This window comes from Molothrus aeneus, chromosome 7 (genome assembly GCF_037042795.1).
Source record: "Molothrus aeneus isolate 106 chromosome 7, BPBGC_Maene_1.0, whole genome shotgun sequence".
NCBI classification, from domain to species: Eukaryota; Metazoa; Chordata; class Aves; order Passeriformes; family Icteridae; genus Molothrus; species Molothrus aeneus.
The window spans coordinates 6,552,964-6,841,321 of NC_089652.1; the positions used below are offsets into that span (position 1 = coordinate 6,552,964).

Genomic DNA, 288,358 nt, shown 5'->3' on the forward strand with positions numbered 1-288,358 from the left:
AGGGTAAAGCAGTTGCAGAAAAACTACTGCTTCAGAAGTGTGGGTGCTTATCTGTACTAATCAGATACAGAAATGGAGGTGTAAATCTGAAGGGATCAGGATTTGTTCCAGTTCTGTATTGCCCATTTCCATACAACCCAGAAATTGCACTCACACATTTCCCTCTGGCAAATTTTCTATCCTAAGCACAAGCACATAATGTAATAAACTGCAGATAAACTTCTGTGATACTGGGCTCAAAAGGAAAGAGGAGAAATTAGGTCAGATATTGGGAAGCAATCCTTCCCTGTGAGGGTGGGCAGGCCCTGGCACAGGGTGCCCAGAGAAGCTGTGGCTGCCCCATCCCTGGAAGTGCTCAAGGCTGGGTTGGACAGGGCTTGGAGCAACCTGGGATAGTGGGAGGTGGCCCTGCCCATGGCAGGGGGTTGGCACTAAGTGATCTTTATGGTCCCTTCCAACCCAAACCATTCTATGATTCTAAAGAGATATAATTTTAATGTCTTGTGTAAAACTAAATATCATCTTTGTTTTAGAAATATTTGCATTTGTATGTTGGCACTTGCATCCTCAAAACTGAGAACACAGAATTTTTTTTTTAAAGACCTTTTTCACTCCCTAGTGAAAAACCTAAAACTGCCATCCAACTTACTGACCTGAACATAAACTTGCAGGTTTTAATCAGATTAAATATATATTTTAACCTGCTGAAAAATTTTGAATATGGCTTACTCTGACTATTTTTGCAGAAAAATTTAGGCACAGAGTTTGTGGTAATTGGGAGTGGGGCTGTGGCTGAGCCTCATCCTCAATGGGGCACAGCTATGAAAAGCAGGTGAGCAGCACTGACAGCAATGAGCCATGGAGTGCCCAGGGGCACTGAGCAAGCACCAAAGGGAACAGAGGGCACACAGGTGCAGTGCATCAACAGGAGGGGATAAAAGGTTGGGCTGAAAAACAAGAAGGGCAGATGCTTGCAGCCTGCTGAAGAGGTGGGGTGTTACTCTGTGTGGGTTGGAACTTTCTGAAATTGTGTGGTGATGCTCTGTGTATGGTGGCTGTCTCAGCTGTGGCAGTTGAGTGTCCAATTTACCTGTCTGGGATGATGAGCAGAATCTGAAGGAACTGACATTGTAAATCTTGAGGATTTGTAATTGCTAATATAAAGGTAAACCATGGTTTCACCATAGATAAGCTTTATGTACTCTGTTTCAAAATGTGGGGATGTTCTGGATGTTGTTTGTGGTTGTTGCTTTTGTCTGCTTTTAAGGAAAAGGTTTGCCATTAAGTAGAAATAAAAGACTAGCAAGTTGTAATTTTTTTTCTATATATACTTTTCCCTAATCAGTATTTAAATGCTAGGTACTACATGCTCCTTAAGTAGATCTTTTAGAATAGAAATTGCATGCTATGGAGGAATTGTTACTTCCCAGAAGTCTTTGGAGTGGTCCCCATTGCTGCCCCAAAAAAGGGGCAGAATTTCTTGATTCCTTCATTATCTTGATGTGTTTGATATTAAAGGACTTTGTTTGAAAAATCTATTTTTGTTCATGCATAGATTCAAAAAACTTAGAAACTGAAACATTATTCTGCCTCTGAGAAAATTATTCTTATTGTCATTAGTCTCTTATTGTAAGAATAATGGGTAATATTTTTAGAAAAAGAAAGCAGAGAAAATATACATTCCAGAAAGCACTTTGAAAAAGACCATTGTCTTTTCAGATCTGCGAACTTAATATTATTGTTGTGTTCTCCACTCTGGACCCTGAATTTATCACTTTCTGCCTCATCCCAGAGGACCTGGCTTCATTCAGTGAACAGAACAGATGTTTCTGAGGTTGGTCTAGCTTTTATTCTTGAAAACTTCAAGTTTGTCTATGTCTATTTTCTCTAATTATGGATGAAAAGTGAGGTTTAATATTTAAACATTTTAATATACAAATGTCAACATCCCTACTTCAATAAACATTAGGAAATAATGAATAAATTAATAGCTGCAGGAGGATCTCCAAAAGGTTAGAGGTGCCAAAATTACACTCTCAGGGTGTCTTGAATTCTTCTGTGCAGTTGTATGCAGGTATTTAAAGTGCAGAGGCATTTAAAGTAGTGAAATGAAGTTCTCTGTCAAGGAATCAAGTAATGCAATTAACATCATCCACAGATTGCTCTTATATACAGGAAACCATCTTTAAGAGCATTTTCACTGCAGTGTTATCGTTTGGTGCTTAAAATTCTATGAGATTTAAGTGTGGGACTTGCAGATTATACCTATAAATGACATCTGTCAGTGTCCCTCATGAGTGTCTCTGCCTCAGTGCAGAAATATGAGTGAAATTCAGAGACTCTGAATTTCTTTACCTTTTGTTATTTTAAATGAAGGAAACTTGAATTTTGCTTGCAGTTCATGTTTTGCCTACCTTGATTCTTTAAGAGACATTGGGAGCAAAGAGGGAATGTAAGCATCCTACCTTTTCATAAACATGTCAAAGGAAAGAGTGACCTAAAATGGTGTTTTAAAATCATAAAAATCTGCAATAACTGCAGGTAAAAAAATGTATCTCTCACTGAAAATGTCAGAGGAAGACTACCCTGAAACAGCAGCAGCTGATAGGTTGTTGTTGGCATTTGACAGCTTAATGAAGGAAGAGGAAACAGAGCAGTTTGCACCACTGGCATCCTCCATGGTATCTTTGCTGCTGAACTTGAGGCAATGAGCAATTTCTAGATGTCTGTGTGACACCTTTTCATGCTGGGCTGTGTTCTAGGAGAGACAGCTGGGGTGCTGGGCTGGGCTTTCCTCCTCTCTTGGTAAAGCTCTGCTCACCCAAGGGGATGATGATGGTCGGGCACAACCCTGCCCTGTGCCTTGCAGGGCCACTGTGGAGCTCCTCAGACAACATTTGGCACTGGAAATACTTTCCTGGCTTGGCACAGGAGTAGTGAAGAAGATAAAGTAGATTTGGGCTCCTTTTAAGCATACGGGATCATTTCAGTTTCGATGGCCTTTGGAAATCATTCATCCAAAGTTCACCACATTCAGAACAAGACTCTTGGATACTGCTGAAATCATAGCTCCCTTTTCAACAAGAGATTATTATACATTCTGCTGAACATAACAGAAAATCCCTGACAAGCTAATGGTTTTGAGGAATTCATATTAAGTTCATATGCCTTTACTTTAAATTTTCTTCACCTACAGTAATAGTTCAGATTTTTTAAATTAATTTTTCATTGTATATACAAAAACCACCTAATTTCTCAAACTTACTACTATAATCAAAAAAATACAGACTACTATAAATGGCTTTATTTATGACTTTATTTATGACTTAAAGGAAACAAGTTTAGCACTCCATTGTTCTCATTCTCTGACAGAGTAGGTGTCTGTTAAAGAAAAAGGATTAGAAATCCAACTCTAAATTAAATTATTATGATTTAAATTCATACAGACTATTTCCAAATATATTATATCAGTCTTCACATTCCAGCTGTATGTTGGAATTTATGCACTGGAAAAACCTGTATTGCCTGCTAGAGATTAGAATAGAATTCTTTTTGGCTTTATATAATTTAAAGAAGGAGTTGGACTGTGCTGAGCTCTGAAAATTTTAATTCTACAAAATATTTTATGTGATGTATAACATGTGGAGAAGACAGAATGTCACAGTGAAGTGTCACAGCTTCTTTTTTACCTGCTAGGAGTGAACCAGCCTGCTGCAGTCAGTGCTTGCCCACTCTAACCCAAGAGCCCCTCAAGTGCTCTGTGGGACTGTTCTTCATTCCATTTTTTGTGTTCTACTGAAATTTAGGTGAGTGTTCAAATGAAGTGTCTGCCTCCAAACACTCACACTGCTGATTGCACCATTTGATAACACCATTGCACTTGAAAACAGAGTTCCAAGCAGGGCCAACTTGTAACCTGTGATGTAAAATTGTGTCCTAAATTCCCATAAAGCACGGAGTTTAGGAGCTCTGTGTGTTACCATCCCCAGTCTTGTCTTACCAAAGTGTCTTACCTCTCTGCAAATTGCTTCAAAGTTTTGGGAATTGCTGTTGTTATACTGGAGGGGACAGGGTGTTTCTTTCTTAAAAGAAAACAGTATTCTAAAAGCCTCTGTTTTTTGAGAAATATTTTAATGATAAAATATTTTTTAAGATAGGAGAAGATGAATATTTTAGATGAAGATGAACAGAAGTTAATGAATATTTTCCCCATTTTAGTGCTTGCTCCCCCCTGACTTCCCCTTGCTTTTCCTTGTAGTGAGGCTCATATCTTTTTTGCCTGTATGGTAGCAGTATATGGATTTTGGGTTTATTCCATTTTTTTAAAATTTTTTCCCTTTTCCCCCAGAGACACTTGGAAAGCACCTGTTAATAGTGTTGGGCTGAACTTGTGTCTGGTGTGGTGTTTGCAGTCAGAGCCCTGGGGGAAGAGAGGGGAGGGGGAGTGAGCCATGCCCAGGGCATGTTCTCTGCAGGCAGGTTTTACAGCTGGCTTAAGCCTTTTGGCAAGAGAGCAGAAAAGAATAAGTAAAGAACAAGCAGCTTCTGTGGCAGTAAATTTTCAGACAGGGTGGCTCAGCAGATCTGTGGCGAGTCAAGGCAGCACAGCAGCGCTGTCAGCTCTGCAGGACCTGTGTGGTCTGAGCAGAAACACAGCTAAAAAACCCAGATCTAACAAGGTCAGTGGAGCTGGGAAGCAGAGATTTAATAGGAGACACTCAATGCCTGAACACCAAAGAGAACAGCCAAAGTTCCTGTGGAGCTGGGTGGAAAAATCCAAAAGAAAAGTGTCACCACACCCAGGGAGGGTTGTCCTGTCTCAGGGGAAGCTGGAGTGACCTGGCAGGGAGACAAGGGAGATGCTGTGTGGGTGACAGGGAATTCAAATATTGAACCATTTAATGATATGTGGCTTTTGTCTTTCAAAGCACAACTTCTATTTGTAACTTAAAAAAACAAGCAGAATTATTTCTGAACTGCATTTTTTAATTTGAGGAATGTAAAATGATTCCTAATTTTGAACTTAAAAATTTGCCAGTAGTTTCCATGGGTTTTTTTATTTAATTATTAAAATTAAATTAATAATTTTCTGGTAATATATTTTGCATTAGGATATTAAAGCATAAATGATAAAGGAAAATATCACTGGAACATAATACAAAGTGTTGCTGTAAAAATTAAATAATTTCAGGTTGTCAAATTCTATCTTTAATTAAAAAGCTACTTTATTTTCTCATTTCTGGAAGGTTAAAGCATTCAATGATCTTTTCACTTCTAATGTGGAAGCTCATAATTGTATTATGGAGTTTAGGAAGGTATTACAGAGGTCAGCTGATAAAAATAAATGCAGCACATCAATTTTCTGAAGGAAGTTTATTATTCTTTTGAGTAAAGTGACTTTTTGCTCAAATTTTTAGACCCAATCTCTTTGGTTTAGGCTATAGATTCAATATCAGTTTTTTGGTTTTTTTAAAGATAAGCATACATTGGCATTAATTTTGTTATGGTGCCCTGCCTTTTATTGTGACATATTTTCATCAGATAACCTCTTAAAAATCTGATTACAACAGTTATAGGGCTGCCCTTGTCAACCTATTTTCAGGTATTTTCAAAAGTTTCACATGCTGTGTTTTCCTGCAAAGCCAAATGTAAGTTTGGTAATCCTCACTTTATTTTTTGCACAAGAACATCGGTTGATCTTTTATCTCTGAGTTTTCTCGCAGGAACTTCAAAAGGAAGTTGATGCAGATATGACAGCAACATGAAAATGCTGCAGAAATCTCTTGTGCTTGCTTAGTGAGATCTGAAAATTTAATGTGTCTAGGCATGGAGTTCTTTTCCCATTGTTGAGATAACATGACACAGGCTGGCAGAGAGTTTGATTTTGTGTTTGTGTATACCAGGCCATCGTGGCAGAGGCTTTGGCTGCTTTTTGTTCATTGATTGGAGGGATTTTTTCCTTGTTTGTTGGTTTGCTTTTGGTGCCATTGCTGTAGTTAAAAATCTAATGGAGAGGAAGTTGAACTATTAATGAACTTGGCAAAAGTGCTCTCTGTTTCTGAGGCTCTGCTTCAACAGGGGTATTTCCTCTCCATGAAGTGTCAGAACCCAAGAAATTCCTCTGACTGCCCTAGAGGAATCAAGACCTGGCCAAGAAGCTCAAAGGCCTTGGCACAGAGCCCAAGAGCCCTGTGCCTTTAATTTAGCCCTTAGAAAAAACAATTACCAACCTTTGTATGAAGAATTACAAGTCAAAAAAGTTTAAGTAGAATAATAGTTAGTTTGTCACAAAGTAAAAAATAGATTTTTGAAGTTTTTAGAATAGGCAATCTAAGTCCCCAAGATAAACGAATTTAAGTGTGCCTTGTCCTTTTTCTTTCTTCTTCCTAACCTCCATCTTCTAAGTGCTGCTAGCATTTTTAAATTAGTTTAGAGTAGAAGCTCACTGTCTAAAATAAGTGATGAAGTATTGAGAAGTTATTGTAAATAGTGTGCACATCATTTTTAGTATAAAAAGATAACACTGCCCCAAGGACGGGCAATGTGCCTCAATCCAACCTGCTAGACAGACGTCAGTGAGTCAGAAAAACAGTTTGAAGGTAAAAAACAATAAACAACCTTAAAAACAAAAATAGGAGAATTCTGACTCCTCCTTGGACTGCCAGGCTAAGAAAAAAGACTTTCTAATGCATCTCAAAGTCACTCTAACCAGCAAAAATTCCAAAAATGAGGCAGACTCCATGTTCTGGGTACAGCTGCTGCCAGGGCATTGTCCCTCGCTTCCATGGCCCTTGCTGTAGGAGTTGGGATGTTTCACCAGCCCAGAGCTGGCCTTAAATCCAGAGTTGTGCAGAAAATTGCCAAGATATTGCTGTTCTCTAGTGAGTACTGGTAGTGGATCAAGCCTTGGCTTGCCCAAGGGCTGCTGAGTTAGCATGAAGAGGTTTTGGATGAGTGCCCTTGCTCCTTGAGGAGTGGGAATACAGCATCAATAATTCCTGCAGGGCTGAGATGGGGGAGTGGTGCTTAAAGGGGTCAGCATCCCAAAGCCTGCACCCTTTTTTGCATAGGCATTAAATAAGTAGTGTACAGGACAAAAAAAAAAAAAAAAAAAAAAAAAATCTATAAAGGAATTGATTTATCAGCGTTGAGGAGAGGTGCCCTTGAAAATACCACACATTGCTTGGAGTCTGCTTGTCTTCCAACTGCCTGCTTCTCTTGACTTTTCCTTGAGTTTAGCCAGCTGTTTTTCTTTCTGGCACTAATTCTGGCTGGGTGTTCAGGTGCCTTAGCAACTTTGCCATTTCAAATATTCGTCCCTGTACCACTTGTGCTTCATCTCATGCTGTGTAAAAAAGCTTTCAGAATGGCTTCCTACAGGTGTTGAATAATTTAGCTGAAAAATGAAACTTGCTGAATGCCACAATCAGTTTTAAGTATATAGAAGAGTTGCTGATAAGAATGACCTTTTCAGAGAAGGACTTTTGAGGAAGGTTCTCTTCATCCCTATAGCTCATTAGAGATTTCATTATCCCTTTAAAATTAATAATAAACATTAAGATTATCTCATTGCTGTAGTAATAATAAGGCTTTATAAAGATTGATAATCTTGTTAGCAACAAGATTAATAAAAGAATGAGCACTTGATCATCAAATAAAGAAGTATTTAAAAATAGTTGGGACACCAGTACAACTGAAGTTTTCCTGAACTCCATCTTAGGATTTGGCAACTCAGGTTGATAAAATTGTAGTATAGGCTGTAGGAAACTCAGCATTTCTCCTTAGGTTCTGTGTTTCAGGAGTTTTATGACACTCCATGGCAAAAATTAATTGTGAGTTAAAGACACAGTTTCTCTGTTTTCTAATTATTAATGATTTTAATTTTATGGAGATGGGGGTAACTTAAAATACAGTTTATAAAGTGTGATGTGGTGGTTTTATTATTGTGTTTTGAAAAGTTTGAAACCAACCTTCATTAAAAAAATTTAAAATACTTGAGAGTGCAAATATAAGTCCACAACCTGGCATGATTTCTTCTGTTATTTTAGTTTGGAAAGCAGGGGTGCCAACCATCTGTTTTAAATTACATATTCATAAATGTAATTCATAATTACATCTTCATAAATTTTCCTGATACATTCATGGGGGTTTTTTTATATTTCACTTATGCATATTTACAAAGCAGACTTAGAGTTCCTTCAGAGCTGTGCATGACAACAATGCTCATTTTAAAAACATCTGCTTTTGACTCACTTTTGTATAAAGCTTGTTGCTCTGTGCTTGACTTGGGGAGTAAAACAGAAATTAATCTGGAGGAGAAGCTATTCATCGTGAACCTGTCAGTTCCATAGTATCTTATGGATTTTAAAGAGGTATTTTGAGCTACATTATAAAACAAATAATACCCTTCTTCTGAAGGAGGACAAAGAAAAAATGTTCTTTAAATACTGCTGTGTTGTCATGAAATATGTGCTTACTCTCAGACAAATCTACTTACTTTTAATAACACCCATGCTTTTATAATATGCTGCCTTCATGAAATTCCTCAGCAGCCAACGAAGCTCCACTGAGGCCTGTGCTGATGGATGGCACTGTGAGGTCAGAGCCAGGTTTACTGAATTTATCTGCCAGATTCCCACTGAATCCATGCAGTGTGATGAAAAGGGCACCTGGAAAATCCCCTGCTACCTTTCTTTGTTGAAATGTGGGTAGAGCATCATGCATCCAACTCAGCCTTAAAAGTGTTGAATAGGTCACTTCCCTGTCTGGGTGACAGCTTTTCTGGATGATGGAGCAGGGGGAAAAATGTCAGTGATGGTCTTCCCTGTGGATGCTTTGGATCTGGGGGTGAAAATCCAGACCAGGAGGGTGGTAGGGGTGAAAATCCAGACCTGGAGGTGGTAGGGATGAAAATCCAGACCTGGAGGTGATAGGTGTGAAGACATCCTTCTGTATGTCAAACTCCCATGTGACAAATTCTGGCTTTTTCCAGCACCCATGTGAAATGAAACCCCTGAACTAGAAAGCGTAATGTGCTCTCTTTGGTCTGGGGTGGGAACTTGTGTGGGGACAGCTGTGACAGGGAGAGCTCCCACGGCCACAGCCATATGGTGACTCTGGGGAGCTTTACCTCTCCCCAGGCTGAGACAGCCCCATGGTAGGATCATTTGTAGTGCCAGTGGGGGTAGGCTTTTAGATAAATGTTAAATTAAAGGTGGTGTGAGATCAGCCAACTGAGACTTGAGTGTGTTGTCCTGTTTTTTTAAGTTCTTCTAAGCTTTCTGGTGTTTACATTCTTGTAATGAACTTTCTCACACACTTTTCTGGAAATAATTGTTGTTTTGCATTCTTTTCTCGAGGAGGAGAAATTTGATGGACTGTTGGTTTGTCCAGTGTCATTGGAGAGGTGGCACTGTCACCCTCCAATCCACTGTCACTCTTGGAAATCTACTAATGCTGAAGTCAGATTTAAACTTTTCCTCTTTTTACCTTGGAGGTTCCAGTGTCAGTATCATTTTATTTCATGTCTTGGAGTGGCGCAAGTGAGGAAAGGGAGGAAGAGAGCAGATGAGTTTGTCCCCTTGCCACAGGGAAGGAATTTGTTGTAGCTACAGGTGTAATTCTTGGTGTTTAACCTCTACCTTTCTGTCTTTTTATTTTTCTCTTGAGGGTTTTCTTTTAGTACCTTTGGATTTAGGGCTGAATCTGAGCAAATAGTCACACCTGGAGACAAGCGCAGGTAGGGAAGCCTTGGCTGAGGGTGCCATTCAAGCAGCTGGATGTGGGTTAAATATTTGCTAGGCCAATTTTAATAATGTCTTATCTTCATCTCTCAGTATAAAGGATGGATAAATGCCCTGGCTGGCTTCATTCTCCTGAGTCGCCTTTTTTATTTTACAGTGACTTGTGACAGACAGTTATGAGATGAAGAGAGGGAGGTCCTGCTTGTAGCTGTGCTCTTGTCCTGGCAGATGCTCAGAGAGCTCAGGGACAGCAGTGCCAGCTGTGCTGGGAAGGGATCTTTGCTCATGCATCACAATGCACAGGAAGATCTCATTTGTCAGAGTCATTTGGGGTTATTAACTAGGTAATTAATTAATTGGTATGTATTTCCCCTCTCATTTGCAACCAGAGCTTTTTTCAACATAGACTTGTGGTACTACCCTGTGGCTCCAGCTTGAGCAGGCTGTTTGTAACCACTGAAGTAAACTATTACCTGCAGTAAAACAAAGTCTGAATCTCTGTTAAAGCCACCCAAGGCAGGGATATTTCCATGTTCAGTGTATGAGTTACACCACAGAAAGTAGTTGGGGATGAAGACGTTGAGAATTAAGAAGAATGTGGTATTTCTTAGAGCTTTTAAAAACTTTCATTGCCTTTTCTATTGGCAATTGTGTGATTGACATGAATAGAGTCCTGCAATTTATCTGCAAACTGCAGTGGTGTCCTGGGTTCAACAGGGATAGAATTAATTTTCTTCCTAGTAGCCAGTACAGTGTCTGCTTTGGATTTAGCATGGGAACAACGTTGGTACCAAAGGGATGTTGCAGTTGCTCCTGAGCAGTGTTTATGCTAAGTGTTTAGGGTAAAAATCAAGGATTTTTCAGCTTTTCACCCCTCCCCACCAGTCTAGAGGCTGGAGGGGGGGGTACAAGAAAGTGGGAAAGGACAAAGCTGGGGGAAGCTGACCCAAGGGATATGCCAAACCATACTCAGCAAATAACTTAGTGGGAAAGCCGTCCAGGGGCTGCTCTCAGGGGCTAGGCATCATTTAGTTCATGGTAAGCAATTGCTTTCATTTGCGGTACTTGTTTTTCTTGGAATTTCTTTACACTCTTGCTATTTATCTTTTCACTGCAATTATGATCATGATTATTTTTTTTTTTATTAATTTCATGTAAGTTATGAAGCTGTTTTTAATTCAACCCACAAGTTTTCTTTATTTTACCTTCCAAAGTCTCTTCCTAGCCCAATGGGGGAAGTGAGTGATTGGCTGTGTGGGGATTTGCTGGCTTGGGTTGAACCATGACAAGCTGGAGCATTGACCAGTGGTGGAGTGTGAAAGGATGGTTGAATCTGCACTGAAGGTGGGTGAAAACACCCACCCATGGCCACCAGAGATACAAACACTGCTCCTCTTGAACATTTCCCTCTGAGTTTTGAGCAGCGCATCTTCTTGAGCCGGGGACTGCTCTTGCTCAGTCATGGAGCCCCATGGAAGCATTCATGGGATTGTTTGGGGGTAGGTGGCACAAACATAGGTTGGGAAAGAGAGCTGGAAAACATGGAGAAAGTCTTTAGCACTTCCAGCTCAGGGAGTTCACCTGAGGCCTTTGGATGCGGATACCATGTATTCCTTGGGAATGCTCGGGGTGGTGCCGGCCGGCAGGGCTTGTCTCCATTTGGATCTGGCTGGAGGGACAAATGTCGAGTTGTGTGTGGGTCTTGGGTCTTCAAAGAGACAGGAGCAGTTGTTGGTTGCTGTAAAGCTGTTTATTGCATGAATACATCAGTCTCAAAGGCGAGGAGTTCAGAGTATTCAAGTCCTTACTAGAAGATTTCTGGCATCAAGTCCCGATGTTCTGAGCAGGAACAGCAGAAGCTCCCACCTTTTTTTCTTCTTCCTTTTTTTGCACCCCAGTACAGAAGGTTTTATTCATAAATCATTCAATCAGCTAAAACTACGATTCTAAAACATTCTTTTATAAACTATTTGAGCTTAATTCCAATTCCACACACAAAATCTATGCATAGAGTTCTATCTGTTCACCAAAGGGTTCTATGTGTTCTATCTAGAAATGCAAGCAATGTTCTCCTATGGTTTCATTATGTCTGGAGCTAAGTTAATTTTGTGAAAGGTATCACTACTGAACTTTAAACTAAGCTTTAAGGCTTTTTACTACCTAACACAGTCTCTTAAGGCACTTAAGGTATGTTTCTATTTACTTAAAACTAAAACTTACACTCTTCATGTCTGTGTGGCTTAATACATTTCAGTTTCTCTAAAGGTTCCAGTTCAGTCCCTGTGTTCCTTTCTCTCTCTAAGGGACTCAGAGGCTTCTATTTCATGCATTCCAACAGACAAACGCTCTTCTTTCCAGCCTGGAGCCTGTTGTCACTGCTGGGTGTTTGTGCTGGCATTAAACCCTGCTGCTGCAGTGTGGGAAGTGGCTCAGAGGGTTTGCAGTGGCTTGGGGAGCAATGCCAACACTGTTGTGTCCTTTTCCTGAAATCAAGATTTATCTTTCTTCAGAGAGATCCAAAGCCTGGATGTGGCTGACCTTTCTGTGGCAGCATCTGAGAAATAAAAGGTTTCTTGGTGTTTCCTTTTGCAGAAACTTCCCCTCCAGCACTTTCTCTCCTTTCAGCACTGGCTGTGCTGAAGCCCAGTCCCTTTCCACCCTGACCTTCCTCCTGAGCCTGGAGCTACAGCTCTGGAGAGCCCCATGTGCCTGTACGATGGGAAGTTCTTTTTCTCTCTTATCTTAAATGGTCATAGGACCAAACTCAGTCTGGTATTAAAGAGGTGATGTCAAATAAATTCAGACAAATATTGAAAGACAGTGGCTTTGTCCACGTGCCTGCTATTTTTATTGCTTCCTTTATTACAAGAGATGAAGCAAGTAACTAAAGAATCTATTGCTTGTATTTTAGCTCTAAGACTTTGGCTGTAAAATGTCTGATAGAAACTTTACAACACAATTGAAAAGCTGTACAGTTCTCTTAATAAGAATTTTAGAGACCGTTGCAACTCTAATGTGTCTGTCTTGCAACTGCTGCTTAATATCAGATAAATCATTTTATGAGAGTGACAGTAATATCAGGGGAGGGACTATATGCCCAAGTTGTTAGCATGCAGTATTAGAAATAGATTAATCTGATTAAATTTTAATATAAAATAAATTGCATTTGCAATTTATTAAGATTCTCTTCCTGGGCTAATAGTCTTCATCTGTAGCATCCTTCATAACTGATCTTTATGCACAGCTTTATTTAATCAACAACGTGGCCAACTGGAAGAAAAGAAACAGAAAAGTGTTTGTGATTGTAACTGTGTATCTCTGAATATTATTTTAATAGATTTATTTGCTCATTTTTTCTGCTCAGATCTCATGCCCTTGACCTCCTGAACTCACAGTTTTCACAATATACATGACCTTTGAATCATCAATGTGAGTAACAGAGTGTCACCTTGAGCTAGGAGAATGCAAATCAAGTAAAAAGGCATCAGCTAGTCCCAATCTGGCCATCCTGCACTACACCTTGTCCCACACTTGGGACATGTGTGTTTGTAAAGATGATACCTTTTAGAAGCAGCTTTTCCACCAAAACTCCTCAAGTGTGGCAGTGCCAGCCCCAGTAAAAGGAGCTTCCCAAGTGATCCTTGTGCGAAGACTTTGAAATGGCAGTGAGTAATTTCTAACCTGTGATCCTTTTGGCTGAGGTTCCTGATGTCTTAACAGGAATTTGGGGGCATACAAGTTGTAAGGTGGGCAAAATCCAGGGACTGTCAACTCAGTGTGTGGCCAAAGCTGAAACAGAGCTGATGTGCCACGCGGATTTTCTGCTTTTTGCACTGACAAACGCAGGTTCCTTCATAACTGGTAGGGCCACGTAAGCAGAGCCTCTGGTAATTCCCCTGCCCACACTGATCAATGCAATGGAAAGTTTTACCATCTCAGCAGCATTGAGATAAGTGGTAAAAGTGAGCCAGGCACCACTTCTTTTCCTGGTTGCAATTAGGAAGATTTTGCACTGTGAGGAAGCAGAGTTTATCTGTTACGGGAATTTCCAGGCAGTTGCATCTGTTTAAAAAATATACTTTTGACTTCTAGTTATAGACTGTACAGAGGAAACATTGGTAGGAATGGCTGGATTCAGAGAGTTCCAGTCAGAGCTAAATCTAATTCTAAATATTGAAACTCTGTTTCAATAGCAGTAAATTAATTTAGCCAGTAAAGCTAAAATCTATCAATACCTGTTTCTTGAAAAACACAGTCTTTGAAGATTTGTACTGGATAATATCCTTTATTTTTTTTTTTTTTTTACCATGATCATAGTGGTTTTTTCCAGATGCCCATTTTGTCAGTTCCATCACACCCTGTTTATTTTAACTTATCACATCTCAGGTTAAATCTGCCACATCAACTGCAGCGATCACAAACCGTAGTGCCTGAGGCCAGTTGTGAATGCCACTGTGGCAAAGCTGTCACCACTGCTTATGCAGACTGGGGGGAGGGAAAGCTTGCTTGAGATGTGCAGTTCAGACAGCCTAAGTTGTCTTTAATCTGTTTAATTTTTCACAGTAGAAAAACACAGTAGTCATGATCTCATATTTGAGTAGAAGAAACATGTGTTTTCATTCCATTAAAATGAAGGTATGCATGAAGTACAGCAGTTGAATATCAATGTGTAGATCAGTCACATTTCTCATGAACTTTAGGTAAAAATTTATGTTCAAGACCAAAAAACACCCATGGCTGCTTATGTCATCCATCTACATTGAAATTTCATATCCTCAGTATTCTCTTGCAGGAGCTAAAAAAAATTACTTAATGCTAAAGGTGTAACAGCTACTAAGATTGCCTTCTTGATGTGACTGCAAAAATCCCTGTTTATCTACTACTGGATCATCTATCCATCCAAAACCAGCTTATGCCAGTAAAATTTCATGTGAGTACACACTCCTGCTGCTGCTTAAGTGCATTTCAGCTGGGGTGATGGCAGGCAGGGGCTCTGTGAGTGCCAGCAGCCACATCCATTTTACTTTGCTTAAATTGGAAAACAAGAAAAGAGAGATCTGAGTAACCAAGCAATTCACAGAGACCTCAGTATTGTCTTCAAGTACAGTATTGGTGGCTAACTTCGTACTTCCATGGTTTTCTTCAGTGGTTTTGTTTGTTTGGTTTTTTTTCTTTTATATAGAAGTGACCTGCAATGAAAGTGTCCAGCATAAAAATACATGCCCTGCTTTTATTTGAGAAACACTTGCTTTGGCCCAATGCTTAACACCTTATTAAAAAAAAAAAAACCTAAAACCCTCAAAGAAGAACAACAAGAAAAAGGATTCCCCAGGTTTACTTGCAGGAAACAAGAATAGCCTGACTTGGCAACAGGATACCTGACTTTCTTCCTAAAACCAGTGATCAATGTTTTCAGTACAGCTGTAAATGTTTGCTAGTGTGGCCTCAACATCTACTTTTGGCAGTTTACTTTTTATTTCTCACTTTAATTGACTTATGCAAGATTAAAATATCAATGGACAATATAAAATTATTTTGTGATATTAGCACCCAGTGACAGAATATAAACACAGAGTGCTTGGTCCAGTGTTTACCAGAGTAAAGTTCTCCTTGGAATGGAAACCTGCAGCTTTTTATCTGAGAGATGAAAACTGTTCTGACATACTGAAGCAATCAGCTGAACAGCCATGTAGAAATTGTCCAGATCATTCTCCTCACCCTCTTCCCACACAAATGTAAATTCTTGCTTTCTAAGTCTCCACACATGAAGCTATCCATGATTTTGATAATTTAGAAGGAAGCAAAAGGCAGCCAAACCACGGCTGGATCTTCTATGCCTAGATTCTTGGATTTAATTTCCTTTGCATTTTTTTTCCATTCTTCAATTGTAAAAATATCTTTCTTTGTCCTCTATTTCCATTATTATTTTACCTCCTTTTTTTTCCTCCTGAGATCAACATAGTGTTCCTATTGATATTTAAAGCAAATTACTTGTCTTATTTTCAAAATGTGATGCATCCTATGTTTAATAGGGAGAAAAAAAATTATTCTTTCTTTGATGTCTGTCCTGCCAAAATATGCAGCTGAAGAACCTTTCCCCCCTCTTTTTCTATACACCACCCATCTCAGTGTGACTCTGTGCCTTTGTTATCTCTGCAAGCCAAAACTTATGTAACTTCATTCCACTTCTGGTGACTAATAGTTTCTATTACTAGCTGTTTTTTATTGGTCCCTTTATTCCTTCCCTGATGTAGTTATTCAGTTCTGTCTGAAGCATCTTTACCATAAATGAAGCTGTTTTGAGAAGCTGAGGGATGGGAACAGCAGATACAACCTTCAGCTTTACCTCTTCCACAGTCTGAACTCCCAGCTCTGGTTGCCTTTTGTTAAGGTAAAGAGCTCAAGACCTACTTCACTTTTAATGCAGCATCCTAAGTTTTAGTTGTCCAGCACAAGAGGTGCTGCCAGTGCATCCCTCAGCAGCTCCAGTCTGGGAGCCTGATGTCTGGTTTCAGTTGCAGTTCCCCAAATCCAATCAGTCTCAGCAGATCTAATTAGTTTGCACAAGATGACTGCATGATGTGGTTATGTCTTTTTCCTGGTCCCAGGCTGATTACACCACATGTGGATTTTGTTGTCTTGGAGTTCAGGGCACTCTCTGCACCAGTCCTTAATAAACAGAAGTATTTAAGGATAAAGTGCTGCTGTTTGAATTCCTGTCAGTATTTCATTTTTATTGTCAGTCTGTCTAACAAAGACACTCATTAGTCCTGCAAATGGAAGCATGAATTTGTCTGAGGGATCTGTGCAGATCCATCCAGTGCAGCCTGCAACTGTAGCAGAAGCCCAACCTGAATGCTTGAATAAGAATAGGAAGTCTGTGGGGAAGGATCAGTAAAATATTGATTTAATTAGTGCTGCTAATTTCTTAAACAAGCACGCAAACTTTTTAATGAAAAAGTGCACAGCTTTTCAGGCTGCTCTTGGTATAGTCTGAATTAGACCAAGCTACTGGCATTCCCAGCATTGTAATTTATCTGCAGAACACATGAATGGTTTGAAGGCAGACAAGGTGTTGGGTACTACAGAAAAAGAGTAGTCTGCATGTGAGCTTTGTGAAATCAAAAAATCTAAATTTTTCACCGAGTCAATTAGTTATAAGTTATGAAGAGTGTTTTCAAGAAATGCTTGACTGTATTTAGTGATGCTGTGATTATTGACAGCCTTGGTAATGCAATTAGGCAGCCAGTGAAGCACTGAAATTGAACAATCAGGTGAAGTCACATTAAAAAGCAGAATAAACAGCCTGGGTTTTACCTATGGTGCATTTTGTGGGTTGTGGTGATGCTAAGCAGATATGGGTCATTACTGGAGAGCTGAAGGGATAATGGTGCAGCTTTAAATCTGCAGGTTAGCTCAGTGATGACAGTGAAACCAATAGGAGCTCTTAAGCCCTGCTTAAGCCAAAAGGGAATGTGAAATCCTGACGGGGGTAAAAAATGGAGCTGTATTGGAGTTGGTTGGCAGGTGTAGCTTTGTCCTGCCCTAGTTTGGTAGTTTAGATTGTTCACATTTTTTTTTTTTAATTGACATTAATCTGAAGTTAATCAGGTTTCTTGCATTCAAAATTAATAGATGATTTTTGAGAGTTGGTTGTAATAAGACACAAGAAAATTTATGTGGGAAATGAACATAGCTCAGGATAAATTGATTTTTAAATTTGAAGGAATACTCCCTTTCCCTCCATTCCCTTTTAAAATTCTTGTTGTCAATTCTTCAGCTTCTTCATGCATTAATCAGAGTATCCAAAGAACTCACTATTTTATAAGAACATGGAGATTGTGTGAGAAGTACTCCATCAATTTTACTGTTACATTACACAGATGTACTCTAGCTACTAAGGGTTTTTTTTTTTTTTTTTTTTTTTTTTTTTGCTAGTGTTCTTGATTTGCCAACATTTTTGTTGGTTATTTTGTGAATAGGAAAAAGGATATTGTCATCTGAAAAATTCCACTCATTTTATTTCTTTACAGTCTACCACATTAGACAAAATGCTTTCCATCTGAAAATGACCCAACATAAATAGAAACTGAGAAAGCTTTCCCCCCCCACACCCAGGAAATAAAACCTTGGCATTTTTTAGTGTTATATCTTTGACAACAATCTGCTCTGTCTGCATGGTTGTGTTCTTCAGCTCAGGTACAACTGATGTGTTGTCATTCATTTTTCAAAGCAAATATCAAACAGTCTCCTTGAAGTATCTGGCTTAGTGGAGACAGACATTTATCACCTGACATGACACACGAAAAGCCCCATGGAAGTGGATTGACTGGGGCTGCTTGGCAGAGTAGCTTGCTGGCTCTTCCATCAAAAGGGCAGGAAGGAGGAGATGTTATCCTGTTCTTCTGTGGAATAACTCATTAATAAAATATACTTAAAACTGAATGAGCTCTTTAGTGTCTTCCTGAAGGAACAACTGCAACTATTTGGGAAAGGGGTGTGACAATATTATTGTTGTTCTAAGGCATGTTGCTTGCTAAGGATGTTGACAATTCTGATTTATTTCTGTTCTCTGGAGCATCTTCCCTGAGCCAGCAAGACAAGCAGGTGAGGCTCTGGTTTCCTGCAGGATGAGCTATTACTTTTAAAACATTTTGATTCTTTGTCACTTGTCACCCACACAGCGCATTCTGCAGATGTATGGGAACAAACTGGGGAAGAATGAGGCAATCTTTCATCATTTACAAGCAATGTGATGCTGCTCTGCTCTAAGTGCTGGCAGAGAACTGACAGCTTTGGATTGAAGCCTGACCCAGGGAGACCTCAGTGCTCTCCTCACTGTTATTAAAACAGGAATATCAAATGCACTCCTTGATTTGCTGACCTTGAGGGGCTTGGGAATGCTGGGCTTAGCCCAGGAGTGATGGGAGAGCAGCTGGTGCTGTCTCAGGCTGCTGCAGGAGTGATGATCCAGAGGTGCAGTGCTGAGGATGGTCCTCATGGAGGGACACAGCCTCAATGTTCAGAGTTGCTGGCTGTCTCAGGGTGCAAAATCAGCATTCCTATGTGAGAAATACCTAAGGAGGTGTTGTCCTTGACTGAGTTATTTAGCAGGGACTGCTATTCAGTGGGACAGCAGACTTTTTCCTTGTTTTCATTTTCCCTGTTCTATGACTATTGCTTTCTTAGTCTTAGCTCAAAGGGAGGTTTGGAGATAAAAGCAGCTTCAAAATGTCACCATCATATTTTCTGAAAAATCCTCTTTGCCCAGGATTTCTCTCCTGGGAAGCTGAGAAGCCTCAGAGGAAAAAGGAAAACAATAATTATCTCATTTGCTTCTCCTGTGTTTTGCTGCTTTGGAATGTGGTTGGAGGTTGTTTATCCAACATGTGAATTGTTTTTACTTATTGGCCAATTACAGCTAAGGTGTGTCAGACTCTGAAAAGAGAGTCACAAGTTTTTTGGAATTATCTTTTTAGCCTTCTGTCTGTATCCTTTCTCTATTCTTTAGTATAGTTTAGTGTAGTATTCTTTAATATAATATAATATCATAAAATAATAAATTAGCCTTCTAAGAACATGGAGTCAGATTCATCATTTCCTCCTGACAATGGGGGACCCAGAAAATACCACACTAAAGCATTGAAGAAGTGGTTTTTTTTCCATTCCACATTACTATAATTTCCTTCTGCTGAAGCCAGTGGGGATTTCTTGGAGTTATTCCCATGCTTAGCTCCTTTCCCATGTGTCCTATACCATCTCTATCTTCTAAGTAAGAAAAAAGAAAAACAATCTATGTTTCTCAGAATGTTTTACTGCCCATTTTCTTTCTTTTAATGTTCCCACTTTAAACCTTTATTGGCTGAGCAGTATGACCTTAGTTTTTTAGTGAATTTAAACGACCTGATCCCATTAAATTTTGTGATGGTAATTTGAATTTTTATTTTACAGTGTAGATAATCTAAATGTTAAAGGTGGTGTGTTTTTTTTTTTTTTTAAGCAGGAATGTAAAATGATTCAAATGGAAGGGTTTTCCTTAAGAATAAGGCCTCCCTAAGTGCAAACCAGATAAATATATAAATGCAAGACTGAAATCTATTATAGAGGATGTCAAAGTGATTAAAGTAATCTTGATGTTATTAGCAAGATCAGTCTTACACATACAATATTTTAATTCTAATTTGACCTATTTAAGTCTTGCATTATAAAAGGTTACACAATGCAAAAATAGGCAAGATATAGCTACTTAATTCCTTCTGTCTGTAAACTTTACCTTTTCCAGCAAAACTATAAGATAAAGCAATAAGGCAATTCAGATGATCACTCAGTGTTGATTTTTGCAAAGCACAGAGGATAGACACCCTCTTCTGTTGGTATCAGAAACTGTTGGGTGTTTCTGGTGGAGCAGAGCAAGCACTGAAATTAGAGTAGAATTCTGAAAAACATTGCAAATTTTGTCCTGGTGGATGATGTGTAAACTGCTGTCACTGTTAGCATCAGCTGGTCTGTAACACTAGAATTGTTGCCTCCAAGAGTGCTTTCCCCTGTTTCTGTTCACATTTTCCTTTTGAATTAATGATCATGAAAAGCCTTAGAGACACGCATGAAGTATTCCATTTTGGGTACATGTCTCCAAGCCATAGGAAAAAAACTGAAAATATTGAATAAAACAAAGCAGTTGAAGATTTTTACATTAATATATAGAAAAAAGAATGTGGACCTGTGACAGGGAGAGGGGATTAATAATCTCTTGTTTCTGCAACAGTTGTGTGTTCTGTTCTCTGTTAAAATTCCCCTGCTTATTAGCAGGGAAGGTCTGGAGCAAGACCCTGAAGGTCTCTCTCACAGATCCAATGCCCAAAAATCTCTGAAGTATCATACTGGGTGCTGTTCTACCAGCAGCTTTGGGAGGAGCTGGATCATAAAGCATCCTATTTTAAAATATAAGGTGCTTAGATTCTCAATGGACTGCAATATTATAGATAAATGGGAAATTTTCCCTGACATAAATTTTAATTTCTGAATGTGCTGGGATGCTACAAAGGAGAGCTTTCACATCTGGAAATGCCATGACATTTAACTGCATGGGGTGGGGAAGGTCAACAAGTAAAGGGCATTTAATGTTTTGGGGAATAGGGGATAAATACTTCTGTAGATTTTTAGTAACTTTTCTGGGTATTTTTTAGTATAAAAATTATTTGGCTGGGTTTTCATCAGGACTGTGAAATTTCATAATGGTATTGAATAGAATATTTCACAATAAGGAATTATTCCCTTTGTTGACCAATGCATTAATATAAAACCATCACAGGGAAGCTGCCCACTGCTGGAGCTACTCCCATTATCCCCATAAAAATGGTGCATAATGGTCCCTTCGTATCAGAATTCCAAACACTGAATGAACTATGAGAAAAGAATTCAAATATAATTTTTTTTGTCAGTATAGGAGAAAAGGAGGATACCCAGAAAGCATTCTCAGGGAAAGTGATAAGGATGACAGCTATTATTACAAGTGCAATTGAATTTGCATCAGTATGGTTTGATGCTGGATTTTCCCCTCCCTTCCCCTGACTTTGACAGGAGAAGAAGCTGGGAAGTGCTCAGTACTGTACTAAAGATGCCTGGCAAAGCAACAACAGCTAGCAGTCTTACTGGATATAAAACTGCTCCAACCACTGTGGTTTTAACTCTTTGTGGTCTATCCTGAGCATTCAACCCACTTTGTGAAGTGAAAGATAGGGAAATGCTTTGGTAAAATTGATATATTCTCAGTACCAGCACTACAGAACCAGAGTGTGAAGCCTTTTGGAGAAAAAAACTGGCTTTTCAGAAGGGATGGATGCTGAAAAAGGTGCTCTGGCTGTTGCTCTGGAGCAGTGTTGGTGCAGGCACACAGTTTGGGGTGATTGGGAGTGGGGCTCATCCCTAAATGGCTGCAGCTGTGCAGGACAGGTGAATGCTATTGAAGGGAACGAGCCATGGAGTGCCCAGGGGCACTGACCAACCAGGAAAGGGAACAGAGGGCACACAGGTGCAGGGCATCAACAGGAGGGGATAAAAGGCTGGGCTGGAGAGCAAGAAGGGCAGATGCTTGCTCTCTGAAGTGCTGAGGTGTTTCTCTGTGTGGGCAGGTGCCTGAAGCCCTCTGAAGTTGGACAGTGTTACTCTGTGCATGGTGGCTGTCTCAACTCCAATAAGGTAGGACTCAGATTTAGTTACCTTTCCAGAACTCTGTATGGGAGGTCATGTTGTGCTGGGGCTCTGTTGTGTCTGTGCTCTCTGTCCTTGGTTTTATTGACTGAACTCCTGTGCCTCTCCTCTGCCTCAGCTGCCACTTAGAGAACTCGCTCCCAAGTGCCCTGTGGATCTTGGCTGGCACCCTCAGATCTGGGAGCTGAGGCTGAGAATTGAGTTCTTGCCTCTTCTGAGCTGCTTTGTGACTGCAAGGATACTCAAAGCCAGGTTGAATGTGTCCTTATAAGATGTGGAAATGTCAGGTTCTTTGGCCTTGTTTTTCCTTGTGTAAAACGATAGTGAAAGATGTCTGGTGGGCTCAGATGTTGGTGTAGCTTTTTTAATGGTAAATATGAAGGGATGGGAAGAAGCCAAAATTTTATTTAACTTCTGTGGTAATGCTGCAGCAACTTTGGGTGTCTGTGTTGGCTGGACCTCCTCACCTTGTGGAACCACATCAAATGGAAATATTATTTCTCCCTTTTTACTATTAAAGGAGAGGAGGAAGAGGTATTAGAGGAGGAAGCGGTCATCTTTTGGGTACAGTTCATTCTGTATGGCTTCTACCATTTTGTTTCCTGCAGCCTGTATGGTCTTGTCTCTTTAGTCAAAATTCAGGGAAAGCTGTCCTCATACAGTGTGTAAATCTTCACAAATTTTCAGACATAATTCTCATTTTCTAACAAAGTTCTTGAAGGACATATCTAAACTTCATCTGTGGCCGGCTTGTCATTCTTTAATCATAAAAATAAAAAACTGCTTTCGCTGGTGTAAAAATTACCTGTTTTATCTAGTGACATAAGCAAATGGCTCAAGACAGAATAAATGCTACAGTTTCAGTTATCTTTCCTACATATATACTTGCTACAGTACAAAAAATTTTAAAGTAGACATGTGCATCTATCCCTAGATAATTAATTGATTTAACAATTTTGTTGCTGAAATATCTTGAGCTTATAGCATGCAATAATTATGTTTGAGTCTCTAGGTAAATGGTTTTATAGTAATGTGGGAAAATTTGGTTATCAGATAGAAGATCAGAAGTCTTTTGCTGACGCAGAAGAAGGTCACTGACTGTTGCCAATGCCTTGGAGTAGAAAACTGGGAGAAAGATAAATACTAGAGGAAAAGAAAAATTATGAAAATACCTATGAATTATGTAGTTTCTGAAATTTCCTGAAATGTTCTTGCAAGTGAAGAAGAAGGTTGTGTAATGCACAGAGTTACTCCCGATTTTATTTTTCCATTTCTGAGTCTATAGGCACAGGCAAGACTGTGAGAGGGAATAACAAGAGGGCAAGAGGTGCAAGTAATTTCACACCCAGAAATTGAGGAGATGCATTGTCTTGCTTGTATGCTGGTGTCAAGTGAGATTACCCTGCTCCTAGCCCATTCCTGAGAGATGGCTGTCTTCTCCAATTTAGAAATCTAATAGAAGGGATTGTTCCATAACCTCTCAGGGACCTTTTCCAGAGTATGTCAGTGGATGCAGAGGGGTACACAGCCCACGTTTTCACCACTGTGAGGGCCTAACTTTTATTTTCTGGTGTTGTCTGAATTAAGAAGTTGTAGGCATTTGTATATTCCCTGTTTCCCTCTTATCTTACCCACTTGATGTGTGTCATTGTCTCATATTCCTTGTTGGTAGTAACAAAGTTGCCATGGGAATATTGACTTGAAAAAAATTAGCACTTGCCTTTGATAGAAATATCTAGATGTTAACATTTCTGTGCTTATCTTATGCTAGGAAATTTAAATGTCTACAGTAATTAATTCAATTATCAGTTAAAAAATGTGATTGCTGCTATTAAAGCTCAGCACTGCATTTCTCTGGCTAGGAAATGCTTCAGGGGAGTTAATTTGTTGAATGTTCTACAGTCTGATCACTTAACCTGACATTGGTTAAACATGGCATCAGTGGAGAAAATTTTGGTATATGGAAGATTTTTCCTCAAGGAAAGCATTGAGGTTTTTCTCTGTATCATCTTAAGCTGACTTTAGTTTTACTTTGGGCTGAGACTTTACATCTGCAGCAGCACCACTTTAATTGTAAATGGCTTTCCCCAAAATACTCCATGCTTTTTCATCTTTTTGCATTGTACCAGTCCTTGTTTTCTTCCTGGGTTTAATGACAAGGCTCATTTACAGGAGACAGAAATGAAATGGCAGCATCTGCCTCCTCCCAGGTTTGTGGAACATTTGTCCTGGCAGAGCTGGATTTGCTGCAGAGCAGTCGCTTGTTTGGGCTGCTGAAGGCTGCCCAGACCACAATGGCAATCTGCACTCTTCATTTTCTGTGTCACACTCATTAAAGGTCTGATAGAAAAAGAGAAATTAATCACTTTGAATATGAGAGAGCAAAAAAAACCTTGGGCCTTAGAAGAGCACAGTGATAAACTGTGACATTGTTGCATGGAAAACTCTTGAGAAAGGGACAGAAGAAATGGAAATACTTAATTCTTGGGTCTGATTCCAATCAGAGCTGTTGGAAAATGCCATCTCTTTTCAGGAATGGGTGAAATCTGGGAAATGTTCAGGGAAGAGCAGCATTTTGTTCTGTTGAACTCTTTCTTAAATCTGGACTGGTGTCTGGGATAGTTCTCTAGTTTGTTTTCTGATCCCCAAACTTCACTGGAAAAAAATAAATCATTAATTTGTTTAAAAGAAGCCATTTATATTTAAAAAAGCCACAACTGTGGAGCATATTTGCTGCTGAGGGCTGAAGAGATCTTGCAGACACCTTTGAGAGAAGTTTCCTGTGGTGGTATTCTCAGGGGTCCCAGGATGAAGGAAGGGATGAGAATCTTGACTCCATGTTTCAGAAGGCTGATCTAATATTTTATGATATAGATTATATTAAAAGAAAATGATATATTAAAACTACACTAAAAGAACAGAAGAAAGGATTTCATCAGAAGGCTAGCAAGGAATAGAAAGGAATGGAAATAAAATCTTGTGACTGCACACAGCCTCGACACAGGTGGCTATATTGGTCATCAAGTAAAAACAATTTCACATGCTGGGTAAACAATTCTCCAAATCACATTCCAAAGCAGCAAAACCATGATGAAGCTGAAATTTCTCAGCTTTCAGGAGAAAAGATCCTAGCAAAGGATTTTTCACAAATTATGTCCGTGACAATTTCCCATTTCAGTCCACAAATTCAGTTTCTTTCTGCTTGCATGGCTTGCTCCAAAAGCCTGGGCTACAGGATTCCAAGCAGAAAACCTCAGTGGTGTGGGCTAGCATTGGGCTGTGACCAGAACTGTGCCTAAATTGCTTTAATTAGAGGCTACTCCAGAGTAAGCTGCCATTAGTATCCATTACTGCAAGATTCAAGTCCGTTTATTAGGTTGTTATTGATGGAATGAAGCCGAGTGATTGGGAGCAATTCAGAGCTGAAATAACTGCCAGGCAAGGAATGAAACCATTTACTGGTAATGCCAGAAAACCTATGGATTGTAATGCTGAGATAATTCCCCTTTAACGGCAAGTGGACAGCAAAGATCTATTGCCAAGCTCAGACATTTAATCTGATGGAGTTTCACAGCCCCTGGGGGATGGACAGCTGCTCTTGTAAGGTGAGCTGTGGCCGTGGGGTGCTCCAAAACCTCACCAGCTCTGCCGCTGCATTGGGGATGGCTCTGGATCAGCCATGGCACGCACTTCTCAAGCCGCTTCCTTTGCACCAAAATCATTTCCTTGGTCGTGGTGGAGGAAGAGGTGGAGCCCAGCAAGTTGCTGAAGGAAGTGCTAGAACTTTATAATGCAAGTGCCAGCTGGAGCCCTGAGCTGGCTCAGTGGGGCTGCAGGAGATGCTTTTCCTCAGATAGAAGATGCCATAGGACCCAAAGGAGATGCCAGGAGAATGAGATCTGGGCTTGGTGCCAGCATCACCCAGGCCAGAAGAACAACTTTAATTGGCCTGTCATCCGCTCTGTTCCCTGCTCCTGTTTCCCCCGTGCCATCTGAGGAGATGGAGAATTAGAAACCAGCCTATCCTTTTTTCCCTTTAATTGTTCTCTCTTATTCTTCAGAGAGGCCTCTCCTGGTCGAGCTGCAGGTGATCTATAATTAAAATGTCATATTCCACTCATTTTTTAAGCCATCTGGCTATGTATCCAGGACAGAGGAAGGTGGGGCTGGAGAATGAGTGGATATGTTGCATTTAAGGGCTGTTGTCTGCCTGAGCCTAAATTGGGCCGTTTGTTACCTCTGGTGATGCAGGGATGCTGTGTGCTTACAAAGATTTCTGAAAAGCCTTTGCTGGTTCTGACTGTACTGTGCTGACTTTGGTTAGCAGGCCTTCTGGTATGCTTTAGAAAGATAAAATGGAAAAAAAAAACCAACCCACCCCAAGAAGTGTACTTCCTTTTCACTGTTCATGGTGATTAATGTGAGTGGCTTTTCACAATCCATTTCCAATTAATTTCAGCGAAGGGAGCTCTGCTGGCCTGTATATGAACTAAAGTTCATATTAGAAGATTATTGAAGGGATTGCAGGCTAAGGATTGAACACAGGGCTTAAGCTCCAAACTAGCCATCATGTGAGTCACCAAAAACCACAGTTCCTCCTCAGTGTGAGTCATCCTAATGACACACTTGGAGCCAGTGGAGCTCAGAGCCTAATCCCCTCTGCCACCAGCCTCAGCCGTGCTGGAAGCAAGCGAGGAGAGATCACAGCGTGTAACACGCTTCCAGCTCCCAGGTGATGCAGCTGGAAGGGAAATAAATGGGTATTTCAGGGCTTTCCATTTCAGGGCTGGGGCTGGGTGAACAGCACTCATGCTGCCATCCACTTCAATCCTCTAAAATCAGAGGCACCTTTTTACTTTTGAAAGAAAGAGAAGAAATATTTTGTTCCCCCTAACTTCAAGCTCCTTTGAATACCTGTGGTACAACTTTATCTCATTCTTAGCGTGGCAAATAAAACTCTTTAGTGCTTATGAGAACGCAGTTATTTGCTGTCCTTGCTGTTGCAGATTTATTATTGTTTTCCCTTTTCCCTGAGCTGTAATGTCCTCTACAAATATAGTTGATGTTGAAGAGCAAGAAAACATTGTTTGAATTTATTTTGATAATTATATCATAGGAAACCCCATGGATGCTGGGAAGAGCAGGAGTTGACAGACAAGCCTTTACAAGCTTAGCTGAGAAGCAGAAACGAGAGGAATGCATTAATCAGCACTATCTCCTGTAGTGTTTTTTTTTTTCTGCTAATGGCCAAGATATGCTCTAACTCTAAACCAGCTGATTCATTCTTCCCCTTTTATTGTCAGGATGTGCTAAGAGCTGCAGGATGTGATGCCAAGTGCTGGCTGCTGCCTGCCCTGGAGCCAGAGTGGCTGTGGGGAGCTGTTGGGATGGTGCTGACTTGAATCCAGGAAGCAGTGACAGAAGGGGAAAGGCAGAAAACTTTGGCTACTGAGGGTGTGTGTGTGGGCATATGTGGTAGACAAAACCCTTGAGATGGAGAGAATCTGATCTGAGAAGGGATTTCTGCTGGTTGGTTGGGGTTATTTTCTTTAACCTAAGCGTAGCTAGATTGATGATGCTGTTAGGACCTTAGTCTCTTCTCCTCAGTGCCTTATCCCTGGCAAGTGGTGATGGATACTTCTCTTCAACATTACCCATATCACATTTGAGAGTCTTTTATGCAGAGAGATGACTGTAGGGTAAAAAAGGTGGGAAAACACTATAAGTGGTGTAAAAGTTATATTTGTCTAAGGAAAAATGAATGCTGTTGGTGTTTGTTCTGAAGCAGCTGGTACCACTTTATTTTCAAGATTTGTGGGAGACGGGGGAGAACAGGTTGTACTTTCATGGTCCTTAGATACAGCTCAATGGGAGAGGAAGCACATTTGCATCTGCTGGCTGTGGAGGTTTACAAGTGATTTGTTGTGATCCATTCACTGAGTGGAAGGAAAAACTTTTATTTTCAACACAAAACACGGCATATGTGCTTTGGATGCAAATAAAATACAGAAGCTGTTGGTCATCACTGAAGATCCCCACACTCTCCATTTGAGTTGGATCATTAAGTGCTTTGCAGCAGAGCAAAACTTCCATGTGATATCAGCATGGCATAAACATGGATTTAAGGTATTGGGTTGCTGCATTACTTGAAGTCTTCTCTGGGAGAGCAAAGAGTGAAAAAAAATAAAGGGATGCCTCTTGTGTTATTCTTGTGACAGCAGCAGAAATGAGATCTCACAGAGGTTGGGCAGTGGTGAGTCTCAGATGTTGGAGGAAACTCTCTCCTGATAATTTCTTCCCTGGTAGCTCTGCAGGTGAATCCCTCTTTGTAAAGCATGTAAATTTGGACTTCTGTAGTGAGAAGAAAGGCAATGGGGAGAGGAAATTGTTTTAAGTTCTGCTGTCAGAGATTGTATAGTCAAAACATTACTATGTGAGCCTTGCTTTGTAGGTTATTACTGAATATTATTCCATTGGAAGTCAAAGAGAGTGTGCCTGCATTAGCTAAGAGAGCCCTGATCAGATGGAGAAAATGAAGATAAAAAGGCAGAGAGTAACTATACTGAAATACACAATCCCACAAGTAGAAAAGCATGTTTCACTGTTATGAAAAGCATGTTTCACATTCACCTGCCTGTGAGTAGCAGCTTAGCTGCTCTGTGGGCCTGGGGGATCATGAGTTAAAGAACTCAGGCTCACCCTGCCAGTCTGGCCTCTGCCTTGTTAGGCTAGACAAAAGCTGCAGCCACTGATCCCATCCACCAGCTGATTCCAGGAATGCCATACAGGGATTCATGTATGTGAACCTTTATGGCAGCTTTCTGTATTCCAAACCTCTTAAACCATATTTTGGTGTCGTTCAGATTTCCCTGCTTGAGAGAAAGGCTGCAAATCTGTCAGTAAAAGAGCTCCATGTGTCACTAGTACTTTTTATGTTGAAAGGAGGAGGAAGATTTGAGTTGAAGGTTTACAAGTCGGAAATTGGGGCTTGGATTGCTTCTGCAGCTCCTTTATGTGGCGTTAATTCCCATAAAAAATGAACATCATCTGACTCTACCCTATTAGTAACTTTGGATTATTCATTCTGGATGCATGTGAATTTTCTGGTGAAATTTACATTCTTTCTGGAAAAGACTGAAGGCAGATTTGAAAATGAATTGTCTGGAAAAAACTGTATGGCTTTGGCTTTTACAGCTGCCATATTTTAAAGTATTCACCTGGATATGGAACAAAAAGCAAAAAAAAATCATTTAACACCTCCCCACACTTCCTGTTTCTCATCCTTTCCATCAGATGGCATTTCTCAACTCCAGCAAGAGATAGTACAGTCTCTCCTGTAGTAATTCCACCCAGTGTGTATGAAATTCGGTGCAGAGGCAGTTGCCCCTCTGGCTGCCTCTGTTCTCCCCTTAGATACCTCTTGCATTAAAGGATCCTGATGCAGATTTAGTGTGCACAAAGTGCGCACTCTTTTGCAATGTGTGGACCAGCAGTGGATGAAAATAGAAATGCTGTCAGATTGGGGAATAGCTTTGTATGTCCAAAGGAGGAGAGAAGGGCATTGCATCAATGGAACATAATGGCATTTTTAATTTTGGCATTAGTGTTGTATGACTTTTTAGGTATGTGGCAAATTGGCTTTGATTTTTTGGCTTTCTTTATGTGCTATGTTACCCCAACAGCACTGTGAATTGCAATGGTTTGGAACATGTTTACTTGTAAATACATTTATAAGTCTTTTTGTAATGGCAATTGCTGCAATAACACTGAGCTGCAAATTAAGTGTCATGTCTAGATGCCCACTGGGATATTGTACATCCATTCTTCATTAAGTCTAACTATTTACTATCAGCAAACTTTCTATACTTGAACATCAGGAGATGATTTTGGAGGGCTTTCTTTGTTTCTAGGTACTCTGAAGGAGACCACTGCCAGTTATCACTGCTTAGTAAAAACTAAGAGTGGACCACAGAATTCAGGACAACAACTTTCTCTTTTTAGTTGTTCTGCTACTGCTAAGTATTGACCAGCCAGTCAGTTTAATTTTAAATGGAAAGTAGCCTTGTGATAACTAAGACGGTTCTTCATTAAAATAATGAAGTACAGGGAAGTGGTAGCTAGAAAGAGCTTGTTCAGAAAGACCAGGGAATTAGGAATAGGCAAAAGGTAGCCCTGAGCAAGATGTGAACAATAAACTGTCAGGAAGTGAAAGGAAAAGGAACAGTGAATTTCACCCATTAAATTTCCTTTCAGATGTATTTGTAACTTATTTGCCTTTCCTTTTCCCTTCCATTTGATTTCAATAGATCACAAAGAAGACTTTTCTGTCACTCAGCTCTATTGTTCCAGAACCTTGAGGGGTTTAAGTTGATGCAGCATTAACTTATGCCATTAGACTGTACCAGCACTCCCAGCCTGGCACTATTTGCCACTAAAAACACATTTTGTCAGCAGTAACTGCTTTTCTTTAAGTGAGGTTCCTGAGTGGATGCTCCTGCTCTTTGGCAAGGTGAACTGAGCTATATCCTGGTCCTGATGATATTTCTGTTTGACTCATTTTGTCAGGTGAATTCAAAGATTTATTTTCTAGGCACTGTCCCAGCTTGCATGACTCTGTTTTACTCCTACTTGTGAAAATCAATCACAGGGAACATGGCAGAGGAAATTACCAGCATGAGCAGGGAGTTCCTTGAGCAGCAGCTGATCCTTGTGCCAATCAAAAGGCTTTGCTCTTTTCCTGCCCATGGTTGCATGGGTCCATGTATTATTTGGGATCTGTCATGGGCTATAAAACAAGAGCTCACCCATAAGAGCTCGACTATGCTTTTTATATGCCCCACAGTCTTTTGTCTATAACTTATTTGTATGATAATCATGATAAGATCCTTTATAAGATAATACATTGCAATCCAGCCATACATTATAAAAGCATTAATATTTTATGCATTCCCTGGAGGTGAAAGTGATGCAATAGTTACAGATATATGGATAGAATATATGTATCTGTGTATCTATGTTTCTCAGCTGAACAATGAAGGTTTTTTTCTTGTGGAAACGTGCTGTAGTCCTGATTAACTCCAAGAGCAGGATGAGGCAAGGAATGTGTTGCCATGTGCTGGAGCAAGAGGCTTTTTGTGGGTTTGTAGGATGGCAGCACAAACTGTAAGAAATTGTATGCCACTGTGTGTGGCCTGCAGGGAATATCTGGGCTGGAAGGAGATGGAATAGCAGGGGTGGTGCTTGTGAGCTTGTCAGGAGCTTGAATGAAGCTTTCCACAACCAAAAGCTCTGGTCACAGGGAAGTGAGGATGCTGCACACCCTGTTCCAGAGCCACAAGTCAGTCCTTGTCAGGTCAGTGCTTAGCAGGGCTTGGAGGAACCCTGGAGTGATTAAGCTGAAATCTTCAGTGGAGTTTGCAGCTGCTGCGTTAGTGTTGGCAGAAAGCTCATTTCTGAAAATACAGCAGAGAGAGAGTTGTTGTTGTTGTTGTGGGCAGCAGGCACGACTGAATCCCTAAATAACTGATGCCTGTGCTTAGCTGCCTTCCCACTGCAGTGTATTTCCTAATCTCTGCTGGTTCAGTTCCTTGCCCAACAGTGACACTGCTTGCTTGCTGTTTAAATGCTGTTATTGGTCGATGGCTGGTACTGACTGCAATTGAAACAAAAACAAATGCTGAGGCCTCTGATTTAATTGCTTTTTGATGTACCACACTCTGTCTGTGAAGCAGGTAGCCTTGTTCTTAGACAACCTCTGGTTTAGTCTTGATTTTAAATCAGCCAGCCAAGCCATCCAGATCTCCAGTTTCTGATTCTGCTTATTACCAATAGATTGCATTTATGTATCTTGGTTTCAGCAAACTCCCTCCTTGTAGAGGTTTTAAGGCTTGCTTTCCTCAGTTGGTGAGGACTGGTTTAAGAGGTTTTAAGGCTTGCTTTCCTCAGTTGGTGAGGACTGGTGCTCACTGGCTCCAATAGGGCCCCTAAGTGGTGTGCATTAAGGATGTGAGTGTCCTTTCCCATCATTTTAATGGATCACTAAATTGCAATGCTGTCCAAGGCAAAACCAGCAACAGCAAAACCATCCCTACTGTAATATTCAACATGTTGTGGAGCCTTAAAAGAAATGGGGAAAAAAAATTGCTTTCTCTTAGACCTTATAGGATAAAATGGCCCAAAACAGCAAAGCCACTCCTTTCTGGAAAGTTCATCAACATTATGGTGAAACTGATTTGGCAGAAGCAAAGTAAAGGCTGTAGCCAAAGCATTGTAAGTTTACCAGTGGAAAGACACCTTTTATTGCTGCATTGTATTGTGTTTTGGGTAGTGATATGGGATATAAATGCTGCATGTTGCTTACATTAGGTTTTAAATATTATTTAAAGAACTTGAGAGAACACATGGCTACCAAGTGAAAGATGATTTTTCACTGATAGGATTTGAAAATGGATTTTAAATCCATCACAAAAATTGAGGTATATGCTCTTGATGCTTCGTTTTCTGCACTGGCTGTGAATGCTCTGAAAAAGCTGCCCAAGGACTACACTATATAAGTTAGGGGTTAAATAACTTTCTTATTATTGTTAATCTAATTTCCATTTGAACTTAAGCCCTTTCACCTGCCCATTCCTGGGGGAAAATGAAATATATTTACCATAATTGAACTGTATCTTAATTTCTTTAGGTACACAGTAAGCCAATGATCTCTAGAGAACGTGCTTCTGTTCTAAGAGGCTTATGAACAGAGGAAAGCATTAAATAATAACACAACTTCCAGATATTATGACTGCAGTGAAATCACCTGACATTGGAGGCTTTATTTTTTTTTTAATCTGAAATTGAATTAATTCAGGCTATTTGGTGGTTCTTAAAGAATTCCATGCTTTTTAAAAATTATCTATTATCTTTTCTCTCCTTGCAGCAAAGAGAATTCTATAGTCTCCATTTGGCTATTTATTTGGCTCCTCAAATAAAAGCTGTTAGTGAAGTAACTAAACTGTATGTGATTCTCTAGAGCTGATATGGTTTTGGAAAGTGGAGGATTTTACCTAGTACAAACTGGAATTTGTTTTTATTGTACCCACATCAGCACAAATTACCCTTCTTTAGATATAAATCTACATCTGCCTCTCCCTAGTGTTGTCACTGTTGTTTCTTGTGGTTTTTCACACGTTAACATGTCAGAATATGTGCTCCAGGGACTCTTCCCAAGGCATCGTGTCATGTAAACATGACCCAGACAAGCAAAAACTGGGCTTGCTGCTCATTAAGCATCTTTATTGCAGTGTGTCTGAGTGGTGATGAAATCCAAGTGCTCTGTACAGGACCGTATGTCAAAATAAGGACTGCATAAAGAAAGAAATGCTTTTTAATTCTGGTCATCTTAAAAGCCCAATAATTAAGGTGATGGAAACGATGGCTTTTACTGCCTACTCTCAGAAAAAGGAGGAAACATCATATATAATGTGCCCCCAAAGGAAAGGACGACTAGATATAAAGCTTTTTAGGAATAATTTTCGCAAAACCTTTCCCAGGAAAAAAACAAATCACAGCTATATTCATAGCCTGGATTTTATTTAGTTCCTCACTATTGCAGCATGACTGTAGTTCTGGCTGCTCTTAGCAAAGTTAGGAAATGAGCTAGCTTCAGTATTAATATAGTGAGTTCCATTTGCAAAGCCAGTCAAGAGCTTTACACGGTGTTCCGAGATACCGGAATTCAATTCACAGGATTTGCCAAAGCTCTATTTTTATTTTGTCTTCATCTGATGTTATCAAGGTTGTTCATGTTCCAAAAATGGATGAGTTTAGCAATAGTTAGCAGTTGGTAATAGGAGTCAAGAAGACCAAGGCTTTTAACACATTCAGAATGTTTAATTTCCCCTCCATCTGATGATAATAACTTAACATGTAAAAAGAAAATAACACAAAATTATGTGGATTTAAAAAACCTCCCACGCACCTTATGGAATTAAAATAGTGTGTGGGCCTGGAACCACGAGTATGTTCACTAAGTATGATCTCCAGAAGCATGTTATATTTGAGAAAAAAAATTAAATGAAAAATTAATCGTTGCTGTTTTATCCAAACACTTCATTTTCCTAACATTTTGCTATGCCCATTAGGTAATCGTGCCATTTATGTTTCACTACATTTTTTCCTTAGGGTGGCATCTGTAAAATTTAAATATCTGCTTATTCATTTGGGGTGTTTCTATAACTGGAACATAACATTGCAGTAAATCTTGAAGTATGTCCAAGGAAAGGTCAGATTCTGCTGAAATTTTTACTTGTCTGAAGCTTTTTCACACCAAAACGTATTTCAGAGTGTAGTCAGCAGCGTGTTTCTGTAAGGTTGGGTGATTTTGGTTGTGGCATGAGGAGCTGGTTGGGAGTCTGTCTTCCCAGGCAGGCTTGGCACAGCACCAGGATGTGCAGTGTGCTTTGCAGAGTCACAGAACAGCCTGACGCAGGAGACATACTGGAGATAAGTGTGGGAAATCCTCCCTGCTTCATCATCCCAGTGGATGTGCACAGCAGGGAGGAAAGAGCCAAACCCTTCTCAGAAATATTTCTAGGAAACGGTGTCATTAAAAAAAAAAACAAAAAAACCAGCAACAAAAAAACCCCAAAAAGCCAAACAAACACCAAAAAAAACCCAAACAAGAAAAAAAAACCCAAAACCAAACTAAACAAACAAAACTCACAGAAAGCATTTATAGTACATATTTAAGCATGGGGGATACAACTCAGACATTTTTAAAACCAGGTAGGATGGCCACAGTCTTAGTGGGGTACGTATGTTAGGGTGTTTTATTAATAGTTAGCCCTTTTAAATTTATCTAACAGAAATCCAAGATGGCTGTGGAAAAACTATTCCTTGTAATGGCACTTGCAGTGCTGTAAAATGAGATTAGCACTTGTTGTGGTATAGCAAATAATCCTGTTCTGACTGTTGTGACAGGTATTTTAGGTTCTAAGAATTAGATTAGGTTAGAGACATGAGGAGGAGAACCTGCAAAATCTCCAGAGCAGAGAAAAGGTGAAGCTGAGGGTGGGGAGCCCTCATTTCCTGTGGCCACTTGTCCTAAAATACTGCCCGTTGCCCAGCAGAGCAACTAACCCCAAAATCCAGAGCTCTGCTTGTCTCCACTGTTCCCAGAGGCCCCACATGGATGCTGAACATGTTTGTAACGTGTTGGATATGTTGTTTGTAAATGCTCTTTATAGTGTCCTCACAGTAAATATATCACAATGTGAAAAGTCTAAAATTTGTGTTAAAATGTGCTCATTTTCTTGATCGAAAGGGCGACATTGCTCACAGTGAGCCCTTTGGAAATTTGAGTTTATCTGGAAATAGCATTGTAGTTGGTAGAGACTAGAAATAGAATAGAATGTGGGGGGTTTAGTAAATATATTTAGGATACAAGAGTCAGATGCAGAATGACATGGCAAAGATGTAGGTACAAAATACAAATACATACTAACCAGGGTTTTCACTTACTGGTGGTAGCTTTAGCATAGAGCCTTTATGACACAGACTACAGCCAAGAATTAAATTTAAAAGCAATTTAGCAATCTTCTTTTTTTGTAGTACGTATACTTTGACAGGTTTCATTCATAAACCTCCTATACCAAGAGCATTTTTCCAGGTATTATTACAGAAGCACTAAAAAGATACAGTAACTGTGAGGAGGGGTTTTTTTTTGCCAGAAAACATTTCCTGAAGAAGACAGTCATGCCCAGCATACCAGAAATATGCTATTTTAAAAAGAATTTGTGTATAGAAAGCATCTTCAGGAAGAAGAGATGGAATGTAATCTTCCTTAGGTATACGCCTGTTAAGATATTTTTATCATGTACTGCAATCTAATGCTAGCTCATGTAAGAGGGGCTTTGCACATTCCTTTCTCATTTCTGTTAGGAAATTAAATCCTGATAAGGTTCTATATGATGTCTCTTATCACTCTGTAGAGTAGCAATTTAAAGACCAGAAACACATATGGTTTTTCATCTTTATGATCCAATTTTGACCACTGGAGTTTGTTTCCTGCTGCTGTTTTCACAGGGGCAGAAAATGCTTTGTCCAAAAAACCACTTACCTCTCTGCTGGCCTTCAGTTTGAGGAATGTTCTGTTAAATCCAAAATTCACGGTTGTAATATTGAGCAAAAATTGGCTTCCTGCTAATAAATTCATACAAATAGTGTTTGGGTTTCTCTTGGCTTTCTTGTTAGCTCCTCATGTGAAGGGCCAGTAAACTGCAGATGAGAAATGGTGAGAAAAAAATGAAGCATCACTTACAGTCAAAGAATTGGCTGTGCTAGAATTTAAGCAACGAGAAGAGTGATTTGGGGGTGTGAGGAGTCGGTGGTCCCTGTAAAAAGCCAGGATGGGTTTGGCAGCCTGGAGTGCCAAAGTCAGCCCCCACCAGAGACCCTCCACGAGTGGAAAGCCAGAAAGATGAAGGAGCAGCAGCACAGAGGTAAATGTATGCCCTGCATCCTTATATCCCATCTCATTTTGCTGTGGCACTCCCTGTACGTTATTTTTATTCTCAAAGACCCTCAGTGAGACAATTTTGTTACAGCTCCTGCTTTTCGACCTTTAGGGTGTTATTCCAAAACTAATCCGTGTTTGGCTTTCTGAAAATAACATGGAGGACATAATGGAGATGAATATTCAATCAAAAATCTTAAATTGCTGTCTTTAAGGGTTGATCTTTAAATATAATCTGCCTGCAAGTAGATTACACTTATGGTCATTTGGGTACAAATGCACTTTTATAAGAGAATAATTCACTCAGGAAAGCGAGCAGAGGGAATTTAGAGAAGATGTACAAAAATAACTAGGAAGCTCAAGGAATCAATTTATGTTCAAGCATTAAAGTAATGACAATAAAGCTTTACTAGCAGAGGCTACAGAGACTCCAGTGGCTTGCAGTAAAGCATGATTATTTATAAAAAAAGGAGAGAAAATCTTGAAGAATATTTCATTTCAGTGTTAGGTCAAATAATTGATGGTGATTTCCAGCTGGCAAAAGGGTAGCAGCAAAGACATCTAAAAGTGGCAAGTTTAGGCATCATGAAGGACTGTTCTGCCACTGTCTGAGTCTGCCAGGCTCAGGCTTAATAAATACAAGATACAAATTCCAAGATGGGCTTCAAAACCAGTAGGGTGGGGGTATTTTGTTGGTTTAGGGTCTGGGTTGCTTGTCTGGTTGTTGTTTTGTTTGGTTTTTTTCCCTTGTTTTCAAACTAACTCAAGATGAGCCAGTTTAAACATAACATTGCTTCCAGAGTGGTGAGAATTTGAGTACAGATATTTTTTTTTTTCTTTCTGCATGTATTTTTGGTTTGCCTGGTCTTTTTTACAGTAAATGCATTTTCCTGTAAAGACTGCAGCACATGAGTTCCCAGGGAATAGTTCAGTTGTGTTTTGACTTTTTAGACATTTTATACTTTCTTTTCCTCTTAACTTGAGGCATTTAGAATGCATTAGGGTCACCGGTTCTAGTGGGAATGCTGATGTTAAGGTTAGTTCAAGGGTAATTTAATATATTTAGGTATTGAAATTCTGTAAAAGCAAAGATGCTTTATTTTGGGTGTAGGTCTAGATAATAGATATCTCGTATTGAATTCAGGTTTGGATGGAGAAAAGGTAATATGCAGTTAGAGAAGTATGTCAAGTGACACTGGAGCATACAGAGGAATAATGAAAATAGAAAATTAAGCTCCTAACTATCGAAACATATATATATATGTGTGTGTGTGTATGTATGCATGTATACATTGTATTATGATTAGGCAAAGAGGAAAGAAGGGGAACATAATCTTTTAGTATTGGAGAAGGTTTTTCTTCTGTGATGCTTCCTCTGTTACTGTCACAAGGAATTGTTGATCCAAAAGGCCATGTGAACATCTGTAGAGTAGAAAAATCATGGAACTAACTTGTTCCACTCTAATAATAAATAAATTATGTCAGAGTGCTCATTAATTAAATTAATGTGAAGTCATTAATAGTTATGATACTTTTTTCCCCCCATCATGTAGACAAGGAGGATTGTTAATTCAGGGCTCAGCAATACAAGAGCATCACAGCTCCAAGGTACCCCAAAAATTGGATGAATAAACAACTGTTCAAGTTTTTGTTTGGACACAGATTTGTAGCTTTCCTATGGTAGTTGTCTTGCTGTGGTTTAGTTAATAGTATTTTGCCTTGTCTTGTGATCACACAGGTCTTAACAGATACTCAAGAAAATGTGCATTTGGTAAAACTTGGCATGATTTATATAGCTTGAAGCAATGAGTAAGTTCTTACTTAATTAAATGAATTATGTAGAGATTTTTTTAATTGTCCAAATGCCAAACCAGATACACTGGGCTTTGCAACTCCTCCCTATTTTTAGAGCAGTACTGACTTTGTTTCTTACCACATTTTTTTTTTTCAGGCTAGTAATCTATAATGTACTTGAGCTATTTTCATATGGTTATCTTTAATTAAGCACATAACTTATTAATATTTTGCGAGTTGGATTAAATTCTTTTGATAGCATTTTAACATGCCGATTTGTAATTATATTATTTCACTACAGCAGACAGATTGGTAAGTCATAAGTTATTAGGGAAAGGAAATTGTTCTAATGAATAAACAGGGCCTTGCAGACAGTAAGCTTATAGTGTCAAGCATCACTCAGGAGGGCCAAAATAAGGACTTGAAGGCCATTTATTACTGGACTGCAGGTATCTACCGGTATTTAAATCATAATTCATAGAACTGTGTGGTTTTAAAGGTATGGCAATGCATCATATGATGTAATATTGGGAATACCCTTCCCCAGCACGTGCTTGATATTGTACTGTTTTGCTCTTGTTACACCTAGTGCCCTGTGGAAGTGAACCAGCTAATGCCTGGTGTGATTTATGGTGCTTTAAGCTGGGAGGTTGTAACCATAAATATTGTAAAGGGCTTTGATTTCCAGATTATGCCAAACATTCCCACTTTGAAAAATGGATCTCGCTGAAATGTGCACCGTTGGGAAAGTAAACACAACATTTTAAATTTAATTTCCATTCTCTTCTGTGACAATTACAGATCACGTGAAGAAGGAAGCCATCATAGCATGTCACATATTGAACTCGATGAAATGTATTACAATTTGAATCTCTGGAGTGTTTTTTCCTCCAGTGGGGCTCTAATTTATACCTGCTCATTCAGGAATAAACAGTGCTATTTTCTGACTTGTCATCTGTCTCACCTCACCTCTCTTCAGCTTTTACACTGAGAAAATGATGTCGTTGAACTGAATGCTAAAACAGCAAACTGTGTTAAGATTAATTTCACAGTACAGCCCTGAAAATTTTTAGAACGATTCTATTCATCCTTCCATTGCTGTGACAGTAGATTTCCAGTGTGGCACACGTACACAAAGGGTAGGTACGTGTGCACAGGGGGAGAGACAGAATGACTGAATGGGTGAATACAGAAATGAGGGAATACTGGTGGTGCTGAGTTCTCCTGAACTTCCTGATCTCATTACCACCACCCAGTGGAAAAGTCGGGATTTAATGCCAATTCCTGGTGTGAACTTGAGGACTTCTACCCACGGAAATAGCTCCTGCTTCAGCAAATGAGCCCAAGCTCATAGATGTAAAGTTTCTAATTGACTGTGGAATACTTTTGATCAAATTTTCAGACTCCAGATTTTTCAAGTCTGGAAAAAAATTGTGTGGCTGTTGGTAGGGAAAATAGTCTGTGTTTGTAATAAATGGTCACAAATCATCTGCTATCCTAGATCTCATAATTTAAAATTTTCCTATTTATTTGTGGAATTCCTTTTATCAGGTTTTCCCTTAGTGCCTCATTTATTTTCATTAAAAGCTTTTCATTTCTTAAGTACCTTGGAAATATTTTTTTTAACAAAGCAAGTTTTAACTGGATAAAATTAATTTTAAAAAATTTAATTGGTAAAAATGAAAATTTGGTGCTCATTATGTAGTCAACTTCATCTCCAGAAAAGTACCAGGTGCAGAACGGCTGCTTGAAATCTCTTTGGATATTGTTTATGGTGTTCACGTGTTGGTTGCTTTAATGTAATGCTAGTTGTGTACCTTGCCTGCTGGATTTTATTGAGCTTTGGGTGGTGGCTTGGTGGGATCACACCCATTCTGTGGTCTTTTGGCTTCTGCTTTTTGATTTATGAGAGGGTATATATTTTTTTAGTGAGTTTTTTTTTGTGTTGCCACTGAATGATTGTTCCTTGCACTGTTGTGCTAGATTGTTGGAGAAGGGAAAGTGAAGAAGATTTTATGTAGTAGTCAGCTGGGAACAGTCACGGGATGGTTTGGATTGAGACCATTTAAAAAAGATCATCTGAAAAACAAAAGCACCTGAAGAGTCCCCTGCCACATGCAGGTACACCTTCCACTAGAGATGGAAGCATTGCCTCTGAGATAAAATCCAATATTTTTGTTATGATTTTTGAAAATTTAATTTCATTTATTCTGCTAGGGTTTGACTTGGATGTTTGGTTTGAGTGGATATTGGGAAACCATAATTCCATGATGGACTGTTTCAGGGATTCATTTTCCAGTTGCTGGCTCCATTTGCTTTTCACATAGAGACACTCTATTTGACAGAGGATTTGCTTCCAAGGCAATGTTTCACATAGCACAGTGAATTGCATTTTCAGTGTTTGAAATGCTCAGGAGTGGCTTGTGCAGCCATCAGGTGTTTTGGCTTGGGCCATCAGGTGTTTTCTGGCCTTTGTAAAAATATCCTGCTGTTTAATACTATTACAGTACATCAGTTCCTTGTTGGTGTCACCTCATGTTCAGCGTCCCATTTGCAATTTTATTTTAAATTTTTATTTGACTGCTTTGGTTTATTTGTTAGGAATGGATTAGGGGAGAAAACAAGAAGATGCAGTGTGCATGTGCTGTTAGGGAAATTGTGCAGCATAAACATTAAGAAGGGAGCACAGAGAATGCTGTATTATATCCAATAACAGCACAGGTTTTCCCAGCAGTATCCTAAAGCAGACAGTGGTGATATTGGTGATGGGGAAGAGCAGGGGCAGAGAAGTGCTTGCATTTCTGAACACAGGCATGTGGTGCTGGATACAGATGTGGATATGTGGAAAGAGGGAGGGGATAATGCTTGCTGGACAAGCCTTTTCCCTGAGCTGTTCTGCATAAGCAGCGATATGAAACTGTGTGCTTTGTAGGGCTGAAGGAGCTAAGAAATGCAAACAGAGCATGTTTTAATGAATCTTTGCTGCTACTTTTGAGATTGAAATGCTAGTTCAAGCCTTCCCAGTGCTCTCCTTGTGATACAACCCTGGGGGCTGCAGGGCTTTAAGGCCCTGCTGCCTTTCCTTATCTTTGTGATACCAGAGCTGCACTCAGCTCCAGTGCTGGAGCAGGGAGCCCACTCTGCTGCTCCTCACACAGCATGAGGGATGTGCTGGGAACTAGGCTACCAGAGCATCCCAGTTTCCTCTTCTCCCTGCTGCACCACCCCCACAGCTGATGAATGAATGCAGTTGTAATACAGTGTTTAATGCACATTACCCTTTAATGGCTTTTCACAGTACTCAGGATAGTCCCAGCTTTCCTTCTGCTTCATGCACGGATGATGGGCCTCTGAAAAAAGGAAACCTATACAAGGCTCAGTAAAAAAGGAAAAAAGGACCAGTAAAAGGAGACTCAAAGTCCAGGAGATGGTAAAAGGGTGTGTCTCAGGCAGCAGATTACTTACAGGGAGGTGTTAGGATAAAGTGAATTTAGTTGAATTCGGTAAGAATTGCCATGGGAATTTAATTGAGCTTCTTGTGACTTGAGCACAGATATTCCTTTCTATCCTTGATGGGTTTGTTTCAAGAGAGAATTTGCTTCAATCATTTGATTTTTCAGGGTATGTTAGTAACACATATGCTGTGCCATGCTTTAAAAACTGCTAACCAAAAGAGTTTATACTCCTGAATATTTTTTCTGGGTTATGCCAGGATTATTTATTAAATAATGAATATTATTAAATATTAGAATGCAGAATATTGAGTATTCTCACAGGCAGAAAAACAGTAGAATGCGCAAGAGTTAGTTTCATTTGTTCGCTGGCTTCTCGTTCACAAGTTTTCCAGAAAGTCTCTCAAATCCATAGCCTGCTTCTTGAGTTGGTATTTGCTGTTTTATACAGGAATAATTCCTTGGAGATTTTTACCAAATGGAAAAATAAAACAGTGAGTAAATAAGCAGCACTGGTTATTATTACACAGCAGAGATTTGTATAAATAGCAATATAAACAGCTGAAACCCCAGATACTTACCCAGGAGAACAAGACACAGATGGAAATAGGGAAGATTGGTGGTAGGTAGGAGCCATAGGGTTAGGGATTGATGTGAAATAAGCAATTTATAAAAAATAAAACATTTGGGATGGAAGAAGCATCTTGAGCTGTGTGATCATAATAAAAGAATGAGGCATGAAAACTTAGGTGAAGGGTTGAGATAGATCAGAGATCAGCTAAAAAAAATAAAAAATAAAAAGACAACCAGAATAAGCAGGACTAGAAATATGTATTTTGCTTGTCAGGTGTTATTTGTTGTTCTTTGTTAATTCAGTGCTTTGGAGGAATCAGGTGTTTTTTAATTGTTTGTTGTTTTAATTGTTTGTTTTTCCCTCCCTTAATGGAGGAGGACAGTGAATTTCATGAGCAGAAGCTATAGCAGCTTTCAATGCTGTTGCTCACTTCTGTTTGGTACAAAGCAGGGGGAACATTTGAAACCTGAGCTGCGGGAGTAGATTATTTCTCTGTTGCTGCAAGAAGATGTTCCCAAGTCCTTGGACTCTTAACAAGAGCGTACAAGCAGTGCCTGCATGTCTCTGAAAGGCCAGAGAGCAGCTGTACAGCCCTGAAACTTTAAAAGAACCCTGGGAGGGCCCAGGCATGGCTGTGGCAGCTGTGAGTAAATGTGTCAGCAACGTGTCTGTGCAAGGATTTCAGAGAAAAAGGTTCCAGTTCTTTGAGAAGGTGGATGTGTGGACTTTGATTCCCAGGCAGAAGGGTCCTCACACATCAGTAACGTTCTGTTTAGAAGGTGGGAAAAAATTGTTCTAGTCCAATCTGGAATATATTTATTCCCAGGAAAGAGTTGCCTGATTTTATTTCTTGCGTGATTTTATGTCTTTTCTTCTGACATTTTTGAGAGGGAACTGCACCCATGATTCTGTCTTGAAGGGGAACCAGGCCTTCAGTGTGCTGTGTTTTTAAATTTATCAGGTATTTATAATATTGACTTGATTTTCACATGGCAACGAACTTGCTGGTTATTTCTAGATGTACACGTACATCCTGATAACCAAAAAAATCTGGTTTACATTATCACACTCTTTTTTTGGCTGTAACAAGAAGCAGCAAATTCTGATCTCTCACCTGTGGCTCAGCTGTCAAAACTTTCCACTTTTGCCACTTCCGTAATTTCTTCCCAAGTCCTGGAAATGCTAAAGAATGAGTGACAGCTGTCAAAATTTACTATTCACTGTGTATGATCCAAGGCAATGATAGAAGATGTTTATCAGAAGGGGACACATCTCAAAAAAAATGGGGCTTCCTTCATGAAGGATGCAAACACCTGAGGCAATAATTTCTGCCAGGGAGGTGTTTGTGTGTGTCCCCGTCCTCAATCTTCTGGCAGCAGCTCATCTCCTTTGGAGGACAAGATGATAGGACACTGCTATTATGTTGCCAGCAGTAAATGCTGACTAAGGGACGTGTTCAGATGTTGCATCATGCTTCTGGGCTTCTTTTCTAAGGTGCTCCTTCTTTTGGCACTGGAAATTCATCCCATCAATCTTGATTTTTACAAAGCAGAATAAAGGTCAAGCAGGTTGGATGATGAGCCAGCTAAGAGTGTTTCCCACCTCACATGAGAAAATCTGCAAATCACAGATACCTTATGGGGGAGAAAATCCCCAACAAAACAACAAACCACATTTAAAGCACCTTTCTTGTGCACATCTTAGACTGTGACAAATTCTGGTCCTGGAATCCAGCTCTGGTTTGTGTGCTGCAAAAAGAAAGCAACACTTACGCTGGTGAAGGAGCAGGGGCATGCCACAGCTGCCTCATGCTGATGTACCTAATGGTTTTTAGCCCACTTTGCTGGGGGCTTTGTCGAACCGAGCCGAGTACATCACACGGGCGTTGAGGCTGAGGATCGCAGAGTCTGCGCCAGAGCCTGCAAGAAACCATGGTCGGTGCCCCTTTCCTTGCAGACGCCCAAGCCCTGCGAGGCCGGGTGGGCAGAGCCGCCTCCGCCGGCGGCCCCGGGCCGGGAGAACCGTGAGTGACCGCGGGGGAGCGGCGGGGGAGCCCCGGGAAATGGGGGATGCAGGCGCCCCGGGAACGGGGGATGCGGCCCCCAAGGAGAAGGGATGCAGGCACCCCGGGAAGGGGGGGATGCAGCTCCCAAGGAGGAGGAGGAGGGATGCAGGCACCCCGGGAAGGAGGGGGGATGCGGGCCCCCGAGCAGGAGGGATGCAGGCGCCCCGGGAAGGGGGGGATGCGGGCCCCCCAGGATGAGGGATGCAGGCGCCCTGGGAAGGGGGGGGTGCGGCCCCAAGCGCTTCCCGTGACCCAGAAGTTTTGCCAGCCCGCTCCCGATCCTGCGGGATGCGGCGGGGATGGGCTGCGGCGGCCACAGCCCGGCGAAGGGCGGGATGGAGCTTACCCCGAGCGAGGGTGAGGAATGACCGATTTCCCCCAGTTAACGTTGTCACGGGCCAGAGGAGCCGAGAGAGGCGACCGATGGAGCGGGGGGGCTGCTCCGGCCCGGGCAGGTGGTGGAGGTGCCTGTGAGTAGGGTGTTAGAGAAATATGTAACAAAAAAAGGAAAGGGCGCGGTGGAGGGCGCGGGGGCTGCTCGGAAGAGGGGGGAGGGCGGGAGCGTTGGGCTGGGGGCGTCGCACCCCGGGCATCTCTCCATGCCCACCCCCCCAAACCCCGGAGGAATCACACTGCTCGTCGTCCCCACCCCCGGAAAAAGGAGGGCACAGCCCACCTGCGGGGCTGGCTGCGCTCGGGGTGCCGGCTCTGCCCTCTCCCCCCGCCCGTCCCCCTTTACCTGCCGGCGGCCCGTCCGCGGCGGGGGCAGCGGGGCGTGGGGCGGTGGGTGGCGGTGGAGGCGGCGTGTGACAGATGTCCTCCTCTGACAGCGCTCGGTACCAGCCCAGTGGCTCCCTGCCATTGGCTCAGTGCAGCCGACCGGCAAGGCTGCTCGCTATAATAGCACTATGCCTGCCAGCGGCGGCGGCAGCTCGCTCGGCTCCGCCGCGGCCGCCGCGCCGCGCATCCTCCTCACCCTCCTCACCCTCCTCCCGCGGCCGCGCCGCGCCTGAGGGGCCGCAGCCCCGGCCCCCGCCGGCCCCGGCCCCGGCCCTCCCCGCCCAGCCCCGCCGAGCCCGGCCCGAGGAGGCGGCCCCGGCCCCATGGAGTGCTACTACATTGTCATCAGCTCCGCGCACCTCAGCAACGGGCACTTTCGCAACATCAAGGGAGTTTTCCGCGGCCCCCTCAGCAAGAACGGCAACAAAACTCTGGTAATGGCTTCTTCCCTTGCCTTCCCCCTTCCTCCTCTGGCTCGCCCCTCCTTGGCCGCCGCGGGGACGCGGTGCCCTCGGGGCAGGCGCTGCCGTGTCCCCGCAGAGCTGCGGGCGGCCCGGGGACCCTCGTGGGCGGGGAGCCGCAGGGCCGGGGCTCCGCAGCCCGGGGAGCCCGGGGAGCGGCGGTGCCGCGGGGCTGAGCACGGCTCCCGGCGCGGGGGCTCCCCGGTGGCCGCCGGTGCTGTCCCCCCGTGCGGGCACAGCCGCGGGTCCCAGCCGGGGAAGGGCGGGGAGGGAGCCGAAACTTGTCTGCTGGCTTGTCCGAGCCCTTTGGGTAGAGAGGCGCGGTTGAGCAGAGCCTGAGAAACGATCCGCGTTTTGGTTTGTTGGCTGCCAAGTTCTCTTTGAGAGCTGAACTCGGGGTTTGACAGGACTCGGTGGGTTTTAGGCAATTGGGTGTAGTAGATGCTCCGGAATGCCTGCACAGGCTGTTCGGGCTGTTTGTGAATTGATCCTCCATACTCGGGTATCTTTGCATCTGTTGGGTTTCCTGTGGTTTTGCTGACTTGCTCGAACTCGCCTCGTGCTGATCCTGAACTTTAATGGAAGAGTGACGGTGCAGTAGCCTTGGCAATGCATTTGCTCTCCTGCCTGCTCAGATAAAAGGGATGTGGGATAACGGCAGGCTGGGTGAGCTGCATGGCAGAACATCTCAATCACGGCACAACACAGTGTGGACAGATGTCTGGAGAGGAGGATGGAGCTGAACGAGGGGCTTAGCCACGTTGTTTATCTCTCTCTCCCATCACTGCCTCATCCTGAAATCCTCTTTGGAGGAGATGGAGCAGAACTTACTCACCACATTCTTGTTCCCTCGAATGCACGACCTATATTGATGGGGAATTTACTGAAGTACTTAACATTTGCTAGAGTTGGCAAGCTTGCAATTTCTTCCTAAATAAAGAGATTAAAGCAAGTCTGAGCCAAGTCATAAAAATAGTAACTACTACGAGAGAATCTGAGGCAGATTTTTGGACTGTTTCAAATGTGAAGTTCCTGCTTTCACGTTGTAAATCTTTACAATTTTATTTGCTGTGGATTCTGCATATTTTTCTGTCAGGGGTTGCGTTCTTGGAATTTTAAACAAGTATTTGTAGTATCCATGAGATGGCAATATGTGTGTAATATTTCACTGTTACAGTTGCAAACCCAAGACCTACTGCAGAAATATTTGGTACATTTCAAATAATGGCATGATACATCACCTTCTTCCTGCTAAACAATTTCAGTAAAGATGCATTTGGCAGGACTGAGAACACTCTGATGTAACTTTTGGACTGTGTATTATCTTGCAGTTCATAATGGATTCTGCTTCAACAGCATTTTTTAAAAAATATTTTTATTCCCTTGGCAAAAAAAAAAAAACAACCAAAAATTGCAGCTCTGTATTCTCAATATTCCTGATTAATTTATTTACTGATAAAATTATTTGTGACCAAAATATTTTGGGAAAGACTGGTGCTAGCTTCAAAGTCAAATAAAAAAATAATTATGTGGGCTTTGAAGGGCTCATACTCTGGAAAAAATGTACTCTGGGAAGAAATTTTAACTTAGCCCTGCTCTTCATGGGGACAGATGTGAGGGGAGACAAGGCAGTGTTGGCTGTGGGACTGCCACGAGAACCCTTAGGGTGTGCACTGAGCACTGGCAAAGTTTTTGCTGGGTTGGAAAGGAAGAGTTCTTGATGTTGGCTCTGTGGACAGCAAAATGAAATCCTTCTGTATGAAATAAATGGTACAGATGCAGGCATGAAGGCATGTGTTTCTGTTTGGGCTGTTTTTTAATTTATAGGAGGTCAAGATACCATGAAGTTGTGGTACCAGCTCAGAATGGACAGTTCTGTGGTGCTGAAGTACCTTTACACCCATTTCAATGGGAAAATCAGATGTTTCATTGTTTCAGATGGTTTTTTAGTCACTTTCACTGTAAACAAGCTTTTCAGACTTGGAAGGATGAAAATATTTGTTAGTGTAAACTAGAATAAGTCTTTAGAAATTCCATTAAGGAGACAGCCTTTTAGTATGGTCTTGCTGTCTTCCACCATAGAATAAGGCTAGGAAAAACAGCAATCTGTGAAGCTAAAAATCAGAAATTTTGAAGCTGCTCTGACTCAGACATATCTTCCTATTCTAAAGCATTCATTGTCTTGTCATCTGAGCTCCAAGCTTTCCAAAATCACTGCTTCCTCATGAACCAAGGAGAAGCTGAAAACAGCCTCCCTTTGTACAGCATAGGATTGCTTCTGTGCAAAACTTACCTTTGCTAAGTTTTGGTTCTCCTTCAGAGTTCTGCCACCACACTCTGTCTAGAAATAAAGGTGAGTGTATGTTTCAGTAGAATTTTACATCAAGAGGTAAAGTGCTGGGTCTAGTCAGATGATGATGTGGTTTTGAGATGGTTTTTTGTGGTGTATCTTCAAACCTGAGCTGGTCAGGTTCCAGAGAAGAAAGCTCCTTGGGCCTTTTCATTACTGTCCCATTCTGGAGTGACCTTATATTGCCCTAAAACTCTTTTTCTTCTTTTTATTTTTGGCCCTGCTCTCCAGGAGAGGTCACTGAGAGATTTTTTTCCCCTGATTGTTTGTCTCTGTGGGTGAACCTTACGTGTTTGTCCTCTGCCTGCGTCCTGTCTCACACAGAATTAGTAGTTTAAAACTCTGTGAACATTTGGTTCAAAACTCCCAGAATACAGCAGGAAGAAAGAGCTGGTAGGGAACATGAAGCACAAAGCTTTGGCCTTCTGTAAAGGCTGCTCAGTGGAGAGCATCAGAGAGTTACTTTCTGGTAGAAAAGATGGAGTGACAGTGTTTCTACTGCTTTGGTCTTTCTCTATCTGTCTTCAATGCCTAGTGAGTGTGGGCTTTGTGATGGGGTTATTTGGGAGGGAGAGACAAGTACATGAGGGGTAAAGATACAAAGTAGGAGGAGGAGGATGGGGAAAGTCACACTTCTATTCCTCAAGAGAAGATATCGGGAAAACCTGAGCTCAGAAAGTGGTGAAAGGCACAAAAGGGAACAAAGGAAAGGGTGGATTTAGGTAACTGAGAAAATAAAATAAGAAAAAGTTTCTTGTGAATGAACCTTTAGTCAGGTGAGGGTGGGAAGTGAAGGAATGTGTGTCTACATGCAGCTTGGGTATCTGAGAGCTTTGCCCAGTGTGTGTGGTCCCCCTGGCCCACTGGGGTATGGATCCCTTACCCCACTGTAATCTACTGTTTCTTGTCAGGAAAATGAATCTGAACAAGGAATTGATGGGAAATGGGCCCCTGTGGAAGAATAGCCTCCAAACTCTTATTATAAAGTAACTTCAGAAAATAGAGTACGGTTAAAATAAATTGGTGGTGTTTGTGCTGTCGAATAAGCCTTTATCCTCTCCCTGTGCAGTTTGTATTGCCTGAAATATCCTTGAAACGTGCACAGTCTCCTAACAATAGCTCATCTGCCACTGGAGTACTCCATGGCTGCTCTTTGGAAGGTTTTGTTGTTGTTGCTGGAGTACTGTCACCACCTGCCATGTGGTCTTTGTGTGGCAGATGGTTTCTAAGCTAGAAACTCAAGACTCACCACGTGGGTCAGTGCTATGCAATGATGTTTCAAATTTCTAGTGCTCTTTTTGTGTTTCCATGCTTTTTGGTTTTTAATCAATGAATATTGGCCTGACTGCTTGGCCATTTCATGTCAGGGTTTGATGTTGTGGCTATGAAGTTTTCCCAAGGATGTTCTTTTTGGCTATAGCAGTTTATAAAAACTTTTGCTGCAAACTCTTTGTTTTGCCTATAGTCCTGAAATTTTAATGCACTTACTCTGTTATTTTTTTTTTGGCCTTACGTTATTGCTGCCAAATTACAGTAGTCTGTTTTTGTAATTCATCTTCCTTGCTGTGGCTGCTGTCTTGCAGTTTATAATCTCAAAAAATATTGAAACTTAAATGAAAAAACAGCTTTCTGGAGAGAGAAATCAGTTGTTTGGAGTTGGAACCATAGGTAATTTTTTTAAATCCTTAAAATGTCTTGCAGGATGTAAACCCCAAACTAGGATGAAGTATTTATCTTGGTTAATACATGCAATTTTTGGTTGGTCAGCAAGAGAACTGACTCTGGCTTTCTGAGTAGCTGGTATGTAGCTGGTATGTGGCTATTTCACCTTAAGGTATTGCACTGGTGTAAAGGGCTCTGTTTCCTTGAGATTTACAGTGTGGAAGTGTGGGGCTCCTTGGCATCTTTTAATTGGACAAATAGATTTTCTCTGGTGGTGATCAGAATGAGTAAGGTGCTGTCACTTGGCTGAGGAGGTCAGGGAAAAGCTTAGACCTCTGTGTGGTGTAAATTGCTACTGTAATTCTAGTTTCAAGTGTCTTGTGGATACAGATAGAGAGTATATAAGATTAGAAGGTCCTGATAAGAAGTTGGTTAAAGGAACAAATACACCAAACACAAGCAACTGTTTTTGTGACTAACAGTGACCTCTATATTTGTAGGTTTATACTTTGGTTAAAAGTGTGACCACAGGGCACTGCAGGGGTAGAATGCAAACAGTGCTCCCCAGGTCCAAGAGAGGCAGTCACAAGTTATTTACAACTGGAATCAAACTCTGGACTCAATGCCCTAAGCCTTGTGGAGAAGATGATCTCATGAACTTCAGGTGGCTACCATGTAGTACAGCTTTGTGCCTCCCAGCCAGCTGGGTTATGACTGCAGGGGTATTAATTAATTAATAATGTAATTAATTTGTTTATAACTCCTTTTAGAAGTCCTAGGGCATGCCTCTATTTTTGTGAGAACTCCATGGAGTTCAAACACTGTCATACTTGTGCCCTCTGAAAGTGCCATCTGTTGCTCAGGCTGTCTGTTTTCTTTAGCTCTTTTACACTTTGTAGAAAATTTTTGTATTCCCACACCTCCTAAAGTAAATAGGTTGTGGCAGACATAAAAATGTATTGTATGAGAATTTCTATTACAGATACTCATTCCCTACTACAGGAAGGAAGTATTAAACTAAAACATTTCCTGATGAATTGCAACAGCAGCTGTAATTCTGCATGATCAGGGTGAATGTCCATTGGTTTCAAGCTATCTAGTACACATATAAAATAAACAATGGTTACCATAGGTTTGTTTTAAATACTGGCAAAATGACATCCTGCAGTTTGTTTGCCATATTGTATATTGCCAGTAGCAGGAGGGTAATTTTTCAATTCTATCTTACACATGCAGAATTTAATAGAACTATTGCAATACATTGTTTTTCATTGTTAATGTTGCAAAATTTTTAGGGTTGAGTTGCTAGGCCAGAGTTGTATTAGTTAAGGGAGAAAAATCACCTGTTACTTCCTTCAGTGGTTATGTTCCCTCTGGATCTGCTAATGTCTTTTTTGACCTAAGTTTGAAACTTGAAATTGTTCACATCTTTTCTGTGAGAGAAGCTGAACAGCCCTAACTCATTAAAATATTAAAGTGGCAAAATAAATTTGGCCTCATTTAATTTTAATAATTAATAAACATTACTTAGATCGTGATTGAAAACCAACCTCTCAGAAGGCAACGGAATAAACTGGTAAAGTTTAAGGAACAATAAAATCATAACTGTGTCCTACATCTGAAGTCCATTTGTTTGAACTCATGTTACTTGGTTTACTTGTGTGAGGCTGTCTCTAACAGTTCTGGTTCAAAACATTATCAGCAGGCATGTTTTGGTGAGCTGAGAGGAAACTTTCATAATTTAAGTGCATTTCCAGAGCAATTCAGAGAGCTCTCCAGCCTTGTGCAGTGAGATACAGCACTCCTGTGTCCATCAGACTCTGTGTGACTCCATCATCTGGTCCAAAAAATAGCAGGAGCTGGAGTCCAGCATGCAGCAGATTTAAATTGGGGCAGCTTCTGCTTCAGAGCTATTACTGAGCAGGCTTTTTTACTGTAAAAGCTTATTAAATGCATGGTAAGCTTCAAACACATCGGTGTTCTGTTGAATGTAATTAGACTATTACCATGGTTAAATTAGTACACTTGTTTAGTTTTTTTCAGATTGAGGCCTTAAAGAATAAGTCTGAGGAGAGCCTTTGCCTTGAATATTTTCTGATGCAAATATCCACAGCAATCTCTAAGCTCTGAGATACACAACGTTAATTTTAACACGTTGCTCACACTTGGAAAATGGTGTTGCTAACATGTTGTTTACCATGTTGCTAACTGGAAAACAGCAAGCTGGCTCCTGTGTTTTCCAAACCACAGATTTTTTTTTTGGAAGTCTTTAATCTAATCAGACTTTTCCAAGGTGCAGAATGCAGTCCTAAAATTCTTGGCTTTCCTGTGGGCTCTGGGAAAATGTAGGTTTCTTGACCTTCCTGTCAGCAAGGATTCACAGTTGAAAAAAGGAGTTAACTTGGAGTTGTGGATCCAGAGGACACTGAGTGGTGAGTGGCCTCTAAGTGGAGCACAGGGGGGTTTTCTGTAGGACTTGACTAAGTAGCTGCAAGATCTCTGATGCCCCTAAACTGGTGGCAGTTGCAATATTTCCTTTTCTGTATGGCTTTCAGGCATGTCAACAGGAACAATTATTGTCTGCAAAAATCAAAGCCGTTGAATAGATGCATCTTAAAATGTAGGTGGGGATGAGCTTGGAGAATCCCACAAAATCAATACAGAACATTTTCTGTGATTTAATATCTTAATGCAGTTAATAATTATTTATAAGGCAGATTCTTTAATGCTGCCTGGTGGTAGTGGAAAGTGAGTTGATTTTTTTGTTTGCTCGCTTGTGATTCAGTTGTAAACATGGGAGAAGAGGGAGTGAGCCTTCCTAATTTGGCTCTATCTGGCCAGTCCCTTAAAAACAAATGCTTGTCAGACCCTTCTATTTTTCCACACATTTTTGGAATGAGAACAAATGCTTTTCCCCCAGCATTCTTGAGAGACTGTTATAGGATGAGCTGTGACTTACTGTTGTTTAAAAAACCCCAAAGTAAACAAAACAACATTTACTCACAAGGAGGCACAATATTTGTCATGTTTAACCTTGTTTGTTCAAGGGAGATAAGAAACTGTCTGAAGGCATCAGGAACCAGGAGATTTTAACTCATAGTGTAATTAATTTATTTTGTTAACATACGTTTACAGTTCCTTTCCTCTAAGGACTGGCCAAGGCAGGGGTACAGATGGGGCAGAGGTTTGTTTTTTTTTTTTTTTCTCCCTTGGCAGAGAATGTTTGTTCTGAACACTGAGTTATGTGTGAGCATGAATTTCTGTGGGAACTTTTTTTTTTCATTTTAATTAATTCAGAGAGTAAATTTCCAAATATTTTTCATATGGCATTTTAAATGGGTGGTAGTTATACAGATCGTGGTGTAAGAAAGGAAATGCAGATTCTTTCTTCACAGCTGTAAGAGCAAATCCAGAAATAATGCCTGGAGAGTGATCTCCATATCTCCCACCTGGCATTGCTTCCCTGATTGCATGTGATGAAGAACAGGTTTTGTGTTAAAATTCTGCAAGAGGCTTGGAGAATGTTGAGAATTGGTTTGAGGAACTGAGAGGGTTTTTTTGTTTATGTTTAGATGCTCATCAGCATTCTTGGCTTGTACTTGACTTAAGACTCGTCAGGCTTTGTGTCTGACTGTGGTGATTTGCATTTTTGAAATGATTTTTTTTATGTGTGTGAAAATGATATTTTTAGAAAGGCTTCTTTCCCCAAATAGGAAGTGATCAGGCTACCTCCTCTGGGACCCAGCTGAACTCAAATATTCATGTTGCAAGATTTCTCACAGCCAGCATATAGAGCTTGATTGCCTTCGTTGGCCAAGGCTTGGTCAGTTTTTCTTTCAAACTTAGCACTGCACAATATCTGTTAGAATTTGCCTCTTTGCCTTATGGAAATGAGTTTCTGGGCTTAGGAAAGGAGCTTCCTTTCTATGTAACTGATAGCATACTTCCACAATGGACATAAATCAATGTAGGTGTCCCTGGTCATGGCAGTAGCGTTGGAACTAAATGATCTTTGGGTCCATTCCAGCCCACACTGTTTCAGAGTCTTTGATCTGACACCTGTGAGACTCTTACTGGGGCTGGGGCAGTATTTTCTCTGTGTAGGTGTCCCTGAAGTTTGTGGATTTTTCTTTTTATAAATAAATCTTGATTTACGTGGCAGAATACAATTGTTTAAATAGCTGCAATTTCTAAGTATTTAATTTCTGCTGCAGCTGTTTTTGACATGAAACCACAATACCCATTACAGAATATCAGCTACCTCTTCATCAAGTGGGTTTTGATAAAATGTCTGGAGTTAAAACTTGGGGCACACTTGTGTCTGTAAAGGATTATGATGCATACGGGTTCTGCCCAAGCAGTCCATGAAACAAACTGAACCTAAATTTATAAAGCAAAGGCAAAATGCCTTTTTTTTTTAAACTAGTTATTATTGAAATGAATAGTAGTCTTAGTTCTGAGCCTGTTTATATGAGTGTTGAACCCTCATCTGACTTGGTTTCTGAATTAAAAAAGAAGGGCAAAGTAAAGAAGTGGTATAAATGTCTTTATACCAGAAGTCTTGGGATTCTTATTTACTTGCAGCATAGTACACTGTGGGTGTAGTCTCCATTTTTTTGGGTTTTTTACTCTTTATTGTCAAAAAAAAAAATTAGGATTGCTTAAAAGTGAGACTCTGGAAACTTAATTCAATCGCATAAAGAACATTATGCTCTTCAACATGAGTAGTAAACAACTGTTTCTACAAATAAAACAAGGTTGTTAGTAGCCTTTTTTTTAAAGCAAAATACCTTTTATGCTGCTAGTTTGCAAAACCTTCTTAAAATATAGTTAATGCTTCAGGATGCTATGAGGGTGGCAGTGGAATATACTGCTGAATAAATGGGTTTACTGGCTTCTTTCCATTGATATTTCTAATAGCAATGCTAATTTTTTTTCTGATAGTTTTATGGAAATATTTCATGAGGGAGAAAAATCAAGATAATATTTGCTTGTCCTTCTGCTGTGCAAATGAGCCAGTAAATCATCTGACACCTGTTTGTTTGGCAAATAAGTGAATTTGCATGAACTAGCAGGTGGAATTAAGGATCAGGAAGAGATGAAAGCAGTTTTAAAGGATTACTTCCATAGGTTTGTGGAGTTGCAGCCTGTTGTATTACTAATGCTGAGCAGAGAGAAAAGCTTCCCACCAGCAGGATGTCAGAAATGTTTGAGGTTTTCTTTATGAAACACCTCAGAGTGCTCGTGGGTATCAAAGTGTCATGGCAATGTAATTAGAAAAGTCCAGCAAAACCTGGTGGCTGCACCACCAACTCCCTGTAGTGACTGAGTGTGCCCAGAGTGGACCTGATTTATAAGGAATGGAGAATTAAAGATGGAAAAGTGCAGCTCCCCAGGGAAAGCAAACTGCAGCAAGCTGTGTGAAGGAAACCAAAACAGCCAAGGTGTTGAACAGAGAGAGGATGTAGAGTCACCAAGTGGTAACACATCATTAGTGAGTAACATCATGATGGAACTGGAGAAAACCAGGACAAAGATTTGCCTGTCCTTGTCACAGCAGTGGCACTGTCGGTGTGGTTTGTTCAGGTTCTTGTGCTGGGAAACCAGACAGGCTTGGAGAATTTTTGGTCAGTCAGGCTTGTCCTGGAGGTGTGTGATAGGAGGCAACAAGTTCAAGTTAAGAGATGGAAAATCCTGATCAGATATAGGGGAACAAAGTAAAATTGAGGGTGGTCAAGCCCTGGAAAGAGAGACTGTGGCATGTCCATCCTTGGACACGCCCAAAACTCAACTGAGCAGCATTAATTTAATTGGCTGTGCTTTTAAGCCAAGTGCAGGACTAAATATCCCTCTGTCCTCATTCAAGGTTACAATTTCACGTTTGATCTGTAGAAGAGAAGCTTTTAATGGAATCCTCTGTGTTGAGGTTCCTTGGGGGGGGCGAGGCACATCCCTGCTGTGCCCTGCTCCCAACCTTTTGGGACTCCCGGGTGCCCCTGGCTTCCCTCATCCCAGCTGACATCCAGCAGGAGCACTGACATCCTCTGGGGAGCTCCTGATCCATCAGGGGCCTGAGACACAGGGCTTGGTTCAGCTCTGAGGGACGAATAAATCAAATGCAACTATTAAATCTGCTTAGGGTTCCTTTGCAGGGATTCCCAAGCTGAGTCATGCCATTCGTAGTCAGTGACCCAACTTGTAATTAAGGAAGATGACAGACTCGGAACTTTTCCAAAACTAATTCGTATTTAGCTCTCACTCTCCACAAATCGTGTGCACTACCAGCAGTATTTTATTGATTGCAGTTTTTCATATTGAAAATTACTGGAGTATATAGCCTTAATTTTGGAAAGGCTTTTAAAAGGTACTCAGGAACACAACTGACAGAGAAATTGAATTGTTGTCATTGGAACAGCTTTATGCAGAGGCAAGGAAAACTCAAGCCAAGCATTGTATGCTGCAGTCCTTCATTATGGATTGTTCCAAAGAGGGAAAAAATGACAAGCAAACTATCAACCTTATCTTCTTCTGCCCACAGAGCTCTTGCACTGTGGGATGAGCAGTGTACACTTCCACAGTTTGAGTATTTCCAGGAAATCGTTTGGATGTTTTGCAAATTTTCATACAGTGGGTGTGGTGTGCTTACTGTTTTGATATATTTTTATACACTTATAGTTTATATACTTTATGTCTTACATATATTTATATACTTTTATATAAATTATAAAATATATTGTAAAGTATATTATAAATAAAGTATAAAATATATACTTAGTATCTTATATATATTTATATCAGTATATATTTATATAAGTATATATCAATATATACTTTATATATATACTAAGTATATTTTTGAATACTTAGTTCGCATTACATATTTATATTTTGGTATGTAGTTTTATATTACCTTGTCTATACAACAATGTTAATATATATTCTGTGTATTCAAGCCCATTGTTTAGCATGGTGGTGTGGCATCATGCTCATTTCCCATAGCCCTTGATTGTCCTAGAGGAAATGTGATCCTGAAGGAAGGAAGTGCCAGAGCTCTTTATGAGTGGCTGAAACTCTCTCCTCTGTAAAAGGGGCCCTGTTGACTCCAAGGGTCTCCACTCACCTGACTGCAGCTGAGCAGAGGAGAAGTTCCCATAGAGAAAAACCTTGGAGAAGTTCCCACAGAGCAAATCAGTGCATGTGAGGATTGTGGCTGCTCTCCCTCATCCCCGTCAGAGATAGCAGAAATTTGGAGCTTACTTTGAAGTGCCCTGCTCACTGCAGGCCAGGGAGGTAGAGTGGCTAATACTGTGTTGTAGCCATGAGATCAGTGTTGGATTTGTTTTCAAACCAGTTAGCAGAGTAACTAGAGCCATGCATAATCACCTTCTTAAAAAAAAAAAAAACAAACAAAGCCTGTCAGAAGTTTTATGCATAGTAAATGTGAAAGCTACAATATGGAATGAATTATCAAATGGCTCAAGTTCAGTGTCTCTTTGAAAGCTACAGGAGGGTGTGCAGAGGAAATTGCATTTGTATTTTACACCTGACAAATTGAATTACAGCAACAAATCTGTATCATTACAATTCAGAGACCAGGATTTCTTCTTGGAGCTGGGTAATTAGAAGCAGAACTATACTTGAAGGTTCAAATTGGATTCTTAGAAGGAGTCCTTTACATGAATATGACCCATACAGAAATCAGTGTTTTCATCTCTTCTATTTTAAGAATTTTGAATCATAATGTAAAGTGACTCATCCATTATTTCCTCATCTCTTCATCAGCAAGACGCACAAGAAATTATTCATTTGATTGTTTCTCTGCAAATGGGAAATCTTTACAGTTTCTTCTCTTTTCAGCAGGCATTCATAAATCCAATTAACATTAATGAGTCTCACATGTGTGCGTCGAGAGAGAAGCAAATGGACCTTTTGTCTCTCTGAGTATGTGTTTAACTGCAGAAAATGAAATGAAGAAAAAGCTTTTGGTTAATAACGGGTTACCAAGTCAGGAGCTCCTGTCTCATTTTGCAGTAGCTAACACATTCCCCTGGTTCTCTCTCCCCTGTCAAGGGTCCTTGCAGGAGCTGTAAATGCAGGATGAGCAGTGCTGTTGGTGAGGTGGAGAGAGCTATTATTACCTCCAGTTCTAAGATTAATTACTAATAGGTCATGTTTGCAACGCAATGGCAGGATTGCAGTGGGGTTAATGTGACTGTGCTTCTGTCTCATGACATAACTCCATGGGAACAGAGGTAGGCAAAGTAAAAAATATTAATAGCTCAGTGACCTATAAAGAAGAAATACTTAGTGCCCTTCTTTAGAGGTTCTGTTGTCTCTCTGAAGAAGAGGATTGATGTTGCAAGAAGTTGGTGACATTTTGTGTTATTCAGCAACATTTCTTGTTTACTTACGGGCACTCTTAGAGCAGCTACGACTTTCCCAATGACACAGGAGGTCTTGATCAAGCTCAGTGCTGTTAGCAAGTGAATGGGGTCTTAGTAAATTAAATACTGCCTCTAGGAAAGCATCTGCTCCTGTTGCTGGCAAAACAGTCTGAGCACAGGGCATTTTGCTTAATTTAATTTGTTGCAAATTAACACCAACATTTGATTACTGATTTGGGTATTGGGGTTGGGAAAGAGGACTCCAGTCGAGGAAGCATTTCCTTGGATTTGGCAGTGCTGAAGTTTGGGGGTGGGGTGGGTGGTTCACAGCAGTGCCACAACCCACCAGAAGTCCCACTAGGATCCTCCCACAGTCCCCTCCCCACCCAAACCTGCTGTGTGTCCCCAGAAGACAGTCACAGCTGACATGTGGAAAGGCTCCGAACAGCTCAGTGTGGTATAAATACACTGAAACCATATGGTCTATCAGAGTCATAATATCACTTCAGAGGTTTAGAAATAGTGTGTTTATTAGCTGTAATCACTTCAGAATTTTCATTGAAGTGAATAGCTGTAAGTACTCAACACAGTTGTGTTTCCATACAAACCTTTCTGCAGTTTGGTTTGGAATAGAAGGCACCATCAGCACCCAAAAAAAGAAGAGTAGAAGGCTCTTTGGGTATCCCCTGTGTCTGACAGCCATCCAGTGGATCATGATTATGCTTTGACAGAGCTGTAGACTGTGACTGGCTCCATATGAGATGATCTAATGTGTACATCTATATCAGATGCTCTCTGCTTTAAAATAACTGTTGTTGCACTTTTCTGCCATTAAGAATTTCCTGAAACTATTACTATTTTGCAACTGTGCTTCCTTTGTGTTATTTGAAAGGAAGCCCATTTTGTCCTGACTAATTGCTGTCTCCTCGATCTACATCCTTCAGATATTTGTAAGCTGTAAGAATCCTCATTACTTGCACCTTTTCCAAGCTTGGCATGCCCAGCTGTTTTCCTTTCTTCATTTATCAGTTCCTCTGGTTTTGATGATGGCGTGGCTTTTGTTTGAACTCGCTCCAGCCTTTCAACACAAATCTATCAAAATGCCTCCCAGCAGTCTGTTTAAGAGGTGAAATTAGAAGAATTCCACGGGTGTTGCTAGTGCTTCCTTGATGTGTAGGTACCTGGGGGGGTGGATTGTGCAGTCTGCCTTTATTGCGGCATGTGCTTGTTCTATACATAGTCTCACCAGCATCATTGGGACCACTCACTTCACTCTATTCTTATCATTTCCCTGTCCCTCCTCCACTCCTCAGATTCCTTGTCACAAATGCTATGTTGGGCTGTGGGTAGAGTTTTTAGTTTCCTGGAGTCTCTACTTGTGCTGCGACTTCTCTGTTGCCTTTGATGCATCCATTAGAATTATCAGCTTCTCAATAAGGTGCTTTGATAAATTCTGGGTTAAAACACTTGTAAGATAGGCTTGTTTGTATTTTGTAAGAATAATGTGATCCTTGTCAGGACCTGACAGATTTATTTCCTTCTGCACTATTAATTGCTCTAAGTTGTGTATGTGTGTGGCTATATTTGTTCTTTCTCTTGTGACAGAAGAGAATTAAACATGAATTACTTCTGCACAGAGACATAAGTTTTATTTCTGACCTCTTTGTCTTTTAATCTTTGTCTTCTTTTCCCCTGGTGTGTTTTTTTTCTCTGTCTGTGGAAAATCTCCCTGGCTTGCTGAGCATTTTTGTTGTCCTGCCTGGTGCAAACCTCACCTTGGTGTTTCCATTCATTTTGTAGCACAGCTCTTTGACCTCCCAGGCAACTTTAGCTGACTTCCCTTATGTGTTTTTTCTGGGGATGATCTGAATCCACTGAAGGTTTCGTTTTTGGGGAAAAAAAACCTCACTCAAATTTGCTACTTTCACGGCAAATATTTGGGAAATAGATGCATTTTGTTGGACTTAGATCTCACTGTTGATTCTCATGCAGTTGTACAGTTTAATTGTCTCAATTTTCCACCCTGACTAGATTGTCATTCTTATCACTTAGCTACTGCAGCCATCATTTCTTCATAGACTGAATTTTTCAAAATCACAGACAGAAACTGAATGAAGTTGAGCTTCACAGCAGACAAATGCTAGTCACCCTAAATGTGTATGGTTATTTAATCTCAAGAAGCATCTTGCTTTTGCAACATCCATTTCCCAGGGATGCTGTACACTGTGAGGCTGCAGAAATACACATTATTGTCAACTTTTTCATAACAGGATTAGCTCTTACATCTGCCTGTCCTCTTTCACCCTTCCTGGCTGCAGGGGAGCACAGGGCACGACTGGCTGTGGTTTTGTGTTGCACTTCTTTGGGGTGACCCTTCTGTTTCCTTCTGTCCCCCTTTCTCTGTGCTGGGGGTGAGGTCCCTGTAGGATGGCAATGCCACGGTGCTTTCACCCTGGCTCAAGTGCCAAGCTTGGCCGTGAAAGGAAGGAAAGGAAACACCATAAAGCCTTAAAAGGCAGTGCTGATGAGTTGTTATGCGTACCTGAACACTTCAAAAAATGAAATAAAATCCTGGGGTACCAATATTGCCTGGTGGGCAAGTGTTTTTAGGCCAGAGCTCTGTATTTGAGAAGTACTTGGAAGAAAATAAACAGATCCCGTGATTACTTTCCTTTAAGTCACTGAGCACTTGTTTTAAGGGGAAAAAAAAAGTTAAACTTCAGTATTTGATGTTTCTTGCTGCTTTATTTCCATTTGTAATGGTGCTTCCTTAGTGTTATTTGAAATTATGCCCATTTTGTCCTGACTAATTGCTTTTCCCCATTTTTTTTCCATTTCTTTTGCATCCATGATTTGGAGGGCTGGGGGCTGCCTATTACTATGTTGCTTGTAATTGAGAAGATGATTTGTTAAATGCAGTTCTGTTAAGGACCTGCACTTCTTTATGTCTGTCTGTCTGGGTTTCTGCTCTGCTTTGCTTTTCTTTTTCATGTACCCTTTTCAATATTTTTACTTTCTGCCCAATTCTCCCTTATGCTTGCCTTTTTTTTTTTTTGAGCTTTATGCCATTTCATATCCCAGGTCTTTCCAAGCTATTTTTCAAAACTGGATGCCATTTTAGAAGTAGATTAACTGCCTTTTCTCAGTCTGAAAATGAGGATTCCAGCTCTGAGCTTTTGTTTTGACATTTATGGTTTTTTGTCAGAAGTAAAGAAGTGTTTTTGATTATGTTGTAAGACTAAGGTCTCTAATACAGTCTTAATTGCTTTACTTGTTACTTTGTTAGACCTGTACACATTTAATGATACCATTGCAGCTGACATTTAGCTGATTGGAAAAACATGACAATTTTTGTATTTAGGTGTTGCAAATGAGAGATTGGTAAAACTGGTTTATGCTACTCTTATTTTGCTGCTTGTAATACTCCCCATTTATTCTTATATTCAGGCTGAACAGGTAGGGTGTGATAGAATAATAGTGAAAATATGTCTTCTAGAATTTTCTTGCAATAATTTTTCTTTTTTTTTTTTCCTCTGGACAAGGAAATAATGGCAAAATTAAAGTCTGTTGTTTCAAACTGTTCTTTCTCATGATGGCGAACACTTGATTTGAATTCACTGTCAGGTCTGGAAGATAAAGACCTGAGCTTTTGTTCATCACACAGAGATGCAAAGAAGTTATGAAAAAGTGATTTTGAAGAAATGAGAGGGGGGTGAGGAAGCAAAGCAGGACTTGGCTGGTAACAGAGAGTATGGATTTCTTAATTTGCATTGCCAGGAATGCTGAGGTGGGTCCAGTGGGTCCAGGGCTGGTAGCTGGAAGAGGGCAGGTTCCATGCTGGAAAGAAAGAGAAGTCTGTGACTCTCTGGCCATTTCTTGAACAGATCTCAAGGACTTGTGGCAGGATGTAGCTTTGCTGAAGTAAGTTGGCAATCGCTCCTTGTGTTGTACTTGTGAGCTACAAAAAGTCCAGAAATGAAGGAGTTGCTTTAAAGTGTATCCTGAAAATTTAAAATGGATTAAACTTTGCGTTTGCTGGAAGGCACAGAGGAAAAACAAGATTGTGAAACTTGGGACCCTTCCTGTCAAATCTCATTAAAGCTTTCTTGATCAGTGTCCCTTTGCTTGTTCCAGCCTGTCTCCCTCAAGGACAGGATGTCCAGACGGCAGCAGCCACCCAGTACTCTGATAAACATTTTATGTGTGGTAATTCTGTGCCTGTAACTCTGCAATTCTGTGGGTGTGCACACACTCAGGTGCTTGCTGTGCTGTGCCTGTGCATGGAGAATGGTCAGCTCTCTGTAGTCTGGCACCCTCTGCACTCCATTCATCAAGCTGATGCTGGAGTGTGTAGAAAAGCTAAATGGCTGGAAAGCAGCTGCCTTGTTCAAAAAAGCCACTTAGTGAGACATTTACTAAGGGAGTAACATCTTGGAAAATATTTAGTGCCACTTGAAAAAGCAACTTTATGAAATATTTAGGAAACAGGTTCTTTGAGGGGGAAATCTAGCAGTTTTCGTGCAGTAATGTTCCCATCTTTTAATGTTGCAATCACTCAGCTGATAGGAAGAACATCTCTTCATTATTTAATGCTTAGATTCACTTACCACCTATAAATACAGTTGGTACTGGAATATATAAATTGTTTAAAGTGTCAGATATCAGAAGAGAACTGGCTTCCTTATACTGTATTAAGTGTTAGACTACTAGTTGAGTATGTCCAAAGTGCTGGACAGGCAGGGATCATGGGCCTTTCCAGCACTTGAACACAGCACTCCTGACTCTCTTCATGTTACCAAAAAGTGTTTTTTTGGAAAGATTCATGCTTACGTAGTGCACATTTTGCCTGCCTAAGCTGCATTAAATGCCAATTTCACTATTATATTTCTTGTTTTTTAATGAATACAGTGGCTTTTCTCTTTCCTTTAATGTTGCCTGCATGTAAATTTAATTAATCCCCTCATAAATTCATACCTGCACTCAATCCTCTAACATCTAAGCTTTTGTTGTTAGTCTTGCAAACACTTCTTTACCATCAGACTTAAGTGTTATGTTTTGAAACCAAGACATGTACCAGCCATTCCCATCTCATCCTTCCTAAAGCCAAGTGTCTGTTTCACTCATTTTCAGTGTTTGTAACCACACATTACAAGTTGTCAGGGAGTGACAGCTTTTAAAATACGCTCCTGTCTTGCTTTTCCAGTAATAAAATGCACTGTAAATGAGATTTCTTGTATGGGCTGCTCTAACTGGGCAGGGGTGAGTGAGTCACATCCTTACCTGGATGTTAGTATTTAATATATATTTGTGTATATATGTCTGCCTTTTGAAGCTTTAGGTGTATTTGAGCCAAAAAGAGCCCAAAGTTTGCTCCAGGTTGCCCAAAGTTTGCTCCATTGCCTCCAGCTCAGGGCAGGCACAAGGGGCAGCTCATGGGTGTGACCTTCTGGGCTGTAGGAGCTGCCCTGATGTGGCTTAAATGATGTAGAATTATTTTTGGCAGTGCCTGCATTTATAATTTATTGCAGAGAGAGGCTGAAGTCTGGAAGCGAATCACCTTTCCCCTTCTGGCACGTGTTGGTGTGATTTGTGTGGCAGTGCCATCACAGGGGAACTGGATAGAATTAAACTCCTCTCTGTGGTTCTACCCAAGTGTAAGTGAAGCCACCAGCAAAGATCCAGACCAATGGCTGCCCTTTGGATAGCTTTGGAACATGTGTGTTGGGTCTAGGAAATTAGATTGATTCCAATTTGCAGTCAAGTCCCTGATCTGCTTATGGTACATGTTTATTTACAAGAGTTGCATCAAGCTAGAGATTCATCCTCTTGTGCAATTTCTTTATCATGTAGATGTGGCCATATGTCTGCATATAATGTAGGCTGAGCTATTTCCAGAATCGGGATTTTACTCTGTAAGATGAAAGTGCAATTAGATATTATGCTTATAATAGTTATACTGTTTCCTTTGCAGTGTATCAGGTGATAAAGCAAGACAATTCAAACATCTCACATTTTTTATTATGTGCTTGCATGCAAACATTCCCTTTTGCACAGATGCACACGAAGCACACCGAATTTCTTCCCTGTGTTGTTGGCAGTGTTTTAGCAAGTAAGGAGGCACAAGAGGAGCAGGGCTGTAGGGCAAGAGCAGCAAACTCCCGGTGTGTGTGCAATGATGGCCCTGAGGGGGTTTCCTTCCTGCTGGCTCTGATCTGCCCCAGGGGGCTGAGAGGCCAGCAGCAGGTGAAATGTGCTGGGAAAGTCCTGGAGAGCATCTTCCAGTGCCACTGGAGTGCTCCAGGACCTCTGCATGCTGTGGAGAATGAGAACAGCTGGGATGGAAAATAAAGCACTAATGCAGACACATCTGCTCGTGTGCTGGCTTCTGCCAAACAGCCTTTGCTAGGAGCAGTTCTTTTCTTTCAGGTGGGAGATGAAAGTGTGGGGACAGGTGATGGTATGAAAGCCTGTAATGTCTTTATTAATTTATATTTGCAGTTGGGCTTGCTTTTTCTCCACTAGAATATTCATGTGTCCTTTGAAATTAATTGGTCTGTTCATCATTAAAACCAGTGGGGATCTCATTTAAGTAAACACCCAAGAATTAAGCTTGCATGAAAAGTTCAAGCTATTCCAAGCATTTGAGAGCAGAATCAGTGCAGTTTCTGCCTTTGTTCCCCTTGGATTGTGTCTCTCTGGCTTCATTTAGGGGTAATTGCATAGACAGGAAGAACTACACCTTCACCATCCATCCCTGCAGTCTCCAGATCCTCTCTTAGTGATTGCATCTTTAAGTAGTTTATCCTTTCCACTTCACTTTATTGAGCTGGGTTCGCAAAACAAACCTTGTGGTTTTCACACTGCATATATTTAATTCCTAATCTCTTTCCATTTAGGATTGTATAAACCAGGTCAGAAAAACAAGGCCCAATCTGTAGAAATGTTATTTTAGGATAGTTAAGCCCTTGCTGCTGTTCCATCTGACACTAGGCAGAATTCATTGTGGAAGTTCAGCAATTAAGTCAAATCACACGCTGTGCTCTAGGGCTGGGAGAGGAGCTTTGCACCAGCAGGGCAGAGCTGCCCTCTTGCATTTCCTTAGCAGTTGTTCCCACACCACTGAGTCAAAATAACTTTGTGCCTCTGTCCAGCCTTCTCTAATCGCCTCCCTGGGACCCAGGCATGGGGAAAAAATGGACTTAGTGTAAGGATTTAAGCATGAACAAATAAATCCAAGGTGCCTCTGCTCTGTCTGTGGACAGGGGCTCTGGTGGACACCGTGGGATGTCAGAAAGGTCTCACTGCTCTCGCTGTGTCCTGTGCAGATGGAATAAGGCCAGGGTTTCTCCTGTCTGCAGAGCTCCTTGTGTGGCCAGGGCAGTGAGTGTTACTGCTCCTGATCTATGTTCCTGTTTCAGAGTCTCCTCCTCGCTTTGTCAACCTGAGCAGCAAAGGTGTTTCACCAAGGTTGGTGAGAAAATGCCTGTTGACTTTAAAGCTTGGGCTCCTTCCTCTTAATGTTGACTGTTTGTGTGAGACTTTTTTCTCTGATTATGTAAAATCTGTGCAAATGTTTGCTTTAGATGATAAAATGTGTACAACATGAACTTCTGGGACATTACTGCTCGCTATTGCTGCAGCAAAATGCTGAGATATAAAAGGCTGCAGTAATTGTTAGAATATTGATGATTTCATGCATTAAGAGACTTATATTTTCTTCCTTAATTTCACAAATATATTTGTAGACTCCTGACTTTTTCAGAGAAAGCCAGTGAGTGGCCAAGCATGGTTTGTGTATAAAAGTATTTTACGCTGAGTTTGAAAGACAGCATTTTCCTGTTGAACGAAGTACAAGTTACTTGTACATATTTTGATTTACAAGGTAGCAGGGCTGGTAGGGAGGCATTTTCCTGTTGTTGCTGATGCATAACCTGGACTGGCAGCTCCCCTTAACAACTGGACATAACAGCCCTAAATGGGGTGGCTGTTACCTGCCTGTGCTGGCTCCTTCTGTTCAGCTGGCTTTTTGCCCACCTTAGAAATTACTCAATAAAAATTGAGTCAAATATATGAGCCTGGAGTGATCTTTATAAAATCCCTCCCCAAGCACCTTCCTTGTTTTACCTGCAACATTTCCTGTTGTTCATTGGATCACTAATGCTATCGGTGAAGTTAAAGTTAGGGGGAAAAAAAATGATTGGCTTTTCTCAGTGATAAAGTAGAGGATCAACCTGATTTTCTAATAGATGTGTAAGGTGAAAGAATAATACACAATTCTGATATGAACTCGAAGTTTAATAGTGGTATAGCTAGAAACAGTCATTTATGAACCAATATTGTTGATGGAGGGGGAAAATATTGAGTTATGAGAATGAGCAAGACCTGAAATTACAGCTCCAGTGACATTCTTTTAAAAGAAAAACCAAACCAAATTCAAAAAACTCTTATTTTCTTTTGGCTTTAGTAAATGTTGTGTGGCTTGTAAATGCACACTTCTAGGGAAAAGCTCTCTGCAATGGTGCATATTTCAGAATATTTTGGTAAAAGTGTTACCACTGTGACTATTTGCTGCCACTTGTTGTAGGTGTTCTGAAAACCTGGGGTTTGGTGGCTTTTGTTGTTGTTTGGTTGGATTTTTTTGTTTGTGCTTTTTGTTTCACTGTGGGGTTTTTTTTCCCCCCATTTTCTGTTTCTAGCTGTAGATTTTGATGGATAAAGACTTGTGCCTGGGCTCAGTTTTTCCAGGTGCATTGAGGAAGATGGTTTGGCTCTGGCTCAAAGCGAGCATAAGGACAGGAGCAGTTCAGCACAGCTGGGTGCAGGAGTGGGGAGCCAAAGCCTGGAAATAGCCCTTGGCTATGTCCTGGCAGGCAGGAGCTGAATCTGATGACTCCCAGGCAGGGTGGGAGGGTGCTGCAGAGTCTTTGTTGTGTGACATTGGAGAAACCTTGAGCTGATCTCATTTTCTTTGCCAAAAAGTGGTTTATTAAAAGCACTTTTGTGTTGCAGCTTCTCACGATTCCAATAGAAAAGCCCTGTAATTGAAATGAAGCTGCTTTGGTCTGTATCCTGAATACATCTGTTTGATACTGTTTGAAAAAAAATAATGGGGGGAGAGGGAAGAAGTGTTAGAGGAGATAATTAGAGAAAAACTAATTAAATGCATTGCTTTGTATTTTTATGATCTCGCTTTGGAAAAAAATGTATGTTTAATACTTTTCACTACTGCCCTCTTCTCTCCTGCTCTCCTCTATTCCATTTCAAAGATGCAAGTGTTTTATGAGAGAAGATTCTAAAATATATTTTCAATGCTTTGAGATAATTCTAAATATTCATCTTTTCTACCAGTTGACTGGACTCTAATCTTCTTGAATGCAAATTCTGATTAGGGCATTCAGGTACATGAAAGGCCCAAGATGCATTTAAGCAACAGACTCTGTCTGAATTTTATTTTTCTCTCAACCTCTTAAAAAATTCCACTCTCTGCTAAATAGTGGGAATTTCTTTGAGAGCTCAGAAATTGCCGGTACCTGATGAGCATTTCTGGATGCATCTCTGCAGCCTGATGCCTGGGGTTTAAGCACCAAATGCTTGGCAGAGGAGACAGATCCCTCTTGCCTCTGTCCAGACTTAATACTTGTATCTTTTTGCTCTCATACCAGTAGAGTACACATGCAGGCAGTTCAGCATGGAAAGCAAAAATGGGGAGAAATTTTCCACTTTCCATGTTGATTTAAAAGCTGCAAAGCTGTGATAAAGTCATTATTACTGTTCTTTGCATGTGATGTTCGTTGGCAGGGAAAATGTTCTTGTTCCCCACAGGCGGCTCCCAAACTTCTGACACACCTTCAGCCCAGTGGTCTGTAGTCCCATGGGAACACAGGTCTCAGTTTTTAGGGGTGTAAAAAAATAAAAAGGAATAAGAGTCAAGAATTGAAAAAACACTCCCTCCCCTCCAAACCCCAAACAACCCAACCCCCCCAAATTCAGCAGGATTTTTAGATAGGAAACACAGTGAGAAACACAAGAGCTCATCAGCTCCTTTATTCTTGTCTTGTTGGGCTGGAGAAGTGGAAAATTTGCCCTTTTCCCTGTGAGTGGATTCTCATGCCAGAGTGACCCCTCCTCTACCCTGCTGTGGGGAATCTCTTTTGCTTTGACCTGTTCTGCTCTTTTCAGGTTGCTCACAAGGCCTTGGGTTTTTGCTTGGTTTTCATTTTTCTTCTGTTTAATTTAATCAGTTTATGCTTTTAATTCAAAATCTACCCATGGAGTTTAGGGCATATAGTATTTATATGTGGTAGTTTAAAATTACAGCACCTGCTTTTTTTCTTTCCCTGCAAATCCCTCAGTAATTACAAGAAGGATAGATTATTTTATCTACAGCTTTTCCAGTCACATTAATTTAGTCAAGAAGGTCACCTCTTTGCTCCTATTCAAAAATCTGGTTTTGCAACTTTTAACATTGTGTATTCCTGTGAGCATTAGCCTAATAAGAGAAATATAGGAAAAACTGAAATGATTTTGTGGAGGTCTGATAAGGATGGAAGAATTTGTTAACTGTTGTTAAGATAATAACTGTTTTACATTAATATACCTTATTGACAATTTACAAATAAATCAGCCTGGAAGTAAGATAATCATAGAAGGCTGCATAGCAGGTTTAAAGAAATATTCCTGGAAATGCACAGTGTGAGCAGAGTCCCACTCATCCCTGACACAGACCTTTGAAAGAGATGCTGGTGTTTCATATTCCTGTCTTTTATTACTAAATAATGAACACGTAGACACAGTGTGCCTCATGTCAAGACTTTTTTTGTGGGCTGTAGAGAATCACTAACAATTCTGACTGGCTTGCATACAAAGACTTTTTATCTGGCTTTTTATTTTTTCTGTCTATCTGAGTGCAGTTTCTTTGGGGAACAGTTGGGATGAATTCTGGGCTGGATGACAGACATTTTCAGCTCAGAAGACAGGTATTAGTCAACTTTGGGCAAATAAAGCAGGAACAGAATTTTGCTGTTGGGTGGAGGATGGCACGGTTCTCTCTCTCTAGCTTGAGCAAACTTCCTTTGAGCTCTCTGCCAAGCTCAGAAACATGTTTGGAGGCAGCACAGATCTCACTCTTCACTGGAATGTGAAAGGATAGCTCTGGGCAGTGGAGTTGGTATCCAATCACACACAGCCTGTCTGTGTCAGCCTCAAACTACAGCTGCTGTTTTCTGTCCTGCCAAGAGCACAAATCCAGCATAAAATCCCTTTCACCTTTGCCTTCAGATCTGAGCCAGCCCAGGCTGGAACTCCAGCAGGGATTTGGTGGCATGCAAGTTTGGCATCCATAAACAGGGATGAAGGCATCTTTGGCATCCACCTTGGATAACTGGGATCTGCAATGTCATCCTTGGTTTAGGAGTGTGCAAGGGAATAAAGTAGAGGATTGATTCCTGAGAAACAGAGGAGTAGGGCTGGAAATACGAGCTTTGTTCTTAAAAGGCTCTCATGAATTGTAACTCCCCTCCATCTATGCTGTGGCCAGCTATCCACTGAAATCATAAATATGTGGGGGTTTCTTTGGGAGCTGGGAAAGGATTTTTGTGTTAGAGATCCATAATTACCTGATTTTATATTTGTATCTTGTATGCCTTCAATTTTAACAACTTTTGGAGGCTCTCTCAGCCTTAAGAAGGCTTTGAGTACTGTCAAACTGTTGGATTTAAGGCAGGTGAGATGGGAAATAATCAGTATGAGCTGTTGAGGTAAGGTGGGGTGGGTGAGAATGGATGGGGGGGTTGGCTGTGTTAGCTGCCATCAGCAAGGTGGGGGATGAGAAGAAGACATACAACCATTTGTTTATTTTTTCAATCATTGTTCTTGTTGCACTGGAATGGAAAAGGGCCAATGTGTTCTTTAGGGCTGTTGTAAAAGGGAATTAAAAAGACCACAGCAGGTATTTTTACAGAGAAAAGCGTGGAGATAGCAGGAAAGAGCTGCCTGTGACCTGGCTGAGGATTGAGTGCAGTTAGAGCACCTCAAGGGAGACAGACAGTAAAGGTTTGTTCACAGGTTTGTCCAGAGGGACACTTTCCCAGGAGAGGGAACTGCACCTGGAAACAGCCCTGACAGCTCAGCTGGCTGATACCAGGGCAGCCTAATGGGCTCATGCTTTCATTCCCAGGGAATTTAAATTCCACTGTACTCAATTTTTAGTTCCTATCAATGCCATAATTTGAAGCAGCCTAAACTGGTTATTTTATAGTATATATTCACATATTTGATTTAGATTATTACTTAAAGTTTAATGTGTCTGATTTAGTCTCTCACAGTATAAACCAGCATTTAAAAAAGGACACAGCTCAAGGAGAAGCATGTAGTCAGACATGGCTCAGGTGTCTGTTCTTACAGCTGTTAAATACTGCTTCATCCCTCTGACTGATGAAGGCATTTTGGACTTTGCTTTAGACCTATGTTCTCTTTTCCTCTCCAGTGTTTATTTGTTCCTCTGAGCTTTCTACTGTTAATATTCTTTCTTTTGTTGTGTAAGTCAGCTTTTCCCAAATCCTGGATTTGTGGGGATGGGCAGATATGTAAAGCTGGCTGTGTATCTGGCTAGGCAAACCAGAAAGGAAAAATTACTGAACGGTTTAACTGGGAAATAAAAGTAATGTATGTTTGGGCAGTTCTTTTTCTTTTCCAGTTCGGGGGAAATCTGACATGGCACAATAATCAGTAACCACACTATTCCCTATTGCTTGCCATATCGCTAATGTAGAGATTGAAAGCAAAGTCCCAAAGAATGAAGGAATATGAGAGAAGTATGAAGCAGGATCAATTGATTTTTCTCTGTGATTTTAGGTCTGTTAAAACATCCACCACACCGGGGCAGCAGTCAGCAAGCGTAGGTTGTCTAAGCTCCTGCTCCTACCTCCCGTGTGGAAGCCTTGGCATCCTGGAGGAGACCAGCAATTGATTTTGGTCGTCTGTGTGGTTTCTTTTGAGGCACACTCATCTTCTGATCTAGCTGGATTACCCAGCAGTTGCTGACTGCTCGGGTTGGTGTGTATGGAGGGGAGAAAAGATAAAGAAGTGCGTTACCAGCTGATGCTCCTGTCAGCATCTCTGTCTCCAGTGTTCTCATCCAGGTTGTGAGAAGCATTTTGGGGATATGCACGTGGCAAATCAGCCATGTCTGCTTATCTGCCAATGGGAGCTCTTTGCTTTGAGTTCTCCTGTTTCCTCCTCCTTTGGATTGCTGGTGTACAAAAGGTGATTTGCTGGTGTACAAAAGGTGATTTTCTCACTGTAACCTGTGGTTAGAAGGGGATTTACAGACATTACAGGCTAGGTTTATTTTCACTCCCCCAAGGTTCATACTGAATGTTAAATCCTGGTGACAGCTGTAAAGTTTTGTGCCATTGACTCTTCAGAGTACATGGTAGGAACCTGGTGGATGGTTAGTGCACTGCAGGATCCAGGGGTTCCTTCCATTGCTTTTGCTTTCATTGAGTCCCAAACCTCACTGAGAATGGGCCAGGGTATGAGCAGGAGTGTTTGTGTGTATTATTTCATATTGGTTTTAAATGGTGTTAGCATTCTGATAGCTTCACTGATAAAGTGTTGGGGGTTTTTTGAGATTAATCAATTATTATGATCTTTTTAGAACTGATTTTAATGGACTAAAGGAAATTTTGTTTCCAAAACAAAAAAGAACCAACAGCAGAAAATTCAGCTCTTCACAGTTCAATAGATGCCTTAATAGAAGAATGGCTACTGTAATGTTATTTAAATGACTCAAAATAAATAAGTGCATGAGAAAAGCAAAAGTCTTAGGTGAAGTATTTTGCAAAGTGTGCTCTCTGGCTTAATCATGCCTATCCATGCTCTTGAGGAGGCTGCTGGGATTTACATGTGAATTGAGAGAGTTCATTATGTACCTAATGACTCTTTCAGGTTTGGTCCTTATATTTTAAAGCAGTTGTTATCCTCTGTAGATCTATAGCGTTGATTTAAACTATTGTGTGACAAATCCCATTAAGGTGATGAGTTTGTTATAATCTGTAATAAATCCTTTTGGAAACGTCGTGATTATCCCTGATGTTCTCTCAGCCCATAGATTCTATCATGCAGTGAAAGTAAATTAGTCTGGTGAGGGAGAGAAAATGAGGAAGAATCTGAAAGTCACGTGTACAGTAAAGCATGCTTGGAGTGTCTAAAGAAGGAATGCAAGTATCTTTTGAATGGTAACATTCCATCAGAGCTATTAAATAACCAGAGGGGAAAGTAACTTATCCTTCTTTTTGCTGTTTTGGAAAGGCAGCACTGGATGTGCCCCTGGTTTTAGTCCCCGTGCACATTTTCCTGACGTGGGTGGCAGTGAGTATCACTGGCCTGAAATGGTTACTCACTCATCTCTGCATGTTGAGAAGATGGACAATTGAATACCAACAAGTAAAGAAATCCTGGTTTTTGTACTTACACCTTGTGTATGTGGCAAGGAGCCAGTAAAAAATCTGACCTAGGAAGGCTGAAGCGTCTGGCTACAACATTATTGAGAAAAAATGCAGAGCAAACGTGGAAAAAAAAATGTAGTAATGTAGATAAATTAATCAATCTCTGGATGTCTTGGTAAGAGGCCCAACTTATTTGTAATAAATCTTGGAGCTTTTTCAAGATGGAAGTTCTTTTGAACTGTCAGCTTGTATGTATGTCTAACAAAACCCATAATTAGATTGGCATACTGAGTAGGTTCTGGCTTCACAATATTGAGGATGCACAGTGGTTTCACCAACTGAGGATGCAATAAGGGTTCTGCTGAAGTCAATAAAACATGTGTATAAATGTTAGTAGGGTTAGTATTTTATCTAAAAGTATGTGCCAGAATTGGCTACTAGTAGTTGGTTCTGTGTATTAAAATTAATTTAAATATTATACTATTGTTTAAGTGACTTGCAAATCTTGTATTAAGTAGGGATGAATTATCCATTCCTGTTTTACCTTCCCAAAATAATTACAGGGAGAATGTTTTCTCCAAAAAGCCAAGTCCAGTGTCTACATACATTGGCATTGATTATCATCCATCTATACTTTATGTGTGGGTAAAATACATGTAGGTGCTTATGTAATGTGTATGATTTTTGAGGATATACAAGTATCCTGCTCAACTTTAAACCTTCAGCTCCATAGTTTAGGTTGTGTCTCCCTGAATTATTGGCACAAATATTTTGTTGTCACAGGCCTACCAATATAGTAACCTGCTTTGTTCTGCACATGTCAAACCCTTCAGTGTTATGTTTTGGTAAAGCTGCTTTGAGTGGTCCTCACTGCTTTAAAGCCACAAGTGTCAGCAAAATGCTGGTGCATTCCAATGTCCAAACATATTTATTCTTTTTGCTAAATTGTAGAATCCTGGAATGGTTTGGACTGGAAAAGATCATCTCATTCCTCCCCCTGCCCTGGGTGGGGGCACCTTCTCCCGGACCAAGTTGCTCAGAGTTTGGTCCAAGATGGCCTTAAACACCTCCAAGGATGGGGCAACCTGCGTTTTTTTGTTCTGTTTTGGTTTTTGTTTGTTTTGTTTTGTTTTTTGTTTTTTTGATTTGGTTTGTTTTCCCAATGAGAATAAATCGGACAGAAAAATGTCTCTGCCATGCAAAGATTATACAACATTTTGGTCTTCCATTTTCTCCTGCTTTAAGTCCTAAGTGGCACCTTCAGACTGTCTGATGAGCAATGAACAGGGCACAGAATAGTCATTGTACTGTGTGATTTATTTTTTTTTTCCTTTGAGTTTTATGTATTGGAAGCAGGCCTGTGTGTAGAAGGGCGAGGGGTTAATGTGTGTTTTCCAGGATGGGTTAAAGGAGGGAGTGGTAGAGAAGAGTGAGGAAAGGCTGAAGTGGTGCATGGATGGTTTAATGTTATTTTTAAGGCTGAGTTATGAAGGGAAGGTCTGTTGTTCCTGTTATCTGCCAGTTAATAGTTTTCACTGTTTGTTTGGAGATTTACCACCAGCAGTAGGTGGGAAATGCCAAATAATGAAAACGTATCCTCTTGAAATAATGTTCTATCTAGCAGGGCTCTGGCCAAAGCCTTCTACCCAGCTCCTGCTGGAGCTGCACCCCCTCACTGAGTGCTCTGGGACTGGGAAGTCCTGTAGGAACTTGTGTGGTGCAGAGAAGTGTTCCACAGTCTGGCTGGTCCTGAGGTCAAAGCAAAGGCTGCTATTTAAACCAGGAAAAGAATATTCTTACTGAATATCCTGCTCATTGTGTTGTTCCTAAATGTCTTGAAAATGGATCCAAAGCTCCAGAAAATTCCTCTGTAAAGTTCCTTTGGGTTTTTTGAGGACTTTGTCAGAGGATCTTAACAGTCTATTTTTGAAATTTGGTGTCTATTACCACTGATGTTTTTTATTTAATTTTATTATTAGTTTTTCCTTTTGACAAGGTAGCAGTTCTGTGCCTGGGGCTCTCTAGGTGTTTTCATGGCTTGCTTTCTCCCGCATAACTCAGCAGACACCATCAACTTTTGTTACAGCTAGTCTTTTTTTTTTTTTTTTTGCAATTATTAGGTTTGTGTGTATTAGATTGTATTTTGCCAAACAAACCCTCCAGGATTCTGTGCATATTGAAGTGATGCTAAATGTTGATAATTTAGGAGGAGCTGTCATTCTGCTGTATTGTTATATTCCAGCTTCTTGAGGAAAAAAAAATAATTCTTGAATATGTTCACAATATGTAGTCAAGCATTTTTCCTCCTAAATTTAGGAGGTAATATCTTTCATGTACTCTCTCTCAATCTCTCTCTGTTTCTAATTTTCTCTCTCACATAGTATTTAATTTCCACGGCCTTCCATTTGCAATTACTGGGTATCCTAGAGAAAGAAATGACCGAGATTACCAGGTTAGTAGGTAACACTTGGCCAAGATTATTTATTTTTCCCCAATTTGCTCTATTGTGGCATTTTCTGAAGACATCTGATGAAAAATGTCCATGTCCTTTGAGAGGAGGAGGCAAGATATTGGGAGAAAAGCTGATCTATCCTTGGAGATGGCTCTTTGGAAGCCTGTAAAACATGGAGCTCTACTTTTACTCATCAGGCTTTCAATTTCTCAGTTGAAAACTCCCAAATTGACCTCTGAGTGTTTCAAAACCAATCTCAAAACACTAACCCAAAATTTCCAAGCATCTTCCAGCCTGTCTGGTGGAAGAGCAGGTGTTTCACCATCACCACTGCTCTCTAGGAAAAGATTTCTGCTGCTCAATCCTTGTTGGTGTCCCTGCTAATCCCCAAAAAGCCTCACGCCCACTCAGGGCTGGCTGGTGTGCTGAGGATGCTTCTTAGAGCAGTGAGCTGATGGGAGCAGCTCTTTAAGGGGGGGTTATTTCCTTTGGTGCTGTTATGTTTCATTAGAAGACTTCAGATCACCTGAAATGCAGAAATGTGGTCCATTAGGTAAATGGTGAGTTTGTGACCTTTGTGTCTTGGTTTTCCAGTGTTATTTATTCCAGCCACGTTAAATAGGTTTGCAGGGCTTTGTGCTCTGAATTGCATTTGAAAATTTTCATGTTAATAAATTTGGCTTGGGTGTGAGGAGAAACTTGAGGAATTTAGGTGCTTATTTATTTAGCACCTTTAGCACTTACTTATTTTAGGTTTAGATGACTGGTGTGAATGTTATGAGTCTTGCTCATGGCAAAACTATTGTTAATCCTTACATCTTCCAAAATGTTTGGAATCATAAGTGTGAGTTTATGGATTGTCTCTTGATATTTATCTATTCATTTCTAAGGAAGCACTTCCTTTATTTTTGCCATCTGTCCTTAAAACATAACCATGCAATGCTGGTTCCACGCAGCTTGAACATGTCCCTGCTTTAAGTTGAACAATAAACGTGGTGGTCTATTTGCTGGTGTAAATATGGATCTGGTGGCTCCTTTAGGAGCAGCAGGGGGACTGGTGTCTCTCCAGGGGTGTCTTGTGCCCTGTGAGGTGTGGGACCACCCATAGTTTGGGGCTCATCCTGGGCTTTGGCTGCTGAAAACTCTGCCTTGCTCTCTAAGTCAGTGACTGGGTGCTGCTCTTGGGTTTGATTCAGCTGGGGTGGAACCCCTGGAGAATAAATATTGCTTGGGAGAGCAGAGAGCTCTCAGAGACCTATGGGATGTGACAGCATTCTGCTTAGCTGATAAATTGCAGTGTAGCAGGAAGGATGCTACAATGAGTATTGATTTCTTTTGTGCATGGAACTCATTTTGCTCCAGCTTGTGAATTGCCTTCATGAGCTGACAATCCATTAAGGATCACTTGGTGTGTCTCTTCCTTCATTATTGCTTCTTTTACTGCTTTCTGCTTTACTGCCTTTAAAATACATTGTCAAGGCAAAAATAAAATAGGTACAGGAGAAACTCTAATAGGAGCAAAGCAATTTGGCTTTTGGTAAATTACTTTATTGCAAAAAATATTTTACTGGGGGACAACCTGCAAAGACAATTTCAAGGAGCTAGACATATTATATTAAAATTATTTTAAAGTAGGGTAGCTCACTTAATGATTGTAATTTTGTGTCATGAAATGCACCTTTTATTGTAAGGTCTTTTTTTTTCCCTTAGTCTGAAGACCTAAAATATCAGTTTTATGTGGACATAATTTAGTCTTATCCATTCTACATGGCCAGTTGGTGCCTCATATTCTGAATATGTGCCAATGATACCTTCAGAGATGCAATGCTTGATTTTTTTTCATGGACTGGAGAGTTGTTGCTTTTTATTCAGAGTAAACAGGGAAAGCAGTATGTTCCTCTGCATTAATTTTTTTGCTACTTCAAGGAGTAAACAGGGAAGTTGTCTGTTCCTATACATTAACTTTTTGCTGTTTCAAGGAAGTAGACAAATTTTGTGGCACAAATGCATTAATAGTAAAATAATTTTTTTTTTTCTCAAAAGTGTGGTATTTTCTTTGGTCATGTAATCACGTTGATTAGGTTTTGTCATTATATCAAGGGTTGGAATTAAGAATGTCTAGGTAAGTTTATCAAATGTTATCAAGTGTTATCAAAAGTTATCAAATCAAAATACTAGGAAATTAAGAGGACCAGTGCATTGTACTCCATTATGGCAGGAAGTCTATTACTTTTGTCACCAAGATAATTTTAAAATTTAAAATAACTTGCCAAGTGCGTTTGTTTTGTATTCTTTTTGGGCTGTTTTGTTTGGTATTGGGCAAGTCTTCCCCTCCCCAAGTCTCCTTCTGTTGGCAGTGTCCCAGTCTCAGGGATGGATGCTGCCTCTCTGCAGCGTGATTTGTGTTCTGGTGCTGGAGAGCCCCACTGAGGAGCTGGACTCTGCATTTTTAGGAAACAGATGTTGCTCCTCAAAGCCACTTTAAAGCACCACAACTAACGTGTTCTGTGGCCAATAAAATTTAGTTTAATGTAGTCAGTAACACATGCAGGGTGGCTTTCACATTGCAGGATTTTTTCTGGTTTTCTGGTTTTGTCCCCTGGCTTGGACATTTGTGTGAAGCTCTGATTCATCTGCCTCCTGCAGCTTCTGGCAGCTCCTGGGCTCTGCTGCCAGGAACCTTGGCCCTGGCTGCTGCCAGCAGTTCTGTGCTGGGCAGTGACCTCATTAATGGCATCCCCTGGCTCTCAGAGCAGTGCTGCTCACTCAGCTCTATCCCGGAGTGATTCCAAGTGCATTAGGCTGAGCTTTGTGCAAGTGCTTGGCCAGGCTCTTGATACTTCTTCTTTTCCTCCTATCTCTTCTTCCTTGCACTTTTAGCACTGGATTTGTATCTTCCCCTTGCCTCTAGTTAGTGACCTGAGGAGTTATGTTCTAGTCACTATCTATTTAAAAAAAATTAGTAATTTAAGCCCATAAACACCACCTGGAAACTCGATTGTGTCTTGCTTTGCTTGGAAGGCCATGGCAAAGGTGCAAATGTAAAATGAATGTTTGCTCTCCTTAGACACTTGGTGGTGTGGGGTGCACTACAGGCCTCCAGCCCCATCTCAGGAGAGGAGAAAGAATGAATTAGATGAGGATTTCCAGGGTGAGATTTTCTGGAATAGACTTAAATCTGCCTTTTCAGTATGTCATACAGATGAATTTGGGATTATTATTAGATGTACAAGTGAACAAAACTGGTAACCCCTCCCCCAACTGCACGTGCCAAATTAGGAAAGTTTCAGTTTGGTAAATTAGTTCCAGTGCAAATAAATTCCCAGCTTCTTTACTAAAGTCTTTTTTGTAGTAAACCATGCTCTCCTGCTGATAGGATTAAACGTTGCAGCTACTGGACTGTGGAAGTGGCTCTAACTATACCTGCATGGATCCTTTGAAAAAATAATACATTTTTAAAAAATACATTGAAGAGAGCTTGGATGCTGTTTATAAACTCAGCAGCCTATTTTTTGTTCTGTATTTACATTGACCTGACTTTATTTTTTTGTCTGGATTTCAGTTAGTTTTGTTTTTCCTTAATAGCAACTTTTTGTTCCCTCTTTTTTTTTTTTTTTTAATTTTACTCATGGGAAGAGATTTTTGTTTTGGGATTTTTTTTAGTTTTTGGTTTTTCTTTTTTTTTTTTTTGTGGGGGGATTTGACTTAAATTGGTGTGTACTACTACAGCATTCACTTTTTTTTATTTGTTTAGGGTCAAATCCTTGGCCATGTCCATGGAGCATCAAGAGACACAGAAATAAGAGGTTTGTGCCATTTCTGCATCCCATTGAGCGTCAGGGGGGCTGGAGGCACCTGCTCCGTGCTCAGGTCCTGTGTCAGCAGAGCCCTCCTCAATCTATTCTCCTCCCTTCTGGTGCTCACTCAGGCAGTCACACGGGGAGCTGGGGCTGGAATCAGCTGTGGATTGGGCTGTAATTTGCTTGCAGTCCTCTCAGAACTGCTGTGGAGGATGGTTACAGAGCAGCTGCTTGTTCTCTTGCCCTGTCTGCATCTCCCCCCAGCCTGAGCCCTCCGGTGCTTTCCCCTGGATGCTGTGGGCCAAACTGTGGTTGCTTTTGCAGCATCATCATCACTGTGAGCTCAGAGCTGTTGAAATCGGTTTTCACCTCTGTTCTCCTGCTGGTGTGTGTTAAATGTGATAAGTTGTTGCTGTGTAAGTGTGTGTGTGTCTTCTGCAACAAATCAGCAACAGCTCCTTTGGTGTGGCTGTGGGGTACTGGATAAACTCAATATCCCCATTGTGAGCCAAATGAGGTTAAATCCCTGGGTTTGTGCTGGAGTGATAAAACTGGCATAGATAGATTGAAAGACTGGTTTTTGGTTTAAAATATGGGATAGCTTGGATTTAATACATGCAGTACACAACTGTGTTAAATAAAAATTAAGAACTATAAACTCAACACATGAGTATAAAAGCTCTACATGTGAGTATAAAAAACTACTCTACATATGAGTATAAAAACTCAACATAGGAGTATAAAAACTCAACAGTAAGCATAATTCTCTCCCCCACAAAAAAACAAAACTTAAAATCTGAGGTGTGGAATGTATGTTGCAAGATGCTCAGCAAAGCTGTAGCAGTCCAGCTTAGTTTTACCTAAGTATTTAGTAACAAGAAATGCAGTAGTTATCTATTTCTTCATAATGGATCAATATTTTTCTCAAATAAAAAAGGCAAACTGAACCTTGTGAGGCCTTTCAGTGGGCTCTTACAAGCCATAGCCAGAAGTTGACGGAGCAGCGGTGGGCAGAATGGAAAAAAAAAGAGTCTTGTTACAATTGAAAAATTCTTTTATCTTTTGTACTTACCACTTGTTACAGAGGCAATCTCCCCATGCCTTTTCCATTTGTTCTGATGTGCTGGGTACTATTGTTTCTGTTTTTGTTTGTGCAGAAGTAGTTTCAATATTCCAAACATCAGGGTGCTGTCAGTTTAGTTCAGCAGTACTTGTGGTTTTCTCCTAATGCCATTGCTGATTGTTAGACCAGTGCCTCAGCCAAAATCAGCATATTTCCATAAAATCATAGTTTATGATTTAGAGGATTGAACCTGGTAACTCCTCAGACTCTTAGGTTAGTTCTCCTGCGTTCACAGTGCATTAGTGTAATAGTTTCTCTGTCAGATAACGAATAAAAACTCTTTAGAAGTGTTTTTCCACAGAGTCATTCATCTCCCAATTTCTACTGTTACCAGCTATAAGGTTACAAGGATTATGCAAAGAGAACAAATTACTGCTGAAGTATTTGGTGATGTATTTTTTCCTTACAGACATTAAACCTCCTGTAAGTTTGGGATTGGCCACTTTTGTTTTTAATATCCCTTTGCCTAAAGGAAAGTCACTGCTGAAAGATAAAACAAAAATAGCTTTAGTACCATGCTTGGATGAAGCAGGTCTGCTTTTGATTTATATTTATTGAAAATCTTGCTGAGTGTTAGCTTTTGCTTACAATTCCTAACAGGCTCTGTTTAGGCTGGGCTAGACTTTGATGGCTGAGTGTGCCAGTGAGCTGGACATGCAAAACCAGCATGTGTGTGGTGTTTTGTGGCACTTGTGGAAGGGTTTGGGAGAAAGATCACCACAGCAGCTTGTTCTGTACAAAACTAAACCCAGCACAAAGCAGTGACTTTCCCCAGGCTGAACTTTATACACACAGCAGATAAGAAGCAATGTGGACTCAGACTCCACAATTCCCATCGCCAAATAAAAGCAGGAGGTCTAAAGGAAGCTGAGAAATTATAAAAAAATGACCTCTTCAAGGGGAAAAGTACCAATTTCCCCCTAATTGTAATGAAAAGAGCACAGCAGATGTTTTCAAGGTGAGGCAGGTGATGTGTGAACCTGGCCAAGGCACAAGGATGCCCTGGGCCAGAGGATGGCAAATACCTGAAGCTGTGGATGCTGGGTCCAGCCAGGACAATCTCTTGGTCCCTGTGCTTGGAGTGTGCCCTGGGACGCAGGGCTGACTATTTTAGGGGATATTGACACATTTCAGTAAAATTCCTTTAAATTCCCCTTGGGAAGTTTTGATCTGTTAAATCTATTTTTTGTGAGGTGTGCTGTTTGAGATGCATCTAGCCAGTTTTAACAAATAAAATCATTAGCATAAAATGCACCTATTAATTCAATTTGAGTTTTATTCAGGTTGCCTTGATATCAGGTTTTGTTACTAGTAAGCTGATTGGCTTAATTCAGTTTTATACACCAATAATTCAAAATACTTTGAAGTATAATTTTCCTTTATAGTGTCATGATACTGAGAAGGAATGCAATAAGTGCATAACTAAGAAAAACTTGAAATTATATGAAAACAATAAAAAGGGCAGGGGAATGTTAAGGGAAAATTTTTTTTAAGTAACTTTCAGTAACACAGGTTTAAAATATTTAACTCTGAACTGTGGGGATTTGGACTGGTTTAACTGTACAGCAGCTATGTTAATGGAAGTTAATCTTACTTTTTTGCAGTATTTATAGTGAGATGCTTGCCCTTTGTTCTGAATTCCTGAGCTTTTAGGGTGACATAGATAATGAAATCCCTTTTACCCATGTGTCAGGTTGGTCTGCAAGGTGATGATTGAAAATTGGGGATTAAGAAAACATTCAGCATTACTTGTTCACAATTGTGATAAACTTGCCAATAGAAAAAGCACCTATAATAGCTGTAATGCTGATCCATGGTAAGATGCTACTGGACTTACCAGGTCTTTTAACCTTTATTACCCAGTTTTTGAATTAAAATGCGTGTTTGGTCATTAAGGTCAGGTTTTATTCTGATATCCTTCTGACAGCAGTTTTTGAGGTGACAGATCCACGTGGGGACTGTGTTGCCATGGTCCAGAATGAAAGAAGATGCAAATGTTTGAGGAGACCCCTGTGAGGCTGCTTTGTGCTTCAGTGAGGACGTTGGCTTTGATTTCTGTGGCTTAGTGATTTCACCTGGATGCAGGAGAAGTGAATGCACCTCATGAATTTATCCTTGTCCTTGAACAGGGAAGTAAAAACCACAAATTTAGATATGAACACAATTAGCAACTATCAAACCCCCTGCATTACTGCAGCTTCAGTTATCTGCGGTCCAAAAAACAAACAATTGAAGAACAAAACAAAGAGAAACATTTTTATTTATTTATTTTACATATTTTTGTTTTGTTGTATACAGCCTTGGGAAAGTAAACTGTCTGTGGCACACTGATTAGTGGAACGGGACCACAATTTTTGTCTATTGGCTTGAGGAGCCAGTCCTGCTGAATATACTAAATATAAGAGTGCAGTGATAATATTTGCATAGTTGAGTTATGTGTATTAAATACTTGACAAAGGAATTAAAAGTTATATAGCTACTTTTGGTCAACCAGAAGACAGTCTTAATCTGAAATATGGCTTCTGTTGGTTTTCACGTTCTGAACATCTATCACAAAAATATCTGTATGATTGCACATAAATATATACTGATAAGCATGAAACATTTTTTTTACACTCTCTAATCATTTTTATTTCAAAGCTTTAAAAAATTATTTAGAAATTAAGAATAAACGTGCTAAATTTATCTCAGAAACAGGACTTGAATCGTAAGCATCTGAAAAATGATCCCTTTTGAGTGGAAATGAGCTGTGATATAGACAGATGTCATTGCTTTTGCTGTAAATTTATTTTCCTAGTGTGGCACTAAATTTACTGTGGAGAATATACTGTCATGGAGAAGTTCCTTCTGGGCAGCCTGAGTAGAAGCTTCCATTTCTGCAACTGGTTCCATACCCCTCCTACCTCCTGGTTCCCCTTCTTGTGGTGGCCAGGTTGTGCATTCCAGGCAAGAGGTGCCATTCCTATTCCCCCTGCTCTGCACGTTCTTCATCCTTGAGTGCCACTCCCCTGCTCTTCTCCCTCAGACAGAGAAATGTCACTTTTTCCCCTTTTTTTGGAATGATTTTTTATTAAAACATACCTTTGATGAGCCTGTTGGGGATGGGAATTATGTATTTTGATGTTTTAAAAATATGAATGTGTTGCAAAACAAGTGCTACAATTCTTCATAGTGAGCTGCTCTTTCTTCCCAAGGTGTGTTTCCTTCTTCAGTGCCAGGTAACTCATTTCCAATCTGGACAAACTCATTTTCCACTTACATATCCATACCTGTAGCTCCTTTGCACATAACCCATTGGATGTATCTAATGGATAACTCAGAGGGATGCTGGAGTTGTCTGATGGCAGCAATGTTTCTCCAGAGAGAGTCACTCACAAAGGAGAACAGGGCTAGGCTGGCTTGGGTGACAGGAAGGTGCTTTGCCATGTTTTGTCAAATTGTAAAATGAAATTGTTCAGTTCTTTTTGTATGCATTTCAGATCAGTAGAAGGAAGATGAGAAATTATGGTTTGGGTTATCTGATAGATCTTAGAGTGTTCATTTTGTGCCAGAAGACTTGACTGCTCAAGAAGTCATCAATAGGTTTGCTAGACCTCCTGAGGGAGAATCCGAGTTGGAATCAATTATCCCACAGGCACATTGCCTTGACAGTTGTAGTTTGTTTTTAGCCAAATCTTCTGATCTTTCTTCTCAGGCTGTGGCTTTCAGTGAAATGATGGTATTGCTAAAAGGATACAAAATTAACTTACCACAGGTGGTTGTAGACCCTTGTTCAATCAGCACATTTACTGAAGAACAAAATCCATGATAGAGTATTTTACAGGGTTTGCAGCATCCTCCCCAACAAGTATTTAAGTTCTAATGAAACAACCCCAAAAATATTAATTAATAAATTACAGAGCTGTGTTTTCACAGTTTTAATCTGTTTGCCTTTGGTTTTAGATAAAGACTCCCTGCTGGTTTGGGGTTGTTCTGTTCTGCTTGAGATAATCATCAAATAATGGCTAATTCAATACAATGATCAATTCAGTTGCAGATTAGAGCAGCATTCAGCAGTAAAAATAAATATCCCCAAACTGTACATACCCAAAGTAGTGTTTAATTCTAATCCAAATGACACTGGGTGTTTTACAAATTTGCATGGCTTGTTTGCAGTCTCGAGTCAAACCGAGATAATGAGATCTAAACACCAGGATTTAGGCTTAGGCACAAATAACTCAGTGTCTCTAAAGGCTTTGGGCTTGCCTCACTTTAACATATGCAGATCTTAAACTTTGTGACTTCAGTCCCTGATAAACAGGATTTTTAAAGTATGAAAAGAGGTTATCATGAAAGAAAGAACACTCAGTTAATTGTTCCAGGTAAAGTCTTTTGGAGGTGATTACTCTCTCACGAAAACATTGTGCTCAGTACTCTTGTGGCACAGGCATCTGTCACTCAAGCAGATGTCACCCCATAAACCTGAAAATACAACTTTTTTTTCTATTCTCTGTGGAGAAGTGAAGCCTTCAGGTTGATATAGTCAGTGACATTTGTTTAAGTGACAGATGTTCATGTCTAGTAGCCCTCACTGGGGAGGTGACCTTGTTGTCTTAGTGGGAGTTGTGTGTCAAGCACTGTAATTATTTGTATGCAGAGGATATGTGCCTTTATCAAGGCTGAAATTCCTAAGGATCTTTATACACTCCAGGCTGCTGTGTGTGTAGTGGAGAGGCTTGGAATTAGACAGCAAGGTTTCAGTGTTTGCTTCTAACCTGTCCTAAATACAACAAGATTAACTCCATGAACTCTGTAGATGTAAAAAAACACAGAACACACAGAGTTGTAGGGAATGAGTGCTATAAGAACAGGCCCAAGACTCAATTTTTTGCCCTTTTGCTTTTCTCCTGAATGGTTTACATGTTATGTTCAGTCCTAAATGGAGGATTTGTTTGCTGAGCAATGTCAATAGCTGCAGGTACAGAGACTGCTTTTGGTCTGAAGAAGTGAAATCTCCAAACATTTCTGGTCAGTTTTAACTCCTAGTGAGTACTAGGTGCTGTCCTTGCCAGGCAGATGTTTGAGCATTGTTTGCACAGAGCATTGCCTAGGAAAGGGGATGGGAGCTTTTTCAGCATGCTGGATTCTTCTTGAATTAGCTTTTGGATGAGTGCGTTCACTCAGGGAAAAATAACAGTTCAGATGGTTCTGTCTTCACTGCTGTTGTCTCTGGTAATCATATCAGTTCCTGTGCATACATTCTGAATTTAATGCTTGTTATCTGTCATTGAGATATGCTGAGTCTCCAAAATTTCTGCTTTGTACAGGCAGTCTCTACCTAACCCTTCCTCTTGGGCCATGACTCATCTTCATTCAGTTTCCCCAAGTGATTTATTTCTGCCTCCCCTCAGCCCCTTTATTTTCTAGCTGTATCCAACAAGTTCTGTGACAAGCAGTCCTAGAACTTACCTGCCTATGGTCTCAAAGCTGCCACCTCAGGCTTTCAAATTGGTTTCAGGCTTGATAATTTTTCATAGTGGAAGAAAACGAAACATTCATTTCCTTTTCACCTTCTCTCTGTCATTTCTCAATATGCAAATCCTAAAGAAGATACCCACATATATTTGGGATTACTGAGATGGGTTTTTAATTGAAAGTTCAGAGACTGTGCCTTGAACACCTTGATCTTATATATGAACTTGCAGCTGTTCTTCCCAAGTCTCTGTGAAGTAGAGCAGAAGTCTAAACCTTCTGCTTTGCATTTGGCCATGACATCTCGTTTGTTGGTTTGTATTTGAAAAATGAATTCTTAGTTTCATCAGGAGTTTTGCAGTTGAATTGGAAGTGCAGTCCTGGGGTCAATACACCTCTGGCATGTTCCTTGTGTACAGGAAGGACCTTTGCCTCTTCCTTCCAGGAATTGCATTCTGTTAAGGAGAATCCTGGGTTTGGTGAACGAATGCAGCAAGAATTCGGTGGTTGTGGGATGGGTGCCTAAGCATAAAAGCAAACAGAATTTTTAATTAAAAAAGAAGGTCAACAAACATCTGTGTAGGAATATGCTTGTATTTACTACATGAATATGTACAAAAATGGAGTAGTCATGACTGCCATAAGAAGATTACACTTCCAAGAGGTACAAAATGAAAATCAATGTTTAAGCATCTGTGTCTGGGTCCTAAAATAAGCAGTGGCTTTTTTTTGTTCATTTTTTTGGTGTTTTGCTTATTTATTTGTGCAACTTTTTTTTTTCCTGTGTTTTTTCTTTTGTTTTTATGCTGCTGGACTTAATATTTCTGTGCTTTAATTTCTTGTCAGCAAACTGGGATTAGCAGAACACCTCTGAGGAATGAAGTGAAGGTTAATGCATTAGCATAAAGCACTATAGAAAAGCTATTGAGAAAATTAATAACCCACTGTTCAACTCACAATTTGCATTATGTGCAGTTCCAGGTTTTGTTTGCTTCCCTTTTTGCTGCAGCTCCCTGGAAGTCTGGGTTACAAGTCTCAGGCTGTTTGCACATAAGCAAAGAGTTTTATTGACTTAACAAGTCAGTTTTCTTTAGTGAAATTTTAGCTTTTTTATTTTTTTTTTATAAACAGTTCATAGGTCCCAACATTGTGGTGTTGCTTAATCATGTGGGAGTTTACTACAGAGTCCAATTTAGCTCTTGTCTATGTATTTTCCTTACTGATTCTTCTACTATTGAGCACCTAAAATTTAATTTAGTATATTAAGTTCTCATAATATCTGTTTTCATTATATTCTTGTTTGTAGATTACAGTGAGGAGCTTCCTAAAGAGACAAAAAATCCCCAAACATCCTTTTTTTGGTAACAAGATTGTTGTTGCAGAAAAATATTTTTGCCTGGGGATGCAAAGTTTCTTTTTGCTCCACTCCCCAAGGGTCAACCATTAAGAACAATTTTACAAACTAAAAGTAAACTCAAGTTTCTGTATATTTATTAGGAATGCTTATGAAGTTTTGCCATGTAAGATTCCTTACAGTTTTCTAAAATTTAATTGAAAGTGAGTGAATCTTTTATCATGAGAACAAAAATTATTAAAACTAGTCTGAAAATAGACCTCTGGCACAACAGATTCAGAAAATACAGATTTTTGATAGCTCCAGTATTTTCTTCAGGTATGTTTTCAGTGCAGTACATGACAAAAATGAAGCATATGGTGCAAACTCAACACTATTTTAAAAGATTTTTAGTCCAGACTTTTTTTGATGGATCCTTATCCTTTTATTTAAGAGACTGCATTTGTCAAGCATATCTTAATGAATTTTCTTCACTACAGGAAAAGTATTCACTAGTTAGTGACCTGCAAGTTTTTATACTAGCAGGGAAATTGGTAATTTTTTCACATTTTTCCATATTTTAGGTTACTGCAGGGACCTGATCTGTGTAGAAGCATGTGTATACATTTCAACCCCAAGTGCTCTCTCAGGGGAAGATTTTTATCTTTCAGCTAGGTATATTCTCATTGCATGAGTCATCAGCCAGGTGCTGAGTTTTCTGACTGTTGTAAATGTATCCTGTTATTTGATTTCTAGTAAGAGGGAGAAAGGCAACCTCTGTCCTTCTGTACAACTTCACAGAGAAAGAAAACTTGGCAAGTACTGAAAATCTTTGATATGGTTCTGCAACTCAAGTTTCTCTCCTTTTCTAGACAGCCTGACCTTCTTATTTTCCATCTCTTGCTTCTTTTCCTTTACAGAAGGACAATATCTGCATTTTCAGAGCATTCTTTATCTCAATTTCCTATCTCTGCATTTACTGCTCCCTGTCTTTTGATATAATGCTGCCTCTACCATTGTTATGCTAGAAACATTTCTTTAGCAACTGAGGTAAGATTAGCATTACAAGGCATCAGAAAGCCTTCATATAAAAATCCCATTTGAACTTGATCCTTTTCCATGTTTGGTTATCCTGTGGTGCTTTGTTTTGTTTCTGCACCTTTTCTGGATTTGATACATTTAAGGATCCTTCTTGATACCAGTATGCCAGGTATTTGAAAGCTGTTTTTCATGACAGAACACTGTGCAGAGCCCAAAGAATTTTCCAAGCTTCTGTGGATGTTAACTACCAAGATGCAAATGCTGATGGGAATGATGCTAAGACAGCTCACAGAAAGAAGATTGAGTGCACTGTGTTGTCTAGAGGTTTGATTCTGCTGGGTTTTTAATGATCTGTATGTGGTTGAACATTTGTGTATTTTAGTTTCTTGTACTTCACATATGGAATTCTGGTGTAACTATAGGCTTTTTCACATGTGGCAATAAAAATAGAAAGTACAGTGTTGATACAGTGAGAAGACATGTTGGAGTTGCCCTGAGTATTTTTTGGGTGCCCATGATCTGCAAAGGCCAAACCCCTGAGCTGTGTGGGTCAGCCCCTGGCTAGAGCTATGTGGCCCTGTGGGAAGGATGTTTTTTGTTGGCATTTATGTACCAAACCTTCAAAATTACCATAATATCCTCAGCAATTGTGTGACCAGCAGAAGCAAAAACCTCTTCACCGTCATCCTCTGTAACCAGGCTCCAATTATCCTGCTTTGCTGCTAAATCCCATTGGCTTATAAAGGGATTGTTGTACAATTGTCCCCTTTTCTTGGCATCTCTGAGGCTGTGTCCCAAATCCTGTGTGCAGGTCTGGGCTCCTCCCTGGAGAGACACTGAGGGGCTGGAGGATATCCAGAGAGGGAATGGAGCTGGGGAAGGGGCTGAGGGAGCTGGGGGGGCTTAGCCTGAGGAATAAGAGGCTCTGGGGGGACCTTGTTGCTTTCTGAAATTCCATGACAGCAGGGTGGGTGCCAGTCTCCTTTTCCAGGCAAAAAAGTGACAGGGTGAGAGGAAATGGGCTCTGGTTGTGCCTGGAGAGGGTTGATATTAGGAAAAACTTCTCCAAAAGGCTTGTCAAGCAGTGAAACAGGCTGCCCAGGGAAATGGTGGAGTCACCATCCCTGGAGGGCCTTAAAGGACACAAAGCTGTGGCACCTGGGGACATGGGTTAGCGGTGGACTTGGCAGAGTTAGGTTACTAATGGGACTCAATGATCTTGGAGGTCTTTTCCAACCTAAATAACTCTGATATTTTCGGAAAATTGTTTCCTTCTTCCATCAAATATTTGTATTTGGATTATTTTCAAATGGTACTTAAAATCTGTTGGGAAGATGCCATTTGTTCACTCTTGTAATTTTTAATCTCTTCCCATTTTCTCTTAACACAGCATGACTTTTCTAATCTGACTTCCCCCCCCCCAGGTATGACCAGCTGTGACAAATCATTTTTCATCAGCCTCTGTGGCTTTTGGCAAACCTTTTCTGCAGTCTGTATCTGAGGGGATTGCTGCTGCATCTGTCATAGGATTGCACAGCTCATGGCGTACACGAGTACTTATCTCTCAGGGCATTATTTCTTCCCTTTGAATGCCAATACAGATCTCTGGGATGATTTTAAGATGTGTTTGAGCCTTCAACAGCCTCACAGGCAATGCCAAGGTGGCTGTTTGACCACTCACCCTGACAAAACAGACTGCAAACATTTCCCAGGTTGCTGCTTGAAGCTGCCACCAGTGCAGTGTCTCTGCTGGGTGCTGTGCTGCAGCAGTGCTGTTGGTGTGCAATGATTGCAAATATGGTAGCATAATATGGTACAAATTGGTGCACAATGCAATGTGGAAATTCAGGGTACAGAAATGTACCCCTGATCCCACTCTGTAGTGTGCTGCCTTCAGGATGAAGAATGATGCAGGGTCTCAAAATGGGATGCACCCTAAACATCTCATCTTTCCTGCATGCACCCTGTCCTTCTGCTCATTGTGCTCACTCACTCAAAAAGGGAGTAACTTTTCCCTTGCCTTGTAACTGTGGCTGTAACTAACTCACATCCATTTTCCTGAATGCTTCAGGAACAGTTCTCATTTGCCAGCCTTTTTGGGGTCACCTGCTAGTAGTGTCTAGCAAGGGCTGGCTGTTGTGGACTGGATGGAGCATTTACACCCCACCCTCGGTGTTTTGCCAATGTTTTTGTGGTGTCAGAGCCTGGCACCCTGGGTGGGTACCAGCTCATCTCTTTAGGGCTTGATGGACACTGCATGTGGAAAGGGGGCATAGAGCTTTAGGGAGACAGCCCTGAGTGAGCACATGCAGCAAAAACCTCTTCACCATCATCCTCTGTACACAGGCTCCAATTATCCTGCTTTGCTGCTAAATCCCATTGGCTTAAAAGCCTCAGTGCAGGAATAGTGAAAGTAGATTAGGATAATTATTAACCATGAGTCCTCTGTCCACCTTGCTTCCTCATCTGGAAGAAATTATCCCTTGCTTAAGTTCAAGTGTGTTAATTGCTCTGCAGCATAACAAGCTCTTAATCTTCAGGCTTCTAAAGAAGTGTCCTCTTGTGCCTTCAGATTTTCATCATCTTTAGGCTTCTTTGTCTGCTTTGCATTGCTTAAAAAAAAATTAATTTAAACTCTTGCCAATCTATCATAATAAAGCTTCAGAAAAATTTCATTATAGGCTTTTTGTAGGTGACTTGTGAAATAAATATTTACTGAGGGCTGTTCCATTTTAGTGCACTGCAGGTTCTACTTTGAAATTCATTCTTTGGGTATGGGAATATTGCAGTTTTTTCCATGGATAACTTTAATGAGGTACCAACATTTCCTCTCTAAAATACTTTTTCTGACTTGTCCAACTCCCATTTGTTTTTCAGCCTGCACACAGGCTGCAAAAATATAAAAAATGTAGAAATATAAAATATTTCTATTTTATGTATATTTCTATAGAATATAGATATATATATCCTGTATAAAAATAGAAGTATATTTCTATATTATTTAATATTTATATAGGTAATCTTCCAAAATTCAAGTTATCTATATATATTCTATATATATATAGAATCTATCTATTATATATATATATATATATAATCTATCTATCTATTTTATATATATATATATATATATATATATATATTCAAGTGCTGTCTGGCTGTCATGCCAGATAGCACCTAGAGTATCAGAAAAAAAATAATTATACTCCAGCAATCACTGGGATGTGTTTTTAATCTTATAAATTAGGAGAACAGATTGTGACCATTGACTTTATGTAGCCCTGTGGCCCAGCCATGCAGAACAGCCAGCATGCTCTGGTGTGAAATGCTGTGGTGTAGAAGCTGGTGTTAGTGCACTGTACCTTGGCACCGTCTTCTTGGGATACCACCAGGAATTCAGCTTGTCCAGTGTGTTAAAATGCATGTGGTGCTGAAGCTGGAATTCAACACCAGTTTAGTTTAGCAACATGGCACTAAATTATCTGTGCATTTGCTACTTTTTTTGTCAAGTGTGTTGGGGTTCTTAAAAAATAAGTGCATCATGTTTTAATGTACCTTTTTTCCAGCAGTAAGTACAGAAAATGCGTTTGAAGATAATATTTCTGTAAACCGACATAATTGGAGAAACTCAGGGTCAATTAAATGCTCCAAGCCTATTGTTTGTGAGACGTTCAGCCAAATTTCTCGTGGTGCTTTGAATCAGAGCTGCCTAGTAGTGTTCATGCCTGGGAAGAGCTCAGCCTGCTGGGACATGCTCAGCCAGCCCAGAGCTGTGTTCCAGGCAGGGCTGTAAACACTGCAATGTGTTTTACTGCTGCCTGCCAGGGTGTGAGGAGCAAGGCAGGCTGCTGGTCTGCATCCCTCACACCCTTGGGTTGGACTCTGGTGGAACCTGTCCTGTTGGTCTGCATCCCTCAGTCCCCTGGGTTTGACTCTGGTGGAACCTGTCCTGTTGATCTGCATCCCTCAGTCCCCTGGGTTGGACTCTGGTGGAACCTGTCCTGTTGGTCTGCATCCCTCAATCCCCTGGGTTTGACTCTGGTGGAACCTGTCCTGTTGGTCTGCATCCCTCACACCCTTGGGTTGGACTCTGGTGGAACCTGTCCTGTTGGTCTGCATCCCTCAGTCCCCTGGGTTTGACTCTGGGTGTTGATCTGCATCCCTCAATCCCCTGGGTTTGACTCTGGTGGAACCTGTCCTGTTGTTGATCTGCATCCCTCAGTCCCCTGGGTTTGACTCTGGTGGAACCTGTCTTACAGTCTTCCTAACGATTCGGTAGTTAAACAACAAAATATATCATTTTGTGATGGGGAGGGATTAAAGGAGTTAATGGCTGTGTTTGCTTTCAGAGGCATGTGTGCCTTCCATCAAAATAAATTAGTCTCTCAGGCTTCTGAGGAGAGTATTAGACCTAACATCTTAATATATTCTTAAGCTGTGTGTCTCAGAGAAGTGAATTAAAGGATTTTAAATTTCTAATTACTTGAGATGTAATTAATTTCCTCCTTTTTCTTAAATAAAGTTAGATGAGAAAGTGTGGTTTAAAAAGGCAGAAAGGATGTGAAGAGGAATAACTGTTATCCTGTAAGAACTGCTGCAAAGCAGTGAATTAATTTTATTTTGTGCATGACAAATAGCAAGACTTTACAGATACCAAGGCAGTGCTTCATTTCTGTTTGAGAAACATTTTTTCTTTTTGCTGTTGTAACATCCTGAGGACCAGCACCTTGGCCTTGCACAGGGTACCTGGAAAGCTGTGTCCCAGGTGCAAGCCAGCTGCTACCTGAGCCCCTGTGCCTGCAGGGAGGTGAAACTGCAGCAGAAATAACTCCTGACAGCGCAACTAACACCAGGAAGAATTATTCTGAGTTACCCTCTCTGTAAGGTTATAGCTCATGACATCTGACTGGGGTTTTGTGGCAGCCCTCAAGATTTATCAGTGCTACCTGATCTCCCCTTTATATCCTGCAGTAAATTTCAGGAATTCACAGCTTCTGACTTCTGTCTGCATTGCTGGCACCAAATGTCAGTTTTACTGAATTTCTCAGGGATGTATTTAACTACGCACAGTTCGGTGAGGAGCCCACCCAGCAACCACCTCTGCTTTGACCAATTAAGAGCCATCTAAAAATGATGAATATAATTTTTGTGAGATGCAGCATTGCCTTTAGATATTCTCAGAGCACTGGCAGTATTATCTCTGGATTGCAGAGCAGCTCAGTGCTGACTAAGGGCTGGAAACCCTCAGTTGCTGCACTCTGCTGCCGCAGTAGTAATTGAAGCTCTGTCTGCTAGGATGTGTCTTCCACATCTCAGGGCTTTGTTTTTGGAAAAAGAAAGGTGAGTGAAACTTGATTATGGAGACTGGGAAAATTTTACAGCAGTAGCTTGACATAAAACCAAAGCCTAGTCATAAAGTCTTTTGCCTTGGAACATTAAAAGAATGTGCTCAAATTAAGGTGGATTTCTTACTTCCACATTTTTGTGCTAAGAGCATTAACTGTGCCCAGGCATCCAGCAAGGGGAGGTTACCAGAATCAGATTTGCAGCACAGCCTTTCCCATCACCCAGAAGTACAAAAGCCTCTTTCTTCCCGTGGCTCTGGATGCTCGGGAAAATCCACACTGATCACAGATGAGATTCTCTCACAAACCTGGGCTGTTTTCATCAGCATCCTCAGACATGGTAGTCACAGCTGCTGGGTGAGATGGTGGCTTTCAGCTCTATGAGAAATAAAGCCTGACTATTGACAGCACCTTCCAGGCCAGTCACGCCTGCAGTGACCCCAGACTTTGAGGGTGTGAGTGTTCTGCTGGAGGGTGCTGGTGCAGAACCTGTGACGGTGTTCACAGGGGCTCTTGGATGAGGAAAGAGATGAGGATCTGACTCCATGTTTCAGAAGGCTTGATTTATTATATTGTGATATATACTATATTAAAACTACACTAAAAGAATAGAAGAAAGGATTTCATCAGAAGGCTGGCTAAGAATAGAATAAGAAAGAATGATAACAAAGGTTGTGGCTCGGCTCTCTGTCCGAGCCAGCTGGGCTGTGATTGGCCATTCATTACAAACATCCAACATGAGACCAATCACAGACCCACCTGTTGCATTCTACAGCAGCAGATAATCAATGTTTACATTTTGTTCCTGAGGCCTCTCAGCTTCTCAGGAGGAAAACTCCTAAGGAAAGGATTTTTCATAAAAGATGTCTGCGACACAGAACCTCTCCTTCCCAGCCTGTGCTCAGACACAGCAGTGAGGCAGGATTGCAACCAGTCTTTCTTCAGTCAGTTCTCCAGTCAGTATTGGAATTAAGGGCCAAGATGTTGGTTGAACCCTTCCTTGCCATTTTTGTGTTCTTTTACAAAATAAGAGTATTTCCCTCCATCTTGCCACCTTTATGTACACCCTGTCCAAGGCATCTTCAGAGAATTAGCTGCTGATACCAATGAGCATGTGAGGGATGCACATGAAATCTGCTTTTTTGGGTGTCTTTTGGTTTGTTTTTTTCTGTGCCTTTCATTTCTTATTTTTTTAATCTCATGCGATAGCACAAAGCTCATCTTAACACCAGGGTAAAGTCCGTGTAAAGGTTCAATTGCCATCCTAAACTGCAAAATAATTAAACTTGTCTACTGAAAGAAATCTAATACATTTCTGTTTTGAAGTGAACAAAGTAACTTTCACTTTGCTTGCAAGAACAGTTTTACACAGCTCTCAGAACCTTTTCTGCTGTGGCTTTCCCTAAGATTTCCTTTGTCCAGAGCATAAGCAGGAAAAAAATGTGTTTGGGAAAAAAAAAACACTTTCCCTGAAAGTGTTGGGGAAATTAAATAGTAGTTTACAAAAGAAACTAAATAATACTTTCCAACCACCTATTTTATCCTATTGGCTGGTTGTTGGTTTTCAGTTGGCTTACCTGGTATTCAGCTGGATTCACATATACAGATCCTATAGATCAGGAAGGACAGAATTCTTCTTGCTCCATTCTTTGGGAAAACAATTTACCCAAAAGGAAGTGTTCTGCTGTATTGAAATGGAAAATTCTAGCTGGTGTTCTGTACTATAATATTTATTTTTTCCCCAGTGTGTTCAGCTCTTATTTCTTGCTAAAGACTTTTCTCCTTTCAAAGATCCGTCTTCTTACTTGTGTTTATGCTGCTGTCCACAGCTACTGGGAAATAAGCTATTGGGAACTTGCAAGTCACTGGAATAAAGCAAGGTTAATCTCCAGTGTTTTTCAGTAGCTCAGTGTCAGTGACAGCATTTATAACCTGCTCCCTGAGAAAGAGCTAAAGCTTTAAAGAAGTGAGGATGAAAGTGTAACAATCCAAACTAATAAATGTTGCATAATGGTGGGGTTTTTTCCCCCCCTCTTTGCAGTGCTATATCTGCAGTCTCAGCTCAGTCCAGCAAAATGGCAAAAGGGAAAATGTCCATTTAACAACCTTCCTGCCACCACAAGTCTGTATTTGGAAGCATTTCCTTACACAGTATGAAGTGGTAAAATAATTGTCAGAGCTGTTTAGGTCAATATGTCCTCTACTGGGGTGAATAATGATTCCTCCTGAGAGGAGCTGTGCTAGCAGGATGAGAACCTAGCCAGAAGATCTTGGTGCTTCTGGTCATAAAAAATATTAACTTATAATTTGGAATAAGGAGTCATTTTGTCTAAAAGAGCTGGAGTTGGGTAGGATTTTCCATAGCCTGGTGCTGCAGTGCTGTGCTCCACAAAGCACCAATTTCACAGTGTGGCTGGGAGCTGTGGCTGGGGTTTGCCTCTTGTAGAGGAGAATGGAGGCACCAAGATTAAATCCTGGTGTAAAGGTGGCCAGCAGCAGGAACAGCACCACAGACACTGATTTTGTGCTGCATTCTCCTCTGTCTGTGTGTCTGTCTGTCACCTGAGGGGGCCTGACATCTGCAATGTCCCAGACAGGCAGTGAGGTTCTCAGAGCAGGATCTCTCAGAGCCAGAGGAGGGCTTGACTGATTCCTTACGAAGTGCAGACACCTGGAGCTTTTAGGGTCAGGTGCCCTCCAGGAGAAAGAGCAGAGATGATCCCAAGCCTCTCCTGTCCTGCTGCATCATGTGAGCAGGGACAGCTGGGGTTTGTGACACCTGAGACGTGACTGTGTGCCAAAATGCCTCCTGGCATGAGTCTTCTTGGTGGGAAGGGCAGAGGGGAGTCAAATCTGATACTTCTTAAATAGTTTTGGGATAATAGACAAAAGAAGTTGTGCCATGCTGCCAGGACTAAATAATGGTTGAATAAGTGTGCCTGGAGAGCAAACCTGGGAGGTGTTATTGATGGAAGCTGGGTTGTGGTTTTTAACACTTGCAGGTGGTCATGCTTCCTATTTGATCTCATTCTTTTTGCAGAGTCAGCATTAGTTTCTCAGAACAGCAACAGAAACTAAAGCTGAATGACACATTGTAGAAAAACCCCTTAGTTACTGCCAAATTTGCCCTCAAGAGACAAATAATCAATATATTTGTTACCTGGGCCATATCAAAAGCCCAGATGTAGGCATTGGTACCTGTCACTGTGTCTCTCTGTCATGTTGGCCTTCCTTGTATATGTAGATATATCTATTAAATGTCTCACAGCCTGGGTACAGTTTTTAGTTGCTAGCTATAAGTTAATAAAACTCCCCCCCACTAAACTGTTATTTTATTAAATAGCTGAACACTTGGTGTACGATGGACTAATTAAGATGAAGAATTAGGAGCCTCACTACTAAGACAGGTAAAATTGCTTAGTCCTTTGTGATTCAGAAATAGAAGTGAAATCAGAAAATCCCAGACTGGGGCTGCCATGTGGTTTTTCCTCGCTGGAGGGGCAGATGCAAGTGAAATTAAGGAGAACTGTGTAGCAGGGCTGAAAAGGGGATGTTAGACAGACTGCAGAGCCTGCCATGGCAGGTAGCAGATGAATGCTATAAAGGACTCAAGAAACGTTGAGAGAAACTCCGGGGCAGTGCAGAAATGCTGTGAGCCCTTGAGTCTGTTGTTTCTCAGGGAACCATCCCAAGTGATCCAGTGCAGCCAAGGAGAGGCTGCTAACTGTGCACTTGACCTTGCAAACCCCTCACACAGAGTGAGCCACTTGCTGAGAGCCTGAAGTAGCCAGAAGGGGAAGGAGGCTGGGTGGAGGGATGGCTCCTCCAAGAGCCAGTGTGCACCACGTCCTGAGTGAAGGTGGTGGAGAGCCACACTGATGCTGCACTTTGAGGTAACTTCAGCCCACCCAACACTGAGCTTGTGTGCATGAGATGTGCTGAGCTGCTTTGAGGGCTATTTTAATTTTTATCCTTTAAAAAGTGTGCAAATCCTGAATTCTGGTAGGCTTCAAGTAAAGCCTCAGATGTCAGAATCTGCCCTGCAGATTTTGCATAGTTGCACACTCCATAAATTCAGTTCCTGGAAGGTGTGTTTACAGAACATTTCAGGAGGAGTTAGAGTATAACCAACACCCATGCAAAACATAGCTCTGTATTCTGAATGGTAGTTTTGCTTTATTTTGGAAAGACACTGGCTGTGGCTGAATATATAAAATTACTGAATGGCACTGGCATTCTTCTGATGAATTATTAGTGTGAAATAAAAAATTTACCACTGGTATAATTTCGTGTAGTATTGTATTTTATTGGTAACATTATTAACATTCTTAGAGTTGCTCAAAGACCTATATGCAAAGTTTTTATCCTCTTTAGAAAAAGGGCAGTTAATTCCTTTGTGCTCAGTGAAGTAGGGACATCTGCAAATTATAGCTCTGGTAGATAATTGCATGTTTTGAGTAGCACACTGAATGCAAGTAGAAATAAACTATGTGTAGTGATAAATGTATCATCCAAGTCCTGCAAAATAAGGGGACTTTTGTTTTGTTTTGCCTTCTTCATTGCAAATAGCATAATTGAACTATTTCTTCTAAGTTCTTCTGTTCTCTTTGTAGCTTACAGGAATAGCTTTGTAGCTTGAATTCTTGCTTGTAGCTGGAATTTGAGGGCAGAAAAACCCTCAAAAGCATTGGGGTTCTTCTTCTAACCAGAAACAGTTACTACCAAAGTGTTTCTTGCTCATCTACGTCCTTCAAAACCAAAATCACAACAATTATTGCAAGACCTGTGGCAGCTTTTAGGGATTGCAGTCTTTTGTAAGCCTGGGTGTTTTCTGTTGTGATTTCTGCTGTTGAACAAATTTCAGTAGAATGTTAACATAGATGTTTGTATTGGTAGATTGCAGTGTTTTGTAAACCTGGGTGTTTTCTGTTTAGATTTCTACCGTGGAACAAATTTCAGTAGAATGTTAACGTAGATGTTTATATTGGTAGATTTATATCACTCCACAGCGCTAAAATACCAGTGGAAAATTCTTAAATTGGAAATAAAATGTATTGTAAAATACTTGGTAGCTGAAAGTGCAATCAAAACTATTCAGATTTTAGTGCTTCTGTAATACTGTCTGCATGTACACAGCTTACCTAAGGATGCTGCATGTTGGGTTGTGCTAGGAGAACTGTGAGAATATGGGGGTGGTGCATTTGTTTGTAAGGACTTGGCAATATTAAAAAGCAAGCTTTTCTTTTTAACTCCTCTATTTTGAACTCGGAGCACAGGGGGTTTGAAACTTGGCTTTCCTTGAATTATTTATGATGTGGAACTGCTAGACAGTGTGCTTTAAAAGTAACTGATAAGCCAGAACAAAAATAGCTGTGGTGTCGCCTTGTCGGCACATCTGCATTTCTAAAGATTAGGCAGAATTTGATAACAGACTAAAGATTCTTTCATTCTTTGAGAATTTCTTCTCTTCATCTGTGTTGCATTTCTGGAGCTGGTATCCATGGCAATTCACAAGGATGATTTAGGAGCTGGGCTTGAAAGTGTCTATGAGAGTTCTTATTCTAACATACTTAACAGCATTACTTTGTGAGTTCATTTATTGATGTGCTGAACTGTTGTCAGCAGTGTATTTCAAATTTCTCCCCTCCATTGCTCATAGAATCTTTACTTCTGTGGGTTTTGGCCCCATTTTTGTGAGAAGTCTGAAATCCAAATGCATCTGGGTTACACCTTAATTCTTTTACAGCTTAGACAAAAGAGGAATTGGGGCTTAGGTGAGGTGTAATGGCTAAAAATGGTGATTTAAACTCTTAGTGACCTTTTAGTTTTGGAGGATCAGTTTATAAAGCTTGATAAGTTTACTCATAACAATATTTAAATTTTGAGCATCTTCAAAGTCAAGTGCACCAAATCTTGTCTGTGATGTGAAAGCATCACACAGGACAAATAGTTCCTAATGGTATTTGAATTTCAGGTGCCTGAGGTGCTAAGAGCCATTGGTGAGAGCCAAATCCAAGGATTATGATTTACTAAGTCATTATTTCTCCAAGACTGTCTTTTGTCAAAAAAAGATTTATTTGTCTTTTGCTTGGAAGTGTTATGAGCTTCTGCGCTGTTCTAACACATTTCTGCAACATTCCTTTAGCCCAACTCAATGATATTTTGGTTTGATCAATAGGTCTGTTTTGCTGTGAAGTTATATTTATTCTCTGTTTGAGTTTTCATTAGGTACAGGAAATACAAGTTGTGTCTCTCCATTGTTGTTCTCTCGGCCATTGGTTCATTCCTTCATCTCCCCTTTCTTGAATTCCAAGCTCCCTTGGGAGCTTGTCTTGTGATTTAACAGCCTGAGGGAAATAAATAAATATCAGGACTGAGCTTGTTAACTTCATTATTTGATATGAAACATACTTTAAAGAAAATTGGTGATTTCTACTTTATTATATCTAGTACTTTTATTATACATGAAATATTTAAGTTAGGGTTATTTTAGGCTATTGGCAGAGTTGTATTATGGTCTGAACTTGATCAGAAAATTTGATACTGAAATTCTTAGACACAATAGAAGGAAGAGTATTTCTGGAATGCAGTAGGTCACAGTACTTTGGCTTTTGTAATCCTTAGAAGTTGTGTTGGTGCACATGGAATTTGCTCTAGATGGGCTGTATACATTAGGATATTTTTTTTATATATTGTGAAATAAATTTGCTTGAGGAGCTTTGTTGCAAACCCAGCAAACTCACTCAGCTTTAATTCTTCCATCAAATCTAGGGAGACTGGGATTTGCCTTCTAATCAAAGAATTCAGTACTCCAGCATTTTTTTCTCTCACCTTTTCTGTATAAATATTTTGTCTTTGTTTTCTTAGCCTGTCACAGTCTGTTGCACTCACTTAGCATCCACACACCACAGAGTGTAAATCACGACTGAGTCTTCTCCTCAGAGAAGCTAATGGACGACGTTTTGATTGCAAGTACTTAACTGTTAGTTAAAAATAGATGGATTTGTTATAGAATTTCCAGCTACGGCACTGTTAAAAAAAAAACAAACAAAAACAAAACAAACAACAAAACACCAAAAAAACCCACCAAAAAAACCCAACCAAACCCATAAATGGTTTCTTTTGGAAGCTGATGAGGCCTGGGAGTGAATCACAGGGTGGCTGAGGCTGGCAGGGACTTGGTGCAATTGTCCCTTGGCCTTCTGGCTGTCATGCAGCCCAGGGTGCTGGCAGCCACCTTGGCTGTGAGGACAGGCTTGGTGACCACCAGATCATCCTGGGGTTTTCCCTTTGGCAAGTCATGAGGATTTTCCCATTGCCTCTGTCTAGACCTTATGTTGGAGCATACCCAGAGCTCTGCTCGCTGTAGTCAACAGAACGCAAGAGCAGCCCTCATATACTCAAATGGAGGAGAGTTTGGGGAACAAGGATGCATCGTGCTGAACCTCTGGGCAGTGGCACAGCCTGCAGAGATCCTGGAGTTCTCTGGAGTCACCTGAGGCTGCTGACTCAGCCTCATTGATGAGGCCTGAGGCATTGCTTGCTCAGCTTCCAAGCAAAGATGCTTCAGGAATTGCACAGTTTGGCAAAGGTAAGGGAACAAAGGGAGATGCAAAGAAGATTGGATTTGTGGAGGTCGTTCCTGGTGCAGTGAGATGTGGTGGGCCAGTGAGTAATCTAAATGCATGCTTAGCATGGCTTGGTGACATTTGCCTTTTCTATTAGATTATTCAAGTGACATTGCTTGTTCAGGTTAGCAAACCATTAACCTGCCCAGTTGCTGAAAGCAGGTTGCTTTTTGTTAAAGGGTATTGAGCTATAAAATATTTTGTAGACAAAATTGATTAATCTAAATATTTAGTTGGCTATGTTTTGGTGTGTTTTGGTGTGTTTTGACAGTTAAGCTTTAAATGTATTTTTTCAGTACTGAGCTATAAAAGAAATCTCACTTTTGTGAATTAATACTTCATTGATTTCCAAGTCATGCAGATTTTCCTGGCTTCTGAAAATGAAGCATTTTTCTTTATTGCATTTTCATTGATTCTTTTAATGTCTTTATAGTTACTTATTTTTTTTTTCTAATACATCACATAGTACAAAGCACTTCTAACTTTAAAAGTAGCCCTGTGTTCCCTGGAAGTGCTTCTTTACGTAAATCCATGCTAAATGTTTAGGCTGCAAAAACCCCTGTAACTGGCCCCCTGCCTGAAAAATGATGAAAACTTTATAAAAAACTATACAGAAAATGTAAAAATGCTTTTCTTGATTATTTAAAAAATAACTTTGCTATGCTGCTGTGTTTGGAGAGCACCTGTGTCAGTCGCAGCATCTGAGTGCCTCTCCTCCTTAGGTCTTGCTGTTTTACTGACAGGACTCTTGTGGAGGCATCCTGCAGCATTTGGGGTTCCTGAGCTTACCTGGTGCTGCAGGATAAAAACTTCATGGATTTTTGTCTTGGGATCAGTAAAACTCTGAGTAGAAAGAGTTTATGAGACTTTCTTTTCTGTAGCAAAAATTCTTTTTCACCACTAGCCAGGCTTTACCTATCTACTTGTGCATTCAGTGTAGCTCTGATTTCAGGTGGAGGCATTATTCCTGTTAACCTATAATTTGCCTAAAATAATCCCTAATGCTGTCCAAATATGTGATTTTATTTAGGACTAATTAAAACACGATTAGAAGCTGCTAGCTATGCTGAGAAAATGTGTATTTGTCACTTGTGGACTCAGATTTACAGATTTGCAAATTCATGTTTTTGCCACTTAGCATTAATATTACTCTACAGACGATTTAGACATTGTGAAGCCATTCAAAACTGCTCTACTAGAGTGACTTATTAAAAACATGTTATCTAATTCAACAGCTCATTGCTTTGAGCAAACCAGCTGCTGTGGCACAGAGCTAAAAGAACCCCAAACCAATGAAAGATTAATTTGTTGGACAGAGTTGTTGTTCTTATTACAAGGGATCTTTGGCAGGAGGGAAAGCATAGCTTTTATTTTCTGTTAATCAGGATAGTAAGAAGTTTGTTGCAGTTGCTTTTACACTGCTTTGGTGTGTGTATATGTGGAAGATCTCTGGCCTCTGAAGGAATTGCAGAGCTTACAGAGGTCTTGGAAAACAGATGTGGATCTGGGCTTTAGTGCATTCAGCCTGTGCATTCCCCATCTGTTGTGCCCATGTTGGAGGATGGAGAATAACCACAGTCCCATCCGTAGGAGCTGTTGTGGTAGTGATGGAATTTCCCACCCTGGTGCTAATGTGGTAAACAGGGATTTGCCTGGGACTGGAGATAGATTTAGCCAGTGTAATCCTTGCAGAATGAATCAGAATTTAACAGGAATGTGCCCAGTAAATGAGGAAGATTGTGCAGGTGCTGAAGATTATAAAGCAGTATCAAAATACAGGAGAAGATGGGATAGTTATTTACATTATGCTGGTTGCTTCGAGGTTATTGGAGTCTGCACTAAGGATGAATTTGTGAGTTAATTTCTCCACAATTTATAAGCAATATAAGTAACTTTGACATCTAAATACCATCGTGGTTTAATTTTCTGGAGGTCACAAAGGTTCTGTTGTTCCACAGATTCGGACGCTGAAGCTGGGATCTCTTCCAAAAGTGTCATAGAATCAGGAGTGGTCTTGTTTTGAGGGACTTTAAAACATCTTGTTTCCAACTCCTCAGCCATGGTCAGGGACACCTTGCACTATCCCAGGTTGTTCCAAGCCGTGCCCAACCTGGCCTTGGACACTTCCAGGGATCCAGGGGCAGCCACGGCTTCTCTGAGCACCCTGTGTGATGGCCTCCCCACCCTCACAGGGAACAATTTCTTCCTAATACCTGATCTAAACCAACACTCTGTCAGTGTCAAGCCATTTCCCCTTGTCCTGCCACTTCATGCTCCTGTGAAAGGTCCCTCTCCAGCTCTCCTGTAGCCCCTTTAGGCACTGGGAGGCTGCAGTGTGTGGTCATCCTGGAGCCTTCACTTCTCCAGGCTGAACAACCCTGGAGCGGGGTGCTCCATCCCTCTAAACACCTTTGTGGCCTCCTCTGGACTGGCTCCAGCAGGTCCATATCCTTCCTGTGCTGGGATCCCAGAGCTGGATGGAGCAGTGCAGGAGGGGTCTGAGCAGAGCAGAGGGGCAGAATCAGCTCCCTCAGCCTGCTGGTCACTCTTGATGCAGCCCAGGACACGATTCCTTGGCTCAGTTCCTGTGGCCTTATTTTATTTCCCTGGACTGTGAAGGAGCAGGTCTCACTTATGGAAAATAGTGGTGGCCACTGTAGAATCTCCAAGTTTGTTTTGTAAACCTGTGTATGTACCTGTGAGCAGCTCAGAGATTTTAGGAGGAATCTACCCACACAACTCAGTAAGATTTAGTATGATGCCATTGTTAGGAGCTGCAGGTTGTTAATCCTGAGCAATGACAGAAACATTTGTGCATTCACAGTGGGCATTTTTAGTAAACTAAATCCATTTATCCACTGAGCCTTCTGCAAAGTGTATCTGTGACCTGAAGACTGTGCATATATGCTTCACATTTATGATGTGGGTTTGGTTTGGGTTTTTTTTTTTTTGCTTGGCTGGTTTGTTTTGAATGTTTGCTTTTCTTCTGTTTTTTCTTTCTAATTTCTCCTATGCCTGTTTTTTTGGAAGTATTTTTCTTGAAACTTTCTGTATCATTAGTAATATGTTTCTGGTTTCTTTTCCCTAAATTTACTCTCTTGAATGGTAAATGTTTGTTAATGCTGATGATTGTCTGAATCTAAGTAGGAAAATGAGAAACCAGTAATTTTAACAAAACATATTTAGATCTGTGGGCCGTAACTCTGATTAATTAGGGTATTTTGAAGGAAATTTTCATTATGTTCTGCCTAGAAAAGTAGCTGTGTACATAAAATCCCTCCTGGCTTCATGTTATGGGAAGGGCCTTGACTGCCAGTATTGAATGGCTGCTGCTCTTCCTCCTTTACAATTCTCTCATGGGCTGTGTGAGATGAACACTTAGAAGTTGCTTTTACAGAGTGGATAACCTGTTGTCATGAAAAAATCGAATTTAAAACTATTAAGTAGATGTGAGTTTTGTCCATGAAAATAACAATTAGACTGGAATCTTGCTAGCATCCCTCTCACGGGATCTAAACCAGACACTTTTGATGGAAGAAACACACTGAAGCAAAAAATCATTTTATTATGTTCTTCAAAAGTCTATTAGTGCTTTAGTGGGCTTTCTCATAGTGCTTTTCTAGAAGGAGAAAGAAAATTATTACTCTCTGGAGATGTTCAGCGTTGTGGTTTTTGATGGGAAATAGGGGAGGTTAAAATACCATTCTTAGTCTGGACTCTGCACAGACATCTGTGTTTGTACACACTCATGTCCTTTCAAATTGTTTCTGTCTGACTCTAAAAACACTGCTATGCACTCTATTTGTCTTGCAGAAATGAAATTTTCTCTAATGTCCAACATCATGAAAAATTTGATTAAATATCTTAGGATGGATTTGTCTTTCAAGTGTTTGCTATCATTTTCGATTATAATGACTTGTAACATCAGGCACAGACATCACCTTCCTTGTTTGTCTCTCGTTCCCCCCTCCTTCCCACTTCCATGTCTCCCCCCTCTATTCTGCTTCCATTTCTGTGGTGGCATGATAAACATATCCATGCTCATTATGGGAGCTCTGATATGAGAAAGTGAGTATAAATTTCCCTTTGGCTGAGATTTTGGGTTGATTAAGTTGGTCATAAAGGAAGAAGGCCAAATTGCCCTCTGCATTTCCTGGATGTCTGATGGGACTGCAGTCATTACAGCATCATAATTATCCTGCAGAAGAACATGTTTTGTACTTTCTATATGAACATGCATTGACAGAATCAGTACTGTGCTCTTCTTGTCCTGTTTATGCCCATATCACTCACATTGTCTCAAAAACAACAGCAACAAGCAGAAATATCACAAGGCCGTCTTGATCAGTGCTGCTGACTGCAGAGATGCATGAAATTTGAAGAAAAAAAAATTCAGTATTATGAATAAAATTAACCAGGGGATAACTTTTCTTGGCCAAGTGTGGTTCAAAGTTGGCATCAAAAAGTATCCCAGGGCTTCCAGGCTCTGCAGTGTTCAAATTCCCTCTGTAAATCCAATCTGCTGGTTACTGCATTCCTTCCTCTCAGGTTCTCACACGAGCTCCACTCCTGACTTTTTCTCAGGGCAAATTTGGCAACTTTAGGTTTCAGTGCTGAGCTGTAATAAATGTGTTCTGCAGCTTTCACTGAACGCTGATTGCTGTGCTCCTGCTCCCAGTGGGATCCTGTCTGAAATATTTGGGAGTATCAGCTGGTGTTCTACATTTCCTTGCAGGCTTACACCTTGAGCTATGCTGTTGTTTACAGGTGTCAGCCCTTGGACATGTTAGATTAAAAACATCAACTGAAAAACCTGAGGAGCCCAGGATTTAGTGCTGATAATTCAGGAATCAGTAGGGTGGTGAGGAGAGCTGTGTTATTGCAGCTGCAGGTTCCTGAGGCTGTTAAAGTACACATGCTGGGTTTTCCTAGAGACTTCTTAGTTTTGCAAAACCTTCCTCATGGATTAGATTTGAAACCTGGAGTGGGGGAATCTAGGATGTTAACAAGTCTCCTAATTTTATATTTAACTCATGCTCTTGCTTGGGCTAATTTAGAGGTCCATAGAATTGTGGAATAGTTTGGATAGGAAGGGACCTAAAAGATAAACTTGATCCACTCCCTGCTGTGGGCAGGGACACCTTCCACTATCCCAGGCTGCTCTAAGCCCTGTCAAACCTGGCCTTTGCACTTCCAGGGATGGGGCAGCCACAGCTTCTCTGGGCAACCTGTGCCAGGGCCTCAGGGGTAGAATTTTAGAATTCTACCTTCACAGGGTAGAATTTCTTCTTCACACGTCATCTAAACATGTAGGGCAATACAGTATGGGTAAATGAAGGTGGTATAAAATGTAATCTTATCCCCCAATGAGTTGCAGCTGGACCAATTACTAAAGATTAGGAACAGGCTGATCTTAACAGGCCACAGCTGTAGCCAATAAGAACAAATGGTACAAAAGAGTGGATTGGTGGGATGAGGAGTCAGATGACCACTGCAAGGACCAGGAGCAGTCAGTGCTTAGAGGAGCTGCCTACGAGGAAACTCGAGAAGGTACAGAACTCTGGCGACATGGAATCCTTGCACTATAATGATAGTAGAACTCTTGCTATATAAGACAACATAAATGTACTATCTTTCAGTTTGAAGCCATTCCCTCTTGTCCTGTCACTACTTGCCCTCCAGCTTCCTTGTAGGTCATCTTTAGATTTTGGAAGGCTGATGTTTAATTTTTTTGTTTTAAGTATTTGTCATTCCCGCATTCTAGTACATAAAGGAAACCGTATGGCTTTTGACACCTTCCTTTCCACATCCCCGAAAACCCTGTCATCCTGAAACTTTTAAGGATTGCATGAGGCAGATTTAATGGGGGTACTTTTCAAACACCTGCTGGTATATATTTGAAAACCTGTACCCTCTCACACAGTTATGTTGAAGTTTCTTCTCTGTAATTCGTATGTGGTGCAACAGGGCAGGCGTGACTCTGCTGTGTGTGTGTCTGCTTATTTACACATGTGCATCCCTATTTCTGAAATTAAATATAAACTCAGGATTCCCTTCTAAAAAATAACTTTCTTCTGGAAGTTTTGCGGTTTGCCAAAAGATACAGAAGCTCAGATGCTAATTGCCTTAAAAAGTTGTCTGCGTTTGTGGACCCTCTATTTTTGGACCTTTTTAAATGATTGCAGTATAAGGGGAATGAGCTGTGTTTTTAGAAGCTTATGTGTATTAAAAGCATTCTATAAAGTTGCATTAAGTAGATTATTCTGCTTTTAAAATATTATTTTTGCCCTTTTAAAATATTTTTATTTCATCCCCTTGACTTCAAGAAGCCTTTTTTTCAGACTCAGCAGTTGGTAACATTTAATTTTCTGTCATTTAATGTCTTTAGAGATGTGTTGACATTTCTGCTTTTCAGAGTAGCATTTCTACTTCCTGTCATCAGCCTGTGTGTTATAAAGCACCATATTAACCTTTCTAGCACATTTAGGTGTTACACAAAAGACACTTTTTATGGAATACTATGCCACTCATTAAATAAGTTGTGCATATTGTCTGAACACTGAAATTCAATCAAGACAACTATGGCTGTCTATATATGAATGGTTTCAGGGTACAGTGCATAATTTAAAGGAACTTTGCTTTGCCTTCAGGAAAAACTCCAAAAACCAGTCTCTGAACTGAATGGACAGTGTTTGCTGCCCTTGACTTCTCACAGTTCTGTAAAGATTTTGGTGTTGGGTTGAAAGAGCCAGCAAACACCTAAAGGAAGTGATGGGAGAGAAGAAAAAAGTTCACTTGCAAGACTTCTCACCAAGCACTTAATCATGACAGATGGCTCTGATGTGTGAGGAGTCAGAAATAGCAAGGGAATGGGCTTAACTGAGGGCAGCTCTTGTCCTAAAATGCCAGGAGCTGTGTGCTGGATTTGGAAACCACAAAATATTCATTTTTCATAGGGCTTCATGTATTTTTATAGCTATTTAAAAGTACCAGAAACTGTCAAAGTATATTCAATCCCCAAACATATTACACAGTGTGAATACAGACTTCACTAGGAAGAATAGTTCCAGCTTTATGCTGAAGTGATGGAATACCTGGAGCTGCTGTATCTGCAAAGGGCTTTAAAGGTGAAAGTGTTCAAGTGTTGAAATCCCAGGTCAGGTCCCCAAAGCAGCAGCAGTGCAGCAGTTTCGTGCTGCTTTCAGCTGCAGATTCTTGGAGCAGAGGTGATGAGTTCAGATGCTGAGGCACTGGGAGCAAGCTCCACTGCTCCAGGTTTCAGAGCAGATTTGGCTGGCAGCAGGTCAGGTGGAAATTGCTGATGGAAATTCAGAGGAGATTTACCCTGTTGTTGTCTTTCACTCTTTATATGAGGTTTTTTAAAGTTCCTGCATTTTTAATTTGTGGCAGCCAGCTGAGAATGCTAATGACACTATCTGATGGTGATCAGTGATTTTTTTCACATGTCCTTCTAATCATAACCTTAAAGTGATTCATAAACTCCAAACACTACACTGGCCTTTAGTTCACCAGGCAGTTAATGGTCTAATACATCTGGAGAATAAAAATCCAGCAATCAACCTTTATTTCTATAATTGCATGACAAAAACAAAGTTACTGACATGGGGGAAAGAGACGGGTAGAGGCAGAGTGTTTGTTAGGTGAGAAAAATAATTAGCAAGATTTATTCTAAACTGAAAGCACAGCTGAGAAATATTTGGGAAACAATATGCAAAGTAGATGAATAAAGGATAAATGTGATTTTTAAAATGGATGTTCACAAATGGTTCTGAACTCTGGTTCTTTATTCCTGTCATATTGAGATAAGGCCCATCAAAAGGTGAATCCAGGCTGGATAGAGTTCTGAGCAACTTAGTCTAGTAAAAGCTGTCCCTGCCTGTGGCAGGGGGTTGAAACTGGATGATCTTTAAGATCCCTTGCAACCCAAACCATTCCACGAATTCTATGATAATCTAATTATTGCATTGAAACTACAAGTTTACCTTTTAATTTCTTTTCAGTGAGCAGAACTAAAACTTTCTGTCCAAATTCCAGTGGTTATGGTCAGGAAGAAGCCTGATAGAATGCACAGCATTTATGTTTTTTGACATAAAATCCTTTCCTTTGTGTCACCTCGTGGTCAAAATGATCCTATTAAACAAATTGGTTTCAGTTCAAGAAAGCAACTTAGTCTTGATATTGGCACCCCAACTATTTCTGTTTCTAATCAGTGAAGGTCACGGGCCCCTACTTCTACTTTTGTCCTGTTTCTTGATGTGGTTATGTGACTTAGAGGCATTTGCCTGGTCCTGTTCTCCGTGGGATATAATCTGTCTTGTCTGAAGACATATCTACAATCACATTCTGCAGTTGAGGAGAGATTTTGCCAGGATGTCACAGATGCTGGAGAAAGAAGATCACTGAGAAACTCTGAATATCAAAACTCCTCCATGGCATACAGAAATGGGCTCTGGATTTTGTAATAATAGGTGTGACTGCAGGCTGCACACTAAGCTTTATTTTCAAGTCCCAGGTGGTTCTGAAGGCAAATGTCAGAGCCTTATTAAATGAGTTAACATTATTGTTAGGCAGAAAAAGTCAAGTGGATATTTTTTTTTTTTGTTAAGGGTGTTTTAAAGAATATTTTTTCCCCATGTGATTTTTGCTTCCCAATCTGGACAGGTTGGAAATTTTGCCCTCATTCTGTCTCAGTCTTTGTCCTGGCTGCAAGGGGAAAATGCAGTAATAGGTGCCATGGTTTTGGTGTGATGCAGTTTGAGAGAACTCTGAAGAATCTGTGAAATGATCCAACTATCCTGTGCACACACTTCATGGTGCTGTGTCTGAATCAAATCTTGCAATCTGGGAAGCATCAGCTTTAGTTTATTTTTATAGTTTATTTTTAGGAAACATTGAGCAGTGCCAAGACAGCTGTAAATGCTCTCTGAACATTGTTGGGGTGGCTCACACTGTGCTGGTGAATCCCTGCCCACATCCTGGCCAGTTCATGGAACAGACTCTGCTTGGATGGATGCAAACCCTCAAATGCTCTAAGTCTTCTTCCTCCTGAGCATGGTGCATGTGGCTGGCGGCAGGGGAATAGGGGAGTTTGTCTGGATTTTAAGAAATGAGGAAGGAGAATGAGAGAGCTTTGGGATTTTGTTGCAATGAGTTCATGAAGAAAACTTCATTTTTCAAGAAACATGCAAATATCAGTGGGTGCACATAGAAATGATGGCTGAGAAAAGCCAATGAGTGAAAGCACTGTAATAAGGAATACAGCCTGGGAAAGGTAATTTTGCAGTAAAATACTGTTGGGGTTTTTCTTTTGTATATCCATGCTGTCACTGTTGTGGTGTTTGTGAGGGTCCCCAGGATGAGGTGAGAGATGAGAATCTGACTCCAAGTTCTCAGAAGGCTGATTTATTATTTTATGATATTATATTCTATTCAAGAATGCTATACTAAAACTATACTAAAGAAAGAGAAAGGATAGAGACAGAAGGCTTAACAAGAATGATAATGAAAGCTGCTGACTCCTCAGAGTCTGACACATCTGGCTGTGATTGGCCATTAATTCAAAACAATTCACATGTTTGGATAAACAATCTCCAGACCACATTCCAGAGCAGCAAAACATGGAGAAGCTGAGGCTTCCCAGCTTCCCAGGAGAAGAAATCCTGGCCAAGGGATTTTTCAGACAATAGCACGGTGACAACTGTATTGTTGAATTGCTGCCCTCTCAGAATTCCTGACTGAGACCAAGTCAGTGCTGGACACGGGACATTTGTAAGTGCAGAAAAGATTTAATAATCCATATTCATGCCCATGAATATTCATAGCATTGAGCTTTGTCATTTGTAAGATGGAAATATCTCAAATATAAATGTAGCAAAGCTTTCATTGCTGAGTGATGGATTTGATAGATTTCACTGGCTTGTGCTGCATGTGTTTGGGTCTTTTTTTGATTCATCAGTAAATACTGAGAAATTCATCAGTTCACAAGTTGGGTTTTTTGGTTCATCAGTAAACACTGAGGAAAAAAAAATGTGATTTTACTCCTAGAACATCAGATCATATTAAGGTTTCAGATACTTGTTAAAGCCACTTTAAGGGAGTGAACCAGCAGTCAGATTGTTGCTTTCAAACATCTGGGATACCTTGTGCTCTATGCTGTTGCAAATCCCTGATTTTTAGCCAAAAAGGCGTTTCATGGCTCTTTTCATATGCCTTTCCATCACTAGAAGCTTGTATTTTTTCATTTGTGTGTAGAAACACATAGCACTTAAGAACAATGAAGCACTTTTGTCAGATGTGAAGGATAAAAACACAGTGAAAACTGGAAATTTCTGGAAAACTGGATTGCATTTCAAAATGCTAAAAGCAGTGAAAATGGAAATCCTCATATTCATTCCAGCTCAAGTCATTTCAAATTATGCAAATCATGCTAATTCCAACGTCATTGATATTTAGCTTCAGTTATAAATAGAAATATTTTGCATTTATTGAAAGATGAAAAATCCCCCATTTTCAATGAAGAATTATAATAAGCATTGTTTTCACTTTATCTTGAAGTTGATTAAAAGGACTGTGGAGAAGTTTCTCCTCTTTATTTTTCTCTCTCCCTTTAAGATTTTTTGTTTCTTCTCTCCCTTAGCAGCGCCAAGGTTTTTTTGTTTTCTTGTGAATATTAGCACCTAACTGGAACCTAACTTGTTGTAAGACAAATCCAAGATTCCTAATAATTATATTACTTCAGATTCAGAAGCAGATTTGACCCAAAATAATGTAAAAAAACTTGGAGTCTTATGAAATTTGTTTGAGGAACAATCAATGTTTTTGGTTTATGAAGGCTGTAGGGCAGAAGGGAGGAAGCAAATCTTGTAAAAGATGCTGCAGGTATTTTGCCTTTACTTTCTTGCACGATTTCAGCCTAAAGGAGTTTAATGTTTATGGGGGCATTTGTCTCCTGGCAGAGGTGTTGGTGGATTACAGGATGTGCTAAACAGGACCAGAACAGCTGAGCAGGAATTGAAGTGCCCAGAGTTTGGACCTGATAAAGGATGGAATAGACCTATTGTAAAGCTAAACTTACTTTGTATTTGTCTTTAACAAGCACTGTTTATCTGTGTTTAATTAGCTAAGTTAATGACTTAGACCTCCTGGTATTTAGGGTATAGAGATAATAGTTTATAACAATTAATTTCCTAACTCCTCCCTAGTGCCAAACAATTAATCTTCAAAGGCAGCCTGTTTATCAAATTTGGTGATAGGAACTTGGAATATAAGCCTCAAAATTTGAGCCCTGTAAATGTATTTAATCAGGGAAGAGTGTTTTTCAGGGAGAAGGCATAAAGAATGCCATGTCATTTGGATGAGGAAGTCTAGGAAAGTGATCATGCCTTAAGGACACGAGGAATAATGCTAACACAGTGGTTTAGATGCCTAGGGAAAGCTGCCCTTCTTCCTTCCTGTGCTGGCAGAGCAGGATCAGGCAGCTCCATCTACAGAGTGCTTTTGCCTGGCCTGAGCATCCATTTCTTCTATTCCAATTGGAAATTATATGAGAAATTTGTAGCTTTAAAAATTTTTAATTCACGAAGAAAATCATTAAGTGCCCTGAGTTCTCCACTCAGAATTAGTTAAATAAAAGGATGCTAAGAGATGTCCTGTCATTTTCCACATTCAGAAATGGAATAATACATTATAATTTTATGTGCCAGAGTCCTTTAATGTAAGAAATAAAAGATAGTCATGAAAATGTATTGAAAGACTGAAAATAGTATTTCGATCAAAGACTATGAAATATTAATTTGCTTTTCTTGTCAGGAATAGAATCCTCTGGTAATAGTTTGATCCTTCCCTTGGATTTTTCTCAGTGTCAGGCTAGAAACTGGTGTTGCATCTTATTTTCCCTTCCCATAGTATGGTATTGCATAATGAATGTTTTTGTGTAGTTTGCTTTGTTTGTACACAAGTCCAGCGCGTGGGTTCTGTCCCTTTGCTCTGCGAGGTCTGGCACTGCTGTTCTGAGGGACCTCACTGGAGAGCAGAACTCTCTCCCTGTGTGCTGTTTTCTCCATTGCCTGCTTGTTCTACATGGGTTATTTTTTCTAAATCACTTCTTGATCGCTTTCCCTAAATGAAATCTACACCCCCTGATGTGTGTACATCCCCAGAGTGTGCTGAGCTGGGAGGCAGCCACAGGGGTCATGAGGGTCCAACTCCTGGGCCTGTGCAGGGCACCCCAGCAATCCCACCCTGTCCCTGAGAGCTTTTTCCAAATGTTTCTTGAGCTCTGTCAGGCTGGGGCTGTGACTATTTTTACCATCTTTTTAGCCCTAGCTAACACCTGACTTTATTTGGAGTTGAAATGTTTTTTGTTTTTTTTTTTTTTTTAAGTAGCATAGTTGACCTGAAAAGCCTGGCCTTGGTGCTTAGAAAAATGTTTTGTTTTCAAAGATTTTTGGGAGATCTGTTTTTCCTTTGTATTGAACTGAGTAGACCTTCAGAATAATCTTCTGTGTCTCACCTCCCAACAACAAAAGAATGTATCCTCAATATTTTCTGGTCCCTCGAGGTGCCTGCTTGGTAATACCCTCCCCGCAGTGCTGAAGTGCAAGGTCTGCACATCTCTGAGCTCAGCTGCCAAGTAGAGTTATATGTCTTCAAGTGCAAAAATTGAAGTGAAATAAAGAATTAGATTGTCTCAGCCAGGAGTGCAATCAGTGGTGAGAAACTGGGACTATAACTTTCTTAACATAGCTCCAGTGATTTATGTGGGGAGGGAGGTGGATTTGAGAGAACATGCTGACATGCAGCACTGGTGTTTCAGCAGCAGGCGTGGGCTGATCCTCACTTTGCAGTTCCCAGCTTCTCTCAGTTGGTCTACCCCACCACATGTCTGTCTTCTCCCTCCCAAGCACTGTCATGAACCTCTCTGTGACCATCTCTCCTGAGAACACCTCAAGTAGTGCCATAAACTTAAGGGTGCTGTGAAAGTCCTTTATAAAAGGATTTCTTCAGACTGCTTATTGTTGATGATTCCTGCAATTTATTACACATCATGCAGAAACTTGTTCTTGAGATGCTCAGACTCTTCAATGTCAAAAATAGACTTAAGGGAAGAAGGTATTGAAGGAGACAGGACAACCTGTCAGCAGCCTCTGGCTTAACATATCTGGTGGGAAGTTCTAATTTACCATCAAAGTGGCAGCAACTCACTTGGTGAGGAGTGCCAAGGAGACAGATGGCAATGTTGAAATATTCTCTGTTGTGCCTATCATCAGGTCTAGTAAAAAGAGAACTCAGGAGCAACAACATGTTGTAGTAGAGTAAATAATACTTGCTACCACTTTTTTATAGGGAGTGAGGCTGTTAGTTGGAAGCTGCTGATGTAAAGCTGAGCTGGATTCTTTAATATGGATGGAGAAGAAATATTAGGTAGGAAGACAGGTTTATATTAATATTGTGCTACCTTGGAGCAGATAAATTAAAATTTCATTCCTGTAGAAAAAGAGTAACTTTAATGTTCAAGTTCAGTGGAAGTAAGCCCCAGAGTGCAAGTGGGGATAACTCTGCTTTGGCACGGGGTGCCTGCCTCTCTGTCTTGGCACTTTGTCCCAGATTCACATCTGGCTGATGCTTGTACTGTTCTGTTGGGCTTCAAAGGCAGCAGGCCCTGGTTTGTGGTGAGAGGCTCTATAAAAGTAACATGGACACCTGAAAAGTGTTAATTGGTCTGTCACCCTCATCACAGTGGGAAGGTGAGGCTTTGCTTGAGAGCAAAGATATGCTTAAGTTGTTCCCTTGGAACAGGAACCTAAAAATCAGGGTTGAGTTCTGTGCTGCCCCTTCTGGCTTTGTCCATGGATCTGGACATGTCCCCCTGAACTTCTCTTTCTTGTCTGTGCAGTAGTGATGCAGTGGTGCCAGGAATAACAGCATCCACTGCAGGCATTTTTGCACTGCCCTAATGCACTTGGGTATTTGTAGGTGGCGTCAAATTCCTAAAAGCTGCCATTAGGTGAACTTGGGCGTTCTTCTACTTTCTCTAGATCTTTTACTAGCTGCTCTGTTACAACTTTGAGTCTTGAAGGTTGATTTCTAACACAGAAAGAAGCAGAAATTAACTTGTAGTTTTATGTAAGTATTGCTTATATCTTTCTCATTGCTGCAAGTTGTCTTAAAAGTACTCTCAATATTTGTAGGACTAGCTTCTCTCTGGATAGACAGGCAGAACAAGAAGAATATAAGGTACTTGTAATGATATAATGAGCTTTAAAGGACACACATTTTAAATAGAGGGATTATATACATTAATGTTGGTTTTTTTGGTGGCAAGCTGATTTGGTGTCTGCATTCCAGTCATGGCAGTGATTCCAGCTGGACTTTTGAAACCTGAAGGAAAAGGCCATGTGTGACCCAAAGACAGTATTTTCCTTTCTGTCCTAATTTCTTTGTGTGCAAAGGTACAGAGAGCTGCCACTATTTAATTTCAAGTGTTATTATATTCCAGGTATATCCTCAGTGTAACATACTGTATGACCTATTTTCCCTTCTTCCACAAAAGTAATTTTGTCCATAGTCTTCTTCTGTTAGACACATTCCAATAAAAAAATTTATCTTGTATTAGTCTAGGTTTTGGGAGGGAGCAAGAAACAGTCCATGAACGTGGGCTTGACCCTCAGGAGGGACCTTTGGTTACATTTCCAGCTTCAGCAGACATCAGGGCTTGGTATCTAAGGGCTGTAGAGAATCTGACCTGTTACATGCTGTGCAAATTAATCTTAATCCTTCCTTATGGCTTCTTTTGGAGTTATTTAAGATCCACAGGTTGCCTTGTAGGCAGTAGCAGGAGAAAATCTCTCCTTCCCTGTAAATGTGAAATGCAAAATGCTCACTGAAAATGAAATAATAGTTTATGGTGCTCCTGGCAAATCACATGCAGTCCCTCAACATTTCTATTTTCTCTCCCATCCCAAACAGAAGGAAATGCACTGGACAGATAAAAATGGGAGGCATATAGGATGGGTTAGGTTGCTTGAAATTAAAAACTGGAAGGGGAAAACAAAATAAAATAAGACAGACTGAAATTATATTTGAGTAACAAAGATTTATGATTTTTTTTTCCTTTATGATGAGCAGACATATTAGTAATTCCTATCCCAAGGACATGTACTCCTTGTTAATGATACAAGGTAGATGAAGTGCAGCTAAATGCTTCCCTATTTAGTTTAGTATGTTTTCTATAACCAGACAAGTAGGACAGAGATGTTCTGCATTATAACAAGCACATCATTAAAATGACAGATGACCATAAAATTAAATCTTGCTGTCCCATGGGGTATTTTTGAATGTTAAGTGAAAGCATCTGCAACTGATTATTTTGTCCTTAGTAAGCTCAAACAGTCCAGAACTTTGAGTTTTTAAATGCAAGTTCATCTCTTACATCGTGTATTTGGGATGAAATAATTGAATAAAAAGCTTCAATTTATTTTTAATAACATAGACTTATCTCATTGATTGATTGTGATTACATCTGGGTTGATATCTTCCTATGCATGTATTGCTTTAATCTAAAGGTCTGGCTGGCAGTCTCATGAGTTCAGTTTGCATAGAAGTAAGTTATCACTCATTTTTTTCATTTAAGTTATATATTTATTTATATTTATTTAAATATGTATATATTATATTTTTTCCTATTTATTTGAATATTCATTTATTATAATGAATATTATATTCAGATAATATTAATATTATATATATCATATATTTATGTGTTATATTATTTATTTTAATATGTTTATATAAATATATAATGTTTATTTATATATAAATATGTAATATATATATGATATATATATGTATTATTTATTTTAATATTTCATCTTATGTCTAAGAGCAGCAGATATACAGGCACATGAGAATGTATTTGGCCATTACATGTGGGACAGAAACAAATATTGAGGGATAAAGAGGAAGGGACTGGTCTGATACTGAACCATTATGAGCCTTCCTGTAAACCTGCAAGCCTTATATTTACCAAATTGCTTCTAAGTTGTGTGAACCTAGCAACTTAGGAGGTATATTGCCTGAATTACATGAGCATGTGGAAATGGAGATTTAGAAGCCCTGCTTTCAGCCCAGTATGGTGCAGGATAACTAATTTCCAAACAAAAGTTTATCTTGCTAGCCACTTTTTATAAATAGCAATATCTGTACTGCCTCATTGTGTCCCACAATATCTGTCATAGAGCAGGCACCCAAATTTACCTGGTTTTGTGAAGCAAGCCACAGGCAGGCTTCATTCTAGATCCATAACTGGTGACTTCCAGATTTCTCTGTTCCTTGCTTTTAGCTAGCTCTTACTGACTATTTTGAACGTAGAAGAGCCTGAAACAAAGTATTGAACCCACAATTTATTTAAGTCATGGTGGCTGTATGACTGCATCTTCATATCTTTCATAAAAGGGAACTTGAGTTTTCACTAATGCTAAAATTTTTAAAATATAACAGACCTGCATTTAGAAAACAGAAATTGCTTTTTTTTTTCATCCTAATGCCCAATTGCATGTAACAATGTCCTTGACCATTTAATTTCTCTTTACCATTCTACATGATACTCACCTAATGTAAAAACAAACCTGAAGATGGGTTTTCCATGTGAGAGGCTATATTTTGTGTGGAAAAATGTGATGCAGGGTTTTATTATGCACTGCTAATAAATTGTAATAATATCTTGTCCTCTGTGTACTGCTCTGTATAACACAAATATATGTGTCTAGGAAGAGGAAGGCACAAGTGATGGACCCAAGGAAACTGTAGGTCCAGGGAGAGATTGACTGCTGTAGTGTTAATTAGGTATTAAACTATTTCAGTTGACTGGGTAAACTTGCAGTTAAAATAGTCCAGGTTAATAATATTTTTTCCTCTGAGTTAAACATAAAACAAATTTTCTTCAAAGTGGCTACAAAGGCAAAAAAAAAAGCTGAACAAAAAATCTCACCAAACCCCTGGAGCGATAATATAAAATAGGCAGTACTTTCTGACCTGCTGACCATTTGCTGCTTTATTTACTAGGGCATATTTATTATTAAAAAGAAATAAATCTAAACCAGATCAGCAAACAGCCCTGCAAACTCAGATAATCTGTACATCCGAAGGCTACGATTTTCCTATTTTACAGCCTTCTTAAAGACACTGTACCTGCAGAACCCACAGCTATATGCAATCAATTGATTGCTAAAAGTTATTATCCCCCTAGGATGCTTTCCTTTTCATATGTGCTAGAACATTAAATTTCAAAATTAGCCCTGCTGTGAAACTAACAACAATCTTCAACTGAAAAATGTCAATCCACTTCAAACAATTTCAAGAAGATCCTATTTTGCCCTTCACTTACCGAAAAACAAAAGAAAAAAATTTAGAGTCTGAAGGGGCTGAGTAGCACCTCCTTACTGGAGGCCAAATCCTGCCTGGCTGTGGATGATGGAGATGAAGCCCTTGGCATGGCCTTGCCCCTGTTTTGCTGCAGTGTCTGAGGGAAGGCAGGCTGGGAGGTGACAGTGGGACGTTCACCAGCTCCTCTTGGGAAGGTGACAGGAGCTCAAGGACTTTGTGAAGAGCACTCCCCACTGAGCATCTTCCTCTCCTCATCCTGCCTGACAATTTACATCTTTGGTGAGACTGAGCTGCTCAGGGTTTTTTTCAGTGCACAGGAACAAAAATTATGTGCAGTGTGTGAGAAAACCCTGAGTGACTCTTAGGGGTTGGGGGATGGCAGCACCTGTGCCCAGTCCTTTCCTTTGGAAACTCAGTCTCAAAGAAGCTGCAAACACATTCAGGCTGCCTTAGAGGTTCAGTTCTCCAAGAGGGTGAAAAAACAAAGAAAACCTGATCTGGAATGTCTGTATAATGTTCCAATGTGTATTGGAACAGCATAGTGGAAAAGGTTTCACTGTGGGAAATACAGCTGCTGTATAGTCAACTGAAATAGTTTAATACCTAATTAATACTAGAGCAGTGAATGTCTCCCTGGACCTACAGTTTCCTTGGGTCCATCACTTTTGCCTCCCTCTTCCTAGACACGTATATTTGTGTTATATAGAGTAGTACCCAGGGGACAACACAAATACAGGGGTGTTTGTGTGGGTCAGTGGAAAACAAAATTCTCCACTTGAAATTTTGCTGTACCTTCTCCCAAGCTAGCAGAGGTGCAAAAGATGGTTTAGAAAGCCCATGCTAAAAGCTTTTAAACTTTGTATTTTGCAAAGCCTACTTTTACATGGTATTTCCTTTTCCTTGCAATGTTATGCCAGCTCTGATTTTGTCCCCTTTCGTATTTCACAGTAATTTCATGAATTGCCCTCATCCTCTGCTTAGTTTCAATTGCAGTTGCCATTTTGGTGTCTCTCTAAGAGTTTGCAAATTGCTGGATCAGCTCTCAAAACACCAGACAGTCACTAGTCTGATTGAAAAAGGAATTGGAGCATTATCCACCACATTATTTAGGAAAAGAGGAGCTCTGCTGTGTGTATTGAGGCAAATCCAACTCTGTCTCCTGCAGAAGCCACAGAGCTGCATTTTTTAAGACCATAATAGGTTGCTTATGTTCATTAACTTCAATATTTTGTGCCATTCAGAATAAATCCAAAATCGTTTGAGTTCAGAGTGGAACTAAAATTATTATTATTATCATCATCTGTAAGTCTTTGATTCAGATTTTCCTTACACTTGGAAGTGTAACTTAGTTATGTTTGCTCCTCAGCAATACATAAAATTAGCCAAAATTAACTCAGAAACATGTCTAAAAGAAAAAAAAATAGTGTTGTGTTTCAGGCATGGGTTAGATTGATCTCAATTAGCTTCAGCCACCTACAAACTGAGCAAGGTTTCAGCTCCATTGCTCTCAGTGGAAAATGCAGCCCACCCATTTCAGCCATCTCCAGCAAAAAGGGATCAATTCAGATCCCTGCCACCTTCTAATTTTTCATTAACTGTAGAGGAAGGCTCCAAAATGTGAAGGATAAAAAAATCCTTGTTTGGTTTTGGCTGAAAACCCTCATGTAGAAACTTTCTAATCAGACAGCATTTACCTAGAGGAACAGAAAAGTTTTCAGTAACTGTGAAAGCCAAATGTGTTTGCAGTAGCAACTTTGCCAAAGAGAAAACCGGTTTAGAAAGCAGCACAAATGCAAGATTCAAACCAACAACTCGATATTTTCAGGCTGTCAGGCTCTAGCAGGAAAAGGGGAAGCTGGCTTCATTGGAAATGGGCTTCTTAGAAGGTTTGTCATCTTTCCTGCTGCCTGTCACTCCTAATTTCCACACTGAACTGTATTCAATCAGACCATATAGCAAGTACATGGAAGTGTAATAGCTAAATCCTGTGAGAGTTTTTGCATGGGGGCAGTGAAGGAGGAGAAGTTTAAACAGCAGCACTGTGGAAAAGGAGGATGTGAGGCAAAGCTCACTACGAATTTTGGAAGAAACAGCTTGATTGAAAATAATTTTTCAAAATGAAACATTGCGAAGATCAAGTATATTTTGGGAATCACGGCAATAATTTTCTTTTTTTAGAGTGAGCAGGTAAAATTTTGCTGACAAGTTGTATTTATAAGTGATTTTTTTTTTATTTTTGGGCTAAGCTTATGATAGATGGTGTGTGGTATAATGTAGTTCTGTCAGTGCTGAAATGGATATTAGCTCATTTTTTTTCCCCTGTTTTTTTCCTTTGAATGATCAGTCTGAGCTTGGCATTTAACTGAAATTCAGATTTCATTAATTTATTATTAATAGTAGTTGCTTCCAAAAGTACAAAGAAATGAGAAGCTGTTGGGTTTTTCAACCAGCAGTGCAATTTATCAGCTGTGTTTGTGGAAGTTTATGAAGGCTGATGTCTCTCTGGATTGGGGAAAGAATTCTGTGTGTCTTAGGAGCTCAATTACTGTCACCTATTTCTTGCTGAGTCCCAGGTGATGCTCACTACATTTGTGTGAGAAAAAGAAGGAAAGCTCTCCAGGCTTGCTGCAACTCATCACTTTGAGTGAGAGCTTTTTGTGATGATGTATGAAAGACATCTGTCATGTGCAGTAATTCATTGCTCGTGGGTAATAACAGCAGTGCTTTGTATAAGTGTAACTGGTTTGATTTAAACTTTCTCAAGTGCTTTATATAATGGATAAATACAAAAAAAAAAAAAACAAAAAAAAACCTGTCAAGACTTTTCTGCCAGCACAATGTTCAGTCTCCAGCAATGGCCACGTGCAGCTGCTGAAGTCTGACCTCTGATCCACTGCAGCTCAGTTGCTGCCCAAGCTGGTTCAGGACAATTTTGAAACCTTTTTCTTTTATGGTAATTTCTCTAATCTGCCCTCCAGCATTTTTAGCATCTGCAGCATCCTGTAGCAGTAAGTTCATGGTTTAACCACAGCCTGGGTGAACTCACTTTTTTTAATTTTTTTGGTCCTAAACTGGTCTAGTGCTAGTGCCATTAACTGGTGAGTGGTTCCTGTGTTAGAATAATGAGTAACTACTCCCTGCCATTCATCCTCTCCCCATTAATCATGTTTTTGAAACAATTGCTCCCTGATTATAATTGGAATGGCCACACAGATATATGGGATTCACTGTACCTTAAAGCCTTGTTCCATTTCTGTAATATATCTAATAATACACATTTTCTGTCCAGGAAAACCCTTAAGGCTGGATTTTCTTTATTTCAGCTGGGTGGTTTTCATTCTGCCTCTGCAGAGTAAGGCACTGTTTACATGGCAGGTAAAGTGGAAAGGAACAAGGTTTGCGTGTGGCTTCCATGCTTGTACAGACCTTCTCAAGAGCAGGGAATAAAGAGCTACAAATAATTTACAGTTGAAAAGGCAAAAGTATGAGCATTTGAAATAAATAATAATTTTTAGGTTCTTTTCATGTGAAAATAGCAGAATTTAAGGTATCTGCAAAATGTACTGAGTCCAGAACAGAAAGAAATCCTTCAAATACGTCTGTATAGCCTGGAGGCCAAATAGACTGTGCAGTTAAATAATGATTGGATTTCATAGCCTGTTTATTTACAGGGGATGAACAACTGCATTTATGCAGTGTCTGTAATGAAAATCTTGCCTGTTTATGAATTAGCGTTGGTTGGTTGTTTTTAGTTGGGTTTTTTTGGTTGTTTTTTTTTTTCTTTTTCATTTGGTGTGTATGTAGGATCTGCCATGCAGAGATAGGGTGATTTTCTTTCTTCTTTGCTGTTTTAAAAAAACAGTTTTTCAGACTGTAAAGTAAGTCTTGTATTATGCAAAGAAATGACTATTGAAAAGGAAAATGCACCCTTAGGTAGCATTCAAAAAAGCAATATAATAAGAAAAAGAGTTTTTGCAATGCCTTGAAGGCCAAGTCTCTCTATATGTTAATAATAAATGCCCCAATTTCCCAGGCATGCTATTTTTATAATATAGTTTTCCTGCCTTAGGTTTTATCTAAATAAATTATGCTCGCTGTATGCTACAATTGGAATAGTTTGGTAACATCATGATTGGATCTATGATAATTTACAGCATGTCATAGCTTTTCTCTGAAGCATGAGAATTGGTTTATCTCTGGCTGTCTGTGGCCTGATGGGATTAGCACTGTTTTTCCCAAGTGTGTGCCCTCGTGATCTTCACACGGTGTGGACTTGTGTGGTGTGGCCCTCGTGATCTTCACACGGTGTGGTGTGAAAATGCACATCCAGCCCTTTGGAATACCTGGAGACAGCTTGAAGGGGCTCTGCTGATAGCAAAAGTGAGGGGTAGTGTTCTTATGCTCATGTCCCAATATTTTTTTTTCCTCCTGCACACCGGGATTCATGTGCTCATACCAAAATAGTCTAATTCTTGTGCAGGCATTATTCTTTTTGTTTGCAGGGAAAATTTGGGATTCGTGGCATAAAGCCACCTATGACAGCATAGCACAGACCTTTTTGCAAGTCACCAGGAGTACATCTGAATTCATTAATGCAGGTTGCCTTTGGAGCTGGCTTTGTTCTCCCTCTTTTCCTGGTCCTTTAGTCCAGCTGAGCATGGATGATGTTTCCTGCCCTGACTTAGCACACTCTGTTCAGCTGGTTTTGTATGAAAAAGCCAAAAATTGTAAATTGTTGCTTTCATGGTGTTTTCATATCTTCTACAATACCATGACTTAGCATGACTTAAACAAACTGAAATCCTGTGTGGCTTTATCACTGTTGTTAATGGAGCTGTTGTCCTGGTTTAGGGCAAATTTTGGGAGGAAAATTGGAGAGGAAAACAAGCATCATAAAGTCATCCTAGGACAGCTGTAAAAAATTACGGAAAAAGAACAAAGTAAATCTTGTAACGAGGGAAACAAGGAAGGTGTAAAAGGTTTCACTTTTTAAAAAAGCCATGAGATGGATTCTGTTGGCAGTATCAGGAATAATGAAGGTGACATGAAAAGGTGCAGAGTTTCCAATGGTGCAGTTGGTGAGAAGTACAAAATCCTGGCAGGAATAGCTCATGTGATAAATAGTACTGGCTAGTGACCTGTTTTTAGCTGTGTGTTTATGATATTTCTCCTCCCCATCTATCTTGCCTGCTTTGTCATATTCAAAATTGATGACTGAGCCTTTCCTGAACTTCTGTCTTCCTTCCCCAGGCCCTCCATGTACTGAGGTTGTTCTGTCTTTATCCTACCAAAATGAGAATCATTCATTTCAGAAAATCCACTGTAGAACAGGAAAAAGGGCAAAGGAAAGTAGCACCCAAATGGCTTTCTGTCCTGTGGGTGAGGAGATGTTCTTGACATCAATTGTTGTGCAGAAAAGGATTGTAAAATATGGGATTTCAGATGGGATGTAGGGCCAGTCTCTGCTGGAATTTACTGCATAGGAGGAGCTGGTCTTTTAGGAGGGAAAATTTAGGCAAGGAAATAGGGAAAAGAACACATGCAAAGGGAGAAAAAACCATTAATTTAGCACAAAATCAAGATCCTGGAAAACAACGTGAATCAATACATCAAAGAAGATGAAAAGAAGGAATGCTTTGTCTTTGTGTAAATGTTAAGTGCCTGCAATAAATAAAAAGTAATGAAATCCCTAATTTATAATACATTTGAACAGGTTGCTAATAATCTAGCCTAATGGGAAAATTCAAATGATTGAAAGGCTGAAAACGTATTTAAATAGCACTGGGAGGGAAGAAGAGGAGAGGTGGTGGCTTAAATATGTGATATCTTTATGAAGTAACTCTCTGACATGATTCACAACTCCACTTTCTGATAGGTAATGTGCAAAATGGGGATCTAACTCAGCGTGTGCAGCAGCACAGAGCCAGTTCCTCCTGCCAAGGGGTAGGAAGAAAAATCAGTGTTATGGGAGACTTCAATTTGTATGATGTTACTGGAATCACACTGCCTTCTAACAGTATTGTTTGTGTTTAATCAAAAACATTTTATATATATATATATTTATATGATGTATTTAAATGTAACTGATTAATCTCCTTCTATGAAATTGGATTTTTAGAGAGTTCTATGTTAGGCCTCGTTTTCCCAGATAAAGACAAAATTAGTGGTGGTTGAAGTACCAAAGGGAGTAATTAACCAAAGTACAAAAGAGCATGAGTTAGCTGAATGGTGAGCTGCAAGAGTGGCTTTAGAAAATCTCTGTGTGTGAGTGATGTGCATACATCTGTCCGTGTGCTCAGGGCACTGAAGGGGCTGCCTTTGAGAATAACTGAAACAATATTGTTCAAAAAGAGAAAGCAAGGAATAAAAACAATAAACCCACACAAAAAGCCAAGGGTTAATTGATGTAAATAAGTATGAATCAGAATCTAGGAATTGTAGAAAGCTACTGAGGAATGTGTTTGTGTAAACTATAATAGACATGTATATGAATTACCTACGACAAATACATTGTGTATGTATATAAATATACCTCTAAATAAATCAGTGGTGAGGTAGGATCAATATTGTAAACTATTCTCTTTTCATTTGTGCTAGAATTCTATAAAAAATATATAAGTATATCTAGATTGATAAAGCTAATTAATTGTAACTTTAAAGTTATGATTAATTAATTACTAATGAAAATGGAAAGTGTTTGAATGATGCCATAGGAATTAAAAACAGAAGAGTTTGAAAAGATAATGCAGAAATGTCAGAAATTCTGGGTAATTATTGATGTTCTGTATTTGGAAAAGGCAGCAGAAGAGCACGACAAGGTCTCATTACAATTGTAACTAAGGATTCCTAATAATGGGCAGTAATGCTGGGCATTTTTCAATCAACAGGTTTGAACTGAGAGTTTCTGAGAGTTAGAAAATATCTATTTGAATCATTCTCTCCAGTCACTGCTGGTTGTTTTCTTTTTTTTTTCTTTTGTGGAGTGTTGGGGAAGTTCCAGATGATGGGAAGAAATCTAATGTTGTGCCAATAAAAGGCTAAATGGGAAGACTCAGACAATTATAAGTCTGTCAGCCTGACATTGATCTCTGGCAAAATAATGGAATGGTTTCTAAAGAGCTCAATTAATAAAGAATTAAACAAGGGAAATATAGTTATTGCTAATCAGCCTGGGTTTATGGAAAACAGACCATTCAAATTAGCTTGGTATCATTTTTGTGGTATTACAGATTTGGCTGATGAAATGAAGTTCTGCAGGGCACTGACTGGGTACAAAGTATTGATGAAAAGCTGTGAAAACCATGTGCTTACTCAGCAGTGTAGGAGGAAAAAGGGTAAATTCAGAGCTTTATGGTTAACAGAGTAGGAATTGGGGTTTTGTGTCTTAGAGTGGAGGATGATGTAACTTGGAAACAGGCAGGGGTTTATTTTCTGTTGGGCCAGAGCCTGTGCTCAGCACACAGCTCTGTCTCCTGGAGCATGATGTATCCCACTATTCTTGTAAAAGTCATGAGCACAATCAATTCCTGGTAAAAGCCATTCTGGATCAGATGCTGAGCTGTGGGCAGTGTGTTGGGATGCTGTCTGATAGCAAAGCTGCAGGTAGAAAGAAGGGTTGGAAGCATAGGTCGAGACTGAAGGGGGTGTAAGGGAGGGTAGGTGACAACAAAATTATCTTTTTATTCTGTTCTCATTTTATGTTTCTCTTTGATTGAGCAGCTGGGTCCTTTTGATTTCTTTGAGGCTGCCAGTCAATGTCCATGTGCAGCACCTAGCACGGTCCAGTGCTCTGGGGTACTTCCCAAAAATGGGAACTGTGATGAAGAAATTCTCTTCTCACAGCCTCTACTGTCAGAAAAAACATACAGAAAGGCTAAAAGAGAATTATTTGTAGTTAGCCTATATGGAGACAAACTTTAACAACTGCTTTTACTGAGTTCTACTATGATTTTTTCAATCTCTTCTTAGATAAATCACTGGCTTTGCTTCCCTAGAGTTGGTTCATTGAAAGTAGATCAGAGAATTTTCTTTTATATTGGTTGTTTGTTAGAGCTTCCTGGAAACATTAATTTCTGTTCTTATGAGAATTCAGATCTTGAAGATAGAGCAGAGAGTAGAAGGAGACATTCCAGATTTCTATCAGCTATGATCGATGAAGAGTTGCTGAGCAAAGCTGCAAGAAATTTCCATGCATTCATCTTGCCCACAAGTTTTATGGGAAGTCCAGCTGTATTCCTGGAGAGCTCTCACAGGAGTGAGGTGAGGCTCTCCATTAGACAAATCACCTAAAGGCCACTTCAGACAGCTCATTTCTCATCGTGATGTCAATTGGGTTTTATTAATGCTTCATGCAGAAGTGGAGAACACAGGAGTTTTTGAAGTTGGGTCAGCTCTTAATGAGCTGTAAATAGGGCTTATCTAAACACCCTGTAGTTGCTTGAATAATGAATTTTGAATAATTGACTTCATGTTTCCTCTAGATTATTATTTTTTTTTTCATTTACAATCTATTCACATGCAAATTCTTAAGTCCAAGTAAATAAACATTACGTGGTAGAATTCATCTAGAGGAAATCATTTATCCTGAAGTCAATATTTTATCCTCAGACAATATTCTGTGGGCACATACATTTGTAAAAAAGTCCTGTGTGGAAAAGATCTGGATATCCCTGTGGAGATTCATGATGTTTAAAACTGTTTTTTATTATAACTTCATGAATTTTTTTGGAACAAATGAGCAAAAGAAGTACAAAAAGGTGATACACTTCTATTAAAAACATGGTAATTCTCTAGTTAAGATGAACAGACATACCTTAGATTTTAAATTTCTGCAAATTTTAACATTTGGGTACTGGAGGAATTACTGTGAAAACTCCAGTGCCAACTTTAAATGTGCAGCTTGATACCATTGCTCATTTATGTAGACATATTAATTACATCTTTAGTCCTGATTTCTCTAAAAGGCTTTTGCTAACAGGTTTTGAATCAATTTTAAAAAGGTGTGCAAGGTGAGAAAAGTCCGCAAGTAATTTTGGATGTGAAAAGATTTCTGTGTAATTTTTCATTAAAGGCAGGAGGTACAGAGGAGTCTGTTCCCTTGTCCATAAATAATGAGGGCTCCTACTCTCCCCCCCCAAGTCACAGCAATTAGGGCTTTTGTGAAATTGTTCAGATGCAGCAATGAATGAGCAGTCATTGAAACTGAAGGACATGACAGCTGAAAATGAGGGAAGAGCTTGAAGTCGTGGGTAATTCAGTGTGACAGAATATCAGAATACCACTGAGGCCAAGAGCATGATTAAAGAAAAATCAGTGCCTCTGCCTTTAGATCTGCAATTACAGGGGATGAAATGTGAAAATGGAAGGGAGTAACACCCCCACCCCCAATTTCTTTAAATAAATTTGAAACCAAAAAATGTAGATAGGAGGGAAATTTTCTTAGGAAATGGTTATTTTTCCCAGCATCTTTCACGAAAGGGTTTTAATGACCTGGAAGAGATCTTTTAGTACAGGTGACAAGATGTTAAATGAGAGGTATCGTTGGTCTGTCCTGATGTGTTTGTTCTTCTCTCCCTTAATTTATTTGGGAGAGAAGTAGAGAATTTTCAGGAAATGTATAAAACACACAGAATTTGCAATTCCAATCAAGAAAATTTGCATTTAACTTTGCAATTTATGGTAATAAACTTGTCAATGCCAGTGTAGATTATTGACTTGTAAAGTAGATAAAATATATGTGCAGCTTTTAGTGTGCTACTAAAACATTGGTCATGCAAAAAAAAAAAAAAATCTGTGAATGCATCTCCAAATAAATAGAGACAGTGTAAAAATTCCAAGTTTTATCTAACTGTAGTACCAGGTTAATCTGGTCAAACTCAGGTGCAATCTTAAATGTAATAAATATTTTTTCTGGGTTTCAAGTATGGAAAATACTTGAAACCCAGAAAAAGCAGCCCAATAGGAAGATGATTTTACAAGACAGTGTGAATAAAAATAGTGTACAGGTTTTCAAAAAATTGTTTCCAAAAATAAATATATCAGAGGTATTGGAATGCTCATGCAAAGAAAGGCATCAGCTTTTGTCAAAACAATATAATGTTCTAAGTTGATTTAGCAATGGTTATAATCAGCAGTAAATTATAATCATGCTAAATGAGCAGGTTTAGTATGTGTAAGTGCAACACAGAGGAAAAGATAGTGCAGGTGTTTGTAAAGTGAATAAAGTACTCTGATAGATTAAAAATGCACTGCTGAAAGTTTGAAGTGCAATTTTTTTCCCTCTTTTATTTTAGTATATTTTTAATAGCTGTCTGGATTTTTTTTTTTGGAACGAGACGAACCTGGCATTATAATTTGGGGATCTGTTTCAGTAGAGTGTAGTGATGATGTGTGTGTGTGTGTGTGTCTGGAAACTGTGGGAATAAAGGATCATACTGTTTTAGAAATCAAAATACAGAATTATGCTCTCAACGTTGGAGACACGGGGAGAGGAGTTAGAAGCGTTGCTGAAGGCAATTATCTAGAGCCTTGCTAAACTCACTGAGCTGTTCATATTAAATATACTAATTCCCCAGGCATTAGCTCAGCTCAGGGAAGTTTCCTTGGTTTCTCTGCATTAACACTGTTCAGAGGAAGGGAAGGGAAGCGAGGTCAGTTTGGGAGGCTAATCAGACCAGAGTCAAGAGAGGGACAAGATGCCTTCATTTTCTGTTTGTGGAGGATTGAAGGCCTCTGTTCTTTCAGCTTCTGCATGAGGGAAGGAGGAGAACTTCCCAAAAGCACAACAGGAGAGCCCCAGTGCTAAACACAGGCTGGGGGCACAGTGAATGGCCAGCAGTCCTTATCCCAAGGATCCTTTTGCTGAGCAGAGATTAAGCATGCTGTCTCCTCTTCCTTTTGAACAATTACATCCTCTCTCTTATCGTTCTCCTACTCCCAGTTGTTGCACTTCTTTTTGATTGCCTATTCCTTTTCCCCAATTCTTTTATTTCATTGAGCACTTGGAAACTAAACAGGTATTTGCTATCTTAGTATCTCTCATTTTATTGCCATGTGGATTGCTTTGGTTTTGGCGGATCTGGTTTTTCACCCTCTAATCTCGCCCATCTGGAGGAAAGAAAGGGCTTCCCAGAGAGTTTCTGGGAGTGTTGTTGGGAGTTTTCTACCCTATAAATAGATGAAATGGGGTCTGCCTGAGCAGTGTTCATTTTCTCCTGGTCCTAGCTGTGGTCTGTAGTGTTTACAGTGGAGACTCTGCAGTGCCCATCTCAAAGTCCCAAAGCAGCCCACCCCAGCAGAGCTGCTTTACTGAAGGATCTTTTGTCCTGTGAGATAACTGCAGTTTTGAAGCTGTACTGAAATGCAGGGCTGCATTTGTTCTGTGGATAGGCTTTTCCTCCTGCTGAAACCCTGAAAGCATTGTTGTTGGTCTAGGCCTACCTTGTCTGCCAGTGTTTCATGTAAAATACACAAATATGACTATGTATAACACAAAACACACATTATAGATGAGCCTGTTAAAACCTTTAAGAAAAGTGACATATGAAAAATGATGTATTTCCTCTCTACTGCTTTCTGGCATTTAGATTTATTTGGCTGATGCTGCTTGCCTTTATCCATGTTGTCCTAGTGCCTGGGAGCCAAACAGGTTTGATTTGTGCTGGCACAAACAGTGTGTGAAAAGTAGGTGAAGCAGATCATTGCAGTCAGTAAGAGGAAGGGAACATCAACTTCAACTCCTCATCAATGCAAGAGACTTTTGATTTTTTTTTTTCCTAAAATATCACCTGCTTGTGCTTCCTCCAGCACAGTTTTTCAGAAGGCAGAAAATGTTATTCTCAAGCATCAGAACTTAAATCCATTTATTAATGTTGATTCTCAATCATATTCTGGTTTAGCTTGTTTCAGTTGAATGCTTTTTGGGGTGTGCAAGTAACAGTAAAACCTAGCAATAAATATGGGTGTGATTCAGTGAAATATAATGCTGGGAAACAGCTGGACATTGAAAAACTCCTTTATGTTTGTTATGAAGATACTGAGGTTTTGTTAAAAGAAAGCATCTAATGAAATCGTATTACTGGCTAAAGGCAGGATTTGGTTAAAAAAGGGTTTGTTTTCCTCCAAAGCATAAACACAGTGTAATCTAGGATTCATAAAATCCTTGGAATTTTACTTCAAAGTAAAGTTAAGCCCTTGATGCAACTCTCACCGTAAAAGTTAGAATCTGAAATTGTCATCTAGATTCTGTATCTGTGTTTAAAATTGCCAAATGTGGTTAATTGCTTGGCATAGCATTGCAATTGAAGTATTTAATAAACTGTATAAGTATGCTTATTTTTATCCATACAGTTTCTTTGTGAGGCTGAGTTTTAAGGCCTGAAGTCTTAACAAATTAATCAGCTTTCCACAGCAAAGCAAACACAATTTTCTCCCGTGCATATTTTAACTAACCCAGGCTTGGGGGAAGGGCCTGTCTTTGGGGATGGTGGCTTCTTTTAATTTCTGCCTAATTCTAAATCCTGGAAATTAAAGATGAGGAGCAGAAAAAGAAACGTCCCAAAGCACAGTGTTTTCCTCCCTCCTTTATTGGCCTGGTAAGGCAGTACAAGCAAGAGGCTTTCTGCTGTGCTGCTCTGGAGTTGTACATTGGGGTATGGTTTGGAGATTTATCACCTCACAGGTGAAAATAAATTCTTGTGAGAAGGGTGTAACCTTTGCTTCTCATTGGTTGTTCTTGTATAGATAATTTCTTTAGCTCTGTCATCCCCCAGCAGCTGAAGCTCAAGCTGCCATGACTCAGAGACATTTCCCTGTGCCACACTCGGATAAGCAAGGTTGTATCCATGGAAGAAATTAATTGGTGAATCTATTACTTGTAATGTTTTCTTTCCTCTGTATGGTAATTTCTTTTACTGATACAGAGACAGTTTTGATAAGGCAGTGGCAACCAGATATGCTGAATGTGTTTGTCTACAGCTACAAGAAGATGAACTGCATGCTACCTGCAAAGCAAGGCAAAATATATTTCTTTTTGTAACCTTTTGAAATAATGATTATACCTGCAGCCTGGAGTATTCCCAATGGTGTTTTTGTTAGGTTTCTTTTTGAACAAAGACCACTCGTATATCCCCTGTGGATATAATCTTGCAACCAGGTGGTACCCCCATGAGTAATCTCAGTGAGACGGGTGCCCAGCAGTGCCAGGATCAGTCCCAGGGATCCTTAGCAGCTGGATCTGCACCTCAGCCACAATCTCTTGCCATTAAATAGAATGATGTGAGCCTGAATAGTTTGCAATTAATTCGGAGTGCTGGAGCCAGATCACCAAGATGAAATTCAGCCATCATTATTGTTTCTGAGCTCTAATTTATACTCTGTCTCCCTGTAAGATTTTACTTTGATTGCAAGGCTTTGCATCTTCTTTGCACTGCCAAAACCTGCTTTTCACCATGTGCTCGGAGTGCTCCACTGTGTATATATACATCATCTCCTCTGCTCTGGTTTTGAGATTAGGAGTGAAAGGCTACTTCATCCTTCATCTGTAGCAGACTCATGATTAGATTTTAATGCAGTTGCAGGTGTGTTTTGAACATCAGCAGATACATCAATGTGCTCCTGGTTGAGGACAGAAATAAAGGTCTCTGGTTTTCAGTTGGAGAGTTGTGCCTTTAAGAACCCCTTGCTCGGGCTGGAAAAGGGGAGCTTTGGGATGAATTGTAGCCTTCCAGTGCCTGAAGGGGCTATGAGATACAGAGAGAGACTATTTACAAGAGCCTGTAGAGGTAGGATCAGAGGGAATGGATTCAGACTGAAAGAGGTCAGGCTTAGATGGGATATTGGGAAGAAATTCTTCCCTGTGATGGTGCCGAGGCACTGGCACAGGCTGCCCAGAGAAGCTGTGGCTGCCTTATCTCTGGGAGTGTCCAAGGCCAGGCTGGATGGGACTTGGAACAACCTGGGATAGTGGAAGGTGTCCCTGCCCATGCAGGGGTGGGAATGAGATGAGCTTTAAGGTCCCTTCCAGCTCAGGCCGTTCTGTGATTCTATGATTCTACTTCTGTCTGAAATGGAAAAGTTTTATATATTGTCCTTTTTACAAGAGAAACATTAGAATCTCAGTGGTTTCTGAGATTACAGGATACATAATTGTCTCCTATTTAGTCTCCATGAACAAAGCACAGAAATGCCACTCTCCTGGCTGAGCTGCCATTCACACTTGTCCTCCAAGCCTCACTTCTCTCTGATACATTCTGACTCGTTTTTGTATGCACCTCTATTTGGTAGCACACCTGCAGGATTATTTGTGGGGCTGGAGGAGGGTGCTCAAGGCATTTGAAAGAATTGGGAGAACAGTTAGATTTTACTGACTGCATAGATCATAGAGTCACTGTCATTGAACTGGATATAGATTGGATTTAGCATTTCAGTACTCTGTAGTTTTTCCCTATGGCACTTAAACAGTAGGTGAGAAATCAATGTCAAGCATTTAGCTGAATTACTTACACAAACAGAAAATGTTATTTGAGCTGATAATTTTAGCCTGTATCTTGTTGAATAGGAAACAGTTAAAAATTACCATTGAGCAAAAAAAAAAAAGGCAGTTTGAAGTGTGGACACCTGACCCTGATGTGGTGAAACACAGAGGGAATAGAGGGAGAGGGTGTTGTTCCATGGAGCTGGGATGAGCACCTGCCTTCTGCCTGAGGAACAGGGCCTGAGAGGGAAGTTGGGGTCAGTCACCCAACTCTTTGCAGAGCAGCATCACTGAGCAGGGAAAGCATTGCATAACTCATATTTTAAACACAAAGTAATATGCTTTTACAATACTACTGCAAAAATTTTTGAATTCATTTAGCTGCCAACATGTGCAGTTCTGAGTTAAAAACACAGATGTGAGTCTATACTTGAGATTTTACCCGTTAGAATTGTGCTGTTGGAGGTGGTTATCATTGCAATCATAAACAAAGGTAAATATTATACAAAATAAATGACAGAAGACCTTGGTAAGGATCACCTCCAAATTTTTCCTGTGTACGGGCATGAATATATTTATTGCAAAATGTAAGTGAGTATTTGTATTCAAGCATAATTTTGAAATGATATAAGCAAATGATTAAGCATTTTCCAAAGGCAAGACCAGGCTTTTCCTGGTCAGAGGCTTTACTAGTCTCAGGAAAAAATCGTCTGTGCTGAGCAGGCTGCTAAAATAAAATAACCCCAGTTGCAAGGGGTGTCAGGACATGGTTCTACAATTCTTATTTTGAGACAAGTGTTGTCTGCCAGATATTTTGAGTGCTGGTAGGTCAAGCAGAAATTTTGTGGGTTGCCAGAAATATTTTTTTATGGACTTCCAAAGCAAAAATTAACAAGGTAGGTGGACTTAGCTGTCTATAAATAGAAAATCTAACATGTTCAGTGCTCTAAAATATTTTGTCTGGCCAGCAGCTACTGCTCCAGAAATGTGTGGGTGTTCTGTAGGTCCTGTCAAATTACAGGCACTCCAGAAAATCAAAAATACTGCCTCATCTCCAGGCTTGCGAAGGCAACTGAATCCCATTATGTCTTAAAAAAAATAGTAAATTTTTCTTTAAGGCAGAGAGGAAAGCTGTTCATCACACACAGTTTGAAGGCAATGATTAATGCCTGACCATAAGTATTACGCCTTATTATTTCTGAGACAGCAATAAAATGCCAAGAAGGGTGTTTGAAAATGTAAAACATGAATGAGGAAGCAGATTGTTTAAACTGGAGGGATGTTTCATCACATGCAACTGGCAAATGCTACTTTTTGTAGACTGCTGTTTGCCCAATGTACTTTGAATGAATGTGAGTTTTACTCATTTCTCAGAGTATATGCTGCATATAAAACAGCCTTGGTTAATCATCATTAGAACATGAAAATGGCATTAAAGTACTTTCTAAGTACTTTTCATTACTTTTCTGCATCTTCCAGAAAACTTTTGGCATAAGCAGAGGTGTAATTCAACATTGGATGCAGAAAAACAGGGGTAGATATTCTGTAGTTAAAGACCTTAAAATGTTTTCCATAAGCTGCTTCTTGTACATTATTGAGAATTGCTCAGCTACATTTTAAAGTTCTTTAAAGGTGATGAAACCAGGGTGATGAAAGATGCTTTCTATGTGTATCATTTGTATTCCTTCTGAATTTGCTACATCATTTATGATGCAGTCTTGAAATTATAGTGATCTTGTGTGTAAGGAAGTCTGACATTGTAAATGCAATGAAGATTTACCTGTCTTGAAAAATAGATGAGTGGATGAGTATTCTTCATCATAAATGCATTATATAAAATCATAGCAAACCAGACATTTCATGAAAGGGTGCTCAGTGACTCCAGAGTGCTCCCTTTGACTTGACTCAAGCAAACAAAATTGCATATATTCACACTGACAATATAAAGAGTGTGGGCTTTAAGAACTCTTAAAATATTGTACAGAGGCGAGGATATGTCAAAGGTGGATATGTCCTGGCTTTTAGTGAGTCTGTGGTTTCCATGTGCATTCTTGAAATGTGGGATTTATTACACATTTTCATCTAAGAGGCAGGAGTGAAAGACTTTGTGAACTTTGCTGCAGATCATGGAACTGTGCTAAACACCAACTCTCTGTACACTGCACTTCCAGTTGGAGTTATTTTCAGTGCACATACAGAACTTGGAGAGCCAGAACACAAGGATGGATCAAAATGCCTGAAACCTGGGAAAAGTGCTGTATTGAATATCAAAAGGAAAAAATAATTAATCAAATGTGTCCCTGAGAGCTGTGGCCATACACAGCATCTGAGATGAGATTGGTGTTTCTCTATTTCCCAGACAGATACTTTTGGGACCATTTCACATCTCTCCTGTCACATTACCTTTTTCCTGACCAAGAAATCAGGCCACATTGTGAGTCAGTCCAGTTTCTCTCTCTGGGCTGCTGGATGCTGAAGCTTTCACACTGGCTAAAGCACTCAAGAATATTTTGCTTCATGTTCTTGGTGAGGGCAAAGGGACATGGTAATTCTTTCTGAGCTGTTGGTCTTGGCTGTTGCCAATTGAGGCGAACTCTGATGCTCTGCAAGTGCTTTTTGAAATGCTTATTTGTATTACATAGAGCTGAAATATTCTAATACTGCTGGTATGAACGTGTGTTAATGTTCCTATTTTCACAAAGGGTATAAGTGCCTTTGATTTGAATGCCTTTGGTAATGTTAGTTCATTCCTTTTGATAAAGGTAGAACCAGGAGCCTTTGTAGAAGAGTCAGCTTTTGGAACCTACCAGGGAACCTGTACTTAGTACATTTTCAATGTTTATAATGGGAGAAAAAAGAAGGGGGGAAAAGTTAAAAGTAAGAAGCACTAACAAGAAATTATTCCTAATCGTATTGCTATTCCTGAGGCATAACAGAATTCTGGAAAAATCAAATTGCAGGATGCAAACCTCGGGTGTCAACTTGTCACTATGTTACATTTAAAGTGGTTATTAAAATCATTATGCTATCAACCTGTGAAGTTTGGGCACACCAAATATAGCAACCTGCTTAATTGCTCAGTATTTTGCAGTGAGTGAAAGAGAGGGAGGTGGGAGTGGAGAGAACGGTGTGTTTTCAGGGTACCCTAAAAGGCCATTTTTCCTGTGGAGTAAATTAGGCATTTGTTGTTCAAAAAGCCTTTAGTCTTTAAATATAAAATATTTTATTAGAAATGCAGCTGCCTTCCTGTCTACATGGCTTAGAAATGGTTTTATTAAGATCTTCCAGCAACGTAGCACAATGCATATGACTTGGTGGTTCTAATAGTGTTATTGACACTGCTCTTCTCTTGGGAAATCAGATTAAAATGAACTGATATTGCCAAAACCACCCTCTAGAATATTTAGGGTCAGGTGTCAAAGTCTAATTTCCCATGGGAGTAGAGCTGGAGAAAGTCAGCTGAACTTACTTCAGGTTTATATTTGGATAAGGAACAACTTGGTTCTTGTTATCATACTGCTAGAGACTTGGCTGTGAAAAGGCCGAAATGTGATTTTAGGATAAAACAGTAAATTACAACATTGCTACAGTAACTACATAAAGAAGGCAATGAAAATGCAAATTTGGGGAGTGGAAGAAAAAGGCAAAACCCCAAACCTTCACCAATTAGTTTTGCAGAGCACATTGACTCCAAAGGGTGTGCTGTCTCCATAAAAGTGAAGAATGAGGAAAGAAAAGTAATTTCTCCAAATACCACAAAGTATTTACTTTCTTTCCATTATTTGTCTCCATTTTTTTAAAACTGGGATTTTTTTTTTCCTTGTCCTGCACCAAGCATAACATAAAGCTGATGATGCAGAACCCACCAAGGCTCAGTTGGGATGTGGCAACTTCACCACACCCAGTACCTGATGGCACTGCATTCAATGGACTTGCACAATCACTGAATTTTCAAGGTCACATTCAGTTTTGGTTAAGAACTGGAAGGCAGTCAGTCTTTCTTGCTTACCTGTTATGTTTCTAGGATTAAAAAAAAAAAAGCAGAAAAATTCAGCTGCAAACACTGAAATAATTTCCTGAGCATATCTCTGCAGCCTGTGGATGTCATCCGTCGCAAATTCTCCTATGTATAAAAAAATCTGAGAAAAAACCAATAAACTTGATCTCAGTTTTCTCAAATATAATTTTATGGAGATTAGAGCATTGAGAAATGTGACTGGAGGTCAGCATCCACTATTTTTTTTTTCCTTCTGACTGACAATTTTTGCTATGTCACAATCTGATTCATTAAGACAAGCATGTACCCTTTGGTAAAAGATGTGAGTTGATTCTTTTCACTACAGGCATTTATTTTTCTGTAAGACTTTCTAGTAGGGTTGTTGTAATTATTAGTTGTACATTGCCTACAAGGAAATTAGATGTACTGACACATACTCCTTTCTGTGTAGAAGATTTTCACCCTCCTATGAATTTATTTAGTTTTGGTATGTCTCAGTTTAGAACTAGTTAGCACATATGTATAAAAGTTTATTAATAAATATACCCACTCATCCAAACAAATTATTATGGATCCTCTCCCTACTGTGATATGCCCCCATAATTAATTCAAGCACATTTTCAGAAAACTCATGTTCTTATTGGAAGCTAAGAAGATATTTGTAACATGAACATAAACTTTTTTCCCCCTGGAAGTTCTGTGGTTTCTTGGCGTGTCTCTCTTGAAGGTAAACTGTCCTTTTCTCTGTGTTTGTACAGTCCTGGTCCCAGCAGATGGACCTTACTGGCATTCCATTGTTACATCTATATAGATGTAAATTATTGTCTTTAAGGAAGTGACTGAAGCAGGAAACTTTTCTTGTGAAATCTCAGACAAAGTCAGCCCACAATGAATTTCAGCATTTGCCTTATGACATCCATTTAAGAAAGCTGATTTGCAGCTTCTGTGAGCAGCTGTCAGAGATAAAACTGGCCCTTTATCTCTCAGCAGATGCGAAGCTTCATTCTAATACAAAAACCATGTGAAGATTATAATTACACAGAAGCAAATAACTGAAAAAAATTGCCCATCTTCTTTGGAAGGAAGGAAAAAGAAATTTCAGGTTTTGAGAAACTAGTCTAGTGGAAGAGGTGTCTGTGCTGATGGCAGGGGGTTAGAATGAGATGATCTTTAAGGTCCCTTCCAACTCAAACCATTTTCTCATTCTAAGTTGTGCCATGTTTGTGTTGTTTTCATTAGTTTCAATCTTCATTTATTTTAGTTTTTCAGATTGCACCAAGAAAATCACATAAACTGTTAAAGCCAGCAATGTCACCTTCCTGTTCCTGTGAAATAAAGGCAGAGTAAAAGGGCATGGCTGGACTGAGGGAGGGGGCTGGAAGTTGCTTGGGAAACAATAGGCAGTGCTGCAGTGGAATAAAAGATAGGGCTTTGCTGGTATGGCCTGTTTGGTTATATGGATTTATAAATTCATTGAGAAAAGGTTCAAATCCCCTTCCAAATTGGTGGTTCAGAGGAGAGTGTCAGGTGTGTTGGTGGGTGGATGCCAGAGGGTGCTCTGTCTCTGGGTTTCTCAGTGCCCTTTGAAGGCTCATTTGTAGGAATCCTATTATATGTTGAGGCCTGTTGACTTGCAGTGCCATTCTGATTCTAAGGCAGATGTAATTGAATGTAGCATCTCCTGCACTATTTTTTGCCTTTACTCCTTGTGGGTGGTGCTCCTTAGAATTGTTGGGATAAGGGAGAAAGAAAAAGGACAACAAATTATCCATTTCCTTTTGCCAGTAGTTGATTTTATCTTCTCAGGTTTGGCTCCATCAGCTGTAATTTGATCGTCATGCAGCATCTCAAAACCTCTTTGCTTTGGAGTAGCAAATGTTCTTACAGTGAACTATTCCTTTAGACTGAGCTTTCAAGATGCTTGCTCAGCCTCTCTTGAGCTTTGGTTAGAAATACAAATCCTGAATCCATGTCCAAGGTGAGCAGTAGTTTCTGAAGAGACAGTGTGGCTGCTGTCTGAGGCAAATAGCCCAAGCTGATTATGTGCATCGCTTTCTTCCACTGCACTTGACCCCAGCACGTTTTGGAGCAGGCAGGTCCTCCTTATTTCATCAGTGCCATAGTTAAAGACAGCGGCCTGTCAGCTTGTGTCTTGCTGAGGTCAAACACCTCAAATGGAGTGGGACATCAGCATGAGCAGATCTAAATTGCTTGCTGCACCGATTTCTAGCTGTATTGTAGTTTAATATCAAATCTCCTGGTTTCCTTGCAGGTGTGAAAGACACATGTGGTGTCGGGGAAACAGAGGGGAATAAAATGGTGAGGAGTTAAGGTTTCAGGCAGCTGATTACTGATCTGAACTTCCAGACCAGGGAGAGCTGTGTAGGCATGGATTGCAGAGCTCTGGCATTTGTTGGCTGAATTAATTGGTTTAGAATAGAGTTATTTTAACAAGTTTTTTGAAAGAAGTGTTGGTGATGCAGTAATACAAGCATTCAATACATCTATGGGAACCCAAAGTACCTCTTCAGAAATATTTCAGAAAAATATCAGCATTTCAAGACAGTTAGATCATTTAAAATAGACTGTGGAGCAAGTTCCATGATTCTTGATCCACACAGAAATCTGCTGAACATTAGCAGTTGTTCCAACTTTTTTATGACCATAGCCTGGTGCTACATTTCTATATAATGTTAAAGCCCCCAAAACTGCAGCTCTTGCCCCAAATATGTAATATCACATTTTTAACAATAAAAGGGGCTGCATTTTGAGTCTGAAGGTTGCCCTCAGAAAGGGCTAAACTCACTTAAGTCTTGTCTTGTTTGCTGTTTTTGTGAGCATCACATTGCAGGAGACTATTATTGACCAAATGGCTGTTTGTGTGTTAGGGCTGCACATTCTTATAGAATTCAAATGTTTTGCTCCAGATACTTCCTTCATATCTAGGCAAAGAAATGAGAAAAAAATTGTTCTTGAAAATGGGAATATCATCTGTAGTTCCCTGAGACTGAGCTTTCACATCTTCACTAACTAACTTCAAGGTCTCAGCTTTCCCTGAGAGATCTTGTTCTAACAGGTTAGATTCTATAATTTAGAAAAAAAACAAAAAACCTTCCCAACATAAAAGCTATGCAAACTTCTAAACAGAATTTCACACACACAGAGCTGAGAAGAAAATGCAAACATTGTAAGTTTGGTAATTCAACACATCCCGTTGATGGAGAGTTGAGAGAGATTTTTTTTTTTTGCTTTGATGTATTACTGATTTTATCAGTCCTGATCAAATCTGTGACTTATATGCTAAAGAAAGTTAGAATCCGTAGTTCATCAGCACTTTTCTTTCCCTAAGTCAGTCTGTTCTCTTTTATTGAGAAGCTTTTCTTTACCATTAAAAATGGACTGAATCTGTGCTCTGCCAAACAACTGAAATAAGAGGCAGCTGAATGAACAGCCCTTAGTTCTCCCCTATTACCTGGATATAAATGGCAAGGAAAAATCAGCTTCAATGGGCTTTAGAAAGGTGTGAAATGAGAGAAGAAAGATTTCCAGGAGACCCGCTTCATTTGGTTGGTTTGTGTTTCAGAAAAACTGCCTGAGAGCCCACCCCTGTACAGGCTCTGGGAAGGCAGCTCCTTTTTGTGCTTTAATCAGTGGATAGGTAAGCACTGTTTTCTAGGTAGGTTTTGGCAACTCCTCAGCCTTTCATTCACTTGTTTTCAGTTGTCATTCTGTAAGAGAGCTGCAGCGTGCTTGGGGCTCTTTTAGAACCTTGACAGAACAAGTAACTGGCGTCCCAAGCATGGCAATCCTCCGAGCCTCCAGCCGTGCTGTAGGAAAAGGCTTTTTGCTTTTTGCCTTTTACCTCTACCTTAAATAGCTGAATCAAATGGCAGGCATCTGCTGGGAGCCATTGCTGCAGCATCCATACAGGAGGATTCATTACTGCCCTTGAATTTTTCCAGGTGCAAACCGTTTTTCTAGGTGCACTTTGTATTTACATATCTTAAATAAGGAAATCTGTTCATCCCGAATATATCACTTATAATCAACTGTTGCTAATATATGTAATTCATACAACCTGGAGTAAGTCCAAACTAAAGTGCAGTCTTTAAAATGATGTTGAAATGAAATCTGTGAAATTGCTTTTCCATGATGAATGCAGGCATGGATGATTTCTTTTTGAAACAGAGATAAAATTAAGGTTGTTACTTGTGTTCACTCTGCTGTTTTCATACTAAAACCCATGAAAAGACCACACAGTAATCAACTGTTGGAGTCAGCTATTGCATAAGTGTAGCTTTTGCAGTACATCTTTAGTTGGATTCAAGTCTGGAATGAAACCATCTGAAGCAAGTCTCATTTTGTGTGGCATTTAACAAGTGTGAGATGATAATTGCTGTCACTGAAGCATGACTGCTTTTGTAATGAATACTTTCTGCCAGCGGTCAGAGTACGTAGCTCTGTGTGTGTAATGCAACATGCTTTAATCTTAAAATAATTAGTAAATTTGCAGTTGAATTTATTGTTCAATGAAGTTCTATTTCACAGAGGTTCTGCCTTCTACAGTCAAATGATCAATGTTTGCCTTTAATTACATAGCACTGGAGAGATCCTTGTACACCTTTTTCTGTAATGGCATTGTGCTTCCAAGTAGTTATGTGGATAATCAAATCTGGAGAGCACAGCTTTAAATTGGTTAGTGAAGGGCTAGCCCTGCACATCACGTTTTCTCCCCTGTGCTGTTCAGTCAAATCCATGTTATCTGATTTTTACAGTGGCTCTCTTGTATTTAGGTGGGATTGGTTTACTCCTTCACCTTTCCATTGATCTTGCCCACGGATGATACTGGTGTCACCTTTCTGCTCGTGAATAAGTCAATACCTTCAGCAGTAGATTAAGAGCTACTCCCCTCTGGCTGGGGAAAAAAAACAAAGTACAAGAGGCTGGTTTTCAGTTTTTTGCCTTCTGGTGCTCCTGTGCCAGCAGCAGAGCTGGTGGGATGCTCGTTACTGTGTGCGAGGGCTGCAGAAAAGTTGTCAGCTTTCTCCTGACATTAATAAATGCCAACATGCATGCCATGATCCTCTGTTCAAAAATTCTTCCCCCAAACTCAACCTCGTGCTGAAACACTAAAATGCAAAATTGAGAAGTACAAATGTGTATCTACATGTATAAAATCTTGTGTATGTGTCACTTTTGGAGAAGGAACAAGACTTGAAAGTCTAAAGTTTTGTCATCATTATATAATCTGAGATTTTTTTGAAACATTATTTTAATGGTCCAGAGATAGGAACCCAAACCATAACATAGTAATGAATCATAATAAATATTACTGTAATTGAAATAAAAAAACTTGAACACAACCTTCTCAAAATAAGATATTTGAAGTGAGGAATGAAATGCCCTGTTTTGTAGGACAGAAGTGTTATTTATGTTTTTATTTCAAGAACATTCCTGGCTGTCCTTCTGATGTGGTCAGTTGCCCAAAATAAAGACTGAATCAACTAATACTGGTGCCAGGGAGCTCTGACATTATGCAAGCAGGCATTTCAATATTAAGAGTTTGTATTTTTACTGTACTGTTGAACTGTTTTCTCTACTATTTCTCTTTGTGACTATTACTATTAAAAGCTATTTAAAAATGCTTTGATTAACAATTATTTATATGAAATCAAGATTACTATGATTAGAATCAGGTAGGGAGGAGGAAAAAGTATTTGTTAATGAAAAAAGTAAAAGCTGCTAGTTAATATCTTACCTATTTATGAGAGAAAATGGTGTAGGAAAGCTTTTTTAAAGGTCAGTGAATTTCTATGAAATTGTTCTGTTCTCATTGCCTTTAAAATTAAGTGTGCAAGGTGAAGATTAAAACCTGTGTGTTCAATGGCAGAATTGCCCTTTAAAGCAGAAGTCAAACACTGGCCCCAGAAAGAGGAAGGACTGAAAACTTTTTGGCTTCTTCCTCCCACTTCTGAAAATTTCAGGAGTTGTTTTTCACAGCAGTTAATTTCATATCCACCTCCCTGGGCAAGGTACCTCCAGAAAGGAAGGAGTCTCTATGTAGAGAATGTATATATATCATCAACATAACCTTTATGGGTGAGTCTCCTGTGGTTAGTGCTTGATAATTCCTAAAGGAAGCCAGCTAAGGAATACATGTAACTCACCCATGTCCTGCTGTGGCACAGGGCTTTGCCTGCCTTACACCAGGTAGAAATCCCACCTTCCTTCCTTTCCTGTCAGAAAGATTGAGTTGGCCAAAGAAAGCTTTTCCTTTAATAAAGACAAAAATCAATACTTCAACAGCTTTCTTGAAAAGACTGAGCAAAATTATTTTAAAAACCCAAAGTGGTGGCCACCATCACAGCTTCTCTGTTTGCATCACTTGCTCTCTTGTGATTATTGAGCTGGAAATCCCAGTTTTAAGTCTTTTTTGTGCTGGGGACACAGTCATGAAAAAATGTTTCAAACATCTCAAGAATTCAGGATTTTCACAAATACAGAAAAAAATTATTATAATCAACAGCTGTGTCTCACATTCTCAAGGAAAGAGTCCAAATAAAAGCAGGATACTGCTGAGCATTGATTATTTTCTATGTGTTTTCAGCTTCTTTTTGAGGACACAAATTGTCATTCACTGTCTGCTAAAATCCCTGTTTTTCTACTATTGTTGTTAAGGCATTTTTTAAAAGACAAGATTGCTAACAGCTGAGGCACCTGTTAAATTTTCATATCAACATTAAAGGGATGACTAATTTATTAATCTAGTTTAGATTAGAATGACCTTTTCTTTTCTTTGTGTTAAAATCCCTTCCCTGAAAAATTAGTGTTTCTCCAGGTTGCTTGTATTGATTACTGGCGCTGGTATTTATTCATAATTAGAAGTACAGTAGGCAAGAAAGCAATTTTTTAAAGCTTGATCTAAAGCCTTCTGGCGTTTTTATTTCACTCTCTTTTCATAATAAGCCTTATTAAAAGCCTGTAAATAGAGGGAGTGTACTTTCTAAAGAGCTGTAAGAAAATTATATGGGCCCAACTGGTTTTCAAAATTTTGGGCTAACCACCTCCAAAATGTTGTGGTGGATACAGGAGTGCAGTCAGTCATTTTGCTGGGACCTTGGACAGTCTCTATATGAAAATGCAACTTTGATCACAGCAGTATCTGCACAAACTCCAGCCAAGAACCAGCTTTGTTCTGATTTTTGATGTTAAAATTACAACTTTCTCTTCAGGAAAGTAATTATTTCTTTTTTATCCCCCCTTTCCTCTTTTTTTTTTTTATTTTTGATGTTACATGAGACAGACTCGAGCAGCCAAATATTAGAAAGATTAGAAAGAAGCAATTTGGCTTAGAAAGAACTCTATAGTTTGTGGAGGGTGACAGAAGCTGTCAGTATTGATTTTCTGCCACTTTCCTGCTTGACCTTTTGGATTGCAGCGGGCACTCTTAAGAGGATTTAGCTTGTACCAAATTAAAGATATCACAGAACAATTGCTGACTCATATTGTGGAAGCTGGCTGAGCTCTGCTGCCATCAGTGCAGGGCCATGGTCATTACTTGATTTAATGTGCTCTTGTGGATCAAGTTGTTTGAAAAGCTGCTTATGAAAACAAGGTTGATGATGATAAATGAAGTTGCCACCTACTTTATTTTCTCACACATGCGTGTGTGTATTTAAACATAGTGTCTCAAACTTCTGCATGTGAAATTTGACATGAAAAGCAATCAAAATATACATCAAAAACTCAGATAAAACAGTGCTTTAAATATGCATCTATAAAAGCTTCATTTGCATTGTTGAGGATGAAATTGAGACAAAATGCCCAAGCGATTTGTCTTCATTTTACACCTCCTGGCAGCACCTTGACACAAAACTTCAATGTGAGCATCCTCTGCTGAGTACCCTTCCACCCTGTTTGGAGGAAATAGATTGCTTGTCTAGAGTAGTTCAAATGCTTTAATCTCATTTAATATTCATGAAGTATTTTGCTATATGATGGAATTCAGTCTGTGGAAATAGATTATTTTTTTCAGTGGATGCCCAAAATGCATAGAATAAATATAGAAATATAATAATTAGGTGAATTCCTTTTAATTGTTAGGACAATTTCAAGAAGCAACATGTTAGTATGAGGTTTTTTGTTTGAGAAACTGTGTGCTAGATTAATGCATTTTAAAATGGCACAGGAATATTGATCTGGAAGAGCTGTCTGTGCTGGGTGTTTCTTTTTAAAATAAAATTAAAGTGATAATTTGTGTTCACACTGCTGTTTTCATACTAAACCCCATGAGAAGACCTCATGGTAATCAGCTGTTGGAGCTATTGCAGAAGTGTGCCTTTTGCAGTACATCGTGCCCTGCGTGTGTGCATCTTAATGTATACATGAAATGGCAAACCCATGTCAGCCTCAATTAACAGAGAGGCAAAGAACTCAGCAGTTTATGTATATCTCAATAATGTAGGGCCTAATGGAAAAGAAAAACAGGCTACACTCTGAGGATGCTGCTCATTAATGTTGTAGGGTCCACAGCCGAGTCCCAAGCCCAGAGGAGGTCAGCCTGTGCTGCAATTGCTCCGCTCTGCTGAAGAACCAAGTCTAAGATCCAAAGACCTTTAAGCTTTGGTCATACATGTATTTTTGTCCACTCACTCTTTTCAGTAGGCTGTGCAAAGCTCTGTATCCAGACTGTCAGGTTGTTTCTTTTATAAATAGCCATATTGTGTTGATATAAAATATTGTTGGTTTACTACTAACTGTAGCTAAGCTGGAGTGCTGCTCATGCCACTCCTGTATCAGCCTCCATGCAGATATGTAGGGGGATACAGCATGGGTAAATGAAGGTGGTATAGAATGTCATCTTAGCCCCTAAAGAGTTGCAGCTGAACCAATTACTAAAGATTAGGAGCCAGGCTGATGTTAACAGGCCACACCTGTAGCCAATAAGAAGAGTGCTATAAAAGAGTGGATTGGTGGGAGCTGCAGTCAGTTGGCTGCTGCGAGGACAAGGAAGAGTCAGTGCTTAGAGGAGCTGCCTACAAGAAACAAAGGAGGTATGAAACTCTAGCAATATGGAATCCTTGCCATGTAGTGACAATAGAACTGTTGCATTATATATGACAACACAGATATGCTTGCTTTGTAACAAAGATGGTTATCAGGTTTCTAATTCATTTAGAAATGCTAATTTTGCATACATTTCACTGATGAGTCCTGTTGTGCATCTTACCAGTTTCCATGGTGTGGGGTATTTGTCAGCTGTTTGTTTCTTTTAGGCAACTGGAGTTCATTTTGACTAAAAAGAGACAACTTTTGGTGTGGCAGGTGTGCCTTAGGGCCAAGGAAGAACGGAATAATGCAAGGACATGAAGTATTTGTGTGCAATAAATTGTTTTCTGTTACCAAATGCCTTGAGCTCACCACCAGTACTGGCATCTCCTCAGTATGCATTTGTGTTGAGCCATCCTTTCTCCCTTCCATTCTTTTTTTCTAGTTCTGTCAGAGAATCCTTGAGGCTTGAGGTCATGTTGCTGTAACTGCTGAGCAGTTCACAGCCATTTAGCAAGTTCTTTGTGAATGTTGGAAAATCAGGACCTTTGGATCTGTAGTTTTATGGAAACCTAGAAGTGCAGAGGTTTTTTTTCCTACAGAGCACATGATATTAGGAGGCCTTGATTTTAGTTTTATGATAATTTTATTAACTTCTTTTGTACCTTTTGCTTTTGTTGTTGGCTTTGATTTCTCCTGTAAAAAGGTTGGTTGCTCTTGGCCATCTCTCAGCTGTTCTACATCTCATACAACCTCCCTGTTGTTTGCTCTGGTGTGGTGACAATGGAACTTAACTGGCTATATGAATTGATTCAGATTTTAAGTAAACTTTTTTTTCCCCTGTTTCTGACCTAGATCAGCTTGCTGGTTTATTTAGATAAACATGTGCTCCTGCAAATAAGTGTGCTGGCCCTGAGCAGGATAGCCAGGCACAAAAAAGAGGAGGAGGTACCTGTAGAGTACCACTTCAACTTCTGGGGACTCTAAAACTGTCTTTTTTACCCTGCTCAGAGTCCCTAAAGCAAAAGGAATCTGAGGGCACTTCTCTAATAGAAATGATCAGTAAGAGGTACATGGAATATTTGGAATTTCAGACTGGACCTGATAGGTTTTGCAGTGTCCTGGTTTCTGGGAAAAGCCGACACGAGTGGATTAGCTCTGCTCACAGAGGGTTTGTGGTTTAGCATCTCCTTCTTTAATAGCTGGTCTGAGCCCTGCAGTGTGTGACAGATTGGCAGAAATAGTCCCTCAGACTTCACTCAGATCTCAGGCTCTAGTCTGGTCCTGAGCTTTTGTCAGTGTATATTGAAAATATATTTAAAACCCAATTTCGTTGGCTGACAGTGTGACAAGATGTCATTCCCTGCATTTTTGCTCAACTTCAGGGACTTTTGAAAGTGTTCAGTGAGGAAAAACAGGACAGGAAATGGAACAGTGTGACTCAGGGTGAGTATAAATGTATCATTTATGCTAACATGTGAGCTTAAGTGGGATATTTTTGAGGAAGCTTTGGCTGTTTTGTGGATGTGGCTCATTTTCCCTGCACCTCTCAGAATGCAGTTAATGATGAGGGCTCAATGATCATGGGCACTGCCTCATCTCCCTGCATTGTCTCCTACTGCTGGCATCAGAGCCATTCCCAGCATGGCCACAGTGCTGGTGCTTTTTTAAGGGTCTCCTTGGAAATGTCCTTGGTGGCAGTGGCCAGTCATTTTTAGGTATTTCCCATCAGCTTGTGCACGCCTACGGGATGTCAGGCACTGGAGTTTGGCTATCCTCATGGCAGGGCTGGCTGCTATTGAATGCTTGCCTGGGTAGTAGACAGCAAATAGATCAATAAAAATGCTTTCTCATGCCTTTTCTGTTTGTCACACTGTCAGCTTCTGAAGTGTTTGCCTAACCATATATCTTGACACATGGCTGTACCACAGTCCTTCATATTCTCCTAGTTTGCTAACACAAAAATGAAAAGTATCAAATCAACTCAATTTTTTTTCTCCTTCCCTGTGGCCAGAAGGTGGAGTGAACTTTTTGCTTTTAGGCATATATGAACCTTAGGTGGTATTTTCTCTTAAGCTTCCATTGTCTTTCTCTTTTATTGAAGTTTTTGATTATCACCTATCCAGCCGTAGGGCCTCAAGTCTTCAAACTGAAGCATTAGCATTGACATAAAATAGTTATTCTCATGAGTTGCATCTATTCAAACAACTTCTTACACAGGTGAGGGTCACAACAATGATAAATGCTTCATTTGCCATTTGTTTCTCACACAGAGAGTCAGACAAACTCATTAAAACTCACTGGGAAAAGATATTTTCCATGGGTTGTTAGCTACTGTATTTAGCATATAGGCAGCTGCTTCAGCAGCAGCTGCACTTCCTCCAATATCCTTTCATTTCTTCTTCTTTTTTTCAACCTGAGATCATTCAGATGTTTTTTATTATGTTTTCAGAGGGAAGGAAGAGCAGGCCCATCTCATCTCGAAGATGCTGTGTCTCAGACTGCCACAAGGTCACTCCTAATTTAGCTAGCATAGATCTGCCAGGGTAAATCAGGACCCCTGCAGGGCTCTTCTCATTGTTTGGCAGCTTAAAAAACAATCTCAGAAATGAAAGAACAGGATCTTCAAAATCTCTTTGTGTATTTGCAAAGCACTGTTCTTACAGTCTCATTTCTCTTTGCCTAGGTAGTGTTGCTGCCTTTTCACTTAGACCGACGTCCTCATCACGCTCGAATACTGATTGTGAATGGGATTTTGAATCAACTCAAGAGTAGAATAAATCTTTAGAAGGATTTTTTTCAAGGACTGTTCTCTATGGCAAATTTAAACTTAATCCCATTTCCCATTAGGGCAAACTTTTTCACTGGGCTTCTGAGTAAAAAGATTTATTTGCATTATTTAATGATGACAAAAGGAGTGATGCTTTTTTTATTTTTTTTTCTTTAGATGAAATGTTCTTCTGACTGTGATAACACTGGGAGGATTAATTTTAGGAAAATAAATATTTGTTGCATCATAACACAGATCTTAAGCTCATACATATTCATAACTAGACAACTGGAGGAGTTCATGAGAGTAATTCCTAGTGGGCTTTGGGGTTTGATGTTGTGGGGCTTTTTTTTAACTACAAGTTCCCCGCCTGTTCCAGGTATTGTGTTTAATAACCAGATGTGTCTGTAGGATGTGGTTCTTTCCAGTGGGATAAACCCATCTAGACCATCAGCTGCATCCTGGAGCAGGTTTGCAGCTGGAATTGTTTCCTGTCCACATCCAGGGGTGTTTCAGAGCTGGCCCAGAGCTGAGCTCTGTGTCTCAGTGGCTGGGCCAGGGAAGTGCTCGTGGCACGTAACATAGGGCCAGCCCTGATGGATCCCCAAAGCTGGACAAAGACAGTAAATCTGCATGGAAATACTCAATGGTCTGGAAAGCAATAGTAAAATAGAACCACAAAAAGGGTCTGTAAAGAAAAATCACTGCGCCTGCAGCGGGGATTTCCAGGAGTGCTGAGTTCAGTGGGGCACCATGTGCTCCTCAGTAGCTCCCAGCTATTTTCTTTTGGCTCTGAAAACATCATTGATTAAATGCAAAATATCACTTGAAATGCCCTCACTAGGAGAAATGTAATGCTGGCATTTTTGAGACATTGTTTTGTATTTTAATAACGATATATCAGGTTTTTTAAAAGTAGAGCAGATTGCAGTTTTAACCAGTCACGGAGAAATTGTATTCTTCAAGGGAATGAAATGAGACAGAAACATCTTTATTTCAATACATGTATTATATTAATTTTGGCTTTCTTTAAAAAAAAAAATCTTAGAAAAATATAAGCAAAAGCAGAAAAAACAAGAAAAACTATTTTGAAAGCTTAGTAAGAGAAAAAATTCACTACATGCTAAAAATCTTGTAGAAAAGAAAATTATTATAACAAGCATGACAAGCCAAATCGAGGAAAGCTGAATCCAATAATCACCCAGAACTCTCATCCTGAAAATATAAGTATGCAAATTTCAGGTGTGAGCTGTACCCTAGGTCAATCACATGCTCCAAATTAAATCTGTTTAGTATAGGGGCAAATTTTCTGTTTCCCTGATGCCTTGCCCAACTGGCAATTTTTCCTAGACCAAAAACTAACTTCACCAACTCATTAAAGCTTGAATAGCTCTAGAGCAACTTTTTAATACAAATTAATAGCAGGCAGTCAATTGGCAGTCAGTTAATCTATGGGAAAATAAACAACTTGCCTGAGCCCTGTCCTTTCCCCTTCCTCAGGTCCTGAAATGCTCATGAAAAATGTGCTCGTAACCCTTGGGTTGAGGGCTGCCAGGCACGAACACTGACATCTGTTCCAGCACTTGGTGTTTGGGCTCAGGAGGGGCTTTCAGCTCATCTCCAGGGCTGTGAGCTCTGCAGGGTTCAAAGGCACTCACTTCACTTAGTTCAGTGTGCCAATGGAAGAATCAGAGGAACTTGATTTTCCCAAGGAGTGTAATTATGTTAGACACTCACCTGTCAATTGGATTAAGTCAAGTAGCTATGAAAATCTTCAGACATCTACGTGCCTCCTACAAGGAAATTAAAAGCCAAAATGTTTTAAATCCCAGGATGTTTTAAAATCAAAATTCTCCTCTAATTCAAGTAAGTGACTGGACTGTTTAATGTAGAGGCGTAAAGGAGATGAATTCCAGGCTGCTTCTTCCCATGCTTATCATTCAGCAGTGATGAACATTCAGTGAAGATGATATCTAGAGCTAAACCATCTTTTCTTTCTACAGCAAAGCCTCCTTCAGTTCCACTCTGTCAAAAGATTAGGTGGTAGAGATGTGGTTGATACATTTTTCTTCAACATAACTAGACCTGTGTTTTTCCATAAGCACTGATAGAGAGCTCCTCCTTAATACAGCCTCCCAGGCAAAAATGTGTGGCCAGCACTCTCACTTTACAAGTGCCTGCTCTGCCTGAAAGTAGGTTTTACAAAGCACCAGAATAAATAAATAATTCTACAGGCCTGTGCCCAGCAGTTAGTTTTAATGGCAGAAAAAACCAATCAAGTGATTTTTATGAGTCCCAGTTAAAAGTAATTATACACTATAAGTGCTTTAAGTAAGTAAATGAGACAGGCAAATCTGATAACAAATTGCTGCCTCAATGTGAGCTTCCTTTCCAGTAAATTCAGTCTCGCCATGGCAGGGCACTGTTGTGCATTGCTCTGCTCTCCACTGCGTCCAGCTCTGGCCCTGTTCTCATCTGCCTCGCTCCATTTGGAGCAGGGGCTGTGGGATTCAGCTCTTGGCATTAGTAGGTGTGTGGCTGGCAAATGTGGTGTTGCAAAATCGGGATGACTTTAGGAAGCAAACAGCACTAATGGGAATAAATTTTGCTGTTTCATTCTAATTTCACTGTGTTATTTATCCCAATGCTAGGGTGTTTACCCAAACATGAAGTACTGTCTGTGTGTTTATTGGGAAGCTGAGAAATCAGTTTTATAACAATTTGCACGTCTTCAATAGCATTTTCAAGTGTGCGTTTTCAGCAGAATACTGATTAGCTCTCCTGTATGTAATAAGTGTTTTGGTTGGAACTGGGTGTCTGCAGGTAGTCTTGAAGAAAAAATACAGGTGGTGTGGGGTTTTTTCAGCCTCTGATGTTCAGTTAACACAGGTTACCATTCCTTCCTTGGGCCCATCCCCATCCAGTGCAGTGGGGTCACTGCTGGAAACACCTTTGCCCAAAAGGAGAATGTCAGAAGGGATCAAGGAAATAGTGTTTGTGGCCTTGTGAGCTGTACTTTGCTATCACCTCCTACAACTAATGGCAAAGTTTCAGGTAAGGTAATCAAAAAGACCTGACAATTTTGGTGGTAATTATTTTCTCAGACAGTTGTCAGTCTCCTTCCTGAAACTCCCTCTGTATTTGTAGATGAATTTGTCAGGATCAATGAGTAATTTGATCCATGTCTCTAACTGCCTTTTGCTTTGGTCTCCCCACCTTGATAAGGACAGGAACCGTATAAATAATTAGGTTTGTTAATAGACTGTACTAATATTCTCAATATATTCTATTTTTTTATTTATTTCTTCAAGTACATCAGTGGATGATGTATAGACTGCTTACATGAGGAAAAACGAAGTACTATGCAAAGATATTAAAAAAATTCTATATACCAAGTAATACCAAGATTGATAGCAGAGGAGGTGTTAGTAAGTTGTACCTTTTATTCCACAAAATCTGCTATCTTTATAATACTAAGTAAATATACCATAAATTAAAGAATCCTTTGTAAATTTTGTTCATGGATGTCACAGTTAATTAAGTACAGGGAAGTGTGCTTTCAAGTTGTGGCTGATTTTTTTTTTTTGGTAACAATACATTTTTAGGCTTTTTATATAAATATAGCTAATGCAGAGTTCTGTCAATCAAGAGTTTGATTTTTTGGAAGTCTTTAAAATAATTTTTTTTTGTTTTAGTTATTGTAACAGGAAGAAGTGCTTTAAATATTTTTTGTGAAACAAGGTTACGCTGGAACATCTGTCAGGTCTAATGGGCTCTAATCCAGAGGATCAGACCAGAGCAGCCTAATCCTCTCTGGGATGACTATACCAGTAAATTATCCTGAAGAAGGGCTTTATTTCTGTAATACGTTTTGCTTTGCACTGACTGTAGGCCTGACCCTTTTAAGTCTACAGTAAATGCAGAATAGCTTACTGCAATAAAAGGAGCTCACATTTATTGTAAAAGTAGAGAATATTCACACTAGTAATCACCGTGGAATAGATAATGTATTATAATTTCACCTTCTTCCTTTTTTTTTTTGTCTAGCTGACCTTTCTGCAGATAGTAAAGTGTGACCCTGAAGTGCACTCCATAAAAATATCCCCATGGCTGATGCATCCAGTGAGCTCTCCAAAGTTATCTGTGTAAAGAGTTCAGCGCTCCTGTAGTATTCTTTCTTTCTCTCTCTCTCTCTCTCTCCTGTAATGGGAGCACAAAGTCCAGTCTGGTTTGTGACAGCCCCTCTGTGAATAAAGGCTGCTTTTAATCCAATTTATCAGATGTTTGCAGTAGCATAGGCTTAAGGCTTTGGAGGATGGAGGAGATGGATTTAGAGAAATAAAGCTAGCTGATAGATGGGATCACTTATTAGAGATCTATCATATAAATTATGAAAAATAGCTACAGTGAATTATAGCTCTAGGCTTTCAGATAATAAGCCTTTCAGGAAAAAAATAATGAAACTAAGTGACACTCAGTTCTGGGTTTTATTACCAGGCTGAATCATAATTCAAAATTCTTTTAAAACTTCCAGGACAGTTTGCAAATCTTGATGAAAATGAAACTAAGCTTGATCATATTCAACCAGTTTAAGTGAATTTTTTGGCTGCTACTTTACTCCAGCAATATTTCTGTCCAGTAAGTTTCCAGGTTACTTCTGTCTGCAGTCCATTGCCTCCTGCTGCTCTCAAGGTCCAGGGACTGTAATTTGTTACTGTCAGTTTTTGGGCAGTTATCCCTCATCAATATGGAAGGGGACAGGGAAAGTCTCCTCTGCCAAGGCAGCATCCCTTGCAAAATCGACAGGAACAGCCTGGCAGGCAAAAAACCAGCAGCCTCTGTTCTCCTGTTTCTAGCCTCTGCCTGATGCCTCAGGTTTTAGCTTTTATATTTTTCAGATTCTGTGCTGCTTTTGTGTCTGGGTCTGGGCTTCATATTAGGGGATGGTGAGCTCTCTTCACAGAGCAGAGAGACAAATAATTCCTTCTCTAGCTGGGGACCAAGGACAAATGATCCAAATCTCAGGCCCAAGAGCACAAACAACATGGACTGAAGAGAGAAAAAACAAGCGGGATGGGACTTCACAAGCTAAAGCTGTAATTGGACAATGAACTCCAATATGCAAATGGAGCAGAACTTATAATAGTGAAAGACCCTGTGACCAGGTGTCCATTTTGTGACCATTTTGGTTCATCTTGGGTGCAGCCCTGGCTGGGCTCTTGTGGTGCCCAAGGTGCATCCAGTGAGGCCTTTAATAAATCCCCGCTTTATTTAACTCCATCTAGCCTCTGTTCTAGGTCAGCCTGCTCAAGGCATCATGCCCACCCTTGAAACCAGACTTTCCCCACTCCCAGTGACTCTGGAGTTTGCTCACTGCCAGCAGCAGCAGGAGCAGTGGACTCAGTCCCAACCTGGCCCAGGGGATCCCACAGTGACAGAGAATCTCCTGAACACCATCTTTTAAGGGTGTTCCTAAGGAGGTCTTTGTGTGTGTGCATGTGAAATACAAATAGTCTGAAGTCTTGAGCTTTGTCTTGCTGCCCCTGGAGAAATGGGAGATTTAAAACTGGATGAAGTTTAGTAGCTGCATAGAAACATCTGCCAGCAAAATATTATACAGCAGGAAAATGGATGATAAAGGAGTTGTATAAAAGTGTTAGTTTAGTGCTGCATCATGATTTTAAAAAAATCTGAAGAATGGGAGAGGGTAGAAAACAGAGGCTAAGAATGGATTATGCATGGCATTGTGTGTAGCATGTTCTTGGATCTTTTGGAGACTATGGAAAGAATAAGCAGAGGTGATGAAGTGTAAGGAATTCATGAATAAAGCAGAACTAAGTCGTTCAGGGAGCAATACCTGAGAGAAGATGTGCTAGGGGTACATGTACTTAACAATGACCCAGTCAAATGGAATAAAAGGCAAGTGTTGATGACCTTTTCCAATATGCAACAGCTGAAACCAGCAGAATGCAGGTGCAAAGCAAAGGGAGTGATGCTGAGAGTCACTTTCCTTGGTTGTACAGATCAAAATCTTGCACAGGTTTAAAGGGTTGAGCCAGTACAGCCATTCATATGATCCCAAGGTCAGGTACTTGTGGTTCTTGTCATTTAAAAGTCCCTTCTCCATGCATGATTGAGCCTCATTATTGTGTTCCACTCCATCTACTTGCATTTAATTTAGGTGTGTTGCCATTCTTCACTTACCTTTGAAACTTTGATGTACTATTGTAATGGAAATTTAACCCTGTGCCCAAAAAACCCAGCTGAAGGAATTTAGTGATAGAAACCCCAAGATCCTTTGCAGTAAAGTTTTCCATGGAGTAGAACTCCCCCTGCCTCATTAAAATGCATTGCCATGCCAAATGTAATTACAGTCAGGTTAGGTTGTGCTATGAAAAAAGTATATTGTTTCAAAAATGGTGCTTTAAGCAAAGGACACCACCAGTGGAGTTACATAACTTTATTCAAGGTATTTCACACTGTAAGTCTTACAAAAGCTTGCTTGAGAGTTAATCAGCAGCATGGTGTAAGATCTTGATGAAAAATGATTGTTCAATTCATTGTTCTTGCCTTAGGATCCATCACATTGACTCTCCTCATATATATACATATGATGTTTTGTAGTATTCCAGAGTTCTGAAAATTCCCTCAAATTCAGATTTTTCTTTTTCATGTTTTAAAAAAAAACCAAATAAGGTGTCCTCCCTTTGTAGACTGCAAGAATTACTTTTAAAGTCTTTCAAGGGAGTGTATCTCCTTAGGGTCTTCATGGGATTTCCACTGCTTTCCATACATAGCATCCTGGTAATACCTGAAGTGGTTTAAAACCTGTAGTTTTTGCTAGTAGATACCAAGAGCTAAGTACAGAGTTTCCAGGTGAAATTTCCATAGTGCATAAATGTATTTTCAAGTGAGTCAAGTATTGCTATTTCTTGAAATAAAATGCTAACTCAGTTTGGATTTAAATGGAACAGATTTTGTGAAACACCACTGTAGAAAAGTGTTAGGAATGTGTGAATTTGTCATGTGTCAGCCAATATTCAAAACACCACTCTGAAGTGACTTGTGCAATTCTATTAATGGACAAAATTTTGGTGAGGGAGTACTTCAGTTTGGGTATGAATCAACAGTGTTTGCTGGCAGTCCAATCATGCTGAATTATAGTTAAAGTGCTACTTTAAATAATAAGTACTTTCTGGATATAATTTTAATTTTATGACTACTGTTCCTCTCTCTTGAGAATAAACAGCATTGTTATAAAAATATTCTAATCTGATAAACATAAATTTTCCATTTCAAAGTCCCCAAAATATATTGGAAGTATATGAGTCGTCAGCTGTGAAAACTGCAACCAAATACAGTCTTTTTGCCCAAATTAACTCAGTTTTGGATATTCTGATTACAATATTACAAGGTAGATATTACAATATCTACCTGAACCAAAGAATTCACAGTGAAGAAACACTGAGAAACAAATCCGAGGGGGTTATTTTGTTAAACAGTATTTGACATGTTTGGGATTTTTACTGAGATTCTATCCCAGACAGAGTTGTCAGAAGCAGGAGCCATGGCACTGAGGTTATACATGCTCAGTGTTCAGCTGGTATTACACTAATCTGACATGACAGGCCATTTCCATGCTCTTTCACAGCAGGCCCCATTACCACCAAAGCATTTAGGGAATTAAAAAGCCTTGTATGCAATTTTCTCATAAATGATGAGCAGAGTTGTATGTTATGCATTGGCTGATGTATGGTAAACAGAGCTGTGTGTGTCCTGACATGGGATGGCAAACACGAAGGGATGAAAATATTAATTACATCTCAGGTGTGAAAGTGTTCCTCATGTTTCCTATGCACAGGCATTCAAGAAGGACATAGTAGTTTTTTTTAAATTTTGTTGGGTTTCTTTTATTGTTTTTGTTTTGGTAAGCAAACTTTTTTGTAAAAGCCTTGTAACTAAATTATTGCCATTTGTATCTTCATGCTTATTGTGCTTGGTTATATTACTGAGGAGCGAGGCTTGGATCCAAATGAACTTGAAAATAGCCTTCAGCATGATAAATATTTGTATTTAAATAGAACCCAGGGAAATCCTTCAGGCCTCTGACAGAGCCCTGAAGGGGAGCTGGCAACTCTATGGCAAACTGAAGTGTGCAAATGTTCATCCTCACAGCAGATCCAGTAAATATGTGCAGTGTAACACAGCAAATATGGGAAGGCTTTTAGTTACAGAGGTGTGCAAATGTTTACAAATACGATTAACTGCAGAGCACAAAATCCATTCGCAGCATCAAAGGCAAAACTAAAATTACTTTTTCCTGCCCCCCCTCCAGGATTATGCTGAAAAGAAAAACACGATAGCAAAAGCTCTGGAAGATCTGAAAGCCAACTTCTACTGTGAACTCTGTGACAAGCAGTACTATAAACACCAGGAGTTTGACAATCACATCAACTCTTATGATCATGCTCACAAACAGGTAAGAGAAATCTGTTCACTGCTACTTCAGCTTCAGATGGAATAATGAAATAAGATGTCCTTCATACAATCTGCAATTGTCCTCAATTGCAGATTCTGGAAAGCAAAATTCACTGTTTTCTCACAAACAAATCTTACCATGGAGGTTTTACAGTCAAGAAATTCTGAGGTGGGAAGAAAGAGAAATTTGAACAGTTTAATATTGAAGAGGAGCAGGGAATGGTGAATAATAATGAATAATATGATTAAAATTGTGAATGTCTAATTTCCTTCTTACCAGTTTAATTTGTCACATAAATGCTGTGGTATATTTCAGATATGACTTACTGGGAAACATTTGTTGCAACAGATGTGCATAAGAATTTTGACATACTCTTTGGGTAAACTTTTTTTTTTAGTGCAATACAGTTCTGAAATGGGCTATGACTTCTTAAATTAGTGCAGATACAGTTCTGAAATGAGCTATGATTTTATTTCAATGCAATGTATTAAAACAAATTGTGTCAATGAAAGGTTTCTGTGTGTTAGCTTTAAAGCATCAGTGTTTATGTTTCTATCACCATACTGTATCACTTCACCTCCAAGCTCTGTGTCTTTCTTTGGTGAGATAAAAGCAGTGCTTCCACAGAATGACAGAGGCAATGCATCCCAGGGCAGCATTCTGATCTGCAGAGGGGTTAAATCTATTTAATTCAGAAGGAAAGACAATGCAGCTTGACTCCTCTGAAGTGATATGTAATGATAGTGTAAAGATATGTAATAACTGTACAGAAAATTCCTACATAGGCCACTCAGCTGGTAATTATTCTGTACCTTTTCTGTTTGTTGTTTTTTTTTTAATCTGGTGATATCATGTGGTTGTGTATCTGGATTGATTGCTTTTATTCTAATTGAATCTCCCTTTTTCCTGTTATTCTGCTCAGGGTGAACATAGATAAGCTACTACATGTTTTATATCTGTATTATTTAGAATAATGATTTGCTTTTCTTTAGCACCAGTCCTTGAAACTTCTTTCTCTCTCTCGCTCACTGGTGTTTTTATTTAGCCCATAATTTACACTATCAATGTGAGTGTTAGGTTTAGTTTGGAGAACTGTGAAGATGTGGACCTCAGCAGCAACAGCAATCTGTGAGAAGCTGGAGGGAAAGATACATATATTAGATAAGAAATTAGCAGGTAGCTTCATTGCATCCTGTAGCTGTTTATTGTGAGTTTTAGTTAAAGTACAGCTGGAACTGATGCTTCAGGTGTTATATTCACACAGCAGCAGGTCATTGATGGATGGCAGAAAAGAGAAGTTATGGGCAGAGTCTTCCCCACTTGACCTCACTTAGGATTTATATTTATTAATTTTTTTAGTGCTGTGGAGCACTTTGAAATAATGAGAACCTGCAGGCTGCAGTCCTTGTTCCTCTATTCACTATTGATGAAAAATTGATTTTGAAGCTGAGGTCAGGTGTGAGATGGAACAGGAAATTTTTTTCCAGTGTTTCACATGGTAATTCTTGTTTTCTCATGGCTTTGGGCAGGAGAGGGTGGGCACTGCACCAGCCTCTGGTGGAGCATGGCAAATCCTGCCTCTCCATCTTTTCTGCAGGGAGTCTGTGAGTCTGTGTTTGCATGTGGCTCTGTGGATATGTTTGGTGAAACACAGGAAGCCATCCTCTTCCTCTGTTCAACATTCCCTAGTCTAATCTTCCTGCTAGGAAATTAAAAAAAAAATTGCAGTTTTCATGTAGAAAAAATTGTATGGATGCTTGTTTGGCCAAAGTAAAAAATTTCACTAATGTTACTGGCAAATAAAACCGTTGATTCTTGAGATAAAATGTTGAGTTGAATTCTCCTGGAATATATTTTTTCTGGTGGCTTCTATTAGTGCTATGAAAAAAAAATCATTCCTCTTCCCATATTTTAGATGTAAAAGCATATGCTGCAGCACAGGCTCCCTCTGATTAGCTCTGTTTTCAAGAAGTTCACACCAAATGCTTTTTTTGGGCAGTTTTAATAAGCTTGCTGTAGACATGTGCAGGTGCTACTACTGTTCAATGCTCTGATTTTGTCCTGAGACTGCCTACACCAATGGCAGAAGTTTTCCAGCAGTTCAGCAGAGGTGAGAGGAGCTAGAAATCTGCCTTTGGATTCTGCTTCATATTTCTTCTTTTCTTTTTCTCTTCTATCACACCTTTCTGCAATAGTGGACAGGTAAGGGAAGCACTTGAGTACAAAGAGTTTCCCACTACCCCAGGGCAGTTGTGCAGCCACTTTGGTTTCAGTGATCCCAGCACCCAAGAGTGGTTTCTATGAGATCAAATGGATGAAAGCTCTGCCTAAACCTGAGCTCACCCCAGCTTTTCTGAAAAGCCATATTTAATCCTAATTGTGCAGTCTGTTATCACACCATCTAAGCCATGGGAGGGTTTGGCAGAGAAAATGTTCCTAACAGCTCCTGTACCTTAATTCTATTGTACAAGATTTTCTTTCCATCCAGTCAAATGTTGCTAGCACACAAAATTTACAGGATTTAAACCAGAAGATTCATTATGTGGGTTTCCTCCATTGGCTGGGAGGCCCTGTGCTGTCAGGGGCTGGTTGTGTTTTGATTTGTTGTGTCTTAACAGCTTCTGAACACCCACTTTGAGATAGCATGAGCACCTTCTGAGCAATCCAGAAAGAAAGCACAGGACTGGGGCAAAGGCAATTTTATTTCCTAGGACCTGAAGGAGTTTAGTGTCTCAAGAGCCCCACTGCCTCTGTTAGTGTTTTCCTGTCCTTAGCTTTTACAGTATTGTTTGGAGAGCATATCTGTAGCCTTTGTGAAACACTCCAGGAGCAGCAACTTGCAAGCAGTCAGTGGTAATAGAGAAAAATGAACTTTCTGCTTTGCTCTGAAGGCTTAGACAAAGAAAAAACACCCCTAACAAAATAAAATGGTGGTGTCTCTAAAAGCAGCAACGTTCTGAGCTCAATACAGAGAGATGAGTAACTAAGGCAGAACTGCTATTATTCACTGTAGTAATGAGGGAATTGCTATTTGATGGTTAAACCCACAGAATGTGGGATTTGAGACCCATGCCAGGGCTTTAGACATATGTATGACTCTGTTCAGCATCCCCTCCATCTCTGGGAGGAGCTCTGAAGTGCTGAAAACCCCTGCACTGAGACACGGGGAGGGTTTGATAAATGCAGCCAAGCATTAAACTCTGAGGCTCTGAGCGACCTCCCTGTCCCAGCTGCTTGGGCTTGGTGACCTGTGCTGTCCTGGGCAAGAAATCTGGACCACACAGCTCAGTCCCCTGTGGTGGCCATTCCTCCAGAGGCTTTTGGCACTACAGGAACAAAGAGGGTTTGAAAGTCTCCATCCCAGACCTTGTGATTAATCACCCAATACCACAGCAGCACGCTCGAGCTTGGTGTTCTTTGCCCTCCCAGGAGGACTCCTGCAAATACCAAACAACAACAGTAACAGCAAAAGCTGTGATGGAAAATAAATAGCCCTAATGTATTTGCATCTACAGATGAAAATACAATCAATTAAGTAAATTATAAGCAGGAATTTTTCCCCACAGAACCTTAGGTCATTTCTCAAACTGTTTCTCTCTGGGTGAAAATGATCACTGTGCTCTACAAATGTATTTAAAATTGTACACAGGGAATAATGCACAAATTATGCAGGAAGACTAAATTAGTAGTTGTCCCCTTTCCCTATTCCAGATACAGATTTCTCCTGTCCACGTTTTCTCCTCTCCTTACGTCTTTGCACATTTTTTGACATCAGGGCCAAATAAGCTGGTGATATTCTCAACTGTGAATAGAGATTATCAATCCCTAGTCAGTCAAAAGTCCAAACTTGAATAATTTTCATGTGTTTGAATAAATATTTTGTGGAATATGAGTGGAGAACAAGAAGTTTGGAAGTGGAAAGGTGTGATTAGACATAACAATAATATAACCCCCATCCTTTTACTAAATCTGTACCTCCTATGAGTTACAAGGCATGCAAGGTATAAATTAAAAGCAATATAGCCCATTTGGGATGCCACTATTCCCAGCAAAGATAATTGGACGTTAGCATTTGTTTGAGCCTGCAATTTGAAAACAAAGCAAGGAATCCTTGTAGTCATCATTACAGCTCTTTTTAAAAGCTCTCATTGCAGAGTTATTCCCTCTGAAAGAGAAAATCCCCATCTCTTCTCCTTGGCTGGCACCTGCAGAGGGTGCACTGCAGTGCATCTGCAGCTCCTGGCACAGCCCAAGTGTTTGTGTCTGTTTGCAGGGGAATGGCCAAGCTCTGGGAGAGTTATGCAGGGATGGAAATGAACTCCTCGCTGAGAGCCAGCAGTTTTTATTTGATGCTGTGTTTTTTCAGGCCTGCTTTGTGCAGGTTAGCTTCCCCTGGGGCTTTTGGAATTGGACTGAGCCAGAGGCAACGTGTTGTATGCAATTTTTGAAATGTGGAAATTACAATTCTCAAAAAACCCTGTTGTCTTCTAGAGCAGTATGCCCAGTATGCTTTGGTCTAGTACAGGATAAAAACTGAAGAGTTTCAAGAATTTTCTGCAGATTTGCTTCATGAGAAAAAAGAAAAAGCCATGTGCTGTGTGTCAGATGTCAGGCTAATTTTTACTAATAAGAGATTTCCTGAAAAAATTCTGCTGCTCTTGGGTCAGGGAAGTGCCTTGTATGACTGAGGGGTGGCTGCATTTCTGCAGGGACACTGAGGAAGGGCAGCAGGATGCAGGTGCAGTCCCAGAGAGCATGACCTTGGCAGGGAGGCACTTGCAGTGCCATTTTATTTCATGCCTGGCAAGTGAAAATAATAATTTGCAATGAATTTGGATATTTATCTCTCTATTTTTCTTTTCTTTGAGGCTAGGTGTCTTAATATTTTTAATATAGCAGAGTTGGGTTTTTTGCAGCCGAATTTTCTGGAATGAAGAAATTTTATATTCCTTCCCTTACTTTATCATGTTGCTCATGTTAGAGAGCTACATCTTGGTGTGTCCTTGTGGGCAAGCACTCATAACTACCCAAGCACAGAAGAAATTCAAACATTTTGTGCTCGAATCGATCCTGTGTAGTCCTTTCTTACTGTTACTGCTTTCCCAGAATGTAACTTGGCATGTCTCCCTATATTTCTTTTTTTTTCCCCCTCAGGAGAACATACTCATCTTTGTAGCCTTTTTAAATATTAAGGGAACACAAACAAATGTTCAGCTGTGCATTCATATACATAGGTGTTTTTGTAATGCACATGCAACCATGAAATGAGCCCCTCCTCTCCCTCATATACTCTGCTCCATCACTCTATTGGTTTGATTTTTTTATTTTTTTTTTCATTAAGATGTATCTTTAGTGGCTGGATTGGTGGTTCTTTGGGTTTTTTTTTTTTTTTTTTAAGTTGTAAGCACTTGTGCTGGCATTAATGCTAATAATGGTCGCCACCAGGTCTATTAATTGTAGCACTGCTGGGAGCACTGGAGCTGAGCTTTGTCACAGACTTGATGCTGCCTTTTCCAACTCCTTTAAATAATGAAAACAAACAAAAAGCCTTCTGCTGTTACTGTGAAGGGAAAGGCAGAAGTGCCAACGTGACAGGAGCCCTCTGGGCCATGAGGAGGGAGGCAGACTGAGGATCCCACTCCTCTGGGATGTGGGATGTGTCCAGAGCACACAGTGGGACTCTTTATTCCACTTTACAGAATGCATTTTAAAATTAAATAGCTAAGTTCTGTTCTTTATTAATATTTCAGTATATTTAGAGTGAAACTTCACACACTCTTTCCTGGATAAAAGAAAAAAAATTTTTTTTATTTTACCTATAAAATTCAATCCCAGCACTTGGCTTCTTGATGGCTATCAGTGTAACAGAGTAGTTAGGCATTCTTTACCCCCAAACTTGTACTGATGGGTTAGATGAGGATATTTTTGAGTAAAGTATTAATCCAGCAAAATCCAGTTTTTTTGCCAATGAGTGTTCTGTTTCCTCATTACCAAAAAAAAAAAAAAAAATACCTATAACAATGTCCCTGCCGCAGTAATTACAACAGAAAAGACACTGTGTAACTTTTTCTGTTTTCATGTTTGGGAAATTCGATTCTATAATAATGTTTGGTTAACTAATTGACTTATATTTTTTTTCTGAAGAAGTGTTTTTAGAGCAAACACAAATGCAGCAGAGAAGTAGGTACCCCATCTGTGCCACTAATAGCCTGCAAACAGAATATTAACCCCATGCACTGACACTACTGATTCCATCAGGAGCCTGTTTTTTACTCCAGGGGGAGCCTTAGCCCGTGGCAAAAAAAAGAAACTTAGTATTTATCCTCAGTTCTTTATTTTTTTCTGGTTTTGAATTATTGCAGCCTTCTCATTTCTGTCCTTTTCAATATCCAGATCAGCCTGATAACCCAATAAATCACTAACATTAAATTTCCATGCAAAAAAAATTACAGGTTTTTTTTTCAGCTGCACATTGCTCATTTATTTTCCAAATCTAGATTGTCACTTCAGTGAGGGGAAAAAAATTACAGCACCAATGCAAAGCAGGAGGGAGGGACAGGAAGAAACATTGTTTTCTCCATACATCCTGCATGTTCCTTTTCCTGGCACATGTTTGTACTGCTGTGGGGTTCATTCTTTTATTTAAAACTCTATATTAATATATTTCAGTCCAACTTGGTCTTTTTAAATCAGTTCATGAAAATTTCTTCATGCAAGCTAGCAGAACTTGGGGTTAATTTTTAAACTTTGCTTTACCATATCAGGATCTATCAGGTTTCTGCTGTTTGGCCAGCACTATTGCAAAATAAAGTACTTTTTTTCTGTTCATCATGTAAGAAAAGAATGGACAGAATAATTAAGACTTGAAGACAGGGAAAAAAACCAGTTTTTTAGTTCATGATTTGGAGGCATCATGCATATTGTAATGCATCTTTTGACATACAGTGTTTTGATGGGGAGAAATGATTAAAAACTTGTACAAGCATGGAGATCAGATGATGGTTTACCTATCACTCACTTAGCTGTATCAGGCAATAGATCAGCTAAGCAATTACCTACAAGAAAAACACTGGTTTTTATTTCCCTTTATGCTTTAACAGAGTCAGTCTTCCACAGTTAATTAAACTTCACTATGGCTGCAAAATTCAAACCAATCAGCAGAATACCTTTAATGCACTTTTCAGAAATTCTAGATGCAGTTCCACTGCTGTCCTGAAAGTAATCAAGCAGATAGTAGATTAACTGTAAGTAATGAATAATATGAAAAGCATTTTGTTACTCCATGGTTTTGAGCTGTTAAGTGATCAAAAATAAAGGGAAGGAAAAGCTAATACATATCTAGTAGTATATTAAATTCTGACCCCTCAAGGTGAACAATTTCTTACAAGATGATCTAATTTGCTAAAACAATTAAGTGGTGTATGTCAGTGATCATGCCTGATCCTGCAAAAGCCACCTTGTACTTTCCTATTTAAGAGTTTCAGGTTATTTTTTTTGCCCTCTGGGAGCTCTGCCAGTATTCCACTTCATGCCCTGCAGTTTGTGCATGCTGGTTTCCATGTGAGAGCTCATTCTTCTTTGGGAAGAACTGAGCAACCTTTCCAGCACAGACCACAGTCATTCTTAGGGCAGCTACTGCAGTCTTTGCTGATCTTTGCAAAATCAACCCTTTATTCAGCTCAAAAAAAAAAAGCTTGTTCTTTTTTTAGTGGTAGGTCTGACCTGTTGATGAAACTGAGCGTTGCAATCAGAGCTGCCTTTTGTGAGGAAATGTGACAAGGCAAACAAACTGCATGGGAGTGGGAGAGCTCTTGCCACCAGCCATGGCCCTGCTGCTGCTGCTGCAGCTCCAGGGGTGAACTCCTCGTGGTCCTCTGCAGGAAAGGCTCTGAGCCTTGGGCAGGCAGCAGCCCAATTACTAATAAATGCCTAATTACTACAAACAGTCATGTTTTCAAGTTCCTGAGCCACTCTAGTGTTGTTCAGTGGAGGCTAAAATATGAACTCTTGAGTTTTCTTCTCTTCTTCCCCATGCAGTCAATGGCTGCAGAGCCTCTGCTGTTGGCTCTTGTTTCACTTTTGATTTTCAATTAATGCTACAGCTCTACAGGGAGGGTCTGAGTGGCTTCTGAATTTCATCTTTCCCCACCCTCATGCTGCAAAAGAATGGAATAAGAAAGCCTAAACAAGGTGAGCATTTGAAGGGACCGGTGAGGTGTGTGTGTTTTGTCCCCTGCTGGCAGGCAGGCAGTAGCCATGGTTGGAGAGCATTTCAAGAGCCAATGAAAAGGAAAGTTAAAAATGTAGCCCTGCCTTGTCCTGTTTGTGTTTTGGATTGGCTGAGGCTTTTCCTTCATCTCATGGATACCATACCCTTTTTCCAGACATACCTCCTGGTTCTCTCTGTGTTGTCTCCCAGGCTTGTTCTTGACAAGCATCCTTGTGACAAACCTGAATGCTTATGTAAAGGACTTGTCAGTTTCTTCCAAAGTCTCCCTGGATGGCAGAGGAGTGGTTCAGCATCACAGGATTTTAAGTGTGGGTGTCTTTTGGTTGAATGTTTTTAAAAATAAAAATAAAAAAAAATTAAGGCATTCAATCTGCAGAAGACCATATAAATACAAGCACTGCATGCCTCCCTCTTGCAGAAATCCTTCTTTCCTTGAATTGTCTGTTCCAACAGTAGGTTGCATCTTTTTTTTTTAAATTAGAACTGGCATGGTATACTGTAATATAAATTATAAATCACATTAATTCAAGTTCATTCATGATTAATGCAACTGCTTTTAAATGCCTGGCTTCTCTGATAGCACTTACTGCTGCTGTCTTGGTGTGCAGTCCTGATACACGTAATGATAACAAGGGAGGACACAAGTAAGCCCTCACCTTCCCTCTTCCAGCCCTGAAATTCAACCAAATTGAAAACAATTATGTAATGAAAAACCTCAGACTTTTTAAATGCCGAATTTTTAATTTTTTATTTTAAACTATTTTTTAAATTTATTTTTAAAATACTGTTAAGTACTTGCTTGCACTGTCATCTGTATGCCACATCTGGTACAGGATCTCACATTGCTACATGATTTATAACTACAGAGCAACATATCTGCTTCTTACAAATTGTTTGTAATGAGAGCTGGGGAAAAAAGCAAGAGATTGGATGGCAGAGAAGGATTACAGCAGTACTGGAGGTTAGGGATCATAATTGCAGACTTTCTTAACACTCACAAAGGGGGCAATGTAGAAAAAAAGTAAAAAAAGGGAATGAAGCATTAAAATGGTGCTTAGCAAAGTCACCCTTAGTTTTCACTGTCTTTGCTAAGTAAGCCTCAAGCTATCAGGAGTGGTTCTCTGTTTTCTGTTCTGTGAGGCTGAGCCTGCTGCCACCTCTCCTTCTCTCTCATCTCCCTTTGCAGTGCCACTTCTCAGCCCCAGCAGGAGACTTCTTCTGTGCCATTTCAAGACTCATTTCTTGCTTAATGAATCCTTCTTTTTCCCTTTGTTTAGATGAGAGTACAACACATGCTGCTGATGCAATTTACTTTGTTCTCCTCCCTCCTTCCTGCCCACAGTTTTGCATTTCTAAGGAATACCCAATTAGTACACTTTCCTTGGCACCGGCCTAATATATAGGGTTGGTTACAAATTATGGATTGTATAATGAGAAATACATTAAAAACATCATCTAAGGTAAATTTTATAGTGTGGGTGAGAGCTTTAGGTGCTCACTGAATGAGAACTTGAGTCCCAGCCTGTCTCGCATCTGCTTTGCCTGCAAGGCTGACACCTCGGCTCTGAGTTACTCCTTTGTGACCAGCACCTGCAAGTGGCCAGACCCAGGATAACTGAGTTCTCAAAGAGAACTGGGATCTCAAAGAGAACAAAAAAAAACCAAAAAGAAAGTCTCTGAGGGGCAGTCTCAGAGAAATCACTGGGGGATTAATAGCTAAAAGAAGTACTCTACAGGGAATATTTAAAGGAGATTTTTTGTGCTCAGATGCTTAAAAGTAGGTCAGGCCAGAAGCAGATGTCCATCCATCCCATGCCAAAATTCCTTCGAGGAATATGTTGTGTATCTGAGACTATTTTAGGATCCTTTTACTTTTTTCCTAAACTAAATAAAAAAGATCAAAATAAGAGTGAGGAGGAGTGAATGTCCAAGCCAAGCTTTCATTACAATGAGCACTAGGATTTGGAGTGCTGGGAGTTGGGCAGCCTTAAAATGGCTTAGGATGATGATGTGGGGGTTTATTTGACTTAAATAATGCTAGATAATGTCTTAAATGACAGCCAGTCTTTTCCCAATGACTCTGCAGGTGGCAGATTTTCTTTCCAAGCACTGCTCGGGTATCTTGCTTTGCCTCTGTTCACCTGGCTGTGAACAAAGGGAAGCCAGAGTAGCTAATGACTCATCTCTGCCTCCATTAACAGGAAGATCAACGAGGCAAAAATAAGGTTGTATCATTTTCCTGAAGCAGTAGAGAAAATACCGTGTATTAAAAAAGTGCTGGGACTGAAAGGTTCTTATTGCCTCAGCGTAAGATAGGTGTAAAAATCCGTGTGTGTGTGTGTCCCTGTTGGAGAGCAGCTTCACTGGCTGCTGATGGAGTGCTGGGGATCCCCTGCTCCACAGGAGCTGCTGTGCCTTCCCATATGGGTGGGCACACAGATGATGGGCTCCTTTGCAGACCCCTCCAGCTCCATCTGACCTGGAGATACTTGGCCTGTTCTTTATTGGTAACGAGGCAACAGAGAATTACATGGTTCAAGCAGTGTTTCCTCTTTTCTTGGTCCACTGCAGAGGGTGAGCAATTCTGCAGGTGAAGCAAAGCCAGTTCTTGTTCTGATTTTTAAAATTTTTAGATTTTTTTTTTTTAGTTTTTTTAAGTGGAAGTAAAGCAAAGCAGAAGCAATTTCCGAGCTCAGTTGACTCTTGGGGTGAGCCCCCCACTGCAGGTGACTGGCTGTGCATGCTGTGCCAGGTCTGGATTTGATGGGGAGCTGGAGCAAGGGGAACAAGGACAGCTGGGGAGGGAGCAGAGCCCTGGGTGGGTGCCTATCACTCCCTGGATTTTGTGTGGCTGGAGGATGTAAGGAAGTGGGATGGAATCCCCTGCTGAGCTCTTCGTGCTCTCATTCACTCCTGTGCAGCTTGGAAAAATAATAAATAAATAAATAAACCCCACCAAGCTCATAATAAAAAAAATCTTGAAATATTAGTAACTTCTGGGAGCACAGATGATTTCTGTGGAGTAAAGTGCCTGGTATACTGCTAAGGAAAATATTTTCCTGCACATTTGTAACTGCTGTCATTGACAGTAAAATTGCTTGAAATATAAAATAATGGTAGTGTGTTGCCTACCATGACAGGAACTGTAAGAGGTTTTGACCTTTAGTAGGCTTTAATGGGTGCTCTACAGAGGAACTGAGGCTTCCATTTATTAACTTGTAATTGTCCAAAATAAAATCTGCTTTCTCCCCGTCTAGTAGATTGAAGCCTAGGGTATGTTAATTGTGCTGGCTCTTCTCCAGGCCTGACACCTTGACAGCTCTTGTCAGCTTTTAAAAGTTATTCCCTTATGAAAACTATCCTAGTTATTCTCCCATAATGGCCTTGCCACTCATCTCTTCTATGTTTTTTAATTCTGACATCAAAGTTTGCACTTAGCGCTGACCCCCTGACCAGGAGAGTGTTCTCTAATGATGAGCAGTAGGTCAGTGCTCCCTGTTCTGGAGGAATGCAAAAAAAAAATTAAATCCAGCATTTGGCTTAGCAAGTGTACACCTGGGAGTCTTGCTTTACTGAGGCTCAGGTATTTGCTCTTCATTAAAGAAATTAGGTTGTACAGTAAACTGATTTATTAGCTGTACCACCCAGTGCTCTAATCTCATCAAATCTCACACTGTGCAGGACTAGAGCATCTCATAATTTCTAAAAAAAGGCTGCTAATTAACATTTATGTGCTCCAGGACATGGTGGTGCTGAGACTGGTGGCACATTTTCCTTGGAGCTGGCACTGGAGCAATGTAATTGTGCTGATGGAGTTGCTGCCTTGGAGATACAAACCCGAGACCTTGACCACCACGGTAATTGCAGCTCCCAGGCTGCTTGCAGAGGAGGGAGGGCTGTAGCTCCAGCTGTGCACTGGCCAAAATCCAGGCAGGTACTTAGATCACCTTACATGAATCCCCCCTGCAGCTTCAGCTGCTGACAGTGGCTTTTTCTCTTCCCATCCTCTCTGTTTGGTGTAATTGGTGTGCACTGTCAGAGAGCTGCCCCTGCCTGGGCTGCTCAGGGCACTTGTGTTCCATTGCTGGTGCAGTGTGCTCTTCAGCCCTGGTGCCTGGACAAGAATAAAACCCCCCACTGCAACACTGCAGAATTGATTGTTATTGGAATTGGTAAGGAAAAAATACCACTGTCTGTGTCTGAGTCCTTGAGCCACCAGAAATCACTGGATTGTGCATTTGGGTTACATGTCAGCAGACGAACAGCACTACTCAGATCACATTGAGGAGAATACAAGTTAAAGGCAATGCTTTTCCTTCCACTTGCTAAAAGTGTAGTAGCAGAATATTATTTGGGACAATCTGATGTGTTTTGATGGTGGGTTTTGTTCTTCTGATGACTTCTCTAATATGCTCTAGAATCAGAATTTTTCTCCCCATGCCATGGAAAATGGTGAAGTTACAATAATGTGGGGATCACACAGTAACGAAGAGAGGCCAATAAACTATTGCTCTTCAGTACCTTGACTGTGTTAAGAGGGTATAATTAATAATTTAACTATATTTAGGATCCTCAAGAGTGAAAGGCAGAACGATGAAAACCCTTAGTAATTAGAATTCACTTTTCATATTCTCCTTGAGCTGAGCCTGCAAAACCAAGCTGCCAACTCTGGCTTCCCAAATTGCCAGGACCAGAAACACGAGTTCTTAGAAACACCAGTTCTGCCAGGACCAGAAGCACCAGTTCTTAGAAAATATGACTTTTACCCCAGGTTCTCCCATTACTTTCAGTATTAAGGTTGAGAAATGAAAGACTTGTCCATCACAAACCCAATTCAGAGGGCCATTGTGACAGATCAGAAATAACTGAGGAGCTGCACAAGAGAGGAAGGATCAACTATTTTACATGTGAATGGATATAAAAAGTATCATGACTGAGTCTTTATTGAATGTTACATCCTATTTGCTGGTGGAGGACAGAGCCATTAGGCTCTTCTGTAATGTGTCACTGGCTGGAGAATTCTTCCAGGGTGGAAATGGAAGAGGCAGTGGCACTGAGCAGGAATCAGGTCACAGATTGCAGATGTGCACAGGGCACCAGCTGGTGTCTTGGAGGTCAGCAGGAATTCCAGCAGGATGATTTATTGTTGGTGATACTGCCCCAGGCAGAGCAGAGAGTTTGCAGCATCATAGTGATGTGTCCCCCCTGTAGGCCCACGAGATTTGTTCCACAACACATTTTGAAAGAAGACAGCGAGTCACAGCTCTGCTAATGCATCTGCTTGCAAGGGCTTGAGGCTGCTGCCTGGGACCGGATCACACTCCTGCTTGCCTGCTGGAAAGCCCCAGCTCTGGTTTCAGGAGGGAGAGCTGCTGGGGACTCTCACTGCTGCAGTGTGTGTGAGTTTGATGAATAGACTCACCTGGTGCTGCTGTCAGGTGCAGCTGAGTGTGTGTGCTGTCTCAGGGAAGGCTCTGAACCTCTGGTGGGGAGCCAAAGGTCCAAATTCAGGTTTTCGGGGAATTTGTTCTCGCACTTCGCCTTCTTTACTGATTGAATGAAAGCTTGTGGATTTAACACTGCTAAATACTGATATTTTAATGCAAGAGGTATTTTAAATTATGCAAAAATAACCTAAGCAGTCCTTATATTTTGTGTAGATATAAAAGACGTTTTTTCTTCACAAAGGAAATTTTTACCCAGAATCTGATTATCCTTCTTAAATTTTAGAGGGGAAACAAGTGCTGAGACCTCAGGGGAAGGTGCAGGTTCAAGGCATAACTCCATTCAATTTATGCAGCAGAGTGTTATACATTAATAGGACTTGGTGATAAAAGAAAACACTACAGAACTTTACCCAACTTAGTAAAACTAAGTAGCTATTACTTTAGTTCCATCTGCACTGATTTTCCTGCAAGTTATTTCCTTTAATACAAATTAGGGCAGTGGGATCAAGAATTGAGCTTTAGATATCTGCCAGCAGCTCACCTGGGGACCTTCTTCCTCAAAATTTGGGAAGCTCCTACCAATTCCAGGTGCAGGTTTTGCTGCACAAACCAGGCTCTGGTGCTGCTTTTGCAGAATGGTGAAATGGGAAGTGACCCTGAAAGAAGAAATATTTGGAGTGATGAAACTGAGCTGTTCTCCTGCCTTATTCTGGGAGTGATCTATGGCTTTGCTGATCTCTGTGCCTGTGTTAAGGCAGGACAACATGAAAAGGGCCAGGGGGTTGCAGCCCATCCTACGTAGTGTCAAATCAGACGTAAATTCTGCTGAATTGTGCTTTTTGCTGTAACTGGAAGGCATTTTAATGTGTTTATATTTGTGTTAGAGCTAGTCTATAAGTTCTGATCAGGAGCTGTCTAAGCTTTGTAACTTGATGAATTCCCTGAGCCTTTTTGAGTCTCTCTGTGACTGTGTAGTGGCATCCTGCACGAGCAGGCAAGAAACAGTTTTGGGGGATGACATTTTGATGAATGGATTCAAGACTTTCATGAAGGATGAGTCAATTTGATGGCATTGAGAGAGAGAGAATTCCAACAATAAATCCAAAATGTGTGGAGAGAAAAGTGTGCTGTCTTTGTAAAGCTTTCCTAAGCATCATCTGTGGCAATTTTGCAAAAAAAGGGAGAGTATGTGGAAGAAAAAAAACAAGTGTCTTCCTGTTTTTTGGTTGGTTTTTTTTTCCCCTATCTCAGCCCAGAGGCACTGCAGCATTTTGATGAAAATCTTGAAGCAGGAATGTGGCAATGTTAAGGCAGAAGTAAAAATTTGAGCCCAGCCTGCTTTAAGGGATGTTGTGAAGACTGGGGACAGGTATCTAAAATATCTTCATTTTCATGGGACATTACCTGTGGAGAAAACAACCAAAGTTTTGGTAGGATAGAAAGAAATGTCATGATTTGCCTCTGTATTTCTATAGCTATTTGTAGGAAAAGTACATAAAGAAATTTTAACCCAAATTTGTGAAAAGGTTTTCCTCTGCTCTTCACTAAAAATGCCCATAAGACTTTCAAGATGTGATTGTGCAGATGACAAAAATAAAAATACAATTACTTTGGTGAATCAGGAAGGAAAATAGGGAGGTCACTCACAGGGTGCTCCTGCTAAATTAAAGACCAGCAAAGACACCTGTTTCAATTCAATAGTGTAAAGCTTGTGCAAAAGCAGAGAATCTGGGTCTGTAAATACTTATTAACTGTGGAGTGCTCTAGCAGTGCTTGTTTGGTGCTCGAGGATGGTGAGAGGTTTGTTTGCAGGGCTGGGAGTTCTTACAGTAAGATTCTTTCTTTTTCTTTCCTTGTCTTTGCAGGAAGAGAGGGCAAGGGTTTCACAGCTCTCATCGGTGGTTCTTAGTTGCTGAGTACTTTGTTTCTTTGAGTTTGCTGCAGGGAAAGAGAGGGAGGCACTTTTTAAACTTTTGTAAACATACAGTTACGTTGACCTTGAGATGATAAAGCTTCTGCTCTTATTTTCCATTTTCTGTGGCAATGCTTTATCCAGAAATACCTTCACATGGAGTGTAAACATTTTAAATCTGTCTTCTGCTGAGATATACAGAAGGTCCACCTAGTTAATTGCCCCTGTTATTTATGTGCCAGATAGATGGCTTTTTATGGGCTATTTTTTCTTCTTTTCATCAAACCTTGAGGTTGTGGCAGTTCAGATTTCAGAGTTCAGTGCTGTAGGTAGTGCCCTGTGCTGTCTTGCTTGCAAATTGGAACCTGTCTCATGCAAGTGGATGGATTTCTATCCTTGCTGTCATTGTTGCAAAGAGAAGGAGCAACAGGTTCACGTCAGTTTTCCTTAGGAATTGCTTTCTGCCGTTAGGACTGAGATTTGGGCGCATTTCCGTTCAGTAATGAGCTTTACGTTATTAGTTAATTATTGTTTTTCTTAATTTCCTGGTGATTCTTAATCAAGGGCAAATTATCTCCTGATAGGTTCATATCTGACTGAGGTAGAGAAATATTGCAATGAATTCCTTCTGGGTTGTGTTGAAACAGAAAGCTGGACCTGCTGTAGCCATCAGCAGCTCTGCCCTGTGCTCCTCAAGGCTGGGAGGTTTTACCCAGCCAAAAACCTCCTGCACTTATGGGGGTGAAAGAAACACACCCAGCATGCAGAGCCAGGAATTTGTTAGTTTACCTCGAACAAAAGTCCTAACAGCCTAACAGAAAGAATGATTATTAGGCCAATTATGATCATACAGGCACTTAGAGTCCAGATCATCTAATTATAAGGGCTCATTGCTGATAATGATACAGATATAATAAGCTCTCTAGTGTCTGATTCCTTTCTGGTGTTAATGGTCCTCCTGAAGAAGAAAAGGGAGGTGTCATTGCAAGTTGTCAGCAATGTGAGTTCTTCATGTGGGGGAGTGTGATGTTGGTCCCCTCTGTGCCAGGAAAAAGGTGAAGTTAATGTTGATGGTTTCTCTCTCCTCACTCAGGTCTATTTGGGGACATTTTTATGTATTTAATAGCACAAATACATGCTCCACTTAGTTGCTATTTATCCAGTGCTTCATCATAATTGCCAAAAAGTCAAATTTGCTATATATAATAATTTTTACTTATGCTGGAGGCTTTTTCCCAGAATCCCAGATTGGGTGAGGTTGGAAAGGACCACAGTGGGTCCATCTGGTCCAACCTCCTTACGCAAGCAGGGTCATCCCAGACCACGTGGCACAGGTCTGGAATATGTACAGTGAGGGAGACTCCACAGCCCCTCTGGGAATTCTGCTCAGTGCTTGGTCACTGCACAGGACAGAAGTTCTTCCTCACGTTCAGGTGGAGCTCTCTGTGCATCGCTTGGTGCCCACTCCTCTTGTCCTGTTGCTGGGTGTCACGGAGCAGAGCCTGGTCCATCCTCTCACACATCCCTGCAGGCACTGGCAGACAGGGATGAGGCTCCTCCTCACCTCCTCTAAAGGCTGAGCAGTCCCAGCCCCCTCAGGCTTACCTCAGGAGAGATGCTCCAGTCCCTTCATCATCTCTGTCACCCTCCACTCTACCTGCCCCAGGAGCTCCATGTCTGTCTTGCCTGAGGAGCCCAGAGATGGACAGAGCCCTCTGCATGTGGCCTCACCATGGCTTCATTTCCTTTTTATCCCTGAAATCACTTTTATCCATATTTTAAAGTTGCATTCCTGTAGCAAGCAGCAATGTAGCATTAGTGAGTTGTTTATAGCTCTGGGACCCTGCTGCCATCCCATTCCTTCCACATTCAAGGCCCCTGCTGTGAACTTGTGCTGGTCCTTTTGGGAGTCTCTGTCACAGTCTGTTACAGCCCTGGTTTCCCACAGCAGCCTCCAAGCTGTGCTTTACTGATAATTAAAGGAGCACTTTATTAACATAGCATGGTGGTGCACACATCCCTGCTCTGCAGTTGCTAACATTTCACTCTGCAGAAGCACTGGGGCAGTAAAAGATACACATAAATACAGACTTGCTGGCCCAACATCTTTTTTTTTAATTTTTTTTTTCATGGTAATGTCAGTGGTGTTTTTACAGAGTTACTTTCCAACACACTTCATCTGCATCACTGAAACTGCAAACATATATCAAATCCTGACATTAATTGATCTTGCCTTGCAAGATGCAGCCTTTATATTTGAGATTCTTTCTTCTGTAATCTGGTGTTTCCCTCCAAGGGCTCTGTGTGTATAGTTACACAGGTCGGCTTAAGGATAACTAAGATTTTGTCTGTGCCACTTTGCTGTGGCTGAGATGTGTCAAAATTTGCAAGGGCTCATTCTTGTCTCAGTTTCCATTGGTCAGATTTATGTTCTTTGAGGAAGCTTGTCATGGTCCTGGGATAATGGTGGCAAGGACCAGATCCTGCTGCTGAGGAGCAATTTGTGAGCAGAGGTTTCAAATGGCTCAGTGATCCAGCATAAAACTGGTATGAGAAAGGGATTGTGATTTAGCTCTGACATAAAGAACTAAAATAAAGAGCTCACTTTGGGGGAATTCATGTGTCTCCTTCAGCCCATCAGTTATTAGTGTATCCTTCAAAGGTTATGGGAACTAACCTTTAGAAGACCTAACTGTAAATATTAATTCCTCATTTTTTTGGTCACTGTGCACATTGCGGAGATTGGAAAGATTTAAGGTTTGGTGGGTTCATTTCAGTCTCTGTAGCAGACTTTCCTAAAATGCCAGTGACCAAAGAGGCTGAAACTAAAAAACACAGACTGAAAATGTCTGCTATCAATTTTTAATTTGCTTGTAGAAAAGGGTATTGTGTCCTCCTGCAGCCAGGAATGGAGTAAGAGTCAGGATAGCAGCAGGATCCTACAGAGAATTTCAGTGCTGCAGACACAATGGCCACAGAGGAAAGCTGATAAATGCCAGTGGACACTGGAAGGTGCTGGAGGGCACTGCAGTGAAGAGCTGTTGGATGGAGTCTCAAAGAACTCAGAGGTGCCAAGTACATTATTCATGCAGGAAACAGCAGAGTGGTCTCCAAAATGAGCAAAAAGCAGCTTTAACAGCTGAGCCATCCAATCTTGTGTGCTGATGGGAGTATCCATTTTGTAACCTAATCCCACTGCAGAGCCATTCTAAAGGGAAATCCAATTTTCCCTCTACAAAGAGGTGTAGAGGTGACCTTCCTCTGAGAGGACTTCTTGGTGAAGAAGTGGCTGCTCCTGTGAAATGGTTTATGGAATATGAATGCTGATCAGACAGGGATTTTTTCCACTAGCTCAGAGCTCTCTGGATAGACTTGAGAAGAAACGTTGTGGAGCTGTCAGTATTTATGCATAGAAAATTGTAAATGGCCAGAAAAAAAAAAAAACACAAATCATTATTTCTCATTCAGTGATTGGTGCCCACCTGAAAATATCAGGAAGCAGTGGCTCCTTGAATCAATATTTTGGTTGCAGTAAAGTCAAATTGGAAAATATTGCATATGCAATGCTCAGAAAGTTTATTCTGGATGCATAAACTTTGCTGCTGGAGTGAAAGGAATAGTGGTGGATCATTTTACCAGATCATTGGGATGGTGGGGCCAGGGAATGGCACCTGATGTCTGAAATGGTCCATGCTGGTTTGTGTCTGCAGAGCTGAAGAGGAAGAGGAGCAGTGGCTGCTCAGGGCACCCCACACTTTCAGCCACCTGGGGAGAGCTGGAGTTCAGCCCTTTTCTCTAACAGTGCTAGGAATAAACATTTCTTGTCAGAACTTACAACACTGCATGTGGTTGTAGTTTGGTTTTTTTTGGTTTTTCTTTTATTAGAATCCTAAATGGCAGGAGAAGGGGAGGTAACTGGGAAGTGACCCTTCTAGAAATGATGTGTACCAGTCTTGTATTTAATCTTTGTGACTAAGGAAGCTTTCTTAAGTGTTGCTGGAAACTTTCATGGTGAATTTGAAACCTCTTCTCCCCATGAGCTCAGCAGGAGTTTCCCCATTGACTTCAAGAGAAGTATAATCAGGCCTAGAATTATTAAAATAAATACTTTTAAACTACAGACTCTGTAACCAGTTTCCAGATGTAGAAAGCCTGTGTCAGCTTCATGCTCTTTTCATTATCTGGTAAAATTATTTTGATAGGTGAGATGCTAATTCTGTACTTCTGTGTTGTTTCCTCGTGTGTCCTTAATATTTATGGAATATTCAGCTGATTTCTGCTGAAGCTAACAAAAAAATACCCTGCAGCTTGCAGTAAGCCCAGGCTGTTGTTACACACGTGGTTAGGAGCTATCACAGTGAAATATTCAGTGTGCAAGGCTCAGCAGTTCTGCAGGCTTCAAACAATGTTTTTGCACAATGGCAACACTGCAGCCATTAAGTCAACTTCAGAAAAGCACAGTTATCTTAAAACAAAGGCAACAGAGGTGTTAATTTATGCTTCATAACCTGTTATTTGTCACAGTGCTATCTGCATCCTGCAGCAGGAGATGCTGGAGAGGAGCAGAAATGCACAGGCACCAGAAGGGTGTCAAACCAAGGGAGGCTTCTTGTGCTGGGAAGAGCATTAATCATCCCATAACGAAGTATGTGTTTGTTTCTGGCAGATAATTTGAGAAAGAAAAGAAAATGAGCTAAGAAATTTCTTTTCCCTTCTATTGCTCCCTTGTACATCTTTTGCAGTTACACAATCAAGGGTAATTAGTGAGATATTCATCAAGGATAATAACTAGCTTTCATGTATCTTACAGGTGCAACTGTGAAAAATATTTAATGTTCTGATTTTCCTCATAATTCTGAAGCAGTAATGTTTTCATTAGGTTTTGCTTTTCATTTTAAGCTCAACAGTAATTTATTTTTTTCCCCCGTAAAGTTAGGTAGGAAAATCTAACTTGAAACACCCTACAAGATGCTTCAACACAAGTGTGTAGTCTTAAAAACTAATTATGTTTCATGAACAATTAATTTCAGTCTTTATATTAGAAAATTATAAAGGAGCAATATGAATTTTCAGTTGTATAACATAATACATGTATTTTTTATATATTGATAGGTTTTAAATGGAAGAGCTGTCTCAACAGTTCTCTTTTGCAGACTGCACAACAAAGTGTACTACTGTGTATCCTACAAGTGTGCTCATGAGCAACTTAGAGTAGTTTGATAAAATTTGCATCACATCAATTCATTTCAAGTCAGTGAAAAATCTTGTGAGTCATGAGGAATCTCATTTTCTCATCAGGCCCATCATGGATGAGTAAAGCAATACCAACCTTCCTTCCCTCTGAATTCATCCCCACTTCCTTCCCAGTCTGGGATGATGCTCATGACATATTTTTGCTAGAAAAAGAGCAGTTTCACATCTACTAAATCAACCTTTTCAGGAATATTATGGGCTCCAAGGACTTGCTGTTTTTAAATCCTGCATATAACCATGTGTGTGTTAGATTTCTTCTAATATTAAAAGACTATCAGGAGGGAATGGCTGCAGTCTGTGGTAGAAATACGAGGGGAAAAGGATTATTCACAGCCTCTATGTTATTTCTTGTCATCTGGAGGGCTTATCATCTCATCATTTACAATGTGCCTCTGTTGCAAAGTTGTGGGGTTCTTGGTATTTAGGAAAAGTTTCAAATTTTGCAGCTCAACCTGAGATGCAAACAGCCATAGGCAGGGGCAGGCAGAAGCAGCTCCTGACTTGGAACAAACTGAAAGTCATTACTAAGCAAGCAACAGATTAATTTTATTTTTTAAAGGCCTCTTAGATGCAAAGTGAGTGGCCAGTGTGATCCATACACTGATAATGTGAGGAGGTGACTCCTGCACAGGAATCCTACAAATGGTGTTTGGAAGGAGTGGAGACGAGATCAGGTAAATGGGGCTTTCCATGGTCAACTCTGGAATTTCTACAGGGCTTGGAGATGCCCCAGCCCCTCGTGGTGACATCTCCTGGTGCCACCTCCCCTGGCAGGAGGCTTTCCCTTACTCCTGTCAGCAGCTCCCCGTGGAGAGCTGTTAAAAACACCCCCTTGTTCCTTGTCTCTTTCAGGAACCCATCACACCAATCAATTCCATGGTGGCAGCATGAAAAAGAAGGGAGAAAGCCTATTAATGTCTTCCTTAGCTTACTACTTCTTTTTAATTTCTCCTTTCTGTGGAAATAATGTGCCTTGTGTAGGGAAGGTCTGCAGCACTAGCAGGGTAAACTCTTTGGGTATTATAGTATTGTTTTCTAGGAGCTTTAATTTTTTCCTCTAATCTTTACAAAAGGAGAATTTATTTATAGTAATAGTAATAATAATAATAATGATAATATGAAATGTATTGCTGTGAAAAGTATGTAGAATTGAACACCAGGGCACAAGGAAGGAGATGCTGCCCTGTTGTGCTGTGTGAAGGGGTCTCCAGCTGCAGAAAAGTAAAATATTTATAATTATAATTATATTTTTATTATTATTAATATAATTATTATTATATTATAGTAAATTATAATTATAATTTATATTACATTTATAATTTACTCTCACATATGCTTTCATATATATATATATAAATAAAATATATTTATGCTCTCAGAAACCACCGAAGGCAAGGAAAAGATGTGCATTTTACATCTTAGTAAGCAATGTTTTCTGCTTTAAATGGCACATTTCATTCCCCATTTGAGCGCTTACAGGTGTTACATGAGCTGTGTTCTAGTCAGTTATTATTTATAATTGATTAAGCTCGATCCTCTTTGTGAGAGACACTAATCTGGTTTGGTGTGACAAGTGTTTATCTGATGAGTTCTTGTCACTCTGTCTGCCACACCATAATTCACAGGAAGCAGCAGCATCCCATCTCTGCTAGCAGGGGGGTTCCTGCCTGCAGCACTGAGACAGGGGAAATATGCACAGCTTCTAGAATCATCTTTGGAAGCTAGGAAACACTCTTATTAATACTCATTGCATATGATAGAGGTTTAAAAAACCAGCAAATTGAACACAGGCAAAAAATTAGCTTTATTTAAGATAGATTTTGTATCATGTACGGATTGAGAGGGAAGAGTTTGTTTGTTTTTTTTTTAATAAATCCAAATGCTAATTTTGTCTCGCTTCCACCACACTGCTGAACTCCCAACCCATGTTTAGGTAATTAGGAAATTTTTGAAGGGCAGGAAGGAGCTGCACTGGAGTTCCAGCTCCTTTTAGGGTGCAAATGGAGTTATAGAAAGGACAGGGCCTGAGGAAGCTCCTGGCTGGACTTGGGATGCACATGCAGCACTGAATATCCCATGTCTTGTTATCCCAGCCTGTTGCTGGCTGGGCAGGTGGAGAAGGAGTGGGCTTGGCCTTTTATTTTGATGAGTTATTTTTAAAGGCTAAAATCACATAAAATAATAATTTAGTGACTACTGGGGATACAGTCATTTTTCCTGATAAAGTGAGAAGGCAGTAAAGCATCAAAATTTGATGTCATGGCTGTTAAATTCTGTAATTTTATACTTCCATTGATCAGAAAATGAATTTATGGCTACATATTTTCAGCATTGTAAAAGTCCACATAATTTAATTGTTAATCTAAGGTCAAAAGTGAATTAGCATAATAATATCTGAACTGCACTGCCCTAAAATCCCCTGACAGGCATCTTTCTGATTCCTGCTATTATAAAAACTGTTCCCATTGGTTCTTAACCCCATTAAAGTTGTTCCTGGGTAAGCTTTGCAAGGGTGGTTTATGAGAGCCTGTTTGAATAAGCAGTCCTTAGATGGTGCCTCTGTGCTGCTGGGCTGGCTGTTTTTTTCTCTGAGATATTAGCACCACAGAGAGAGCCTGTATCAATCCTGATGCTTGCTGTGACTTCCCCTTCAGTCTCATAAACTTTTGTTAAAAGTCTCACTGCTTTTCTTCAGAGTCAGTTCTGACAAACATAAGTTATATGTTCAAAATTAGGAAATTATTTGAGGGTGTGGTTTTTTCCTGCCCTTCATTTTATCACCTTAATGCCCTAATATTCACGTACATTGGGTTTCACTATTCAGCCTTTATGTGCTTTTGTTGTCCTGGGTCTATTTGTTAATATAAATATGGTATTTATATGTCTACATATATAAATATGTCTATTTATTAATATAAAAATGCCTTTCTCTGTGTTTTGGAGGTCTATTAGTTTAAAGAGTTATTGCTACAAGAGTTTAAATCTTGAGATTAAATTTAAAAAAAAAAGCCAACTGCCAGTTTTCAGGGTGGCAAAAGGCTTGTAATAACGATAAAAAAAGTGCATTTAATGCCATAATGTGTCCTTGGTTTTTAGAGGATTTGATCTAGGGGGGGATTTTCAGGCACCTGGCTTTGGTGGCAGAATCTGGGCTTGTGGCTTCTCTATTATAAAATGCAGGGGAGAATTAGAAAACTCATAATTAGGAAATCCAGAATTAGGAAATCCAGCATTAGGGAACTTTTTTGAAAAGCAGTGTGCTGAAATGAACTGTCTAATGTGGTAGATGGGGAAGACAAGGGTGACGTGAAGGGACCAGGAATGGGGTCCTGTTGGAAATCCTCTTAGGATTCCCTTGATGTTTCTTACACTTGTCCTCCTTGACAGGTGCAGCCACACCTGCATTTGGAGCTCCTGTGGCCACCTCATGGCGAGTTTCACCCATGCATAGCTACACAGGATTCTGTAAAATTCTTGCTTTCCATCAGGACTGAGGAGCCTCATCGCAGCACGACGTACCGGGTGTGCGCTAAGATACCCGGCTGAGCCTGTTAGAAATAGCTGGAATATTTCTGCTTCAGGCCCTGCGTCACTGTTAGATTTGTTAAAATAATCCAGCTGCTGCCCCAGGGAAAGCAGCCCAGCTGCAGGATCACATTACAAGGCTGGAGAATCAGGGTCAGGCTTCCCATCCCTTCAGGCTGGGCAAAGTCATTTGCAAGCCAAGGGCTCCGTGCTCTGCACCTCCAACATGGCAATGCAGAGTATCAGGATAATGATGAAGGCATTTAGGTCTCCTGGAGAAATGTCATTTAATTATTCATTGTGCACTGCTGGTTGAACTCTGCTGGCTGGGTCACACACGTTTTTGAGCTGCTTTGTAAGCAGGGGAAAATGCAGGAGGGAATTCAATACAGTATCCCTGGCTGTTAATTATTGGCCTACTGATCCATGGAAAAATCCAAGCATAACAGGCATTAAACTGCTATTGAAGTTAGCATTAGTGAACTGCTCTGCCACATGCAAAGGCAGAAAAATGATAAGGAAAAGATGGTTTATAGGAACAAGTCACACTTGTTTTTCTATTGCTGCTATTTACTTTGAACAACTTTAGGGAGGTCCCTCTGATGCTAAGAATGCATTGACTAATGGTATGCTTGGGTAATATCTCATTTTCATTTGCATAATTCTAGTGAAACCAATGATTTTGCTCAACTCAGGGCAGCATAAATGCAGTGCCAGCAATCCTGAGCATGACTGAGTGCAGTAAGGGGATGCAGGTGATGATAGTTCATCACATGGCTGAAAAACCAAAGCAGAAAATAGCTACAGTATCAAAAAAAAGAAAAAATGGAGGGGATGCAGTTACTAATTTAGGTGATCTTTTATTTAAAGGAAATAGCTTTTTTGTTTTTTTGAAACATCAGGTGCGTGTCTTGTGGTTTAGAACTAGGAGGAATTCCACTTAGGCATGAATTAGCAGAATAAAGGCCTCAGGATTATGCCATGGTATAATCTTTGCAGATTGTTAAAGCACTCCATGAAAGACTGAGATGCCAGTTGTGAGAAGAAAAGAAACAAAGCCCCAAGTCCAGTTTTCTGTGCAGGAAAGGGAAGGTGCAGCTGCCAGGAGGTCTGGCAGAAGGGGAGCTCTGGGTTCTCCAGAAGAGAAGATCAGGCAGAGGCTGAGCACACAAAACTTGTGCCACACCTACTTGCAGCCATCCAAGGAGAACAATTTAATTCCTTTAAAATTGAGAGCAGGCATGGAGTGCTGCTAACTTAGCAGTAAGACTAAAGGGTTCAGAATCTGGTCAGACTCAAATCAGTAATTATCATCCCAGTAATTACAGAAAAGTACTGCAGCTGGGAGGTGATTATGGATTTGTATACACCTCAGCTTCTCCTTTTTAACTGTGCGAGACAGCACCCTATTATCTTCCTTTTGTTCCCTTACTTCTCACTTACTTCTTTCTTTAGCACTGGAGGGGAAAAAAACCCTGAAAAAATATTGAGCTCCACAAAATGCAATTAAATCCTCTCTTTAAGTGCCAAGGGCTGGAGGTGAGAAGGGGAAGGAGCAAATTTCATCTCTTCCCTTGTGTTTTGAGTACTCAGAAGTTGCCTATGAAATGAAGTACTTGAGGTTTCATGAGTGGCTGGTGGGAGGCAGGGTCAGTATCATGCTGTCTAGGAAAACAGGGGAGCACAAGGGTAAGATGTGTTCAACAAAGATGCTCCACACTTCAAGTATTATTTTTCTGGGAAAAACAGATATCATATATTTAGTTTTGAGTGTACTTATAACCTTACACTGTATTAGCACAATAAAAAAGAATCAGTAGAAAATGTTGATATTTAGAAAATATAAATGGTGGAAGATGTGATTATGTTTCAGATTATTTTTCTCCATCTATCAAGGATATCCAGGCATTTGGAAAAGAATACAAAACTTGGACATAGAGAGTGGCAGTCATATATTTCTGCAAGTTTGTTTTCTCTGCATGTTTCTCCATATTTATTTCTTGGCACTGAATGGGCTGCCCAAGTAGTCTTACCATCACCCAAAATGGCAAAGACTAATTCAGTATGTGACTGACTCTTAGAATATCTCAAGCTGGGTTGGCCCCATAAGGATCATGGAGTCCAACTGCCTTCCCCTTGCAGAACCACCTAAAACTCAACCATGTGTCCCCTAGAGCCAGCTGGTATGTGTGAGGTGTTTTTCTGTGAATAGGGGAAAGAAAAATTCACAAAAGGGGTGAAATGAAAAGAGTTGAGAAAGAGCAGGAGGACGCTGCTGACAGTGTTTTGCAAACTATATTCTGTGTATCCATTATGTGTGCCAGCAGCGGTGACAAAACCTCCTAATACCCCTCAAACAATTTGAAGGTAAGAGTTTTTGTTTCTACAAATCTCTGTGGCCACTGTTTATGGCCAGTCATTAGCCCTGGACACTGAAAGGGGGTGGCAAGTTACTGGGTTCTTCCCAGAATTGTGAGATGAGGATTTTGTGAGATGATGCCATCAGACTGTGATCCATAATCAGAGCACACTGAGGACCAGGTGGGGTTGGGACCTACTGGAGTACATTTTGCTGACATGTGATGTAAAGAAAATGAGATTGCCTTTTTGTGCGGAGAATCAGAGCTGAGCACTTCCATTTCCCTCCAAAGAAGCAAGCTGGAGATAAAATCCCATGAGATCCTGGGTTTCTCCCTGGTATCTGTCAAACTGCTGTGTCAGACAGCAGTGAGAGCAGGAGACACAGGCTCCTTCCAAGGGCCAATCTCCCCATTTCAGAGCACAACACTTCTCTGTCCATTGCATCCCCTGGAGATCCCTGCTGGGTCAGGACCCTTTAACAGCTCTGATAATGCCTGGGATGGCAGGACAGGAGCTCTGCAGGTGTTGGCATGGTGATAATATGGCAGGGCAGGGCCAGAGGGACCGTGGTGAGCTGAAGGGAAGAGCTTGAGGATCCCTGAAGAAGCAAAGAGCTTGAAGAGCTTCCACAGAGCAGCAGTGAAAAGTGCCATGCCCAGCATCTTGGGCAGAAAAATTCCACGTTTCTTGTCATCTGGGGGGTCAGCAGGCTTTTGAGAGGCTTTGCAGAAAAGTACCTGCGTTGGTCTCGGTTTTTTATTGAAATCTCAAAAACTTGTGGGGAATGTTTTGGGGAGGAATCATGAACAAAATTCTGGGTGAACTTTGCCTCATCCTACTGAGGCTGGTCTACAGCATGACAAAAGCTACAGTAAAATTTGCTAGGCTGTCTCTAGCCTGGCTAACCTGTCTCTAGCACCTCTAGGTATTTTGGTTATTCCCTTGAAATCCTGAAATTTGTTGAATGGTTAGGTTCAGAATAATTCATGCTGTGGGCACTTACCAGCAAGTAAGAGCCATGAAAATGTTTCTCATCCCAGGGGTTTTTATGTGCATTTATGTGGCTGTTTCTTGCAGAGGCTGAAGGAGCTGAAACAGAGGGAGTTTGCTCGAAATGTAGCATCTAAGTCACGAAAAGATGAAAGAAAACAGGAGAAAGCCCTTCAACGTTTGCACAAGCTAGCTGAGCTAAGGAAAGAGAGAACCTGGTAAGTCCATAGCTGCTCAAACAGCAAAAATACTTTAAAATAAGCCCTCCACTGTTTGCTGATGCTGTGGGATGCAGGAGACCCTTGGCTGTAGCCACACACATGAGTTTTTAGGGCGTTTTGGAAGCATTCTGTGCACAGTATTTGATTCACACTGTGTGCAGGAATGAATGTTTAACACTGCTTTTTCAGCTGAGCTAAAATGACACATATTTTTAGTTTAAAAAAAGATGTGTTTCATATATATTTCATAAAACCAGGCACTTTGGTTGAAAGCTGAGTGAACTAGGTCATGCATTTGCAGGCTGACACTACTTCATTGATGAGGTGAGGAACACAGTCTGTCTCTCTAGGATGTAACAGATCTCTGCGATTTAGTTTTCAAAATGCTCGCCTGGGAAAGCATCCAGAAACCTAGCTTTAGATCTCAATAGCCAGATTTTTTATATTAAAAGGTAAATGCTTCTTTCTCCCCTGCTCAGCACAGTGTTTACCTCCCTCTGCAGAAGTGACTCCTTGCTGCTCGTACATTTTTAGTATTGTGTCTAGCTGTTGAAATTAGAGTTGAGCTTGCTTGTTGTGACTGAATTCTCAAAATATGACAAAGTTCTGACACTGAGAAGCCACTGAAAATATATGTACCTGTCACAGTGTAATCTCTGGAGAAGAAAAGAAAGAAAAAATGTAGATGCTCATGTGCAAATGTTTTCTCTTTATTCAGCCTTCCCCCCCACCCCAACATGAACTAACAGAGAAGTCCAACCAATATACTTGAGTATATTAGATATCATTCCCGCTAAACATGCTCCAAAACTTGAATTTTGCATATTGCATGAGAAAGAGGAAAGAGGAACTTACTGTTTTCCTTTTTCCATGCTCCCAAAGCACAGATTTTGCAAGCCTTTGTTGTTTCTGGATTATTTGGCATTTTTTTAAAATATCCTCTTGCTTTTTCCTGAAGGAGAATTTCTATCTGAGCCTAATTTATTTATTTCATAATTGGTATTTACTATCACTTTGCATCCTTAGAGGTGTGACATAAACAGACATGTAGGATTTTTTTGGCATTTTCTAGGCTGGTTTTGTAGAAGTCACCATTTTATTCTGTGAAAGAAAGGATTTGTGTGTGGGTTTAATATATATTTCAAATTTATAAAGAAGTGGGCAAGGCAGGAATTCTCATGAGGAATCCCTTTCTCATAAAACCTCTACCTTAATTTCTAGACCTATAGGGTAAAGACATTATTCTTCATCTCAGCACTTCTTGGGGTCCTAAATGACTCTTGAGAGTTTTACCAGTGACTCATCAGTGAATATTGCTCTGCACTGTAACACAGAGTGATTTGGCTAAAACAAACAAACAAATTGTTTTAACATAGGTCCATTACTCCTAGTGCTGAGCAGTTTTTGTGGATCCTGGAAAATTGTCAGCTTAAACACTTTTTCCTCTTCTCTCTTCTTCCTATTAAGTCAAATAGAACAGATGGGAAGAGGACATGAAATGAAGAACAGAAGTAGACAGTGATAAATTTTTTTCTCAAGAGGGATGAATCACTTACTTTTCTCCTGCCAGCTGAAATCCTCTCCCCAGTTTTATTTCTCCATGAAAGAAATTGCTGAGATGGTGATGGTTGGGTCTGTGCACACAAATAGGATGGGAGCTGCTGGGGGATTGCCTGTGGGCAGAGCAGCAGGCTCTGGAATGATGACGACGTGGGAAGTGCTCTATGAAGCACGCTCTGTTTTAATGTGTTTTGTAGCATGAAGGAATGTAAAACTGCAATCTGTAGTAATAGTGTTGTAACCGTGGTGGTCTGCTGGGAGGACAAGCAAGATTTTTGTGGAGACAGATAGTTTCTCCTTTAGCCAGCCAGTGTGTCTAGGAAAAGTTAACTACTTTGTAGGAATGTTAGTCCTTCAGCTGATAACTTCACATGAAGGAGCTGGGAGCGTAATATTTACTCATCCTAATTTTTACTACTAGTCAACTGATTTTTATTATAAAAGATGGCATTTTTTTGTAGTCTAAATGCACATATCTACAGAGTCTTCCTCTTTTCTTAAAAAGCTCCCTTAAATACCAATGTAATACCATGTTTCTGTCAGCAGCTCTCTGATCAGTATTGACTCAAAGTTTTATTTTCCTTCCTAGTGCTCCTGGAAGCGGCCCTATGTTCAAGTCCACCACAGTGACTGTGCGAGATGATTGCAGTGATGTCCCCAAAAGTGCTGCCACGGATTCTGCCAAGAGCCAGGATTTCAGCTGCACGCTGATGCACGATGCACAGAACTGCAAGGACATTGCTTCTGCTATTTCTCCCTCCCCTGGAGATGCAGGTGGTCACCAATCCGACCCTAACAAATGCGGAGATCAGCTTCAAGGAGCTCAAGGACACAGAGTTGGGTTCTCCTTTGCTTTTCCTAAGAAAGCAGCAGTCAAACTGGAGTCTTCAGCTGCTGTTTTCTATGAGTTTAATGAGGAGGCCTCCATGGAGCATGGGTTTAGCAGAAGGAGTAGGTTTGTCCCAGGAACGTGCAACCTTCAGTCTCCTTCGGCAGCTGCAGAAATAGTTGTGTGCCCTGAGGAGAAACACAACTGTTCTCACCCACTGGTGGAAAAATGCATGGACACAGCAGAGGCTCCTGAGGCTCAGGAGTCCAAGGAGCTGTCCAGTGAAGGGAGCAGGGTGCTGGAGAGCCCAGCCTTGCCTCCTGCCATGCCCCACTCAAAGCAGCTGGTGTCCTCAGACACGGATGGCCACGGCGTGGATGTGAGTGTGGCTGAATTAGGGGACCAAAGGCTGGCCCTGCCTGCAGACAGTGCCCAGGTCCTGCCCCATTCCCCAGAGCTGCAGGCAAACAGAGCTCCTGAGCAGGAACTGGTGGAGGATTGTTCCTCTCTGCAGGATGCTGCAGAGGAAAACTGTAGTGGTGGGAACAGGGATCCACCTGCAATTGAAACTGAAATAAAAACTCTGGGGGCCGATGCAGCAGCTCCAGCACCGTCTGAAGAAGGTAGTGGAGTCCCAAAGAGCAAACCAGATGTATACAAGAGACCTTTTCAGCCCTTTGTTCCTGTTCTTAGCAAATATGGATCAAATGTTCTTCAGTGGCCATCAGAAATGTTAATTTATACAAGTACAGACCCATCAATTTCTTATAGCTGTAATCCTTTATATTTTGATTTTAAGTCATCAAGAGCAAGTGAAAGCCAAGAAAAGCCCAAGCATCAACCAAACATACCTCATTTGCACCATAAAACTGAATCTGATCATATCTTAGTTTCAGATGTTACAAAAAGACCTACTTCAGAGTGTGGTGATTATGAAGTAGAAGTGAATAAAAATGTGTGCGACTATACAATACCCCTGTTAAGTGATGTTTCCCTCTTCAGAAATTGTGACCTTGCAAAAAATCAAAACAAAGTGTCCTTGGATGAGTCATTCAGGATTAGAAAAATAGAAAAGTATCACATATCTCATAACCCCTTACGACAAAACACTGTGATAGATGAGAAATACAACAAAGTCTGGATCAAAGAAGGCCATGAGAAATGGCTTCACAAAAGCAGAAAACGGAAAAGGAGAAGAAAATTATGTCACTGTCATTATCATCACTGTGGAGACACAACAGTAGCAGAAATGGAGATGTCTCCAGGAGCTGAAAAAGAAGTTACTTACAGAGATGAAAATAAATATCAGCTCCTCCAAAATAATGCAGAGAAGTGCTGGCATGATGCAGGAAATACCTGGTTAACTGCAGGTGAGGTGCAGCAGTCACAGCCAAAATTCAGCATTGACAATGGTCCTAAGAGAGTCGTGTCTGCAGCAGATCACATACACTGGGACAGAGGCTGGTGTGGCTTTTGGAGTGCAAAAAGCAGTGGCCATCATCACCATGGTTGTAAGGGAGCACACAGGAAGAGCAAAGGGAGCTCCCGGAGGCAGGCCAAGCAGCTGAGCTCCAGGAGGCACAGCCTAAGGCACTCCAAAATGTGCTGCAGCTGGAAAGTCAGGAGGCCAAGCTGTAGCCCAGAGCATAAATGCTTGGGACAGTGCAGTGAGGAGAAGGGGCCGAGCCAAAACCAGCCCACAAAGAGGGGTTACAGTGTTCTGACAGAAGAGCCCGAGAAGCCACACCGCAAGCGGAGGCAGCACATGTATTCCTGTTCCTCTTCCTCGGATGAAAGCTCCTGTGGACAGGCATTATCAGCAGAGGAATACCTAAGGCAAGGACATGCTTTAGGTGCCCACCACAAGGCAAAAGGGAAACGCAGGAAAAGGAAGACAAGGATCCATCATGTTTTCCTTGACAGGAATGCAAAAAGTGAGACCTCTGAATCTTCCAAAGAAAATTCCACCAGTTCTACGTTAAATATTCTGGGGGACTTACCAGCTCAAGACAATCTAGAGGAAGCTAATGCAGCTCCCAGAGATGACGATGCAAAAGATAGGGATGAAACAATGGAGCTGGAGGAGAGCAAGGCACCTCTAGAAAGTGCTGGCCCGCAGGTGGTGGAAGATGATAAAGCGACGGCGTGTGCAGTGATGGAGAGCACACCGGCCACGCTTCCCGATGGCACCGTCACAACTTCTGCTGCTCTTGCTGCCCCCCAGCACAGTGCTCCAGCGGCTGCTGTCAAACAGGGTGTCCCCCAAGAGGGAAAGAAAAAGGAAAATGTCAACAGCCGCGAAAACCAAGCTCGTTACAAAGTTCCCGTCCCCAACAGACACCTGGAACAAGCTCCCCCCAAATCCTATCTTTGCCATTATGAGCTGGCCGAGTCTCTCCCGCACGAGAAGATGGGCGAGGTGGCCGGCGAATGGCTGCAGTGTAATCCCGGCATATTTAGCAGCCCCCCTCCCTTGCCATTCAAAGAAGCACACCTAAACACCCACACCTTCCTGACCACCGAGCAGCTGATAGCCCCCTTCCCCCTGCCCGACCAGACCCTGCTCTTCCCTCCTGACAGCCCGGAGAAATTCAAGGAGCTCCCCTCAGAGGCCTATCCTCAGCAGATGGTGCCACAGAATGTGCTGTCGGCCAAGGTGAAGTTTGCCCTGGCCCCACCGGGCTCTCCGCTGCCGCTGCCACCGCTGCCACCGCCCCCGCTGCGCTCCAGCTCGGTGACCACCATCCACCACACCGTGCTGCAGCATCACGCCGGGGTGCTCAAGGTGCTGCAGCCGCACCAGCAGTTCCTGTCGCAGGTGCCGGCCCTGTCCAGGGCCCAGCCCTTAGCCCAGCTGGCCGTGTCCCCGGCGGGCCAGGCCGCGCTGGTGGCACCGCCGCCACTGCCGCTGCTGCCGCCCGCCGTGCTGCCGCCCGCGCCGCTGCCCTTCCCGCCGCTGCCGCACCCCGCCGGCTTCCCCTCTCTGCTGGCCCCACACCCCGCCGTCATCCCCCTGCAGCCGCTCTTCTAGGACACGAAATTAAAAACAAAAAGGAAGAAAAAAAAAAAAAGCCTTCACCCAAACTGCTGTTTCTTAAAGTGGTTAAAATTCCTTGCTCCTCGGGAAGCATTTACTGTAAGTATAACGATGCAACAAACATTGAGACCTACACTATTACTAAAGCACTGAATAGTCTGATACTAATTATGAACTATATATATATGTGAAAATCATGTCTTAGAATATGTATAATGTATATAAAATATATTTATAGTTCTATAACTTATGTTGTAAAGTATTCACTTTTTCGTTTTTTTATCTTTGTGTATTTGCACCTATTTAATGTTTAGACAAAGCTGATGCACTATGTTTTGTACTATGTTCTCTGAAACTGTAAATCTAGTGACAAACTATCTCTTGCAATAAATTTTTGTTAACTACTTAAGTATATCAAAAATCTTTCATTATAAGCCTCATGGATGTTGTTCTTCCATGTCCTTCTGCAGCTGAATAGCGTCCTCTGCCCCTGCTATGTTGGGATAACCAGGTTTCCTACATGCCAGTGATTTATCAGGGAGGCTCAGAGGCCGATACCTCGAGGGCAGCTGTCTCACCAAGCCAGAGAGAAAGGGTAATAGATGTGTTTGTGTTAGCAGCTTGATGTCACCGTGACAAATTTTGCCCACTTGTACTGTGTGCACACACTGCTGACTGGTAGAGCTGATCCCTTCCATACCAAACCACAGAAGGACAATGTAATAAACATAATGCTGGTGATGGAAGGGGAAGAAAGGCCAATATTGACAGCAGCTTGGCTTGGAGGGAATATTGCTTGTAGTGGAAGGGTAGAGCCTTGGTTCCACCAAGCAGAGAGAGGTCCTTGCTGCTGGGCAGCGTGTGAAGGCAGCAAGAACACAGCAGCATGAAGGGGACATCAGGAAACCCACCAGGGTTTGATACAAATTCTTACCTCACTTGACCCCTATCCTTCCTGCAGCATTTCACTAAAGAAATAGAATACCACAGAGTAGAGATTAATTGAAGTAATAATGTACTGCCATTGTTTCTAACTGTGTTTCAGAGACTTCTCCCTACCTCTGCAGCCTTTTTGTTGCTGTCAGACCTCACCCAGCTTTAGCTGGTGAAATCTCCTCATTTGCTGTAGCATGAGGTATATCAGAGCCATGCCTGCGACGGTCCAGAATAAAAGCAGAAGTCATTCTGAGGTAGAGCCATCCCTTTGAGTTAAAATGAAGTGTTATCATGTCAGTGAAGCCAAGGATTTGCAGCATGAAGGTTAGTGCTAGAAGTAGGCCCTCCATAAGAAAAGGTAGGTAGGCTCTCCCCATTAATTACTTCTTTGCACCTTTTTATATACTATAATAAAAATCATATAAAGTCGAACTGAAAGAATAGTGAATTTTAAGCATTATTAATAGACACTGCATATTAATAGCTACAGGCATAAAGTAATGCTATATCTTAGAACATGTATATATCTGGATCTTATTTTCTTCATCGATAGCATTAGAACTTACCTGTATGGATATTGCAAGGACTTACCTGTACGGATATTGCAAGTTTTAGTAGCATATCACATCAAAACTGTGGCAAGCAACATCTTGCCACTGTGATTCCAGAGTCACCTGCTCAAGGGACGTGAGCTTCCCATGTTGTGTGGTCTCAAAGGGCTAATCTATGCGTTAAAAAGCAAAAAGTTGCTAAGGAAGAGCAGATGAGCAGCCAGGTTCTGGAGAGTGCCCGGACCCCCCACCCGAGGCTTGCAGCAGGGAGTGAGAGTGGGGAGCACCCACCCCTGCAATGCCAGAGGGAAGGCATATTTTCTCTAGCTCTAACTTCAGGTGGATGCCCATTTCTATTCATGTGGTACCTGAGAAATACAGGACTAAGTGACTTTATCCTGCTTTGTTTCAAGAGTCTGCTGCAGAAGGTGCTTGTCTCCCCTCTACAGCTCCTGCGGCCCATTGGAGGCGGGAGGGTTGTCCTGGGTGATTGGGGTCCCTTGGGTGACGTGTCCTGGCTCCTGCCCCTCTGCCCTCCTCTCTGTGGGAGGCAGCACACACAGTGCCCTGCCTTCTGATCTCCCATCAAAGACAAAGCCCATCTCATCACAGAGAAAAAAAGAAAAAGGAATCCACATAGGACTAATACGACTGCACGTTCTGGCAGAGTAAAAGTAGCCAATTTAAAATTTTCAGTTGCAATGTTCATTGAAAAATCCCATCTGTGAACTTGGAAGTCCACATTTTTTTCCACCAAAATGTTCCAACACCTTTGAATTCTTCTTTTTTCCTTACAATTTAAATTATTTTAGGTTGTTAAACAGTTTTAAGACATTGCACAATTCTTTATTATCTACTGTAATTGCTGTTCAATAGTGTATAAACTATTTAAAATATAAGACTAATAACCATAAAATGTAATAATTTTCTAAGATGGTATTGCCTTTAATGCTAGAACTGTTTGTATATGTGACTTCATATGTAAAAGCAAAAGCAGTATAAAAATAAATCATAAGTTAAGTTTCAAATTGAACACACTAAATTAAATTACCTAATGAAATATTCTTTTGAGTTTCTGGTTTATTATTAAATACATAATTCCTAGTAAGTTATATAAGGGTAGTTCTTCTTTTGTATCTTTTATCTGGTATTTTAGATTAAATGTGTATTTTTATTCCATAAATTGGTAGTTTAATTTAGAAACAAAAACTATTGCAAGTGCTAAATAATTGAATTTTTATGATCCTAAATAAATTCTACCCAATTCCTTAAATCTAAGTAATTTACTTCTGAATTTACAAATTTGCACAGATCTAGTGTGTCTAAGCTCCTGTCTAAGCTCACTTTGCCAAGTTTAGAATTTACTGGGATTTCTTCCCAGTGCAAGCAGTAAAAGTGCTCCTCCCGAAGGGCAAGAATTAGACCTTGGGATCAAGCCCTGTGTGAGGTTAGAGGATTTGTGATTTCCCAGACCAGCTCTGCAGAGAAACTCCTGAAAAGGCACTGTGTTCCACTGAGATGAGAAGAAAACCTTTATTTTGGTCCTTAGAAAGCTGCAGCCTGGCCAGACTGACCTTCCTGGGGACGTTCCATTTCTCAGGTAATGTGAGCCACGAAACAATGGTCTGGAGGAGCTCTTGGGCATTGAGGAATGCTCTGAGAGACACTTTGGAGTAACTGGGCTCTTGTCTTGTGTCTCTTGTGTCTGTAAGTGCGCAGAATTTTTTAAATGTTGCCAATGTATGCAGAGAATGGGGCTGTTAATTTGGTTTCCTTCACAATCTAGAAGCTGCATGAGTTAATTGCTGGGGAGAAATGAAGTTTCAGATTCTACACGGGTGGGCAATGGGCTGTGGCCCACGGAGAAACTGCAGGTCACAGACATTGGTAAAAGAAACACTTTGTGTGGAGGATCATTGAGTGAGAATGGTTTTACCTTTCACTTTTATAATGGTCGTGAAGCAATGTCTTCTTTACCTGGAGTGTTAACTTCTTATTAGCTGGTCAACTTTTTGCACTTGTAAGAGTCCTTTTTGGTATGGTATTTAAACAAAGCTTTCCAAAGCTATTGGAACATCCAATTTTCTTTATTCCTGTAAATGATGATGTGCTGCTAATACAACAGATCACATGGCTATAATTTTTCTGACAAGTTTCTTTTCTGCAACTGTGCTTTTCCCTCAAAATAACTGTTTTCTGTTATGATAATATTTACTTTATATGCTGCAGTAAAAATACAGCTTTAAATATATTTGTTCAGGTTCTTCCTTGGTGTAAATTTATGTACAGCCTCTGGCTTTGGTTTGTAACCACCAAAAATCACTCGTGCTGCAATGCCAAGGGTTTTGTTAACTCCCCCAGATTAAGGCAATACATTATGACCACGTGAATGTATTTTGAAGACAGTTCCTTGTTTGTAAGTAAGGTGGTAAATTTTAATCTGATGGGTGTTTTGCTGTGGTGCTCAGAGTGTACATATTCTAAACTCCATACATTCATTTTCTGCTCTCCAATTACTGTACATTGCCTAAAGGCTTGTGTATGTGCAGCAGTGCACACATTTATGCCATGTGCCTACCAGTTGTAAAATATTACAGCTCTATATTAACTCTCTTTATTGAAAGTAAAGGCATTTTTACTGTATCAAGATCATTGGATATTTTTAAATTAACGTGACTGACTATCTAAATGTGTATGTTATTTCATAGATCACTTTGATTTAGTATTTGCAGCAGGCATGATTTTGTACATTATGTCCTCCCTTCTCCTCTTTTCTTGAGGAACATTATAAAGTTTTCTCTTTTTCTCTGTGACTAAGATTATCAGAGTTTATGGGAATTTGCCTATTTATGAAAATGAACCAGGCTATTTTATTACTTTCATCTGCAATAATTAGTGTATACCAACTTTACAAATTATAAGACATCTTATTTTTTGCCTCAAGCTTCTGTTTTATTTTATGGGTATTTATAAAAGGTTATAAGGGAGAATGTCTACCCTGAGTCTAAATTTTGACCTGTTAGTGAATTTTTGAAACCAATGGAGTCTAAGGAAGATTTGCCATTAGCGTTACTGAGGATTTATATTGACCTGGAGCATTAGGCCTCTTTATTTATTAAAACTGCCTAATACTTGCTGCTTTCAGGTAAATAATAATTTCATGAGGTGTGATGAGGAGCACAGTCCAGTAAAGGAAAATGAATCAATTTTTAATCAGTCTTCTACCTCCTTTGTTGCCAAGCTGTTTATATAATTAATGACTATAAAGTTCTGTCTTTAAAATTTCTGTTCTGTATCATCAGTGTTTTGAAACATGGGCATGTACATGTTTCTAGTCTAGTTTCTACATGTTCTTCTAGTCTAATACCAAAGAGAAAAACAGTTCATTGGAATATTTATTTCTCTACCTGTACAGGCTCACCTAGACATTTTAATAAGTAGAACTACATTAATACAATATGCAGGTAACATAATGAATGCATCAGTAGTCTTTATTTTTGCTGGGAGAAGATCAAAATGTGCAAATCCATGTAGAGAAAAGCATTAGTAAGCTTCACATGTGAATCCACGATGAATACAGTGTTATTTATGAGAATTAAAGATGGTTGCTCTTAAATCAGAAGTGGTGTTTGTTTGATATGAATGAGACTTCAAAAGAGATTTTTTTTTTCCTCAAAAGAAACAGCAAACAGGAAAATAATTTTGAAAATACTTGTTTTTAAATCAGCTGGATAAAACCTGTGTACCTTTCTCATGGATGAGAAACAACAAGTACGTATTGAACATTCAAAATCCTACATGACATAAAGAAAAAATTGACATTTACATAAGGAAAAATTTTACACTTCTAGTGCAGTCTTACCTTGATTCAATCCAGTGAAACCTACAGGAAGAATTAGGAGATTCATTTAAATGAATATATTTGCACTACTGTGAATACAGAGAAAGTGAAGCCCAGCTCAGTTGTTGCACTGCAACTCAGATTTAACAGCTAAGTCATTTGACCCCAAAGCTTCTTGCATGTAACAGACTCTTCTATAAATGGCTTTTATGTCACTGGGAGTGCTGGAAAGAATGACAGTGCAATCCAGAGAAATCTCTCCCCCCATGCCAATAATGCCTGCTGAAGAAATCACTGTAGGAGATGCTGGAGGGAGGAAACCTGAATTGGACAATGCCTAAATCATACTTTTTCTTGTGGGACTGTAAGTGAAAATGGAACCTTACCTGCATTTTGGTGTTTATACATCTTCAGGTGTGCGTGTGTGTGTTTGTACACATGTACCAGGTTACTGGTTTAGGATTTTTTTTTTTTCTAGGCATATTTAAGTAGTGATATTAATATCTTATTTGAAATCTACATAGCAGAAGGGGAGAAATTGTTGAAGGGAGGAATATTGACACAGAAAAATGAGGAAAAAAGTGGTTATAATATAACGAACCTATCTTTTCCTCTTGAGGGTGGAGGAAAGTTGCATAAAGTTATTTCACTTGCTTTTTATTGGGTGCCTCTGCTTTGTATCTTTTTATCACTGAAATTAGCAGTGCTGTTTGCCTCAGCTGGTCTGTCAATCCATCAGTGTCAAAAAAAAGAAAAAGTCAGATTAGCAGGAGGAAATCTGCACACAGTTTTCTCTTAATAAAGCCCCTTTTCTCTCTGGAGAAATTATTCATGGAGAGAACCCTCAGTGTGCAAAATAAGCCTGTTGCTCTCCCTGCCGCTGCCTACAGCTGCATGCTTGCTCACCTTTTTTTAACTTGTCATTCTCCAGGAGCAGAAGAAACAAAAAGGAAGTTATTTTCTTCCAGTGCCACCAGTTGAAGAAGTCTCAGGTCTCCAGCTGGGTTTCCTCAGCTCTGTTGGATGTTGGTGCAGTTGCCTGCTCATGGCAGAGGTCAGTCAGGACTCTGTTCTTGAAGCCATAAAAGGAAACCCAGTCTGGGATGGATGGGGGGGCTATTTTGTGGTTTATTTTCCATAAAGTGATGTGGGCCATTGAATGTGTTATTGGTTAATAAAAAAGGTAAAATGCTATTAAGGTTGTAAAAAGCAGATTAAATAGAAGCTAAGTGTTGGGGTGAGATACAGAGTGTTGATCACAAAAGGTTTCTTGAGGGAGTTGTGTAAGGTAAGAAAATGATAATGAAGAAAAAGAGCAATAGTAATTATATTTTACATAAAATGTAAAATACCCTTTCACAGATAACATCTGTGCAAGAAAAAGCAGTTTTGAGTCACCAGCCAAGTACTGGGAGCTGAATTTTGGGCAGCAGTGTTGTATGGGAAGTAGGACAGTATGCACAGGGGCAGCAGGAATTGCTGCTCTGAAGAATGTCTTGAAGGACAATAGAAAGTGGTTTTACTTTTGGAGAGAAAGGAAAGGCAGGGATGAGGGGAGTCAGACCTGCCAATATTGAGGAGCTGGGTGGTGGAGCAAAGAGCTACAAATGAGGCTGGGTAGAGGGGAGGCACTGCCACAAGAGTTGTTAAAGACAGTTTCCATAAACTCAAGCCTGTAGAAATTAGTGATAATTAATCTCTAGAACCCCTCTGCTTCCTTTTTATTCCATTATCCTGCCGGGATACTTCTGCTTTTTAACCCCAGGATGGCGAGGGCTGGGTTTTCCTGCCACAGCACAGGAATCCTGCAGCAGCTCGGGGACTAATTACCTGGGAGGGCTAAAGACACAAGCAGCTCTTTAGAGTGTTCTTCAGATGCAGGGAAACACAAGTGGAGGCCAGTTCAGTGTGTGGGTTGAGAGAGACTTGAGATGGGAGTGCAGCAGGCTCTGTGTGTTGCTGTGTCACAGTGTCACATCAGAGCTGCCTCTCCCCTCCGTTGTTCCATTACCACGCAGGATTTTGAGAGATGCATCAGCAGGAGCAGCTAAATGTGACAGGATTTTCCTCAAATGCTGCAGCTACCCAAACATCCCTCTTTGCAAGATGTTTCTAAATAAAACTACATGCCTTTTTGATGGCAGAGCTGAGACCCCTTTCCAGGGAGTGTGGATGCCTGGGGAGCTGTTGGCTGCTTTACATCTCCACCTTGCAATGGGGAGGAGCAGTGCAGGGCTGAGCAGATATTGCCAGCCAGAGAATTTTGTTCTGAAGCACTGCAGAACACTGCTAAAATTGCTAGAATGCTGCTGGAATTCTAGCAACAGGAAAGCAAAACCCTAATGGTCATCAGGGATTCCCTGTCTGTGACCATTCAGCAGACAGCTGACTGAAATTCAGTGGCCTCGTGGATGGAGAAAAGCTCCATAGAATAACTGGCAAGCTTTCTTTTCATCTTTTAAATCCATAATGCATGTATATACATATTGTTAATAATTCATATTAATGGAGAGCTCTTGCCCAAGAGCACATTCCCCTATCACAGAAAATAAATTGTTTAATGATGTCTAGGATAGAAATCAGAGGCTGGCTTTAAATCCAGCTATTACAGAACAGTACTAGACATGCAGTGCACACTTCCATAAACAAATAAATTCATTACAGTTTAATAACAGTGCAAATAAAAAATGTAAGGTAATTTAAATAATGTGCAAAAATAGAGCCATATTTTATCCTAAAGCCATAATGCCAAGTACTCACATTCTCAGGAATTCTTGAAAGCCTTTGGGGCTGCCCTTAAGTGCAGGTAAACAATAAGGTGGAATTTTACTGTTATCATTGTGGCCTACATTTACAGGGAGGAAAAATTCAGTTTTGTGGTGGTAGTTGTCCAAGCCTGGCTGTTAGAGGGAAAAGATTTTGGTGCTGGGTCACTCAGTGGGTTTAGGTGGCATGATGCAGAGTAGTGGTTTCTGGGATTTCAGAGCAAAGGACAGGATCTGCAGGGCCTCACTGCCACTGAGGAAAAGCAGGGTTTGGAGATGCCAGTGGTGCATTGCAGGGATGGGGAGGAAGGTGAGGAGGAGAAACAGAACCTTGCAGGCTCAAACTGCAGTAGTCTTGCAGAGAAATTTTGCCAATTGTCTGCACCCTTTGATTGTTGGCTAATTTAAACACCTTAATTTCACGTGTTTTAAAACAAAACAAAAAGAGGGATTTATTTCTTGCTTAGAAATGGGTAATAACAGGAGATGCAGTAGTGACTGATTTTTTTGTTTTTCTAATCCCAGCAATTGAAATATTCCTTATGATGGTGAGAGCTCACTCAGCTGGGTTGTGTCCTGTCCTGCTGGTGTTTTCCCTGGGAGTGTTCCTCTGCAGTGGATTGCTCCTGGCCCTCAGAAACAAACACTCCAGGTGACCCAAAGTGCTCATGTTTTACATATCTTCCACCTTCCCTGCAGTTTCATGGATCTACAATCCATGTGGACCATTTCAGTTGGATGCTATGTCAGACTGGGAATTTTTCACAGCCATTCTGTTATAAATATTTGTGTTCGCTCTCTGATAGTTCAGCTTCAAATGATTTTTTTGCTTGTCCTATTAAATGGTTGCTCTGTTTCACAGAATGGTCATATGTATCTCTCTAGGTGATGTGATTTACACATCACCTAGAGGAATTAGGTGTTCCTCTAGGTGATGTGTAAATCTCTTATGCTGTGATAACAACAGTGTCATCCTGGGAGAGGGGCCCTTTCCTGGTCAATGTTCTATTAAAATAGTAACAAGTTGTATTGGTTTAACTTGAAATCTGCATATCCTCATCTGCAACGTCTGTATCTGATTGAGCTGCTCTGAATATGTGTTTGTAACCTCAACCCATCTCTCTCAGTGAGTTTTTGATTCTGTGAAGGTTTAGCTCAGAAATCCCAAGCCAGGCTGGATTTTGAATTCAGGATATCCAAGTAGGCCTAGATTTGACAGCTTTTGGGGTCTGATTGGAATTTCTGAAGCCGTTAAATGGTTCTGAAGGCTCTTTCTGAGACTGCTGAGAACAATTTTGAATGTTCTCTTACCACAACCCTATCACACTGACCATCAGCCTCACGGACTCTGAAGGTTTAACATCCCAAACATGCCATATCTGTGTACTAATAACCATTAATGGCATCTCAGCCAATTACTTTCCCAGAAGATCTCACCATATCATCCTGGAGTAACTGAATTTGGTAATTTTAAAAATGCTGGCTGTATTATTTTTCTTTTAAAGTCTGTGCAGTAATTTGCACATTCACTCACCTTTTGCAAGCAGGAGAGATTTTGAGAACTGGCTTTTTCTTGATGTTTGTCAATGGGGGCTAATTTTTTATTCAGTAACACGTTTTTTCTTTCAAATCATCCAGAAATTTTAATATACTTGCTTTCTTATACAATAAGAAAATGACTGTTTATCCCAATGAATATTTTTTCAGGGAACAAAAAACCCTTCTTTGAGGGTTTAAACATGAATTCTAGTTTCTTCTCAACTCTCAGTCTTGTGATGCTCCTTGTCAGATTAATGTGTTTTAAAGCTTTGGTTGGTACCTGAGCTGTCAAAAAGGAAGATTAAAACCACACCTTTCATTTGGGGAATTTGTTTTCCATTGTAAAATGCAGATGAAGAGAAAGCAAACCTTTCCTGCTTACTGCTGGCGTGCATCTGAGGCCTGCTGCTTGTGCCATTCTGGTTGTGTTTTGGGGTTAGGAAGAAATTTCAGTTTCTGTCAGCCCTGGATATTCACACTAGAACAGATTCAAGATCCTGAAATGGTTTTTATTTTGCGAGGAACAGAATGTACAGAAATGAGGGGTCATGGGTTTGATTTTTATCTCAGGCACAAACAGGGCGTGTGACTCAGGACAGAAATAATTTCTCTCTGCTTCCTTCAGGAGACTGGAACTGTTCATTTGCCTTCCAATGTAGTGGATACACTTACCTTATACAGTTAATAAATAGATGACATATTTTATATTGACTTTTTAATTTTCATGAAGTTTTCAGCTAGGAAAAGAGAAAGAGACAATGTTTCTATTACAAACAAAGTTGCTGTACTTTTTTTAGATATCATTTCAGAAGAAATTACTGTGCAGATCCTCAATGTATTTTTGCACAAATTGAAATAATTTCTGAAGGAAATACAGAGGATAACCCTTGAGTTCAAGCAACAGGGAGGCATTCTGCAGCAGCTCCCTTTGGTCTCAGGTTCTAATGAGACCATCAAGGCTGGCCAAGGCCCATAAACACTGGACAGGTTTGGAGTGATTTTGTTCACCAGTGCCACTAATCCAGCTTTAAATCACTTTTTCAGAAGCTGGGTCCTATTCTCCTCTCAGTCTGAGTAATAAAGTGCATTCAGGGGAGATGATGCACATGAGAAAGTGCTGCTCATTTCACAGGACTTGAAGAATAATCCAGGACTATATATTTCTCTAGTGTTTCAGTTCGTGTTTAAGTGATTCAGCCATCATTTTGTCTATGCACTTATTATGGAAGGTGCTTGATTTTGATCTAATATGTTCTGAAGTCTTTTAAGACCATTTTTCACAGTTTCTTAAAGTAAGAGCCTGTTCCACTCTCAATGACCATAAATAACTCACTTTTCTGGATATGGATATATCACCATATCTTGCAGTCAGGTCTGTTTTTTACATGGAGCAAAAAAACCTGATGTAGGAAAACAGCCTGGAAAAAACAGTGAAATCAAACAACAGCAGATCCCTATGCACATAGGATGGATAGGCATTACTTTAATGAAAAATTAAACATTTAAAATCCAGATCTTGCCTCTGCGCTTGTTTTGTTGAAATTACAAAATATGCCAATTTTTCCATTTGTGCCGAATACCAATTAACAAGACAATAAAAAAAACCAATCAAAACAAGAGGGACCCTTACTGTCACTGGCAGAATGGTTTCTTTCACTGGGATATAATGGATTGAACTGGATTTTTGGGTAAGGTTTTGGCTGCTTGAAGTCAGTAACCCACAGCTCATTTTCAGTGTGTGTTTTTGTAGGTGCTGTGTAGGAAAGGACAGGCTGACAACAGATTTTCAGAGATACTAGGTTGGATTTTGCTGACAGCAATATTTTGAATCTTGTAAATAATTGGATCTTATAAAGAATAATTTGCTCAATTTTGATATGTCCCACAACTTTCTCAAATTATTGTTTAGTGCAAAAAAAAAGATTTTAATTGAATTAGTTGCGGATTTTTGAAGAAATATTTCTTGTTACATTGAGCATGATGACCAATGATTTTTCTGTGTGTGTGCAACAGGTCATTTCTGTGAACAGATCTCTTCCAGACTGAAAAATGCCAACCAAAACTGTAAATGCATTTGGACCAGGTCACATTGAAAAAAAGTGAAAGCATGTTCAATTATGCAATATACAATTTCCTTTTCTCCTTCTGTCCCAGGTGGGTGTTGTGTGACAGGATGGAGTATGCTTGGTTACCATAGGAATGCAACATGCAAGGAAGCTTCTAAATAGAAGGCAGTTAATCTAACTAAACATCTTTTGGTGCCACTGCCTCATTCCTTTCACCTACAGCATTTAGAAGGCAGATATTTGGAAATAAGCTTTACCCAGCAAAGTGACAGAACCCTGAGAAAACACCTGGAGGAAAGGCAAGTGTGTTTCCAGCCGTGTGTAAAGGTGCAGCTCAGGGGGGATGAGTGTTTTTATCTCTTTGCTACAACCTGCCCTTACAAGAGAGACACAATTGCTGTCAGCTACGGAGCTGATGGCATCTGAACAAGGCTTTTCGTGCCCATTGCCTTCCACTCTTCATCAGTTCTGCTCTGTCATGATTAATGTGCTCCCTTGCAGCAACCTTAATTGTTTTTTGAGGGTTAGAAGAGTGATCATAATCGCAGCTGTTATGGATTTAATTCTGATCTGCAAAGAGACTGCGCTGTGAGCAAACGTTTTCATTTTGAGCACTTAAATCAATGCTTTCCAATTACAAATAGAGAACACAGGAGCTGGAAATGTTCCTTACCAGAGGGTAGATCCTACCCTTATTAATCACTCACATTGCTTATTTTTCAGGCATTCACAGTTGAAACTATGAGCTCTGGAAATAAAGGATGTGGTATCTTGTTGTGATATTGTGGGGGTCCCCAGGACGAGGTGAGAGATGAGAATTTGACTCCAAGTTCTCAGAAGGCTGATTTATTATATTATGATAATATAATATAAATTATAATTTATTATATTATATTATATTGAAATTATATACTAAAACTGTACTAAAGAAAGAGAAAGGAGACATCAGAAGGCTAGACAAGAATGAATAATAAAAACTCGTGACAGACTCAGAAAGTCGGACACAGCTGGCTGTGATTGGACATGAATTAAAAACAATTCACGTTTGGATAAACAATCTCCAGACCACATTCCAGAGGAGAAAAACATGGAGAAGCTGAGGCTTCTCATCTTCTCAGGAGAAGAAATCCTGGCAAAGGGATTTTTCAGAAAATATCATTGTGACAGTATCTACAAAAAACATTCCAATTATGGATGATCTCTAGCTAATTGATGAGTACAGATAAAAAAAGCAGCTTAGGTGGCCACTTTTTCTTGAGTGCCTTGCCACGAAATGGCATTTGGGCTATGAATGGAGTGGATGGTTTCATTTCTGTCCTCCTTTCTTCTTCCCCATGTCCAAGTTCTGTGTACCACAGAGCTTTATTCTTACAGCAATGTGCTGCTCTTTGTTGCTGTTTGAACTGTTGATGTTTATTTCTGTTCTTCCACCCTCAACTTACAGCAGGGTGCAGTTGTTTTGTGCCTCCATCCTGGCAATGCCATGAGGGAAGCTCCAGGGAAGCAGCTGCTGATTATGGCAATGTATGAGGAGACTTCCCATCCCTTGAAAGAACACATAGCCAGGAGCATAACTTCATTAAAACAACTCCACTTAAGCTCAGCTTCTCATTGTGAAATTCAGAGTACTGAGACAATACCAGCAGTAGAGACAAGATGAGAACTCCCAGTTGAAATAATGCCCAGAAATTGCATTCACTCAGTGCCAAAGACCTGTGGATGGCTGCAGTCTAACAAAGCTCTTCACTGAGCTGGTTCAGGTAAGCACACTTTACATATGAGTAAATTTTGTGTCATTTTTCTTGTGTTTCCTCCTAGATATTTGGGGTTACAGTGCAAATATTCTGTCTTATCCGAGTAGCTGTTTTACTTTAAATTGTCTCATGAATTTAATGAGGTACTTTTGAATTTTGGTGCTGTTCACTGTCAGTGCAGCCAGTGATGGGTGTCTGTAGTAAATGCTTTATTGTCTGTATATCACATTACACTGACACTTCTGTCTACACATCTGGTCACCTGTGTGACAGGGCTCTATCTGCTCTTGGAATTTTGTAGTGATAATGGAATGTTAAAGAGGATAAAATACATGTGTGGGTTTGTATTTAGGTACACATTTTCACATCACTTTCAGTCACTGAATCATGACTTTAAAAAAACCCAAAAAACAACAAATTGCAAATACTTAGACCTAAAATCACTATATCACTATATATATGCCTCTCTCTCTATATATATACACACATACTATATATATGTCTATATAATACTATATATATGCATATATATGTATATAAATATATATAAATATATAAATATGTATATATATATTTATATGTATATAATGCTATAAAGAAAATTGCAAATGGATGCATTTTCCAATTATGAAGAATAACAGACCTAACCAGGATGACTGATTTCAGGCTCTTATGCTTATGTCCCACCTTATTTTACATTATTTGACAAGAGAGTCTTGCCATTAACAATTTAGACAAAACCTTTTTTTGTTGGTTGAAAAGCCAGATCATAAAATATATGGTGATATGAGTTGTGATGTACTGTAGCTAATACTAGTTCAGTATAAACTGTTTAAGTTTGTTATTGATGAAGTAGTTCTGGTGGGTTTGGGAATGTTAGAAAATTGCCAATGTTAGGAATTACCAATGTTAGAAACATTGGTAAATATTTATCATTATATATATATATATATATATATATATATATATATATATATGTATATATATATATATATATATAAAATAATTAAGAATCATATGGATATCAATGAATCAACAAAACATTCCAAAACTTGTGAGAAAAGCCACACTGCCCTGGTGTTGCTTTTACCTTTGGTGTGATGTGAAACCATTTCTCAGTGGTGTAAAGAAACGTTGCTCAGCAGTGCAGGGTGGCACAATTTAAAGCCTTAATTAAACATGCATGAGGGAAGATTAAATCCATTTTTGAAATGTTATGTCATTTAAAATATATATTTTATTTAGTACATTTGCTATTAATTTTAATCTCAGTGATAAAAATATATTGATAGAGTTTAAATGAAATTTTTTGTTGAAGCTTAAAGCTCTATAGAGAAGTGTGGGGGGGCTTTTTTGGGTGTTTGGTTTTGGTTTGCCTGAGGGGTTTTATAGCAAAGGGGTGCTTGTGTGTTTTTTGGGGTTTTTTTTTGGTTTTTTTTTTTTTTTTTTTCATTCATGTGGTAATAAGAAAAATGACTCAGATTTGTGGTGGAATATCCATCCTTAGAGGTTTTCAGGATTCAGGTGGACAGAGCCATGGCTGACCTGCCAAGCTGCTTGGAAGACCATTGGCCCTGGTGATTTCATTAAAGGTAAAAAATTACTGCTAAAAATCAACCCAGACAGAAGTGGGATCACAAGGGAGAGCTGCATCTTGTGCATAGAGCAGAGATAAATCAGCATCTCCGTTAAACCCTATGACTGCCAACTGACAAAAAATCATAATTAAAATCCAGGTTCGGTCAATGGCATTCAAATCCCAGATTATTTTCCAAACTAAGACTCCAAACTTTAACTTTCCAAACTTTAACCAACTCTGTGTGTATTTTGCTTCACTTTTTATCACTGGTACGAAAATCACTTGTGAAATTCTGAAGCAGGGGAAGGACAGGTGGCTGTGTCTAAAGACACATGGCAAGGCATAAAATGTGAGAATTTTCATTCTTTCTGTAGTTACCAGTAACTTAATCCTGTTTTCCCTGTGTGCACTGTTAGGGTAGAACATATTTTTACTTATGCTTTGCTTTTAATAGTTTAAATTCATTTTTAAGAACTGACATTTTCTAATCTCTCCGGATTTCATCAAGGGTTGATTTGTTTTTAAAAAAACAACAATTATGCTATATATTTATTCACTACATGAAGTGAAACCTTTTCACTTTGAGATGTTTGGGGAATTATTAGTTTTACTGATTATTTTCCAGTTAAATTGTATTCTATCAAATTGAATGGGTCAAAGGTTTTCAAAACCCCTTTATTCATCCAAGTAATTTAAGATGCAGTTCAGTTACAGTGGCAGAACAGTTCTCACTTTGGTTCAACATCTCAAGTTTCAAGTTGCTCTCCTTGTCCCCTTAGATCATCTTATTGATTTGCCAGGCATTGATTTACTGGCTGCTCTGCCAGCAGCCATAAGAACACAGCTTGTTTGTAGCCTTAAAAAATATTCCCAAACACTGCTCACAGATTAAGTTTGAGGAGTAGGCTCCATGGCTTTCAGTCAGATTTCTCTTTAAAAATATTTCTATGTAGAAATAAAAGAAAAATGTATTTAATGTTAGTAGCATTTCCCACTGATGAACAGCTTAGGCAAAGAAATTGGAATGAACAGATTCATCTTAGCCCAGTAATGCATTTTTTTTTTTAATTTTAATTTGCACATGCATTAGTTTTCTAGAAGATGTAATTGCATTCAGGCTTTTCATTTTGGTGCAAAGCTAACATGCTTGAACTTTTGCCTGAAGTTGCAAATATTTCTGTGCAGCACAGATGTATAAGACAGAGATTGCTGAGCAGGCAGTTTGCAGTGGGATTTTCTGCAGACCCCTGCAGCAAGAGGCCCCACAGTTCCTCATCAGGAAAATGAGCAGGTTACTGGAAAATCCATTCACTCTGTCTCCCCTCTGTTTCCTAGAGCAGCTTTCCCTTTGTTCCTCTCCCAGTGAAGCGACAGTGTCTGAGTGAACATGGGGACAGCATCTCCAGGCCCCCTCTCTCCCTGGTCACCCTTCCCTTGGGAGTGCCCAAAACCAGGGTGTGGATGTGGCAGCAGGGGACATGGTTTTGTGGTGAGCTCAAAATCATCTTGGAGATCCTTTCCAACCTCAGTGATTTTATAATTCAAGGAAAGGTGTTAAAATAAGGAATTTCCTCCTTGCATGTTGATCTGCCTTGTGGAATGAAACTTAGAAAAATTCAGCATGTTGTTTTGATGTGTCAGTTGTGCTCTAAATATATTCCCTCTGGCCATTGTAGATTTAAGAAAAACTGTCCAAGTTGAAAGAGATTGTGAGATGGACAGGTGAAGGGTTTGTGTTCAGCCACAGCCTGAAGCAAAAGGGACATTAAGGGAGGCTGCTGAGGCAGGATGTAGGCAAGGAAGGAAAATTTATCTGTCAGTTTTGATATGGAGAAGATGGTGGGTTTGGGGGATTCTGGGCTCACTTCCACATCTGACTGTTGGAGTAGAAAAGTGAGGCTGCTTGTGTTCACAGAGTATTGGGTTTTTTTCTTTAAAGTCAAGCAAGGTATGACAAAGCACCCAGGAAGCTTAGGGAAAAGCAACCTCTTCACTGTAAAGAAACACACTTCTCAGAGCTGCAAAGTGAGCCAATATTGAAAGTTCCCAATGGCTGACATCAAGACAAGTGCCAAAAGTAAATATAAGTACAGAAAGAGAGGGGAAATATCAGAATCACTGAGCTCTCAAGACACATGGCAAACACAGAAAGATAAAACCTCTCTAGTGGTAATAGCCAGATATAAGCTCTCAATTCCCCACATGAAGCATTTTGCTACTGCAATGCCGAACCTTTTGTCACTTTTCCCAGAAGCACTGATTATCTGGCATATAGAATACCATTATTTACCATATGTTTTCATGGGCTGTCTTGTCTTCCATGCTGGGTTTAGTGTACTAACCTTCCTGCTATGTTATTGTCATGTCAACTTTAATTACTCTGCCTTTAAATGCTTACTACAGCAAAATGACTTTGCAATGGATTAGTGTTTAGGAGTATCCACATTCATAGTACATTCTCTGGTGCATAACATGCATTTGATTCAAACATTTAAAATGTCAGATTTAGGGCTTTTATGTCTAGAAATGAGTATTTTATGATTTAATCACTAAAGACAGCTATGCTTTTATAAATATAATTTTGTATGTGGGAAATCTTATATTAATGCAAAAAGAACATCTTGTTCTTAACGTCAACTGTTAAATTTTATAACAGTAAATTTATAAGCTTACTTAAAGGGACAATCCTTCATAAACAGTTTGGTGAAGAAGCACAGACCAGCCCCTGCTGCAAGAGGGTGCACATGTGATAGGTGATGCTTAAACCTAAGATGAGCCATAAATAAGAATAGCTCTGCATTGATGCTTTTGTTTGAGAAAGCCCCAAGAATCATTACAATACAAACTGTGAGTTGTCTTTGGTACAGAATTTCCTGGTTTTTCTGGGGAACCAGACAATGGAGCTTTCGGAATCTTAAGTGTTTCTTATCAACTTGCCAAGAGGAAGCTCTGCTGTGATTACTTATGATTCAAATATGATCTGCCCACGGCTTTGGCCAAATTCCTCCATTAAAAATAGAAGCAACTGTACCTTGCAGTTCCCCAGTCTCTCATTGAGCTATTAGCTCTGCCTTTCCACTACATTTCGCATCTGGAAGTGCACTTTTAAAAATAACCCCTGGTTCCAATGCCATTGCTCAATACAAGTTCCTTTCATCCTTTTGGTTTCCTGCCTCAGGAAGGATGGAGAACCCAGTACCACGCATGGGGAAAAATCTGGGAGCACAGCTAACAGCAGCAGCAGGAATGAAATCCAAACACTACCATTCCAACAAGAACAATTCTTCCCTTTTCCTGCCCAGGAACCTAAAAAGCCCCCTGGAAAGCCCTGGAATCGGGGCTTTCCTGAATAACACACACCTGTGGGTTATTTCCCTTGTGTTTGATATTGCTGCAGTGAGTGCAAGGTAGTCACTTCTGTTTGTTTCTTTTTAAAACAAAACTGGAGTTATTTGGGTGCTGGTTTTTGGCTTCTTTTTTCTACCTCTGTTGAGGTCAGGATTGAAGGCACTTGAGACAATAGTTTGTGTTCAGGCTTAGATGTTTGTTTTTTCTTATCTATGTTACAAAATACCATCCAAACCCATGAAGAAGTAGGAAGAAGAAGGTAAAAAACAACCTGCCTCCGCCCTAAAACTTCTATCTTGCTTCATATATATTACTATATTCTAAAACCCCAAACTCTAAGTTTTCCACCCTGTGATATTACACACTTCTAACCAACTACATACCTGTAATCCCAGTTGCTATCAATCAATTTTGGAAGCCTTTTCCACAGCCTCAGGTCAAATGCAGTGCTTTCCTGGGAGTCAGAGTCTGTCAGCACAAAAGTCTAAAATTCTCAGCATCCAGAACTCCAACATTTGAGTTCTCAACGTGGAAAGCAGTAATTATTTTTTGTTAAAAAAAAAAAAAACCCAAATGAAAAAAACCTTAGTTAAGTTTTGTAAGGTGATGCTGCAAAATTGAAATGGAAGGTATTCCCAGGTATCTTTATGGCCAAGTATTGTATGTGCAGGGATCCCCATGGCAGGGAGGAATGATGAATCTGACTCCATGTTCTCAGAAGGCTAATTTTTCATTTTATGATACTATATGATATTAAAGAATACTATACTATACTGAAGAAAACAGAAAGGATACTTACTCGAAGCTACAAAGATAATAATGAAAACTCGTTACTCTTTCCAGAGTGTCAACACAGCTTGGCACTCATTGGCAAAGAGTCGAAACCGCTCACACCAGAATCCAATGAAACAATCACAATAATTTGTGTTCAGGCTTAGATGTTTGTTTTTTCTTATCTCTCTTACAAAATACCACCCAAACCCACGAAGAAGAAGGTAAAGAAGAACAACCTGCCTCCACCCTAAAAGCTCCATCTTGCTTCATATTTATTACTGTATTCTAAAACCCCAAACTCTGTTTATCCAACTACCTGTTGGATAAACTATCTCCAAACACATTCCAAAGGAGCAAAACACAGGAGAAGCAAATGAGATGAGAATTGTTTTCCTTTTCTCTGAGGCCTCTCAGCTTCCCAGGAGAAAAATCCTGGGCACAGGGATTTTTCCAGAGAATGTGAATGCCACAGCCAAGTTCTATTGCCACAGCGAGCTGAAGCATCACTACTCATGTTTGGAGCAACCCTGAAAAAAAACAAACCAAACATTGACCGCGCTCGAAGTCTTATAAACGAGTATTTATTTGTCTTCTGCAGTCATCCCTGTTTTGTGTTCCTGTGCCAGTAAGGAGCTTAACTTGAGGATAATTCAGTGGAGCGCCGTGTCTGGGAGCCGCGGTGACGGGCGTGAAATTGTTCCATGAAATTGTTCCATCTCTCAGGCCGGCGGTGCGCGGCGCTCTGCGCGGGCCATCTGCTGCACCCAGGGAACTCTGGGGACACTTGTCAGATTGATTGCACTCAGCCACGGCCCAGGCACTGGGAAAATACAGCTCCTAATTACCAGGGATCTTGTTTAACTCCAGGAAGTGGTAATTCAGAAACGAATGGCTTTTGGTGGACGTCTCTCGGAATCTTTAATTAACAGATTACTCTATTAACACGCGCATTGTTTTCCAGGTGAGTGAGATCATCTGCCCCTGGGGCTTTTTTTTTTTCCATATGCCTTCTGTTCCTCCAGCAAAATATGTAACAAATTGAAGTATTCATTTTGATTACATAAAGCACATGGGTATACAATTATATGAAAAGAAAGATGACATTTGTTGCCTGCCTTCCCTAAGGCCCCTACAGGCTTTGCCCTTCACTGAAAAAATAAGGCATAAAGTCATTAGAATATGTGCTTTTTTTTGCACATTATATTTTTGGAAGGGCAGGCTTATAAAGCAAAAGCCTTTACTAGAAACAATGGGATAATGATTCCTTACAAAATAAATGATACATTTTTCTAAAATAATACTAAAATAACATGTTTTTCTCACAGAAGTTTTGCATTCTTTCATATGTCAATCGTGTGACCATTTTGGAGCTTTTAGGAATGCATTTATTCAATATTACCAAATTTATATGATAAATGTGTATTAAAGAAATTAAATATTCATGTAAGTATATTCAGTTTACTGCTTAATTTTATTAATCTTTTTGCTCATTATTTTGTGCTTTACTAAGCAATTAATCTGCATTTGAATCCCTTTATATGTTTTACAGGAACACTTTCTGTACTCTGAAACAGTTTTTCAGCATATACTGGGCTGGAAGAACTGGTTCATTGCAATCTCAATATTTATTGGAGCATTTAATGAAAGATTGGGGGAGAAAGTTATCTTGCATAACTGAGATGACAACATCTACAAATTATATAAAATCACCAGGGATTTTTTAAAATATATTTTTGTGGTGCAACACGCAGAGGAATTTATTTGGAAAGAGTTCAGAAAATGAATTTGAGGCAAGTCAGGAGTATGTGAAAGAGTTGTGAAGAAGAGTTTCCTTTGTTTTGTCCATCATAGGACTTGGATCTAACCCCTGCTGAGGTTCTGTTCTTTTGTTCTGTGTCTTCCGTCTTGGGGGATTTTTTTCCTTCTTTCCTTCACCTAGCTGACTAAGACAAGGGCTCCTGGGTTTATCTAGACCTGGCCTCTCTCCCACTGCATTTTTTAGATGTGTTTTCTGGGTATCTTGCAGAAATTCAGCCCGGGGAACTTGAACTTGACCCGAGCTCTGGTTCCTCACCTCTGCCATCCACCCTGGGGATGAAGGGTTGGGTCTGTATTTATGATAACAACAAGTGATTCCCTCTGTAGATTGCTTTACTGTTGCTGATTAAAAATGACTGCATAAACCACCCTTTAGATTATGCTGAATGTTTAGTAGGCTTTTTCCTACAGATACCTATTGGAAATCATGCAGGTCATCTTTCCAGGCTCAGCAAGAAACCTGCCATCACTAAAGCAGACTAAGCTAGAAGACACTGTGACCAAAAAAAACAACCATCCTGAAACCACAGACAGAAAATTGGACTTATTTTTCAGAACCTAAGCTTTCCATCATGCTTCAAGTAAAAGAGCATTCCATGCCTTTTCACTGTTCCAAGCAAGAGGGGAACATGCATTTGTGTGCCTGTGTATGTTTCTGAGCTTTTGTGTTTATATTCAGACACAGAAAATCTGTTTCTAGCATCAACAGCACGTTACACATATTTCACATTGAGCTACTTCGTATTGCAACACCTGCCTCCCTGGTATTTTGCTCTGGGAGGGCTATGATGAGTGCTATCTTCCATATTATTAAAGGATAACATGAGCATTTGCTGGCATGTCACTGTAGCAAACAATGACTTGTAGCTCCCTTGAAAATTCACACGCGTTTTATTGCTGCTTGAGAAAATAACACACATCTCCACTGCAGTTCTAGTCATTTTCCTGATTGCTAAAGGATTTCCCCTCTATTACCTCTGCATTTTCTGTGTTGCCAGGTGTGAAATGAACAGAATCATAAAGTCAGGCTGTTTTGGAGAATAAAAACAACAGCACGGTCTGTGCTGCTGAAATGGCAGCATGCTGAAAGTGGAAAAATGCTAGTAGCTATTGGCAATCCAGCATACGTGACAGATAGTAGAGTGTGAAAGACATATTTGCCACTTTTTGCAATTAAAGGTAGTTAAAATATATATTATTGCCTCAGGAAAATATTTCATCCTGTCCTTAAATTTCAGCATGTGCTAAAGTCATTCTGAAAGCAATAGGACTGCTACACCTTGCTTAGAAGTAAATAATACTGATATTTAAGTATTCCTTAAATATGGCTGGGCTGCCAGGAGGTGACACATTTGCTAGTTGCAACAGGAGTTTCAGCAGTTACAAGATCACAGGTTTGATCCTGCTCCTGGTGAAACCCCTCAGGCCTTGTTTAATATTCCCATTGAATTGAATAGCAGTTGAGTTAGCTGAGGTGTGGTTGTGGAAGTCTAAAACTGGCTTGATCAAAGGTGTTTTGGAGACAGGATGGGGTATCTGAGGTTGGGACGGTAAAAATCACCTAATTACAGAGTGAAAAGAGAGCTGTATGGGGAGCCAGGGGAATGACTTGGATGTGCAAAAGGTGTTTAAGAGGTACTGAATAATTTGCAGCACCTGGGACAATGAAGTAAGAGCAGTCTGGGTAAGTGACACAGCATTTCAGCTGAATGCACGACTAATGCAGGTGAGCAGCAGCAGGGCAGGAGGGGCACTAATGCCCCCAGATGGCCCTGACAAGCCCCACCTGGGATCCCCCCACCCTGCCAGGGAGGTTGTTTGAGCTCAGCCCGGGCTGCTCCTGCTGTGTCCTGGCAGTGTCACCACGAGATGGATTCCTCTTGCCTGAGGTGCTGGTTCCATGGACAGCTTGGGTGAGAAAGGGGTGAGTAATGTGCTTGGGCTGTGTGCTTCCACTGTCTGATCTATGAGTGGGATAACACTTCCTTCAGACAAGGTGCAAACACTTTAAATATATTACAGGCAGCTAGAGTAGAAGAGATTTCATTAAGATTTCTTTTTGAAATACCAAAGGTGTTACCAAAATAGTGCACTTGTATTAAAAAAGAAACGTTGCTGAGAAGAATCACTTGTGAAAACCTTAGCGAAGGAAAAATTAGAGTGAAAAGCCTAACAGCAGCAACCAGGACAGAAAGAGGTATAAGAGCTGAAGCTCTGGAGTACATTGGGTGCAGGGAGCTTGGGGTGCAGCTGCAGAGGAGCTGCAGGTCAAGCTCCATGTGGGACCCTGAGGCAAGAGGCTGAGAACTTCTCACCCTGTGCCCAACAAAGGACACAGGCACCTGTGGCCAGCCCAGGTGAGGGACACCCAGGGACACAGCAGGAGCCTGGGGGAAGAGCAAGACTTGTGCCTGCCTGGGCTGTGAGGGAATAAAAGCCCAGTGGGTGCTTTGCTCTGGGTCCCTCCTCAAAGGCGCTAGCTCAGGGTCAACAACAACAACAGTTGTTTTTGTTGTTGTTGTTATTATTATTATTATTATTATTATTATTATTATTATTATTATTATTATTATTATTATTATTATATTTTGTAAGTTAGTTACTGCATCAAGATTTAATTACTTTGAAGACTGGGATGTTTGGGACTCTGCTAAAGGCCACCTGGTCTGGCTGTTAGCGGGGTGTGCAGGATGTTGAGTGGGGCACTGCTGGGTGTCTGGTGCCAGCAGGGAAGGTCTCTGGTGTTGGGAGTGTGACTGCCAGAGTGCCTCCTGAGTGGTCAGACTGGGAAGTTTCCTTTACAAAGTTTAAGATTTATAATTCCTGTAGGAAAGGATCCCCTTGATCTACTCAACCAGACCCTGTGGGTCATTGTCAGAGCAGACAGGGACTTGGGTGAGCCTTTGCCATGGCTCAGCATGGCCCCATCCTCATTGTCTGGGTCATAAGATATGGACAGACTGACAAAAAGGGGAGAGGGAGGGAGAAGAAAGAAGGAGAGTTTTTTGTTTATCCCAGTCAAAGCATTAGAAAGACATTAGCTGGTCTAGAGAGTCATAATTAAAGTTCTGTGTGTTGCTCTTTATACAAGCATGAGAATTCCCTGGATCCATGACCTCTTTAGAAAGTGGCAAGCTACAGGCAACAGGTTTCTCTCATTTAGTCTTCTTTCCCCTCTTAGGAGGGAGGAGTAAGGAGCTGATGAGCAGTACCTGGGACACCTCTGTCTAGACAGGACTGTTTGCTTTTTATGGGAGAAACTGTTTTTCAGGGTCTGTGTGTGTGCAGTTCCTAATGTAACACAAACATCTTTTTGATGCAGAAGCCATACAAAGAAATAACATGTAATTATAACCCATTGTGATTTATAGCCTCTGAGGAGGGGGAAAATGAGAGCCAGAAGCTTATTGGTAAGGGAGGTCAGGCAAGGAGGAAGCTGCAGGAAAAGCTATCAGCTATCCCTTATTGTCTTTTGAGGGGAGTCTCCAAGTATTTGTCATCTTCTGCCTCAGAAGGAAAGCAAAGGGATCTGTTTCTGCTTATGAGGTCTGGAATAGACACCTATTTGACATGTTGGGCCATTAAGGGGGTAAGTAGAGCATAAACATCTATGCAGGTAAATGGAAGACAGGCTCAGGAATTTCTAGTGAGACTTCGGTTGGTTGGTGTTGGCTTTTATTTGTGCCTTTGCATTTGAATGGGTTTTAACAGAACACTTTTAAATCTTCCTGTGTAAATGTACTGGAGAGCATGTACACAAGGGTAATGAAGTTCTGGGTGCTTTATAGTCCTTTTGGCAGGTGCAAAACTGTGTTCTGGACCTTTTCACCATCATGAATTTCTTGTTTCCTGATCTCATCCTGAGTTGCGATTTATCCTTGAGCAGGCTGTTCTGAGGCTCTGATGGAGTTTGCCATTGTTTGATACCCTGTGCTGTCCTGATGGCTTCATGTTTGAGCTCTGGCAGCCTCTGGCAGCCACGAGCAGAGATTCCCCTCTTTGTTACCATCTCCGTGTAGGTGCTGTGCTCTTGGCACGTGGGCACCAGCAGATGCCACCAAGTGTGAAGTGCCATTTGGCACCTGTGTACCGGTGCCCTTAAGAGGAGGGGCTTTGTGTAGAAGAGGCACAGCTCTCAAACTGCCCATCTAAACTCATTTTGCTTGGCACTGAGCAAACTGGCTCCATCCTGGGCGGGCAGGCGCCATGCCATGGCAGCAGATGGGGCTGAGGGAGGGGAGCACTCAGGAAACCTTGTCCAAGCACCATGTGCATGTGTCTGAGGGCAGGGTTTCCAGCCAGCAGCCTCAGAATGGCTCCCTGTCCTCAGCTCCCAGCTCCAGCTTGAATGGCTCAGTGATAGATTTTAAGATGCCAGTCCCAGTTTCAGAATGTGCTGTAGTTCTGTTGCTCTTGACAAAATGATTATTTTGGCCTGAATGGTGCACTTATGCAGCACAGCTTGAGAATTGTAACCAACAGACTCACAGGATAATGATCCTAATATTTGTGTGATACCATAACCAGTATGCTCTGTTTCATATTTTGTAGCATATTCTCCACAGTGGGTTACCTAAAGAAAGTTAGAAACTGCCTCACACAGGTGGTAAAAAAAACACAAACTAAATGCAAGGGTTGTTACGACCATTTCAAAATAGAAACAAATATATACACAAATATATTTGTTTGTGGCACTGATGGAAAAGGCAATGTTCAAAATTAAAACAATATCACAGTCTATAATTACCTGTTTGCTATTACACCAGTCACAACAGTGGTGTGTTTTTGAGACACAACAGAAGTAGAGCATTTTGTGGAGCTGGTTGCTGCACCCGTGATCCAGCAGGGCCCCTGAGTGCTCCCTTTTATCTAAACCTGATAAAAGCCCTGAACCCGCATTCTGAGTCACATCTTGTCTATTTAAAAGTGACGAGTACTGGAGGAATAAAAAGCCACTATTGATTCCACTGATGTGGGTATGTAAGCAATGAGGCACCCCTTCAACAATAAGACCAGTGAGTGCAAGACAAGAATTCTTCCAAACTTCATTGGGTAAATATTGCTTTACAAAAAGCACAATCATCCTAGAGATACTGCATGTTCTGGACAGCACAATCATCCCAGAGGTACTGCATATTGTAGATAAAGCCACTTTATCTTCTCGAACTGCTGTAAGAATAAGCCTAACATTAACACTGAGGCTGGAGTGACAGGAGCAGCAAACTAAAATCAAAGGAAAGCAAACAAGGTGTGGACTGACTCATGATATTCCTTGATCTGTCTGCAGTTGTCACACAGGGCAGTTGTTATTCTCATCAAAACAATTCAGTGGCATTAATATCACTGTGGTGGCATCGTTTGTTTTCCTGATGCTTTGTCGCTTCAAGGGAGGTCATTTTCCATACCTTCACTCAAGTACCAAAGTAAGTAGGATAACCATAATTTTTTTCCAAGTTTTATTCTATGAAGTTTTCTTGAAGGATAGAAGTACTTAGGGCCTGACTGGTACAGTTTTTTGATCTGTTTTGTTTGGTGTTTTGTTTCTTTTAATCAGCTCCCAGATGAGAATGTCATTTGGGATGATGCAAAGAGATTAAATACGAATTTTTTCCTCTCTCAGCAGGAGAGAGGAGACTTTACATCCATAAAGTTATATAACACAGAAGTAACTGCCCTGACAGTAATATAGTTACTGAAATTAGTAAAATAGGTATAAATATGAAGTTTTATATTATAATATATAATATTTTATCTATTTTATATATATATATATAATATATAGCTTAAGAGGAAGCTTTGTGATTTCTGTCATGTGCTGTTAACCTGTGCCTGGTGTCAGTCTCTGCTGAGAACTCTGGGGAGCAATTTGGGGTGTCCCACTGCTGGCAGTGGCATGGGCTCTGCCTGTGTCCCCAGCACTGTCCCTGCAGCCTCTGCCACTTCCATGTGCTAGAAGAGCATGGATGTGCATGTCCCCATAGGTAGTTTTCAGGAAAAAAACACCAAATGCAAGCAGTAATTGTATTTTGGGACCTGTGGCGCCCTGAGGAAACCTTGGATCTTGTTTGGTTGGTGTCACTTGGCTTAATTCAGCAGTTTCATTTTGCAGTGCAGGCAAGTCTCTGGGGTGGATTGCATTGCAGGTGCATAGGCCTTGGAATGAGGTTTTCAAAAATCCCCATATGATCGGTTCAGGCAGCAGAGATCAACATCCTAATACCCTCAGACACTTGGCTTAGTTTTTTTTCTCTTCAGGGCAAAAGGATTTAAAATATTATCCCAAAACTCTGGTTACCTGTCAGAAAATACTTTCCTTGGGAAATACAGAACAAAACCAAACTTGAACAAAGCTGCTGAATTTACTTTCAGCTTTGGGAGTCACTGCAATACCCCTTACACAGGTCCTGCATCTTGTGTAGCACAGAACCATGAATAACAAGAGCCAGGAACTGACTGGGGATCTGTTTTCCTCTAATACTGGCAAGAAAAGGGAAAGCTGAGACCAGTTAGGGCAAAGAATACAATCTCAGCTTAAAAACCACCTCTCCTGTTTTAATAATACTTTGATTTAAATGCATTGCAATGTAGCAGTATTTATTGTAGCAGGAGAGCACCAACACTCTTGCCTTAGCCTTAGCCTTGCTGACTGAATGGTAGTTAATGCCTATTCACAGAAATATATTGATAATATGTTTAGCTTGCATGGTGAGAGCCAGCATATTATTTTAGGATGGGGGGTTTTTTTGGCCTTCAGAGTGGTGCTGCATATTGAGGTTTTATTTCCCTCAGCTATTCCATTACCAGAATGAAATGCCACCAGTTAATAGGATGGCAGAGTAAATGTCACAAGCTGAAGGGACCACAGGAATGTGTATTTGCCACATGTAGAAGCCGTGCTTTATTACAAGGCAATGTGGAATTTATGAGCATTGCTATAATATTCTAGATATGCCTCTCTGGTAATATCTGATATATATCAGTGCTAAAAGTCAGGATACTGCAAAATCAGCTCCCTCTTGCTCTCTGTGCCTCTCTTAGATGCTCTGAAGCTGTATAGTCCCAGTAATGCCCTGTCAACAGAAGCAGGTAGAACCAGCCCCTGCATGTTATTTATTGGCCTGTGAATGCAGATTGCAAACACACTTTATTACCTGCTAATTTACCTCCTGCTGGCTGAAGGATGGCCAAAGTCTACTATTTGTTTTATAGGAATTCATTATGCCATTAACCTTTCACTCCTGTAGGCCACGAGCAAGAATCTCCTCAGTTAAATCACTCCTGTAATAATGCACTACAAATGAAAACAATGATTTATTGCACCCCACAAAGACTAATAAACATAAATTATATCCTAATGCTCTGCGTGCTGCAGATGATTGTGTGCACAGCTAGTGACTCTTTCCAAAGACTGTTCTGGTCTCCTCTGAAACAATTTCGTAAGAATCCTGCCCATTTTGGTGCTTGAGGGAACATTTTCACATCTCGCATTGTAATAACAGGGACATCATCAAAGATGATGGGGTTTCTGTATTTAGTTATTTTTTTTAAGGAGGAAGAAGAAAAATAAAGGGTAAGACAAGAGCAGTTTCCCCCTCTCCTCTCAGCTGTTGCTGCTCTCTGTGTGGATGGCAGTGAAGGCAGGACACGTAGTCCAAGGGTGATCCAAAAAGACATTTATATCCCTCCCTCTCCAAGTCAAAGCAAAACTTTCTGCACATTTTCTCGGGTTCCAATAAATGTTTTGTGACAGGGTGCCTCTGCAGTGAGTGCAGCATGACACTCTATCAGTTCTGTATTTTCTGCACCTTTCTGATAGCCTAAAAAAATCTGTCCTGCCCGTTTCAAGCATTGCCAATTAAAAAAAAAAAAATCCTCTGCAGTATGTGACATTCACCTTGATACCAGTGACATTCAGAGAGCCTGCTGATTTTTAAGCTAGTGATTAAGAACTGTCTGAAATAGTTTCACACATGGTTTGTAAATCCTCAGTCAGAGCTTTTCCATCAGTGCCGCTGTGAAATATTTCTCCTTGGCTTTGCAGGTGTATTAACAAATTCCTTTGCAGCAACTCTCTGTCTTGGAAATGAAATAATCTCTTTCCTCTTGTAAATATTTATTTTTTACAAATACAAGAGCTGCTAGCCAATGACTATAATGTAGCACAATTTTACACTAGATAGAGGTCAACCTAGAACATGACCAAAGTAAACTAAAAATCCAGAAGTTTTCTCCCCTCAGAAAATTGAGTAGTCCCCTGTGCTTAGAGCATGAAATACAAAAGTGTAAATGATCTGATCAGAGTGGCAACATCTATTTACATAATTTCAATTGATCACATAAAGCAGCAGTGGACAGAGTAGTCTCTGTCCTGTTTAAATAAATGCTGTGTGTCTGAAAGGGTTGCAGAGAATGAGAGCATTTATTCTGTTTGTTTCCACATAGAATTGGTACAGCTGATTTAAATCCTTATGGCAGTTTGTATCTACTGGGGGGATGAGGGGGAGAAGAACCAGAGTTGAGCTCCTCTGAATCTCAAGTCTAAGTTACTGCCATCATGCTCTTAGTGATGCTATGCTCCTTTGATATTTTTTAGCTATGGAGTTGGATTTCAAAACAGGAAGAAAGAGAACTGCAAGGAGTTGATGCAGTCACGACTGCCAGCACCAGCAATCCCAGTGTGCCCTGACCTGGAGGAAGGCTGCTCTCTGGAAGGTAGGCAGCATCTCATCATTTGGCTGAGTTGCCAGTTGCTAAATGAAAACTCTTTTCTTGGAGGCTTGTTTTGCAAGGTCTCCTCAGCTCCCACTCAAAACTGCTCACAGAAGCACACAGCTGAAGGCAGGGTGCAGTCCTGTTAATCTTGTGCATGGAGCATAGCGATGGCATTAAGCATTCCCATGGGCACTGGGCACTTCAATCTGTATGGCTCGTTCTAAACCCCAGCTAACAGTGGTTTCTAGTTTGGCTTAAATTTTTTAAGCCAAATTTGAAGGATTTGGCTTAAAAATCTTGGTTTGCAGCTCTAAATGAAAATAATTACCCACTTATATTCCTGCCACTAGGGCTGAGTGGTATGCTCAGAAGTAACAGCCAAGGGAGCCCAGAGGACAAGTCCCTTGGGCAGCTGCAGAGCAGGGCCCAGAGCCTTCCTTGGACTAAGTGCACTTCTGGACCATTTGGTAGGGAATAATCCAGTTTAATCATATGCTTGAGGGGGAGGAAATTGCTCCAATTAGAGTCTCTTTATTGTTAGTCTGATCAACTTATGTTCATCTTGTAGCTTGTTTATTTAAGTGGGACTCAGCCACTGTGATCTACGTACTAATAAAATTAGTGTTCACTTCTTTATCTGAAAAAAATAGAGATGGTCAGTGGCACAACTGCAGTAGTTCATATTAAATCCTGAGTCAGGGTCACAGCTGAATTGTTGAAAGACTTCTTTGTTCTTTTTGTTGCCTGAGTTTCAGAGAAAAATTTTTGCACTCACACTTTTTCTTCTTTCTTCTGTCCCACTCATCCAGCACTTCTTGATAACTTCTGTATTTATTGGCCTGTTCCAAGCAAAGTTGGCAGCTCTGCCTGAGCTGGGGACTCATAGCTGTGAAGTGCCAATGGTTTTCATTAAAATCACTGTTTTGGCACGTGCTGTAGCGTGCCTTTGGTGAAGGTGGAAACATTCCTTGTTCTGCCTGCCAGCAGTCTGAGTACCCACACGGCTCTGGGCACAGTGTGTTTGTCTGGCAATGAGGGAACAAGTAAAGGTGCACAGAAGAAGCTGAGGACCATTTGGGGGTCCTGCTAGCAAAAAGAGGCAAGTGGATGTTTGTTTGTCATGATAGAGGAGGAGTTGGGAAAAGTGGGGCCAGCAGGTGAGATTGGAGGCAAAGGAGCTCGATTTGCAGTAGTAACTGGGTTAACAGTTTACAGACAGCAGAGAAGATGGATGTCTCAGATGTGCAGGAAATCAGGCTTCATTAGCTCTGCTCCTTGCAGAAAAACATGTTATTAATTGCCTTTGGTCTCCAGGGGAACCACTAGCCCCATTTGAAACTATTCTGCTGCTTATTGTCTGAGCGCTGAGGCATGCTCTGAACAGAGGGATGTCTTTGATGCTGATAGATCAAACTCTGCACTGAAATCTGCTGAGATGAGGAAGCCTGAATCAGCAAAGCCAGCTTTTAAGGAAACAGAGATCCCTCTGTGGAATAAAGAAACAAGTGCTGCCAGAGACTGGAAATATGAAGAAGTCTGTGCTCTTTAAAGCTCAGCACTCTCTGGGGCCCAGCCAGCAGCCTGGAGGACAGAGGAGAAATTACTTGAGGATTTCCATCCAAGGAGGAAAAGAGCCCTAAGTGACTGTGTGTGGGAGTGCAAGGACAGCCTGATATGATGTGTGGTTAATGCCTGTTCCCATGCTTGCAGGCTTGGAATACACAAAGCAGCAGCATTAGCAAATGCTCTACAGTGATAGCAAAAATTGCCTGGGACTTTCTTTCTCTCTAGCTCCTAGTACATGTTGAACCTATGTATTTAGTTTGAGACTTTCCACCTGTCCTTTTGGGCAAGAATTCTGACACTAAGAGCTGTCTTCTGCACAGATGGAGTCCAACTCACGACTTTTTTGTTTGTTTAATCTCTTAAATATCTTACTGTGAAGGTCTGTGAGAGGGCAGAAAAAACACTGCATTTTTGTTGGAGAAGTAGTTCCCAGCTCTGATTTTGTTCTTCAGCTCACATCCTGCTTGTCTTTGCCTTTTTTCTTTCACTATAATAACTCAATACAGGTCTGGTTATTGCTTGCAAAGGTAACCAGTTTGGAGGTGTGCCTGCTGAAGGTGTGTGATCTAAATAATTAGAAGCTGCTAATTTACAGGGAAACATTTATGTACATGAACCCATCCTCTGTGGTTCTCCAGAGGGGTATGGTACATTTATCTCTGTGAGTTTATCTGGATCTTCTGGGGTGAAATCTTCAACTGGATGGGCTCTGGTTTAGTGCTGCAAGCTTGTGATGCAGTTTTCCAAATCCCAGGCAAGCTTCGCACAGCAACTGCAGAGTTCACTGCTCATGTGTGAGGAATTGTGAAGGAGTTTTGAATGCGTTAGAGATGGGACCTCTGAGGTTTTTACATGATGCAATTTATTTTTCCTATCTTCTGCGTAGGCAGGAAGGGTGGGTTTGGCTCACATCTTCACTACATGGTTCAGAAGGTCACAAGACCCCTAGTTACAAGACTTTTTAAGGATTTATTGACCACTAAAATACTATCAACAAGGATATTTATGCTTTTGACCCAATCCTTAAGTATTTCATCTTATGGACTCATGCTACAGTGTAAGCTTTCTTAGTCAATCATGTTATGACACACAAACCTACAGCACTGTGCTCTAAAACTCTAAACTTTTCTGTGTCTCTGCTTTAAACCATACATCCACATTCTTGCTTCTAGCACCTCAGTTTGGAAGCCTTTTCCAAGGTCTCAGGTAAAATCCTGTGTTTAATTCTAAGCTTTGGCTTCCAGGCCCAAAGTTCTGAGAGTTCCTTGCATTTCAGATTCCAGCACTCATTCTGCTCCTGAAGGAACACTTTGAGCAGAAGCAATAACACACAAGTGGAATTTGCTTTGAACCACTGCTCTCTTTTACAGAACTGATGTAACAGGAGAATGTTTTTGAAGGAATGGATAGGCATAAAGCACAGAGCAACGTGTGACTGATTGGTTTTCTTAATGGGTTGGGTTTTAACACCATACAGTTGATAATGGTGTTTAAATTTTAGTTGCAATGTCACAATTGTGAAACAGGAGAGGTCTCAATTCTCTGGCAGCATAATTACATGTTCTAGAAATGTCTGGACATTCACTCAGTGCCATGGTCTGGTTGACAAGGTGGTGATTAGTCAAAGGCTGGACTTGATGATGTGGGAGGTCATTTCCAATCTAAGTGATTCTGTGTCATAATAGCTTAGGGGCAAAAGAAATTTGGGAGGTTTAGTCAGTGGAATACTTATTTTGTGGAAACTTTGGAAAGGCATTAAAGCAGACAAGTACATTAACAAACTTAAAGTAAGCTTTTTATTACTTAATATTTTTTCACCAAAATTCAAAGCTTTGGCACTCTAAGTAAAGCAGAAAGTAGAAATCCCAGCAGAGCTGCATTAATTTTTCAAGCCCTAATGTGCCAGACAGGGAATAAGTTATTACATCTGTTGCCCTCTGGGAGGAAGAATGAAAAGCACAGAAATGATTCTTCGCTGTTAGGATGGAATAACTGGATAATAGCTGATATAAGCAGCAGCACTGCTGCAGAAAAGCTTTACAGCAGCTTGTGTGTCATCATTAGGAGTGAGCATTTCTCTGTATAACTAGTGCAGCAAGATTAGGAAACATGGCAGGGCTTGTTTGTTCTTCTCATGGGGCCCTTTACAATTATGGGGGAATTTCAAGCCAGTGCCTCGTGTGCAGCTGCTGATGATGTGTGTGAGACACTCCTTTCTTCACATTGAATTCTCAGCCTGTAGACATTGCTTTCAGGATCCACAGGCACAAATACAGCTGTCCAGGGCAAGTTTATGAGGGCAATATGGCCCTTCAAGCTGTGGTGCCTCCAGGAAGGTTCGGGATTTGTTTGCCACAAGCCTGGCTCTTGGGTGGGCTCCTGGAGATGATGAACTGAGTCCATAACAACATCCTTGTCCCTCTGACAGGCAGAAACATTTGCTGAGTTCTTTGGTGACTTGTTTTCCAAGGGAGAGCCCTGGAGGCCTGTTATTAATGGTTGTCTTCTCTGTAAATACACTCATAAAGCTTTCTAAGGATTGTGATAACGTGGCAAATAAACAATGATAACCCCAGAGGAAAATGTGGGAATTACTTGTGTGTCCATGAGCTCACCTGGGAATGAGTGTACCAAAGCACCATCCCAAGCTTCACTGGTGCCTCAAGCTAAAGCATCTCAGTCTTTTGTCATCCCCAAGAGGTATGAAAAGGCTTCAGTGACAGGGCATGGAGCCAAGGAAGAAAAACAATGTGGATTTTTAGAAGGCTCTTTATCTGCCTGTCTCCTTGGAACATCAGATACTACAGTGGCACGTGGATCTGGAAAGGCACGTGGACAAAAGGGATGAAAGCACTTTAGGCCTTCTCAGATCAATGTCCTTTGTTGGGAAGAATATTAGAATGCAATTGTGTAGATTTTTATCCTCACCTCTAATTGATCTTAGTACAGCCTTATGTAACATGCCTTGTTGTGGGTGCTGCTGGCTTGTGGGTCAAAGAAAGCTCATTTCTGATGGAACCAACTGCTCTGAGGGTTTCCATGCACGTTTCTCTCATTCACACTGAACTGATGCTGTTTCTCTGGCATGACCCTGCCTTGTTGGGGGCTCGTCTGAGGTACAGCAGGCTGTGACAATTTGCTGTGCTGCAGGATGTAATGCATAAACAATTTTAAGGCTAATGTGAGCTAATGGAGGAGTAACTGCAAACTAAACCTTATGAAAACATTCTGTGCCTGATTTATTGCAATCACCACCTAAGTGTATTGAGGCAGACTAAGGGTAGTCCTCCACTGTTCCCTGCAAGCATTCTTTAATTTTCTTAATGCTTTTTTTTTTTTTTTTTTGCATTGAGCAATGCCAGGGCAGGTATCAGTATGTGGATTTAGCTGAAATCAGCTTTTTTTAAAACGTGGCTCACCACTCTATTTGATTAAGGGTTATTGGAAAGCTTCCACCTGTTCTGTGTAGATTAGCTGTGCCTTAAGCCTTATGTAGCTGATTTTAAGAGGTTGTCACTAAATTGTGGCAGGTCATGTGCTCATATAACTTATATCAGCATTGTCCTTGAAAAGCCAGTGCAGCAATTCCACTGTGACATGGTTGGGAGTGAGGAATCCTCATGGTCACCCCTTACACAGCTTTGACAGTGGTGCACCAAAGGTGGAATCATCTGCCTGTAAACACAGAACAAGCATGAACATTTATTTTATTTGTTGTGTAAACAAACATAAAGAAAAAAAAAATTAATAACCCCGCCTCTGCTAGGTTGTAATTAGCCCTACATATGGAACTAAACACCAAACCCCCAAACTGTGCACAAATTAGTCTTTGATTCTTGAGATCTGCCTACCTCGAGAGGGGAACCGTAAAGGCAGCCAGCAGCTCAGGAAAGGCAAGATCTGCAAGTGTTAAGAGTAAAGCAATTATAATAAGGGGAAGCTTTTCCAGTGTGAAGGGTAATCTGTCTCAGAGGTAGATTAGCACTGACACATCCCCTTTAGACAAGCAGCTCAGAACTGACAGCCATTTGGAATTATGTCTGGAGATGCTGTCAACACCCACACGCACGAGAAAGGGAAACGTGGTCTCTTGGCTGCCTGCAGTTGCAGCCATCTGCTTGGATGGTGGATTCCTGCTCTGGGCTTGGCTGGAGTGGTTCACTAGGACTCCATGGGTGCCAAGCAGCAGGGGCTTGAAAAGAGCAGGCTGTGTGTCTCAACACACAGTGAGGCTTTTTGTTAGGAGCCCTGATTCTGCATGGCTGCAGCAGCATCACAGATCCTTGGTTTGCTGGCGTGTGGTGATGCTCACACGTCAAAGCAGAGGAGCAGAGACAAATTGAACAGATTTTGAGGGACTCTGTACCTGCCAAAATGCAGTGCAGTGGGGCACCTCAGGTTTAAAATAGTGTGGGGCAATCCAAGTGTCCTTAGGAGAGCCATCTCCTGAGATTTCTAGATGAATAGGAAAAATCACTGCCTTTTCACCAGCCACTGAATCAGCTGGAATTTATGGCATAAAATTGCTCAATCAATTCCAGAATGGGGGAAGTCAGTCAGAATACCTAATTACATGGTTATTGAATATGGACAGAGCACTCTTTTAAAAAAATAAAATAAAATGTAACTGTGCCACAGAAGTGGAGAGATCTGCATAGCTGGGAGGCAGTGCAGCTGTAAGAAATTTTATTCATATGCTGTGTGGCTCACTTTCAGTTTTGTTGGACACTTAACAACAAAATTATTCCACTTTAGGAAAAAAACAGCCAGTGATGATTATTTCACTGGGTCTTCAATATACTAATTCTGATTCTTATCTTGCTTGACTTATTTTTTTCATTTTTCCTAAAAAGTTTTTTCAGAAAAAAAAGGAAATGCAGTAGTTTTGTACCTAAATGAAGCAACAGTGCAGATATACCAGAATTGTCATTGCATCACTGCTGTTCTCATTTGTGTGGTTGGGGAATGATTGTGAATAGCATTACAGGGTTTTTAGGTTAATGTTTAACCCCATAGATGTCTGGAGACCCACCTTGCTGCCTCTGTAAGACAGATGCTTTTACAGGACCCCAGGAGGAGACACTGTAGGTGGTGTTGGACACAGATCTTCCCTTTGCCAAAAGACTGTGTTTTAAAGTGTCTTTTTTTTTCTTTTAACCTAGAGAAGATTGTACACACTGCTCCATCCGTCCTTTTTTTAAAGTATTACATTCAGTCTTTCTGTCAAAGATCTGTTGTTATCTGTCTTTTTTCCCTAAGAAGCCCAGTTTCTTCTGGCATGTAACTGTCTTTACTCCTGTATTTTTTTAAACATGTCTACCTTTCCATTCTTTATTTTTTCTTATAATTTCCTTCATTTCCTATATCCCTGATTTTTATCACAAGCATGCTGGTGACTGAATAATGCCACCACCAACTCCCAAACGAGTAGGAATAAAGCTGATTTTTTTTTTTTTATTTATGCTTTGATAAAATCGCTTTGGAGTTATAAAACACAGAGCAGTTTTCTAGCACCAACTCCCAAGTGATCTGCCTCTACCTGGACACGACTTTGAGCTGCAGAGCAGGCTCTGTGCAGCAAACCCAGCAATGCTGGGAGGCAGCAGGGTTTGCCTGTGTTTTGAGGACATGAACAAAACTCCACAACTTGGTGGAAGTTGTCAAGCTGGTATGTTTATTACAGTGCTGGGTGCTGGACGCATGTGGAGATTACTCTCCTTAAAAGACATGAGTACTTATGGGAACTTCAGGTCCCTTTTTATCCCCCTCTCAAGTACACATATAGGTTCATACATATTCATTTTTACGAATTTCGTGTGACATTTGCCGCTAGTTCTTCTTTATCAGAAAGAATTCCTAGGTCAGGTTGACCTGCTCCCACAGCAGTCTCTGTCTCTCTTTATCACTTTCTGTCTCTCCTCTCTTATCTCTGTCCTTCACTGGAGCAGTTTCTCTGAGCCTAGGCTTTTGCAGTCAGGTTACATAGCTATGTTTTCTAACTCAAAGATGTACATTCCACCTAAATCAAAATGGATTTCTACTCTGGAGAATTTCTACTCTGTCTCAGCTGGGTGGTGCTGCTGGGGAGGCTGGATCCCCAGGTATCCCGGGCTCAGCTGTGGCATACAGGGATGCACACGAAGAGCCTGTCCAGCTCTTCCATAGTGACAAAGTGCCATGTGCCTGCTGGTGGTGACAAGGCGGCTTTCAGCTCTTCCTGCACGCTGGGCTGGGGGAGTGCGCTCCATCCCTGCTCTCCCTGCCAGCAGGGGCTCAGGGGAGAAGGCTCTCTCTCCCCTCAGCTGGGATTTACCATGCTGAGGGACAGCCCATGTCCAGGTCAGTGGTGCCCAAGCCCTTGAATGGCTGCTCCACTGGGACAGTGGCCAGAGGGCCCTGGAAGCCCTGCAAAGTGTTTGATATAATGCATTCCAAAGAATTATTGCATCTACCATTTCAGCCTTTTCCAGCATTACCTGTCAAAGTTTTCTGAGGTTACTCATTGAAGCAAATACTCTCTACCTCTCCCATTTCCAAGAAGCCTTTACCCTTGGCTAGACAAAGGATGACATTGCCGTGTCACTAATCTTGCCGATTTTCACAGTGTTTGATAAATGCTTCTGAACAGATTTCATCACATCCAGCAGATTTAATGCTTCTTTAGATAAGGCAAGTGCCTAACAGTAACACTTTCCTCAGTCAATTCAGCTACAAGTAAATACTGCGTGTGATTATAGGATTAAATCTGAAGCAAAAGCCTGGTTTTGTAAGCAGTTAAAAATCTCTTGTTGAAGCTCTTCTTTCTCTCACTTGCTGTAGAAAAGGGACTCATTTTCCCTTGACAGGTTTTCAGTTATAAAAATTGATTGTATGCTTAAAAAACCAGGTTCTTGGGAGAGCTTTAATTTCCTCTTGAAAGGATCATTTTTTAAATGGGAGTGCACTTGATTTTGGAAAATTTCGATTTTATTTATTCCAAATCTCCCTGCAAATCTATTTTTCCTCTCAATCCATTTTTCCTTTTCATACTTGTGGAAGTTGCCATAGCTACCCGTAAATTGCTGATTTTTTTTCCCCCAATTAAATCTCAGTCGTTATGAAGAAAAATGTTGTTACTTTTAGCAATAAGAGGTTTCCTCTTCAGCCCCTCACCCCCTTGTTGATTGTGCCTATTAAAGCAGCAATATTTCTCTGACTCACCCTTACCTGATGATTCAGAACCTCAGACATGAGACTCCATACTCAGAAATTACCGCAGTGGGTGTTAATATCTTTGTGGGAAAGGGTAAAGCTTGGAATCTGTAGTGCCCAACTTGTTACATGAGGCTCTGAGAGAGCATTCCTATTTCCTAATGTGGGCCTCCATCATTTAACCCTGCACAGAGACCTCAAAGCTGCTCCCCAGCACTGGAAGGGTCTCAGCAGCTGCAGGTGTTCCCCAGTGATGCCTTGTGCAGGCTGACCTGGAACAGAGGCCAGACAGAGTTAAAGAATAAAGCAGGGATTTATTAAAAGGCCTCAATGGATGCACCTTGGGCAGCACAAGAGCCCAGCCAGGGCTGCACCCAAGATGGACCCAAAAAGGTCACAAAATGGACACCTGGTCACGGGCTCTCTCACTTTTATAAGTTCTGCTCCATTTGCATATTGGAGTTAATTGTCCAATTACAGCTTTAGCTTGTGAAGTCCCATCCTTCTTGTTTTTCTCTCTTTCGCCCATGTTGTTTATGCTCTTAGGCCTGAGATTTGGATCATTTTTCCTTGGTCCCCAGCTAGAGAAGGAATTGTTTTGTCTCTCTGTTCTGTGCAGAGAGCTCACCATCCCCTAATATGAAGCTCAGACTCACACACTAAAGCAGCACAGAATCTGAAAAATATAAAAGCTAAACCCTGAGGCATCAACTGAAACACCCAAACACTCAAAAAGGGAAGGAAGGAGGATCTGGAAAACTCCCAGCCAGTCAGCCTCAGTCCCTCTGGAAGTTTAGGAGTGACCCATCCAAGAAGCCCTGTGCTAAATTCTGTACTGCACAGGTGGTCTCACTCCTTGTCCTCCATGGCTTTTTATGTCCAATGTGTACAAAGTGGGATATCCATTCACAGGGATATCCAGTTTAATGTGGCAGGGAAGTAGAGCTCAAGGTGAGGTTACAATCCACTTGCTGCCCTTGGCTAATTTCCTTCCATCAGCCTGAGAACCAAGAACTTTGCTATCGATCCCAGTGAAAGAAGTGAACAAAATTTTTATTATTTCATCAGAGAAAAGAAAGCCACAGGAGTTCAACTCTCTCTCCTCTCAGACAGCTCCATTTTTAATTCAGTAGTAGAGGCAAACAAAAAGCCTTCCTTGCACAGTTTAGTGCTAACATATCACACCAAGCATAGCCCAAAACACTGTTGGAGTGGCTTCCTAAAACTTATCAGACTTCCCAAGCCATGATTTACCCTGGCACTCCCTTGAAAATTTCAGCAATGAATCAAACTTATTGTTTTCTGTTTCTATGGAAATAGAGCAGGAGCACTCAGGAAATCATCTAGTTTGTCTCAGCTGATGAACAGATGAGGGAAGCACCATCCCAAACCTGAGAGCTGGTTCGGAACCCACACAGGGTGAGAGCTTTAGCGCAAGTCTGATGTTTTAAGGACACTGCACAGCAAGGCAGGATTTGAGGGCTGTGTCCCTGCCTCTGGGGCTGTCTGGGTAACACTGATTAATTATAGGAATATTTCTGTGGCATATTTCTTTGGAAAAGGCAAAGGAATCATATATTCTTCCCTGTGAGGGTGGTGAGGCCCTGGCACAGGTTGCCCAAAGCAGCTGTGGCTGCTCCATCTTTGAAAGTGTCCAAGGCCAGGTTGGCCAGGGCTTGGAGCAGCCTGGGATACTGGAAGGTGTCCTTGCCCATGGCATGGAGGTGGAACGAGATGAGCTTTGATGTTCCTTCTAACCCAAATCTCTCTGTGATTCCATGATTCTACGGCATGAACAAAAGTTGCTTTTGAGGTACCCAGCATGGTTTCAGTGTGCTATGGGCAAAACCAACACAGACCATACTTCCACACGTGTTTTCTATATACACAGGTGCAAAGGATGGACAGACAAACACATGGCTGTACCAGCATTTGATTTGGAGCTCTTACTTCAATTAAAAAAAAAAAAATCTTATATGTGGGGTGCTTCATATCCATTCATATCTTCATGTCAAAATGGTCTTGGCTGTAGCTTGATCTACAGCACAGGCAGCTTTTAGAAATGTTTGCAGTGCTGACAGTACGTGCAGCAGCATCTGAAGCCCCTTGGAAGGTGCAGGTTGCTGGTGTAAAGGGGCCTTTCTGAAAAATACCTGGTGTTTTCTTCATGGGAGATGAAATAAGTCACTAAAATAATGGGATTACATCCTTGATATAATTCTAAGCGAAGTTAGTTTTGTAGTTAATGTTCTTGGCAAGGATTGTGTCTGTTTTAAATGATGGTTTATTTTAATATTTTTTCTGGTTTTTTTCACACTGCCATGCAGGTACCCAAGGGAAGCCTTTCCTTAAATGAGCAGAGCACCTCCATTCCATTTGTGCTGGACTTCCCTGGTAAGTAGAGAACACGATCTTCAGTTCCCTGGAACAAGTGCAGACATCTTCTTAAAGCTGAATATTTGAATTAAGCAATGTTGGAACTAAAAGCATGCTGAAAAACACACATCCCAAATTTAAAATGCCAATAGCAGCACTGTTGTTATTTATCTGTTTTTTCCTAGAATTATTTTCCATTCTTCAAATGTGACAGGCTAAAGTGTGGGGCCTGGAAGGTGTCCCCAATTTTGCCAAATTTAAAGGACAGGGGAATTCCAACATTGCCACAGTGAAATTTGATACTATTTCATCCCTTTACTCACATGGTTTGTCACTATTTAATTTGGAAAACTGACTGATCCCTTTTCTCTGATGTCTGTTTTCACCATCTTCGTATCTTCAGGAAAAAAAAAATCTGTAAGAATTTTTTGAATAAGTAAGCCTTGTAGGGTTTTGGGAATCTCAGCTTACCCTTTAGATGTTTGACAGGCTGAAGAATATATTCATGTATAACAACAAAAGGAAATGATGATACATCTTCTCTCCTCTGAAATACTGTCTGCCTAAAATGAGACTTTTAAAATGAACACTGGAAAGAAACCCTTGTAAAAAGCTTATTTTCTTTTGACAAGGTATGAAGTTGCTTTCTCTTTTTTTTTTCTTTTTAAGAAAAAGGAACAAATTCATTTTTTCCTGTTTAGACTAATTTGAGGTGGAGTAGAAGGAATATAATGGCTTAATTATTTGCATGGTAATTTTTGCTTTTCTGCAGGCGAGTGAACATGTGTATATGAAAACCTTTATTAATAATTCCCAGGTGTGTGGCAGAAAAACAATCTGTGTCAGTCAAAATATCCAAGTTATTTGTTTCATTACATGCAATGTAATTGCATTTCATCCTTCTGGCTTCAAGAGCTGAATCTGGTACTGCACTTCTTTTTACTGGATGCTACAGAAGAGATATAATTGAGCTTGAGTAAGTGAATTTTGAATTTTGTTGTGGAACATCAGTTTGCCCAGCTGTGCCAGGGAGTGACTGTGAAGTTCAGGTCTCACTCTGGATTCTGAGTTGAAAGACATTGGCTCTGATACTTTTTGCTCAAGTTGTGCTTTCAAGGGCACTACCAGGAAAGCTGAAGTCACAGATGTGGGGCAGCAATCCCACCTGGGCAGGTGTGCCTTTCTTTTCTGCCTGAATGGAAGCAGGGAGAATGCAAACAGGGCTGCAAAAAGAAAATCACTGCCCTGGGAAGAGCCACAGCCCACAATAGCCTGTCCTGCCTTGTAAGGGCCCCTGTTGCTGGCCACAACCAGGTGCTTAACTGGGACAGGATCATCAAGGTCAGAAGGCTGCTGGGTGTTTTCAGACAGATCTGGGTGAGACCAGGCTGGAATTTGCCTCACCAGCTTCACCTGGCCTTTCCCCCAGAGCTGCAGCCCATCAGCCCCAGAAGGGTCCTCAAGCTCCAGCCTGAGGGTTCAGGTTTGGGTAGAACTGGTTTAAGGATATCTGCTCCCTGTCCTTTGCTGAGTTATTGTTTGGATTTCCTGGAGTGACTTGGCTGAGGATCACTGGATGGGTTTTGTTGCTGCCACCATCCTGGATCAGGAGCCCCACCTGTGAGGTCAGTGCCTGTAGTTTTAAGCAGAGAGAAATGGAGTGGCTTAATATAAACTGTGATTTTCTGAAACACAGAGCAGGACAAATGTGTATTGCCTCTTTCAGAGTGCTTAGATTTTAAACCTCTGCCTGGAATTTAGCAGGCTTACTTGCTAAGGTTTGGTTGGTGGCACTTCAGTGAGTGCTACAGCACAGCTGTCTGTCTTGAGTGAAATACAAAACATCTGAACATGTGTACTGGATTCAAATGAAGGGTGGTCAAGTAATACATTACCATGCAAAGTGCAATGGCTGAGCATTTCAAGATAATTTTTGTGTGTATGGGAAAGTCAAACCATCTAGTTACTATCTTACACAGTGTTTTTTTTCTTCTGAAACAGTTTTAAGCCTGGCACGTACAGATTCAATTCACCTCCTACTGAAATGAATCAGATTTGGTAGAAAAGTCACTGAGCTTGCTGTTCTGAGAGCTGTATGAGTGTAAACTGTCAGGAGGCTACAATTCCCTCATTTCTGAATGAGTGGGGCACACACTGCTTTTCCTAGGGAGAGGTAGAGTATTCAGAGAGACTTTTTAAATTCCCAGGCTGTGCTGTCACACCCTGCTGAGCTTTTGGCTTGAAAACTCAGTTGCTGTTCATATTTCCAGATCATAACTTGCATCTGCTGTGGAACTCTGAGTGTTGGGATGGTGTTGGATGCTCGTTGTTAGTTCTGGGTGCTCTGGGAGGTGGCAGGACAGCAGCAATGTGGAGTTTTGCCTTAAATCCCTCTATAAAAGAGAGTTAATAATTCAACCCTCAGAGCTGCACCTGCTCAGCTACTGTATGTGAGCAAAGGGGCACTCAGGGCTGACAGTAAGATTCTGAGAAGAGGCACGCATATAAAAAACCTCTTTAAAATACCAATTTAGAAAGCAGGTTTCCAGGGACAATCCTTGCACGTTGTTTTCTGGCTTTTTTGTCAGGCCCAAGATTTGATCCTAGCTGATCAACTGAGAGAAGAGCCTCTAAATGCCTACCTCTTTCTGCTGAAGGCAATTTACTCTTCACAGAGCCCAAGTTTCCTGTGATTTGAATAAAGTTCCTTTCTAACCAAGCTGGCTTTCCTTTAGGAAAAAAAGCCCCACTGTCCTACACAGCCCTTGGACTTGCATTGGTGTCCTTAAGTGGTTCACTGTGAAAACAAAGCTCACACAAAGATCCACTTGCAAGGAGCTGTATTGCTGGTCCTTTGATTTGTCTGGTGTGTTTTTGAGATGTGGCTTTTTTTTGACATTTTAGCTGCCTGTTATGCCATGATGTAAAGCACAGTGACAGCTATATTTACACTAGCTGTAAATCTGGTTCTGTAAACACCAGATGAAACTTAAACTTGGATACATATTCCCAAACTGTCACTACTGTGACAACACAGTTCTGTCCAGAAATGCAATGAAACTGGTTAAATCTACAAGGGTTTTCAAGAACCTTGGCTCATAAACTTAAGGGACGTTGCACCAGATCTCATTATTTTTGGTGTTTCAATATATGGATGGATAAATGGATGGATAAATAGATGGATAAATGGATGGATGGATGTATCCTTAGCAGAATCTTCCCTGTTGCTGGAAAGGTAAAAAGCCATAAGGGAAAATTGTATGACTGTAGGATTTGGGAGAGGTGAGAGTGGCTTGTTGTTCTCTGGTGGTTTGTTCCAAAGGCTGTGACTAATACAACAAAATTCTCCTACAGACCTGATGGAAGATGCTTTCAGTTTAAGTTTCTAAGCAAACTGAGGCTCCACACTCACACTTTTCTCTCCACCTGCTCACAAACACTGAGAGATGACCTCGAGTAGGCTGGGTGGGATTTCTCCCATGTGACAGAGCCAAGGAAGGCCACCTCTTGAATATGCATTGCATCCCTGGGTTCCTTTTGAATGCCAGCTCATAAAATCACATATTCCTGAGTAATGAATAAATTATACTGATCTAAATAAATGATACTGTTTCAGCTCAAGGCCCTGCAGCTATGAAGGGTAATGGGCTGGCACAGAACCATTCCTTTTAAAAATGGTGTAGGATAGGGCTAGGCTTGCCAAACCAGGCTTCTGGCAGGGTGTGGAAAGGATGGAGGTACTGGTTTTAGGAGGTGCTTGCTTTGGCTATGAGGGAGGTTTAGACTCAAGCAAGCAGATTTAACATCCCACTGACATTGCTCAAGTAGTCAGGGCTCTGGGTTTGGTAACATGATTTGTTGCTCAGCATCTGCTCAAGGCTTGTGCTCCCCATCAGCCAGGAAGTCCCTTGGAAAACACCACTTGCTAAACTGTTTAGGCAACAGTGAAATTCAGCCAAACCTGTGATGGTTTGTGAGGAGGGATGGATGGGGATATTGTAGTGTTGTGTCTGGCTGCTGGGAGCGAAGTCAGAGATTTGGATGCAGGAAAGAGAAACCACACAGCATAAATAAAATGTTTTGGGGTGTGGAATACCAAGGGTTGTAGAGGTCAGGAAGCACAAACAACTTATGTGAAGCCTGAAGCATTAAAATTGACTACTTTTAACTTTTAAATTTTAATTTTCCTTTTTTTTTTATGTTGCCCTGCTTTGTTGACATTCCCTTATCGCTGGTAAATTTTATTGCGTGCAATAGAAAAATTCAGACTCCTGCAAAAGGGCTTCATGAGGGCTTTTAGTGCATTTAATTTGGGTTTTGGTGGTGGTGGTGGTTTTGGTTGTGTACTATGGAAATGATGCACATTCTGTAGAAATGCATGTAAGTACATTAAAGGTTGTAAGTCATTAAATGGGAATATCATGGGAAAAAATACTTGAGGGGAAATGCCAGCTAAATAATGCAGTTATTAATAATGCATAATAATAATAATTTATAATAATAAAACATTATCTTTCAAGTGAGGAAAACCTTTTGTTTTTCACCTAAAAATGATAATTACAGAAAATTATTCCACTTGAATGGGATATTGGTGGAATGAGCAAATAACAGGAAACGTGGGAACAATGGGGGTTGTTCAGAAATGAATGAGTTAAGGTCACAATGGCCAGATCCCAGCATCAATTGCACCCATCTAGAAAGTCTTGTATCTTCTTGAGGATTAAGAAACACTTCCTTGAGAGACTTCATGAGTCTGTATTTGACTGACTCAAACTTTCCAAAACTCCCCTTGTAAAAATTCTGGGATCTAGTGGGAGTTCCATATGGTTTTTTTATCTGATAATGGATATTTAAATAAGAAATTTAATATCTTCGTGATGTTTTTAAACCAATTCTTCTTGCAGCAAAATTAATCACTTTCAGGGAAAAGTACAAATTTATTTCTTTGGAACATTACCTTCAAGTGCCATAAATATAATAGATGTACAAAATAACTGTTAAAGGATCTTTATAAACACATGTAAAAGCAGATTTTTCTTGGATACATTATTTTCCTTCATAGAGTTTCTTAAGATACTTTAAGTTCTCACAAAACTTTGCATATAATACATATTCAATATATGCTGAGAAGTTTGGTGTTTAAAGAGTTTCTGTGCAAGACTGGGATAGACACTTTGGTGCCTTAGGTGAAGTGCTATTGAATCATTTAGAACAGAATCAAATTTGGGATTGAGAAATACTATTCCATGTGAGAAAACATACTTCAGAGCCTCTTGGGGATTAATATATTGATTAAGTTTTTCTGGGCCAGGTTACTCTTGAATTGGATGGTGGTAATAGGGTGTGTTACATATTAAATTGGTTGATAATAAAAGCAGAAAAATAATTGTGCCCAGCTGGCATCTTGGCAGACTTAGAACATTGATCCATCTTTTGTGGTTGCATTCTTATTTGTGACAAATATCAAAGTTTATTACTGCTTTGATTTCAAGAGGGTTACATCTGCCTGGCAAGCGCTTCCCTGTTGTCATTCCACATGAGGGGACCACTGTCAGTGCAGCTAAACTGGCAATGATGCAGTTTTTATGCCAGGCTTTGCTCGTGGTCAGTGGGTATTAATGACTTGGATGTTCTGCCTTGTTGATTCTCCATCCTGTGAGCCCAGACTGCCTTGCTCCCATTCATGCCAGTGTGTGCAGGGGTGGGGGGGTCATGTGCCACACGATTTCCCAATTAAGTGGCACATCTTTCACCCTTGTTAATTAAAGAGAGGGAGCAAGCCAACCTCACAAGTTGTGTGGGCTTTTTTTACTTTCTTCCATGTTCTCTAGCTGTCAAACTGTTCATTACTCGCACGCTGAGCTTCTTGTTGCAAAATTCCTCTTGTGGCTTCCCTGCTTGCAGCTTTAACTATTGAAGGGTTAGGGCAAGATGTTCAGGAATGTGCAGCTGCCTTGTAAGACAGGCTAAAAAAAAAATCAATCTATCCATTAATCCATTCCATCCTCTGTCTCCAGTACAGAGGGTGTTCTAAAATCATCACTTGGTGGCTGGGCTTTTGGAGATTACCCATAAATAGTAGATGGTCTAGTGTTTTCCACTGTTTTCCCATGAGTGCTTTCTAAGGAATATACCAGTTTTGAGGATGCTGAGTATAAGTGCTGCAAGTATTGATTAGTTTGGGATCAAAAGCAGTTCCTGATTGAAGTTCTGGGTTGTGTTACTAATTCATTACCTACCACAAGTGTGGATTTAAGAGTGTGGGAGCCTTGAGTGGTTGCTCCATTAGCATCTCAGCTATGCAGCATTTGTTTCCTTATCATAAAGCTGCAAAGTCAATAGCATAGGCCACTCCTGCCTGTTGTATCCATGTTTTCTGCTCCAAATCACAGTGGAATAAGCTATAATCTGATACTGTACTAGTGTAAGTTGCAGGTGTAACAGGGGCATGCCATGAGGAAACCAGATGTGCAGACAGCTCTGAAGCCACACACCTGCTGCGCTGTGCAGATCCTGGGCTTCACACACACGCACAGATTTTGGCTGTGCAAAGTATGAACAGCCTGTATCAAATGCTTCAGAGCTGCTGCAGGTGTGGTTTGACTACAGAGCAGTTGTAAAAGGTCAGACAGGCACAGGGTTTAACATGCATTCATCACACAATTACTGGCTCCCTGTTGAAGCCCTGGCTGGGCAGCCAGCAGCGTGCAGGGATGTGTGCGCTGAGCTGGGTGTCAGTGACAGGGGAGCTGTTGTGCTCCCTTCTCCACATTTGCATGTGGAACTCGATTTGGAGAAGGTAGCTGGAATAATAAAAAGCATTAGCAGTATAGTTAGTTACTCTGTGATTGTAATTAAAAGGTGCTAAAGCTGGTTAATGAATTCTGGAGAGTGCTAGCACGTCCTTCAGTATTAACTGCACGGGTGTGGTAAGGAAAAGGTGTGGGGGGATAGCACCATGGAGGGTCCCCTGAGTTTGATTAATGAGAAAATCAGATATATGAGAAATACAGAATATCTGTTTATTCACAGGGAGGAAAAAAAATACAGACTGCCTTGAATTTCTTGGGTAAGGGGAAAAAGTGTAAGTATAGACAGTCAGGGCACAGGCAACTGATACTGTGTAGAAACAAACAGAAAATCACAAAACCCCCCGATGAATAAACAAAACCAGCAGCAAAACCAACACCAGACCACCAAACAATGAGAAGAACTGAAAGCCTTTAAAGTTAGGGAAAGAACTTGGCAAAACTGGCAGAACAAAGCATGCCTGGAAATCTCCCAACAGATCTTGGTAACATCTGTGTTTTTAACTGGAGAAACTGAATTGCTTGTTTGTTAATTAGGAAGGCTGGTATGTTGCTATGAGGAGTTTGAAATGGGAATAATAAACCTGTCATGAGGATTACCATTCACTTTTCCTAGATACATATTTCTGCTCAAAAGTGAGATTCCAGAGGAATGTTTTGGTCATCACAGTGGCCCCTGCGTTTGATACTTCTGTGTAACAGTGGGGTAAAAGCACATTATCAAGTGCCTTGAAAAAAACCATTTTCTTCTTTAAAGAAGCATTCTTTGTCATAGCTGGGCATTAAATATTCCTGGCCACAAATACTTTTTACTTCAAACAAATTCCAATTGGAGAGGAAACACCGCCAGTCTTTCAAGGGCTAGGAATCATCTTGGCTAAGGTTTTGGTCTTAAGAGCTAGGGTGAAACACGATCTTGGCAAAGATCCTAGATACAAAACTCTTTGATTTAACAAACTCACCAAAATTGAGGGTTGATGGTAGAGGAGGAGAGCTCCCAACTCCTTTCTTTTGTTCTTTAGAAATAGAAATCCCTGCTCTAGCTGTTAGATTGCTGGGGGATAAATAGCTCATCCACCATCAGCCTGTGCCAGTGTAAAGAACAATTCCACAGGACTTCTTACATACCTAGGTAGAGAAGGATCAATTTTACCTTCAGCACATTAAACACTGAAGTCTGGAGGGTAGGGGACAAGGAAGGTATTTCGCTGCACTTCATCAAACCCTCGTTAATTGTGCTCCAGTTAATGGCAGCTGCTAATCTCTCATTGGAATCAATGGCATTGCAGCTGTGCAACACAGAATTTCAGATATTTTCAGGAGAGGGCAACAGCTGAAGTCCTTAATATTTGTTCTGGTATATCAAGGTAAAGATCCACAGTTCTGAGTGGCCTTCAGTGCATGAATAATGAAGTTCATGTGTTGGCCTTTTAGAAAAAGTGCAGACAAAACTAAACTTGGCTGAAATGGAGGGAGGGGACGTGGGGAAGGATGGAGAGCCTGGCTCCTGCTCCCAGCCCTGTCTGGGGAGTGGGAGCAGGGACAGGAGGATTAGATCTTTTGTTAGAGCAGGTGTATTATTTCTTACCGGTCAGGATCATCTGATATATTTCAAGCAAATTGACAGAGCCCGAAGGTGTAGTCAGAAAGTGCTGGTGATTTATTTCCCCGCTGATTTTCAGCTCCAGTGGAATGCAGAGATAAAATGCAAAAATATAACAGCTTAGAAATAACTCTTCTGTGATTATATCCAGGCCTTTCCTCTTTAAATATTCAGAGTAAATGTAAATGTATTCATAGCATTGTGTATTCTGCCTGTAGAAATGCATTTGCAGTGTGTCAATGTGTTATAAAAATAATGGAAAATACTATTTTCTAATAAAAAACCTCGCAAAAATTGAAGGCAGTAAGGCTAGCAGAAGTTGTCCCAAAGAGGATGTATCATTCCCTGTATTCTCTATTTGAAATTCAAATTGTAATTACAACATGGTACTTTGAGATTGCTCTAACAGCGATTTAGATTCTTTCCAGCAATCGTTTCTCTGCGATGAAGGGGCACTGCTGGTGACACATAAATTCCTCTGACAGATATGGTTAGCTGGCTTAATCCTGCATGGGCACTGTGCAGGGAGATGCTGTAATTACTTAAAAAGGTAAAAAAATCACTGGCATGTTTATGTTGGGCACCTAATTATTTTCAGGATGATGGTCCTGGTATCTTTAGGGGTATGAAGCTGTTCAGGGAAGTGGCAGGAGTGTGAGGAGGATCTGGAAGCTCACATGCCCACATGTGAGCATTGCTGTTGGGTGTATGTGAAGTTAGGGGTATTGCCAGCTGTGGTGTGCTGGCAGCTGCTAGGATCATAGATAAAAATAATTAACATTATATAAAAATTATAATTTTATATAGAATTTATATGTATAAATTTATATACTCTCTATATATTATTTCTATGTATAAATATAAATCTATAATTGATATGTATAAATTATATCCTATAAATATAGTTTTAAATTATATCTCTGTCTGTCTTCTGTAGTTTCCTTCCAGAATATCTCTAAATATCTAAACCTTTTCAGTGCAAGAAAATGCACAAAACTATTGCAATTTAAAATATAACCTTCCAAATATGGACTTGGATGGATTGGTGTCAGAGACATTACATTTGCTCAAAGAGAATTTATTTCAAGGTTAACATATCTATGAACAATTGTGTCCTACTGAGAGCTATAATATAAAATCCTGGAAGTCAGGCTGTCAAAACTAAAGTTATTTTGATGAGGATTTCCACAGAAAAGCTGAGATAATATAGCATATCAATAATTTACTTTAGACATTTTGATTTGTATTTATTAATAAATGCAGCTTGCATATGTAGCTTCCACAGTAATTAAATTGTAATGCTGAAGGAATGGAAAAGGTGATGGGCCTTTGGCTGAGAGCAAGGGGAACATGTCATGTAAGCTTAAAATATTGCTAGTCTTCCAGAAGCCATTAACTATAAACAATGTAGGCATTTTGATTGCATTTTAAGGAGGAAAAATACCCGACCTTGAAAAACAATATATAACTTTGTGGGGAAAGAAACAAAACTATACACTGGAAACTATTACAGCTCCACAGAGGAACTAATGTATGTGCTTCTCCAACATAATCTTTCCTACATCTTAGTTAAATATTCCTCGCCCTTCTGCAAGCCTGTCATTCTGTTTCTATTATTCTAATGTACCCTATAATGTCTCACATTGCCTTTGTTTTAGTTCTGTGGTGTTGGGCTAAAAACCCACTTTGTTTGATACAGTGCTTGACAGATTCCATATATTTGTACTTGGGGTCTTCCTGCTTGGGAACAAACTTTGTCTTTGGAAAGAATTTGTAGTATCCAAACATCTGCATCTAAAAGCAGGGAAATGTGGAAGTCTCTTCCTTCTCCAGCTGTTTAATTGTAGAAAACTTTTGATCTTGTGGGATGAAAAGGGCCTCAGAGCTGAAGAGCTGACTCATTTCATTAACGGATCTGAAATCGCTGGCACTGCAGAAACAGGATACAGTTAATGGGATTAGTAAGGTTCTGCCACAAGTACATAAAAATACAGCTTTAAAATTATTCTGATAATCATAGAAATGCTTCATAAGTAACTTTGTAAGGCAATATTCAAACAGCCTTACAATAAAGAGATTTATTATATTATCTATATAGGTATATGAGAATTTGGGGTCTAGAACAAAACCAGGTTGATTGCCATTGCAGAACAATTTTATGTCTTCTAACCATAACCTTATCCCTCTCCAATGGTACTTTTTAAATGAGTAATTTTGTATGAGTTGATTCTGATGATATCCTGCCCACAAAAAGTCATTCTGGGGCTTACATTTAAACTCAGCTGTACTGAGATATGATAACCAGTAATCAACAGTGGTTTGTGATGTGGCTGGGATTTTTTTAGCTACCTACTTTGAAGATTCTATCAAAAACCTTAAGCATGCCTTAGTCCACCTTTTAAGAAAAGTAGGCAGAAGAATAAGCATCTTTCTAGGACTGCAAAGCAGATACAGCAGATAAAACTCGATGTTATTTCTTCTCCAAACTCTAACTTCTTAATCATATTCTCCCAAGAATGTGCTTTGAAGGATGAATGGCCAAAATACATTTCTTGCATATACACCAAACGTATCTAAAATATAAGTGCAAGGAAATACTTCCACACATGGACACAGGCTTGGTCTTTCCATTCATGATGATGGCTTTTTAGTTAAGAAAAAAATCAAGATTAGTGTTGATCTCTTTGCCTTATGCAACAAAGCTTGTATATCACCATTTGAGGGCTGCTTGGAAGGCTGCAAGTCTGAATCAGTTGCACCATTAGGCTGCAGGAGAAAGACTCCAGCTCACACACATGTTCTTCTTTCTTTTTTTTTTTTTTTTCCTTTTTGAAATGGAACATCAACAACAGTTCAGCGGAGCTCAAAATTAAAGCTCAGGAGCGATCGGTTGAATCTCAAAAAATTGCAGGGGGGAAATAGAGTGAGAAATTAGTTTCTTAATATTGACATGATACTGCAACCTTCATTATAAATAAGATTGTCAGCTGATATCACTTCAGTTTTACATATGGATTTCTTATGTCTGAGTGGATCATGAAAATTTCCTCACAGTCCAGCGAAATCCAAACAGGTCTGGATGAAATGGGTTAACATTCATTAAACAAGGCCTTCCTGAAGGAAAGTGAATGCTTGCACTGCTTCTACCTGTGATGCCTGAAAACCCTTCTACAGATAACTCTGTTGGTAATGAACTAAATTGTCTGTGTGTCCTCCATTTGAAGTTGCAATTGCCACTGTTTTTTATCATTTCTTTCCTTGAGCCAATGTAAAGATGTTGAGGACTTGTTTGTCTGCTAAGTGAATTATTTTATGTCTATGCACACATATATATATATATATATGTTAATATATATGTTTAAGTATACAGAGCATATGATGACTCTTTTTTTAAAAACACATTATTAGTTTTTGTCATTTTACAGGGGAAAAAATAGGGCTGAAATTAAATGCAAAATTGGGATAGAAATATGAAAACTGCAGAGTAGCTAAGTCCCCTCACGTTCCAGACTACTGCCAAGACAGGCCATTCAGAAATATCCCCTGAAGGACAAATATTTTATAGCTATGACAAATGCCTAAATAGCTAGTAAGGTTTTTTTATACTTTATCTGTCTTTCCTTCATTATGCAAAAAAAAATGGGGCTATTCCTTCCCTGGGTGGATTAGCAACAAACTGGGATTCTGTGCAGGAATGATTTCTATTTCCTTGAGTACATTCAATGGTATCTGATGAGATTATTTTCTTTCCCCACCCAATGCAGAGTAACAAGGGCGGGATGTGAAAAGAGGGCAAAGTAATTTATTAAGCTTGCCATGAAAATTCTGTGCAATTCCCAGTAGTGTGCTTGTGACAATTCTTGAAATAGATGTTTCTGATTCAGAGTGGTTTGCATGGGGATCAGACCTCTGTGGTTATAGGAGCTGGTTATGAACTGAGTTTAGATGTGAAGAAAATGTATATTTCCTACCCCTTGGTGCTGGCATAGCACTATTGACCCTCTCCTCATTGAGAGTGAGTTATAGAAAAGCTTCTGAATTTTCTCCAAGATGTTCCAATGAGAACAACACATCTTTAAATTAATTTTTGACACTTTTCTATCCAACAGACCTCATGCAAATCTCAGTTGGGTGCAGGACTCTCCTGACTGGCAGTGCCCTGTCTCAGTGCTGCATCACTCACACAAACTCTGTCTTTTCAGGCTGTTTCACTATCCCAAAGTACAGTTTTAGTGTGTGAAGTGTACCTTCTGTCTGTGCTCTGCGTTTTCTGTCTGTTGTTTGTGTCTCTTGAGCTGTCTGAACAATTGAGAATTGCAGAATAACAGACTGAGGCTGAAGGCACATCTTGTTCAACCCCCTAATTAAAGTTTTTGAAATGTTCCTTCACATGGAGTTGGCAATGCTTTTTTTTCTCTCTGCCCAGAACTCCCTTCAGTTTCTCTGTGTCTGTCTGGGTTGCATCAGGTGCAATATGGTAAATTTGGGTTTGATGGAAGTTGTCAATGGAAGGCATTTAATTAGCTGTGTTGTCCACAGAATAAAGTCTTTATTAATAGGGTGTAAAATCACAATAACATTCTTAGCTGTCATATTCATTTACAAGTTTATAACTAATTAGCTGTCAGTTCTCAGCCTTAGGCCCTGTCTTGCACACTCCCAGAACATTTTCCTTTTTCCAAAATACTGTTTCCAGTAGACCTCTTCTCTCAGGCATTCCCAATGTGCTAACTGGGGGGGGGGGGGGTGTTTACACCTTCATTTGGTTATTAGTTAACTAATTTACCTGTTCACTTGTTAGTTTGGATGTTTTTCCCACTTTTTCTAATACTTCAAGAGTTTTATAACTGAAAGGTAAAGTTTGTCGCAGACATCTTTTATGAAAAATCCTTTCCTTAGGATTTTTCCTCCTGAGAAGCTGAGAGGCCTCAGGAACAAAATGTAAACATTGATTATCTGCTGCTGTGGAATGCAACAGGTGGGTCTGTGATTGGCCCATGTTGGATGTTTGTAATTAATGGCCAATCACAGCCCAGCTGGCTCGGACAGAGAGCCGAGCCACAACCTTTGTTATCATTCTTTCTTATTCTATTCTTAGCCAGCCTTCTGATGAAATCCTTTCTTCTATTCTTTTAGTGTAGTTTTAATATAGTATATATCATAATATAATAAATCAGCCTTCTGAAACATGGAGTCAGATCCTCATCTCTTCCCTCATCCAAGAACCCCTGTGAACACCATCACAAAAGTTCTTCCACATTTTTTGAGTGAGACCTTTTCTACCTCTCATTGTGCAGCTCTGAGCTTTTATTTAGGATAATTGCCACATTAAAAAAAAAAAAAAAAAACCAAAAAACCCCAAAACAAAAAAAAACAAACCCAAAAGAACCCCAAGCATAAGAGCTCTTTACTCCTGGTATTTGCTGTCTCTTTCTTGGTTTTGTTGAAGGACATTTCCCATTGTTAAAATAGAAATGAGTGATGAACAATGAGTGATGTACCTGATGGTTTTTAACCTCCTAGAAGCTGGTTAGACATGAGGTGTTTTCTCAGGAAGGGGACAGGAGGCCAGGCAGGGTGGGATATGTGGAGCTGGAGCTGGAGGTGGTTTTGTGACTTCAGCTTTGGTGACAAAGACAATGGATTTATTACTGGTAGTGGTTTCTAATTTTAGTATGATCTTTATATTTCCCTGACTGTATGAGGCACCTAGAGACAATATAGATTGCAATTATTTTTGTAGCAGAGTAACAGGCATGTAGAGATGCAAACAGATTTATTTCCCAAGTGTCTTGTCTTTGAATAATGCTTTTCCATCTGCATATCATTGATGCTTTTTCTGCCCAAAAACCCTTATATTATTCCTCTATTTTCAAGTCCATAGGATCTTTATTGATTGTTTTTCTACTTAAGTATTTGCAGGTCTTTCCAGTTTATGAATTTCAGTACTGTGCAGTTTGCAGGCTCTAAGAGACCCATACTAAAGACAGCAGCCAGTTATATAAAGCTACATTAGCCCTGCTGCTGTTACATTAATGAACTTTACTGGCATTAATGAACATTACTGGCATCCCTGCCCACAGCAGAGGGGCTGGAACTACAAGATCTTTAGTCACTTCCAACCCCAATCATTCTGTGGTTCTAGGATTTATTATACTAAAATATTAAATGACTTTTCAGCCTGTCTTTATAATGTACTTCTAAACTAGAAGGTGATTTCAGACCACTTGGAATTTGAAAAAGACCTTTAAAAAAATTCAGGTAATTTTCCACATAAAACAATGACAAAAGTATTACCTCACAAAGCAGTAGAAGTTCTTCAGGAATTTGAATCTCTTTTATTTCTTCTGAAAATTCTGTGCCTGCTGGCAACAGAACTGGTAACCTTTTTCAGTGTGACTTCATCTTTTAGAAGAAATAACTTTAAAGTTCAGTTTTAAATAGCCAGGAATCTGAAGCCCAGCACTTGAAGATTGCATGGTACAATCCAGCATTGCAGGCACTGAAGCCTGTCCATCCCCTTGCTCTTTATCCCTGTGTTTTATCCTTAAGAAAAGCGATCAGAGAAAATATTTCTTTTTTATTAAACAATAGAAATAAGGGATAACACTGAAATCAATTTACTGCAGCTGGTTTTGTACTATGTAGCGTAACACTGCTGACTTCTGTGGATGCCTCTGAAAAGCCTTTCATATCCAAAAATTGACTCCAGGCAAAGGTGAAAACAAAAGCAGCAAAGCAAAAGGAAATGATGAGTCTATTTTCTGAGAGGAGAGGTGGGGGAAAAAAAAAAAAGATTTTCATTATTAAATTTAGCAGGCTAGGACAGGAAAGGACTATTTTCAGAAAAAATGACTTTTCATCCTCCTGACTTTGCTTTACTCAGAACATTTTTATTTCTTCAGTAGTAGAAAGCAATGCCAAGGAATATTTTATCCATCAGGTTCATGATCCTGAAGGTGCAGCTTTCCAGTGGCCACTAGGTCTGAAATACAGCAAAATCAAGTGGCTAAAGACAGAGGTCAGCCTGGGCTTTGCCATCATCCTTGCTCATTTCTTGGTGTGTAATAAACATTTGTTCTGTGGTCAAAATCTGCCAGTGAAGGGAATATTGCACCTGATCCCAGAAATGCTGGCACTTGGCATTGGGATTCAGCCCCCTGAAAGGGGGGGAAAGTTTCAGGGAACAGGAAACCTCTGCTGGCCTCTCCTCGAGAAAATTAAGTCTCAGAAGTGATGCTGTGCATCTCTAACTACAGCCAGGACTCTGGTTTGTTTCTGGTTTTGTTTGCTTTGATTTATAGGGGTGGTTTTGGAGATTTGGGGTTTTCTTGAGGTTTTTTTTTAGCAGATCAATCCTGATATAATTATTGGTCATCCATTAAATATTCATTGTCTACTGCTTTTGTTTTAGAGGATTTCTGCTGTATCAAAGATCTCTTTCTTCGAGATTGTGTCTTAAAAATAACTTTCAGTCTATAAAATGAAGGGCTTAAAAAGGATACGTGGGGTAATCAATGCTACTTTGGTTGCTAGAAGTAATAGCTTATATTCTGAGAGAGATTTCCACATTAATATTGGATGCCTGTAAGAGGATGTGGCATTACAAAGCACAAAATTAAAATATCTATTTTATGCTGTCATTCATCTTAAATCTTCCCAGCTGAAGCACGTTGTATTTTAAAAGAAATTAACAAGTTACACATTTATTCCACCTGAAACATCTGTATGTTATTATTTCTTCTCTAGCTGTTGTCTGAGGTTCCAGCTGGAATGAAGGCTTTCATAGATACTGAATTTTCACATAATAAGACACAGCACATGCCCAGTAAAATTTACAATAGGCTTCAGAGAATATGCACAAAAGGTCAGAGAAAGGAAGTGCTGTTATCTCAGTTTAATGAATAGAGAGCTAAAGCACAAAGAACACAAATAATTTCCTCACAACCACTCAGCAAGCCTACAGCAGGAATGAGAATGACACCTGCATCTTAAGAGAATCTGATGGCTTGATTAGCAAAAAAGAAAAAAGAAAAAAAATTAAATTTCCTCTTTTTTATTAACTGGAATTGTTTATTGGAGTAGTTTGTAATTCTTACATGAAAGAAGGTATAGAAATAATAATGGTCATAACTTTAAAAGCATGCTGGCTTGGCTGAGGGATAGCACTGGGAGGAACTCTACTGGGCTGGATTTTTGCATTTAATCTCCAGGTATTTCTTTTAAAGGACAATTCTGATAGCTACTACCAGATGCTGTTGGAAGTCTGACTTTTGTAATTGTGCTGATCTCTCTGTACCATGTTTTGTTAAAAAGTTCCCTTTCTATGAAAACTGGATTTTAAAGAGAGTCACTGCGTCTTTGCTTCTGCCACATGACTTGAACAGTAGAAAACTTAATGTTGGATATGGTTTTTTGTGGTATTTAATGTTGGATACAATTTTTTGTGGTAGTTAATGTTGGATTTGGTTTTTGTTTGTGATCAGAAGGCTTCCAGCACATGGATGGTCAGCATGGTCACCCCACATCTGAACTGCTCATCTTCATGTGCAGGCATGAGGTGGGCAGCAGAGATTGTCTTAGGTGTCCTTAATTCCAGCAGAGCATCAATTTATAAAAAATATTAAAAGGTAAAGTTCTTCAGGTGTTTCTTTATGTTTTCCCTGTGATATTGCTTCTTCCCTGAAATTACCATTTTTCTTCTCTCTTAAATGCTCCAGGGAGCTGTTTAACAGGTTGACTCCTATCCACAAACAAGCACATTCTATTTCAGCACAAACACTTCATTTTCTGTTCAGCACAATAGGCATGGCAGGAAAAAGAAAAAAAAAAAAGGAGATTTTTATGGTGGAGCAACTCTCATGTCAGACACCTTACTCTGCATTTTCCAAGTGCATTGCATGTGAAGTCCAAGGTGATGACAGATACTCCTGGTGGAAAAATTGGCTTTGAGTTTCTTTTTTGTTACCAGAGACAATTCCAGGAACAAGAAATGAGCAGATGTTAAGGTGTCTGCCCAGTGTGTGACATTTGGGAGCTGCAGAAAGGATGTGGCTGTGAGCAGGGGGGAAAGCTGAGTGCTGAAATAGAAATACCTGCTGGTGGCAGCCAGTGCCTTTCCTCAAAGAGGAAAGCTCAGGAAACCTATTTTTCACTGCCAACAAAATCATTCTCCAGTGATTTTCTGTAGTAACACTTTCCCAAGTCAAGCTAGCTCAGTGTGAAGCTCCCCCTTCTGAAAAATGGAAAGGGTGTCAAGAAGTTTGGAGATATTGATCCATGATGGATGGTAGAAAAGTGTTTAGTGAAGTACTTAGGTACTTAAAATACACAAAACATTGCTGGAAATAAAGGCAGCATTTGATAAAAGCAGGGGTGGCCTTTTTACTCCTTGCTGAGTAGAGCAAACAAATCTGTTGGATTTTCTGTGGATTTTCTCACTGGCTTTTGAACAGTATCCACAGATAAGGGATGAAGTCCATGACAGTGACTGAACATATCTAACCCCTCAGGATTTCAAAACATCTAATAAATGATGCAAATCATGGATTTGATGTAATAATTTGAGTTATTAATACAATAATCTTGTTGTATACATGATGCAGATGTGAAATTGTGGAGAAGCTCAGATTACTGGGATAACACTCCCTGTGCTGGTGCATGGTTACTGTTCTGGAGATCACCCAGGACATGCAAGGAATTCCTTCTCTGAGGTGGTAAAAAATACCCTTGATCTCTGCACTTACAGCAGGATTTTCTTTTTTAAACATAAGACAGCATCAAAACTATTGCTATGAGAATCTATTTACATTCATGGGATAAAATGCAATCTTTTTTTAATATTCCCTTTTTCACCCCCATAGGTGTCATGCCATAATCTGCTTAGCCTTTGTTTTCCCTCTAATCTGGTGTGGAAATAAATCCTTTTCTTAGAGATATCCCTAGTGCTAGGTAACTTAGGCAATGCCTTTTTTTTGCTTTTAAATCTGTTAAAGTGCTCACCTGAGGTAAAATTCAAAGATATCACTCAGTTTAAAAGACATTAAAATAAAATGGATTTTTCTTCATTTCTAAGTGTTGTACTTGATACATAATTATTTTTCCCCTAAAAAGTATATTTTCTCATTTCCTATTAGAAGCAAGAAATTAATTTAGCAGTGTGAATAGAGAGTTTGGAGAATAAAAGGGACCCAAGTCACTAAGGATCATTTCCTGACTCAGTTGTAGAATAATCATTCTGGAAATGGTGTCTGGAAACAAATCTGCTTATACTTTCACCAATATTCTCCCTTCTCCTACAAGGAGTAATGGCTTTAAAATGAGAAAGGACAGGTTCACATTAGATATTAGGAAGAAATTCTTTATTCAGAGGGTGGTGGGGCACTGGCACAGGTTGCCCAGAGAATTTGTGAGTTCTTGCAAGTGTTCAAGGCCACCCTGAATAGAAATTTGAGTAACCTGGTCTAGTGGAAGGTCTCCCTGCCCACGGCAGGAGATTGGAATTGAATGAGCTTTAAGGTCCCTTCCAATCAAAGTATTCTATGATTCTGTGTGATTCCTCTAATTTTTCTTTTTCTCTTCTCCTGCTACTTAAATAGATTTATTTTTTTGGTGCTGAGTGTGGAGGGGTGGGGAGGCATAGAGTTGTTCTCTACCCAGTCTGCTAGTTTGTTTTTCTGACTTTTTCCAACCTGTACACATGTTAAGGCCTTACAAGAGCAGATGGAGCTCCTGCTAAGACATTTCCTCATTGCCATGCTGGTTTTTAATCAGAACTTCTGGGCTCTCTGGCTACAGCCGTCCTTATGGAATTTAACAGAATGGTTTCAAAGAGGAGAGCTGCTTTGAAGGAAGGTGTTTCAGCTATAACTGGTTCCATTCAAAGCCTCTGCTGTGTTATTCCATACTCTTTCTAGATGATGGGTAATTATTTGTAAAAGCATTTATTATCTAAGCTATCCATGGAGTATTTTCTGTAAAATCCACTTTGTTTTCACTCTTAGCATTTGTTTCTCAATTCTGTTCTTGCTGCTGGGCCAGGTGAACTAGTGGTTAAGAATGAGTTTATAATTTTCTCAGTGTACCCAGCCAAAAGTAGCTTTCTGTATTATGAGGGGAAAACTCCATTATAAAAATATATAAAACTGCATTATAAAATGGGACCAGACTTTAAAAACACATAAAGTACTCAAAGGGAATTAGTTCAATCTTTTAGTTGAATCCAGCTTACAGGTGCATTCCTTTGCTTTGACTTTTTCTTTCAGTGAGCAGAGTCCTGGGGAGCTGACCTTCCTTCAGGTAAGTCACACATTATAGAAATTTAAAATATTAATCAAGAGAAAATAGACACATGTACACGGACTGATGTGCCCTGAAAAGGGATCATGCAGAATTCCTCACTGAAAAGGATCTGGTCTTCATGGTTTAATTAACAGTGTTGCACAGACAAATTGAGGGCAAGAGAATGATGTGGCAAGTGAGAATTTCTCGTGCTCAGTTGTTGCACACGATGTTGCTCCTCAGCAGTGGAAGGTGGTAATGGACAGGCTGCTGGCTCAGACATTAATCTTCTCAGCTACATCCATAAATGAAATGTCATGCCTAACAACTCCTCTTTTATTGGTATTTCATCTTAGCTTTCCCTGATTAAAATTAATGTCTGTGCATGTACGTATGAAAATGGGGATTAAAAGATCTACATATTCAGATGGTCAGAGATGGTTCACACACACACAGAGCCCAGTTTCAAAGAACAGAGAGGGAAAAAAAAAACAGTTGCAAAAAGTCAGAGCACCTGTTCTTAACAAACATGACAACCTGCCAAAATTTCATCTTGAGATGTGCTTAAGAGTGTGACAGAGATAACCTGAAATTACTGTGCACTGGGATAGCAAATTAAAATCCAGAAGTCAGCGAGGCCACAGGATATTGGATTTAAGACCATGAAGAGGTTGTCAGTGTTTTTGACATTTCATTGCTGGAAACATATCAGTGTACTCAACATGTGGATATATTTGAATGCTAAAGCTGGGTGAAAGGCTAAGTCAAATCCACAGGAAAATTTGGCACCATAAGCAGCTGAGCATCCTCAGTTCCAGTCAGTCGTGGGGGCCGTGGTTATATCCATGTATATATGGAAGAAATATGGCAAATATTATTCCAGTGAAACAAAAGTGAGATGTTTTATTGAAGTTACAGACTGGCTTTGGGTCCAGCTTGGTGTGACTGCTCTGCTGGTGTAGTATTGATGGGAAGTAAAATGAAAGTTCCTCCCCAAGCTCTGCCATGTGCAGGGGTGGTGGGTGTTATCACTGGGGCTAGAGGAGAGACACAAGTTTTACACTGAGTTTTCCAGGTGTTGTGGGTTTGTTCCAGGTCTTTTCAGAAAACACACATTGATGTTATTTCTCTGAGCACAACTTAAATCCCTAAGTTCTAAATCCCCTCCATTTTAGTTTGGCAATTAAGTCTGTTGAATTTTACTTGTCTCACCCTGCTGACTAATCAAGCTGAGCATTTTGTATGTTCTCATACTTTGATCAGCTTTGACTAAATCAGAGGCTTTTCAGAAGAATGCTTCAATAAGCTGTGACAGAAAGGGAAAATTTTAATGACCTTCACGTGTACAATTTTAGGGGTGTTTTGTGAATAACACTGTGAGACATGACTGACATGCTGAAGCATTTTGTCCTTTGCCTCATGGACTTGAGTAAACTTTTTGCCTTAAAAAGGGTGCTTTTCCTCATGAAACATAATCTCCCATCACTTCTGACCACAGATCCAACCTGTGCTCTCTGACAGTAAATACACAGCCTCATCAAATCCCTCATCTTCCCACGTTTCAGCAATAATTCTGAGGGAATCTGAATAAATTACCTCGCAAATGGTACAGCTGCTCTCAAACAGCAGAACTAATGAATTGTCATGACTGGAGAGAGGGAGAGGTGCCTTGCATCTGGAATCCCAGACAGCTGACAGGATGGTGCCTGCATCAAGTTTAGTCACCACTGCTAATTACAGGCTGAGGAATTACAGCCACTCTGAGGTTGATGGCTGGTAAACACCTGGAGATAACTTACAGCAAGAGAGGCTTTGCCCTGCAGCTTAAAAAGGGGGTGGAGGGACACTTGGTGCTGCTGTGCTGACCCTCCAGCACTGACTGTCCAACCCCAAGCCTTTTAATATCCAGCCATTCTGGTTGCAAAGGCATTCTAAATACCAAAACTGGGGACCTTTCCCCATTAATTTTATATATTTTTAAGCAGATATATATATATATATTTTAAACACTTTAAAGGCAAGGGTCCTCAGCTAGAAGAAAGAATTCAGTTATTATTCTCCTCCGTCTATTCTTCTCCTCAGCTAAATCTGTAATGTTGTAATGAAAAATGTCAGTGGTGTGATGCTTATACCAACAATAAAACTATTTGCTCTCTGTTTTTTATCTGAGGATACTAAATCTGACATGCCAGTTATATCTCCAGAGTGGGTTTGAGTGAGTAGTGAATACCAGCTCAGTCAGCAGAGTTTTAAATCAATCCTAGTGCTTTGTAAAAGCAGCAGGACCTTGTCAGCTTAGAAAATGTTAATGGACTATCTGGCAAGCATGACTTGAATTGCAATTTCAAACTTATGTTTTACTATACTCATCACTTTTGGGTTTTATTATTTCCTCTCAACAGTAACTCTCATAAATTCTCTGGTAAACCAGACCAAGTGGTTCATGCACAGATAGAGAAACTAAGGTGATAAGTGAGAAAGGTAGGTAAAGGACACTAAAATACAGTAAATTTGAGTGGACTTTGAATTTGTAATACTGTACAAGCTTTTTTGCTGCTTAATATTTATCAGCCTGAGAATTTTGCTTCCAGACCTGTTGCAGTATTCATCCTTTCTGCTATCTAACAGAGATAGCAAAATCAAAAATCAATGTGTGTCTTGATACTCTGCTACTGACATGCTCAGACTCGCTTTGATATCCCCACTTTGGAAATAAAAAATCCAACAACAGGGAAAAAACCACCACATGGACATTTTCAAAGCCACAGAAAGCTCTTTTCACTGATAAGCTGAAGGAAGTCAAGTTTAATTTATCAAGATGACAGCTGAGAGGGGATTTGATTGCTGTTATGTGAATAGTTTATTGTTAGCTAAAAGGAGGGATGGTGAAAGGGCCTCTAATTTTTCAGGGAAGAGCATGACACATTCTGATTTATGGACAAATTCTAATGACATACCCTGCTGAAATCTATAATCTTTCAAAAGTGATGAAATGAGCAGAGCAGTTCAAAGAGACAAAAGGCAAGTTTAATGTTCCTCGATCTTATCATATCTAACTTCTGGAAACAATACAGGGGGATGTTGAAAGTGAAAATATGTGCAATAGAGGGTTAAATTCTTTATTTGAATACTTTATTACTCTTTGGTATATTTACCAGGGATTCTTTACCTTTTAAAAAGTGAAAATGAACACATAAGCTTGGGGTTCTGGGCTAGGAGTGTTTTTTTTAATTATCTGAAATGTGTACTAAGCATGATATGTTGTCTAAGTAAAAAAAAAAAAAAAATTAAAAACCCAAAGTTATTGCATTTGAATTTCTTTTTTCTTCTTGCTCTGTTCCAGTCAGTTCTGGTGGCATTTGAAGTGTCACACTATTTGTGTGTGAATGCAAAAGAATCTCAGTATTGGAGAACTGTCTAAAATTCATCCCAGATCGCTCAAATTTGGCTTCTGTGCAGAGAGATCTTCTGTGCAGACATCTTCAGGCACAGAGATAGTGTGAAAAGCTACAGAATATCTTTTTATAGCTTCAAAATGGAAAATGTAAAGATAAAGCTTGGTAATTCATTCAAACTTTAAAAAGTCATGAATATGCTTACATTTAGGTCACTATTTACATATATGGAAACCTCTTAGAGGGAAAGCCTTTTTATGCATTCTCTTTGAGGCAAAAGTAAATTGCTGATAACTGTTAAAATTGCATAAAAAAAAACCCTTAAACCAGTTCATACTATGGCTACCCTGGTTCCCTTTTTAGAAGGAGCTTTCTTAGTTGTCTTGTGCAAATCATTTCACAGTAGATCCCCTTGGATTTTTTTGGAACCAAACTGTATAGTATGATAGACAAATGCCCACAATTTTGCAATTTACTTTATGTGGTTTTAAAGTCTGGTCCCATTTTATAATGCAATTTTATATTTTTTTATATTTGTTTTTTTTTTTTTTTTTTGTTCAGAATTTTGTCTGAAATGATCTCTTGTAGCTGAACTAATTCACATGCACTTGATTGAACAGAGAAATGGAGGATAACCATTCCTTGTGCTCAACAGTCCTAGCTGGAAGGGCCATTCACAAAATTACCCACCCAAAAATCTGAGTTTACATCTCCTAGGACAGAAGGGAGCTCGTCATCATGGTCCCCAAGGAAGACCCAACTCTGCCCTGGGACAGGGGGCCAGGAGCCAACATGACCTAAGAGCAACAAGTCACAGAGGCAGTTTGTATTTGTATTTTCCAGGTTCAGAGTGGATCCTGGCACAGGATCAGGGCATCCTGCCTTCCCAGTGGCTGCTTCCACCACACTCACGTGCAGCCACACAAGCTGCAGAGGAATTTGGCACAAATAACCCCCTGCAGCACATGGAACAAAGCTCTGCTTGTCTGGTGTAGAAGGATTTATAAGTGCATGTTAAGCAAAAGCATTTTAACACATTTAAAAAAAAAACCAAAATAACTCAAGGACATGTTGCATGTTCAGATAATAATGATAAAAGAAATGCTTGGATGGAACAAAATCTTGTAGTAATGCCTGTAAACCCCCCTGGCACTATGAGCTTTTGAAGTGTTTCACTCCAGTTTGCATTTATGCTAATGAGCACTTGAATATTTCAGTGGTTTTGTGTGTTTGCTTCAGCCTGACCCAATAGTATGCTTTTAAGATCTTATGCTTGGGATAAAATCTTGCCTTTTGCCCACTCTTGGAGCAGATGCTCCTCATTCCTCACTTTGAGGAGTCCCTGGGACCAAGCCTGCTTGCAGTGTGGTGTTATTTTCTGCCACAGATGATGGGCTGCTGCTGTTCCAGGCATCTCTCAAATGGTCAGTGGGATGATGAGACAAACACCTGTTTGTTTGCAGTCTCTATAATCTGTACCACGTTTGCAGATGGTGCCCTGCACAGTTCTGTGAGGTATGTGCTAAATAGCCATGAATGACTTGGAAGCAGTGCTGGAAAAAAATATTGACATTAAAACTTTCAGCAGTTCCACTCCCATCAGATTTTTAGACCTGGCTGAGCACAGGAAGGGGAGGATCTCAAGATTGCAAATGTTCTGTGGCTGCTAACGTGCCATTTTTCAGCTTTGAGAGAAGTCTTGTGTAATACAGAAATGAAGAGGTTTACCCAGCAGAAAATAAGTGTTGCCACTTTATTGTTTTTGGCAGGAGATGGTGGTTCATCATTTGGACACATCAGGTACTTTCCTTGTGACTATCATATAATTTAAAATGACAGTGCTTTAAATGGAGACAAAATGACAAAGCACTGATCTGTGGTGGAAGTCTAGCATGGAGAGAGAGCTGCAGCCAGGCAAAATTATTTTGAAAGGGAGTTGGAAGAGCACTTTGCTTTGGTTTATGTATTTACTGGGCCTTGCCTGTGCTGATTCACTAGCAGGGACCCAGGAGCTGTGAACCTTGACATGAATGTCTCCATTTTGTGGGGATATTGTGTCCATGGCTCTCTCTGCTCCAGCATTTTGAGAACTTGTTTATACAACATTGTTCATCCCTGTGAAAGCTGCTGAAATCAAACCTGGTGCATTTGCTGTGGCTGCAGTACTCATGGCCATCCACTTAGTGAAGAAAGAAATTCATGCTTAAAACTCACTGGCTAGTTTGAGTTGCTTTTGAGATTCTCATGCAGCAGAGAATTTGCATTTTGGCAATATATGTTCAGCTGAACTTCCCCAGCCTTAGAAATTCCTGGGAGTGCACAGTAGTTGTCCTGTGACAAACACTGTGAGCTGGTCAGTGTCAATAGCTGATGGCAGGAAAGTATCCATATGTCTGGAAATTCACTGCTGCCTTCAGCGATCCATTATACTACACACTTTTTTTTTTTTTTCCTGAGGGACTTGAGTGCATCTTAGAGGATGAAAGTGAAGATAGATTTTGTGGTCCCCAAAAAAAAATTTTTTTTGTAGAAAAATAGTGTATGTTATAAATATAGCGATTATATGAATTCTAGTACAATTCAATCTAACTAAAACACATTCCATTCAGCAAGGACTGAAGTTAAATTGATGCCTTGTGCAGACTGACCTAGAACAGAGGCCAGACAGAGTTAAAGAATAAAGCAGGGATTTATTTAAAGGCCTCAATGGATCCACCTTGGGCAGCACAAGAGCCCAGCCAGGGCTGCACCCCAGGTGAACCAAAATGGTCACAAAATGGACACCTGGTCACAGGGTCTCTCACTTTTATAAGTTCTGGTCCATTTGCACATTGGAGTTCATTGTCCAATTACAGCTCCAGCCCATGCAGTCCCATCCTTCTTGTTTTTCTCTCTTCAGTCCACGTTATTCATGCTCTTGGGCCTGAGATTTGGATCATTTGTCCTTGGTCCCCAGCTAGAGAAGGAATTGTTTTGTCTCCCTGCTCACCATCCCCCAATATGAAGCTCAGAATTACACACTAAAGCAGCACAGAATCTGAAACATATAAATGCTAAAACCTGAGGCATCAAAATGAGATTCTTGAAGTGTACAAACACGTACCAGAGGAGTGTTAATAAATGATATTACTATCTTAGAAACTGGAGCTATTGCTAAAATGGAACACAGCTGTTTAAACTGAAATTAATAGACAGACATCGTGTGCCACTTGATTTTTCTTAAGTCATTTTCACTACTGTTCCCAGGAGAGGCTGTGAATGTGGGATTGATTTACAGTGAGAATGAGGCCTGGGATTATCCTGCTCTTCATTTTACCAATGGGTTTCCTCTAAAAGAATTCCTGCCCTTCTTTCCCACCTCATGTCCCTGCTGGGCTGCCAGGGAAGCCCATGTGGGGAGCTGGAGGAAGGTGTTCAAACAAATCCCCCAGCTTTAACACTCAGCCAAGGGAAATTTTTTTTGTGCTGCCCCTGTTACTCATTGTAGAAATCACTAATACTCATGCCCCTTTTCTCTGGTCATTTAGGAGATAGGAATTCTCTGGCTGACTGGATGGTCTGTGCTTGTGGTTTACAGGTTGGAACAATTCAGTGCCTATAACCAACTATAAAATGCCACAAATGGAACAATATAACAATATCATGACTGGAGCTACCCGGTGCCCTTCAGATTAACAACTGGCTCTGTAAGCACTGCTGTCCTGGTGGGAATTCTAAAAGGCAAAGCCAGCTCCTGTGGATGGTGGGAACTTGGTCAGCAAATTACATAATGGTAAAGAAAAACCTTTTGTGCCTAGGAGTTGTTCTATGGCTGCTGCCATAGAACAGTTTGAACTTCTCTCATGTTTTTTGTGATTTACTTATATTTCTAAACAAAGATAAACTGCCAGCCCCCCAAAAGGGCTCATACATGCCCCTTTGGAACAAAGCATTAAATCCCCAAACCATCTGTGCTGCAGGAGACTCAGATTTGCCAAGTACTGCTTCAAAACTTAGGCTGGTGAGACTGGTCAGCAATGCACTTTAGAAATTTAAAATTTCTTGCTTCTACCTTGCAGCCTGTGGTTTTAATCTTCTGTGGAGCTGTGCTGAACAGAGCAGCTGGCCTGTAATTGGGGGAGATTGCTGCAGCCATTTATCTCTGTGGGTGTTACTCCTGTTCTCAGCATTATTGCAGTTAAAATGGTTATCATTATCATCCATAGTGTCTTCCCAAGACAAAAATAAGCATGTGCCACTTACCTTTTCAGTGTTATTGAATCATTTCAGTATAGAATGATTTACTTATTTTTCTCCTTGGTTTTTTTCCTGCTGATCCATGTCCATAGCCCAGGAGCAGTTGTGCATTGTTATCACTCTCATGCTATTTAGCAGAAAGAAGAAGGACCTAAATAAGCTTAAAGGTTTCTGCTGACCATGACTGGAGTGTCGAAATCCTTTAACAATCAAAAAAAAATTATTTTATAACTGTGTGTCCGAATTCTACATGTTATTCAGCTCTTGTTACACTGCCTGCTTTTCTTGCCAAGTTACTGTTTTCTTCTAACTGTGAATGGCCCTGGGCAGGGGCCCCTTTTGTTAAGTCAGTCATTTCCTAACTCACAAAATTGGGAAGCCATAGTGGGTGGTCAGAGTTCAGGTGAGTTTTGGCAGAAGGCTTGTACTAACAGATTAGGGCATGAAAAGTCTGATTTCAATTATTATCTTTAGAAAATATTTCTAGTGGGACCTTGTATGGTCCAATTATAAGTCTGGGTGTGATCTGCATCCTGCCAGGGTTAATAAGGGTGTTTCTTGTGCCTTTGGTGAACTTTAGCATCCTCATCCACTAAGTGGGGCCATTGCTGTCTTGTTTCTCTTCTCTTTCTGTCCAACAAACTGGCAATGCCTAATGTACATTTAGGAAAAACAAAAACACTTGTGGGTGTGGCAGCACACAAGTAATGCCATTAATGCAGGAAGAGAAACCTTCTGAAGGTCAAATTACCACACATCCAAACTCCAGAAAGCATTTGTCATGCCATGGTAAATGAGCTGAAATCTGACCCATCTTGGAGAAGAAATCACCACAGAAAGAACACATTAGGATATCTCTTACCAAAATTCCCTGTGGAGCTGATTTCCTGGAAGCAGCCTTAGGTATGGTGTGGGTGATGGTGTTCTGGGAGGAGGTTTGTGTCTGAAAAGCAGCAGGGACCCCAGGAAGAGCAGGAAATGCAGCAGAGCTCACAGAGGGAGGGACTGCAGCTCCTCCTGGCAGCTCAGGGGAAAGCTGGACCCCTCTTCAGGTGTGCCCTTCTAAATGTCAGCCCATGGACCTCATTCTGGAAGTTTTAATGCCACTACTTTACATTGCAATATACAAATAATAGCAGCTCCATGAAGACTTTAAAATAGGAAGGAAGAGGACGAGTAAGTCCTGATGTTGCTCCTATATTAGAGCACCTTGTACTGCCAACTCCATGTAAGTAAAAAATGAGAGCATTTGGCTGTTTCATAAAGCTAAACATACTTGGTAGTGCCATATCATAAAACCCTTGTCTCTTGGGTAGCTGGGCGTGGTAGTTGTAAAAGTGTCTGATTTATACAGGAATCCTCTGGGTTCATAACTTGTAATTGCTTTTATTACTTATAACTCAAGGCAGGTGTGCATAGAAAGGAATCAGTAATTTCTCCTCTAGCCACATGATTTCATGTAACCTAGCCAAGGTCCTCTGCACACAGAAAGAAAGCAAAGCCCCAGGATGAAAACTCTGCCTGGGATTACCTGGAATTAAATGGTGAACACAAAAAGGGGATTAATAAGAAAATAGCTGAGGGCTGGCACAGGTCTTCTCCCCTGGAGAGAATCTAAGACACAGCCTTATACCCTGGTGGGTCTGCTCTGTGCCTCTTTAGCCATTTCTGTTTTAATGGTCTGTGCTCATGTGGGCTGGAACAAATGCCATGGATGTAGGGGGTAGGGAAAAAAAGCCCTTCTGCTCTAATGTTCAGTTTAAAGTGATTTTCAGAAAAAAAGGAAACTGAATATATCGTGCACAATACAGTTCTAGCTGAGGAAAGGAGCTGGCTTGGAAGAGAAGGTGGCTGAGACTGAAAGCAAACACAGCTCAAGAGAAATGTGAAGTGCTGTCTCATAAACTGTGTATTTCTCCTGCTCTGTCACTTTATTAATAATATTCTGTCTTTAAGTTAAATAAACATACATGGATATTTCTTTTCCATTTTTCTTTTGCCATTTGTGTACTTTATTCAAACCATTTCTTTTCAACAGTGCTTTGTCTTTCTTTCCATGGCAACAAAGAGCCAAGGCTCCTTTGCAAAAGCAATGCAGCCCTTCACACAGCACCCTCTCTTGTGCTAACGTGGGGCCAAACCCACACCTGGACTTAGGACTGCTGACATCACTGACCAATAATGAGGATGATGAGGCAGTTCCTAGCAAGGCATTATTAATATGATGGTGTCACCCACAGCAAGTGATGCTCTAAGTTTTATTGCACTAAGGCAGCCTTAAAATTTTCAAATCATTTACAGCTTTATCACACTTTTTCAGGAGCTGTTATTGCTCAGCCATTCCTCCTTTTCATCCTCTTACCTTCTCAGATGAGAAAAGATCTTTGATGCCTCCATTTTCTCGCTCCATGAATGGATCAGAGAGCCCAAAATGCACAAGGCTTTGAAACAGGAGGAGCCCTGGAAGAGGGAGATTACAGTCAGATAGAACACACTGCTCTGGTTCTGTAGTTGATATTTGTGAGCATAAAAGCATTAGGGAAAAGTAACAATGACATTTTTAGATAAAATAATAAAAGTAATAATAAAAAAAGTTAGTTTTGTACTAAATACCACTGTAATATTATGTCTTGCAGTGAATTTCTAACTATTGTGAAGTGATAATCAGTTTTCTTTCCTGTAAAAGGATCCATAGTCTAAGGAGACTCTTGAGTGGCAGCCTAGATATGAGAAATGTTATTTGAATTAGGCATTCTTATCCATGTTTATAGTACTTTCCAGAGGCTCTCTCTCACTTTTAGGCCTTCTTCACAAAAGCACATGCAATAAAAATGTTACTACTGCCAGCTTGTATGCCTGAAAGGTCAATTCTTCTTTTTGTTCTAACTTTATCAGTTTCTTTAATAAAAGATATTAACTCTCTTCACAAACCTGTCTCACAGAGAGAAGAAAAATATCCCCAGCTCCAAAGAAAATATCACTTCTATTTAATGATTAAAACAAATCAGTGTGAGAGAGGACATAAGGCAGCTACCAGAAAATTCTGGTGAGTAGCAGGCTATAAAAGCTTCAGTTTTCTGGCCAACCTGAATATTTTTGGTTTTGCTTTCTCAGTAAAACTGAGCACAAAAGAGCAAGAAATATTTCAAGGCCATGGTTCATACATCAAGAAAAGAATCTTTTCTGGGAGGAGATACCAACACCAAACTCACATCTCTCACTGCTGGAAGGGACTTTGAGAGCAAAGTCACCTTTGCTGAGGAGACTTTGGGAAGGTACCACTGGATTTACCAGGGGAAACTGATGGGAGGCCACTGCCTAAGGCCTCAAAATGAACGCACATCAAAATCACAGGAGATTATTAGCAATAAGATCATTCTAATACTAATAATTTAACATGATTAATAACAATTAACAGTAATTGCATTTACATAAAATATAACCATTTTGGTATTGAAATAGTATTTTTTTCTATGAAATATGTAAGTAGTTATTACTAATTAATAGCAACAAACAAAAACCCATTGCAATTCCATAAAATGTAACGGTAAATAATAGTAACAAATTCAATTACATTCTCATACAATGTAACAACTATGATAGTACAACAATAATTAAGACTGTATAGTAGTAACAAACAAAAATTATTGCAGTTCTATTAAATGTAGCAGTAATTAATGCTAATTAATAGGAACACACAGAGACCATTACATTTCCATAAAATCTGATGGTGATTAATAGTAACAGTCATTACATTTCTACAGATATAATTGTACAATGTTTAATCATTACATTTGTAAATAATATATAATATTAATAAAAGCAACACTAATAAGATGTTAGCCTAGTGCAGGTAACCAGACGTGTGGTGTTTATACCATGTAGAACACAATTTTGTGTTGTGAATTTCCCAGTTCCAATTTTGAGCCAGTGCATTTTTGTTCCAGGTTCAAGGAAGAGCCAAGCCTGTGCAGGATTCATCAGCACAGTGTGCTCTGCATGGTCACTGCTTGATTATTCAAAGGTGTTTGTGGAAAATAAGTCTAAAGTTCAGCTTTGGGGGCTGATCATTCTTTCTGCACCATTAAAGCACATCATCTCATTTCTAAGTGGTGCTGATTACAACAATTCATGGGCAAGCACAGTCATTTTCTGAATGCAAGGGTGAGAGAAGTGTGACCCTGTCACAAAGCAAAGCCCACGCTGCAGTGAGTGCTGCTAACTAAAGGCTTGGGGGGAGCCTGGTTCCATGTGTGATTAAATGCATCTCATTGGTATAATGCCTTCACATTTAAACAGCTTAATTTTTAAATCACCAGATAATTGTGTAATTGTGGTATTTCTGTTGCCTGTGATGAATCAGGGTCTCCTATCTAATGGTTCTGTGGAAATAAAATTGCCTGAAAGCAGCCCCAGCTCTGTTCTGTGATGTCAGTGTGGGGCAGGTAAATGATGTTTGACTTGGCAAATGCCCCTACAGCCACCAGGGCCACTTCACTCCTCACTCCAGGAAGGACATTATCATGACATGCCTGATGTGGTTCCACATGCCAGCCAGCTGCTTCTGATTTCTCCTTGTAGCAGCTGTTTTGCAGGGTTTTGCAGCTGGGAAGCTGCGCCATTGTTGTCAAAGGAAGGTCAATCCATTACAGACAGACCTGTTGGACTCTCAACAACAACAACAACAACAACAACAAAAATATATATGTATATACCCAAGGCATTTTGAATAAGCAGGCGAGTCTCAGTGTTCTTTTATGTCTTCCCATTTCACTAAAAGACAAGCTGTTTGCTAAATACGTATAATTTGAGTTGGATTGGTATAAATGCCTGTCAAACGTGGGGATAACACCAAGGATGATAAGGAAAAAAAGAGCTAGATGTTACCAATTAAATACCAGCAGCAGATTTGGGAGAAACAGCTGGATTTGTGCTTTGCTGTTTGTGCTTTTCTTCGTCATATAGAATCTCCAGAGTCAAAAAAAACCACAAGTAATTATGGGCAACTTCAGGTCATCTTTAATTCTTTCACTTCACCCAAATGGGACTTGGCACACAATTTTCAAATGCAGCCACAGTCTGCTGTGAAACTGCTCTGCCCCAGGCTATTGGCTCTGCTAAAGGCAAAGGAGAGAGGGACAGAAAAATGTGAGTTCAGGCCAGCAGAAAGATTTGCTGTGTCCCCTGTGCCTGTTCCATACTGTCTCCACCTCAGCCTGCTCCTGGGGAGGGCTACGTGCCTCACACACAGGTACAGGGCAAGATTTGTGCCCAAAGATGCCACAAAGCCATGCCCAGCAATGTGGGAAAACATTCTGCTCTCCTCAGCACCATCTAGGTCAGGAATGAGATGCACCACAGCCTACAACACAAACACCCCATGCAGCACAGGTGTAAAGCCACTACCACCTTCATGAGTCTGTGTAGGATTCATTTTTACCCTTTTCTTTCTTTTTTTTAAGACTTTTTCTCTTTGGGCAGTCAGAAGCTTTTTGCCAAAATCAAGTTCAATTTATTAAATTTATTTCAGTACCAGTATTTCAACCCAAATACTCATTGCCTTATCTTGGGATTTTCTTCACTGATGTAAGTGAAAGATTTGCTTATAGTTCCTTGACTGTGGTGTTGTGAGGGTTCCCAGGATGAGGGGAGAGATGAGAATTCAACTCCATGTTCTCAGAAGGCTGATTTATTATATTATGATATTATATTAAATTATATACTAAAACTATACTAAAGAAAGAGAAGGGACACATCAGAAGACTAAAAAAATGATCTTGAAAGCTCGTGAGTGACTCAGAGTCTGACACAGCTGATGGTGATTGGTCATTAATTAAAAACAATTCACATGGATCCAATCAAACATTCACCTGTTGAGAAACGATCTCCAGACCACATTCCCAAGCAATCACATAATTATTGTTTTCATTCTTTTCTGAGGCTTCTCAGCTTCCCAGGAGAAGATCTGGGGCAAAGAGGATTTTTCAGAAAACATCATGGTGACACTTGACTTTAGTTTTGTTAATCTAAACAAGCTTAGCAAAGCTATTTGTACATGTCTTTAACAGAGATACTTTCCTTGCTAGCAGTTTTTGTTATCCAGGCTAATAAAGGGATGTATATAGTTTCAAGAGGACTGTTAGCACTGCTCTAAATGAAAGCATATCAATGCCTTTTACAGGGTTTTTCTGGATTATTATTATTATGCCAGAAAACATAAATAAACATAAACAAAAAATGAAAAGTGCACTGGTTTTCTCTTGGCAGTGGCAAATGTATGGGTCACAGCCACAGTAAACCAAAAATATATCCAGGTCTCTTTTCTTTTTTTTTTTTTTTTTTTTTTTCTCTTCTGTAACTTCCAAATGACAAACTGCAGAAGTTCTTGTCCCCTGGGACATGAATTTATGCAGCACATCTTGTGATAGTAGAATCCAAAGTACATTTCCTTGCATAATTAAGTTAATCTTATTTTTGTTATTGTACCTGTTGAAAGGCATTTAGTTCCCTGTTTATACAGAGACAGCCCTGACTTCTATTTTAGCATCAGTTGAAAATTCAAAACAGAGAGGATTTTCTCACACATTAATGAATATTTAATAAGTATTGAACTCCAGATCTTTTTTTTACATCCCCTACCCTAAATTTACTTCTGCCTCTGAGTGCTATGCAAAAACCATAAGGGGGACAAAGCCTGAGCAGAGAGACTTCAAATGAACATTTTAGAGCTTTACTTTGAGAGGAAACCTTTGTAATTTTGATATTCACAAGTTGAGAAGAGCTATTAAAATACATGGTTTTCTGAGCCACTGCTTTGCTTCACTTCACTGCTTCACCTTCCCACCCTGTTACACAACAGCCAATGCACTCCATCCCTGTGGAGAGATTTAAATTGGAGCTCTTTGGGCCATGGGTTGTACCCTTTTTGCTCCATGCTTTCACACGTTTTAGTCCCAGGAAGCCAATGACCTTGACTGGACACAAAAACCGCACCTCATACAAATTATCCCTGAAGAATTTCCAGAGTCTTTCTTTGACATCACACAAATATATTCAGCCACACTGAATGTGTCTCCAGCTCAAGGCAAATTGTCTAAAATTCTTGCATGGTACTCTGCCTTATTTATGAATATTTCAGTTTCTAACCTAAACCTAGAAACACCTACTGTTTCTTACAATTTTTTAAGATAAACTAGTAACTTCAAAAGCCAAGAATGCTGTCGTGAGTGGCCACCTGACAATATGTAAAGCAAAGACTCCAAAAAATATATATTTTATTTCTATTCCTATATTATATTCCTATATTATATTCCTACCTTATTACATGATATTAAACACCACCACACCCATAAGTTTTACTAAACTGGAAACAGACTGGAAGCCAAAGGAAAACAATCTCTAAAAGCTTAAGAAATAGAAATTTATATCTTGAGTGCCCCTGTGTTTTTAAGATTTTTAAAAACTGAACCAAAATGTCTAAGATTTAGATACAACTTGAGCTGTTGAAAATCACTACAGGTGTAAGTAAAATTATTTTTCATATAACAGAATCTAATTTCTGTCTTTTGCTGGGTTTTGGACAAAACTGGCTGACAACTCACACTGCAGTTATATGAAAACATTACTGTCAAAAGCACAGACAATTCCAACATTTTTCTACTACATTTGTGGCAAAAAAGACTTTTTAAAAGCTTATAGTTTTACAAAAAAAAAGCAAATATATGAGAAAAACAATGGTTTAAGATTACTTCTTTTACTCCATTAGAAACAGATACTGCACTATTTCATGAAGTCAAAAGAAAGTAAAGACTTGCAATTTAATGTCATTATATAGACACACTCCTATAATATTGTCATCATCTATTATTTGACACAATGAAATCAATCCAAAAACTTCACCTTAAAAAAAGTAGCATTTTATACTGGAAACAAACTGAGCACATATGGCAACCCAGTGCACTGTTCAAATTAATCCCAGCAAATAATATTTAAAACTCATAGATATTCTCAAACTTAGTAGAAGAAAACCTCTTTAAATTATCCCCCTATAGATGGCAGTGCAATTAATAACATGCTGAGTATAAAATGTCTATCTAGAGATGATGAAGGTATCCAAGATATGGAATGGAAGGAATAAAGGTTTTTCTAGATTTTCAGGACTTGAATGATATCTACTATTCAGAATATATGAAACACTGCAAAATATCACTGTTCAATGGGGAAAAAAAGGGAGAGAGACAAAGCAGGATTTGAGCTTAATTCTTGGATGCTTTTGAAGGACAAATAAGGTAAATGTCTGCAAGTACAATGCAGATGCAAGGGCATAAAGACGCTTGGAGCTTTTATATCACATTGGAGACACTTGTTTTGTGATAGAAATTTTCACATTACAAAGCTTTCAACATAACCTCCACACTTTCTTACAATTTAATTTCTTCTTTTATTCAGACCATAGAAAGATTTCACAATGGGAGGGAAAGAAACCTCACTCAAATGCTACTGAACAAAACACAGATGTAGAAAGACAGCAGAGGTTCTTTTTTGTGGTAATTATCTTTCTGACAGTCCTTAATGTGATTTCCTACATCAAGAGGAGCCACTAACACACATAAGTATTTCCAAGGTTTGTTTTGCAGTTTCATGGCTCGAAATGTTCTGTTCAGTTCTACTAAAGGGACAGATAATGTACAGGATGTGGAGGAAAAATGATCTTTGCCTCATTTTGCTGGCTTCCCATCCACTACATGGTGTTTGCTGATATGATCACAGTGTTTTCTATGGGAAAGTGAGTTTGCTCAAATTTCTATTAGGAAGGGTTCAGAATGTAATTAAGATCAGTCTTAACAGTCCAGTGCTATCCTTAGTTTTAGATAGGACTATATCTTGGAGATCCAGGATATCCTTATCCTTGTATCCATCAAACTACTGGTAATTTTGAATTAATGGCAAAATGGAACTGCTAAGGAGTTTTCCCATTCTTTTAAATATTTTACCCCTTAGAGCTTCCATTAGCAATATGTACTTCAAAGAGACGAGAATATCCTGTAAAGTGTTTTCAGACTAAGACTGTTGTGATAGGTATTTCACACTCAATTGTTGATGCATTAGGGAATGAAAAATATTAGAGACAGAAGACACTGATAAGGGGACACTATTTCTCTGAACTGAGTGTGCAATCTGACTGGAAATTTCATCTGAGTTTGAGTGTTTTTGGAATTAAAGGCAGTTACCTGACCTTGGCACTTAGGATTTCTTCTAATTGCTATTGCGAGCAAAAAAAAAAAGCTGAAATATAAAACTTTCCCAAAGAAAGACCAAAGATTAACACAGCACTTATTAAACTCAGTAACACCACCAGGATACCTGTTCACTCTGTCAGGATGCATGATCACTCTCAGTGATGCCTATTCATTTATCAGGCACCCTTGATGCTTGCAATTTCTGCATCAAGTTTCCTTGTTTTTTTTTTGGTTTTTTTTTACTTATCTTACAATTTTACATGAAATTACGGGGGATAATTGAAAGGAAAGACCCAACACCTTTCTACCAACAGCTGCCAGATATTTTCCAAACTGAAAGTAAGGATGAGACCCTTTTTATTCCAATAAAACAATGGAGGCAGCAGAGATGCCCTCACTTGCTCCATTAACAGCACAGACCAGGTGGCCTTTCAGCCACAGTGGCCACCAGCCCTGTTGTGACAGTGTTTGCAGGGGTCCCAGGATGAGGGAAGAGACGAGGATCTGACTCCATGTTTCAGAAGGCTTGATTTATTATTTTATGATATATATTATATTAAAATTATATTAAAAGAATAGAAGAAAGGATTTCATCAGAAGGCTGGCTAAGAATAGAAAAAATATAATGATAACAAAGGCTTCAGTCTCGACAGAGAGTCTGAGCCAGCTGACTGTGATTGGCCATTGATTAGAAACAACCACATGAGACCAATCACAGATCCACCTGCTGCATTCCACAGCAGCAGATAATCATTGTTTGCATTTTGTAATGTAAGGCCTCTCAGCTTCTCAGGAGAAAAAATCCTAAGGAAAGGATTTTTCAGAAAATATCGTGGCTACACCCTGTGCTCCCCATTCCCAGCACAAACTGGGATCAGGGCATTGCTGCTGTGCTGCAGCCTTTATGGATTGGAGGCAGAATCTGCAAGCCAAGAGCTTTTCTTTCCCTCAGGAGCATCTCCTGTGCTGCACTGGCATCTGTCTTGTGGCAGTTATAATATTGTTTGAAGTTATCTCCTTCTCTGTCTTATCTGCCTCCATTTCACAGGAGAATTGAGCTGCTTTCCATGTGGGGCCAACTGCATGCATTGAAGGAACTCACAGCAGGAAACCTCAAAGCCTTTTTGGGACAGACCACATCATTCCTTTTGGGACAGACCACATCATGTGTGGAAAAGGAACCAAGCAGCTCCTCCAACTGCTTCTGCACCATGGAGCAACCACCACCTTTCTGCCAGTTGAAGGCTAGACCTGATGAACTAAAGGATTTCCAGTCTTTGCCCAGGATGTTAAATAGACACAGACATGTTGCTATAGGACACGAAAGGACACAACTGCATACTGCTGTTCTCAAGGTGAAGAAAAAAAGGGAAGTTTATTTTCTGACTCCAACATTTATAGTGTTCCAAGAGTGACAGTGGATTGGAGGGTGACAGTGCCACCTCTGCAATGACACTGGACAAACCAACAGTCCATCAACTTTCTCCTCCTCCATGAAGGAATGCAAAACAATGAGTTATTTACAGAAAGCGTGTGAGAAAGTTTGCTACAAGAATGTAAACATCAGAGGTCTTAGAAAATCTTAAAAAATCAGGGCAACACAGACAGCCAATCTAAATATTATGAAATTGAATAACCCCCTCTATTCTACATAATAAAACCAAATTCCTACAGTTGTGTCATTAAGTGCCACGTGCAGAGAGGATGCAGAGTCAGAGCAGCCCTTAGCTTTGTCTCCAGTCCTGTCAGCAGCACATGCCTGCCTGCACCAAGGCAGAACACCTCTATCCATGTGCTTCCTGCCAGCCTGGGTGACAAATGCAGCCCAGGCTTGGTGCTCCCAGCTAGCAGAGGGAGTCCATGAGAGATAAAGCCCCTCTTTGTTCTGATCCAGGGATAGAAGGCATTGCACAGACAAAGACAAATGTGATGGCTGCCTGCTGCTCGGGCAGAGTCAGCCTTTGCAGCTGTGAGCTGATCCTGAAAAAACACAGCTTTATTTTATGTTTATGGGTTTGAACCCAAGCTCAATGTGTTTGTAAATGACTGGGGTGCCACTGTGGCTTGGCTCCCACCTCGTGCTGCAAGCCAGGCCTGCTCACTGGTGCCACCAGATCCAGCCTGCATGGAAACAGTTCCTCCCCTCCTCAGCACAGCTGTGTCAGGGGCAGCGAGGGCATCCCAGCTGAGCTGGCTGTCACAAACAGCAAATTCCCAGGAGGACTGGGGGGACCTGAGGGGAGACTGATTCAGGAGGATTCCCCTGTGTTTGTAATGATCTGCCAGTGGTGTGGGACTCCCACTACCAGCATGGCAAAATTTGTCTTCCAAGTGGCAATGCCAAAAAAACCTGACTATAATTTTTGCAAGAATCAGCTTCCTAAATTGCAGTGAAGGAAAACAAAAGGTCACACCAGAGTAAAGTTTCATTTTTGTTCCTCCTTACTTGGTCTAGCCCCTTCTACTTCCCACATTCTAGCAGAAGAAAGTTCCAGGCTCCTGTAGAAATATCTGGTGCTCTTAGTAAAGCATTTTATACAAAGAGGCCTATCAGAGGAAATTAATATAGTTTGGCTCATCCCCAGACAAAAGGTGGAGTTGATGCCCCTTGACTCCTCTAATGATGAGGAGAGGCTGCTCCTAAAGGGAATTATGACCCCCTAAATGGGCTGAGCCCTGTCTCACTGCAGTGGCCATGAAGTCCTGCTGCTGATACCCGGTGTGTTTGCTGACTTGAGAGCCTGGGTTACATCTGAGGTTCCATCTTATGTTTTTCACATGACTGAACTTAAGCATTATTAAACACAGGCAGACATTAGGCTTTTAGGCTCATACACCACGTTCATCACTGAACCACTGTTTGTGATGTGTATTACTGTTAAATAATACACAAACCTGCAATTTCAGAAATAAAATGTGACAGCTCTCAGGCTACTGGGGCAGCAACGATCATTGTAGAATAACACCACTGAAACAGGAGATACTGTTGGCTGTTATTACAGGGTCTGTTTCCATAAACCTCCTATAAAATCCATATGCACAGTAACTATTTGCAAGTGAAAACGGTGGCTGATGTGTGCAATTGTTGATTCTGAATACAGAGCAGACATCTGCATGAGCAAATCGATGTGCATGCAAATTTCCTCCAAAACTCACAGAGACAGTTTTGAGCCAAAGCCACAAATGCTTTTTGGAGTATTCCTGTTGATTTCAGGGATTTTGCCCACCAATGTTATTTCCACACCATTGACTTTACTTCACCGCTCTTAAATATCAAGAAGAGCCCTAAGTTGTCTTTACTTACAGCACAGTTCAACTGATATTGAGACAAATCAAGCCCAAATACACTAAGAAGGGATAATCTCAAGAAGTAAGCTTGATAGTCACTAAATAATAAAGCAGGAATCATACTGCTATTTATCTTCTCCTGCAGTGGATATTTGCAAGCAAAAATCAGGGATTTCTTCTATTTATTTACCTATTTTCCCCTCCAGGAAGTCTGTTTAATGAGGAGAAACCTCCAAACTCTTAAAACCCATGTGTATATGTTAAAGCTTTTCAGTAAACTCTTCATAAAGCTCAAACATGTCTCACAGTAATATTTTGCTGTTGCTGCTGAGGGATCAAAAAAACTAAGTGCGAAAATAAAATATGCTGAAAAGCTTTTCAATTCTGTAATTGTGTTCATGTTGCAGTGGGATTTTTTTTTTTGTTTAAACTAGAAGGCTCTCAATAATTGGAAAGCTACCAGGTTGCCCTCAGGCAGAAAAGTACCACCAAGTCTCAAATATCATGCAAAGAACCAAAGGATATTTGGTGCCTCTCTCTACCATACATTTCCCACTACCCAAGGGTTTGGGCACTTCATGTGCTCTTTGTGGGCACCAGGTCCAAGGTACTGATGAGGTCTCAGGCAGAAATGGAAAGTGGCCAACAAGCAGCAGTGACCTCCAGCACTTCAAAGGGCTGATCGGTGCAGGAACGGTCACTTGTTTTGCTTTGCCAAATTCTCTCAGGATTCCTCATGAAAAATTAAACTTTCTATCCCTTTGGCTTAAGCTGCTACACTTTAATAAGAAGAGTTGTTGTTCTTGGTTTGCTGATTTATAAGGTTTGAAGCACTTTTGCTTTGCATTCTGTTGCGTGTAAGCTGGCAGTGAGCTAGGAGGAATAATTTATAAATGAGATGAATTTGTATAGATTAGTCAAGTGCCTACTGACTGAGAATATAGCAATGTCTAAATATTTAGATGAATTAAGCAGCAAGGAAAGATAAATATTCTTGAAAAGAACACATTTAGTAGGCCACTGAAGTATAACTAAGAATAAATAAAAACAAGCAAAGAAAAAACATAAGAACACAGAGGAAAGGCGTAGCAGTATAATGAGGCAAACAAAAAATAGTTTGCATGTCTTTATGTATACCTCTCCCATCACTAAGTCTAAGTTTATGACCTCCAAAGTATAAAACACTGATTAGGTGAATGATCTATATTACTATTTTCAACTGAGCAGCTTGGGACACTCATTGTGTCTCTGTTGTCCATGTTAAAAAAAACTGCTTTACATTCCTGTCACTGCCTGCAGACAAATATACATTCCCATTTATATGTACACATCCATACATAAACACAGGAAAGGATTATGTAGTGGAGCCACCTCTTACCTTGGAAAACAAAAATATTGGCATAAATTCCTGTCTGCCTCCTGATTCTAACAGCCTAGGAGGGGGGAAGAAGTATTGCTCTCATACTAAATAAATCATCATCACAAGGACTGATTAGGCACAAATCTTCTGGTCTTTCCTATAAGCTTTGCACTGCCTTTGTGGTGAGGTTTTTTCCCCTTTTTCCTTAATGGAGAACAAACATCACCAGGTAACATGGCACAGCAAGTGGGCAACCTCTGTAGCATCCAAGTACCTCCCCCAGTATCGCTTTCAAACTTTCCTAAAGAAAAAGATAAATCTAAATACTTCTCAATTTTCCACTTCTGGATGAAAATAAGTTTGAAACAATAGGAAAGGGCTAAAAAATTGGAAAAAAAAATTAAACACAGGTGAAAAATATCTATTTCTCCAGTGATCGTCTCATGGGATTTTTAGACAGATAATAAAAGTGCACTGTAGGAGTAAGAAGCACCACTTCAGTCTTTCAGTACATTTGTATTTTACTGACATGAGTTCTTGTCTCTGTTAATTATGGAGGTCTGGGTGAGGTAATTAAATTAAGAGGAAAAATAGGGTTTGGGTTGTTATTTTAATTATTTGAGTAATGTGTACTTGGTTAAGTTTACCTTTTAAAAATATACAGTCTGAAATCTCTAGAGAACAGACTAATAGCTCTGAATAATCCTAGGGAGAGCTTGACTTCATATTAATTGATCTGCAAAATCACAAAATGGTTATTGCCTGCATATATTTAAAAATAGATTGTAAGATCTTAATCACTACTTTTAATCTTGAAATTCTTTCTTGAGGTAGTAAAGACTGCAGTTCTATGTGGTTTATGTCTTCTCTTGTTACTTCTAAAAGTTACTAGATTCCTTCTCACAACAGTCTGGTTTGTTTTCTTTGTTTTGTGTAAGTATACTTTAAAATGTACTAGAATATCAAAGAGAAATTACAGTTTTGTATAATTTTGGAAAACTTGCAACTATTTAAAATAATCCCATTGTTCTCATAAAATCATAATATTTCCACCAGATGTCCTCATTATGTGGAACATGTCAACTTTACTTCAAAAAATCTATATTTTACTTCATTGTAAGAACAAAAATTCCAGCATAGACAGCCAGCTAAACTAGAAAACATTTCAAGTAAAATGGTTCTCTCTCCTCTGGGCATGGCCTCATCCAGTGCATTTCCCAGGTTATAATTTTTGAAGCAATTTACTGACAGAAGAAGTTAAAATAGTTATTTGACCTTTCTGGAGTAAGTGAATCTAAATTAAAGTATGAGCAATTACTGCAGCATTTAAATTTTCCACCTTCCCTCACTGATTTCTCCCCTCCCTCTCAGCATGTTTATTAGCACTGGTTACTTGTTGCTTGTCTCAGAAGTTAATTTTTAAATTTCAAAAATCAGCATAGAACAATTTTTTTGAGCTGATGCTGTGAGGTGAATTTTACTACCAAGCATCATTAAGATTTCAGTCTCATTTCAAGGAAAGACACTTCCACAGTCTGCAAGGAAGAACAGATTATTCCACAGATTAAAGACAAAGCCCAGAAGTATACATGATGACAGCTGCAAGAAAGCTAATATATTTTCAGTCTCTGCAAAACATTAGGTTTTCTCAGCTGAGTGATGGAGTGGGAACTTATGGGGTTTGTATTATGTATGTTCTCAAAGCCATAACAAAGGCAGCCACATTTTTCTCCATGAACACTATCAGAACACTTCCCATTTGATATGGAGCCCAGTCAATAATAAGGGTAACTATTTATGACATTCAAACCAATGGATGGAATTTCAGCCAGAAATTAAACCCCCAACCTGCATTTTTAAGAGTTTCGTAGAAGTGGTTTATATCCCAGCCTTTAGGGGGCAAGGCAGGCTACACACTTGGAACAAAAAAATCCTGGATCTACTCAAGATGATGATAAACCTACCAAGCATGCAACGGTGTTCAAAGGAAGTTCATTATTATTGACCCAAAAAGACAGAGACAGACAAGGAAATCACATTCTTCAATTGCTTGTCTCACCTAAAAGCACTAATGCCCAAAGAACTTCCTGTCTGTTAAATCTGTGTGCCATCAGCCAAAACAACAACAATCCATTTGAAGTTTTACTGACACTTGAAGTGCTGGTAAACCTCCATCTCCTGTCACCCCTTTATGAAATGGATTGGGCAAGTCAGACTGGAAGCCTTTAGAGATATTAGCTGAAAATCAAAATGGAAGGGAATTTTTTTCTGACATGTTTTTCGTCACTCTTTGACATTTTCTCACATTAAAAGTAAATAGTATGATTCCTCTCTTACAGGGTACTTGTACTTCCAAACATTAAGTCTTTTGGAAGACTCCAGCTAATCTCAAAAGCAGCTACTTCACACCTAGTCCTTTTTTAAGCCAATAAAATCAATTTGATCCTTTGTGGGCAATCAACTGGTGCCTCAGGTTTTAGCTTTTATATTTTTCAATTCTGTGCTGCTTTAGTGTGTAATTCTGAGCTCCATATTAGGGGATGGTGAGCTCTCTTCACAGAGTAGAGAGAAAAAACAATTCCTTCTCTAGCTGGGGACCAAGGACAAATGATCCAAATCTCAGGCTCAAGAGCATAAACAGTGTGGGCTGAGGAGAGAAAAACAAGAAGGATGGGACTTGGTAACCTAAAGCTGTAATTGGACAATTAACTCCAATGTACAAATGGAGCAGAACTTATAAAAGTGAGAGACCCTGTGACCAGGTGTCCATTTTGTGACCATTTTGGTTCATCTTGGGTGCAGCCCTGGCTGGGCTCTTGTGCTGCCCAAGGTGGATCCATTGAGGCCTTTTAATAAATCCCTGCTTTATTCTTTAACTCTGTCTGGCCTCTGTTCCAGGTCAACCTGCACAAGGCATCAGTTCCCATCTTCCTGGAGCTGCATCCACCCAAGCACCTCTGAGAAAACGAGAGCTATTATTTGTATTGTGCTTTTAACACATATTTTATGGTTTAGTAGGGTGTGTGCTTAACTAACACAAACCCCACAAACGTCTCAGTAAAATGTTCTGTGTTGGAATGTCTTCCTTCCTTCCTTGCACTTTCTACAACCAGCATGGTACATTATATAAAACTACCTGCCTATAGAATTATAGAGGTCTTCACCTCTGGAAAATGCTAAATATTTGTAGTATTTCCATTGAGTGACAGCACTTGTGACAAAGAAACAAAGACACATGATCCAGAGCCTTCCTTAACTAGAAAACTGATTGGACTTAGACCCAGAAGGCAGCAACCAAGGTTGCCCAAGCTTCTCTGTGACATTTTTTTTTAGAAATTTAGATTATATTGAGCTTTCTCAATGACATCTTTTAGGTTGTCTGAAAGGTGCAGCTCCTGTATTCTTTGAAAGAATTTTCTGAAGCATCTTTCCTATTGCTACCATGGGTTTTCTCTGGTGACATTTTTAGGGAAACAACTGGTCTTTAAGCAAAGGGAATTAAGAGACAGAAGTACTCAGTGCTGCTGTCTGAAGCTGCATGCCAACAGAAGTGCAAATTTCTCTAAGTTGATTGTTTCATTTATTCTGTTTTCCTATTCCTATTTCCATACATTAAAAGGGTAAGGAATAGACTGCTTCATTTAGAAACCTCCTTCTCTTAGGAGTTAATTTTATCTCATTGTTAATGTTTATCAATAGATGCTTAAAAGAATCAGCTTTTTTTTTGTTTTTAAGTTACTGTTGCAAGTAACAGCAAACTGTTGGGAAGGGCAGTGAGGTGCAATGAAGCCCTGCATTGTGTGTGATGATAAAAGCATACTGAGCCATTGAAAAGCAATGGAGAGGAAATAAAATGGAACCCTACAATATACCAAGTGTCATCACCATTAAGTTAACATTACACTCAGTCTCTGTGAAACCCCTGACTGTGGAGACCACATTTTCTTCTAAATATTTAGAGGTATTTTCTGTCCACTCATCTACAAAATTCCACTTCAAGTTAAACTCTTTAGCTAGTATGTAAAATAAAAATTCCCCTAGAAAATGCTATGAATTTTTCACCTAATTTGAATGTTTTCCAGTTCTGGGAATGCACAGCTATCTTTTCTCCAAGCATTGTTTGTGGCAGCCATCCCAGCCCAGCAAGAACGTTTTTGATTCACATCAATTTTAGATAGATTACTGGGGTGATTTTTCTCCTCAGTTCATGAGTTCCAGCTGAAAAAGCATCACTTGCTATGTATAAGTAAGTATCACTTGCTATCTTTGGGTCATTTAGACTGCTTAGAGGCAGGGGAGAAAATACCTGGGGTTTGGATTTTTTATTTTTTTGAGGGGAGGGATATCTGCCTGTAAAAATGAAAGATTCTGCAGGATTCAGGAATCTGCATTTACAGCAATAGGGATTTTATCACCAAAATACCCCAACCAAAACCAAAACAAACAAACAAAAAAACATTAAACAGTCTTCCATTACTGGTACATTTGGCAATTCAAAAGCACCAGGAAATGACCTCAGCTACCCAGTAAAAGCATCTTTCACAGGGGGAAGGTCACAACTAACAGAAGGCTCCAAAAGCCTTCCTGTCTGTGATCATTTGCTGCTCTATTTTCCTATCCTGCTCATCAATAGCTATTTTTACTTTTGCATCTCTCGGTTCAGTTTTCTCATGCCATGCACATTCAGTAAGATGGAATCACACTCAGCAGCTTCTGATCATGGTCAGAATGATCATGATCAGAATTTGCTGCTCAATCAGAATTTACCCTCAATTTACTGCTGCAATCATCCTTTGTGTCAGAGAGACACCCTGCCACTCCAGATCATCTGGACTCCCTCCTCATGCCAAAATCTTCCTATTTCTTTGGTTTTCCTCTATGGGAAGGAGCTGTAACACCTCTGATCCCATGCAATTTCTCAACTTCTACAGTTCTTTCAGGTTATTGCTCTCTGAATTCTTTGGGTGCTAATAGATTAAATTTCTCTTGCCCCATCACAAGATGTTCTAATATTCTCAAAGGAAAGGGGAAGATAAAAATGATTCTCTAAGTAAATATGTACATGTGTAAATATGTAAAAAATATTCTCTAAGTAATATTTTTTTTACCAAAAATGGTGAGAACAGATTTGAGTTGTGAAACTTTAGGGGCTATATTGCACTTGATAACATGGCCAAACTTCTTGGGACTTGCCTTCAAAATGCAGATTTGTACTCCTGCATATTGGGTGCAAAAAAAGGGGTAACATGCAGGTCTATTTACTATTTTTCTGCTTCCTAATTTTGGGTTCTTATGGAGTTTATATCTATCTAAATAACTATCCAAGCAGGAAGCAATTCAAGTTCTCTCTAATTACTCGTGGAAGTTTGAACGAATAATTTGCTGTAACCTTCCACTTCCCACTTTTCCAAATCTATAAAGGATGGCATAAAACCACTGCCCGAGGGCAGCTGCACACACAGGGAGTTAGTCAAGTATTTGCTTTCCAGGAAGGCAAGGTATGAACTGAAAATAAGAAAAGAAATCAATTTCAGTCTGGAGCTGCAGCTACTAAAAGCTGCAGATGTTGTGGTACCCTACAGCTGCTCTTGCCTCAGGGCCTTTCAGACCTACCTGAATGTCTGGGCCATGCACATCAAGATGACTTTGCACACTCTGCACACCCCAGGGGAGCCCTGGCTCTGGAAATAGCACACTCACTCTTCCTCAGTGCAGGGTTCACCAGGTAATTACTCACATTCCAAGAATCATGAATGCACAGCCAACAAAGTTGGACTTGTCCTCTGGCACTCACACGAGTTCTTTACAACTTAATAACTAAGGACATGATACAGAAAGTCACTTTTCAAGGTTAGTCTCACATTCTAAGTGTCCTGCTGATGAGGCTGGGCTCTGTGGCCAGGTCAGGACACACTGACAGCCAGGGCAAGGAGTTGAAACATCCAGAAAACGAGCAACACGAATGCTAATAATCTTTTATTTCTGTTCTGCAACTAAACAGCTTTATGAACAAGTCCTCTAAAGGTTAACAGATCACAACCTTTTAAAAGAATCATAAATAACAATCAAAAAATCTGCTGGTTTAATGCAGTTTATTTATAGATAGGTATGTATATTATACACATATAACACTATTTTTATGTTGGATTTCATGTGTATATATTTATAAAGTCAATCAACTACAGGAACATAAATTGTCAAAGGCATCATTCTACAGTCCACATAATCTCAGAACAATTTCCCACTTTAGACCCAATTTTGAAAAAAAACTCAAGAGAATGGCAAGTCTTTTGCCCATTAATCGATCCTTGGAAGATAAACCACCAATCAATATTTTTTACAGCCTACTCTGTTATTTCACACCCAGTCACTGCTCTAATTGTGGGCAGGAACAAAGCACTGTGCTGTTGAGCTTAAACCTACTCAGAAATCCTATTTTTAAGAAGTCATACAGAAAAATCTAATCTGTCCTTTGCCTCTTGGTTTTGTGAAATCACTGTCATAACACTGAATAACAGAGTTAAGTTTTCCCCATAAGATCATGGAATAATGATCTTAGGAAATTTAAATATTATGGTTGCATTTAACTTCCACATCCGTCCTGTCAGACTTTTATAGCTGGCAGTCAAATGCCATAATTTAAGCCTCTAAAGCATAAATAAAAACAATAAACATAGGAACCAAAGTTATTTAGAAAGTGGAGAAGAAAATCTGTGCCAAATTTCTGGTGCTGTAACTGTAGTGAGTACCAGTGTGTACCTAGAGAATTCAGGCCTTATTTATCCCAAAACCAGGGAGAGCATTAAGACTGACAATAACATAAGACAATCTCTCAGGCATGTTGTGCTGTGACTAAGCTCTTGATAAAAGGTTCTAGAAGCCCTGTAAGAATTGTATTTTAAAGTCAAGCTGGTTACACAACAGCCAGAAGCACCAGTGAAAGCTTCCCCATTGTTTCCCTGTGTCTGTTTTGCAGCCAGACTTGGAGAGGTCAGTTTCTGATAAAACTGTAGAAGACAGGAGAGTTAATGACTCACATCTGTGATTTTAAATTATTCAGTTACCACTTGAGCACTAACCAGAAGCACAATAAACAGCAGCTAATAGGAGTCATGCATGTTTCATAAAGGGAAACTGTACACTCTGGAGTGTATTACATCCAGCTCTGAAAACACTCACAGTGTTTTCAACATCATTTAAGGCCAGTTCTTCCTACTATTGCTTTAACTTCTTTTGAATCAGAGTTTTATTGAGGTACAGGGAACAGATTGCAATCTATTAAAAAAATATTTTCTTTTCAAGTCGTATAGATAGGGAGAAATCTTTAATGGATGGGTTGTCTCAGTTTCCCTGTGGCCTGTACAACCCTCCTTTGCAGGAGAACAGCTGCAGCCACATGTGCTTCACATTCTGCTGAGACATCCAAAAGCCTGAATACTCTCCAAGAGCCAGACACACCCACCAGAACAGGAGGGTGTCACCAGATTGCAGAGACTGCACACTGCAATCAAAGTCTTGCCTTTGCAGTCATATGCCCACCCAACATTTGCACCCTTCAGCAGGCAGCTTCTCATATTGTCAGCAGAGTTTGAACATAAAGTACCTTTATCCACTGTTTGGAAAGGAGTCTGCTATAGAAATACTGAACAGACATCCAGAAGAGGGAAGAAAGTAGGAAGTACTGGAAGGAACATTAGAAAAACACTTTTAGACAGCTAATCTTAGGAGCCCTCCTAGTACATTCTTTAATTCAGTTATGACAGAAAACCTGAACAAAGCTCACTTCAATTGTTCCTCAGTTATCCAGGAGAACTTTCTGCTGAGCTTACCTGCAGAGAAGTCTCTCCTGTTGACAGTATTAATAATAGCAAACCTTGTGAGACAGAGAATAGCAAAGAAAAAAAGTGGAATTAAATGATAAAGCTCAAACCTCTGCAGAAGCATTTGGCAGGAAGTAACAGTCTGCTAAATCATAACTGAAGATGAAAAGAAAATTTTACTCTAAACAAGTGCATCATGAACACCTCTGAAAGATGGAGGGAGGCACTGCTGGGGTATAGCCTGAGGCTATTAACTCCCATTCTAATCTGGACCTGGCAAAGGCAATATTTGCATAACTCTGCTACACTGAGACTGCAGCTCGCTGAGCTGTTTGCCACCTCCTTACACTTCTCATCTTTTTCTTCTGTAATTGGTTCCCTACCCTTGACCTGGGGAGATGGTGCCATGTAACAACATTCTGCCAGCAGAATATTTGTACCTCTGAGGGATTAATGGCACTGTGCTCTCTATAAAAACGTCTCTATTGAACCAACACGGCTGCTCTTATAGCTCAATTACAGAGCAGTCATCCAGGAATTGAAGATGACTTCTGAGGCAGGAGAACTCATGTCCCTCCAGAAATGATACTTTTTCTCCAGCTGTGAAGCCATGACCCCTCAGGATCCAAGTCATTAAAAGAGCCTGACTATCAGAGGATCTGCCATCTGATTACTGCAGTCTGTCTTCAAAAGAGCTCTTCATTCACAAAGGTATTAGCAGGGAGTTAAAGTGCCATCAATTTCTCTCTGCTATTTCTTGGATAGCTGTTTCCTCTCTTCCAGCTAATAAGGTTAAAGAAGGAGAGATTGTCAGCCAAGCCAGAGTAAATTAAAAGTGAAACTTCTCAGTCATTGTTATTCCTCGGTTTCTGAAAAAATTTGCCGTCTCCTTTTTGAGGTTTCACTTTAAATGAATGACACTGAAGTTTTAGAGAAATAAAACACTTGATCCCTCACCCTAACCTTTCCTTCAAACAAATGTCTACAAATATCCATGAAAGAGGCCATTTCTGATAAAGAAATGTGCTGCTTTCAGAGTGAGAACTTCAAAGGCTCCAGCAAGTGGCACTGTTCTGGAAGCCCCACAGTTTCCCTTTGTGTTAGATCCTCATGGATTCCTCATTATCTTTCAACACAGCCATTTCTAACTCTGGCAGGTTCACCAACGACAAGCAACAACAAAGTCCCTGTTTTTAGCCTATTTCCATGGTGATCCATGCATCTGTCCAGAACCAAGGTCCTTAGAGCAGCAGTAGCAGAGGGACTGGGAGACACAGAACACTCTGTGCCTGAACACTCCCCTCTTCACTTCTCCAGCTCATTCTCAGGAGAACAAGAGGTCCACAGGGACAAGAAGCAGCAAATCACTTTTCACAGACTCCAGCCATAAAGAGAGAGGCATCCACATGGCAATCAACCCATAGAATTATATTTTATAAATTAATTCACAGTTAAACTCCTTCTCTTTTATGAAGGTACATGTCTCTCTTCAAAGTTCCATAAACGCCAGCTGGCTTTAAATTCTTTACATGTAAACTAAATGGATGCTTTTCCCACTGGTTTCAGGTGGGAATAGCCAGTCCATACAGTGGAACAATGACTGTCTTGGTTTTTGGTTCTTCTGAAGAGCTGAAAAACCTTTTTACTAGATTTGAGTTTGGAACCCTCATGGCTCCCTCCCAAATATGCAGAACAGAATTTTCCCTAAGATGTCTCTACTGAGCTTAGACCTCAGCAAAACAATCTTGTTAAACAAACAAACAAAGGAAACAACAAAAGAACCACCACCACAGCAATACCACAAACCACTGAGACACTGCAAAATGCTTTACTCCATTAAGCAAACAGTTTAGGAACTCGGGCAAAGGAGAAATACCCTTTACTGCTAGAAACTTTGAAATAACAACAGATATGGAATGCCAGAACCCTCCTGAATCTAATTTTATTCATTCCTTCATGACATCCAGTCAGGTGAACCATTATTTACTACAGTGATCAGTACACTTATGATATTGCATAAAGAAGTGGAATAGTGCTGTGCTCTGCCTACAAAAAATCTGAACTGCTTTTGGACACATGCTGACAACAGAGAGGGAGAGATAAACATTTATTCTGCATTAAAAGTCAGTTTTAAGATGATGATGATATCACAGCATTGTAAAAAACCAGAAGTGACATAGCCAGAGATGTAATTAATATCCTCATTAGGATGGATGTACTACTGCTGCCATAGCAATGGAAAGAGAAATCAAAATTGCCATAGTAATTAATGAAACTAAGAAGAGGCTTGAATGCTGTAAGTAGTAAATGAAGAAAAACATGCACAACTAGAAATGGAGATGAAAAATAATCAAAACAGAGCTCAAATTAAATTCAAATGCCACATGTTAAAAGTGACAATAAAATGGAATACAAGTGCAAAGGTAGACAAGAGCCAGAGGAGCAAGATCTTCTCAAGATCAGAGAAGGAAGCTCTGCAAGGACATATTATCCAACTCTTGAAGGTAAAATAATCTGAGTCAATGACCCTGATGGAGCTGATACATGCTTTTGCACATCCAGTAATAAGTACTGTAATAAATATTTTTAAAAGTAGTATTTTTAAAGTTCCTAAAATCTAAATGCCACTTTTAAAATATCTGGAAAGGGTTAAGTTAATACTTTTTAGATCAATTGTATGGAAATGGAAATTCTTAATTATAAAGTAATAAAAGCTATCTATATGAAAGTAATTGTTTTATAAAATGTAATGCTAGGTAATGAAATATCCACCAGATTGAACTAAGGAAGCAGAAGAAAGCCTTCCCCGATTAAAGACTAGTAGGCAGAAATTACCTGTGGTTTGATACCACCTCTTTTTGTTATTTTGGCAGTCAGCTGGATGCCCTTGAGGAGAACAAGATCTCAGATATGCAGATTAATCAGTGGAAAACCATGACCTAGAGGTATCATAAAATGTGACTCAGCGGTGTCATATGTAATATTTATAGATACTGCCATAGGATTCCTTAACTAACACATTTCCAATAAACACTATGAAGCAGCAGATATTTTAGTTATTTTAATATTTTCACATATTGTTAAAACCATAACTTAATTCTCTATGCAACTCTCAACATTTATCTTCAAGGATAAGAAATCTGAAGTAAGTAAAATTTTGTTCCAGGGAGATTCACTACAATAATGAGCAATTTGATTGAGGATAAATCAAATAATTTGTGATTAACTTAACCCCCAGTTTGTCCATTCTTAAAAATGTTTTAATGGATGTAAATTTAAATCAGTCCTTAAACAATAAAAACCTTATATTTGTTTTTAAGGTACTAATACTAATACTAAAATACTAATCTCAAACCTGATTCCTTCCAAGAAGGCACCACACACCAATCCACATTGCTCACTGCAGAAAATATGCTACAGCTGTTTTCTTAACTTCAAACCTTCTGTTAAAAAGTGTAAACAAACCCCTGCCCTTTAGTCTCCAAGGGGCAAATTCCACCAAACTCTCCTTTATTCATTCCTACATCAAAAGCATGTATGCTGCTAAGACTCCAATTAATCTTTAAGAGCTCCTACCATCTATTTTGAATTCACATACCTTAAAGAAAAAACTATCATGAATCAAGTCTACTGCTAATTATGACCCATAGCATAATGTTATAATGTTTTCCCCCTCTGTCCAACATAAACTTTGCAATATCCATTATCATTGTAAATTATTTACTGCAGAGCTGCTGAACAAAAAGCAGGCTTATTGGAAATTCTGTTGCTACACAAAATAGCTCTACAATACATTACACCTTCCTACTTCTATTAGACTTATTACTTCATATTTCAAGCAGAAGTAAATATTCCCCTTGTGGGAGACTACTGTCTATTTGTGTAAGACTTAATGACACAAGGTAAATGGTGCTGTTGGTTTGAGTTAGGCATGCAATACACTTCAATAATGTGCTATTTCCCTCTGTATATGATGCAATCCTAAAGAAAACATGATTAGGAAACCCATTTGTGCTTGAAATTTCCTGTGATTGTTTTACAGGCTATAGCTCAGATCAACACTGTAGTGTTCTTCCTTCATCAATTTCCATTATCAGTTTGGTTCAGAGAAATCCTGTCCCAGGAGGTTTCCTAAAAAGATTTTAAGTGGATATAATGCTCTGGTTACAAAAGAAAAGCAAACAAAACCTACTGATTCAATACATCCTGGAAGACACTTAAGATGAGTAATAAGTAGTAAGTACTGCATTGAAAGATCTTTTTTTCATATTTTCATTACAATACATATTCTTTCCTTAAAGAACACAAGCAAAATATTACTATGGGTAAAATCTTCTCAGATCTTTACAATAAATTAAATTTTCTCAAGAGCTTTCCTTTTTTATTAGGAAGTCTAAAACCAGGAGGATGTATCCAATCTCATCTAGTCTTTCCCTGCCACTGCTCATTTCCCAACATTTATAGCAAAGAATGTTTGCTTGGCTTTCATATGTGCAGTGTTCTGTTAAAAAAAAAGGAAGTGCAGTACTGGGAGAAACATATAAATAAGGACCATTGCTAATTAATGGACAAGTAATTTTTCAAGGAAACCCATGGAAGAACCACAAAGTGACAATCCCTGTGTGTATTACTCTTTGTTCATGCAAAGGGCAGTGGGCTGAGACAGCAGGAGCAGAAACCCCAGAAAGAAAATGAATCCTCCAAGCAGTGCCCTGATCCAAGTGCAGTCAATAAGCCCCATGAACTGAGGGCTCTCTGCAAAGCAATCATTTTCCTCCCAGCACCTCCAAGAGATGTTTAACCCTGAAAGGTTAACAGACTATATGCTGCTTTAGAAAGTCCATTCAGAAAGAGCTCTTCATTATTTCTATCCCCCCCACCCTTCCCACCCCACAATTCAAGACAAGATTTCATCTTAACAATATGTGAACAAGAGATGTTTATTATTTTCCAGTCTCTCATTCCGGTGCTGAACTTCACCTAGCAGATTTGTCTTCACATTTATTCTGTCAACAATTTATTTATTTATTTACTCGTGCATTTTTCACTCCAGGACACAAAGCAGGAAGGAATAAGGAATTTAAGCATTTTAGAATGCTTTATTACACAGACAAGCAAAATGTGTGTTGTTGGCATATCACTGCCTATGAGTCACTGCTTGAGGAAGTAACAGGATATAGTCAAGAACACAACACAGCTGCTCTGCCCAACCATATCCTGGCAAAGTTCATCACCAAAGTCAAAAGAAAAGAAACCATCTCTGACAAATGGATAGAAATGCTGTTAAATGGGATTAATTGGTCCAGGGCCACAGTCTCCTGACAAAATCGGAAAAAAAACACCTGACCTGGACCAGAACAAGGGAATACCTAATTCTGTGCCCTGTTCCTATTGGCAGCAGGAAGATAATGCCTAGAAAAGTTATAAAAGCATGACAAGTACTTATGGTACCTCCCCAAATCCAGTACCAAATACCAGCTATATCAGCTAAGCAACTGTATAAATCTACCATTCACTCACCCACCAGGGGAACAAAAAAATCTGAAGCAAAACCCACACATCAAAAGAAAAAAAATCATTACAACCAAAACCACACAATGTGCATGTGTGTAAAGCTAGAATGAACTCTTAGTTTCTCCTAGAAACACTTTTAGAAATACCAAGTTTATTTCTTTGGGGCAGAGAGAGGCCAGTTTGAGCTTCCCAAGAGCTGCAGCTCTTCAGAATCCAACTGTTCCCAGTTTTCCACAGCACAACACACTGGAATCAACCTCACACCACTGGCTTTTGATGTACAACAGAATAAATTCCTATGCACAGTCTCCCACTGCAGGCTCAGGGTTGCTTTCTACCTGTGTGAGAGTAGCAGAGACTCCATCCAACCTTGGCAAAAAGCCATTTGTAGATGGTGTTAAGGTCACCCAAAAAATGATAATTCACTCTGATAGTTCTTCATACACTGCTTTCTGGGGATATGTAGCTCACTTTTGCAGCATCAAAAATCAAAATGTAGCAGGGGTAGAAATGAGCCAAGACACAGACTTCTTGTTTACTATAGTATGAAAGGGGTCCTGGTTTATTCCTCTTTACAAGTCAGTTATCCTGACTATTCAAACTATTCAAAATTATCCATCCAGCTATTCACTGACTCTGGCTGCAGCCAGCTCATGCTCTTGGTTTTCCCTGGCAGACCCTGACTGCAGGTATTTCCTGCTACCCTGTCACTGCAGCTTTTAGTGTGCAGACTCTCCATGCAGGCTGCTCCAGCTGCAGACCCAGACTGACTTCACAGCAGTTTTGAAAGATAATAATAAGGTTGTGTGATGTAACAGAACCTAATTTCCAGATTTCCTAAGACTTGAGGAATTGTTTGCAGCAGAGCAAGCAACGCAGCTCCAGCACAAGCAGGCCAGTGTGAGAAGTCAGGCAAGTACTTCATTGTCACACAATCCAGGCTGTGCTTCCTCTGTTTCTGCCCAGTCCTTCTGCATCTCCTTCCTCAGGAGCTTTCCTCTAGGTTTTCTTCCTCCGTGTTCTCCCCACCCCTTTATCACACTTATCTTAATTAGTCACATCTGCAACCCATTAAAGGTAAGGCTGTCCTTTGGTAATTAGTACAGCTGTGACTTATCAGGGACAAGGTCATCTGGAATCCCTTCTCCTGCACCTGACAGCAGAAGACTTTCAGAAGTTTGAGTTTTGGGTAGCATCTTGCAGAGCTACTGAATGATGGAGTTGCTCTGTGTTTCCCTGCTCCTCAGGAGGGTTTGCAGTGCTCCCCTTCAGCACTGAGAGGCAGAAAATGAAGGCACACTCACAGGGTGATGGCACAATGTTAATTTATTTGAAAATGTCCTTCTAGAAATGCTGCAACTCCGTAATTAAAAGAAAAGGGGGAATTGTAGGGGGATAGAATATAAGAAAATAAATAGAGTGTAGAAAGTAATCTTATCCCTAGGGAGTTGCAGCTGGGCCAATTATCAAAGATTAGGAACAGGCCTGACTTTAACAGGCCATACATGAGCAGAAGAGTGCTATAAGAGTGGGGTGGCTGGGTGAGAAGGGAACTGGGGTCAGCTGGCTGCTTTGTGAAGAAGAAAGAGTCAGTGCTCTGAGAGCTGCCCATGAGAAACACCAAGAAGGTGTGAAACTTTTGTGATAAGGAGACAGCAGTGTGGAACCCCTGCAATAAGATGCCAAAAGGGTGAGAAACTGCTGCTGCTTCCTGGGGAACACGTCACCTGAGAGGGGAGGAAACCAGCTGCTGTGCTGAAATGTGAAAGTAAAATACTCAAAATTACATCTCCAAGAAGAATTTAGTTGCTGGAAGTCAAAGCCAGGAGTTCTTTAATACACCCAGATCTGCTTCTGAGTTTCAGCAGAACTGTTTCCTATTAGTAGTCAATTTAACTTGAATTCCTCTTTCCAACCTTATCCTTTGCTAACTGGAAACACACAAGAGTAAATACAGCCTCCCAGGCTAATGCAATATTCTGAAAGGATTAAATAAAATCTCTCTGAGCAACCCTAATATCGTTATACATTTCTCAAGAAGGCTGAAGGATTATTAAGTGCTCTATGATTTTCTGACTAGAGAAGCAAGCTACTTTGGGACATGTCTCAGCCTACATTAGTGGGATTTTTCTACATTTGCCTCATCAACTGGATTATCAGAAAGAGTAAATTCATTTAGAGAGACAGATTTTTTTTTTAAGTACTGCAACAGTAAAGCCAACAAAATGTAAAGGAAATTTAATTTAAAGATTCTGAAAGGATTTTGTACATATGAACATTGGTAATATGCAGTAATTCATAAAAAACTCCAGGGATTCTAGACTCATCTGATTTTTTTCTGAGATTAAGTTAAAAATACAATAAACATTTACTTAGTTTTGTTATTTTAAATGGAAGGTAACATTTCTGCCTTAGAAAAAATAATCCCAATATATGCTACTGAATGCAGAGCCTACTCATTGATTTGTAAGATTCTAATGGTAAAGAGTAAAGATAATTAAAATTGCCTATGCTTGAATTCTGTTCTCCATATTCAGATACCCTTATGCTTAATGCAATTTGAGGCATAAGCCAAAACGTCAGCTTTAGGAACCAACAAGCAAACTATTTCATGAGATGAGATTAAGGAAGTCTTCTTTAAGGAATGCTAAGCAGAAAGCCACTGGAGAAAATCCATTAACCAATTTTCAAAAGAATAATTCCCCTCTACGTACCACATGTAAATATGACCTGATAAATATTCACCAATTCATCTACAATGGATTCCTCTTTTACCTTATCTATTTTTATTTTCTTGTGTCTTTATAGTTAGAAGGGGTTGAATTGGGAGCAGAGAGGAGTTGTGCACAATGGACACCTCTAGACTGGAGC

At 40.1% G+C, this 288,358-nt stretch overlaps 1 protein-coding gene and 1 long non-coding RNA gene across 2 annotated transcripts; both read left to right on the forward strand.

Annotated features, from left to right (window-relative positions):
- The first annotated feature begins 45,435 nt into the window (after nt 1-45,435).
- On the forward strand, nt 45,436-190,531 carry ZNF804A (zinc finger protein 804A). Its single transcript, XM_066553412.1, has 4 exons — nt 45,436-45,549; nt 156,619-156,762; nt 184,568-184,698; nt 186,851-190,531. Exons 1-4 carry the CDS (start codon nt 45,439-45,441, stop codon nt 190,119-190,121), a joined length of 3,657 nt encoding a protein of 1,218 aa, XP_066409509.1. The 5' UTR covers nt 45,436-45,438; the 3' UTR covers nt 190,122-190,531.
- Nucleotides 190,532-219,578: 29,047 nt separating this feature from the next.
- On the forward strand, nt 219,579-271,183 carry LOC136558837 (uncharacterized). Its single transcript, XR_010783936.1, has 3 exons — nt 219,579-219,810; nt 230,895-230,961; nt 268,554-271,183. It is a non-coding gene; the product is annotated as an uncharacterized lncRNA (long non-coding RNA).
- The last annotated feature ends 17,175 nt before the right edge of the window (nt 271,184-288,358 follow it).

Excerpts from the sequence above, each read along its gene's own strand:
- ZNF804A (XM_066553412.1), top strand. The coding sequence starts at position 45,439 with ATGGAGTGCTACTACATTGTCATCAGCTCCGCGCACCTCAGCAACGGG. Across the intron at positions 45,550-156,618 it reads AGAACGGCAACAAAACTCTG|GATTATGCTGAAAAGAAAAA; the intron begins GTAATGGCTTCT and ends CCCCCCCTCCAG. Across the intron at positions 184,699-186,850 it reads CTAAGGAAAGAGAGAACCTG|TGCTCCTGGAAGCGGCCCTA; the intron begins GTAAGTCCATAG and ends TTTCCTTCCTAG.